General features: G+C 45.8%; 4 protein-coding genes and 1 long non-coding RNA gene across 7 annotated transcripts in view; 2 read left to right on the plus strand and 3 right to left on the minus strand.

The window, feature by feature from the left end:
• Positions 1-3,138, plus strand: part of LOC126540041 (zinc finger CCCH domain-containing protein 10-like) — a 14,499-nt gene extending 11,361 nt beyond the window's left edge. For both annotated transcript variants that reach the window (XM_050186846.3, XM_050186847.3), the window contains exon 5: positions 1,820-3,138. In XM_050186846.3, coding sequence (XP_050042803.1) covers positions 1,820-2,191 — 372 coding nt within the window. In that variant the 3' untranslated portion in view covers positions 2,192-3,138. The remainder of the gene's footprint in view (positions 1-1,819) is intronic.
• Positions 3,139-14,930: 11,792 nt separating this feature from the next.
• On the minus strand, positions 14,931-137,923 carry LOC126540031 (uncharacterized). The gene is made up of 22 exons (XM_050186832.3): positions 137,704-137,923; positions 135,649-135,740; positions 127,228-127,317; positions 121,722-121,840; positions 118,154-118,267; positions 105,679-105,763; positions 104,301-104,368; positions 91,933-91,989; positions 88,931-89,067; positions 78,498-78,627; positions 75,051-75,167; positions 72,523-72,639; positions 63,442-63,628; positions 52,921-53,021; positions 51,858-51,886; positions 48,106-48,196; positions 44,697-46,679; positions 41,117-41,205; positions 37,180-37,313; positions 26,410-26,710; positions 21,660-21,745; positions 14,931-17,170 (listed from the first exon to the last, which is right to left on the minus strand). The coding sequence occupies exons 1-22, from the start codon at positions 137,748-137,750 to the stop codon at positions 17,094-17,096; spliced, it is 4,251 nt and encodes a 1,416-aa protein (XP_050042789.1). The 5' UTR covers positions 137,751-137,923; the 3' UTR covers positions 14,931-17,093.
• Positions 137,924-183,830: 45,907 nt separating this feature from the next.
• Positions 183,831-185,453, minus strand: LOC126540986 (uncharacterized). The gene has a single exon (XM_050187797.3). The coding sequence runs from the start codon at positions 185,082-185,084 to the stop codon at positions 183,831-183,833; it is 1,254 nt and encodes a 417-aa protein (XP_050043754.2). The 5' UTR covers positions 185,085-185,453.
• A 2,475-nt stretch (positions 185,454-187,928) lies between these two features.
• On the plus strand, positions 187,929-191,182 carry LOC140216157 (putative nuclease HARBI1). Of its 2 annotated transcripts, XM_072286554.1 has the most exons (4): positions 187,929-188,414; positions 189,258-189,396; positions 189,907-189,978; positions 190,400-191,182. In XM_072286554.1, exons 1-4 carry the CDS (start codon positions 188,067-188,069, stop codon positions 190,885-190,887), a joined length of 1,047 nt encoding a protein of 348 aa, XP_072142655.1. In that variant the 5' UTR covers positions 187,929-188,066; the 3' UTR covers positions 190,888-191,182. The 2 variants fall into 2 exon arrangements, with proteins under 2 accessions (XP_072142655.1, XP_072142656.1); XM_072286555.1 differs by lacking the exon at positions 189,907-189,978 and having other exon boundaries at positions 187,931-188,414.
• Positions 191,183-191,550: 368 nt separating this feature from the next.
• Positions 191,551-195,239, minus strand: LOC140216158 (uncharacterized). The gene is made up of 2 exons (XR_011892836.1): positions 194,581-195,239; positions 191,551-194,519 (listed from the first exon to the last, which is right to left on the minus strand). It is a non-coding gene; the product is annotated as an uncharacterized lncRNA (long non-coding RNA).
• Between the last annotated feature and the right edge of the window lie 93,119 nt (positions 195,240-288,358).

A 288,358-nucleotide genomic window follows, 5' to 3' on the forward strand; every position in this document is an offset into this window, starting at 1 on the left:
CGTGTGGGCTGATAATGCATACGATTCACATCCGATCATATGAAAAAAAAAATCGCACCTGTTTTGCTGATCTCAGATACTGTTATCAGCCCACAAGCGACTACATCTAGTGATTTCTAGTGGCTAGAAAAACTGTATATATACCAAACACCACTGATGAATTGCCACTTTTGTCATGGCCTCTCGACTGACAGTGGAAGAGGAACGGTATCTTGAACATTCAGTAAGTGCCCATCGTTTGTTGCAAAAGGATTGGGCACGCATTGTCAGCCCAGGCGCATCGCACTATGGCATCACGGTGCAGCAAGACTGCGAGTGCCATAAGGCCAACTGCATGTTAGGTTATGAACATCACCACTTGTGAAAAGCAGTTCTGCAATGTCTATTAGTCTGTGCGTGCGTCCAGGCGTACAATCTCAGATGCTGCAGTCACCCCACAGAGTGGAGCAGGCTGCTTGCGTGCTCTGCACAGCAGTTGACAGCACTGCACTTGACAAGCCCTTGCACTTGACTCCCAGTCTTGCGATTTGCAGTGGTGGAGCAAGCTTCTGTGCTAGTTCTATCCCACTAGTCAAGGCAACACCTGGTTGACTTTCACGGACTCTGCACTTGTTACACTGTTTACGAGCTTGTGTAGGTTTCGCTTTCCGTTTAGCATAGTCGTTTATACAAAAAAAAGGGAAAAAAGCTAGCTGTACTTCCTAAATAACCACATACAAATGTGGGTACACAGTAGGAATGCCAGGTAGTAGATTCCCAGCCCTTGTACAGCCAGTTTTTGTACCTGGTCTGTGCTACTGGCATGAAGGGATGTCTTATTTTAGGAGAGCAGATACAGTTGACTTAAGCAAAGCTCCTTTTTTCTTTTCTTCTTCTTTGTTCACTTGCATGTTATGAAAGCATTAGTACAGCCCTGCCATGTGCTCTTCATAAAATTGCTTTATAATTTATTGTGTAATGACTTCAAATGAGGACATGTAAAATGACATGGAAGTTGAGAAAGGAATAAGTGACAAATGGACTAACTAGAAATTGCAGTAAAGAAATCATTGAAAGAAGAAAAGAGCTATAGCTAATGAAATCATAAGCAGATGATCTAATTCTTACAAACGTTTTGGTATATAATTCTAAGGTGCACACAAATTGTAATCGATTAATTTACTTTATTCTGTATAGCCTTTGATCGGAGCACAAACATGCACTTCTGGAAACTGTTGCATGTGGGCACACAGGGCATGTGTTTCCATAGTCCCTAGAGCTCTTGATCATGTGCCCACATAGGCTTGCAGCACAGGGAACATTATGGAGACAAACAGGGAGCTGTTGGAAAAGTCTATATGGGATGTTTAATGCTGCATGCATAAATAAATGATTCATTGATGCTTCTATGGGTTGACCTGTGTGCTCTGCAAATAAATAAATTGCAACTGAAACACTGGCAAGAAAAAGACAGCTTGAAGCTGTGACATGTGCCACATGTTCCCATGCAATGTTTAGTTAGTAATTTTCTTAGATCAATTGCCTCGATATCCTAGTTGTCACTGTGTTGAAAAGAAAGAAAAAGAAACTCCTTAAATATGCATGTATTTAGCAGACTGGCCTTTGCATGTAATCTTGCATATGGTTTTGAAATGTCATAAGTGCCAATTCATGGAACAGGCATACTGCACTAGCGATTGAATACCACCTTGATGTAGTGGCTATCCCTGAAGTGTTGTAGTAAAGGTAGGCGCTCTTCTTCAAACCTCACGTGGGCAAAGAACGCCCAATTTTTCACAGCCATTTAAAGTTCTCAACATTTATAACACCCGTCTTGCAGGTGGATGACTTGAAGAAGCAGGTGGCTGACCTGATGGCCACCAACGAGTTTCTGCTGGACCAGAACGCAGCTTTGCGGCTGAGCAAGCAGGCACCCGCTGGTACCCAGCCGCTGGGTGTGATCCCAACAGCGGCTGCGTTGGGGCCCGTGGCACCACTAGGTGGCACAGCTGACTTGACCTCCACACCACAGAGCATGACGCCTATGATGCCCGTGGTGCCAGTGTCCATATCATCCAGCTTGCCAGCCTCCCTTTCACAGAGCCTTGCACAAACCATAATCACCATGAGCAGCCCATCAGCGCCACTGGTTTCCTACCCTGTCATGACTCAAAGCCTGCGCCCAGTCATTGCCCACCGAATGACTCACTAGGCCCATCCCAGGTGGCAACCATACTCCCAATCTCCCTTGCACTGGTCTGGATCGTGTGAAGGGCATGCCTCTTAAGTGAAGCATGTGGAGATGCAGCGACTGAAGCTGCGTGTCCTAGTGCAACACCACCCTCTAGCTTTGAGACGTCACATCTTGTTGGTACGGACATTCTGCTGCTGGATGGCAGCTGTATTTGATGCCATCAGTTTTTCTGCTGTGGTGATGCCCGCACAACATCCTGACGAGTGACATGGAGATCATTTCCCCACCCCCCCCTCCAGTTCACCCCAAGTCCCCTGGATACAAGCCATTCCTTTTCGGTTTGTGTGGCATGGACTCGCGTTTCAACTCACCAGCTCTCCTGCTGCCTTAGTTGTGTCTGACACCAAGTTAAGGTGGCAAGCTGTACGATGATTATTGCGAGACCTGGTGTAAATGTTGCAAGTGTGTGGCTTCAAAGAAAACCAGATGTGTTCTTGTACTGCTGGCTAAAAAAAATATATATATTATTGCCAACATTCTAAACAGTGGGTGAAATGTCAGTGTGAAACTTTGCTTAAATCTGACACTTTTCTTTCTTTTATATTGTTCTTGTTTTCTTTTTTGTTTTTCTTTGGTAGGTGTGATGTGTTCTTGGCTTTCTGTCTGGTTCCACATATTTTTATAAGCATGTTGAATTTCTTCATGGTGCTATGCTGTTGCACACTGTGGTACAATCACTGACATGCATTGTTGCTGCTGCTTTCAAACGTACATCCTACTCTTCATTGTTTCATGCTTCTGTCATGTTTCGCATTGGACACTTTTGTCTCTGCAATTCAACAAACTATATTCTGACACAACCATCACAACAGGAGCACAGCAACATTATTAAATCGTCAGTGCTGCTTCACATCTTGCACCGTTCTGTGTACATCCAGAAAAAAAAATTGAAATATGCTCTCTTAGCCCTGTAGCGTCTTGTTGCAATTTTCTCTTTCCATCTTTGCCAGGCACGCATGATGGTGTGGTCTCGCTCTGTCTTGCCAACATTTTTGACGGCGCCCTTGCCCACGCGTTGCCAACTTGTGGTCGTTACGGAGCTTATTGATGCTAAGAGAGGCACTTAGAGATAGTTTTCAGGCCACATGGGTGTGCATCAAATCGCGTTGCAGCAAGCATCAACTGACTTATTGGTTATTCCAATTTTAAGGCGACGCTTGATGCATTTCATTTTGTGCTCGGTGCCCACCCAACAATGTTTTCTTTGTGGTGCCTTGGTGATTGATAACGAAGCAGAAATTAAGATGTTATTTAGTTCAAGGCATAACTGACGGGCAAACGTTATCTAGCATACGGTGTGCACCAGTAAGCACACAAGTTTCTTGGCTTGTTGCGAGACACCAAATTACCATAGTATGCGGCATACAATCCTGTGGGATGTGCTTCAAGTGTAGGCATGGAATGCAAGCGTCATACATGGTTTTGAAATTACCGTACCAAGTTACCATGTGATGTAGCCATGCAGTTTGGTTAACACTCATGTGGTTCACAAGCTTCTATCGGCAATGGTACATGTAAAGCTGTCACAATGCCAGACTTTTTTTTTTTTTTTTTTTTGAAGGGGGTGGGGGTTATGGCGATGAAGCTTTGTGAAATGGTGCTTTGGAGAACTGTACTTATCCGAGTGGATTGTGCTAGCAACCTGTAGTTCAGGGAGCTGGTTGCCTTTGCTGTCACAGTGGTTGCTTGCATGTTTTAGAGAGTCTTTCACATTTTGTCTTGCATATTGCCGTGCTTTATGTGGCTGCTTTGCCACTACATCACAGGTTGTACTGGAGAATGTAAGAGCACATTGTGATCGAAGCCTAGAAGCTAGTATGGCTGGCTTGCTCCCAAACTGTTTTGGTATTTGCAAATGGCTTTTCTTCACTCTTCAATATAATGCATGTGCCAAACATTGCTAGATCAGATTACCTGTAGCTGTACCGGTAGTACTGGGTAGATGCTAGGTTACCAGTTGCTGATGAAGACGGTTTACTCATTTGCTGCTGAGACATGGGTCCATAAATACTTTGTTTAGCGCGATACAACGGACACAAGCAAGGCGACCAGGACAAGGCGCTACTCTCAACTGACATCATTTTATTGCATCACTCCTTTATAGACAGCAGAAACTAAAGGTACATGCGCAGTGAGCACCATGTGCAGGAACCACCATTGTAGTTCCTGCACATGGTGCTCACTGCGCATGTTCCTCTAGTTTCTGCTGTCTATAAAGGAGTGATGCAATAAAGTGATGTCAGTTGAGAGTAGCGCCTTGTCCTGGTCGCCTTGCTTGCGTCCGTTGTATTGCGCTAAACAAAGTATTTATGGATCCGCACCGCCAATGCATTGTGCTGAGACATGGGTCCTTTAACTCAGTAAACTCAGTGCTCTCATAGTGTGTGCACTAATCTGGAGCCCAGCTGTTATTACACTGAAAAGTACATACCAAAGGTAGCTGCCTTAATGGTTTGTTTTGCTGAGGATTGGAAAGAGAAACTTTGCAGACTTGCACAACTGCAACATGAACTTTTAAAAAAGAAGCGTTTTCTACAGAAAACATCTTTAGATTTCAACGATCTGTAAGCTGTACACGTAACCTCAAAATGTAAAAAAAAAGCAACATTCTTGTGAAACAGCCTAGCTTAGTTGTGTCAAGCAATATATAGTATGCGAGCATGTTTTGCATTGGCCAGTGTCAGAATTTCATACAAACCTACTAGAGCGAAGACTGGCGCTGCAATTGTTCAGCACCCCTTGGGAATAGTAAGCACAACAGGCTTTGGATTGGAATTTGTTAGTTCATGTGCCGGTGTAGTAATTCATCTTTTTAGATTTGTGAGTTCTGGATTTATACTGTTTGGCTCACTTCCCACTTTGTTGTAGTGCTAGCCGTACAGTTTCACTTCATTGCTAGATGGTTGCAAAAAAGGAAAAAAAAGTTTTAATGTTATTTTATTATTTTACATACTCCTCCTTGTGCTGGTGTCATCAGGATGCAGCTACAGTGCCATTGGTAGTGACCTCTATTGCGTGAAAATATTAACGTTTATTTCAGAGTGGGAAAGTCTGAACCTTGCAGCTTCACAGCGCCTTATGGCGTGTGTGAAGTTCCTGGTAATAAATATGTTCGCAAGATAAAATGCACTTGAACCTGAATTATATCAAGCCCACATGCACAGTCAGCTGACCCAGCACTGCTGGTTGTGTTGGCAAGCAACGTTGAGGCAAAGTTGCCTTGCAGGGGTGTGCACCTGGTAATTAGAAATGTCGAAGAAAGACATCCCCTCCAGCACATCAAGGACAAGACCAACTGGTGCGGGACTGGTCACGGCAGTGGGAACAAAATTGTCTGTAAAGTGGGAGTTTGGATACTAGCGAGCAACTTTTCTATTGTATTGTACTTGGTTTTCAAGGGAACTCTGTTTCATGTATAGAATAATTCCAAATATCTAGGTGTGTTGTAAGTTGATGTTGCTTTCGCATTGTATTGTTCCAGATTTGCTCCCGAAAAGGGCATGTAAGCAGCCATAGTCACTTTGTGCTCTAAGCCATCAGCTGATGATTGAACACACTTTGTCAAAAGTATGTGAGCCACGTTGCCTGCGATAACCATGCTGGCTATATATAGGCTGTTTGAGGAAGTTCCTGTGGTATGCCACAAGTTCCAGTGTCCTGGGAAATGAAAAGAACTCTCATATTCAGCATCCAGGGGTCTGTATGTGTAGAGTGTACCATAAGAACCACGGCAGCCAGCCAAACGACATACATGGTCAAGGTGTGAGGCAGCCTGTATACCTTTGACAAAGGCCGTACGTCCCATCATTCCCATGCTGGTTGAAACGCCACTGCAGAAACCCACTTAGACTTCGGTTCCAAATTTACCTCTTGGCAAGTTTGTAAGGAACTTTTACGGTTATTCATCTTGGCCTACATGAGTCTGTGCAGCAGTTCATTAAAAAAAAAGGAATAAAGAAAAAAAAAGAAAGAAAGGCTAAATGAACATTTATGATAAAGCCTTAAGCCAAAAGCATTTCTATCCACACAGTCGCCTCATTCTGTTTTTGCTTTACACAATTTTGAAGATGGTGCCACTGTTGCACATTTTGTGTAGTATGCCCGCAAAAAATATGAATGTTGCCCTGCAATCTTATTAGCTTCAATAAATGGAACTTGTGGCAGCAACATCTAGTAACGCCACCACTGTGGTCCTTGGGTGCCTCAGGCCAACTTGAGACAGCTGATGTGCACATCTTCATTCTAAATCATGGCAGTGTAGATGGATAATAGTGCACCTACTTCTGTGGCAGTATTAGAAGCGTAAGCAGTACGTTGATGCTGTTCTCTAACAAGAACATGATATTGCATCTAGGCCGAGTAAATCCAGTGGAACCGCGTTACAATGTGTAAATAAGTAGCATCAGAAGCAATTAGATCTAATATATGTCATAAGTTTACGTGCAGAAACTGCTCTAGACAAATTGGCAGCAAGGCCTAAGCAAAAGCCGCTGAAATATAAAAGTAGCCGCACAAAAATATGTGGCTGCAAACCCTTGCTGCTATTATTGCAAAAGTCCCTGTATACAGACACTTGAGATGTGTTGGTACTGTACTGCCCCACATAAAGTCCAAGAGCAAGGAGAATGTGCAGGTGCAAGGATTGGGCTGAGAAAGGTGGTGGCTTGATGCGTGTTATCTTCGTGTGTGCTCAATGATCACATTATTGAACCCGCACTGCCCCACGGCTGGGCTGGAGAAGTGTGCCTGTCTCCTCTGGCCCAGCTATGGCTGCCCACACAGCCTGCACGCAGAAGTTTAGTTTGTTTGCTACAGGAATCGGGGTGAAGGGAAAGCCAAGATGGTTGGTGGCTTATTGCGCTTTTAGTCTTGGACGCCGTGTAATGAGAGTTTTGGAGACAAGTCTCAGCCTACAACACTACAAACCTTCATGTAACTGTGTAATGCTTTGCTGTCGCTATTAATGCTTTGCCTTTTGGGTGAAACCCAACTTTTTATGTGTAGTACTCTTATCTTTCATGCAGTTTTTTTTTAAATACGCTGAGTGGAACATAACATCGTCAATTAGCTGCACAGGGCACAATAGTTGGGACCATGGCCAGTATTTGTTTTTGCCCGTAGGCAATACTGCATACCAGGGCAAGCGCATTTGAAATCTGGAAGCTCAATTTCATTATTTATGTTCATGAAAATTTTGCTCTGTGATATTGAATGCTGTGTCAGATCTTCCATTTGCTGCAAGAGCACTTGACAGCTTGAAATGCCCTTGTCACAAAGTTGGGGGAGGAAGCAATTGCTACTGCCACTAGGATTTAAACTATTGTCCCTGTGGCAACATTTAGTTGGGAACTGGATGTTTTAACCACTGCATTATCCCATACTTATCAGAATTTGGCCTTCTGGTCAAAAGCATGGCAGTTTGGGCGAGTGGATATGTCATGACCTTTTTAGGCTTGTAGTGTAGCTCAGAACAAGCAAAAAGGAAGGTGAAAGGGGTAATGAATGGGAACAAAGAACAGGGTGAGCGCTAACTTCCAACTGATGGTTTATTTCGTGACTCGGAAGGCTATACTTATACACTCAGCAAACCATGTGACATGAAGAAACAACACAAAACCAAGCAACAAAAGCAAAATTAACCATGTGAAAAAACATTCAGACAGCCTGTGGCGGTAGTCCGAGATATGCCAATTCATTGCTTGATAACGATAATGAAGGTGAGCTTACACATGCATAACCAAGACCTATGGTAGCTTTTGCTTCAATGATTTCTCTTGTGAGCTGATTACGACTACGACCTAGAATGACGCATTCTTCTAAAACAGGTACACAACTATACGTTTTGCAGTGCTGCACAAGAAACCCCCCAGCTGTAATACAATTATTAGCATTGTAACAATGTTTGCGCAGCCTATCATTCTGACATCAGCCAGTCTGACCAACGCAACGTTTTCCCGCACTTGAGTGGAAAACAATAAACAACACAATGTGTGCAATTAAACTTTTTTATGATTCTTATCACAGCTAGGAGGAGCCTCCTTATTCATATTAGTGAGCTTGCAAATGCTCATAAACTTGTCAAGGGCAGAAAACACCACACGAATATTCACTCTCTTGGCGATTTTCTTCAGATTATGTGAGATGGCGTGGATATACGGGATGCTTGTCCTACCCCCGAGTTGTTGTAGGATTATTTTCGTGCCGGTCGTCTTTTCTAAACTCTCTTAGAATCCGTTCAGCTACCGACACTTGTAAGGACATGGGAAAACCAGCCTGTGAAAGCCGTTCACACTGAGAAGCAAAGCTAGACAAAACGGTATGATGGCCCGACTTTTCCAAATCATTATTTAGGCAAAGGTTAGCAATGCCTCTCTTGACCAACTTAGAATGAGCAGAATGAAATGGAAGAAGTGGTTTGGCCGCAAAATAAAACGTCGTTTAACGACACTAAAAAAAATTCTAATAGAGAAAGATTATTGGTTTAATCTTATTGGATTATGAAACAATAGACCTGACACATTGGTAAAACTGATAGCTGACAGCCTGTATCAGTCTATTGGATTATGAAGCAGACCTACACTGATAAAACAGATAGCCAATACTAGTCTATGAAACAAGGGACTTCATACACCGATAGCTTAGGCGTATTGGTGTAGATAGGAGCACTGTGTAGCAAAGCGGTTTGTTCTACAAAGGTACATTAATTCTTCACTTCAAAGCAAAGCTTTCTAGGTGAAGCCTCCTGGACTTTGCGGACCTTGATGGTTGCTGCTGTATTGTGAAATAGCTTATTCATAGGACAGCACTGATGTAACAAATCGTGGCTTGTATAGAGCTCGATCTGTACGACCCCTACAGATGTGCTGACAGCCAGCTTTGTTCTCTACAAAATTACGCAATGAAACAACTAACAGTACGTAAACATAGTCATTGCAACAAATGTACAGCTTGGAAGTCATAACTCTTATTAAAGCGAAGTCTTCTGTGCCTTCATTCCCTATGTTTGGAACATCTGCACAGTTCGCTTCTTGCTGAGAAATACTGCCGGTACAAGTTTATATTAGGATCACTGTAGTCCTGTTGCTTCCGTTTGGACCCATAAAGCTTATTCATAGGACAGCACTGACGTAATAAATCGTGGCTTGTATAGAGCTCGATCTGTACGACCCCAGGCATTCTCAGATCATGAACAGCAGGTTGCCATTATCCCTCAAGAGAAAAGTGTATAATAGCTGTGTCTTACCAGTGCTCACCTACGGGGCAGAAACCTGGAGGCTTACGAAAAGGGTTCTACTCAAATTGAGGACGACGCAATGAGCTATGGAAAGAAGAATGATAGGTGTAACGTTAAGGGATAAGAAAAGAGCAGATTGGGTGAGGGAACAAACGCGAGTTAATGACATCTTAGTTGAAATCAAGAAAAAGAAATGGGCATGGGCAGGACATGTAATGAGGAGGGAAGATAACCGATGGTCATTAAGGGTTACGGACTGGATCCCAAGGGAAGGGAAGCGTAGCAGGGGGCGGCAGAAAGTTAGGTGGGCGGATGAGATTAAGAAGTTTGCAGGGACGGCATGGCCGCAATTAGTACATGACCGGGGTTGTTGGAGAAGTATGGGAGAGGCCTTTGCCCTGCAGTGGGTGTAACCAGGCTGATGATGATGATGTACGACCCCTACAGATGTGCTGACAGCCAGCTTTGTTCTCTACAAAATTACGCAATGAAACAACTAACAGTACGTAAACATAGTCATTGCAACAAATGTACAGCTTGGAAGTCATAACTCTTATTAAAGCGAAGTCTTCTGTGCCTTCATTCCCTATGTTTGGAACATCTGCACAGTTCGCTTCTTGCTGAGAAATACTGCCGGTACAAGTTTATATTAGGATCACTATAGCCCTGTTGCTTCCGTTTGGACCCATAAAGCATTTTATTTGTCTTTTAGAACATTGTATTGCCCAGTGGAAGCAGCTGCAGGACTGGCAGAAATCTCTATGGGACCTGTAAATTTTGCTATTGGATGTACAATTCTTGTATAGTACCAATAGATATTAGAATTTTCCCTAGGGGAAGTTGAAGGGGGAGCCAAAATTAGTTATATGCATTGCTTCGTTGTATCTATGTTTCATGTACTGCACTATGAATCTCTGAGAACTTCAAGAGGAATTTCATTTACTTTGTTACATCCATTATTTTGTTAACGAAGTTTGTTTATATTATAATGTAGCATCAAAAATCAGCGAGAAGAAAACTTGGCATAGGGCAAGGCAAGATGTATGCACTGAAAGGTAAGCATGGTAATGTCATCAGCAATTTCAATGTATAGTAAATGCAGCAGAATTCTATACTGACCTGTACCGTACCCAGAGCAGTCATGCTACCTTCATTCGAAGTAGTGATGAACAGGATACAGATATATATAACTAGCGGTGAAGGTAGATAAGGGCATTGTAAGCCATGGCCCAGGATAAAGTGGTAGAAGATGGAATAACAGTTGATTTAATCAAAGATGGAGGAGCCATTGTGCTTGAAAAGCTTGCAGCCCTTCGTACACAATGCCTCATGACTTCAAGTGAACCAGAGAGCTGGAAGAATGCAAACACAGTGGTGGTCCAGCCAGTTTATAAATTGAAGCCATTTTTGGAGCTGGAAAAATGTTCTGGAGCAGTATAGGCGCAGCCACACCAGCATTTTGAATAGTTTCAGAGCAGAAGAATTGGTCTTTTTGGAACACTTGGAGCAGTACAGCAGTAATGTGTAGCCATTTGACGAAGCTTGTTATTACTGTTCAATCATCAAGTGCTGCCGAACAGAAGCAAGAAACAAAGCCAACAGAAACCAATTAAGCATGCCTTCCCACGGACGGTGTACCATGCACGCTATGTTGCAAGCATTTTTATTTGGGTAGGCAAGGAACTGAATTTTGTAAACAATTCAATAGAACTTTGTGGGCTAACGAGAACAATGATACGCACCTGGGCGCAAGACGGGCATAAAACTACAAGTGAGCTAGAATAATTTGGGCTGTCAGGCACAAGACAAAAACGATGGCAAATGTTTGATGTGCCTTCCAAATCACAGATGCGCTTTGATAGGCTTTACCACACTTGACAAAATGTATATTATGCCCAATAACAATGCTAGAAGCTCAACAAGAGACTATGCATCTGTGAATGGTGCCAAGATGAGATGCCTCCATACGGTGTGATGCAAAGATCGATGACATTAGAGAACAACGTTCGTACCATCCCGTATATTTGCTTTCGTTGTGAGGCAGTTTGTCGGCTTCCCATGTGTCGTGTGGCCTCTGCGAATAGATACGAGTCAATTCGGCACAAAACCCTAACTTTTGTCGCCGATACTCAACCAACCTTTCGAAGCACTAATGATTAGGCCCAACGGACAAGGTGGCCGATGTGGCTGGCAAGCTTTCCACAAGCGGTCGTGGAAAGCTTACTGCTAATGTTTTTTTTTGTATTACTTCTTTTTGTCTAACCCGCTCCTGCAACAGCCCCATAAAGGGGCTGCAGTATGTATGAATAAATAAATAAATATGTTCATATAAGTGGCTAACTGGCGATCGGTTCCGAGATCATGCACCCATGTTTTTGACAACCGTCGAAACCGGCAGCTACTGCAATCGTGCATAGAAGTTCGCAGATTGACAGAAAGTTCCAAACTGCATGTGCAAATGCGTGAATCTGCGTGCATGAACACGCTTAATGTGACACGATCTGTGTGCCTTCCAGTAACACATAGGTACTGCTTTCATTGCCTTTCCATTTGTTGGCGTTTAGTACAGGAATTGTTTTGATTGGAGTTGATGACCGGGACGATCCTTGTACAAGACAGGCGTGTCTCATAATGAGATTATGGTTCCACCATGTAAAAACTCCAGGATTAAATTTTTCTTTTGTCCCAAAGCCAAACTGAGCATGCAATGCATTGACCTCAGCCAAGCATTTCACCAAATGTACGAAAATAGAGTAGCAGATAATCGAGTCGCAAACTGAATTATTTGAATGTTTACAATGTGATTCGTTATAGTTGCGTACAGTCAACGTCCGATTTTCTGGACTCCCTAGGGGGCCGCGAAAACGTCCTAAATATCAAGCAGTCTGAAAAAACGAATGCATATCTTTTACTACCACCAAGGGCTCAAATCGACACAGGCACGTCTGAAATGGCTCTGAAGGCATGCCACCTATTACCTATTACTGTATTGCCTATTGCCTATTACTTATTTATTAGCCGTATTGGTGCTCGTACTGTGGCAGGAGACGGCGGGTGCACGCATGTGTAATTAAAGAATACACATATAGCCAGTGACTAGTACCCTCTTGCCTCGGTGTGCATCATCACACTACTTTGCATATGCTTTGGCGCATGACACTTCTGTATTAAGGCGAAGCAGACTTTCGGGAACCAGCATCATTCAACGCGTTGTGCTTTTCGAGCTTCAAAAACATTGGCGAGGATTACAAAAGTGGAGTTCGTTGCCGTTGTTAACAGCAGCTAATTTTTTAACAAGAAACACGGCACCGAACAGCAAGAAGCCTGGTAGCAAACGTCAAAGTAGCTAGGCCGAGCGATTCTATGGTGGTGGCAATGGCTGCTAGCGGATCTGCGTGCGAGGGCGCCTGTTCGAGGCGGCGAGATAATCAAAATGGCAGCGGCAGTGGCTTCGATCAATGCTCTTTTGAACTTGCCGTCATCGCAAAAATCCGTAAAATCTGACGGCAAAGGGTTCTTGCGTCCTAAATTTCAGATGGTCTTAATGACTGTGGGGTACCGTGACCGTGCAGCGAAGGAGTCCGAATTATCGGGCATGTCCGAAAAATTGGTCGTTGACTGCAGCTGCATAAACCTACTGAAAACGTTGCATTGCCGTGAAAAACAAAAATACGGCACCTTTGCGCAGCTGGCACAAATGGCCCTCGAGTAGGTGCAGCTATGAGCAGGCAAGTCGAATTGTAGCAAAATGGCGCAAATGACCTAGTTGGACCACTGCTGCAAACACGCTAATCCATAAGAAAGGAGACGTTAAGGAATTGAAAAATTATAGGCCCACTAGTTTGCTTTCAGTATCGCATAAAATATTCACCCAGATAATTTCCGATAGAATAAGGGCAACACTTGACTTCAGTCAACCAAGAGAACAGGCTGGCTTCAAGAAGAGATATACTACAGTAGATCACTCCACGCCGTTAATTGGGTAATAGAGGAGTCCGCAGAGTACAATCAGCCTCTCTATATGGCTTTCATATGTTACGAAAAGGCATTTGATTCCGTAGAGTCACCTACAGTCATAGAGGCATTATGTAATTTTATTTATTTATTTATTTTACAAGTACTGCCAGCCTTGTTACCAGGCCTTAGGCAGGAGTAGTCATATGGAAAAAAAAAAACAAGTATGAAATAAGATCAAACAAGATAACAGACACTGAACAAGAATCTGCATAACAAACAACATGAGAGAAACCTTTTCACAATTATGACTTGACTGGTAAAAACGAGGGATGAACGCTATGGTTTATTCACAAAGTGCAGAAAAGAAAAGGATGAAATCGCTGGACAGTCGACAGTTGTGGCAGGTAATGTGTTACACTCGGAAATCGTGCGCGGGAAAAAAGAATTTTTAAATGCGTTGGTCCTGCAGGAAGAATCTCTAACCTTTTTGTTGCGATAAGAGCGCGTGCAGCGGTGGCTAGCCAGTAGAATATATTATGTTTAATCTATTCCTAATTGATTGTTATAGAGTAAGAAAAATTTCATTCTGTCCCGGTAACGCCTTATTGCAAGGTTTTCCAGTCCTGCAGCTTCTAGAAGAGGTGATGGGGATGTGCGCCAGCTGTATGAATTGAAAATAAACCTAGCCGATTTTCTTTGGAATTTCTCAATTTTAGTGATGTTGGTTTGTGTTGCGGATCCCAAACAATTGCAGAATATTCTAGAATGGGTCGGATGACTGTTTTATATGCTAAAAGCTTTATTTCAGGTGAAGCGTTTCCTATTGATCGCCTTAAAAAGCCTAGTTTCTTCATTGCTTTATTATAAATGTATGTTATGTGTTCATTCCACCTAAGATCTGATGTTATTACTACTCCCAGGTATTTAATGTAATGAAGGAGTACAGGACGCTTACGTAAATATTTTGGAAATTATCTAGAGATTCCACAGCTACCTTAATTCTCTACAAGTAGGAAGATATCAATAAAGGGTTCAAGCAAGGAGGCACAATCTCTCCAATCCTATTCATTGCATGCTTAGAGGTATTCAAGCTATTAGAATGGTATGGCTTAGGAGTGAGAATGAACAGTGAACATCTCGGTAACCTTCGGTTTGCGGAAGACTTTCCTATTCAGCAACAGTGGAGACGAATTGCAACAAGTGATTGAAGAACTTACCCAAACAAGTGTACGAGAGGGAGCTGGTAAGAGGTGGGAGCTGGTGGGAGGTGGCAAGTGTAATTATTTGCATGCATGGTACAATGTATAATGAAGATCAAGTTATTGGCAAAGGACTTCAAACGTTTTGTTTCAAACGCAAATTTATTATGATAATACAACAGTTTCAAATGAACTAGCTTGACTTTTATAATGTCCTCTTATAATGTAAATTGTCTTTTTATAATGTAAATTAGGAATGACTACATGGTTGCACTGGTAGAAAAGAAATGCAACAGCAAGACAAAAAAAGAGCATTAAAAGACTTATATTTGCGTTTACAAACAAGAAACAACTTGCACCTGTACAAACAATAAGATTGCCAGTTCCGAGGTCTTGCAGTTCTGTACTTGCTTATACTAATCACAGCCTGCACCAACCAGTCTAGTCAATTTACAGTCAACTTACTAATAGTGGCATGTACCAGCTTTTGGAAAGTCTCCTGGTCACAGCAAGTCTGGCCTGAGCCAGCTTGGATTTTCATGGAGCTCGTTGTCTGCTGGTTATGTCAAAAGTTCTGAAACCGCTCCGTGAGTGGAAAGCTCTCTCGATGGACTTTCCTGTGGGGCTACCACAGTATGCCTTGCAGCCAAAAAATACGGAGGCGGGCGGGCTTTGTCACACCTAAGTATTTTTGAAAATGTGGAAACATTATAGGGGCCTAGCCAGCACCTTTAACTTTCGACCACAGAGCAATAATTATTCAGAAGGAGAATCTTTTTACCTGTGCCAACCAATAATGCCAATGCACTAGGGCGGCACGGTAGCGTCACACCATGCAAGGACGAAACCAAATGTTTCCGGTGCATCATAACATTTCCGTTGCTTACATGCGCTTCGATGGGAAGTGGCTCATGAACTATGCTAATGCTCCATACTTAGCAAACATTGCTTAATTCCATGCATAGTTATTCCTAGATACTGCTCCAACTACGTGCTGCAAAGCATCTCAAAAGAAATGTTAGCAGCAACTCGCCAGCAGAGAGTGCCTGCTGGTGCCACGAAGTTACTAACTTGCATGCTTTTTGATTACGAGGGCAGATGTCCTCGTGAAACAATGCTGCGATTGCTCTGATCTGGGCAGGGTGTGATGAGCTGTGCAAGCTTTCGCGGCTAGCACTGACTGCTGCTTTTCTTTGTAGCCATGTGCTTTAGCATTTGCTTTTGTATTACATTGCATTGTCTTTCAGCAGGCTTCCCATGCCACGTGACCAAGAGATCAGGATCTCCATGACGGCAAAGGCAAGCACCTTCTATCTGTACAATTTAAGTATGGGGTGCAAATACATTGCACTGAACTACAGCAATGGTTACGCGTGTCCTGCAGGGAAAAGATAATTACCCTTAAAGTTCCCAGTGAACCAGCCCGATTGCAAGCGTGTGCTCATACCATTCCAAGGAAAGATTGAGAGCTCACATTACAACTATGGTTGCAACAATAAATTTATAGATACAGAGAAAGCAGTACTATGGCGAGCGGTAAGGTGAAGAGACTTGTAGAGAATCGATGGTGCATCCTGTCACCTACGATGTTTTCTAGAGTCCGTGGACAGCAGTTCTTTTATTCTTGCTTGGAACCCTTTGAGTGCAAGCACCAGTAGCAGTGAAGTAGCCAACCATAACACCAGATGCTACAGCACCTGTAACTCTGCTATCGTGAATGTACATGCACAAATTGGACCACAGATATTTTATTCATCACCTCACATGGGCTTGATAGATAAGTTTGCAAGAGAACAAGACATTGTCTTGACCAAATATGCATAGTTCTTAATGCACTGCATCTGCAAAAAGTTGTGGAAGATGCCAAATGTACTGCATTTTGCAGCTAACGCGCCACTGTAAGATATATGTATTCTTGCAAAAATAAGAATTGAAGGTGCTCTGACCAATACTGGCTTTCGAAATGAAAAAAAGAAATTGTGCCTTCTGTTGGTTTACAACTCGTACTAAGAAAGCACCTCTTTCGTCTCAAAAGTGGCGAGCGCCAGAATGACCCTGAATTAGCGCATGCTCTCCGAACCCTATCCTTTTCACTGTGAAAGGCGTACAAGAGAGGGCACCATTGCGCCACGCCCTGCACAGTGACCGTATTGAGTTGCAGGGAAAAGGGCTGTTTCACCTCCTGAATAATTCTTGCTCTGTGCTTCTGAAGTACTAGAGTGTACCTCAATGCTTATGAATTCTTGACAGTAAGGAGTCTTTCGCCCATTTTGCCGGGCTTGGTGCACCAGGAATATCTTGCCATACAGCCTAGCAGAAGCTCTGGTCATGATCAGTAGTCTAAAAACTTTTGATACGAATCACATTTAATAAAAGTTGTCTCAATTCAGAAGTCAAAAACTAAAACTAATTAAAATGACGCAGGTTAGTGCAGGGTAAGTACACCCTTTGTACAGGGCAACTACAACCACTATGGTGATTCTTCATTCTCTTTGTCATCCATAAAAAATTTCATCGGTGGCCAATACGCCATGTCGTCCAGTATTTCTGCAAGTAGGTGGGAAAAGAAAAATAGCATCTTGTAAGAACCATAAGTATCTAGGTGCAGCAGGTGGGCCAGCCCCACCTGCAGCCCCACCTGTGCATATATAGGTTTCTCACCTTGCATGCAATGAAGTTGGCAACCTGAACTCTAACCTGTCTATTCTCTTTTGCTCATTGATTCTATGCAACATGTGAAGTTACTACCAGCAAAAATGAATTAACTACTAGCCTGTGAGAAGGCACATACTTACAAAGAGTAGTTCTTTTACTGGAGTACTATAGCGCCAAGTAGACGACACAAGAAGAAGAGACACGGACGAGCGCTTTCGAAAGCGCTCGTCCGTGTCTCTTCTTCTTGTGTCGTCTACTTGGCGCTATAGTACTCCAGTAAATATGCACCAACTAGCCCAACAAAAAGTTCTGCTGGAATACCAGTAGTTCTTTCATCATGCCACATTTCAAATGAACTGGCAAATAGCACAATTGTAATCCTTGGGCTTCATTGCTCAAACAGAGAGAGATTAACTTTTATTTCCGAACAGTTTTGTTCCAGCAGTCATTTTTGATAACTCGATTGACCTACCAGCCACAATTTGTGAATTGCAATGTAGGCATTAAATTAATTAGTTATAAAGTTGTTAACTAAAATTGTTATTGATTTATTAGGGGTGGACAAATATATTCGAAAATTTGAATACGCATCAAATATTACACACCAATTATTCGTGTTCATATTCAAATAGGAAATATATGGTATTTTTTAATATTCCAAACTAACCAAATATTTTGCAACAGACTGTTAAAGTTTGGTTACAGTTGCCTGCCTGCTAAACAAAGTACATTGCAAATTCTCATGAGTGCTACGACAAACGTTCTCGAAGCAATGCAGAAACAAAATGGGCAACGCAAGCTTCATTTTAGGTTTTGCGGCGGAAGCCTACATGACAGCCTACAATTTGTTTGTAGTCTGTCATTTAGTGTTTTTGACAGTCTATAGCCATGTAACAGTTTTATCTTCTACTCTGCAACCTGCAATACTTTCCTTTCACAGGCCCTTTTTTATGTGTCTATGGTACACAAGTCCTTCAGCAGCTTTTTTTTTTTTTTTTACTTTTTCCACAACTCCTGCTCTTTTTTTTTTTTTTGGCAACCATTTATTTAGCATACTTGGAAAGCTAGTCATACAGAAGTCGTTCTTCCTGGGAAGTAATGCCTGCAACCAGGCTCGAAGTTGTTGAGAGGCTATTCGCGCAGCTTTTTTTTAATGACAATAAGTCATTTTGTGCTTATAACTGAACTGTCTTTTCTGCACTAGTCAGTAATGGCTTGGCACTTAAAGGGACACTAAAGGTTAATATTAAGTCAACGTGGACTGTTGAAATATCATTCCAGAAACCTCGAAACGCTTGTTTCATGCGAAGAAGAGACTTATTGTAAGCAAAAATGCGTTGTGAAGCATCCGCATACCTCTAGCACAGTTCAAATCGCCCGCCCTCCAATCGAGGAGTGGTGACGTTATGGTCTCGTAGTGACGTTGTGCTGTCGGTGAGTAAAACGGCGCCAGCAGACGGCGCTACGGCTTTTCTGTGCAATACGCAAACGCGCGGCCAGAAACAGAGCCAAGACAGAGCCGACAGCAGCGCAAAAGCGGAACTATAGTGGCTAGCGGAAAGAAAAGCGCGCGACGATAAGCTGGTTCTTTATTTTATGATGCCAACTTTGACGCTCGCTGCAGTGGACGACCCTGACGACACATTGGCTCGCAATGCTGAGCTCGACTTCAGCGATTTAAGCACTGATGAATGCGACCTGCTGCTGAGGGCAACGTTACTAGACTAGCATCAGTTGTAAAACTCTCCACCCGCGCGCCTACAGCCGCTGTCGCCACTTCTGTGACAGCCACCAGATGGCAGCGCCGTTCCATCGAGCTCCACTGCAGACGCCTTGCCGCAGCCTTGGGTTCGTGCGGACGGGCAGTTTGCGCGTGTTTTACGCTCGCTGGCATTCTCCCTTGTCCGAATTAGTGATACCATGAGAAAGCAGTATCCACCTACAGCAATAAGATTTATCGGGCCAGTTGGTTCATACTGAAAGAAGGGTAAACTGCACGAAAGGAACAAAAGCATACAGTGAAGCGCAGGAGCTGTGTTTCTAAATGTCGTGTGTTTCTTCCTGTCGTCTTAACGTTTGCCGCAGTTTAGGCTCAGGAGCCTGAAGATCTGACCAAAGTGCATGATTGTAGGATGATCTGGGAGCACATAAAAAGTGGCGCACCTAACTGTCGACATCGTTCCGATAGCCGCCTACGCAGCCAGTTACGCAGCACGTCGGAATCGTCTGCTGATATTCTTAACAAACTCGGCGAAGGCTACAGTTTCGCGGATGACATGCTTGCTGAAATTCGCCGTCAACAACGAACCACAGAATACACCAACGCTGCACCGCGTGCTTAGTCCGGCCCGCCCGCGTAGCCGGCTAGTGAGGAAGTGAAGCTGGGCGCAACTGCAGCGCCACGAAGGCGCGGGCGGGTGGTGATTCCACGCAACAGCACCGAGCTTTAAAACTGAAGCTAGTCTAGTAACGTTGGCTGAGGGCTCACGCTGCCGGCGTCGTTGCGTACTACTACGACGGCAACTGTATGTCATGGCTTGTACATATTCGCACATTTGTAGCTTTTCCTTCGTGAAAACCAAATACCGCACTCACCGCCCCGTCTTCGACATGCAGCAATTGTTACGCTTTGGAGAATGCAGGCAAGACCGGCGGAACAGCGCTACGGGAAAGCATTGCTTTGAAAGGCACTCCACACGACTTCAGTAAGTCGGCATTGAACTCATAATCTTCTGGACGACAGTGCAGCGAGCACACTTTTTGGCTCTTTGCCAACGCGCTGTGGCAGAGGTACGACACTTAACCACTTCATACGGAGAGGTTCACTCGTTGGCACACAGTGATAAGTAATGGATTCACCGCTGCAACTGCCCTTGGCCAAGTTCCGCGGACCGTTTGCGCATCCCACGACATCACATGTACATGGCATTCTCGCTGCTTGTTCCAAATGCAAGTTTCGCGAGCCAGCAGAACCAGCGCAGCACGATGTGAGAATGAAACAAGTGGAACTCCAAAGCGCCCGCGGCACAGAGTCGAGCTAAAATGAAACCTTTTGACCACCCGTACTACTGAAGGGTAACGTCAAAATGTTATTTTTTTCTTAAAATCGAACAGACGCACCCAAGTGGCATTTTCTTCCGTCTTATAACCTAATGAAATGATCTTTTCAATACAAGTAGTTGAGTACTAGTGAGAAATTATGATGATGAGTGCCTTCGTCATCGGGCTAGTACCGGTATGTCGCTGGGGGGGTCTTAAATCGTGTCATGCATTTACCTCAATTTCTCGGTTACTAAAGCTCTGTTCGCGATTATATTGACACCTTAGACGTTCTAGAGCATTGCTTTATCACTTTAACTTGACTTCATAGTAACCTTTAGTGCCCCTTTAATTATACCGAAGTAAATATTCCTGCACTAAATATAAGCGTTTCATTTGACTATTCAATAATTACTACTTCATATCTGAAAAAGTTGACATTTGCCCACCTTTATTAATTCGCAAATTATGCATTTCGATTTCTCGCACAAGTAATGTCCATCTCTTTGAGCAGGATCCACCTCAAGCTTTAAAATTGTGCTGTCTGCCACAGGCAATTTCGAAAATTCATAACTCATTCTGAAACACTATTAGGAGTAGCAGACAAAATGGTAGCAGTGACTAACATGCATAGTTTGTCAATGCACAATGTTTCAAACCCTTGTTGATGAAACAAATTAGTTTTGCACTCTTTTTCATTTTACTTTTGTGGTGGTCAGCATTTTAATGACTTTAAATATGTAACGTCTTTCCTCTGGAAATGAAGAGCCCTACAAGTAGTACGTACATGTTGTACTACAATGCACATTCTGGACTTTACACTATTGTGGTACATTTTTATGCACTTGCATTTCCCACGGATAATCTCTGTGCATTACAATTTACTCACTGAAAAAGAAACTAGGCATAGCCTCAATATGGTTGACAAAATTGTCTACACTGTTGCCAATAAACATGAAACTAGAAACAAAAACATGGGAGCACTGTCACCGTGCTGCCAGAACATTGACAATTTGTAGAGCGGCTTTTTTACATTACATAACTGACTATAATTTAGTTTTTCTTTCAACGTTATATTTAGCAAGGGTTAGAATAAAAATTTAACAGTTTTATACATTATTACTTGAATTGCTTAAAGTACAGTGCTTCGTTAACTTTATGGCTACAAAAGAGCACTTGTTTTCTCATAGACGTTCATATTGCTTCTTCAATTATACAGTACATTCGACTATGCTGCATTCTTGTAGATCGTCAAGCTGCCTGAAAGTCATAACTGCAGATAAAGTGATCAAGAATAATTCCAAGTGGCCTGCTTATTGCATGTAAGCCGCAGGATACATACCCTCTTTGGCACTCTCTGCGGAACTGTGACTCTTCTGGTTGGCTTCCTTCAACGGGCTTCTTGGCTCAGCAGTTCCAGTATGTGAACTGAAAAGCGCACACAATGTCCGATACCAATGTACAGCCACTGTCAGAACTAACATGAACAATGAAGACATAACTAAAGGATTAACTTGAAAAAATTTCAACTGACGGAGCAAAGTCTGAATGCTTTGAAAGGAAGACACATTCAAAGGACACTAGAGAAAATGATAAGTTGAGCTGTAATGGTAAATGACCTAGAATACCAAAAAAGTTCCTTTTACGTAGAGCAGAAACTTGATAAGCCAGAAAACAATGTACCAGCTCGTCGTGAGATTTAACGGGCTTGGTTAACTTTTTCATCACTATATATGGACCTAATTGTAGTCTAATGAAACCAAAGATAGAACCCAACAAGTTTTGAGAGCTTTTAGTGCCCCGAAGTGGTCCGGACACAACATACACGTTGAAATCCCTGATGTCACACTGACATAGCAATTCTGGTGTTTCGATGAGAAATTTAAGAAATTAAACTCTGGGCTTCATTTTCTCTTCTACTACCAACCTCTTACTGCAAAATTAATTCCAAGAGAGTTTGAAGAATAATTTAGCAGTTTCACTAAAGATAATGTCCGTTGGTGTTTGTTTATGCTGTCACATTCAAATCACCCAATAAGATCTGTAGCAGACTTTACTGTAGTTGACATCTGTGTAATGCGAAACATTGTCCGAATTGCAGCACGAGACGCAGACGTGCATCGAGCTAGTGGGGTTCAAGTGGTTCCAGATGCGCTTTGAGGCTTTCCTATTATTTAGTCATTTAGGATGCCAAGGGGAAACTGAACCAGCTAAAACACTGGCGCTTGCCTGCGTCTCTTGCTCCTGCTAATACGGTGGCAGCCAGAAGGGCACGTCCACAGAGGAGACACTTTGTGCGTGCACGATGAGCCCACACAATGCATTTGGCGCCCCAGCCAACCATCAAGTGCACCATCAAATCTAGAGCAAGGGTACTCAGCCTTTCATGCAACGCAGCTTCAGAAGAGGCATATTGATCTCATGGTTAATTATGCAGTTCTAGACACTTTCTTTTGGGGCACGAAGCTTTAATTTAATTTGGGCAAAAGTCATGCGCGATGACTATCCAAAAAGCAGTTTCATTTTACCAGCTGCTTCATGAAAGAGGCCAGAGGCAAGCTGGGTTGACTGACAAGAATGCTTTGCATTAAAACAAAATCAGACAAACCAAAGGTGCACTCGAGGCATGCTTGGTAAAGTATAATGGAGACTGTAAATCACGATTATGAGGCATGCCATAGTGGGGGACTTAAGATTAATTTTGACCACCTGTGGTTAACATGCACCTAAATTAAAGTAGACTAGCATTTCGACATTTTGCTCCCCACTATGCGCAGCATGTGTAAATTGTATAGGTGCCTCTGTTGCTCTGTTAGTACTGGGACAGCCTCTTTAGATATGTACAGAGCAAAATTTTGGAGATGATGCACACATTGCGTGAAAGAACACAAGCAGCCATAGATCTCATCCCAACACTAAAAACAATGTTTCTTTAGACATGCTGAAAATATTTACTTGACTGTAACATGTCATTGACAGTAACACGCACTTCACAGCCAGGTAGTAAAAATGCAATGCGCTTGGCTGTTCACTTACAAAATTTTTATTAAGAGAGACTAAGAATTTGTCCTTTGTAAAAAAATGACCTTCGTTCCAAACCCATATTTCGTATGAGCAAACTTTCTCCGATTTCTGCTGTCATTGTTCATCTTCATTTTTGCCCACTTCAAGACAGCACAATTACATACATTATTAAATGACTATTTCATTTCATGTCTCATTCACTAGGATCCGCTGCTGTTTATTCTTCATCTTCCAACCCATACACTTCCACTTCCTCCTCTTCCGATCCTGATTCTTCTTCATCTGCTGACGAGATATCTCTGCTTGTGTAATCAGGAGAAGGACCCGCTCCATCCATACTACTTCACAGCAATTAAGCACCGGCTGTTCTTTCCAAGCACCGATACAGAATTGATTACATGTAGCACTGAGCGCCGAGTTATGCCTGGCGCTGAATCCATCCGCTCTCCGCTGTGCTATCTGTGCGAGTTGGGACTGCGCCAGCTGTTACAATGACGTTATCCGCAGCGCCGCTTGCAAATTCTTTTCTAAGTCATCCATCATGTGCCATGACAGCTGCGCCGCTGACCACATTCTTGGTGCTCTGCGCACTTTTACTGCCGAGCTTCATACACCCGCATTGCATATCTTGAAAGTGGGGGCATATACATACGCACATAATAAATTATTGTATCTGAGCCACAGTGGCATTAATCATTGTTGCTGCTGGACACCTTATCACTAGTATCAACAGCCCGCAGCACCTCTTTGACGCCATCTATGGCATTTGAGATACTGGCTTGTAGACAATGGAAGCTTAACATTCATAAAGCAGGTATAGCCGAGAGCAGAAGTCTGTGCAAAAATTTTTTTTCTATTCACAGCTTAGGCATAAAGGCTGAATTCAAGTGGTACTGCCTACATGCTCCTGTTTAACCAGCGTCATGCATTAAGACTATTCACGTTGCATGGTTGCGCTAGAAGAAATTAAATCTTTTTCTGACTCCGTGGTCTCTAGACTTGCTCTCAACTATAAACAATGCCGCATGAACAGCAGCTTCTACAGCTGCAGAAGTGTAAACTAGACTGGATTAGAGCAATTTTTACTGCCAATGACAACAGCTTGTCACTATTGCAGTTCTGACCTCATACGCATACTAAGGCACCATAATTGCAAATTTTTTAAAGAAAAAGGTGCATATTAGAATCGAACATGATACTTGATGTGTGTTGGTTTGCTCACAACACTCTATGTCCTTGTGTGGGCGTTGTATCTTTGGAAATCATGTTTAGGGCCCTTCATTTCTGGGTTCCGCATTATTCAAAATTTAAAGGTTAAATTACCGGAACAACTTTTAGATGCAGTTGGAAGAAGTGAGTTTTCCTACAGAATCTGTTCCAGAATTTCTTGTTTCGTTTGCACCAAAAAAAGAAATATATGTACACTGAGAAGCAGACAGAGCTTGAGTGGCATACAACACCCCATACTCTGTTTCAGAAGTTCTGTGCAGCAGAACCAAGGCTAGGCGACCCACGAGCGCAAATTCTTGCATAGCGAGATATAATGCTACAGGTTGGCACCCGTTGGGTGACTAAACGGCCTTGACAGGTGGTCTTGTCAGCATGTTTACTTGGAAGCTCCCTTGCAGGTTGCAGGACGGTTTGTTGTGTGACTTTGCTTCATTCTTTATTAAAATATTTATTGAGGTTCTATGATACTGAAAATACAATTAATTCTCCACTTGTTCGAATGAAAATGTGAAAAAAAAAATTCATGCAATGTTACCATGCAGACATTATTTGCATTTAAAAAATACAAACAATTAATTCTTTTAACAGTGGCTGTAGCCAGCACAGTCACAAGATCGCTTCATCCTTTGCAAAAATGGCGTCTGCAGACTTGCTTGCGAGGTATCGTCCCAAGCTGCTCTTTTACGCAAAAGGGACAAATAAGTTGGTGTTGAACATGCTTGAAACAGTGTGGGACGAGTGAGATAAACGTGCGCAAATTCTAATTAGGAAAACAGCTACGCTTACGAATGTCAGCGGGAGCACCATGTACAAATGGATGTTACAAGAGGGATCAAGAGATGGTGCCCCCAATCCATGCAACATGCTGGCTGAGTGCTCCTCATGAACCCTCTGCTTCCGCTGTCTCTGCAAACCTCCTCCTCTTCTGTATCTTGAACTATCTTGAAGACGCATGCCTTTTTGGTGTCAGAGCAAATGTGGAACGAATTCTCTAGCGCTGTTATCACGACAGCTCATCCCACTGGGCAGTTGGTCGTAGTAGATGCTGTCTACGGTGCAACGCTGACCGTTAGCAGACAACAGGGCGTGGAAGGGCACCTTTAAGATGTGTTTGCCCTTTGATTGGTCGAAGAAGCCTATAGCTTCCGCAGTGTTGCACAGAACTACTGAAACAAAGTACTATATACTAATCAGCCAGTTGAGTGCAGAACGAAGGCTTTTCTTAGTGATCTCCATTTAGCTGCTTCACAATTTCATCGGACTACCGAGTTCTTTGCAGTCCTTGACTGCGTCTCCCCATTCTCTTGGAACTTTGCAACTAAGAGACCATCGATTATCTGTCCTACGCATTACATTGGCTGCCCAACTCCATTTTTTAAATGAACGATTATTTATGCATATAATATATACAGAAAATCAAAGTGAAGCTAAAGGCCATTTGGCCTGACGTGGGCTCACCACGAGGAAAAATAGAAATTTAGTGACAGAAATATACTTGGCAGAATAAATTCAGCAAACAATGCTGTTACATGTACCAAATACAAATGTGAAATGCAGAAAAAAATTATATTAACATGTACGCAAGAAGATGTAATGGCAACATCTACGTGGTCATATAATAAAATTTTTTTAAATGCTTTCCACTATGTATTTATACATGCAAAAGAAAAGAAATACAAAAACAAAAGCATGCTAAAACACCAAATGAAGCCCAATCCTTGACACGCACACAATTGGATACGTGGCCATAATACTAGCTACCCATGTTCACTTTATAATCCACGCTGCTCTTGTCATGCCTCTGGCATCCTGTGTCCACGAGCAATTAAACTGCCCACCTTAGCTCGGCCCAGGCCCGATGCCTCCTCTCTGCAGATGCCAGCCGTTGGGTTTTGGAGGCAGCGGAGGCCCTAAGCTGTGCCACCTGCACTTCCTCAGCAATGGCCTGTTCCTTCAGACTCCGACCAAAGTAGACGAGTCGTGCGCCCTCCCGTGAACGGGGAGTCATGGCCTTGAGCTGCTGAGCCAGAGATGCGGATGACTCGGTGGCCAGTGGCTTGGCTGGCGCCCCTGGTTTTCGGAGGGCCTCGCCTCCTGCCGAAGTTGCTGCTGCAACCCCACTTCCACAGGCAGCCACTACTGTAGATCAAAACAAGGACAGGTACAGAATAAAGAATACATATGCGGTTTCCAATACAGAACAGGTGAGCATATAGGTGGCTGCCAGTTAACCAGCCTGTGTACAAACAGAGCATTGTAGCAAAGTGACTGATTGATTGATCGATCACCGAGCTATGTACAGGTGGCGTGGCCCTTGACAGTCCTTGGCACACTTTAATGGGATGCTAAAAAGAAAAATTGAATCAGCTTTGATTGATAAAGTATTCTTAAAGAACGCTACTATTGTGGGATCTGCATTAATAGGTTGATAATTAAAAATAGAAAACTATAATATAATATATTATAATATATTTTCTAATTTTGTGCCAATGCTCCAGAGTTGGCACATTAGTGTGACGTCACACATTTTTACATTTCGTTTTTCACATTTCAGCCATTGTGGGTAGGTAAAAGTTCTCGAAACTTCTTAAGTCGTCCTTGGCGCTATTATAATACTATGTAGTTTACTTTTACTGATCAAAATTTAACTTGGCCTGAGCAGACGATGTCAAAATCTACGACATCACGGCAGGCCGGTGCAGGAACTTCAAGGTGGCGCCGCCACCCATTATTTGTTTTTGTCTTTTCTGGTTTACCAGGTGTCTTCTTGCGGCAAGAACGGCTGTTTTAGTATTGTGGAAGAGTAATTTACTAACATAGCCTAAACCATCTTTCTCTTTATTGTCCCTTTAACAGATGCACCGCTGTTTTGATCTCGACTTGTGACAGTGTGTTACATAAATGTAGTCGCAGTTAAGATTTTATTACAGTAGACTTTCATTTATTCGACTCCTGTTAATTTGATTTTTCATTTATTCTATTCCGACCAAAGGTCATGGCTGGTGCTCAGGCATTTTAATGGGCCTAAACTTTCGTTATTTCGATCCTACAACAGCCCTTTGCTGGTTAATTCGAACTTGACCAGTCAGCATGCACTGCCTGACCTTAGTGACTCTAATAGCGACCCCCTTAGTAGCGCTGTCTGTACCGGCGATGCTTAGGGGACAGTGAATGCGCTGAATACACGTCTTCTCTCGTCAAAAATGCCTATTTTCAGATCACCCTCGGAAGATTTTCAAGTTAAAACCATAGCTCACAGTGCCTGATTACAGTATTCACTTAATTCTAAAGCGCACCTTTCTTATCTTTTCTTTCTTTAAGTTGGGCCAAAAATTGGCTGCACGGTACAGTCAGGCACAAAACTAAAACCGCCTTGGCAACAATTGTATGCTTTACCTCATAGCAATGTATTGCCGCTGAGCCGACTTTAAAAATCGTGTGGCGAAGCTGACTTTAGAAAACCAGCTGCCTTTGAGCAACAATTTTTCTTGCTAAAAAATCGGCTGCGCGTTACATTCCTACTATGTTTAGGAGCTTTAATGTCTTTTTTACTTTGAACACATAGAAAGTCGGTGCGTGTTTTGATTTGGAGGAGAGTTAGAATAGGGCAAATACTGCCAAATAAATCCGTGTCTTTTTTTTTTTTTTTTTTTAGGACAAGGACTGCGAGAGACGACATACACGGCGCGTTGACACACACAGCGCTGTGTATGTCGTCTCTTGCAGTTCTTGTCCTTCGCGCTGTAGGTCATTTTTTATCAGGTACACGTAAATTTTCCAAGTACTAGTGCCAAAAATCACATGCACAATGTGCCAACTATTATAACCACTGTCACTACCGTCAATTCCAAAGTACACTTTCTCCTGCAGTGTGCATGAGGATCCAACAAAGTGTAGTCAACTAAGGTGACTAAGTTTGCCCCTCAGCAGGGATATAATGTACTCTCACTCCAGTCAGCAAGGTAGGTACCTTATACAAAGAGAGCGAGTTAGAAATAACAAGGTTTTGGCACAATTGTGCAATTTATTTTGATATTGGAAGGCGGAACACTCTCATGAAACAGATGCAAAAACACAAAAACTTAGAACTGCAAGATACCTTGTACATTATATTGCAGCGTCAATACTTTTCAAAATTAACTGGAGGCAATTAAGTAAAATAGTCATTCCGTATATGAAATCAGATGCATGCAGAACTGTACGGAAGTACTTGAATCCCATTCATGGTTTTAGAACTTGAGAAAATTGGCATGTATTGATCCTCCTAGCCATCTGCAAACGAAATATGTTCATGGCTGACACTGTATTACTGACGATTCATTTGTCAATTGCGTGAAGTGTTCTGGAATTATAACCTTCCAGTTATTGGTAATACATCCAGAATTTAAATTTTTTGACACACCGAAGTGCCATTGCAAAACGAAAGTTCTTGCTGTACAGTAAAACCTCATTATTACTTAATTGGCAGGGAACATTGATCAGGTACACACTGTGTGATGTACTAATTAATAGACAGTGGCTGATGAGTGGCTATAAACTGACTGGCCAAGAAAACCTTGTTAATTCTCACTCGAACCCACACGCAGACAAGTTTTATTTGCAAGCAGGCAGCAGAAAACTAATTTTCACTTGCCGCCATAGCGGCCTTGTAGCGACTACAGCATCCTCAAACAGCAAGGCCATGAGCCAGTTTCTCCATCAGGCCCCACTTCTGTGCTAATGCCCTCATGATGGTCAACGCATTAGCCACGTCAGATATGGAAGGATCATCACTCACGTAGTCCTCCATGATGGCACCATGGAAGCGCTAAAAGCTATGGGAGCACGAAACATGTCATGGCTACCATGTTTTTATGTCGCTATTGGTAGCGACTGCAGTCCAGGAAAGGCTTGTGCACTGAAATTTCGAGATCTAAGATCTGCACGCACAACATTTTGCCATTTGCAAGCTTGTACATGCCAAAATATGAAGTAAATGCTATGCACTGACCGTTAGGTATGCTTTAAGTGACTATGGCTTAAAGGGCCTCTCAGCAGGTCTGGCCATTTTGAGCTGACAAGCAAAGAGCATACAATGCGCTAAAATGATTGTGTCTGTAAAGTATTACATCGCTAAGCGCCGTGGAAGGATCTGAAATTTCAAACTAAATACCGCTTGCTCTTCTCGCGGCTGCCATGCTCCAAGTCGGAGGGTGACATACAAGCGCTAGTGCGCCTACGTACACGTGTTTGTGCTGCAACGTCGCTTGTGGTGACACGTGACTTCCAGAACTATTCAAGGCAACATCTGTTATTTGTGTAATATGTTGCTTGAATAGGCGAATTAAAGCTTAGAGAAATAATAAAACACACAAACCGAATGCCTGCCTTAATTTGTGTTACTTTGCATCACAGCAAGAGAGATATGCCGTAGTTACTTGATTCTAACGTGCCCTCGATTGTAATGCGCACCTGTTTGCCATGACCTAAAGAAAGAAAAGTCCTTTACAATACCGCGCACCTCATTCTTTCATACAGAAATACAACTTTCTCTTATTTGGAAAAAACAAAGGTTTACTCCCAATGCACTAACATTGCGATAAATAACAAAAGTCACAGTTTCGCCCGACAGGTGAAGCATGGATTATGACAGCAAATTAGTAGACAGCTATACTAAAAGTAAAAGTAAGGACAGCAGTTTTATTGGCCGTATAACCTTTTAAAGATTCACTTACTAACCAAATTAACAGGCATGGTGTCACACGCGCACAAGCAAATATGAATACATCTCACTCAATCACCGCGGATTTATCAAAACCCTGGAGTGAGGAAGTGTGGTAGCAGGAGTGAGGGAATTGACCTTTGTGCGTCCTCTCGCTTTAACGGGAACTAAGCGGTGAGAACACAGCGTGGTGCACCTAGGTGCGTAGGCTGTCTCCATCGCAGATCGCTTTCAAGACAAAGGTCGCGTGGCCACGCTGTACGTAGCAGCCGCCAGTGTAGAACGCCTCTAATGTTTGTGCCAGTCCCACACGCAAGTTTCGGGAACTCCGAATGCTCGTGATGCGGCCCGATTTCTGTCCGTCTCCGCACACATGATCACTTTCCTTTTAATTGCGGCATTGTGATGAACTCAGCATTGCTTTGCAGTCAGCACTTCCATGCTGATAGAGCAAATGCAGAAGACGGGAAGACCGGGAAGACGGACGGTGCACTAAACTAAGTCAAAGGAAGCATTGCCAAACAAAGAGAAGAAGATAGACGGGGAAAAAAAAAAAAAAGACGTGACATATGCATCACGCGGTGCTGGCAGCCGTCTGTGCGACTGCTAACCGTATTGTTGCACCTATGCAGGCATTTTGACGCGGTTCCATCGAGCGGCGCAGGACCATCTTATCCAACGCAGCCCCAACGATACATTCCGGAGCGTGGCCGCAGAGTGATCTGTGCAAGCAATCAGCCAAGAAATTCGCGCCTGCGCGGAAGGCTTTCGACGCCCCTCAAGCAACCCTATAAAAGGAGCCAGCGACAGCCACGGACACATCAGAGCGGTGCTGGCAGCCGTCTGTGCGACTGCTAACCGTATTGTTGCACCTATGCAGGCATTTTGACGCGGTTCCATCGAGCGGCGCAGGACCATCTTATCCAACGCAGCCCCAACGATACATTCCGGAGCGTGGCCGCAGAGTGATCTGTGCAAGCAATCAGCCAAGAAATTCGCGCCTGCGCGGAAGGCTTTCGACGCCCCTCAAGCAACCCTATAAAAGGAGCCAGCGACAGCCACGGACACATCAGAGCGGTGCTGGCAGCCGTCTGTGCGACTGCTAACCGTATTGTTGCACCTATGCAGGCATTTTGACGCGGTTCCATCGAGCGGCGCAGGACCATCTTATCCAACGCAGCCCCAACGATACATTCCGGAGCGTGGCCGCAGAGTGATCTGTGCAAGCAATCAGCCAAGAAATTCGCGCCTGCGCGGAAGGCTTTCGACGCCCCTCAAGCAACCCTATAAAAGGAGCCAGCGACAGCCACGGACACATCAGAGCGGTGCTGGCAGCCGTCTGTGCGACTGCTAACCGTATTGTTGCACCTATGCAGGCATTTTGACGCGGTTCCATCGAGCGGCGCAGGACCATCTTATCCAACGCAGCCCCAACGATACATTCCGGAGCGTGGCCGCAGAGTGATCTGTGCAAGCAATCAGCCAAGAAATTCGCGCCTGCGCGGAAGGCTTTCGACGCCCCTCAAGCAACCCTATAAAAGGAGCCAGCGACAGCCACGGACACATCAGAGCGGTGCTGGCAGCCGTCTGTGCGACTGCTAACCGTATTGTTGCACCTATGCAGGCATTTTGACGCGGTTCCATCGAGCGGCGCAGGACCATCTTATCCAACGCAGCCCCAACGATACATTCCGGAGCGTGGCCGCAGAGTGATCTGTGCAAGCAATCAGCCAAGAAATTCGCGCCTGCGCGGAAGGCTTTCGACGCCCCTCAAGCAACCCTATAAAAGGAGCCAGCGACAGCCACGGACACATCAGAGCGGTGCTGGCAGCCGTCTGTGCGACTGCTAACCGTATTGTTGCACCTATGCAGGTGGGCGCACACACTTTCGTGTGAAAGTTTATTTCCTTGCATTTTACGGTTGCTGCACTGCTCTGGTACCTCTTGTTGTCTGTGACGCGTTTGTGGAAAACTTCTTAAAATGGGGGACGACGAGGCTACGCAACTTGACAATTTTGCCAAGACACTCGCAGACGAGGCTCCCAAAAACATTAAAGAAGTTACTAAGGTTCTGATAGAAATGACTTCCAAATTTATGGAGGCCATGACTGAAATTAAGGTTACCGTAAACAAGTTGAACTCATCTAGCGACGCTGTACAGACTGAAATAGCAGCAGTAAAGGAATCAATGGGTTTCATGAACACTGCCTTTGAGGGCTTCAGAACAGAAGTTAAAACGATGAGGATTGAACTCGCAGAAGTAAAGAAGAACAATCTGGAAATTCAGCAAGAAAATAAGAAGCTGACGAATGAAGTGAAGGAATTAAAAACAGAATTGGTTGAACTGAAGCAATACAGCAGAAGGAATAACATTGAATTGAAAGGTATTCCTGAATCTGATAACGAGGACCTCGGTAGCATGATGACACAGATAACTTCTTACCTACAAGTTAAGCTTTCTCCTGAGGAAATCGACGCTGTACATCGTGTTCCAACCAAGTCGAAGGGACCTCCCAATGTAATTGTGAAGTTTAAGTCAAGGTCCCCACGTGACAAAATATTGCAAGCTGCGAAAAAGAACAGGCTAAATACTTCCGTGCTTGGCTTCCCAGAGAACGATCCCGTTTTTGTCAACGAACATTTATGTCCAGAAAAAAAGGTTTTGCTCGGCAAAGCTATTGGCATAAAGCGTGCCAGAGGCTGGAAGTTCGCATGGGTCTCTGAAGGTAAAATCTTGATGAGAAAAACGGAAAGCTCGAGGGTAATGCACATAACCTGTGAAGATGACCTGGGAAAAATTGTTTGATTACCAATGCTCTTGTGTTTTAGTACTTGTACACTCTTACAATGTCTTTGGCCATAGATGAAGATGACCTGTTAAGCAGCGACAAAAACACATCAATATTTTACTCTAATATCCGCAGTCTGAGGAAGAACCTGAACCTTCTAGTGGCTTCCTTGACAAGATATTCCCAATCTTTTGATATTGTAGCACTTACAGAAACCTGGCTGCAAAAAGATGAGAAAGTTATGCTTCCTGGCTATGTTATGATATCTCATCCGAGAGAATCAAAAAACCGCGGTGGTGGTGTTGCCTTTTTTCTCAAAAATGGTCTACCTTTCTCGTCTTTGGTGCCAGTCACCCTCAGTCATGCAGACATAGAAACACTGTTCATAAAACTGCCCCATTCATTCACTGTTGGAGTTATTTACCGTCCACCAAACTCGTGCCTTTCCTCCTTTCTTGATAAACTCGAAGGAATTCTTGAAACGCTTTCTACACACTCGGAAGGCATAATTATTGTTGGCGATTTTAACATTGATACAAGTGCTGAATGCCACAAAGATTACATGAACCTGTTAACATCGTACAATTTCCGAAATATGATTAATACACCGACGCGTGTAACTACCTCTTCTTCATCTATTATTGATCATGCATTAACAAATATACCGACTGGGATACGCGCTGGGGTTTATAGCGAACCCATCTCCGATCACCTCCCACTTTTTGTTGCTGCTGACATTGACATAAAACCAGAGTGCGAGATTAAGAAGTATGTATCTAAAATAGATTATGCCCTACTGCGAGAAAATCTATTGGCCATTGACCCCAGTGTAATATACCATGATGACGTCGATACAGAGTTTAGTAACCTAATAGACACGCTTTCGCAAATGGTTACTACCTGCAGCGGAAATATTAGTGTTCGCTCTTACGAAGCACCACTATGCCCTTGGATGACTGAGCCAATCCTCGCCGTTCTAAAAGAGAAGGATTCATGGTACCGTAAGTGGAAGCAACACAAGGATAATGTTTACTATTCCAAACAATTTAAGAATCTGCGCAATAGATCCGTGTCGATGATGAGGGCACGAAAAAAAGCATATTACATGCGTCTCGTTGAACAGGCTTCTGGCAATTCACAAAAGGTCTGGAAAATAATAAACGAAGTTGCTGGCAAAGCCAGTTTCCGCCGTGTTCTCCCAGAAGAAATAGATCACAATACTACAGAAAGATTTAATTCCTTTTTCACCAATATCGGCCCATCATTAGCTGCTCAACTTCCCGAATCACAGCAAAATGCTGCATCCAATACAGTTCTCAATACTTTTGTAATGTTTGAAATCGAACCCCAGGAAATTACATCCATTATTCTCAGCTTACCAGGCAATAAATCTGCCGGACTGGACGGTATTTACCCACGCATACTTAAGGAAAACACTGATATCTTGGTCCCCATCTTATGCAAACTTTTTAATCATTCATTAAAATGTGCAAAGTACCCCTCTGTACTAAAGATTGCCAAAGTTGTCCCAGTATACAAAGATGGAGACCGATCCAACCCGTCAAGCTACAGACCCATTTCTGTCCTAAGTGTTATTAATAATATTTACGAAAAGATTTTATCCAGTAATATTTGCAAATTCTTAGAAAAATATAACCTACTCTGTCAACAGCAACATGGATTTCGAAAACATCATTCAACGGCATCTGCAGTCCTAAGCCTGACTCAATTAACACAGCATTACATGAAAACAAACTGGCCGCTGTTGTATTTGTTGATTTAAAGAAAGCGTCTGATACTGTGGATCACGCTATTATGCTCAACAATTTAAACCACTATGGATTTCGCGGTGAAGCCTACAGCTTACTTTCCAGTTACATCGAAAACCGTCAACAAGCTGTAGTTATCAATAACATCATATCATCACTTAAATATTTACAGACCGGGGTTCCTCAAGGATCCGTTTTAGGGCCCATGTTATTTTCGTTATACTTGAATGATTTGCCGAAGGTCCTAAGTTGCTGTGATATTTTAATGTATGCTGATGACACTGCGATCATAGTGACAGCTGACAACCATGAGGATCTAGAAGCAAAGACAAACGCTGAATTGAAAAAAATTACACGCTGGTTTTTTACCAACAAGCTAACGATTAATTCAAGCAAAACCAAATATATGGTATTTAGTTCACGAGCAAAAGTCATTGACAGCTTCCAAATTGACATTTTCATTAACGGCCACTCACTAGAGCGAACACACTCATTTAAGTATCTTGGTGTCATTCTAGATGAACATCTTCACTGGAAAAATCAGATTAGCGCAGTCTGTTCAAAGTTGGCTTCTGGCTGTTATGCCTTATTACAGGCCCGTGATTATTTTAACACACATACACTGCGTACCCTTTATTTTACCCTTATTAACAGTCATCTAACATACTGTGTAGAATCATGGGGTTTAACATACAACACTTACCTTGATCCTATCCGGCGATTACAAAAACGGGCTGTCCGAATTATAACACAAAGCAAGTATACTGAACCAAGTAAACCAATTTTCCAGTTATTAAATATCCTTCCTTTCGATCTTTTGCGGTCTTTAAAGATAGCGCTGTGTGTAAACAACATAGTAAAATATAACCAACCTTTCAATGCCTCCCTGTTTCGCTCTCCTTCTCGACTCACGAGAAACCTCACACATAGTAACTTTAATCTGCCACCGAATAATAACATCTACAGTGAAAGATTGGTGCAGTTTTCAGGAGCCAAGGTTTGGAATGCTTTACCCCCAGAAATAAAACAGTCCCACGAAACTAATAAAGCACTAAGAACATACTTTTTGAGCCTTATTTGATCTATGTGACAGTCGTTCGCGGTTTGTGTTTGTTGTACAGTGTTGTTCATTACAGATCTTTATTCATTCTCCTGTAAAATGCATATTGTATTATTTTCTCCTCATTGTATAGTGTACTCTGGTCTTTCGCCGTGATTTTGGGCTTTCTATTTTACACAAGTGTTGTGTCATTGCCATCGTGTATTTTTGTATCTGAACCCCACACTAGCCTCTGGCTATGGGTTCAGTCAGTGTCTGATAATTTGTATGGCAAGAATAGAAATAAAACAACAACAACAACAACAACAACAACGCGATCCTCGGGCTCCTGTATGAGAGAACACAGGGAAGGAATTTCGCTGGCGGAGGCTAGACTGGGCAAGTGGAGAGCACGCCTATGTTTGCAGTGAAGCTCGCCTCCTGAAATCATGGGTTCACAGCACTGAAATATTGCTATCTCGGCTATTAATAACCCGTTTAAAAAAATTTTTGCGGCAGAACATTCCCTAGAGGACACGTAACAACTTCCAACATATAACCAAAGTTTGCTGTATGGCCTGGTGAGGGGCCTTTTAAGTGGTCAGCCAATACATTAGGTGCAATGACGACAAGGCAGGGGATTCATCGCGACTATATTTAAAGTGGAATTACTTATTAGGCAGGTATATAGTAACAAGGTTTTGCTGTACTCATTTATATTGTCTTCTTGTTTAGTTCTGAAGGCTAAGAAGTTGTGCTACCTTGTTTTATAAATTGTTGTGCCCCCTTATGTAATGCCTACTGGAGTGATGATGTACTTGAATAAACAAATCATTGTGTCTTCGTAGACAAAAAACATCCATCGTGTGCATTTTGAATACTGCAATGACAAAAACTGTGGATGCAGCATCAATGTGCCGGCCCTGTTTCATCATCTCTGTATTAAGGTAGGAAAAAAAGCTGTTTTTAGTTTCACAAACAGGAGAGGGTCCCTTTGTCCATGTACAGTACACGAAGGTGCTGCTTTCAGCATCTAACAGTGACATTTCTTTTTCAGGTTCTTGTGACGGAGTTGAGATATAGGAGAAAGGTATACTGCATTTGCAGAATATTTACCATGAAAGACAGGACAAGAGGGCTAAAGTGCCATGGCACACATCACACACAATCGTCATCGCTCTGTTGAGCACTGCATTCATCAACGTATGGAACACTCTGTAGCCTACCAGTCGGTATTGAGAACTGAACTGAAATGTGACGATGTTCCTGGGCAGATTTTGCATCTCAAAAAGTGTTAAAATGTTACATACCTGAGGTGTCTGCATCCTTGTTTTTAAGCTGGCGGATTATAGCGTGAAGTTCTATCTCTCGCTTCTTGGCAGCCTTCTCCCGAAGCTTGTACTGGGACTCCCAGTCTTGCGATGCTTTCTTGTATTTTTCCATGCTGCAAGTAAATCACACTCACTGGCAGATTACTACTATGCAGTAGTAGTGTGACTGAAGAGCAGTCTCAACTCAATGGTAGTGCAGTTTAAAAAAAAGGCACTCATATACCTCCAATGCATTTCTCACAATGTTACATGTTACTCAAAACGAGGTCAACCCCTCATGGAAGCAGCAGAACCTGCAACCAATGAAATAAAATAGAAGAAAGAAAGTAAGAAAGAAGAAGGCCGATTTTTATTTATGACATACACTTCCCTTTTGCAGGATGGAGTAGACAGCCATGTAGGAAAACCTGCTTCAAAAAGAAAACCAATTTTTCTTGAAGACAATACAGTGGGGATGATGTCTTTTTTTTTTTCTCAGCAATGCACTCTTTGAAATAGCAGTGAGGTGATCAGAGGTGGCTCACTAACACATGAAATTTACCTAACGAAGTAAACTAATAAATTACTTTATGGCACATCCTCCCTCATCTAAGTTATGCCATTCAGTGCTCAAGCACATCCATTTAGTGGGAATCTCAAGTAGGGTGTCTAACCAAACAAGGTGCCGGTCCGGTTGGGGTTCAGTGTGCTCAGATTTTGTTCCATTTCAGTATCGGACTGGCGAAATAAAATTTCATGACGGTTCACAAACTGGTTCGCAACATTTAACCGGTTCACGAACAGATTCGGCACAGTAAACTTTATCTTGTCCTATGATGACGGCATGCTACACAGTCCTATTGACGTATCGGTATGGTGCAAGTGAAGCTTTTGAGAGAAGGCGGAAGGAGTGGGCTCCCTGGCCCATGGCCGCAGTAGAAATTTATAGAGGCATTCGAATAGTGAAATTTTCTAATATAATCGAATGCTCAAGAAAATCTAACGTCGAATATAGAATCGAATATAGAAAGGAATGCCAAATATTCGCAATTCCTAGAAAAAAGTGAAATAAAAAGATTGATGAAGTCTGTTCAGAAACAAAAGGGTTGTTTACATTATTTGATACATGTACACAAGATGTGGTACAATAAGATATCTGATGTACAATGAAAATAAATGTAATGAAAAAGAGTAAGGGCATGTCCCAGATGCATCATGTAGACTGTAGTGCTTGTTGAAAGAGGTAAAGGAAATACTACAGCGTGGTGCATCGTTTTGAAGGAATACAAACATGTTGTGAAGGGTCAAATAATAAATTGCTTTGTCTAAATCAAGACAGAGAATTTATAGCCTGCCTAATACGTGACATGCTTACTCGACGGCTGGTAACTATTGTGCATAGGTGACCTCCTTTGTGTGTTTGCTCTGGAACTCAACCACGACGATTAATGCTACGCGAACTGAGGGGCAACAAAAGCAGCGCGTGTGGAAAGCATGGAAGCATGTGTGAAGATCGGGCCAATCAGCCACCAGAGGGCACGCTTATCGCATCGTATACGCCAGTTCAGTGTTCACGGACGCAGGTTTGTGCAGTTTGAACTATACTACCCACATGCAAATACACAGACTAACCTGGCATGCGTGATCGCGGTAGTTGCTGGTTGGTCTACCGCAGACCCGAATGCCGCTTTAACAGCCTTTAAATGCATGATTTTGTGGCCAATCACTGATGAGCCACCTGTAGGAACATATTAGCAACAAGCTTTCCATGACTGTTTGAGGCCCGTTATCACATTGGCCGGTGGCGAATTTTCGTCACGGCAATATCATCGGCCATACTGTCCAGCCCGTTAGGCCTGATTGGGCCTGCGATGTCAGGTGTCAGGAGGCACATGTCAACCAAACATGTCGCGGGTCTGTCGATTTGAGAGCTCGATCCTTACCATCGGCACCAAGTGACGCGATGTGCATTCCCTGCAGATTAGCCTTAACTAGCTGATGATTATCCACAAAAGCCACCAGCCATACAGATGGAAAACCCTTCCCGTATTTTGGAAGAAAATCGGAGAGCAATACTTTCTAAGCGATAGAAGATGATATCCATTATGCGCACTATGGCCTACTATTAAACTGAAAACCTCATTGGTATTTAGGGCAACTTCGCCAATGTTTCTTCAGCTTCAGAGGTAAAAAAGCACTTAATTGTATTTGACAGTAGTGGTAAACTTCATTTAGAAAAAAAAAAAATGGTGTGACAGACATTCGATCAATCAAAATATTTTCCACACTTTCTTATATGAAGTGAGTTATCAGTGCTGCCATACTAATTTGGTGTTCCCTTTATAATAGCATAGCATACTATACACCTCAATTCACAGGTACCTAAGTTATTGATAGCTAGCAAGCTTGTTGTTAAGTAATGTGATTAGCTGCCAGAGCAGGTGCACTTTGCGTAATATTTGGAAGCATAAATGTTTCAGATAAATTTTCTGATGTTCAATTCAATATTCAGTTTTGTTTTCTTGATTCAATTCAATATTCGATTCAAAATTTACTATTTGGTATTCGCACACCCCTAGTTTTCTCTTATAGTATTCAAATGGAACTAAGAATTAGCCTTGAGGATGCAGCATAGATCTGGGCTGGATCCTTTTTTTTTTTTTTCTTCGCACACTTTTTGTATGCTTTACTTTGTCGGAGAGTGTCCACATTCACATCATATTATATAAATTACAAGTGCAAACTTCTAGTTTGTAACAATGAAAAAAGCCAACAATTGACATCTCACTCAGTTTTTTTTTTTTTTTTAAATAGAAGCAGGTGAGGACATCAATGTTTCTGAACAATGAACAAGGACAGTGTGCGCTAAATACCACAATAGTCTTGCTGCACGTGCAACAGTATCTTGCACTGACTAAGCATGGACCAAAAAGTCAAAATCATGCATATTGTGCCCCAGGAAAGATTTGAAAAATCAAAGAGTCTTTTAATCTGCTTGGAGCCTACAAATGTGCGTTGAACCATGGCACACAACAGAAAGCATACATTCCTTTTCATTAAGTACCAGTATTGCCGTCATTGCAGCACACTGTGATGGTGACGGCATTAATATTAGCGACTGCAGTGTTATAGTTACAAGAAGCCATACTGATGAACTAGGTTTTCCTATTTTCCCTGCTCGAGAACACCGTCAATCTTGCTATCTGTGCATCCTTGCATGTGCATTTTACAGTTTATCTAGTAATAGTAGCAAGCCAACCTATAACAGCCGAACCGGAAGCTTCAACAGAGCCCATGAAACAAAGTTTCGGCTGTGATACAGAACTGGCATGGCCGAGTTCAGAAGTGCGAGCGTCTCTCCATATGCGCAGTGGGATGCGATCCTCCATCACTCCGAGCCTCAGGTCTGGCTGGCCCAGATAAGACAAGCATGAGCGGTAGCGACAGCCATTGGGGCCCTGGACTGAGGACCCGAACCACATAAATCCTTTCACTTTATAATAAAGTTTCTTCTCTCTCTCTCTCTCCCTAGGTCTACACCCATTGTCGCACACAACACAACTCATGAGTTGTAGCAATACGCTAGTGGGGTAGGCCAAATGAAGGAGTTCATATTTTGGAAAACTATGCTATTGAACACCTTATACACTGAACGATTTCGTGCCAAATTGATAGCAGCTATTTTCATTTCAGTTCAGGCTCAGTTTTGACTAAAATTCCGGTTTGGGTTTGGTTCGACACGCTGATCTTAAAACTAACATCAGTTGGACCTGGTCTCAGTGCACAAGAAATTGCATTGGTGTTCCACTCGTACTTTATGACAGACTTCCTTGTACAAAGAAGCAGGACAAGGACATGCAAAAGACAAAAGCATTTTGAGACAGTTTTCAGGTTTCAGACAACAGGCGCGAGTCAGAAGACTAGAGAAGAAACGTACCGAAGCTGCATGCTGCTCCTTTCCTGATGAAGTTCTTGCATTTCTTGCACACTCCAGATGTCTACCTGGACAGCAACAGATACTCTGACCTGGAAAAAACGGTGGGGCATAGCCGACCTAAAAGATTCTGCGAAATCATACAGGCATGTTCAAGAGGCACCAACAGGACCAAGAAAATTAGCCAAGTCCTCCATGTATGGGCACATTTTGAAGAAAAAAGTAGTCAGATTGCTTAAAACAAAACCGTAAAAGAAAACAAAACGGAAGGGCACAAGCAGAATAATTTACGTCGTTTCACCAGACAAGTGGAAGAGAGGAAACTACACCATGAAAAAGGCCATTAAAAAAAGAAACAAGTCATGAAATGATAATCAGCTTGAAGAGGCAAGAAAAATTTCAAAAGCATTAACAACAATGGCTAAATAAATGATAGCACCGAGAACAAGAAAAGAAAAAAAGACAGGCACGCAAAACAGGGCACCAGCTGGCTGGAGTGAAGTCTGCGAGTACCAAAATTCAAATAAAGCTGCAATCTATGCACAAAGTAGACACTCACTACTTCTCAATGCAAAATACAAGCTATCCACCACTTTACAGTGAGGGCTGTTTCTCATCCCCCTGATTCATGGGATGGGCATGAACAACCAGTATCATGCATACCCCCCAGAATACCAAATGCAAACCATGTTAGCTACACGAAGTAGCCACATGCTGAATGCTGGTGATGACTGCAGCTGAAATAAAATTCAAAAGTAAGTGTCTTCGAATAGTGAAATTTCCTAATTGAATTGAATAATAATTTTTAAGACAAACAATTGAATGTTGAACCAGACATTAAACATTTTATTTTGAAATAAAAGCTATAACGGTTACATTGAAACTGCTTAACAAGGAAGAGGTAATTACATTATCTGATACATGTAAGGCCCTTCATAACTGGACGTCCACAATGTGGAGTGTGTAAATGAGGAAGCAAGTGAAAGGTGATCTTATCTGGTGCATCACGACAGGAACTGCACATCACCAGAAACATGAGAAGTTGTGTTCCTTAAAGGAGCTAAGTTTAATACTGCAGTACTACACATTGTCTTAAATAAATAATAACATAATGGCACTGGCTAATTAATAAAGTGCCTTGCATCTATCAAACTCTCTGGTTATATGGGTCAAAACCACAATATGATTATGAGGCGTGCAGTAGTGGGGGACTCCGGATGAATTTTGATCACCTGGAGTTATTTAACGTGCACCCAAACAACAGCACACGGGCGCTTTTGCATTTTGCCCCCATCTATATGTGGGCGCCCCAGCTGGGATTTGATTCTGCACCCTAGGGCTTAGCAGCGCAGCACTAAAGCCACTACGCTACCATGGGTGCCTTGCATCTATTGCGACTACAAATTCTTAGGTTGTTCAAAGGCATCACATCTTCATTTAATCACAAGAAATTATTGAACAGAAGTTTTTTGCTTCATGCATTCGCTCAAGAAATGGTTACCCTTCACAACAGGCACTGCTCTCCAGCAGAAAAGTAATCGAGTACAGTCAACCACGTGCATTGACCTTTCCCTCCTGTAGTCCGATAAGCGTTGTCCTCTTACAGGGTTCGTAGCAGCTTCTGCGGAAGTTATGCAGAAACCATTGACAACGGCTGTCAGCATACGTGAATATAGCCAAAAGCTTCTAGAAAGACATTTGCTTTATTAAACGGATGATGCGCTTGAAGGCATACTTGTTGCAGTAAGGATATTTAGGTAATATTTGTTGTTTAATTGTGTAATTATGTCAAGAACAGGGCAGTTATACAGCCCATATTTAGTGACAGTATAGATCGCTATACAGTGCAGTCCACTTATAATGACACCACATATAACTATATATCAGTTCTAATGATGAGTCAAGTGAAGAGTACAAACTTATGAATAAGGGCTATGAGAAAAAGAAATAGATAATGATGTGTTATGACTGCATGCTGGACACAACAATGAAAATTTTGCCTTCTACATTTTTCATGCAGCCTGCACTTGAGATTTGAATTGCTAACCCCCGTATCATAGAACATTCCTCCACTTAGCCCTCCATCTCGACTTGAGGAAGTGGATGGCAACACCACCCATCGGCCGATGTGGTCACTGCTCTTTATTGGTGCTCCACGACAATTCTTGAGAAGTGCAGTGTCTTTTCCAATCGAGTAGTCGCACTGTGCTAAACTGGATTGCATGGAGGAAGAGCTTCGAGTGAAGGATAGTTTTTGAATACGAGGTTAAGTTCCCCTTAAACGAACGATGCTGAGATGGGGCAGAAGGTTTGCCTACCAGAGTTCATATCAGCCACCAGTACTGCGCAGTGCATCCCGCCCACACGCTGATTACAAAAGCCATGGAGAGTGAAAGCATTGCGAGTTGGTGCAGCATGTCACAAGATGACGGCAGCTGCTTAGCGTCCATGTCGCGTGTCACCCTCGACCGTGCTCCAGTGGCTCTGGCTAAAGCCCCTCCATCCACATGCCACTGCCACTTTTTCTAAGTAGCGCCAACCTTTCACGAGCACTGCTGTTTTCCGATTTGCCACTCACATCACTTCCACTCCCACAATTTCCACTTCTGAGGTTTCCGTTTCCAGTTGTTCCACTTCCAAGATTTGCTTCCTCAACGTAACGGCAAGACCATTGAAAAATGCCAGCATGCCGCAGTAGTTTCCGCTTCTGGCTAACTAGAACACTTCAATATCATATGCAGAGTGCACTTGTGTCCCACTGATAGCAAAAGATATTAAGCTCTCTCTCACAAAGAAAAGAAAAATCTAGCTGCACTTGCAGTTTCGAACTGGCAGGCGATCGATCGGAAGCGGCCGGGCGCTGTTTTGAAAGCTATGACGCCGCATTTCATTCTTTAGGTGGAAGTTTTTAATGGAAACTTACAACTAGATGCCACAAAGTGCTGGGAACAAAATTGGAAATGTTGAAGATGCAATTTTCAGATGAGTGTGGTGTTGAATCCCGACTGCTGACACCAGATTTGGTGTCTTTAATTTTAACAAGTTCAGATATAAAAGAGCTACTGATAACAACGACCACTTCTCGTGGAACTATTGAGTTCATTATAACTGGGCTTGACTGTACCATGTTTTCGAGCTCGCTTAACCACTTTAACAGCTTCGCTGTAAAAATGATGAATGCACAAAAATTTCATAAAATCCATGACATCCTGACGTCATCAGCGTTGAAGTTTGGATGCGAATCCAAGGAAAGAAGTTCGTTGATTTTTTTCCACTCTTACTCTAAAGAAATATGTAGTTTTAAATGAGCGCCTACAAGTCTGAATTCTTTTTGGTGTATTTCTCTGGTATCACAAGGATGTTAAGCATGTCGTCCGCTTGTGAACAGCTTTTTTTCGTGCACAGCTATTTTATGAACAAATAAAGAGCCACAATGAAACATTCAGCAAGATCAAAATGCGTTATGCGCTATCTAATAAAGAAACAAAGGAAGGCATCAGAAGAATCGGCAGGCCGTGAACGATGGTGATCAGTAGAAATGAGTGCAAGGAATCCTCACATTATGCTGAGAATGAGTTCTTACCATTTTACTTTGTTGAAGCCAGGTTTTCCTTCCCAAGGCTGGAATTGATGGGGCTGGAGAGGTATGGTCTACAACCTTTTGGTGACCAGATGATGAGAACCCACCGCCTTCCTCATCTTTGACAAATTTATGCTGACTGGCCTGGAGAGCCGCCAGGATATCACCGCCAGGATGGCCGAACTGCCGACGTCTTGCGCTTCCACTTGCTGAACTGGATGCCGAAGCATCTAACGGCATCGAATTTTCAGGCCTATCTGCTAGAATGCTTTTGACGGAGAACATCCTAAACTGGCTACTTCCACCTGTGGCAAAAGGAGTAGAAGCCGATTTCGAAACAGGTGTGACCTGTGACGTCAGGGATGCATTCACCTGTGATGCACAGCTTCTGGTTACTGGAACAGCCTGCACCTCACAGGGAACTCCTACAGCTCGAGGGACTTGGCACTCTGGTTGTGTAGAGCTATCACAAAAGGACTGCAATGTAGTCTGCACACTACAGTGCAGCATGCTGCTTCTAGAAGTTTGTTCAACTTGCACCGCACTGTCTCGCATAGATGGTGCAACCTGCACATCGCTATCTCTGAGATCACAATACAAAAGGCACTGTTCTGTCTGTGTTGCACACTCTTGTACCAGTAATGTGGCCTGCACCTCACAATCTACAGCATTAGGAGCTGGTGTTTCTATGTCATCATCTGGTGCTAGCAACTCGCACTGCACAGCACAGTCTGTTGCTCCATTCCTGGTGAATTGCACATCCACTTGTGAAGCATGGTTCAGCACTTCAGCCATGGCCTGGACTCCAAAATCTGTCCTGTATCCTTCAGCAAATGACGTGCTCACTTGTGAAGCATAGTCCTCAACGTCTGGAATGGCTTGAACACCACAGCAAGTGCCGCTTGGCATCGCCATCACTGCCTGGGTTCCGAAATCTGCTCTGTAGTTGTCAGCCAAAGATGTGTTCACTTGCGACTCATGGTCCTTTGCATCCACAAAGGTTTGAACACCACAACTCTGTACAGAACAAATCTTAACAGGAGACACCTGATCGCCGACACCAGTAAACACACATTCTGCCTCCTGCTTGGCCACCTCCATGGCACTGCATACTGTCGCAAAGGGCTCAGTCTGAACATGGCATTCAACAAGCTGTTCGAAGTAGAGGTGGCAAGAGATTGCTGCATCTGTAAGCTCCGGTCTTCCCAACTGTCCTTCGACTATATTGCAACACAAATCAGAGGTCTGGATTTCTGAAGACTTCGTGAGAGTTCTTTTGTGGTAATTAACATCTAATGTTGAGTCATTTAGATGCACAGCAGCATTGTTTCCGGACAGCTCAATCATTAGAGGCCTTGATGCTTCTCCCACATCCTCAGAGTCAGTCTGGCACATTGTATCTACTGTGGGCGCTTGAACTTGCTGCAACATGCCACTGTCTTCTGTCTTAATGGACAGTGTTTGTATGTGCCAAGGTGCCTGCAGGCATTGCATGTCGTCAGTTTGTGTGGCTTGGGCAGAGCACAAGGGCTTGGACACTTTTTGATTGACTCCTTGCCGAGTTTCCGATAGGCTAGCAGGTGTGTTATCGATGCAGGCAGCTGGGGAATAATGGGATGACCATAGCACAGTTCTTGGTGTATGCAAACTTGACCCTTGTGTAGATTCCCTCTTCTGGCAACCCTCTGGGCTAGTGGTAGGTAGGCTGGCTTTTGAGCTGTCATCATGTTCAGCCAGGGCAGAACTGACAGCCAATGGGCTAAAGAAAGCACCACTTATACGACTTGCACAAGGCAGGTTTTTCCTGGATGCCAATAGCGTCTGGACACAGCATTCATTCAGACGGGAGATTGGTGTGCTCTGTGCCCAATCTGTCTTTTCAGCTGAAATAAGCAGTGGGGATTTCTGTGTGGATTCAGATGGTAAGATCGGTGCTGCACTTTCTGCTTCACCTAGCTTGTCTGATGAAGCGGGCCGTCGAGATGTCTGCACGAATTCAGAAAAGCATGTTAAAATCGCAAAATATCACAACTTTCTGAACACCTTTTAATGAAAGCATGACAAGCATTAACAAGTACTTCAAGAGAAGAGGCAGTGGTCTAGAGGCAGTTCATGTCATCTGTTTTGACCCAGTCATAATGAAGCAGTGATGGGATAGTTCGGAACCCTTCCTATGTACAACAGACATAAGTATGAGACACCCTTTAGCTCGTATCATGGGAAAGGTCCATTAACATGAGAAATCTCTCTTTACATGAGGTTTAGGGGCCCAGATTGTGAGTGCAAGTACCATACTTTTTCAGTTCAGATGTGTTCATAGAAAAGAACTTTATTGAACAGGCTTAATGGCTTTTTATCTGTCCACGGCAGACCAAAACTCAAGTATTAATTCAAGCAAGGGCCCTAACAGCACTACTTAAGGTTAACACAAACATTTTGATCATAGCATTGGCCATCTTGTCTAGCTCGCCCACAACATAGCTCATCTAATCTATCCAGTCTGTTCTTCTAACGATTGTTCTTGTTGGTTCTTTTGTCCCATGCGGCAGAGACAGCTATGCTCAGCACATGTGTCCTATCAAAAGTAGTGGTAAATTATCAGGGGGTGCACTGTATTCAGCAGCTTTCATGGAAAGAATAGAGTGTCAGTAGTTCACCGTTCTCAAAAAAGGTTTAATGTGCCAAAATCACTTTCTGATTATGAGGCACACCGTAGTGGGGAACTCTGGAAATTTCAACCACCTGGGGGTTCTTTAACGTGCACCTAAATCTAAGTACACGGGTGTTTTCGCATTTCGCCCCCATCGAAATGCGGCTGCAGCGGCCAGGATTCGATCCCGCGATCTCGTGCTCAGCAGCCCAACGCCATAGCCACTGAGCAACCATGGCGGGTTTCACTGTTCTCACAGCAAGCAATAAACATATTCACGTCTCAGGAGGTGAAGCTGTTGCAAGACAAAATGCTCTGAAGGTTGGTTTATATTCCTTTATCCCCCTGAGCTGTTACAAGCACAGAAAGAATCAAGAACATGCCCCAAGGAGGAAGTCTGACTAAATCTTTGGAACTTTGACCCCTTCAGACTGTCAGGATGCTTCTCATCCGTGCCTAGCATTCAACAAAGACTGAGGCGGCATATGGCAACAATAGTGCACTTCAGCCTTGTAGTCAACAGTGGCAGCATCGGAGGTGTAATTATGTATGTAACTGTTTAACTTTTGATGTGCAGAAACTTTTAAACTGTACCTTGTATATTGTCAGGTGTCCATATGTAAGCAATGCTGCCACAAAACTGCAATAACTACGTCTCATTAAACATTGACAATACAGCAATTGCACCTAGAATCCTCGATGAACAGGCAGACGAGTGGGGCATGTACAGAAAAATGGCAAGAACAGAAGCCATGTACTTACCGTGCACATTAAACGTTCCAGTCTAGTCATTTCTTCCAGCTCTTTGTATTCTTTTCTCACAATGCTGAGCTCATTCTCCAGGAATGCAATCCTGCAAATAGAAGGTTGGTCTAACATAACGTGGCTTTTGAAGCTTCAAACTGCAGCCCGAGACAATCAAACTGTCGGGAGGTGGTGCTCATGGCAGGCAATTAGACAAAATTAGTCAGCACCAGATTAAACAAAATCCAGGCTAACACTGTAGTCACAATTCAATTTTGTTTAGAAATTGCCTTAAAATAGAACCTCGTTGATACATTCCCGTTACGTATGATTTCCCGGCGCTAACGTTTGCAATCGAGAACACAAAAAAGGTTACCCAATAGAGCTGCGTTCACTTTTTACCGGTTCTTAAGCTCCCGGAAAACACGATTTTTTGGCACCAACATTCAATACTTTGCCAAACTGCCATCGTATGGCACTTTTTCCTGCCGCTAGGTCCCATGTAAACAAGAAAATGCAGAAGGCATGCGCGACTGAGAACCGTATACAGCTGCCCACTATGGCAGCCTCACCGCAATACTTGCCAGCCCTTCTCCCATGAAAACGCCGGCACGCAGTCAATTTCTCATTTTGGTACCAGCAAATCTCCGAGGTCATTGCATGCGGCATTCAAAGCTGTCACCACCAATCCTATTGTGATAAGCATCTTCGCCTATCTGTTTCACAGTGCATGGTGCCTTTGGAAGTGTACTGCACGCTTTTAATACGCGGTAACCGAAACGCGCTGCCGTTCCCTGCTGCAGGAGGCATGATGTGGGCATCATGTTTTGCTTCGGTAGCATCCGGCATCGCCCACCAGCTCGATTTCATTTAGATTTTTCGGCACCTTCTCAAAACACCACGCAATAGGAAAACAACAAAACGTGTCTTGGGCCACCAGAGCACCACCAGCGTGACGCACGTCACTATCTCGTGCCGCAACAATCCGTGCAACACCTCGCATTACGTAGGTGTCAACACTTGAGCTAATTCTTTTTTCAGTTACTTCGGATTGTACATTTTCCCGGTTAGCAAGTTTTTCTTGCTTCTTTTACTTTAAACGTATGCACGAAGTTATACTATATACGTAACAATAGCAACAAGAAAAAGTTGCTCAGAAGCAATTAGAAAGAAAACCAGCTAATCAATCTTATGGAAGCTGTGCTTCTACAAATTTCACTCTACAACAAATTCACAAAACTAACAGAGGACAGAGCCCCTCAACGCAGCGAAGCTGGCATAACGACAGTAAAGATCAGAAGAACTATGACAGTGCTGGCACAATGGCATGATGACACCGATGACTACAGCTCCTGTGTCGTAGATCTGTGACCAAATCTTTGCCGTGTACGAATAGGGTTCCCCTTCAAGAGCGTTCTTCAGGCAAAAAAACAACAATCGTAAATAGTAAATACAATGACGAGCCACAAAAATTGGATGAAGCATGTACCCTGAAGAGTTGTCATTGTACCAGGATTGATCAAATGAAAGCTGCTTGCAGGGTAAGTAAGTATTGTATTTAACTACACTTTCTATACTATGCACATACATCCATGATTGTGATGCAGCAGCATTTGTTCTTCAGAAGTCCCCAATGGTGTTCAGACAATCATTCCATTGTGTGAGCAATTAATGAGTGCCATCCACGTAAAACTAGGAAGGCTAGCTTTCGATTCAATGATGGATGGCTGCCTTCACCTCAATATCTGAGTGAAACCTGTCTTTTAAACGCCTTCTACAGAGGCCCAAAGATGTGAAAGTCACAAGGCGAAACATCAGGGCTGTAGAGGCAGTGACACAGCATTTGCCGATTGAGTTTTTGGAACAATTCCTGAACACCGCAAACAACTTGGCGATGGGCATTATTGTGCAATACAATAACCCTAGAAGTCAATAAACCAGGCCTTGTTTTTGATGGATGCTGGAAGACGGGTCAAAGTCACACAGCAGCATTCGGCATTAAATCTTTCAGCTAGTTCCTTGAAGTCAATCATTATTGATTCACGGCAATAAACAAACGTGAAAAGCACGACTTTCCCTTTAACTTTTGTGCATGGGATTGAGCAGTATTTCTATTGCATACAGCTAAATCTTGGATTTGGTTCGAAATGGTGGTGCCAGGATTCATTCTGAACAACATTACCACTCTGTCGTAGCATGAAGGAAACACGCCACACATCCCAACTTTTGTCCCTCTGTCAACATCACCAAAATTTATTGTGTGGAAGCTTTGTTATATCCCAGATCCTTTACAGTCTTCTATACAGTCCCATCACTCATGACAAATTGATATGCTAATGCACTAAATACTAAGGCATCTATTTGCACGAATAGCTTGAATCTTTGCACAAGTGTCCTCTGTTCAGGACGAGAATAATCACTTGTTCGTCCACATTCTTCCCTAAGCGTTTCTGCCTAATCCACCACTGTTGTTTCCGAGACACATGAGTCGCCATACACTTGCTTCGTTTGACTACAACACTTCAGCTGGATGACACCCAACAACACTCGAGAGCTGTGTGACAGCACCATTGCGTTTAGAGTTGCATATGTGGAACTCCGTTGTTATTCATTCAAAAAAAAAATCACTGCCACATCATTTATGCTGTACAGTGAACAAGGGCATCTGACATGATATACAACTAAAACAGCACATTTGCTTCATATCGTCGCATTGGTATTATGGTCAACAAATTAGTTTCAGTTGACTCTGCCATATAAAAGAATTCAATACCATGATATGCCAAGTAGCTTTACCATTCCCCACTGGTGCGTTTCTTTGCAAGTTTGTATTGTACGTGTCAGTGTTCTTTCTTTCCTTTCAGTGTGTTCCATTTTCATTCACAACCCCATGACAGGTTACCAAATCACACCAACTCACTGAACGAGTTATCACACAGCTTCAACCACAGGAATTTGTTTTCCATTAAATTAGGCCCTTGCATTAATAATGTAGCGTTAACTCTTCACGCATGTCAAGCATGTGCCTTGAGCAGTGAGATTAAAGCAAACTTTCTTCGACCAATGGTCAGAATACCATTGCATATCTGCTTACTTCCCTTATTGAAGAGTTTTATTGTGATAGGAAATGTATGGACACTCCAGGCACATTTTGGCCGTTGCCGTTGCCATGATGTTCCGTATAAAGTCCAAGGGCGATAACACCATCGCCGAGTGCTGTATGCCGTACGTGCTAGTGAAAGCATGCGATGGGAGCAAACGATCGTGGCTCAATCTGGCCGCGAATGGGGGGGCGGGGAGGCTTGGGCAGCAACTGCATATTTCACGACCTCATGATCGGAACTCATGATCACAGCTCAACCTTGTGTGCAGAATGGAGGAAGGTGGGGAGGCAGCATGGGAGTGCAAGACGCCGGCTTATTGGGGAGTGAAATCTGAGAAGAATTAAGAAGGAAAGCGTGCGAGAAGGAGAGTGCCACTGGTTTCCAAGGTCAAGGGGAGTTACCGGTGTTGTGTGGGAGAAGCTTATGTGTATGAAAGTTCAGTGCTATGAGTCTGAATGCTCCGAATTTGCCTGGTGGTTTGAAATTTGAAAAACCATGAAATGTTTGGTGCCCATTATTGTTTCATGAACAAGGTGCAAATGAGAAGCACTCATAACCAGTACTATTATAGACTACTTTCTCGTTTTCACACAAGTGCTACTACCTTAGTACAATCAACCTATCTTGCTTTCCATTCTTTAATGAGAAGCTCGTAGCAGTACTCACCTTTCAGCGCACATGGTGTTGCTGCAAGCCTGCAATACAAAAATAACTGGGGTCATGAAACAGACTTATGCAATTCCCACTGAACTGTTCAGAACATACAAGCAAGTGTTTGTTCACTGTGTACAGGCGTGCAAAATAAGATGCCTTTCTGGTTCATCTTTGAAAAGCATTTCTTAATTAGCCAACAGCACCGCTGTTATCATTTGTTCAGTGCTGTTACTAAGCAACATTCTGAATGCCAGACAATAGCAGCAGCTCTGCCAGTTGTGGTGAGAATGGATCACAGCTCGCAAAACGAGATGGTTCTTGCTTTCATGCGCAGATTTATGTAAGCTTGATGAGTCATTAGAGACAAACTTTGTAATAACAAGCTAATGAATATAATAAAGAATAATTGCAATTCCCCTCAAAGGCCTCATCAGGAAAAATTTAAGGAAAAACTTAAGAATTCGATTTCTTTCCATGCTTTTTATTGGAGATTTATCAATTAATCCTGCATCCTATCTGTCTACTTCAACGTCTAGGCTTACTCGACACCATCATACGAATTCACTAACACCTTATTTTACACGGACGGATGTATTCAAGTATTCCTCTTTTCCCCAAACTATAACAGACTGGAATAACTCGTTGCTGCCTGTTTCAACTGAATGATGCATTGTACTACTGTTGTGTCTTACCACCCTGCTTGAACCTGAACTAGGTCTGCAGTATTAAATAAATAAATAAAGAAATAAACAAACAAATAAATAAACAGATTTAAAATCTCGTAAATATAGAAAAAGATTGACATAGATGGATGTACAAATGACAAATGAATGGACACTTTTCTAGCTTAATTGAAAGCATCTAAGTGCAGTATATGATTGTGTAGCATTGGATCAGAGTAGTTTGTGATACAGACATCAATCACAAAAGTTAGAAGAAATGTTTCAATTCCCATACAGGAGGTTTGTTCATTATGAATGTCACTTATTTGAACCGGTAAAAATCTTTGTCCTTACTGTTTACCCTGGTGAAAAGAAAAGAAAGCTCGCTGGTTGCCAGAACAAAAAGTACTTACACTCAGAGAGCCCAGTGTGTTGTCCGTTGAGTGAAGAACAGCTGACCTTCGAATTCTCTCTTCTCTCTGAAGTTGCTTTTCAAAGTCATCATAGGAAATGGCTACAAAACAGAAGCAGCCATTTATGTAAAAAAAAAAGATAAAGTGAGCTTTGTTAAACTCAAACAACAAAATGAGCCCCAAGTGCACAAAAACATCACTTTCTGTGATAATGTGCACACATTTTGCATAAACTGAAATCCCAGCAAGTCAAAAACTCATTCAAATTGATGAATGATTTGAATTGTGCAGTTCATCCAAGTAACGTCGCACGTATTTGAACAGGAAAAAGCTTCTATGAATTCAAACTCAAAATGCAATGGTTACTTTCAAACAAAATTTCACGCTCCCGAGGACTTCTTTTCGGACAAATCCAAGTAATAACAGCAAGGTCCAATGTATAGCTAGCCACCGTAACATAGCATACCAGAGAAATCGAGCGTTTCTGCTTAATGTAACATGTGATACTTTACCATGATACATGACATAGGCGAGAACTTGGGGAAAAATGCGGTACAAATACAAGAAATGCTGTACTACAATGCAAACTTAGTGCAACAGCTATTTATTTTCAAAAGTGGTTGAAAAGGTCAAGATGTAGGTGCTTAATCACAGTTACACTCACTCCTGTGAAAGCAGAACGATGGGCGGCTTATACAATTTGTGAGGTGGGCTATCGACATCACTCTCACTTTTCAGCATTGCTGGAGGAGGGACTCTTTCCATTTTAGAGGCTACCCAGATCGAAAAATTCTGCTTACTAAATGTCCACGTGCTTTCGGAAGTAACCGTTGCAAATGTAAAAACTAACGAGGGTGAAAAATAGGTCCTTAAAGATCGGTTGTCAGTTCTTTTAATAAAGCAGCGAGGAACTAGGCTTTTCCAAAGCTCCACAATGACAACAAATAAACAGCGCTAAATGCTATGGTGCCACCTGTTAAGTATGAATCAAAATACTTTTGCTGCTCACAGGCATCCTGAACAGTGTCGAAACACAGTTCTTGACAGAATGTAGCTAATACTTCATCTCTAGCACAAGATAACACTAAGCGATTAACCGACCTTACCATTTATTTCTTGATCTCATGACTAAAAGCGGGCAGAAAGAGCAAATTCCTATCTATACAAGCAGCCTGGATGCTGCAATGCTATGTAATCACGTGCGATGACTGGCGGTAGCTGCCACTACTACCACGGTTACTACACAGTCTACAGCTGCACACTAGTGTGCTTATATTTCTCCATGTCCCCAGCTAAAAATAGCAGCAGTCACTCTGTGATCTACAACTCCTTAGACAGTGCTTCCAAAAATGCATGGTAAAATCTATAACACCACTCGATGATATGCTATTGCATGCTGTAGCATACATGTTATCAAGCACTATATTTGAAGGGGCTGTTTTAGGACTGAACTCAATTTCGTCCAAATAATCTTTTAGTCCCCTTGCAATTCAAGTTCACAATGTTCCACTGTATTCAGTAGGGTTTCCGACCCCAAAGGTCCACCCACCAGTGCTATTACAGACACCTTAGTGCCCTGATTAATTACGTGCAGCTAAAGATCTATAACAAGCACCGAAAGAATAATATACTTTTTTGCATTCTGCCCCATTGCCATGCAGCCACCACAGTCATAAATCTAAACTGTGAACGTGTGCTACATGTATACAGCTGCACTGCCAATAGTACTTGCTATCACAAAGAGCTGTTGCTGTTTTGCTGCAAGGACTGGTACTTCGCCACTAGTACTTCCCAAAGGTTGTGCTAATGCCTTATTTAAAGGCCAACTGCAACAAATTCTGGACTGCATAAAAAGCCCTATTTCAGATAATTTAGACATACAGTAGCCTCTGTGGAAAATGTTACGCTTGAAATGAGAATGGGTACTTTACAAAACGATCGCAAGAATCTGTTTTTCATACTGAAAGTGAAAAAGCCGCCATTACCAGTCGCCGGAGATGATGCACTTTGAAGACTAGAAACCAGAGACCAGGTCGTCTGCTTCCGTATACCGTTCCTGTGTATCAGTGAATGGTATAGGGAACTATAACTATACGGTATACAACTCTGTCTGCTTGCCACAGAGTTAGTATACTTTGCTAGCTGCTTCATGCGCTGTGCTGACGCTGATCAACATCCGCGATGTCCTCTTAATGTGAACTATTCTCCCAGTCAAGCCGATTTTCTTGATCTGGTTGCGTACGTTCGACAAGCAGAGCCGTGATGCGTTCTGCATCCACTCGAAGAATAGCGCATTGGGTTGGCCAAGCTAAAGGTGCGGATGTACAGTAAAACCTCGTTATAACGAAGTTGAAGGGGGGGGGGGGCGTAATTACTTCATTATAATCATTAGTTTGTTATAGCCACTATCCATTTATATCCTCAATGAGCAAGCAAGAGAGGATGTACTCATCACCAAATATCACAGCAGCCCGCCATGCGAAAAATAAAACGGCCGTCGCATGAACAAACAAGACAAGAAAAAAAAAACAAGAAGAAACAGCAAGGAATCGCTACTTTATTCACGCCAAATGGCTCATCACTGATCGATAAACAGCACACCAGCTGGCAGCTCAGTTCGCAGAAAAAAAGTCCTTGGTAGATTTTTGCTGCATCTTCTTGAGGCGAAGGATGGCTTTTTCAGCTGCAGCCACTATTTTGAGTCCGTCCTCCTTGTCATCGTGAGCACCAAAGAAATGGCACAGCAGATATGCAGCATCCAGCGCTTGTGCGGGCGTCGGTACGTCGGGTTCGCCAATATTAGGCTCCGGGCTATCGTCGACACACGTGCCACTGTCATCATTAGGCACTCTCGTCACCGCATGCACAATTTTCACCTCCGTTAGCTCTCCCGTCATCACTGCATCAGCATCGGCACTGATGTACGTGCAGAAGGTGTCGCAGTCAGGCACAACGCCGGCGTCAAGGAGAGCGTCCCACTACGCTAGGGCTTGGTCGCCCGCGGCACCCTCATTGGCGGCAGCACCGAGATCTTTGCTGTAACCGCCGCTGCTGACGCCAATGAGGCATGGTGCAAGCAATTGGCGACTGTGATTGCTGGTACAGCCATCCAAAGCAGCCTGTAGCATCTCGATCGGCATGTGCAAGTCGATCGTGGACTCGTGCTTCATCCTCATATTTAGCAGAGTCTGGTCGATCACAAGTTTGCGGTAGCCTGACTTAAAGGTCATGATAACTCTTTGGTCGAGGGGTTGCACAACTGCAATGCAGTTTGGTGACAAGAAGCATAGCTCAATGTTTTTGAGCATAGCGGCAGTGTGTTGAGCCGCGCAGTTGTCCAGTACGAGGCATATCTTCCGGTTCAGCTTGCCCAGCAGCTCATCCCACTCCTGCAGCCATTGTGCGAAAATTTATCTTGTCATCCAAGCCTTACGGTAGGACACATAACTCACGTGGCGTTTTCATTTGCCTTTGAAGCATAGTGGTGATGCACTTTTGCCAACCACGAGGGCCAGCACCTTTTCCGACCCATCTATATTGGCACAGAGCAACACGGTAAGGCGGACCTTGCTCTGCTTACCGCCCTGGCAGCGTTCCCCTTTGAGGGCCAAGGTTTTTTGTGGCAGAATCTGGTAGAACAGGGCTGTCTCATCTGCATTGAACAAATCCTTGGCACTGTATTTTTCTAGCAGCTGTCCAACGTTTGTCTCCACCTACACCACTGCAGTTTCGCGGTCGACAGACTGTGCTTCCCCGCTGACAGTCCTGCCGACGATGTCGTGGCGATCCTTGAAACGCTGCAGTCAGCCAATGCTCACCACAAAATTGTCGTGTCCCATGATGCACGAGAAGTCTCTCGCTTTGCACTGCAACAGTGCCCCGCTTACAGGAGTGCCGCTTGCTCTTGCGTCCAAAAATCACTTGAAGATCGCCTTCTCTACAGCTTCGAAAGGGGGGTCTAGCAGCTTCTTTCTGTCGCCTTTTATGCCACATGCAACAGCACTGGTGACGGCTTCTTTGCTGTTAAAAATCGTTGACAGCGTGCTCAACGCTGCGCCGAAATCTTCTGCCCCTTTTTTTTCTTCACGCCAGACTCGACGGCTTTCAGCAAAGCCAACTTCTGCTCGATTGATATCGTTTTGCACTTCCGTTTGCCGTCATCCATCTCCTTTCTGGCCACGGGAACTTGCACGAACGAACTGATAGAAACACTGATATCGTTGATGCGCACGGAGGCAACGACAAGCAACAACAAAACCGCAGTCGACGCCGCCCCACGCACGCAGCGGAACAGCGGGTGGGTCCACCAGTTACACGGGAAAGGGGAGACCGGGAGACGCGCATGGGAAATGCGAACATTGCATGCTATAGGACATTGACCTGACGGGTACCAAAATGTTCAGTAAATGCTCGTTGTGGAAAAAAAAATTGCCGACGATTACATTACTTTCTAATGCGAAATTTGAGCGCAGCTCTTCAGCTGTTTCGGCTTTTCTATATACTGAGGCAAATGATTCGAGCAAGACATGTATGTACAGTTACAACTTTTTATTCTTCACTTCTTCACGGAACACTCCACTCTCAGTTCTTGATTGTCATGAAGGTAGCTTTGTGGTTGGAGAAATAGATGGATATATGCTAGACTTGCTGCACCAATGCCTGGTTCGGCATAGCACACCTCTGGATTCTGGCAGCGACAGCGCTGGGCCTCTGCTAGGGCAGCTTGTTTAGCAGCAGCGGCAGACGAAGGGCTTCCATCGGTTGTCTCGCTCATGGCTCAGAAGAACTGGCTGAGAATAAACTACTTATATAGGCAGCCGGATTATATTATAATATAAGCCGTCTGTGAGCCTTGCACAATCCCTCCGGAGCGGAACATTCCGCACCAGCCGCCACCGCCAGGTCAGCCACCACCGAACCGGCGCTCTGATTGCTGCTGCACATGGGTGGCATTGGAGGAAGAGCGAAGAGAGCAAGGCTCGTGCCGTGCGTGAGAGATGGCACCAAGAGCGCGCGCAGCGAGAGCAGCACACTGGCCCCAGCTACGGAGCTGGTTATGGCGAGGCACGACGGCACCGTGAAACGCGGGAGCAGCCGCCAAAGTGCTCTGCTCTAAAAAAAGGTTCGTTATACCCATTGCGAGGAAATTTTAGCTTCATTAAACAAGGTTTTCAATAGATGGGCATCTATTGGAACTTCAAGGGGAATCACAATTGCTTCTTTATACCCTGTTTCGTTACAACGAGATTTTACTGTAGTCCAGCTATCCACGCATGGCGCAGTTATGCTACGTCGGAGAAAAATGGACGCTCTACAGCCTAGTGTGGCTGGCATGGGAACAGAATGTGTCCTTAGGCATGCCAGAGTCACTGGAACAGGCTGCATCATGTGCTAGCTAGGCTGAGTAGCAGTATACTGACCTATACAGTTCGGGTTCACTGATGCGAGCATGTTGAGTTTGCACCTTCGATAAACAAGAAAGCTCTTGCCCACTGCACACTTGTGCATTTGCGCTGCAACAGCAACTGATTGCTGTGCTGCTGTGGGTCACATCTAAAACGCAGGGTAAAATTAAAGCAATCTCAATGTCTCCGGCATGATGCATCCAACTTCACCGGCTGCAGCCTGGCATGCTGGAAACGACAGGCTTGTCGACCGATCAGACAACTACCGCCATCTGTATTAAAGGATGATATGTAGCTGAGGCTTGGCACGGCCGGGCTAGAGGGATCTACCCGGTCTAGCCTCTACCTCAGCCGTAGGCTCGATGCACGTAAACTCACAGACAGACAGGCTGGACTCTGCCCGTGATAAAGTTTTGCTCATTTCGCCTTGTGGCATCAAATTCCTGCACGACTTTAGCGGCGCGTCTACACCATGGCAGCCTTGTCGCCATCTCCTTCGTGACAAATTCAGCATGCGGTTCCTATTGACAGCGTTTCTGGCGCTGTGTCAGACAGGCTTTCGTTCGTCAACTCTGATGTGTCCGACACGCAAAATGTCTCGAAGATGATTCACTACCTGAAATGATTGCTCAAGAATACTGCCCCTGAATACAACTTACCCTTGGTTTTCATGATGATGAGCAAAACGAGAACAAGGTAAAAGCGGGAGCCAAGACAAGTGGACTTGTCTTTTTCAAGGCTTTGCTTTTCATGCATCATAGTGGCTTATGGTACTTCTAGTCATACCGAGAAAGTGTTTGCCAAGCAGATCTTGCATAGGTACTTGACTGTGCTGTTCAAATGTAGCTTGTGCTGCTTCATCAAGTGCAGTTTACATGCTTTCTGCACATTGGCTGGTCCGTGTCGCACTTGCCTGCTGTGTCATGGTGCATGCCTGCGCTCTAAAAGTTGGGACAGGAAAGATGCCCGAAAGATAATCTGACAAAAAACGTGCATAATATCTGAAACGGCTCACTTCTGAAACTTTCGCCGCGATGTCTAACAGCTTTATTGCAAAGAGCGAGTGACGAATGTCCAAGGTAAACAATAAAAAAAAAAATTGCAGTTTCGCCCGAAAGGCGAAGCAGCGATTGCAATATCAAATTAAGCAAGTGCAGCAGCATGAAATCAATGTCAAAAGCACAGTGCATACAAAGCTACCGGCACGGGGCGCATTTTGTCCACATCGCAGATCGCTTTCAAAGTATGGCGGCCACGTTGTAAGCAGCCATTGCTGGAGTAGAACGCCCCTTCTCTCTTGCCTCCCCCCTGTGCCTTGAGCGCGCGCAAGAAGATGGCGCGTTTCTGCCCCCGCCTTCCTCCCTCGCGTGTGCGATATTGATCCGCGATTGTCAACTGACACTTGCAAGTCAGTTGTCAGAACATGTTGACACAGCAAAAGTACGTTTCATACGCCTGATTTTTAACAAAAATATTGCCGCCAACTTTGTCTGCTGTAGTCGATAGTCCGTTGAAGCGCAGTCCGATAAAAGCAAACTTCGTTGCATTAATAAAATAGGTAGAACAAACTGAGGCTGAAATATGGTTCGTTATATCCGAAAGTCTGTTGTACACGGGTCCCTTGTAACGAGCGTAAAATGTATACGCTAAGCATTTATAGGCAATTAAGCCCAAGTGAAATTTTGTTGCAGTCGGCCTTTAATGACAAGCAATTAACTAATTTTTGCTACTCAGGGCTCGTTAATCTAAGTTGTATGTGCCCTCTTGCATTCTGTTTTTGGAATGCGAATTCTGCAGCTGGGAATCATACCCATGAGCTTGTGCTCGTGAGGAAACATGGCTGCTAGTATTTTATAGTGGAAAATTACATTTATGATTTATGTATGGTGTTTTCGTTTACAGATGTACAAGCATAATGTTCAAAGAGATACTAGGGCCATACTGGGAGTGACGCGAGACACAGAAGCATGAAAAAGACAGTTGTCGTCCACCCAACCGTAGCACAAAACTACAAAAGTAAAATATATTAGTTTCTTAGAAATAAAGCTTCACAGTTGAAAAAAAAATCATCCCAGTTTGAGGAATGAACCCGGGACGAGCATATTTCTGGGGTAGTCACTCTACCGGACCAGGACGAATTTTTCAGCTCTGAAGGCTTGTTTCTGAGAAACCCTTACAAGTTTCCTCTGCAGTTCGTGCTACAGTCAGGTGGATGACAGTTTTTCTTTTGGGTACCTTCCTGCACCTTGCAGGCTTCCACAGAACTGATGTGCCATTAGATACAGCAGCATTTAAAAATTTCCAGATTCCACAAACACATGGGCCTTGAGCATCCCTTAGGCAGCTGATACACAAAAGTTGGCCGAAGGCTTAGCTTGGTTAAGCCTGGAAGATTGCGAAAGCAATACCCTTGGCTGCGCCTTGGTTCGGCTGATGGTGTGGACATGGTTGCCCTTTGTTAAACTTACGGCTATACATCATCCGACATAGCACAAGGCAGCGTGCCGACCACTGCGAGGAGCCGAGCTGTAGCCCCATTTATCCTCCTAGCGTGACGTCACATCAGCGAGCGCCCTCTCTCGGTAGTGCCGCAGCAGCGGCGCGCAAGGCTTCGCCGCCACCATCGATGCCGCGAGCTGGGGCCCAGTCGCTCGGTCTGGCGTGACGTCACACTAGCGAGCGCCCTCTCTCGGTAGTGCTGAAGCAGCGGCGCGCAAGGCTTTGCCTCCACCATCGATGCCGCGAGCTAGGGCCCCGTCTCTCGGTCTGGCGTGACATCACACCAGCAAGCGCCCTCTCTTGGTAGCGCCGCAGCAGCGGCGTGCAAGGCTTCGCCTTCAACATCGATGCCGCATCTGGGGCCCCGTCTCTCGGTCTGGCGTGACATCACACGGTCATGTGACGCGCAGCTGTGTAAGGAGGCGCCACGACCACTGATGGGCCAAAAGTGCGAGCAGTATTGCTTTCGCAATAAAAGCAATTTAACCCTTTCAGGCGCTGTGTAACCACTAGTGTACACACTTGTGTACACCAAGGTAGTGCCTCAACAGCAAAAGCACAGATGAAAGTATACTGATTCCTCTCCTTAAATACACTTAATAAAAAGAAAGTACAATGATACTTAAAATGTGTGGCATACATCTTGAAGCACTTATGACCAGAATTGTGCTGCAATTTTGGATAACACGCACAATATGTTCGTAAGAATTTGATGCCAAACGATCGATCGAATGGTTCGTTGAAATTCACCCCCACCTTCGGCGTCCGAGACGCACCGTCCGAGACGGTCTGCACAGGTGGCTCAATGGGTGACTTAGGTTCGAAGGACACAGACGCTGCAGTAACGAATGAACAACAACTTGTGTTTACAGATAAAATTACAGAGTTCGGTTACAAGATTGCATAGTTTCAACAGTACATCGGTTACAAATAGTTACTTGTTTGGACCACATAGGGCAACCCTATTTCGGCAGAGCCGATGGTGCTTAGCACCGAAACCAGGTCCAGAACTCCCCATCAGAGCGCTGCGGCCGTGTTTTCTAGACGCAACGCTCCGCCCAAAATCTTTGCTGGCGAATTACCGCCGGGTTGCGTCTCAACTGGACAATTCGTTCACCAATCACTGCGTTTAGCAGAACTTGCGTGCGTGATTGGCCAGTTGAACAACCCTCAATCTAAGAACATCTTTTTTTTTAGTACAGTTCACAGTGTAGAATCCTCACCCGAAATACACAATATACAACAACAAAGGGGTGAGGGTCACGCCAGCTGAACACATCGCAAGTTCCGAGCAACGGCTCACGAGCAACGGCTCACGAGCAACGGCTCACGAGCAACGGCTCACGAGCACAGCCGGCGCAACAAGCACTGACCAACAAAATACATTCACAACCCAAAAGCCTGGGAACGTCGGGACCATGTTTTCAGTGCTTGAACACGTGCGCAACGCGACCGGATTCCAAGAAACCGAAGGCCCATGCGGTGCCACAAACAAGCAATTGTTTGCAAGGCGAACTGTCACAGAGGAGCACGGGATAATTGTCCACCCGCCAAGGTCGGCCTCGTGTCCGGGCCGTAAGCCGAAGAAGACGTTCCCACGGCGCCTCGGAACCGAGACAAAACCGCAGGCTCCTTTGCGGCTCAAAGAATCCCTATGCCAGTCAGCGCGCGGTGCAAACCCATAAAAAGTAATGAGGCTGGCGCGCCTGCTTGATGCCGCGCAATCTCCGTTGCCCGCGGCCAGACCCGAACCACGCATTCTTCAAGGGCACCCATCAGAGCACCGCGGAAGTCAGACGCGCACGCCCATTACGGCGTTCGACGCCCATTCGGGGAGGCCCAAGCTGGGAACGAGTTTACACCCGCCAGCCGGCCGCGCGCAAGGAAAACGCCTCCGGGGATTCCCAGGAAGCGCAATGCGACGGGGGTCCGAAACTCCCTTTTTACTGTGATGCGCGACCGCAACTGCGGCACTGGTGGTCCTCTCTGCTCCCCGAACTGTGCGGCAGCCGTGGGTGCCGACAGCGTGGTTACTCTGCTTGCTTGCAAGGCCCCGCTCTGTGTCAACCATTGACAGCCATTACTCAAGTGTGCAAACAATCTCGTCGAGACGCATGCCCCCTGCCCAGATGGCCCGCGCCGTCCTTTTGGGTTTGTTTTGCAGCCGCCTGTAGCGGGGCTTACAATGTTCTAGAAAAATGAGTGGGAAAGTAGAAGGTTGGGTGTTTTTACTCGGTATTAATATATTGTATGTAGCAGGTTTACTTCAGGCATGTCAAGCACCCGGAATAATTTTCAAGTGGCTGGATGAATGCTTTTCAACCTTTCTAAACACAAGATTGTTATGTTCTCATATTTGATGTTCCCACAGTGAGTTCTCGCACGGAGTCCTGTAAACTTGACAAAACTCACTAAACAACTGAAAGTTCTTAACCTTTTCTGCAGTTGTACACTTTCTATGATTCTGAAGATGTAAAAAATGTGGTGAAAGTAGGTTTTCAATCAACAGGATAAAGTGGCATCTGAAAGGGCTAAGTTTCTCATTGTTATTATTATTATTATTTTAGCTACAAAACTAAATGAAAAGAGCTTGTGACGGTGGTGGGAAGAGCTTTACCGTGAAACGATGACTCGCTCTCTTCCATGACAGTTGACAGTCGACCTCGCTCTTCAAACACCTCTGGACTTTCCACAGCCTTGCTAGCTGGCACAGCTCTGAGAAAGGGCAGTGAGGGCAGCGGGGCTCCAGATGAGCTATCTATCCTCCTTGGAGCTGCCCATGTCTCCCGACGCTGCTTCCGGCACTGAAAGGAGCAAACGGCACCATGCATTTAGCACAAGCAAGACATTAAACAGGAATGGTGTAAAAGACAGGACGATATGGAGATACAACACAGAAGGAAAGCGCACTCCTTTTCTTCTCGTTAGCCACATTCTCTTCTGCCTTTCTTTTTATATATATAGTTTCACACCTTTCGTACCCTAACAAGTATGAATCAACTAGTCCAGCAGCAAGTAGTAAGAAAGAAAAATGCATATGCAATATATACATGCACAGCGAAATAGGAAAGACAATGAGAAAAAAAAAAAAAAGCAAGTGTGTTATCACAGGAAAGTTTTGGTGCTGCTCTGCCCAGATGTCTAACCTCACTGACAGCCCATGAATTTGCAATGATACTAAACATGCAACATGCACCGTTGTGATGCTGTCACAGTTGCCCTATCATCGCCATTCTAACTTAGTTATCTGACTCTCGTCATGTCGTACCTGTCACGCCATTGTCACACAGTCGTCATCGTACTGTTGTTGCCATGCCATCGTCGTCATGTTGTAGTTTTACCATCATTATCGCTTCAGTAACGTCATCCTATTGTCATCATGTTGTCATTGTGACACCGCTTTTGTCGTTCCATTGATGTCACTCTCATCATTCTGTCGTAATAGGCTATTGTCATTCAATCGTGATTATGCCGCTAAGGTCATGCCACCGTCGTCATTGCGTCGTCATCAGACAGTCGTTATCATGCATCGTCGTGGTCATGGTCGTGCAATTGTCATCGCCCCAACTTTGTCATCTGCCTCTCGTCATGTCACTGTCATCATCCCACTGTCCTCATACCATTGTCATGCTGTCATCGTCATACAGTCGTTGCCATGCACTCATCATACCGTCGACGTGATGTTTTCACAGTCGTTACATTGTTATCATACCAGCTTTGTCATCCATTCGTCGTCATACAATTGTCATCGTCATGCTGTCATCATACCATCGTTATGGTTAAGAATCATCATCTCATTTTCGCCCTGCCATCATAATTGCACTGCCTGTCACTTATGGGGGTCTGATTCGTGCTCTTGGGACAAAGGAATGACACCAGAGTAGTGCAAACAATCACAAGGGCATTTATTGCACCCTTCATACACCAATGCCGCACCCAATGCCAAGTTGCTATCCCCAAAACATGCCGATGGGCATGCAACAAACCGAGGAAGTCTGACTAACCGCAGCTGAATAGCAAGCTAATATCTTCGCCCCATGCTGCACACGAACGCCTGATTGTTTGCGTGTACGGTCATGTGAACGGTGCCGCTTTCGAACGAGGCCTTGCGAGACAGTCTCAAGGAAGCATGGATCGGCGCACATGCAGAACGTCCACACCGCTTGCAGACCCCTGAGCCAAAGAGGGATAGCCATCCTTTTGCGGCCAAGTAACCCCACTGTTAGGTGGCGGTAGCAGCACAACAATCACGCCATCTCTCGTACAGTCAAATCTCGATGTAACGAATCACACAGGACCACCAAAAATCATTCGTCATTTTGAAATAGTGTTGTAATGAAAAACTTGCAGTTATAAGCCAGTGGACAAACCTAGGAATGAAAATGATGTACCTTGGCAATAGATGCGTGTGCAGACAAGCATGCTCTCAAATAAAAAAGTTTCACTCACTTCAAAGCTGCTTTATTTGAAGAAATCAGTGATTTTCTTCTGACGCAGGCAGCATGCATGACCAATTAGGAATGCGTCTACATCTTCCACTTTGCGCAATACTTCATCGAGTGCGTCATTGCACCAAGCGATGAAAGTGCGGACTTTGTTCATGTGCACTAAAACATCGATGTTTGACACAATCTCATCTTCAGAGTTCAGTGACTCACAGTCGTCTTCCTTCGGGTCGTCATCGTCACTGGAGACATCGCGAATGCAGTTAATCTTTTCTGTTGTCAGGTCCGCTGCGTTAGTACTGCGCTGTCACTCTCCATGTAGTCGTCGAAGCAAGAGACGGCAGGCAGCAGTCCCGCAACCTTGGTCCACAGTTTTCCTGGATTGTTGTCGGTGACCTCCAGGTTATCTTCAAGCTGCACAGGTGCCTTGACAAGCCCTGCTTTTCGCCAGCAGTTGCTAATGGTGGACGCCTTCAAGTTCCACCAAGCTCCTGTGAGCATTTCCGCTGCCTGACACATATTGATTTCAGTCGGCTGCTTTAACGAGAGGTTGATAATCAACCGCTGCACAAGGCTTTTCTGCTTTCACACTCTTTATAATGCCCTGGTGTAGGGGTTACAGCAAGGACACGTTTGGCAGCAGAAACTCCCAAGCGAATGTGTGTCAAGCGAACATTCACAATGAGAGCAGAGCAGTTGTTGGCAACCAGTAGAATTCTTTGGTCATCCCTCCTTATTTGGTCGTCGAGTTTGATGAGCCACTTGGAAAAGAGTTCTCTAATCATCCAGGCTCGTTTGTTGGCGCAGTAGTCGTATGGTAACGACATGACATCCCTCCTTATTTGGTCGTCGAGTTTGATGAGCCACTTGGAAAAGAGTTCTCTAATCATCCAGGCTCGTTTGTTGGCGCAGTAGTCGTACGGTAACGACATGATGTTTTTCATGCAGGGAGGCTTCGTATACTTGCTGATGACGAGTGATTTAATTTTCTTTGTGCCTCTTGCATTGCAGCAGAGCAGGACTGTCACGCGAAGATGCAACTTCTTCCCCCCTCTGCACTGCTGCCCTTTGAAGTGCATCGTCCAGCCTGGCAGGAGCTGATAAAAACTTGTGGTCTTACCTGCATTGCATATATCATCTTCAGAGTATGATTCAGCCACCTCTAGAAAACGGTCATTGTGCTAGGAATCTGCACCTTCTCTGTCAGCAGCCCTTTCCTCGCCAGAGACTACCTGCCAAGTTATTCAGTTTTTTTTTTTTGCGGAAACGAAAAAGCCAACCCGCACTGGCGTCGAACTCTGTTATTTCAAGTGCATCGGCAAATTAGCGCGGTTTTTCTTGAAGCATTGCGCCAGACACGGGAACACTTTGCAATCTGGCATCTTTGAACCACATGAAAACAGCTGGATCCACATTTTGAGTTTCCCAGTCGCAGCTGTTCCCTCGTAGCGGAAAATAATCTACCTGCATCATTCTGAGGTATGCGTTGTATTGAAATTTGTAGTTCTAAAATATTTTTACATTGAAGATATAGGCAATCTGGCGGGGATTTTTAAAATATTCGTACATTTGAGAAATTTGTTAATGTGGGGTTCGTAGTAACGAGATTTGACTGTAGAGCTTGATATCACAGTCACTCCTACTTTGTGATATCAAAAAAAAAAAAGAAAGAAATATGCAGATCCAATGCAGATACAGCATTGGAATCTATGTGAAGCAAAACTTTCGTAAAGCAATTGATGAAACGCTATGAATTTTCCCTTTCATTCCTGTGTCCTTGGCGAAAAGCAAAATGATGTGGGGATGTACTCTCATGCATCCGTGCTACACAATGTGACAAGTCTCATATAGGCTTATAGTTCTCCATTTCTCCTTATTTATTTTATATATACCACCTGCTCCTTGGCCGACGATGCCTGTTGCGGGTATGTGCCATTGTGCAGATTACATTGTCATCACCATCATCATAATGAACATGCGGACATGATTCTCGGACGATCCCCTGCTGCAGGTATGTGCCACAGTATGGACTTCATAATCATGGACACATGGCGATCATCTCAAATGGCTAGTGGTCGTTGGCACGATATGCACTGCCCACTTCTTCGCCAATCCCACGTTGTATGTAAGTGCCATATTATGGAAATCATGATCATGGTCAGCACGTGGCAACCATCTGAGAGCTAGTTGGCGTTGGCACAAGAGAAGTAAATGTGATTGTGGCCTAATATAGGGCTTATTAGGTTATTATTATTATAGAGCTTATTAGCTTAAAGTATATGAAGAAACTTACCAGATTGAATACCTACTCGCGACACTCTATCAAGGGCTGCACCATAGCTTAGTGGCTATGGTGTTGGGCTCGAGGTCGCGGGATCTAATCCTGGCCACGGCGGCCGCATTTCGATGGGGGCGAAATGCGAGAACACCCGTGTACTTAGATTTAGGTGCACGTTAAAGAACCCCAGATGGCCTAAATTTCCGGAGTCCCCCCACTACGACGTGCCTCGAAATCAGATAGTGGTTTTGGCATGTAAAACCCCATAATTTAATTTTAATTTAAGGGCACACAGTACTTGTCCCCAAAAGGAGTGACGCAATTAAATTGCATAAAGTCAAGAGATATTGCCCCATATCACTTTGCAACATGGATTACAAAATATTTGCAAAGATATTAGCCAGCTGCCTTCAACATGTGACATTAGAGGAAGATCAATCGAGACAAATATCCACGTTGCACGGTCTTTGCTAGAGTGTGTAGCAGAAAGTGCAGGTCAGGTCGCAATAGTTCAGGTTGATTTGGCAAAATCATTTGATAAAGTTAATCACTACTTTTTGTTCGGTGTGTTAGAGCACATAAATATTGGGTCTCTTCTTTTTAAAGGCATCACTATCCGTTATGCTAATGGCACAACAAGGCTAATAGTTGATGGTTGTCTATCCAAATCTATTTACCTGAGGGCATGCGTAAGGCAAGGTTGTCCCTTGTACCCTCCATTATTTGCTTTGTACTTAGAACCGCATTGTGCATGAATTCTGAAGGATCATGCTTTTCACGGGTTCAAATTGTTATCCAATGAGATCCGCGTACTTGCCTATGCAGATGACATAGCCTTCTTTTGTGCTGACAAGAAAAGTGTAGAGAATGCCCTTGCCATAAAGCAATAGTTTTGCTCAGATTCTGGTGCAGCAGTAAACTTTGAGAAGAGTTCAGAGTTTTGGTTCTGTCTATGACATACGATGCTAACCTACTTCGCCAGTATTCAGTGGAGGCAAGAATAAGTACATAGGTGTACATCTCTCAATATCACAATAGTAATCCACACTGGTCAGCGGAAGTTGCACAAGTACAATGTAAGGTTTACAACTGACAGGGACGGCAGTTATCCATCTTTAGCCGAACTAAAGATGGCAATGTGTTCCTAGTAGCTCGACTTATGTATGTCCTGCAGGTACAGTCGAACCCACTTAACAATATTCAAGTGCCACAAAAATTCCATTGTTATAACTGATAATTGTTATAACCAGGTTTCATGAAAAAATTAAATAGAGGATGGCAGAGCTGATGTGAGAAAGCTATAATGGCAGGGAGGCCAGTGCCCCTCCCCACCACATTCCTCCATCCGGCTGCTGATTGTGTCCACTCGTTTAACTGCTTTCTGGGCGCTCCTATCGCGTGTAACAAGCCGCGGCTATCGACGGTAAAGAATAGCACTGCTATGACAACTGCAAAGAGGGGTCACGGGTGGCAAGCGATATATATGCAAGCACCGCTGAGGCATTGCTTTGGTGACCCAAAAGGGGCCTTTAAATAATGTGAGAAGGTTGCCACAGTAGCTTGTCAGCTTGAGAAATCCAGAAGAAACGCTGAGGTAAGATCGCCGCAGCACCTCGCCGCATACTTCTCACTGCCTTGCACGAGAAAACCCTGTGTCCGTCAGCCTTGCATACCTTACGCAAAGCTTGCCGACATACCTCTCCAAGGCATCCAGGTGCTCCACATAGTGCAACGGAAGATTCCTTGCGAAAACGAAGCCATGGAGCGACTGAATCATCTGACGGGCCTCCTGTGAGGACAACATTGAGGCGGCCTGCCCTACCACATCATCGCTTCCGTCGTCGCCGTCCAATGCAAGCACGCTCGCGACGATTGGTTAGAAGCACTTAATTTGTAAATCTATAGCCGTGCACTTTTTTTTCATTGGCAATGTCGTGCATTGCTGATGATAAGCGAGTGGATCAGCCATCTTGGGATTTGGATGTCACACCGCACACAATTCATTTCGTACCTTTTAAAGATCCCTGTGACCCACCATATGATATGTTCATGGTACTTGGCCTACATAGCCTTTAGCGCAGTAGAATGTGTGATAGGCACGCTGAACCACTGTGAAGCACTCGGCCATATTTTCAGGAATCTGTTGCCTACATTCATAGTGTGTACGCTGCACAAGAAACAGCGCCAGACTAGATGCCTTCATTGGAAGCTTGCATGTGCTTGCCTGTCTTTTTAATGTGTTTTCAGTCACCTTAAATTTCTGTAGTGCTTTGTGTTTTTTATTTTGCTTAAGATTCTACTCTAATGTAATACAGTCGTTCCCGGATATAACGAATTTGACGGGGATCGGAATAGTTCGATATAGCGAAAATTCGATATACAGATATAGGCCAAAAAAGCACTTGCGATCATAAAAAATTGTGGCTTACCGATTGGAACAGCCGCGAATCACATAGCATTTGCACACAATATGAAAGCGTTTTACTTCACAGAAAAAAAAATCACTAATTTTGGGCTGCTTTTTCCTCTGGGAAATGAAGTTTAAAACACTAGTCTCAATCTTCTCGAGACTGTCCAGGTGCGAGAGCCCAGTGCCTTCCATTTCGCCGCAACAGCGCCGAATCAGGCTGAACGCTGACACCAGTTCGTGGGCTGTGCACGAACGCGTTTCTTCGAAAACACAGTTGCCCTCGTCGTCGCTGGAATCACCGTCTTGAACGGCAGCTATTTCGGCCACAATGTCCTAATCAGCGAGGTCGGCTACCGCTTGAACTTCGCTGTCAGCGTTAATGAAGTCATCAACAGTAACTTCGGATGGGACGGCGCCGGGAAAATTGGACAAGTCATGGAACGCCTCCTCCAAGCACTCATCGTCATCTAAAGCTTCTGGACATTCATCTCCGGCCATTTCAAGGCCTGCCTTGCCGAAACAGTTGGCTACTGTGGCCTGCTTCACGTCACCCCAAGCGCCGGTAACCATCTGGATCGCGCTGAGCAGGTCAATCTTCAGATCGGTTCCCATGCGGAGGTTTATGAGGAGCCGTTGAATAAGTCGCTTCCTATAGCCTGCCTTGAATGCCTTTATGATACCCTGGTCGAGGGGCTGCAGTCTCGCTGTGGTGTTCGGCGGGAGAAACTTCAATTTGATGTGCTGCAGCTTGCAAGTCGTTTGATGGGCCGAACAGTTGTCTACCAGAAGGCAAACTCGGCGGCCCGACTTGCCCAACTCAGCGTCCCAAGCCTGCAGCCATTTAACAAAAAGTTGACGTGTCATCCAGGCCTTTCTATTACAGCCGCAGCGGACGGGAAGCTGTTTACAGTTCTTGAAGCAGCGCGGTGACTTGCTCTTTCCGATCACAAATGGCCGTAGCTTGCACGAGCCATCCATGTTGGCTGCAAGCAGCACCGATACACGCACTTTGCTCATTTTACCGCCGTGGCATGAGGTTCCACGAAGAGCGAGTGTCTTATTCGGCAACATTTGCCAAAGAGATCAGTTTAGTCTGCATTGAAGATTTCTGCAGGCGAAAACTTCTCAGTGATCTTCGGCCACTCCTCAGAAAGCCACTGCTGCATCTCCTGGCTGCTGACAGCCCCACTTTCGCCTGAAATGGCCTTTCCTACAATGCCGTGGCGGTTTTTAAACCGTTGCAGCCATCCAGTACCACCGCAAAAGTTCTCTTCGCCAAGAGCCGTAGCAAACCATTTGGCCTTTTCGTTTAACATCGGGCCATCCACGGGAATATTTTCTGCTCGGATTTCAAGAAACCATGTACTACAGAGTGCCTTCTCCACTTTGTCAAAAGCAGCAGGGCGCACACGACACGCTCCCGAGCGACTTTTTTTTAACAACGTACTTAAAGTACTCCGCGGAATGCCGAATGCGTCTGCCACGGAAGACTTCTTTTCTCCATTCTCGACACGCCGGATTACTTCCAAGCTTTCTTGCAAAGTCCAGATTCTTCCTCTTTTTTATGTCTGCGGATGCCATAGCTCACCAGATGACCGCAATCACATGCTACACACAGCACGTTGAAACAGAGGTACACACAACAAGGAACGACAAAGGGAAAAGAAAGAAGAGAGCGGGGAACAAGATCGGCGGAATATGCCGTCGAAGGCGCTGTGTTCGTTTTTTGAGCCCTCTCTGGCTCTCGTGTCTCCCCTGGCCCACGAGCGAACGTGCCGACCCCTCACTCCCTCTCTCTCCCTTTTCCCAGGAAGCATGGCTTGGAAACGTTGCCGCGTCTCCATGCCGCGCACTCTCTTCGCTGAGCTCCAATGCCCTTGCCCAATGCACACGCCGGCGGTAGAGGAGGAGCGAGAGAGCTCGCGCCGGTGGGGCGCAAGAACGGGGGAAAGGCTCTGCGTCTTCGTCGCTAGGCGACGGCCGCGCATGCGCAGAGGAGGAGCCTGCTGACTGACTCTGCGGAAATGTTTTCCCCTGAGGACCGGACACAAATGTCTTTGGGAAAAACGCACCTTCCACGGGCGCGGCGCGGCGTTCGATATATCGAATGTCCGACGAAAATGGAATTCGATATACTACGCAATTGTCCTATACTTTTACATAGTATTTTCAAGGGGGTAATCTGTGTGTTTGATATAGCCAATAATTCTAAATATGCGGGTTCGATATATCCGGGTTCGACTGTAATAATATAAAAAGTGACTGTGGCCTGATGATCAGGGCATCGGGTTGCTACGCTGGGGGACTGAGGTTTGAATCTCGCCAGCGGATACACTTTTATTTGTTTAAGAGCAAGGTGGAATCTACTCATCATGAACCCGACCAGCCACTAGCTGATTGACCGAGGTTTGACCAACCAACCAACCTAGGTGAAACCATGGATGGTAGGGAAAGAAAGCTTCACATAAAAAAAAAAGGAAACATACAATATACATTCACAATGTCCTTGCACAAAGGAAACAGAACAAGGCAAAGCGAGAAACAGCAAAATGTGAAAGAGCTTGCCTGTGGGAGGGTGGAGACAAGCAGCTTCTTTTCCAGCGACCGAACCTGGTTCTTGAGCTCGTCAATCTGGCTATTTTTCTCCTGCAGAGTCTTAGTCAGCGTACTTCCTTCCAAGTCCTGCATGCATGTTAAAGTAAAGCAGTGTTTTCCATATGCAAGGAATAAATTTTGCAGAGAACAGCCTGGAGTATTCAGGCACTGCACTGGCATCACTTGAATCTGTAGTACAAGAGCAAAAGGCAACCACAAAAGGCACTAGAGAAAATGTCTGCCCAGCATGACGAAGCTTAAAATATTAAATTCTGGGTTTTCACGTGCCAAAAACACCTCCAATCATGAGGCACGCCATAGTAGGGGACTCCAGGTTAATTTGGCCATCTGGGGTTCTTTAACGTGTACCCAAATGAATGGCACTTACGATTTGAAAAAAAAAAAAAAAAAGAAGAAAAAAAAAAAAAAGCTGAACTTCCTAAAAGCATGGGCACAGACTCAAACGAGATGTTTTGACCTGAAGTAGGTTCTGCAACCTACTTCAGGTCAGTGACCTCCATTTAATTAGAAGTGCCATGCCAGAGCAGAAATTAAAGTTTGTCATGGAGCCCTTGTCCGGTAAACTTTTGTAGTAAACTGTACTGGCCAATTTGCACTTGAGTAGGGCCCAGGCCCAGCCCAAGCCCTGCCTACCAATTGAGCCAGCAGACAATACTGCTAGCTCAGTGTGGGGCTAGGCTCACACTGCACACACTGAAGATGTACACAATGGTGTTATACAGTAGAACCTCGCTCATGTTTCGTAAAAACTCCAGAGAAAATTTACAGACTGGGAAAACGTACAAAGCAAAGTTATTAAAAAATGTGATAGACTCAACTGTAGTTTACACCTCGGTGATGTGAATTGTTGCGTTAATTAGAGCATGAGGTGCTGATGTGTGCCGAGCTGGTGGGGTCTGAGTGGCTAAAGACACGCTTTGTCGTTTCTGTGGCTTTGACGAGCTTTACGCTTGCAATGCTCGATCTTGGCCTTGGTCAGCAGCTTCTTCGAGCAGGGTATTTTGGTGGTAAGTTTTGACATGCCCGCTAGCGCGAAATGTAGCAGCACAAGGCACCGACCTGCATCAAGCTGGCAAGGGCCAAGCGACCCAAGACACACGTCGTTTTCCTACAGCAATGGGAAGCCGAAACAAGATCGATCTGGTAGGCGCCACCGGAATACAATGCCTACAATGCTGCCAGAGCAAAACATGACATTCACTTTGCGCCACCTGCAGCCTATTAAAAGTGTGCACTACGGTTGCAATGGCACTATGTCCCTCTGTGAAACAGATAGGTGAAGATACTTATAGAATAACGTTGATGGCGATGCCTTTGAATGCGGCATGTGACATCCTGCGAGAAGATTTCCTGGTACCGGAATAGGAAACTGAGTGCGTGCCGCCGTTTTTAGGCAAGACGGGCGGCAAGTATTGCGGGGAATTTGCTGCTGCAGGCTGGTATTGTTCTTTATCGTGCACACATCGCACCTCTTCTTAATTACGTGGGATCTAGCAGCCGGAAAACGTATCATACAATCACAATTTGACGATGTACTGAACGTTGGTGCCAAAAAATCGTGTTTTCCGGGAGTGTATGAACTGGTAAAAAAGATGCGTAATTGTATTGGGTGATTTTTTGCGTTTTCAATCGTGGACATTGGCATTGGGAAATCATACGTAACGGGATCATATCAATGAGGTTCTACTAAAATTTTCTTTTTAACGTAAGAATCTGCGAAGCTATCCAACACATGCACACCACCTACGATTTAGCTTTATTACTTCCTTCACCTACATGTCAAAGCAGTACTGTACACTAGAAAAGAGGGCTGTCAATTGATGCTTTAACAAGTTTGTGATCACAATAGGAAAGCCTTTCAGCTAGGAAGCTAGACATTTCAACAGAATCACCAGTCTGGATGGGCTATTTAAAGAGTTAGTAATGACACCAAGCAAAAGGTGGCGTTCATTAAACCTTATATTAAGGACCAACTCTGTTCCTTCTGCAGGGGTTAAATGACGAATGGTGGTGGGTGCAGCTTTTTTATGAAGTCCTTGATCCTAATAGGGGAAGAGGAGGGAAATTATCACTTGGGATGATAAAAATGGCCCAGTTGCGGGTTTAATAAATGCCTTTTGGTTGGATACCTTAACTCCTTAAAAATTGAGCTGAGAATGCAGGTCAGGACAAAAAAAAATTAAATTATGGGGTTTTACATGCCAAAACCACTTTCTGATTATGAGGCACGCCGTAGTTCGCATTTCGCCCCCATCGAAATGCGGCCGCCGTGGCCGGGATTCGATCCCGCGACCTCGTGCTCAGCAGCCTAACACCATAGCCACTGAGCAACCACGGCAAGTGCAGGTCAGGACAGGCTTGGGCATTTGGTTAATTCAAGTTCCCATGCAATGCTGTGGTTTGAGGCACCATACTACACTCTTGTAAGGCTAAAACTTCCTGAACAGAACAATGCAAGAGAAAAAGTGATAACATACCCTCACTTTACCCTTGAGCTCTTCAATTTGCATGTGATAGCGGCGGATCTGAGCATCATTGGTCACAATCTCATTCACCTTGGGAGTGTTCTGTATCTTCTTTGCAGAGCTTGCAAACTGCAGAATTCAAAACACACATGGCTCAACATAACCTGTAGGCACTAGTGTGTCAGTGAAGAAAATTTAAAGGCAGTACACAAGGCATACCATTCCTCACTGCATGACATGACAAAATATATATAGAGTATTCAAACTAGTCATTGGCAACCAGCACAGCGAAAAAGTTAGAAGGCGACAACCTCCACTCGACATCAATCAGAGAATGCCTTACTGAGCAAGCAGTGGATGACAATGGGGCGTATGAACCATACAAGTTATTGTGGAATCAAGCGCCCCACTCTGGCAGTGTCTCTGCAGTTCTTTACGTACATTGAGCATCTCTAACTTACTGGAGTCGAGTTGGCTCACTTCTTGTGTGCTACTGATTCTTTCATGAAGCTTCTATTCAGTTAGCGTCATGCCGAGGGCCAATAAAGGGCGGGCAATGGAGGAGCTTTCCTTCTATGGTGTTTATGCAACCTGTAGCTTTCGCTGCACTGTGCGAGGTTGGTGAGAGCATGCAGCAAAAGAAGAGAGCGCCTGTGGGGTGGGGAGGTAGCGAAGGTAAGGAAGAAACGGCGGAAGCCCCATATTCCCTAATTAAATGCATGCAACTTTGCTATTACAGCAACATTTCAAAATTTTCAGGTGTATTGTCATTGTTGACTGGCACAGAGCACCTGTGGGGGAGGGTAGTGAAGGTAAGGAAAAAACAGTGGAGGCCCCGTATTCGCTACCCCGTTAAATGCATACAACTTTAATATTACAACATCATTTCAAAATTTTCGAGTGTATTTCCATTGTTGACTGGCAAGCACAGTTGTATTTCTGTATTTCATAGAGAAATACAACTGTGCTTGTTTCATACAGAAATACAACTATCTAATTTGGAGAAACAAAGATTTACTTTCAATATACTAAAGTTGCAATATATAAAAAAAGCCGCAGTTTCGCCCGAAAGGCGAAGCATCGCTGGCGATGGTAAATTAGTAGACAGCTACACAAAAAGTAAGGATAGTTTTTTTACAGGCCGTATAAACTTTTAAACATTCGCTTAGCAAATAAATTAACAAGCATGGTGTCACGCGCACACAAGCAAACATGAACACGTCTCTCCCAATGACCGCAGAAACTATCAGCGGTAGCAGGAGCGACCGAATCATGGAGCGAATTGACCTTTGTACAGCTGCCATAGTAGTAGCCGCCGTAGTAGAATGCATCTCCTGTTTGCGCAAGTCCCGCTCGCAAGTTTCGGGAACTCCGAACACGCGTGATGCAGCCCAATTTCTGTCCATCTTCTGTTAGATTTGGCGGTCGTAGTTGTAGGGAGAACCTTGACTCTTCGTCGGGACTTAGGCAAGCAGGATTTATTTACATTTTGAACAAGAGATACATTTACACAGTCTAGCGTGACTCCCAAATGGAGCCCGCAAGACGAACATACAGCAAACGAGCACACAGCTCACGAGTACATTGACGAGCACAGAGCACAACGACGAGCACGACAACGAGCACACCCTAGCAGCTGACAACAGCCGCTTATAACCACTCCGTTCGACGTCATCGTTCGACGTCACCGTAGAAAGTCCTCGTGGTCGCCTTTGTGAGAAGAGGGTAGGGGTTTTACACACACACACATGTCGCACAGGTTTCGGTGCTCTCTCCGAGGGACGACGACCTTTGCAGCGCAGTCGTCGTGGCATCCATTTTCTGGCGTCCCCGTAGTCAGGTGGTCACGCCCAAACCCAGCCGGCGTCTCTAAATTCCAGAGCGGACCTCGTACAGCGGCCTCCGCCGCTGCACATTGTCTGGTGTTTCGAAAAGCGAATGGGGAGGTTCCGCCAATTACCTCCCCTCGAGAACTCCCCTGAGCTGACCCCTCGCCGTGTGGCTGCCGGTTCTCTGAAGTGCGCCACCACCCCATTTGGATCGAAACATGTGCAGCGGGCTGAAGTAACTTTCACTTTGCCACCCCGGCAGGCCATTCCTAACACTTCACACACTTGACCACTTTCCTTTTAATTACGGCATAGTGATGAAGTCGGCAGGCATGTCTTTGCTGTCGGCACTTCCATGCTGATAGCACAAATGCAGAAAACAGGAAGGCAGATGGTGCAACACGTACTACAACACATAGAGGAAGCTACAACAGCTAGGCTCGAAGTGTGTACGAGGCGACCATTTTGAAATGGCGATGACGATATGGTAACACAGATTTAGGGTCGTACTCGATTCTAATGCGCAAGCAATTTTTGGACCCGTTCTTTCGGAAAAAAAGTGTGCGTTATATTCAAATAAATGCGATATCTGGCATCATTAAAAAATGTAAATTTTCAGAAGACTAATAAAGTGGGGGAGGCGGGAGAAGGAGGGAGGGTCTCGGGAGGTTCACTACAATGAAATCCTGATGTTTCGAAATCTCCATTCAAATTTCCGGATAATTCAAATTGCTCCGCTGGCCCCTGCAAAGTCCTATGTATTTAAATATAGAAAAACTCCCGCAAGTTCAAACTCCAAAAACCATGCAACGGTTATTCCAAACAGAATCTCTCACTCCCGCACACTGCTTTTTGGACAAAACCGAGCCAAAGGCGAGGGTTCGATGCATCGCCAGGTACCGTAAAGCAACAAGGAAAGATACGTGCGAAGACAAGACTGAACCGGAGCAAACAGAGCAGCACACATCCTCCTTTCCAACCCGGCTTAAAAGTATCAGTAAGGAGCCCCCAGCAAGTGCTCGATCACATCTTCTCCAGCACTGGGCTTGCAAGCCACCATCCTTCTGAACTCGCCCTTGGATGCTTTCCCTCGCACTAGTCAAGCATCAGTTGAGCGGCAGTCAAGGCATGATCTCATCGAACTTGGACTTTATAGGGAATCTAGGCTTCTTCCGGCACATATCACATGCCGATGGAGGAAAGATGACACTTCTTCAATGCGAGCCCAGTGACGGTTTTGCACACAGTACCCCACTACTATTGATCAGGCACTATATTTAAAGGGGCTCTCCTTCGTTCGAACTCAGTTTTACTCTAATAATTTTCCAGTCGCCTTCGAGCTCGAGTTAACGAGATTCTACTGTACTGCTAAAAGGGGTCACATACTGCAAAACTTGGGAAACACCGTTTTAGGGTGGAATTCTGTTGCAGACATAGTCATTATCAATCTCGTGGTTAATTTCTAGCAAGAAAATTCTATTTTCCTGCCAAGAACACTAGGCGTCACGGAGACACAGGTGCACATGGGATGTTCACATGTGCCTTTTCATGCTGCTCTTGCAACAAAAGATAGCTTTACTACCGCAATGATGACAGTGACAAAACGACATAATTATTGCTCCATAATCACCTGGAGAGTGCGAAGTGTCTGCTCCAAGCAGCATGGGTTGACTGTGCACACAATGGCAGTATGTGCATTGCCACCCAGCGAGTTCCTAAGAATGCGAGTCAGTTTGGAGTCCCTGAAGTTGATGTGACCCCTGCAAAGAACATGGGTATATGTGCTTAGGTAGGCAGTGAAATTAAAGCCACATAATATCAAGAAAACCATGTAGGTATATATTCACCATGATAGCAGCATGCAATCTTATCCTTTGTAATTTGCGTGCAGTTGCACCTGCATCTTGTAATTCCGTCAAAAATTCTCAGAACTTGTTTTTAGCAGCACCTGTCACGTGCTTGCAAGCTAATCTCTGCTCCAAGATTAGAAATGACAGCAATATGCCATCTAATAGAAGCTAGAACGTAGCTAGGAAATAGCAGCACAACATGCTCAATGAACAGAAAGAATTATATAAGCAATGCGTTGTTACTTCTGTTTGTAGTGAGTCCATCACACTTACTTCTTGTCATGAATTCATGCTGTTATCTAGCTTATAGTCCTAATCACAGCTCACCAACAGGGGCCCAGATTTCTATCCCTCTCAGTCTTGCAAAACAAATGATAGAGATTGCAAATGTAAGCCTTTTACTTAATTTTCTTTTAGAGGGACACTAAAGGCAAGTATTCAGGGTGTCTACCAAGTTGACATTTCTAAATTCCCTGAATTTTCTAGGTTTTCCCTGAGTGTCTTTGCAAAATTCCCTGAGTGATGCAGAACTATGTTTTATGTCAAGACTGGCTGAAAGCATATCACCCGATGCTGTCACTCACTCTCTAGTAAGCATATGAAAAATAAAAAAAAAAAAGATACGGCTTAATCCAACTTGAATACTAAGGAATAGTGTTTATGTTATTCAAAAAGAGAATAGAAAGGATGGTTTAGTAAAATGCACAGCAAATAAAATGTCTTAAAAAAAATTGCAAATCGAGTCAGACATTCTCAAATACAAATAAAAAGGAGATGCATACAGAAGCAAATATTTTCGAATATTAGCTATTTCTATCAACTGATAGCAAGCTCAGTAGCATGAGGCCCGAACTTTGTCACAATTGAGATTCTCTCTCAACAGCTCGTGAGTCAACCTCAACTGTCCTGACATACTATCAGCCCGCGCACGACGCCTCAGTGTTGTGTTTCACTGCTTTAAAGAGTTTATTTTGGTTTGGATGAGGGGGGACACCTGCATCTCGGCATGGGCCAACACTTTGTTTTTTGAGCTCAAGCTCCTTCAAGCATGCTTCCTTTCCCATTCATTCCTCAATGCATAGGTCCCATCTGTTCTTGTCCTTCTCCCATCACTCATTCACCCCACGGACCATTTGAAGCATCTTTTTGATCAGTTGCACAGTCCAAGTCCGATTTTTTGAACTCCTTAGGGGCTGCGAAAACGTACGAAAAATCGGCCAGTTGCAAAAAATAAATGCATGTCACTTACTGCCCTTAAGGGCTCAAACCGCCACAGGCACATTCGAAAATGCTCCGAGGGCCTGTCGGTACATGTATTAGGCATTTTGGTGCTCGTACTCTGACAGGAGATACCGGGTGCATACGTGTATAATTAAGGAATACATACATACTGTGTCCAGTGACAGTTGCCCCTTCCCACACTTGTTATGCTTCACAGCGTAACATTACTGTAATGAGGTGAAGCTGACTTTCGGGAACCGGCAGTAAGCAACGTGCCGTGCTTTCTGAACTTCGAAGCCAATCATGAGGACCACAAAAGCGGAGTCGGTGCCATTGCTGACAGCAGCGAATTCTTTCAATGAAAACACAGGCACCCAAAGGCAAGAAGCTTAATAGCGAACGTCGAAGCAGCTAGGTCTAGCGTTGCCGCAGTGGTGGCAATAGCTGCCAGCAGATCTGCATGCAAGAGCACCAGTTCGAGGTACTGAGCTAATCAGAACAGCAACGGAGGTGGCTTTGATTAATGCCATTTCGGACTTGCGGTCACGGCAAAACGTCCGGAAAATCGGATGGCGAAGGGTCCTTGCGTCCGAAATTTCAGACGTTCTGATACATTGACTCAATGGGAAACGTGGTGGCGCCAGTGAAGCCGTCCAAATTATCGGGCATCCGGAAAGTCGGTCGTTGACTGTACACTGGCAACTCCTCCAGCCAACGACAGGGCGTGAAAGACCATTCATTACGATTCCTGTCTATTGCTCGAGCCAGCATTACCGCGACTTTCGACCCTTTCAATAATATTACAGCTAATTTTCCTTGATAGAAGCACAAATTCCCAGTTTTGCCTGAGTTTTTCCAGACTACTCAATATCCCTGAGAATTCCCGGTTTTCTCGGTTAGTAGACACCCTGGTATTAAGTTAACGCGAACTGTTAAAATAGCATTCCAGAAACCTCGCAACGATTGTTTCATGCCAAGACAGCACTTAAGAGAAAATCATGTCTGAAGGGCCCGCATAGAATTGAAAAAACTATAGGCCCGTTAGCTTACTCCCAGTATTGTATAAAATATTTACCAAAATAATCTCCAATAGAATAAGGGCAACAGTGCACTTTAGACAACCAAGGGAACAGGCTGGCTTCAGGAAGGGATACTCTACAATGGATCACATCCAGGTCATTAATCAGGTTATCGAGAAATACGCAGAGTACAATAAGCCTCTCTATATGGCTTTCATAGATTATGAAAAGTCATTTGATTCAGTAGAGATACCAACAGTCATAGAAGCATTACGTAATCAAGGAGTGAAGACCGCTTACGTAAATACCTTGGAAAATACCTACAGAGGTTCCACAGCTACCTTAAGTCTACACAAGAAAAGCAGGAAGGTACCCATAAAGAAAGGGGTCAGACAGGGAGACACAATCTCTCCAATGCTATTCACTGCGTGCTTGGAAGTATTCAAGCTAATAAACTGGGAAGCGTTAGGAGTAAGGATCGAAAGCAAATATCTCAGCAACCTTTGGTTTGCCGATGACATTGTTCTATTCAGCAACAATGCAGACGAATTACAACAAATGGTTGAGGACCTTAACAGAGAAGGTGTGAGAGTGGGGTTGAATATTAATATGCAGAAGACAAAGATAATGAAGAATAGCCGGGCTAGGGAATAAGAGTTCAAGATTGCCTGTCAACCTCTAGAGTCTATGAAGAAATAAGTTTACCTAGGTCAATCACAGGGAACCCTGATCATGAGAAGGAAATTCATAGAAGAATAAAAATGGGTTGGACTGCATACAGCAGACATTGTCAGCTCCTGAATGGAAGCTTACCATTATCATTGAAAAGGAAGGTGTACAATCAGTGCATTTTACCAGTGCTGACATATGGGGCAGAGACTTGGAGACTGACAAAGAAGCTTGAGAACAAGTTAAGGAGCGCGCAAAGAGCGATGGAACGAAGATTGCTAGGCATAACGTTAAGAGACAGAAAGAGAGTGGTTTGGATCAGAGAGCAAACGGGTATAGACGATATTCTAATTGACGTCAAGAGAAAAAAAAATGCGCTGGGCAGGTCATGTAATGCACCTGTTAGATAACCGTTGGACTATTAGGATTACGGATTGGGTACCAAGAGAAGGGAAACGCAGTCAAGGACGGCAGAAGAATAGGTGGAGCGATGAAATTAGGAAATTCGCGGGCGCTAGTTGGAATCAGTTTGTGCAGTACAGAGATAATTGGAGATCACAGGGAGAGGCCTTCGTCCTGCAGTGGACATAAAACAGGCTGATGATGATGATGAAATCGCCAGCTTCCAAGCGGGGGAGTGGTGGGTGACATTGCATACGTGATCCCCGCCTTTTACAGCCGTCTGCGAGTAAAATGGCACCTGAAAGACAGTGCTAGGGTTTTTTGTGCAAAACAACTGTGCGGTCATGGAGAAATTGAGCCAAAACAGAGAGTTGGATTCACCGCTGCAGCTGCTCTTGGTCAAATGGTGTAGACCGTTCAGGCATCCCGCTACATCACATGGAAGTTGAGTTTTCTGCTACTTGCAGTTTGTGGCAATTTCGTGAGCTGACAAAACCAGCGGAGCACCACGCATAATGAAACTACTGAAACGCGAAGCCACGGGCGGCGTGGAGTCCATCGAAAATTAAACCTTTCGACCGACCGCATCGTTGTCAAGAGTAACGTCAATAAGTTCTTTTTTATAAACATCGAATAGAACTGGTCAAGTAGCATTTTCGTCCGTCTTGTAATACAATGCCATTATCTCTTAGGAGAGGTTGAGTACTGGTGACAGAAATAAAATGAGGAGTGCCTTCTTCATCGGGCTAGTACTTGAATGTCACGGGTGAGTCTCAAAACATATAGTACATTTGCCTCAATTTCTCTATTAATAAACCTGTGTTCACTATAATACTGATGCCTTCAGCTTCCTCAAGCATTAATCTAACGCTTCAGCTTGACTTACTATTTGCCTTTAGTGTCCCTTTAAAAGATAACATAAGCAGTTGCTGACTTAGAATAGGAACAAAAATGAAAACAAGTACAATTGAAGAAAAAGGTAGCCTTCACAAACAAGCAAATACTCTCATAACTGAACATGTTCTTTTTGTAGACGATGCCCTCAATTCATTGGTAAGAAGTTAATTCTTGGAGTAACCCGAAACTCCTTAAAAAGTAAGCTGAAGTAGAAGTTTACATGGGCGAATATTTTTCAGAAATTATTATATTTAACATCCCAAAGCTGGACAGTGGGTTATGAGGGACACCTTAGTGGAGGGTTGTGGATTAATCTCAACGACCTGAAGTTTTTTATCTCCAACGTGTGACTAAATCTAAATACATTAGCATTTTTGCATTCCCTTCCTATCGGGATGTGGAGGCGGGAATCGAGCCCATAGCCTAGTGCTTAGCAAGGTTCGTAATTTCTCTAAATTTGGAAGAACAGTCCCTAAAGTTCACGGCTGGTGCTTTCCTGTGTTATTGGTTGTGAACAACAAGGTTTCCCACACACATGTATCACATGTTTCGACTTTAAAAAGTTCACTGACCATGGTACCAAATTTTCTTTCATTCATTCCAACCAAACTCCTGCTGTAACCAGGTTGTTAGAAGTGAAAACGCCTTCTGTAGCCCACCTCCTTGCAAAACTCATTGAATGACGAGAAACTAAGTGAAAGTTCCCTTTCAACTAGGGCTCTGTAATTGGCCTTTCCTGTTTTCATTAAACTTTATTCTTATTCACTAAAAAGCCATGTCATCACTGAAAAATAGAAGAACTTGAGTAGGCTTTGCGCTGGGAAAGATTATGTATGCTACGGTAGGCAGTGAGTGACGTGCAGAGGCCGACAATAGTACAATTGAACCCACTTATAACTATATTTAAGTGCCAAGAAAATTCCAATGTTACAACCGATAACTGTTAAATCGGGTTGCACGAAAAAAGCATAGGGGACAAACCTTTTAATCAAACAGAAAGAAGTGCAGTCAAATCCAGCATTACTAGTTTTAACACTACTCAGATGTAACAATGAGCGGCTGCTGCACTGTGAACTTTTGTGTGTGTTTTGTGGCAAAATAAACTGCTTACTACAATGTTCCCGTTCCGCATTTTGACTATAATAAGTAAATATGGCTACTGGGTGTCTGTGCCAAAAAGAAAAGGAATGCGAAATGCAGGGCAAAAAAAAAAAAAAAAAAATGTGAGCTGCTTCATCACACCTGCCTTTGTGCCGCGCATGCTGCACAGCGTGCCTTTGTCACCCCTCTGTCTCTCTTCCACCCTTCTGACATCGACAAGAGGGCGAACGGAAGGTAGACAGAAGACGAGTGCACGAGACAGGTGATGTGATGAACCAATAATGCGGCATGGGAGCATTGTAGTAAGTGCTTTACTTTACCATAGAACCCACACAAAAGTTGACGGTGCATCAGTTGCTCATTGTTACATCCGATATATTGTTAAAACTGGTATCACTAGAAGTGGGTTCGACCGTAGTGTCCTATTGAAGCGATGTCCACATACTTAGAAACATAATCGAGACTTTCCTGCAACCTCCAGATTTTTTAATAACAATGTTACCAATCAAATGTTAGCCAATCGAATTCTGCACTTCCTGTGTCTGAAAGGTGTGTCTAAAATTGGTGTGTTAGAAGAAGTACAAACAAAAAGTCATGCACTTATCCATAGCTGATATCAGACCTGTGTTGCGTGCAACTTTTCTTAATGTGAAAATACTGTGTGTGTGAGCTGTGCACACTTCATAAAATGGTGTGTGACTGTGTATGCACAGGAAACTGATCAGAGGGAGAGTTTCAGTATGCACATGTAGCATTTCTTTCTAGTATAAAAGCTAATGCTGATTCTAAAATGTGTAGGCCCACGTGAAAATTCCATCTAGCTTTTGCTCATGCAAGCAATTTTCTTGCAAACGCCAGGCATGCTTGTACACAGCCCATGCACACAAAGTATTTTTGCATGCGAGTGAAAGGGCATGTGTTAAGATCAGGGCAGTCACATTTTTCTCTTTTCTCATCATTAAAACCAGGCACACATTTCAATACAATAAACGGAGCATTAGAATCCAGTGAGTGCACTATCATTAATACAATGAGCTGCTGAAGCTTTCCCACACAAGATTCAATGCGTTAGCTTTCTTAGGGTACATCACGCACTTTATGGGGGCTGTGTATTTATGTAGGTTTGCATATTTGTATCCAACTGCATTCCCGCCTACGTGGTTCACTGGGAAAACAGTGGTCAAATGGGGAGCACATTGGGCTACCGTGCTGAGGGTTTCAAACCAACAATAGGACCAACTTGGGTCATTGAGTATGTGGCAACGTGTACATAAGTGCCGCTCTCCAACAAACCTCGACATGGGTCACTGCAGACGCAGGTCTGGGTAGGTACCGCTGTTCAAAGAAACTCTGATGACTTGGAGCACTGGATATGTGTCACTCGGTCTGTGCTGGTCTCCAATGAACCTACCGTAAAAACCCGCGCATAATACGAGGTTTTTTTCCTATTATGAGCGACCCAAATTTTCGCCTCGTGCTATACGCGGATCCGAACAAAAATTTCAGTCAGAAATTTGGGCTAGAAGTTTTGGTTTCGTTATTGCTGCATGGCTATGGCTTGACTTTGTTATTGCTGCGTGGCTACGGCTTGACTTCGTTATTGCTGCATGGCTACCGCTTGGCTTCCTTATTGCTTCGTGGTTACGGCTTGGTTTCGCTATTGCTGTGCGACTACAGCATCGTTTCTTTATTGTTGAGTGTGCACCTTGGCAGCACACGTGCAAACCACGTTTCGCGAAGTGTATCTTCTTTATTCTGCATTGAAGGACCAAGTTGTCCGGACCACGAAAACAGTACTCGGCTGCTTTCAAGAGAAAGGTTATTTTAGCCGCACAGGACATCGGCAACAGTGCGGCCGGGAGGCAGTTTGGCGTCAACGAGGGAAGCATTCGTGCGTGGCGTCGACAGAAGGAAGGCCTTTTCGCGTGCAGCGGAACGCGAAGAAGCTTTCGTGGCTCGAAGAGTAGGCCGTTCCCGGAAATCGTACTCGCCCTGACGGAGTTCGTACGCCAACAGCAAGCCGTCCATCTAGCTGTGAGGGTGGAGCTTATGCAGGGAAAAGCTAAGGAGCTTGCAAGAGAAAAAGGGCTACTGAGCTCCACCTTCAAAGCGAGCAAGCACTGGATTTATTGCTACATGTGCCGTGCTGGATTTTCCTTACACCGCCGAACTTCGACTTTGCAAAAGCTGCCTGAATCGTTCGAAGAGCTGCTTGTGGCTTTCCAGCGCCGCGGTATTTCGCTGCACAAGTCCAACAACTTCCAGCTAGGGCAAATCGGCAATGCTGACCAAACGCCAGTTTATCTGGACATGTCATCGCCCCTCACCGTGCACGAAAAGGGTTATAAACAAGTTTATGACTAGTCCACTGGCAATGACAAAATGCAAGTTACCGTAATGTTGTCGTGCACGGCAGATGGACGCAAGCTCCCGCACTATGTCGTCTTCAAGCGCAAGACAGTGCCTAGAGGTGAGAAGCTGCCAAAAATTTGGTCGTGAGATGCCATGAGAAAGGTTGGATGAACGAAAATCTTGTGCTCGACTGGATAAAGTCCGTGTGGTATAGGCGGCCACGTGCACTGTTATCATTTCCGTCCATCTTCGTGCTGGACGCATTTCATTGCCATTTGGCAGACTCAGTGAAGAGGCTGTTGTGCAAATCCGGCACTGAACTCGTTGTTGGCGTCAACAAGCCGTTCAAGGACGCAGTCAAGTGGTGTTATGCAGATTGGATGGGCTCAGGTGAGCCTGCAGTAACACCGACCGGGCGGCTGAAGCAGGCTTCGCCAGCCACGCTATGCAAGTGGATTGTGGACGCATGGGCCAGCATACCAGAGGACCTTGTGCGTCGTGCATTCAAGAAGTGCAGCATCTCGAACGCACTCGATGGCACAGAGGATGAGTACCTCTGGGAAGATATGTCCGACAAGGAACTATCTGAAGAAAGGGCAGCTGAGGAAGACAGCGACTGAAGTGCAGAGTGCAATTTAATGTTTTCTTAGAGTCTTCCTAACACGTATTATACGCGGTGTTAAGAACGGCCAGCTGCAGTGCAAGTTTGCCACCCACTTACGACTATGACGGCAACATACTGGGAGCGTCGCCGCCAACTTCTAGCCACAGCGTGACTAAATCGACTTTGTGACGGAATGAGTTCGGCGGGCCAACTATTGTTCCCAAACTCCCCAACGCGCTACCCGAAACGGCTCCGAGTTCTACGGGGCCCTCTGACGTCTGTCCCGGACCTTCGAACGTGTGTGCTTTTGTGCGTGTAGACCGTCCTGCGGAGAGGCGGCTCGTTTGCGATCACCAAACGAACGTTCGCGTCCCCTTGTATCGCGGGAGGACCGAGTGTTTAAAAACTGCTGTTGTGCGGATGCTCGACACACTTTTCTTAAGCAGTCATGTTGGACTGAGACATTCTCTCTCAAGCAGTCATGTTAGACTGATATAAATACTGTAAATAAACCCATGTTCCTCGTTCTCGATGAGAAGCAGTCCTTCCCTTCATCAACGTCCTCAGCGTGGATACGTTGGACGACGGCATGGGCCAGCTACCTTCTAATTCATGCCCGACTCCAATCTTGACAATGGATCACGAGCGATGGGATTGAGCCCCCAATCCTGACAGCGGATAAAAACTTCTTTTCCATTTCGCGTCCCAAAAATTTCACTTCATGCTAAATGCTGGTTCGTATTATATACAGGTTTATACGGTACTTGATGCCAGCATTGGTCACTGGGTATATTCCACTGTGTATGCCGTCCTTCAATGAACCTCTTTGACACCAACTTGGGTAACTAGGTATGTGACACTGGGAATGTGCTGTTCTGCTATGTCTGGATGGATGGAAAAGCTTTATTGAGGTCCACTGGAATGTGCACTAGCACGTAGCAGGCCGCTCCCACGCTGAGACAGAAAGACCTAGCCTCTCCACCACTGTGTATGATGAAAAGGATTCCTTAAATTCTGAAAAGGATTCCTCCAATGCTGAATGCTATCGAACCAAAGTCACAAGGGTTTCTCAGGGACAGCAAGCTGATGCATAAGAAGCAGGCTGCACCACAAATGCGCCACTTTTAAATGAATGCCTTTCACCCCAACACTTTAGCTATCTGCACCGTGAGTGCCACTCTTCAATGAACCTCTCGCCAACTTGGGTCACTGAGTATGTGCCCCTGAGTGTGTGGCAAGCGAGGGAACAATTTTCAGCATAGCCCAGGAACCGGAGCACCACGCTTCTCGTCTCAGAGGCCGCGGGTGGACTTCTCGGTGGCGCAGCATGACCAGAAAGAAGTGCGAGAGTCCAGTTGCCACATGACACGCTTCTCAGTGTTTGCACGCATTGGTGGCCGTTGCATTTCGGAGGCCATGCACAGGCTTTGCAGCATCGGCACTAGATGGCGTCGACCGTTCTTAAGTGCGAAAGAGGAGTTCCGCCGCAGTACATGCCTCGTATATAACTCATTCTGATGGTGGTAATACGTTGTGTCGCTATATTGACTCAACGCTAACGCATAACTGTCGACAGTCATCAAGAGATCGGCTCTGCCACAACTTTTTTTTTGCATGAGATTAAGTAAACTTGGAAAATATATTTTCTCCACAAAAAGTATTTGTTGCTGTGACCCTGAGGGATGCCACAATTTTGAAATTTCTACAGTAACAAGACTGCTGCTGCTCTCACAGAAAATGGCAGTATCGAAAGAGTGCATCCATCCATCCATCTATCCACGGATGGAAGAACAGACCAACAGAGAGATAGGATGGACCCCCAAAAAGTATGTGAAGTACCCTAAGAATACTGCTGCATTAACATATGTTTCACAACTTAGTGGTGTGAAATTACTGCACACTGAAGACTGAAGTCGCACACAAATTATGCAATGAATTCTGACGTTACCTTTCTCCTCGGCTGAGCTTGGAAATGACTTGCGTGAGGAATGTGAGAGAGACGTTGATGCGGGTGCTCTCCCGAAAACGTTCTCCTAAGTCCCCACACTGCTCTGTGCGTTCTGACCCCGCAAGGTCTACTAAGTTCTGCACAAAAAAACAAACAGATTACTAAGTGTATTAGGGCTACTCGAGCAAAATTTAGGGCTGCTTTCACATGCCTGCCAACTTGTGAACCGAATTTAAAGAAGCCATGAACATGACATTCGTAACACCAATATTATACCACATTGCCATTAACATTGGTAGTAGCACTCAGTCTGCCCTGAGAAAATGCTTCTTGTGGAATATATGAGTTTTATTAACAATGATTTACCTATAGATGCAGCAAAGTTTAAACAGCGAAGACTGACAAGCAACATATATACAAGTAACTGACGCTTTTAGCAACATCCCTGTTGCCGATTTCGTCTGATTCAGGAAAGTGTCTACTATATATAATGTCACTTGAACCAAATGCCACTCTGGTTGATGATGATGATGAATGTGGTGTTTTGTGGCGCAAGGGCCAATTATGGCCAAAGAGCGCCAGGTCGGTGCTAACGAGTTAGCAATGGAGCTATGAATAACGAAAGGCAGATGCTACAGTGGCTGTATAGGGGCCTAAAAACAGTTGCTCTAAAGTACATAAAACTTACAGAAGATAAAATTATGTCAATGATTAATGGGCTGCACAATGAACACGAAATACACATTGTAAGATAATGATCAGATAGGGACATATCTCACAGAGAAACGTTTTGCAATAAGCACTACTCCCTTAACAGAGCCCTTGGGATGCAAGGGCCTGGAGGCATGTGCTTTCCAATACAACCATCACAGCGGCATCCTCTAAAAAGAGGATGTGCTATGAACTTATGGGGCTAAAAACTTGCAAGTCTACATCTTTAAGGAAAGCTATGACTGCTGTGGTGTCAAAGAACGCTTCTTCACCAAGAAACATTGCTGGATGGAGAGGGGTGTGCTGACGATATACAAGAGGAAAATGTCTCTTTCTCTCAGCTTCGGATTCCCGACACTGCAGTAGTACGTGGAGAACGGTCAGCCTCTCACCACATCTACCACACGTTGGAGGCTCATTTCCTGTCAGTAAAAAATTGTGGGTGCCATAGGTGTGTCCTATCCTGAGTCGACAGAATAGGACATCAGTACGTCGTGTTTTCGTTTTCGGGGGCCAGAAACCTAACTTTGGCTTAATCAAGTGAAGCTTATTGTTAGTTTCAATGTCCCATAAGCGTTGCCAGTGGCTTCGCAGATTCTTCCGCAAGAGAGGCTTCAGATCTGTAACAGGTACAGCAGCCGTAGGAATAATTGCTCGCGAGGTGAGTGATGTAGCCATTTCGTCAGCTAGTACATTCCCCTCGATGCCTCTATGGCCAGGTACCCAGCATATAATGACATGCTGATCAGACATATACGCTCTACAGAGAATGGAGTATAGCTCAGTAAGTACAGGGTTTTTGTGTTTACAGAGTGACTTCAATGCTTTTACGACGCTTAATGAGTCTGTGAATATAACTGTCTTTTGAAGATTTGATTTTCTTATATGTTTCACAGCCGACAATAGTGCGTGGGCCTCAGCCGTAAATATACTTGTTTCAGTGTGCAGTACACCGGATTCAGAGAAAGATGGACCAATGGCTGCATAGGACACCCCGGCATGCGACTTAGAAGCGTCAGTGTAAAACTCTGTGCACGAGTACTTGTACTGTAGTTCTAAGAAGTGCATTTTAATATGTGTCTCTGGCGCATGTTTAGTGATCTCTACAAAGGATGTGTCACACTCTATCAGCTGCCATTGCCATGGTGGCAACAGTTTCGCTGGAGACATAAGACAATATTCAAGCACCGGAACACCCATTTCCTCACTAAGGTTCCTTGCACGCAAAGAGAACGGTCTTCTCGCTGCAGGTCGGTTATTGAAGAGCATGGCATCGGTCATATCGTTTACGCATGAATAAGAGGGGTGTTCAGGGTTTGAAATTACTTTGAGGAAATATGTAAAACTGCTATATGATCTCTGAAGATGGAGTGACCATACATTTGCTTCTGCATAAAGGCTTTGTACGGGGCTTGTCCTGAAGGCTCCGGTCGCGAGGCGGATTCCTAAATGATGGACAGGATCCAGCATCTTTAAAGCACTTGGTGTAGCGGACTGATATACTATAGCGCCGTAGTCAAGACGTGAGCCAACAAGACACCTATACAAGTTCAAAAGACACTTCCTGTCACTGCCCCATGTTGTACTTGATAGAAGTTTCAATAGGTTCATTGTCTTGAGGCACTTAGCCTTCAAGTATTTGATATGCGGGATGAATGTCAGTTTAGAGTCTAATATAATGCCGAGAAACTTTTGCTCGGCGCGTACCGGTAATCTGCTACCAGACAGCTCAATAGCAGGACATGATACTATTCCTCTCTTATTCGTGAAAAGGACGCATGTACTTTTCTGTGGGCTCAATCTAAAACCGTTTTCTTCAGCCCATTTTGCCACTCTGGTTCTTTCACCATCAGAAGACTCCCAATGGAAGGTACGGAGACCAGCAAGCGAAAAGTTTTGTGAACAAATTATTTTCCTTAAGACTTCATGCAGCATTCGTAAGATTGTAAAACGAGCCTAAATCACAAACATTACGTAAAATTTGGGAGAGTTGGCAGGTATGCTTTGGTACTGACACACTTGACATTAAATTTACCTTGTAGATGCCTTTACAGCGCAGTGAAATATAGCTTTAATCTGTTTATGAAGCAGCTGCACACATACTTCTCAACAATTTTTTTTTCCCGTCTGATCTAACCTTTCATACTAATAAGGAGTAACCATCATTATACGGCGACAAAGCATCTGTTCATATTTTTACATCAGTTAAAAGAAAAAATGTGCAGCATCACATTGGCAAAAACCACACTTGTATTTTTTGCATTCTGAGGGAAAAAAATAAGATCGCTCACCAACTGGCCAATGGCGACGGCCCCATCTGTTCCATCCCTGAGACTGCTTTCAATCACCTGGACGAAAAAAATAGAAAAATTTGAGATCGTGCAATGCAGGCGAACTTGCATGGTAACAACAACATGCATGCTTTTTATGAACCCTTTAAATGCAAACTCAGCTACCATCGCTTTAGGAGGTCCTTTATCAGGTTTGGATATTGCAGAGACAATGCACAGATCATGCAACGACAACAGTGGCTGTAAACTACTACAGTCAAACTTCTTTATAATGACACCGTATCCAACACAAAAATACTTCCCTTATAATATTTGGTGTAAGTGTACATTCATTACTTGCTAATATCAATGGGAAACCCTTTAGGTTTACTACTCCAGCATATCTGATAACTGCATATGTTGATGTTCAACTGGATGCAAAAGTAAGCTGACAAACAGCTGAAAATTTAAACAAGAGCCTGACTGCTCTCCTCCTCGAAGGAGGCATTCCAGCTGCAAGCAATGCGACGTCGCATGCAATGTTGCTTCAACTTCATGCGGATGTTGCCCGCAGCACAACAATCGCCAGAAGCGGAAACTGCGCAGGGATTTCCATGAAATGCAAAGTGCACAGGACAGCCTCTGAAAAGCACAATGCAACAAGGAAGAAAAAAAGGGGGGAAAACAGATCTCTGAACCAAAATAGGTTACCGCAGAAGCTGCGGCCACTGAGTGCCATAGAAACAGTGGAAGTAGTGACGAATAGGTTTGCAAGTGCCTGGCATCGAAATATGTATTACCCATGGAAGAAGAGCACATTTTGAGCGCAAGGACAAGGCAAAAAAATATTTAGTGACTGAGAAATGTCTCGTAGCATCACCACTAACCACAGCACCTTAACCGTTGTGTCTGAGTTGGTGTTCGATGACGAATGCACCCATTGAAGTACAAAAACAATTAAGGAAACCAGGAAAGCTATTTGCTTTAAAACAGCCAACTTATTAAAGGAGGATGCGCTTGAAGGCTTATATGTGTTCCAGTGAGGCTATTTAAGCAGTATTTGTTGTTTTGTGGCATGATTTCATAGAGAACAGAGCCAGCAGCTGGTAAACCTAAGGCTAGTACTGTAGATAAATGTTGACTCTATATATGTGTGCTGTCCTGCGTTGAACCATGCAGGGCAATGACGTAGCTTCTGTGTGATGCAAGTCTACAAGATATTTCATGAGAGAAACGAATTCTGCGGAAAAAAAAAAAAAGAACCATTGGAGGCAGTAGTTGAGAGGCAGTGGCTCTAACATGCGAGATGTGGCTCTAACATGCGATGGTGCTTGTGGATACTGGTTGAGGGAAGTGGAAAGAACCTGGACACGAGGAAGGGGTTCACCCTCTTGCGCCATTGCTTTAGGACATTTCTTTGCTTGTGTCATGTCTACTAAAATACTCAGTTTAATACTTGGCAAGCAATGCTGCAGAAGCTACCCAAAGTGTGGTTCCAGGAGTCTCACTCTGCGCCATTTGCAGTGCAGTTGTTTTTGATCTCCGATGCCTTTTATGGAACAATTACTGTCATATTTTGAAACATATAAGTACGAGACTTCATGTCGTGTGACGTATACCAATAGAATACACTTCCGTCATTTCAACTCTGGTTAATTTGATTTTTCGATTAATTCGATCATGAGCGAAGGTTACGGCCGGTGCCCATGCATTTTTTATGGGTCCAAACTTTCGTTATTTCAATCCTGAAATTGGCCTTCACCAGATAATTCAACCTTGACCAGTCAGCATGCATGTGCCTGACCCCTGTGATGGCCCCAATAGCAAACCCTTTAGTGGCAGCGTCTGTCCCGGCAGAGCTTCGGGGGACAGCAAATGCGTTGAACATCATTTCCCGTCGAAAACACCCATTTTTGACCTGCCCTAGGGAAGACCTTCAAGCAATAACAGTAACTCACAATGTCTGATTACAGTGTTTACCAAGTTCTATTGCACACTTTCCTTTTTTTTATTGTGATAACAATTATACGGACACTCCAGGCACATTTCTGCCTTTGTGTGATCTTTCTTATAAAGTCCAATGGTCACAACACAGTCGCACGCCCTACGCTGTATGTGCAAGTGAAAGCGTGCAAGGGGAACCGACCATCGCTGCTCAATCTTGCCCGTGTAAAAGGGAGGAAAGCTGGGAGGAAGCGCGCCACCTTCCATCGCACGCGAGGCGCCTAACGTTGCGAGTCATAGAGGGGAGGGGGTTCAAAATTAGTTATCCAACTTTTTTTTTTTCTTGTTCAACAATGGCCACATTGGTACTTAAGAGCGGCACCTGTCCATTAGGTGAGACGGCACCTTTCTAAAACACAAAAACCATGTTAAACTACTTGGCGTGGTCTTTGAAGACAAACTCAATTTTCATGCTCATGTTGATTATATGAAGGCTAAAGCCAAGGCATTGGCTACACAATTACACTAAATTTCATTTGACTGGATTACATGCTTAATCCTGCAATTATCTGTCGTTTATACAAACAAGTCAAGCTGCTAGCAATTCTATATGCGTCCCTGTTTGGTGGCCCCCTTTCTAGTGCCTAGTGACATTCCTGCTTTTCTTATTGCGCTTCTCAGTGCCTTTCTTCGTCCCGCCTTGCCCTGTCCTTTCTCATCTTTTTCATTTTGCTTTTGCATGTCTATTAGCTGCCACATCAACTGCTTAAGCCAACTATGGCGGGGTTCACTCTGTGCCAAATGGCTCTAATTAACTGCTTCCTTCTCACTGTCTCCTTTGTTGTTAACGCAAGAAAGAAGCGAAGTTTCTCAAGCATTTGTAACATTGCTTGCCATGGGGAAAGAAAGTATAGACCCTTTTAAATATGTTTGCTGCAGTACTCTGTGAACAAAAAGCGCACGCATGCACACACACACACACACACACACACACACACACACACAGACAGACAGACAGACAGAGAAGGCCCAGCTTCTAACTATTCTTGCAGTAAAATGTAGCAGTGATGGCAACAGCTAGACCATGATCAAGCACAACAATACCTGAATTTTTTTCGTGCAGTATTAGTTGCATAAAACATTGGCAGCAATATGTGAGTAATCTTATTTGGAAAAAGCACAGGTTTTCCTTGTTTGTCTTTTGTGCCTTTCCTTTACTCCTTTATTTTTTTTTTGGCTTCACTTAGCTCTTCCCATGTCAGTGCTAGCTTATTCATGTCTTGACTGCAATGCACACCAAGGTGCACATTGCTGTCACTGCTTAGTGAAAAAACGCAGCTCTTAGCACTTGCACTTTCACCTGTTTTCATTGCGCAGTTGGTTGTAGTGCATATTAATGCAATTAGAATTTTTTTTTTTACTTCATCCGCTTTGACGTACGTATGTTTGTCTGTATCTAATGTCTTTCCTGCCAACTTTGGTCAATGGGCATTCCATGGTCTAGCACACCAGGCTGCTGTACCAAATAAACCCAGGTTCGAAACCAAGTGTTGGACCAATTTGGGGCCACTTCATACATAACGGTCTTCGCAAACCTCTTTCATGACACCAAACTGAGTCACTGGGTATGTGCTGCTCGCCAACGACAAAAAGAAAAAATCTTTTAAAGCTTTTTTGGTGTTGTGTAGTATCAAACCTGACTGAACTTTGGCAGCAGCTGCATACGGTGCAGTCAAGCGGGCTCTACCTTGCAAGCGATCTGTGATGGGTACAGAGTCTAGGCACTGCGAGGGCTGATAGCTCCTTGTGTGCTGTGTTCTGGCTGCCTCGTTCGCTTGGAAGCGAGAGGAAGCAAGGATGATTCGCTCGCTGCTGCTGCTCTTCTCACACCAACGTTTTGACAGCGAGTGACTACGGTCACTCAGTGAGATGTGTTCATCTTTGCCTGTGCTCACGTGACACCATGCTTGTTAATCTAGTTAGTAAGCGAATGTTTACAAGTTTATACAGCCAATAAAACTACTCTCCTTACTTTGTATAGCTAACTAATAATTTAATATTGTAATACATACTTCACCTTTCAGGTGAAACTGCAATTTTTTTTACATTCATCTAATAGTGAGTGTAACTGATTTTTACATTGGATTTCTTTTTCAACACTTTGAAAGCATATGTACAGCGTATTATGGGAAATCCTTTCCATCATGTGGAGTTCACTCATACAAGTGAAATCGCAGACCAACCTTCCACAGAAGCTTGACTAGCAGCCTAACCTCTTAATGTTTAAGCACAACCTGCGCAAGTGTTGTTATTACTGGAAATGCAGTAGAAAGCATACAAAGGCTCCAGTGTCAGTTCAAGGTGCACGGCTATTAATCTTACTTAGAGAAAGAAGCTGATCAAACATGATAACTGAGTATTAGGAGGTTAGCAAATCTTCCCCATCCTGACAACCCTTGCTTGAAGAGCCTAAAGCATACAGAAATTGAACCAGGCACCTATTACAAGGAGTCAAAATAAACACTCCCTGTACCAATAGGTGCACACCTGTTTTCACATTTCAAAGCCGTGGTTTTGCTGCATATATAGCATGGGTACTCTAAGGCTAGTTCTCATGCCACCAAATCCAAATAAATTTTTTGCCATTGAAACCAGGAGGAAGGCACATATGTATATTTCTGACTTTCTGTTACTATCAGTACTTTCATTAAAATGGCAAATTATTTCTCATTTACGCTTAAAAGCTTTCTTTACAATTTCATGCAAGAATTCTCAAAAACATTTCAAGCAATTATTTCTGCTCTACTTCCATTCAGAACACCAACAGTTAGGCTGCAAGTTTATGTATAACAGCATGCTTTGCAACACATACATATTGACAGGTGTACTTATCTTTATCGGGCGACCACATTTCGCCGCCTAACAAATGTAATCGCACAGTGCGGGACGCGCCTGCATGTATCTGAAGTTTCTGGAAAGTTATCGATGCTTCTACCCGGCTGTCTGTTGTCGCCGAACCTTGTGCTATCAGATTTCATCGCGTGACGCGAATGGTGTAGAACTTTGTGGAAGGCACGCGGGTCCCAACGATTAGTCTGGAACATTCGACGACTGTTGTATAAAAGCCGACGCGCTTGACCCGCTGATCAGATTTTCGACGATTGCCGACCGTGTTCGCCGCTATCGTTGTGCTATAAGTATAGCCTGTTTTGTGGGCACAGGTTCGCCCAATAAAAGTTAGTTTTGTCGTTCACAGTATTGCTACTGTGTTATTCAACGTCACCACCACGTGACATCTGGTGGAGGTGCTTGTGCGTTCATGTACCGAATGCCCCCGCAAAGCCGCGATCCAAGCCCGAAGCTCGAGGACAAAACCGACATTGCCCAAGACCAGCGTGCTAGCCGCAGACTGCAAGGACTGCCCCCAGAGCACGGACTTCTACCTGAGTCGACAAAGATCGTGGTCAAAGCAACCGCAATGGCTGCCCCAGCATCCCCCGTTATCCTACAACAACCTCGGGACCCACCGACCTTCCATGGAGGAGCGACTGAAGACCCAGAATCCTGGCTGGAGACCTACGAGCGAATCACGACTTTTAACAACTGGGACTCCGACGACAAGCTGCGGCATGTATACTTTGCCTTAGAAGATGCCGCCAGAACGTGGTTTGAGAACCGGGAGTCGACCTTGACGACATGGGACCTCTTCTGTAGCGGCTTCCTGCGCACCTTTACGAACGTCGTGTGCAAGGAAAGGGCCGAAGCCATGCTGGACGCCCGAGTGCAGCTACCTAACGTTAACGTTGCCATCTTCACGGAAGAAATGAACCGTCTCTTCCGCCACGCCGACCCGGACATGCCCGAGGAGAAGACAGTCCGCCTTCTCATGCGTGGTGTGAAAGGAAGAACTCTTCGGCGCAATGATACGAAGCCCACCGAAGACCGTAGAAAAGTTCCTTCGCGAGGCCACTAGCATCGAGAAGACACTCGAAATGTGGAACTGGCAATTCAACCGCCGTACAAGCTTTACCCACTACGCAGGAATTCAATCACTGGCCACGGACGATCTGCGAGAGACCATCAGGGCCATTGTGCGCGAAGAACTGCGCAAGGTCTTGCCTTCGTCGCAGCCTCAAGTGGCCTCGATCGCCGACATCGTGAAAGAAGAGGTGCACCGATCGCTTGGAGTTCCTGAGGTGCAACCAGAATCACCACAACCCCAGCCGGAAGCGATGACCTACGCCGCCGTCGCACGCCGTCAAGGCACCCCTCCCCGACCGTGCCAGGGCCCTGTAACGCCGCAACTCCATCGTCCGCCGCCGCCAGCACGCCCACCCGTCGCCCACCGCACCTACGCGAGGAAGACGGACATTTGGCGAGCCCCCGACCACCGCCCGCTCTGCTATCACTGCGGAGAAGCCAGCCATGTGTACCGCCGATGCCCATACTGCGACTTGGGACTGAGAGGGTTCGCCGTCAACGCGCTGCGTCCACAGCTTGGCGAGCGCCCACGTGACATCGCCGATTACCTCGCCGCTACTCAGTGGAGCCCTCGACGGCCGTCCCGTTCGCCGTCACCAGGCCGCTACCTGTCGCCGCAGCGCCGACCATACACCGGCCCAGCTCGGGGCCGCTCTACGAGCCCATATCCGGAAAACTAAATGCAGCAACCGATGGAGGTGCGGTTGCTGTTGGTCGAACTGATGAAGATCCTCCGCCACCGACGAAGACGCCGAAGAGACAATTTCGACGACATAACAACGATGACACACCGCCGTCCCAACGAAGTCAGGAAGCCAAGACTACACCGACGAAAGATGACTTGACGACGCGACGTTCCAGCTTCAGTTCAACACGACGCAGCCGTGATCAGACGCGAAGACCTAACTGCAACGCCAGACAAAGAACAACCGACCTCAACGTGCTTCTCGATGGCCACGCAGTTACCGCCTTAGTGGACACAGGTGCTGATTACTCCGTCACGAGTGGACACATCGCCGCCCAGTTGAAGAAGGTTAAGACTGCATGGGAAGGCCCTCAAATTCGCACCGCTGGAGGACACCTGATTACACCGACTGGAATCTGCACGGCAAGAATAACCATTCATGACCGGACTTAATCTGCCACCTTCGTTATCCTCCAACAGTGTTCACGAGACGTCATTCTCGGTATGGACTTCCTAAACCAACACGGCGCAATCATCGACCTGAAGTCGAAGTCAATAACGCTGTCGGAAGATAAAGCGATACCGCCGGAGAGCCTTCGTATTCACCACGCCTTGAGTGTGCTCGAAGATCAAGTAAGCATCCCGCCTCGCTCCAGCATTGTTATTTCGGTCAGCACCAAAATACCCGCTGACGTAGAAGGTGTCATCGAAGGCGACCAACGTCTACTGCTAGACCGTGAAATTTGCGTCGCAAGAGGGATCGCTCGACTGCATGGAGGGAAAACTGAAGTGTTGCTGACAAACTTCAGCCAGGAGTTCAAGCACATCCACAAGGGCATGACGATCGCGTACATCGAGGAAATTCTGGAAACCAGTAATGCGTTTGTCCTCTCGGATTCCGCCGCATATACCCCGACGATCATGGTTCCCGAACCAGACTACGACATTAATCCAAGTCTCCCCGTGATTAAGCAACAGCAGCTCAGAAGTCTGCTCCGACGATACAAAGGCTGCTTTTCGACGTCATCGAGGATTCGACAAACACCAGTCACCAAGCATCGCATAATCACCGAGGAGTACGCTCGACCACTCCGCCAGAGCCCTTACAGAGTTTCGCCGCGAGAATGTGAAGCTAGAAGACAACAAGTCGACGAAATGCTGCGCGACGACATCATGCAGCCGTCGAAAAGCCCGTGGGCATCCCCTGTTGTCCTGGTGAAAAAAAAAAGGATGGAACCCTACGTTTCTGCGTCGATTATCGTCGTCTGAACAAGATCACGAAGAAGGACGTACACTCGAACCCGACTATATCGAACCCGTTTACATCGAATTATTCCATATATCGAACAATTTCTGGGCACGGTATAGTTACAATGAGTATATATAGCAAAAATTACGCTTACATCGAACAAAACTAGTAGCGACTCCCGATATATCGAACGTCAAGCGGCGGAAAGTGCCCCCCGGAAGTTGGCTTTCCCTCGCGGTGCCGGGAAAACCCGGCGGCGCGGCTCCATCCAACCGCTCTCCCTACGTGACCGCGCTACCTCGGAGCCGCCGACACCCCCCTACAAAAAATGATCCTGGCCCGCCCGCCGCAGCGCTTGCTCAGACAGCCAATCAGAGGCTCTTGTGCCCTCGTCGTGCAAGATGGCGAAAGTGCGAGTTGTCGCTCTGCTTATCTGATTCATTGTGTGCGCCTTCTCCCGCAGTGTTGCCGTGATGAAGCGGCAGAATTCGCCTTTCGTCGTGAAGCTCGAAATCATAAATCGGGTCGAACGCGGTGACAAGTCGGATGTCCCCGCAACGTACAAGATTCCGAGGTGCACTCTCGGCACGATCTTGAAGGGGGAAATTAGGGCTAAAGCGGCCTAACTCGCGACCCGGTGCCCGTGGCGCCCGACGCGTACGCACGGCCGTGTACGAGTGGTTCATCCAAAATAGCTTCAGCCGTACCGACTTCCGCGTGCTCGGTGATGACTGTAAATTCTGATTAATGCGACGAAGCCGTTGCCGTTGTTGCCGAAGTTTGGAGCGAGCTGTCAGAATTTCCGGAAGCTGTTGACGAATCAACGGTGGACGAGTTTGTAAGCGCAAATGATGGTGTCGCGACCACGGGTGAGCCCGGAAACGAAGACTACATTGCCGACATCGTGCCGAGCACAAGCGAAAATGGGCACAACGAGGAAAGCAACGACCGTCTTTGGCCCACGTCCTCCGAAGTGATTGGTGCGCTCGCACTAGTCCGGTGCTTCTGCGCGAATGCGGAATGTTGCGGCCTCAGCTGCTCCGACTCCTTAAACAAAGTGGAAAAGTGCGTGCCTCGCACGCAGCGAAATTGCCCAAGCAGAAGAAAATGCAGGACTATTTCGTGCGAAACTAAGCTAGTGTCATCAATAAAGTGATTTTATAAATGGTATGTGCTTTTATGACATCCAATTATTTAGCAGGCTTATATCGAATTATGCTCTATATCGAACTGATAGGCGTTTTTTGGCGAGTTCGATATAGCCGGGTTCGACTGTATACCCCCTCCCACGGATAGACGACGCATTGGATCGGCTCTGCAACGCTAAATACTTCTCCTCGATGGACCTCAAGTCTGGTTATTGGCAAATAGAAGTTGACGAAAGAGATCGTGAAAAGACCACCTTCATCACCCCAGACGGCCTCTACGAGTTCAAGGTTATGCCATTTGGACTGTGCTCGGTGCCTGCAACGTTCCAGCGCGTGATGGACACGGTTTTAGCAGGATTGAAGTGGCAGACCTGTCTCGTTTACTTGGATGACGTCGTTGTATTCGCCGGAAATTTCGACGATCACCTTAGGCGGCTTGCCACAGTACTAGAGGCCATCAAGTCATCAGGGCTCACTCTGAAGCCAGAAAAGTGCCGCTTCGCTTACGATGAGCTTCTGTTCCTAGGCCACGTCATCAGCAAGTCTGGAGTCCGCCCTGACCCACAGAAGACAGCTGCCATCGCAAAGTTCCCGCAGCCCACCGACAAGAAGGCAGTGCGTAGATTTCTTGGCATGTGTGCCTACTACAGGCGATTTGTCAAGGATATTTCGCGCATCGCTGAGCCGCTGACACAGCTAACTAAATGTGACGTCGAGTTCAAGTGGGAAACGCCGCAGGCCGACGCATTTCAAGAACTAAAACGACGTATGCAGTCGCCGCCCGTACTTGCGCACTTCGACGAGCACGCCTTTACCGAAAACCACACTGACGCCAGTAGCCTAGGCCTCGGTGCCGTCCTAGTCCAGAGAAAAGATGGACATGAACACGTGATAGCTTACGCTAGCCGGTCGTTGTCAAAAGCGGAAGGCAATTATTCTACAAACGAAAAGGAATGCCTCGCCATCGTTTGGGCTACAGCGAAATTTCACCCTTACCTATATGGCAGGCCATTCAAAGTGGTCAGCGACCATCACGCGTTGTGTTGGCTAGCTAACTTAAAGGACCCTTCAGGACGGCTGGCACGGTGGAGCCTCAGACTACAAGAATACGACATCACTGTAACATACAAGTCTGGACGAAAACACTCAGATGCTGATTGCCTATCACGCGCCCCCACTGACCCGCCGCCGCAAGATGACGAGGATGACGACGCCTTCCTTGGAATAATAAGCGCGGAAGACTTCGCCGAACAGCAGCGAGGAGACCCGGAGCTAAAAGCCCTAGTCGAGTATTTGGAAGGGCACACTGACGTTGTCCCTAGGGCATTTAAGCGTGGATTGTCTTCGTTCACGCTACAAAACAGCCTGCTCGTGAAGAACTTCTCACCAGTCCGCGCCAGCTACCTTCTTGTTGTACCGTCAGCGCTGCGCCCAGAAATACTGCACGCCCTACACGACAATCCAACTGCTGGGCACCTCGGATTCTCCCGGATGCTGTCGAGAATACAGGAAAGGTATTACTGGCCGCGTCTGACCGCCGACGTCGCCCATTACGTCAAGACATGCCGAGAGTGTCAGCGACGCAAGACACCACCGACAAGGCCAGCAGGATTACTACAGCCGATCGAACCTCCTCGCCGACCATTCCAGCAGATTGGGATGGATTTGTTGGGGCCGTTTCCGATGTCAACATCCGGGAATAAGTGGATCGTCGTGGCGACGGACTATCTCACCCGCTTTGCTGAAACTAAAGCTCTACCAAAAGGCAGCGCAGCTGAAGTGGCGAAATTTTTCGTCGAGAACATCCTGCTGCGACATGGTGCCCCAGAAGTCCTCATCACTGACAGAGGAACGGCTTTTACAGCAGAGCTCGTCCAAGCCATTCTGCAGTACAGCCAGACAAGCCACAGGAGGACAACTGCCTACCATCCGCAGACGAATGGTCTCACGGAACGCCTGAACAAGACCCTCGCCGACATGCTAGCAATGTACGTCGACGTCGAGCACAAGGCGTGGGACGCGGTCCTGCCGTATGTAACCTTCGCTTACAACACGGCGGTGCAAGAAACAACACAGATCACGCCGTTTAAGCTGGTTTACGGCAGGAACCCGACGACGACGCTCGACGCCATGCTGCCCCACATCACTGACGAAGAGAATGTTGACGTCGCTAGCTCTCTACAGCGCGCCGAAGAAGCCCGACAGCTCGCCCGCCTACGGATCAAGAACCAACAGAGGACCGACAGCCGACACTACAACCTCCGACGACGCTTCGTCGAGTACCAGCCCGGCGACCGTGTTTGGGTTTGGACACCGATACGCTGACGAGCACTGAGTGAGAAACTATTGCGCCGCTATTTCGGACCCTACAAGGTCATTCGACGTATTGGCGCACTGGACTATGAGGCCGTGCCAGACGGAATTTCGCATTCACAGCGGCGCCGCGCACGATCTGAAGTGGTCCACGTGGTGCGTCTGAAACCCTTTTATGGACGCTGACGAACTTCCTTATTTTTGTTTACTTTGCTACGGGTGTTTTTCTTTATTACTTTCATTTGTATGCAGCATCGTGTCAATGCTTTTTAAGAGGGGGGTATTGACACGTGTACTTATCTTTATCGGGCGACCACGTTTCGCCGCCTAACAAATGTAATCGCACAGCGCGGGACGCGCCTGCATGTATCCGAAGTTTCTGGAAAGTTATCGATGCTTCTACCCGGCTGTCTTGTCACCGAACCTTGTGCTATCAGATTTCATCGCGTGACGCGAATGGTGTAGAACTTTGTGGAAGGCACGCGGGTCCCAACGATTAGTCTGGAACATTCGACGACTGTTGTATAAAAGCCGACGCGCTTGACCCGCTGATCAGATTTTCGACGATCGCCGACCGTGTTCGCCGCTATCGTTGTGCTGTAAGTGTAGCCTGTTTTGTGGGCACAGGTTCGCCCAATAAAAGTTAATTTTGTCGTTCACAGTATTGCTATTGTGTTATTCAACGTCACCCCCCCCCCCCACCACGTGACAATATTGAAATAAGATGGTAAAACACGAATGCAGTGAAAACGAGTACATACTTCCAGTAGTAAGGAATTGTTACCACAGTGGCTTCTTTAAGCTCTTTAACTCTTTCCTCAGTGCCAAGGAAGGAGTTAGGCTGTATGTGATGATCACTATTCAGGAGCTACCATAACAATGGCAAAGTGCAGGTCGCCATCAGGCCCGCTGATGAAGTGGTGACTGGAGTTAGTGGAGTTAGTGGTGCTGCGGGCGTTCGCCGCGCGTCGTACTTTTGCGAACAAAAAACATGCCATGCGGTTCCAGCTTAAGTCACCAAAAGTTTGAGGTACTGCATACTGATTACAATTTCAGGCTACTAACTCACCATTCTGAATATTGAATGGGACCGGGAACTCCTCTGATTTGCTTCAGTGCTGGCCACGTGGCGACGACCTGCAAGAAATTATATTGGAGGATAGTAGCTGAAAGATTTGCATTTTCATAACTGCCAAGCTGGGGCACTCAGAATTCAGATTTTCTCCTAGCATTCTTAGGGTACTTCACCTACTTTTGGGGGGGATGTTTGTCTACTTGTATCTCTAACCACTTTCCAACCAACTCGGGTTTTGGGAAGTCCATGGTCTAGTGAGTAGAGCTGAGGGAACTGGGTTTGAAACACACCGCCGGACAATCTTGAGTCGCTAGGTATGTGACTGGATATGTGCCGCTTTTCAATGAACCTCTTTGACGCAGCTTGGGTAACTATGTGCCACTCTACAATGGCAGAAAAACAAGACATTCAAGATTTCTCCAGTGCTTAGGCAGAATTGAACCTGCATCATACAAATTCAGACAAGCTTCTCTTAATGTATGTTCACACAAGTTCCACGCATGGTCTTTGTGGTGGTGCCGCTGAATGACCCAGAATGGCCAGAGGGAAACAGAGTGGAGCCCGGCTGCATACATGCTTCATACAAGACGGGTCTTTGTGGTGTCAAACGACGCGTTAAACCGTCGTTTGCCGGCACTTTATTAAGGTTATCCCTATCCTATCCTTGTGGTGTGTCGATAATTTGCTTCATTGCTGAACATATTATTGTCGACATTCATCATGAGATGGGTTCCGCTGCAATTTTTTTTTCAGGGCCACAGCAAAGCCAGAAACGGCTTTCAGTACAGTGATTAGAAGTCTCTGTGCTCCTACAGTGACCAGAAGTGCCACATGCATGCATTTATAATCAAGGAACCCATAGTATGTCAAGTGACAGTGACCCCTTTACATTTTTAATGCGCCACTGCACAACTTGGCTGCATAAAAGCAAAGCTGACTTAAGAAAACCAGCCATTACGCAACGTAGACTAAACCTCTGCCTCACCCGCTCTCCTCAACACACGTTTTGATGTGAACTTAGGCCTGCACTGCCTACACACAACTGGCTTAGATTCAAATCTGACTTCAATTAGCTACCTAGCACATAACGACAATTATGATGCAGCTGTGCTGAATCATGCATTACTTTTGTTTCATGGTAGAGTTCAGGAAGTCTCTCTGGCGATTTATGGCTGTGTAAATACAATCTGCAGGGTTGGCAGGCAAGCATATTTATGCAAATTAAAGCTATAAGAAAGCTCACGCAAATGCAATATCAACCATAGTGGAAAGATATATGCTATCATCAATGCTATGAGAGCCTGATGTGTAATGGCCAGCAAAGCTGCACAATAATTTTCTCTGCATGTGAAATGCATGACAGGAGACTTACGTTCACCATTGTTCATTGCAGACTCAATTTCTTCCTTGGAGCCAACAGGAACTTCAGTCAAATCCACAATGACAGGCTGGCCATCCTTAGTGAGCCAAGAAAGCATTGAAGTGAGTTGTACCAAGGCTGTATACATAGTGGGGTTACCCCTTTGAGGGTTTATTTTTTTCGCCATATGTGACCGCCCAGGGTCGATTTTTTTTTATTGCAGATTCCAATTCTTCTAGAGACTTCTTTCGAAAAAAATTTACCGTAATTTTTCTAGGGTGACCGTAAAGTCAGAAAAATATATTTTGCATTGGTATATATGTACTCTTTATTCATGAATAACAACAATAAAAAAAAGGAAATGAACTTATAAGAATTAAGAATTTCATGCATTTTTATAACATAGTTCAAAGCTTTGAAAATGCGCACACAAGAATATTTCACAAGACTCAAATGTTCCTGCTCTTACACTAATAGTATGCACATCCATAGCGTAATCGAACTGCGTAGGTGCACGCACTCACGAAAACTGTGTGGTTGTGTGCCCGCCAAAAAAGCAAAACATGTGACAAACTTCTGCTAATCTTCATCTTATCGCCAACCAGAGGCAATTAGTTTTCACGAGTGTCAAAAAAAAAGAAAGCAACAAACACATGCACGGCGGAATCCTTCCTATGCGCACCCCTGTGAGCACTAAATGAGTGAGAAACAGGTGGTCGCACTTTGAGCAATTAGTAACGAGATAGCCATCAGTTTTGCAAGCGCAAGAAGCCGAAACCGCCTGAGGAACAAAAAACCAAACTGCTGCCCGCCCGCGCGTGCCATTGCGCGAGCGGTAGAATATAGATGCGCGGAAGCAAACTAACTCTAAAACAAACCATGCAATGAAATCCGAGAGGGAGGCGCGCGAACAAAATTCCCTGTATTCCCACATAGTGGCAGCACATGACAGAAAAGAAAAAGTTAGGAAATTGGCGCGCTTTTTAAATGTACAGACGGCGCCGTAAATATACGGCATCTACCATTTTTGGACTTGTTCGCAGCGCCGCATATTTACATCATTGACTCTCAAAGGGTTAATAAAGCTTTAGTTTGTTTAGAACTCCTTATTGTTTACGGATTACCAGAGCTGTTGACAGTAATAGTGAAGCTGATAGCGACATGCGACATTTTGTACAAATACAGTAAACCCTCATTAACTAAAACTCCGATATCTAAAAGTATGGGTTGAATAGAAATTTTTTCCTGGCCGTGGTTTCAACCCATTCGTTTCTCATCTATCTCAAAAAGTTTTTGCACCGGACTCCACATATCTTGAAACCTTGGATTAAAAATACCAGGAAAAAGGCAACCGGGCAGTGTCAGTAGAGTCACTTCCACTCGCTTTTTACTAGGTGGCAGCTTGCTAACCAGCCGCAGTCCCAATTTATCTCCCCCCTTCTCTTTTTCTATAATCATCATCAGCCTATATTTATGCCTACTGCAGGACAAAGGCCTCTCCAAGTGATCTCCAATTATTGCTGTCTTGCACTAGGAGATTCCAACTTGTGCCTGCAAATTTCCTCATTTCATTCCCCCCCCCCCCCCTAATTTTCTGCCATTCTCAACAGCACATCTCCCTTCCTTGGCACCCATTCTACAACTAATGGTCCCCAGGTTACCTACCCTATGCACTACATGGCCTGCCCAGCTCCATCTTTCTCTCTTAATGTCAACAAGAATATTGGCTATCTCCGTTTGCTCTCTGATTCACCACCGCTCTCTTTATGTCTCAACGTTACGCCTAACATTTTTCGTTCCATTGCCATTTGTGCGGTCCTTAGCTTGTTTTCAACTTCCAAGTTTCTGCCCCATATGTTAGCATTGGTAGAATGCAATGACTGTACACTTCTCTTTTCAACGACGGTGGAAAGCTGCCAGCCAGGATCTGGTAATGCCTACCATATGCACTCCAACCAATTTTTATTCTGTAAATTTTCTTCTCAAGGTCAGGGTGTAAGTTTTTTACCCAGATAAACATACTTCTGTGCAGACTGCAGAGGCTGACTGGCAATCATGAATTCTTGTTTCCTTGCCAGGCTATTGAACATTACCTTTGTCATCTGCATATTAATCTTCAACCCCACTCTTGCGCTTTCTCAGTTAAAATCCTCAGTCATTTGTTGCAATTCATCTCCAGTGTTACTGTCTATGCATGTATATAGTATAGCCTTCATATAGTCTACGCTGATTACAACGGACCTGCGTACAACAGACTTTCGGATATAATGGACCATTTTTCAACCTTAGTTTGGTCTGCCTATTTTATCAATGCAACAAAGCTCGCTTTTAACGGACCGCACTACAACGGAATGTTGGCTACAGTGGACAAAACTAGCGGCAATTTTTGTCAAAATCAGGCGTATAAAACGGACTTTTGCCATGTTGACATGGGCTGACTACCTACTTGCGAGAGTCAGCCGATGATGGCGGCTCAATACCTTGCGCGCGAGGGAGGGAGGAAAGCAGGGAAAAGGCATGCCGCCTTTCGTGCACGAGGCATGGCAGGAGACAAGGGAAAGAGGGGGGCTTCTACTCCGGTGGCTGCTGGTAACGGCGCAGCCACGCAGGTGTCGTATATTCAAAGTGATCTGTGAGGTCAACAAAGTGCGCCCAGTGCTGGTAGCTTCGTATGTGCTATGCTTCCGATGTTTAGTTCGTGTTTAAGGGGGAGACAGCTCAAAGGTAAATTGGCTCGTTGCTGCTGCCGCGCTTATCTTAATTTGCTATCGCAATCGATGCTTCGCCTCTCGGGCGAAACTGCGACTTTTCTGTTTGTTTTTTACTTTGGACGTTCGTCACTCACTCTTCGCAATAAAGTTGTTTGACATTGCAACGAACGTTTCGGAAGTGAGGCGTCTCGGATATTACGGACTTTGGATAAAATTGACATGTTTTGTTGGATTATCAGGGTCCGTTGTATCGAGAGTCAACTGCATATGCACTTCATATATATATCAGCACTTTTGAGCTGGCGCGATTAGCCCATACACTACACCCAAAAGAAGCCAGCATGCGCGCCCCCAGTGTTTCAGCGAGATTGTAGCTTGACAAGGGCGCTCGCTTCATGCTTGTGCGACAGTGAGGTGTGCACGCTGCGTCACTCGTAAGCATCTGCTCAAGGCATGACTATTGCGCTATTCTGTAGTTGAGATTTTCGAAGGTAAATATTCTAGTATTCATTACGATGCAGAAAGTAGCAGCATCAGCCTTTTGGAAACGGTTATGTTCAGACGACTGGCTTCAAATATTGCATTAGGGTTAATTGTCATAACCCAGTTCCAAGCATGCTGTCCTGGTAGTTTCAGTAATGCAGTTGCCTGTAGACGCCGACATCTCCGGTGCCGATACACGCGAAAGTGACTGAAAATATGAATGATATTTTGGAAAGGCTCCATATGGTTAATGCGTGGCCAGAGGGCTTCTATTATCGCGATTTCCCTTACCTTGAATCTCTGCTTATCTTAAAAAGTTCTCAGCTGTTACAGCTTCGAGTTAACTGGGGTTTACTGTATGTAAAATACATTTAAATAATTTTTTTCGTTGTGCTAGTGTTTTCGTTGAAGTAAAATCATAGGACTGCATGTTATGATCATGTTATTATCAACACTATCATATTCTACTCAGTTAAGTAGGATATGATCAATCACTACAGTGTGTGAGACCTTGTCACTACAAACTTCATATGAAAAATTTCCTCAGATTCAAGATAGCCCTAGCAGAATGTTTATATTTGAAAATACCAAATGAAAATTTATGCTTTCTGTGTTTTAGCAGCACATCAAAATAATGAATTTGTAACTGAAATATCACACACAATTGTGCAATATTGTGAAAAATTAGGTTTGCCACCATCAGCAGCAGCAGATGGCTGCGAGTACAAATCCATGCCAGCCTTTTGTTACCGCCTGTAGTAATCATGGCCCGCAGAAATAGAAACTACACAAATCAGCACTGTAAAGATTGTGAAATCCCACCCTCTGCATTGTTCACAATTGCAACAGTTTTGAAGAATTGATGAATAAAAAACCAGTGAAAAGGCAGGTTTGCTTACAGTGCCATCTAAACCTAAGACTGATCACCCAGGGTGTCTACCAAGTTGACATTTCCAAATTCCCTGAGTGGCCTTGCAAAACTCCCTCAGTGATACAGAATTCTGTTTTACGTCAAGACAGGGTGACACCATGTTGCCCGATGCTGTCACTCTCTAGTAAGCATACTAAAAAATAAAAAATAAACGACCTAATCCAGTTTGAATAGTAAGGAGTAGCATTTATTTTATTCAAAAAGAAGTCAGAAGGGAGGGGTTGGTAAAATGCACAGCAAATAAAATATCTTTAAAAAAATGGTAAAGCTCATTGCAAATTGAGTCGAACATTCTCAAACACGAATAAAAACGAGATGCACACAGAAACAAATGTTTTCGAATTATGATCAACTGTCGATACATGTGTGAAACATGGGTGGTGCTTGAGACTCCACTGAAAGCAAATCAAGGTGTTAGAATGACTGAGCATTTTATGATGAGTCCCTATAATTAGTGTAACTAAATATTAGAATATTGTAAATTCAGTAATGCTACGTTTCTTCATAAGAAGGATAAATCCCCCACTCAAATTACATGCACAGGTTATTCATTGGCCTCAAGCATTTCAAGAAAGAAAAAAAAAATATATTTCAAGGTTGCTAATGACATGCTCTACGTCAAGCATCACGTAAACATGGTATAATGCTTCCACCAAAGTGGTGATCTGTAATGATACATATCACTCGGAAGCAAAATGGAAGTAATTAAGGTTATCAGAATGTTCAATTTGCCCTAAGCTTAATGTTTGTGATCTATTCCTTGTTAACATTGCACAGCAATGGCAAAAGTAGGCCACACCCACAAATGTGGACGCTGTGACAATGATATTTGAGCTATTTTCATCAATTGATAGCAAGTTCATTGGTATGAGGCCCGAACGTTGTCACAAGTAAGATTCTCCCTCAACAGCTGGTGTGTCAACCTCAACTGTCCTGACATATTCTCAGCCTGCACACAATGCCTCAGCGTTGCGTTTCACCGCTTTAACGAGTTTACTTTGGTTTGGATGAGGGACACCTGCATCTCAGCATCAGCCAACACTGTTTTTGAGCCCGTTCCATGAAAGAAGTAGTGATACACTTCTTTTCCCGTTCATTCCTCAATGTCCTTTCTGTTCTCGTCCTCCTTCCACCAGGCATTTGCCGCACGGACCATTGAAGCATGCTTTTCATCACTTGTACAGTCAACATTTAACTTTTTGGACTCACTAGAGGCCGTGAAAACACCCTTAAAATCGGGCAGTCTTTTACTGCCATTAAGGGCTCAAATCGTCACAGGCACATCCGAAAAGGCCTACCAGTACACTTATTAAGCATATCAGTGCTCGCACTGTGACAGGAGATGGTAGGTGGACGCGTGTACAATTAAGGAATAGATATGATACTCACAGGGGACCCTGATCATGAGAGGGAAATTCAGAGAAGAATAAAATTGGGTTGGAGCACATACGGCAGACAGTCACATCCTTACTGGAAACTTGCCATTATCACTAAATAGAAAGGTGTACAATCAATGCATTCTACCGGTGCTAAAATATGGGGCAGAAACTTGGACTGACAAGGAAGCTCGAAAACAAGTTAATGACCGCACAAAGAGCGATGGAACGAAGAAGATAGGCGTAACGTTAAGAGAGAGGAAGAGAGCGGTGTGAATCAGAGAGCAAACGGGCATAGCCAATATTCTAATCAATATTAAGAGAAAGAAATGGAGCTGGGCAGGACACGTAATACGCAAATTGATAACCGGTGGACCGTTAGGGTTACAGAACGGGTGCCAAGAGAAGGGAAATGCAGTTGAGGATGGCAAATGACCAGGTGAGGTGATGAAATTAATTCGTAGGTGCAAGTTGGAATCGGTTGGCGCAGCACAGGAGAATTTGGAGATTAAAGGGGACGCCTTCGTCCTGCAGCGAACTTAAAGGGACACTAAAGGCAAATACTAAGTCGACGTGGACTGTTTAAATACCATTCCACAAACCTCGCAACGCTTTCTTGTGCCAAGGAAGGAAGGGAGAAAAAATTGCATCTGAAATGCCCGAATGCCTTGTTCGAAATTCAAATCTCCCGCCACCCAACAGAGGAGTGGTGATGTCGCATACGCCATCACCACCATTTGCTGCCATCGGTGAGTAAAATGGCGGCACTGAGCCAAGACAGAGTGGTGGACTCGCCGCTGCAGTTGCTTTTTGGTCAAGTGGCGTCGACCATTCGGGCATCCTGCGACATCATTTGGAAATTGAATTCTCTACTACTTGCAGTCTGTGCGAGGTTCGCAAGGCAGCAAAACCAGTACAGCACTACACGATCAGGAAAGTACTGAAATGTGAAAGCGTGGGCGGCATAGAGTCAAGTGCAAACGAAGCCATTCGACTGCTCACGTCATTGTCAACGACAATTTCAATGAGTTCTTTTTTCTAAAGACGAAACGTAGCATTTTATTTTGTCTGATAATACAATACAAGGATGTTTTTTGCAACAAGCCGTTGAGTACTAGTGAGAGAATTTAACTGAGGAGTGCTTTGGTCATCGGGCAAGTACCTGAATGTCCCGGGGGAGTCTCTAATCATGTCCTGCATTTACCTCAGTTTCTCGATTATTAAGGCTCTGTTCGCGATAATATTGAAGCCTCAGAGATTCCCAAGCACTAATCTATAGCTTGACTTATTATTTGCCTTCAGTGTCCCTTTAACATAGATTAGTGATGATGCTGACCGTGTCGCGTGACAATCACCCCTTCCTATGCTTGTTATGCTTCACTGCAACACTTTTGTGTATGTTTCACCGCATAACATTTCTGTGTTGAGGCTAAGCTGACTTGCGGGATCCAGTATTATGTAACGCGCCATGCTTTCCAAGCTTCAAAGCCAATAGCGAGGAACACAAAGACGGAGTCTGTGCTATTGCTTATAGCAGCGAATTCCTTCAATGAAAAACATGGTGCCGAACGGCAAGGAGCTTAATAGCCAACGTTGAAGCAGCTAGGCCTAGCGTTTACCGCGGCAGTGAGGTAATCAAAACGGCGGCAGTGGTAGCTTTGATTAATGCTGTTCCAGACCTGCGGTCACAGCAAAAAGTCCATAAAATCAGACGGCGAAGGGTTCTTGCATCCGAAATTTCAGACATTCTTATACATTGACTCTATGGGGTACATGGTGGTGCCGCAAAGCCGTCCGAATTATCAGGCATCTGGAAAGTCGGTCGTTGACTGTACACTGTCAACTCCTCCAGCCGACGACACGGCGTCAAAAGACCTATTCGTTACGGTTCTTCTCTGTTACGCGTGCAAGCATTACCACGACTTTCGTTCCCTTTCAATAAAATTACAGCTAATTTTCCCTGATAGAAGCACTTCCCCGAGTTATTACCGAGTATTTCCAGAATATTCAATATCCCTGAGAATTCCCAGTTTTCCCGGTTGGTAGACACCGTATCAGCTAGTTGGTGAAAGACACAAGGAAAGCGATAAAATTTGTGGATGCCTTGGGGTTTTGGTAATGTTTGACAATGATCAGTAGTGGTCAAGCATGCACAGATGTGAACAATAGTGCTTGTTGCACACTTTACCGACAGCTACTGGCATTATCAGCAGGCTTTTAGCTCTGAAGAAGCACACCACTGCATGGTTTACAAATTATTTGTGACAGCTGGCGAACGTCCAAGAATCACTGCATCATGATCACTGTCGTCCTGCAGTACTGCATTTCTTCTTATAGCCTATGGAACATGCTCGAAACTGTGGCACATAACCTTATTTCTTATGACCGAACAATGCGTAGACGTATGGCCGGGCACACACTCGAGTTGTGTTACCTAGTTCGAGGTCTGCACAAGCTGAGCGTGCACTAGGCGAAGTCATCGTGAACATAAATGTGCATTCTCACTTTTATCATGTGGAATCTGTCACCGGTATAAATGCTTTTGGTGATGTACTGCTTTCAAATGCAGGTGATTCCTCTTGCTAAATGTAGTTTTCAATGACAAAGTGCATGTTTTCGATACAACAATACCTCAAAGTAATGAATAATTTTCGGCAGTACCGTGATATTTGTCATGTTGAGATCTCACTATTAGCTTTGCGTACTCCCTGGTTAAACTCTGTCTCACAATATGTCGCTACCAGCATTGTACCTGTACGCCCCCTGAACAAAGCTAAAAGTGGCGACATTCTTTTATCATGCCCCCTGCTTTGGTAAGGGAGAGCAGATGAAGAGGGACGCGCCCTCTCTGTTGGTGGAGCAGAGTCACATTGTTACGTCGTGCAGTCATTGCGACAAAAAGCGCGTGCTGCTGGGAGTGCCTTTTGTTTTCTTGATTATTTTTTTTATTTTAGCTGTGTCAGCACCATGACACTTGCTCCTGGCCACAATACTTCACTACAGACAGCAGTATGTGCACCGCCTTTTGTGTAAGTTCTGCTGCCGTCAGTGTCACTGCTGAAGTTTTTCTTGCGCGAGTCTATGTTACGAAGTATGAAGAATGCAACAATGCAAGAATGCGCTTCCCTTATAACGAAAAGCTTTGGCATAATGTGATTTGAAGAACATCGGAGGTGTAAGTTTGACTGCTGTGAATGGAAGCATGAACGTGCCGCTGTTGGCAGATTTGTACACAAGGAATTTTTTTTTGTTCTTTGCAATCGTTGCTAGAAAGCACCGAGAGCAGTTCTTGTAAAGTATGTTACATGATAAGAATATTGTAAAAAATGGGCGAGCTATGAAAGCTGAGCAGCACAGTCGCACTGGCACTTGTTTATATGTTGTGGATGTTTAGTCTGCTCCATTTTCATATCTGATGCACTCCAAACATAAGAAGTGTATTTTTTTTTAATTGTATGGCATTTATTCGCAGCTGCTGCAAGAAATTACATTCTATAGTGTTGATGGGCACAACAATAATGCAACAGTGGGCTGAATACGCATGTTTTTATTTCGCACATGCTCTCGGTGATATGAGATTGAGCTTAACCCTCTCACGGTCAATGACTTGAAGGGCCCCTGAAACGGTTCGGACAAATTTTGTAGACGCGTAGGGTACAGCTTAAGTAGAACATTCGCACCGCAATTTAAGTGAAGCGTTACATATTAATGGAGCTACAAGCGATTAGAAGTTACCCTCCTCCCTAGCCATGCTTTTCCTCCTCAACTCGTTCGCCGAGCGAGCGGGGCTAAGCTCCGCCTTCACTGGTTCTGCGTCACGATGCGACGTCACATCGTCCACTTCCGGTTGTTTTGGAGCCCGCGCCCGCCCGCGCGAGACCTCTCCGCTAGCCGCTTGGCCGTCGACCCCAAGCGAGAGCTATCGAAGCAGCGTGCGTTGCGAGCATTCTGTCGTAGCGCCGAACGTGTCTTGTATTCCGGTAACCACAAGCAAGCTGGTCATTTCAGCAAATGACTGGAGGCGTAAACTCAAGCTGATGAAGGAACTTTAGCGTAGACGTACGTGAGCAGCCTGATCTGTCTGCACGGTCCATACACTTGTTGGAGCAGCGCTTAACCATCCAAACAAAAGCGCTAATATTGCTCTAACCAAGTGTAAAACATTTTAAACATTTATAAAAACAATGTGTTGATGATTACACTCCTGCGAAAAATACACACCAGCAGCAAAGAAGAATACACTTCGTTGCTGCTACTGTGTATGGTTGAGCTCAGTGCCGCCAGGTGGCTGCACCGTGCAGACCATTCACATTTGCACTTCTGCTCATCTTATGGCTCATCCCGTTACGGCACAGTCAAGCGGCCAGACTCTGTCCCCTTGCGCTTGCGTTTGCCCTAATACCGGACTCGCGAAACGCTATTGCGTTTAATCTTCCGGTGTAAAGTGACGGCCACAAACGTGCAAATCCTGACGCCGATGGGATAGCGGCAGTCCGATGCGCAGCAGCCAGTTCACTCGTACACTGCCTTGCAGAGGGACACGATGTCGCAGCTCGACATATTGCCAGTCGCTACGTTTGCAGTCCGAATCATAGTGCTCGCGAAAAGACAGACCGACTCTGACCGCGGAGCTCTCGTCAAAATGGAGTACGTTGTAACACAAGCAGACGACACTTGCTGTGTGCCGGAAGTGCTTAAGTGTACTGAAAAATTGTTCTTGTGCATTCTCTTTATGTTACTTTCTTTTCATAAAAACAAATTAACATTCCAACTATTACGAAGATCATTTGTTTACCATAAAGTTGGAAAAATTATCGATCACACGCCCTTGTCAGCCAATCGGATAGCTTGCCCCACTGACGTCGTATGGGCGATTTCGGTCATATGGGTAGGGGCGGCTTAAAATTCCGCCGAGCAGTGTGCTGCGATCGGCAGCGATGTGCATTTTTAAAACCTTATAATAAATTACACGCTTCACGCGGGGCACTTAGATGTGTCAATGGTCAGAAGGACCTACTCTAACGACTCAGTACGTTTGTAGAAAATCGTCAAAAGCGTTTTAGGGTCCCTTTATATATACGGCTCCACGAACAAGTCCAAAATGGTCGATGTCTGCACGTTTAAAAAGAGCGCCAATTACATAACTTTTTCTTTCCTGTCATGTGCTGCCGCTGTGTGGGAATACAGGGAATTCTTTTTATTGCACATCCCTCTCTGTTTTCATTGCATGGTTTGTTTTAGAGCTAGTTTGCTCCGGCACGTCCATATACTACTGCTCGCACATTGGCATGCGTGCATGCAGGTGGCGGTTTGGGTTCTGTTCCGCGGGTGGTTTTGGCTTATTGCGCTCGCAAAACTGATGGCTATCTCATTACTAATCGCTCAAAGGGCGACCGCCTGTTTTTCGATCATTTAGTGCTCGCAGGGGTGCGCATAAGAAGGATGCCGCTGTGCCTGCTTTTTCTTTTCTTACCTTTTTTTTCTGAGACTCACGAAGACTAATCGCCTCTGGTTGGTGATAAGATGAAGATTAGCAGAAGTTTGTCACAAGTTTTGCTTTTTTGACGGGCACACAACCGCACAGTTTTCTTGAGTGCGCTCACCTACGTGGTTCGACTACACTATGAATGCAAATATTAGTGTAAGAGCAGGAACATTTGACACTTGCGAAATATTCTCGTACGTGCATTGAACTAGTATGTGTATACCAATGCATCAAATTTTTAATTCTTATTAGTTTATTTCCTTTCTTATTGTTATTCATGAATAAAGAGTACATATATACCAACACAAAATATATTTTTTTCACTTTACGGTCACACTAGAAATATTATGGAAATTTTTTTTAGACATAGATTTCTCAGAAGAATTGGAATCTGCAATAAAAAAAATTGACCTTGGGCGGCCGCATATGGCGAAAAAAATCGTCCCTGAAAAGGTTAATCTTTAATATGACTGAAAATTAGGAAGCAAAACCGTATAAATAAATGGCCAGACAGGAAAGAGTGTCACCAATACATCTTCGACACTGAGCTACAATAATCAGTTCATATAATGTATGTTAGAATAAGCATGAATGGTGGCAATCTCACTTTCATTGTTATCAGGTGATTCCAGTGTGCAAATGTGTCTTGCTAGTCTGTTACGAGAAGTGCATGAGCGTGAGCACAATAGACAACAGCATTTTGTCGAGCTATTTCACTGCAAACTCAGGAGTAGGCTCACAATTGAACCTATGCTGTTTCTTTCTATACACTGTGCATTTTTTATTGTATTGTGCCAATCACAGACGAATGACGTAATATAAATGTGCTACAAGCACATGCACTGGCAGATCATTCTATCACCATCTTTTTGGGGGTAAAACAACAAAAAGAAAAAGAAAAAAAAAGGATTAAAACCATCAACTAGGGCCCAAACAAACCATATGATGATTACACTACATTTACAGGATCGGTGCGAGTCCATTTGAACGATCCCGTCAGCACTTCTTAACATCCGACCTGCTCGCAAAGATAAGAGCTAACAGTTACTTTCGACAATAGTCGTGAATATCACTGGCATGGGTGAATTATTGTTTAGATCAAAATGGTACAGCTTTCTATCCACCTACTTCAACACATGTGCACAGTCCTTTTGTTCCAGAAAAACAAATAGTTCTTGCCCCTTTGGCACAGCTAACAAGGCCTAGTACAAGCTGTCAGTGGCAAATGTAACTACTCTGGGTATAAGATATTGAGTTATAAAAGATAATCTCACATCTTTCTTTGCATTTCTGCAAAAATTGCACCTTGCTATTTTCTGGGTTTTTCCAATATTTTATGTTTTTTTTACTTTTTCTTTACTTTTCGATTGCTATGTATAAACAAGCACACAAGTCACAACAGTCAACAAGTTGACTGCCCGCAGACAAAACAGTTGCAAGTCTATGGCAGTGACAAATAAATACCAAAGCAAAGTATTGGAAATGCAAACGAGTCACTGACCACATTGTCTCTAATCTGCAGGTGCTTTCCATCACCGTTGTCCAAGAGGTCTAGGATATTTTCGTTGTAGATTTCCATGTAGGAGACTCGTAATAAGTACTCCCGTTCTGGCACCTGTACCAAAATAAACACACCTTTTGGTAAGTGAGCACTTTAAACAAAACTACTACATTTGCTTGCATAAAACGAACATTTTGGGGAATCGTGGCAGGGTAGTAGGGTAGTACGGGGCTCTTGTGCCAGTTGAGTGCACAAATACTCAGTAAAGATTCAGACGACGTTGCGAATGATACACAGAATATCACAGCAAACATTGGCTAGGCACTACGGCCACATTTATTCAAGATTCAGCACTACTGATCAAGTTCAGCTTAATTCATTTCTGCCACTCTCATTGGCACCAGAGCCTACTAACTCGCCAGTACACTAAGAAAAGATTCTCGGGTTTTACGTGCCAAAGCCATTATACGATTGTGAGGCACACTGTAGTTCGGAACTAGAGTGTACTAGAACATAAGAGTGTCCGGAACGGCCGCTCTTTCAATGCATTTGAAGTGAAGCCAAAAGACCGTAATGCCGTTGGGGGCACTGCGACTGGTAGCACTCACACGGCTTAGTGCAGAGGTAGAATGTCTGCTTCCCATGCAAAGACCAGGGTTTGAATCTTAGCAAGGAGTAGTGTTTTTCTCTTTTTTTTTTACTACCTCATGCATTGATGTTTATATTATTAATACTGCTGCTTAATAGTCGCTTCTGTTGCTATGTAATGCAAGAAAGAGTGAACCATAACATGGAGGAATCACAACAAAATTTAATTTTTTACCTTGAGCAATAATTTTTGCAGCGCCACCTCACGGGAATGACCAAAACTATCCCAACCAAAGCATGGCCTCCGAGACCTGTACACATACACAAGCCTGCCGACGCCCGCTTGACAGGCTCTGCTTGCTTCGCTGGCTGTGCTTTCCGAAGCCATTGACGCAAAAGGGAAACGGGCTGTAGTAGCCGACATTCAGTGACCGTGAAACGGTGCAGTTTGAATTACCAGAGTGCATGCTTCTTGCATACCATCAGCGATGGGAGACTTCTCTCTTGGGGTGCATTCAGTGTACAAGTACGCACGTTGACGCAGAATATGCAGTATTCGAACCTGGGCTGTTTCGCGGTCACTGAACGCCTTCTACTACAGCCAGTTTCCCTTTTGCATCAATGGCTTCAAAAAGCACAGCCAGCGAAGCAAGTGGAGCCTGTCAAGCCGGCGTCGGCAGGCTTGTGCATGCGTATAGGTGTAGGAGGCCATGTTTTGGTTGGGATAGTTTTGTTCATTCCCGTGAGGTGGTGCTGCAAAAATAATCTTTCAAGATTAAAAAATTTAATTTTGATGTTATTCCTTCACTCTTTCTTGCCTTGCATAACAACAGAAGCAAGTATTAAAGGGACACTAAAGGTTACCATAAATTCAAGTTAAAGTGATAAAGCAATGCCCTAGAGCGTCTAAGGCGTCAATATAATCGCGAACAGAGCTTTAGTAACCGAGAAATTGAGGTAAATGCATGACACGATTTGAGACCCCCAGCGACATTCCGGTACTAGCCCGATGATGAAAGCACTCCTCATCATAATTTATGTCACCAGTGCTCAACTACTCGTATTAAGATAATTTCATTAGATTATAAGACGGAAGGAAATGCTACTTGCCTACTTCTATTTGATTCTAAGAAAAAATAACATTTTGACATTACCTTTCAGCAGTATGGGTGACCGAAAGGTTTCGTTTTCGCTCGGCTCTGCGCGCTCGACTTTGCGCCGCGCGCGCTTTGGAGTTTCAGTTTCTTTATTGCGTCGTGCTGCGGTGGTCCAGCTGGCTCGCGAAACTTGCATTTGAAACAAGCAGCGAGAATGCCACGTAATGTGATGTCGTGAGATGTGCGAACGGTCCGCAGTTAAGTGCCATCCCTCTGCCACAGCGCACTGGCAAAGAGCCGAAAAATCATGTAGTGTGCTCGCTGCACTTTCGTCTAGAGGATTACGATTTCAACGCCGACTTTACTGAAGTCGCGTGGTATGGCTTTCAAAGCAGGCCGCCGCTGTAGTAGTACGCAACGAAGCCGGCAGCGCGAGCCCTCAGCAGCAGGTCACGTTCATCAGTGCTTAAATCACTGAACTCGAGCCCAGCATCGCGAGCCAATGTGTCGCTGTCAGGGTCGTCCGTTGCAACGAGCGTCGAAGTTGGCGCCATAAAATAAAGAACCTGCTTATCGCCGCGCGCTTTCGCTTCCGTTAGCCACCATAGTTCCGCTTTCGCGCTACTGTCGGCTCTGTCTTGGCTCTGTTTCTGGCCGCGCGTTTGCGTTTTGTGCAGAAAAGCCGTAGCGCCGTCTGTGGAAGCCGTTTTACTCACCAACAGCGAAACGTCACTATGAGACCATGACGTCAATACTCCTAGATCGGAGGGCGGGTGAACGGCGCTAGAGGTACGCAGACGCTTCAGAACGCATTTTCTCTAAAAATAAGTATCTTCTTCGCACGAAAGAAGCGTTTCGAGGTTTCTGGGATGGTATTTCAACAGTCTACGTTGACTTAATATTAAACTTTAGTGTCCCTTTAAGCAGCAGTATAAATAATATAAACATCAAAGCGTGAAGTATTAAAAGAAAAGAGAAAAACACTACACCTTGCTGAGATTCGAACCCAGGTCTTTTGCGTGGGAAGCAGACATTCTACCTCTGCACCACCCCGCGTGAGTGCTACCGATCGCAGCGCCCCAAACGGCGTTACGGTCGTTTGGCTTCACTTTTGGAAGCGCGTTCCGGGCACTTTCCAATTCTACGTCACTTTAGCGGAACTCTGGATTTATCTGGACATCTGGGGTTCTTTACCATGCCCCCAATGCACGATACACAAGCACTTTTGCATTCCACCTACACCAAAATGTGGTCGCTGCAGCCAGGATTGAACCCGATACCTCCCTGGTACACTCCGAAAGATAGTACAGTGTGTGTGTGAGCGTGCGTGTGCATTGGGGGAGGATTTTAGCAGAGTAAATACAGTACTTCTACAAAAATTGCCTTACAAACTTGAACTCAGTGTACTGTGGGTGCACAAGCAAGATTTTTAATATTGTGCCATTACTGAGAGCAACAAACACATGCAGTAGAAGGCTTCTCTCGGCATAATAAAGGTAAGTCTTACAGAATTTAAAACACTTGAAGGTGCAGTGCATGTAAGTAGGCTGCCTGTTTAAGTTCACGCAATTATGTTCACACTAACTGAGCATTATTCATATCATGAGAAGCCAACAAACAAAGACACCAAGGACAACATAGGGGAAATTACTTGTACTTACTAACTGAATTAAAGAAATGATAAATAAATGGTAATGAAAGTGGATGAAGAAACAACCTGCTGCAGGTGGGGAACAATCCCAAGTCTTTGCATTACACATGCAATGCTTATTGAGCGATGCTTATTGGGCATTACATGTGCAATGCTTATTGAGCATTATGCCACACAAGATGCAGCTGTAAACAGGTGGCCAGCCAAAAACAGCTTATCTTGAATGTCTTACATTTTGGATGATGTCGAAGATAGCATTTATGGCCAGGGGGATAAGGCCAGGCTGGCTGCTGTTTCCCATCATTGTGTGCGTCTTGCCAGAAGACGTTTGACCAAAGGCAAAGATGGTCCCTGGAAAGAGCATCAAATGTTTCAGCAAAGCAATGAGTGGGAGAAGGTGGCTCATGCATGCACACTTAAGCAAAGAGTTTGCAACATTTTGAGAAGCAGGCACTCAAAGTGAAAGGGGAAAGAAACATCCAATTATTAAGAGGTTTCACATGCAAAAACAATATAATCATGAGGCAAACCGTAGTGGGGCACTCCAGATTAATCTTCACCCCCTGGGGTTCTTTATTGTGCAGCTAAATCTAAGAACACAAGCATTTTTTTTTTTCATTGCACCCCCATCAAATGCGGCTCCTGTGGCCTCGAGCTCAGCAGCATAACACCATAGCCATTAAGCTACTGCAGCGGGTCTGGAGAGGAATACAGTACAGCCAAAACCCACGATAACAAAATCCCGCAACAATGAAATTCTTGCGACAATCAAACATTTTCGTATCCCCAGCAAACGCCCATAGGATTCAATGCATTTCGAACCTCTCGGCAACGAAATGTCGCTGTATTGCAATCCAGCATCAACGAAGTTTACTGGAACATAACTCTGCATATTGCCTACACTCTAAAAACAGTTTGCACCCTTTGAGGTGTATATTTGTCCCACAACAATAATCGTCATCTGCCTTGCTTGCGTTTCCTTTCTTGAAAACTCGGCGCTCGCTACTTTCCTGTCGAGAATGCTGCGTCACACTGATAATGCGCATGCCGTTCGTGACTGGGAAGTACCGGGCTCGCAGCGTTAAAGAAAGGAAACGCGGGCAAGACAGATGACGATTATTGTTGTGGGACAAATATACACCTCAAAGGGTGCAAACTGTTTTTAGAGTGTACTTGCATAAGGCTAGTAGGCTCCAAAATGTCCTTAAATTCAATTGTTTTGCACTAAAATTACGTAAAGTACCATCACATTACTACTGTGGGCACCGCCATTCTTGTTCACAAAAACAACTAAGCGCCAGAAGCGGTCAGTGTGCTGGAAACACGTCATGGCCGCCATCTTGTTTGTTGATCACCCGTTTGAAGTGGCACGCGTGTTGCTACCCATGTTGCTACCGACATGTGACGACGGTTTTTGCAAGCCTACTATAGGCAAGATCGTAGATCGTTGTTCGAAACGCGCATTCAGTTTGCGTTCCCCCCGGCCTATGCCAATCGCGTGAGGCGAAACTGAACACAAACTAAATGCGCATTTCGAAGTACAATCGCTCATCACGGCAGTGCACTGCTTAATGTGTGCCTCGGTGATAAAAATGCAACAAAAACAAGAAAATCCATGTCCCACCCACTTGGAATTGTTTATGGCGCTTGAGATGGTGGCCGCAGCACATGGAGTGTCACGCATCAAGCCATGATTAAGCGATCGTCCAGGAATATGCATCCCTTGCTTCAAGAACGCTGGTTTTGGTGCCACCCGACAGGCATCGCATGCGGATTCGGCGCCGGCCGTAGATTTGCATGAAATGGCTGTTATCTCAATCGTTTGCCTTTGGGGGCACGAGATACAATCACTTTTGCACTCAACACTAGACGCGTCGGCGCCTACATGCAACAGCATGCGCTCGAGAAATGCTGCTGCATGTGCTGTTGCTCTAAGTCCAGCGCAGAGTTACGCAATATCTCGCAAAAGTGACTGCATCTCCGAAAGCAATCTACCAAGAATACTGCGCTACGGCAGTGCTGCCACTGCTTGTACTGTCGCAATGGCGCTGCGCACTTTGTACTGTCGGCAATGCGGTTCTATATCCTCGAGCAAAGCTTGCAAAGCAGGCTAACGAAATTTTGACAGCAAAGTTTTGTTCTGCGGTGCATTACCTATCTGTGATGTCTCTTTCCGCAACAACGAAATTCTCATGAAAGCGAAGTTTTTTGCATTCCCTGCCGATTTTGCTACTGCGAGGTCAACTATAGAACCTCATTGATGCGTTCCCATTACGCATGTTTTTCCGGCACCAACGTTTGCTATCGAGAACATGAAAAATGACCCAATAGAGTCCTGCTCATTTTTTACTGGTTCATACGTTCCCGGAAAACACGATTTTTCGGCGTCAATGTTCAGTACATCGTCATACTGCAATAGTATGACACGTTTTCCAGCTGCAAGATCCCATGTAAACAAGAAAATGTGCAAGCTAAGCGCGAATCTAGTACATAGCTGCTAAGCGCGAATCTAGTACATAGCTGCTCGCCACTGCAGCTTCACTGCAATACTCGCCTGCCAGTCTCACGTGAAAACGCCGGCGCGCACTCAGTTTCTCATTTCGGTACCAAAAAAATCTTCTCCACGGTCGTTGCACGAGGCATTCCCGGCTATCCCCGGCAATCCTACTGCGATAAGCATCTTCGGCTAGCTGTTTCGCAGCGCATGGTGCCGTCGGAAGCGTAGCGCACGCTTTTATTAAGCGATAACTGAAATGAGTCGCCGTTCCCTGCTGCAGACTGCAATCATACACGTTTTCTGGCTGCTAGATCCCATGTGAACAATTTTTTTTAAAGAGGGACATTTTTACTAAAGCCGCTTATTTATTGCCAATTATCTCTAAAAAGTAAACCAGGAATGCCGAATGCATTTCACTGGTCATGCTGAAAAAAGGAAAAGTTGCAAAATTCATTGTGTATTATTTACATACTTGTCAAAATTACAAGAAACTACACATATACACATGTTTCACGTGCATTTCATACACCATGGATAGGATACTCTGCCGAAGGGGTCACTGAAGTTTGCAGGTTTTCTGCAGGGTCAAAAAAGCATGCAAAGCAATCTGAAAGGAGGCGAACATACAGCAGCATATTCATTCTCTAGGCAAAGGCTATCCATACCTTTAGAAATAATTGTTAATTGCCTACTTCCTCATCTTGCAAAATATATTAAACTTTGTCCTGTGTATATATTTAAAAATATTGTATATGTGCATGGTGTTTACAGTGGAAATTCAAAACAATGTTGAAGTGAGAAAATAAGAATGAGCCAGCCGAGGCTGATGCTTCTAATGCGCTTATCCTATTGTCAGGGTTTGAATTAATAAAGTGAAAGTATGAATTAGAAGCCGTGCACGTCCGCGCAAATAATGATGCAGTAAGCTATTAGCCCCAATAAAATATCAGGTGAAAAGGTAGAGGCAAGTCAAAAGAAACCTCAAATGATGTGGGTTACAAAACTCCAGTAGTGGGGGGGGGGGTGAACTTCCTCATCGCGGTGGGGGCCTCAGCCCCCCCTTCCTCCCCCCCCTAAAGAACTCTGGAGGGGGCTCGAGCCCCGGAGCCTACCCATAGTCGGCGTCCATGGCTTGAAGATTACTGTCCCTTCCACTCAGACCACTGTATGCACAGCACGAAAACTGGTGTGTGTAGAATGTTCATGCCAGCAGAAGAAGGCGGAACCTGGCTTCGCAGCAGAGCATGATGGTGTGTCCATGTGGCTTCATCATTTCTGTAGCCAAATGCACTGCGCCGTCATGCTTCCATGGTAGTGGAAGCGTGAGCGCATAAATGCAGCACAAATGCACATCAAGTGTCCGTAAAATTGCTATCGCAATAAAATGTCATTATAAACAGAACTGAAGATGGTGGTAAGTGCACAATAAGGTTTGAGGGGGCACTCAAGCTATTTAGGAGTCCTTTACGACTTTTGCCACTGTTGTCACCTAGGACATGCGGACAGCAGTCGCAGAAGCGGCCTAATTGATTTCACGAACTGTCCTATGTTCTACTTTCTTTCATTATCTTCAGCTGCCCTTTAACAGCAGCAGCTGTGTTTGTCACAATTCGCAGCAATTCTTTTCACTTTCTGTCCATGTCCCAATACATCCTGCTACTTTTGCACATTGCCTGCTTAACTAAAGGTAAATAAGAAATCTTGCACAACCGTCGCCCTACATCAATGCATAATTGAAGCATTCATAAACCAGCACTAAGGTGAACTTGAGCAGTACAGGCAGCTGTTCAAGGTGTATGATGCCAAATTGCTGAACATGTCGCACATTTACAATTCTTTGGTACACATACTTGCCTAATACCCCTGTCACACGGCAAATCTAGTGTCATTTACAATGAATTACATTCATCGAAAATGACATTTACAAACGAATGAGTTTGCCAAACTCATTCACATTCGTTTTAGAACTGAATGTGTATCCTCGACACCATGAGCGTACCGGTCAGTTTCGCAAACAGTATGTGCTTCTTTTTTTGTTTTAAAAAAATAACTATTATTTTATTGATTTTATTACCTAATTAACGACATTGAAGTGCATCACAGTGCATAATTACAGAAAGCTATTCTCAATCCAATGACTAGACAGCCTTTAGCTTTCGCTGCGGCAGTCGTGTTGGTTCACCCTGGAGCATCGGCCGCAGTCACTTCGGTTAACCTAACATAAATGCATGCACGTTTTCCTGTGGCACACGTCAAGAATGTGGATATTAGGAGCCTGCATGCACATCAGAATGGCGATGACACGCAACTGCCCTTCTCGTACCACTTTAGCAGATGTAGTCATCATGCTTTTCGCCATGTTGCTTGCCTGATCTTCAGCTTGGCTTGACTCGACTTCATTAGCAATGTTCATAAGTTAGTGATCGAACACTATGGTATGAAAGGGACGATCACATATTCAGAGGTAATTTAGCGCATTGGAAAATAATTATTGGATAAAGGTGAGTTTAAGGCTATTTTTGAGTGCCTTTTTTTTTACCATCGTCCATGTCATAATTTTCAAATGACATTAGTTTTCGCCGCGATAATGACATTTACCCCAACAAATGTCTTTTGTTGGTAATGACATTAGATTTATTGTGTGACAGGGGTATAAGTCACCCACTCTATAGCTGCATTTTCTTGAAAACAAACATTCACTGTTCGCACTACATCGAGGAGCAACACAGCAGGCCTTCTTCAGTATCGCAATATTCACCACATAAAATGAATGGCTAGTTGTACAGGCAAACATTGAGAAGTTGCTCTTTTTGTGAGAGCACAACAGCTGTGCTATGCTCTATTTTCATCTCACTAACTCTGTGCAATGGAGGCTATGCATCACATCAGCCAATCAGGAAAAACTAGCTGCAAGTACAAGAATAAAAAAGAAAAAAAAGGGGGAGGGGAGGGGGTCTGCCCGTTGCTCACCTGTAATCCTCCCATGACCTCTCCAAGGAAGTTAAGCATAAACACGAGGACAAGAAAGGCGGCACAGTGGACAAACAGGTGCTTGCGTGTCCACCATGCCTCCTTTATTTTTGTCCTGGTGTTTCTTTGTACTTGACTCCCCTTCAGTCAAGATGTACCAACAAGCCTGTATCGCTACCTTTTTCTCTTCGCTTGAACATTATCACCCATGGCAGCAAAAGACACAGTGGTAAAGCCCTTCTGGTTCATCCTCATGCTGCAAGGAGCTTACCATTGAAGCCTAGCATAACTGACTCCACAATTGGGTGGCAGTACTTTTGATAAACTTCAAGGTTGGTGCTTGTAGAGTCAAAAACATGGTCTGTGGAGGGAAAACATGGTGAATTAGCGGGGACTGCAAAAACATTTTTGTTCAGTGCACAAGTTTGAACACTAATATATAGCACATGGCCATACTGAAATTTCTGAATGTTAATTTCAGTTTGGTTTAGACATACAGTCGATCCCGGATATATCGAATTATTGCCTATATCGAACAGTTGAAAAATCCCCTTGGGAATCCCATGCAAAAGTATAGCGCTATTGTTCGCGTATCTAGAACTCCCGTGCACCGCCATATCGATGTATCGAACTTCGTGCTGAGCTGCGCCCCGGCAAGTGCGCTTCTCCCACCATACCCCAGCCCTGCAAGTGCGCTTCTCCCATCGCATCCCACCCCGCAAGTGCGCATCTCCTCACGACGCTCTCGCGATGTTCCCGCGATATCACGTGCGCCGCCCCGCACTCTAAGAAGGGGGCGTGTGGGTAAAAGGCACGTGACGAGGAGCACTTGGAGTGCGATTGGGAGTGAAAGGGAAGCGGGAGGGAGAAACCACGCTGACCGCAGGTGCAGCGAGACGAACGAGGTCAGTGCAGCTTGGGCTTGTGGTAGTGCGGAGACGGGGAGCGGTGCGCCTTTCAACTCGCTTTGTTCCTTTTATTCACGAGGCCAACGTGAAGGCTTGAGACTCATGTGGTGCAGTGCGTTTTTCTTTCCGCTTTTGGCACGTGTTCTGGAGCCATGGCCGCGAAAAAACGCAAGAATTTGGATTTTTCAACAAAAGCTGGCGAGAAAAAGTCGTCGGTCGCCACGGTGTTCGAAATGCCTCCCAACACCCTGAGTACGATCCTCAAGAACAAAGCCAATGTTAAGCTGAAGGCAGTGCAGTCCAGTCACCCTGGAGCATGTCGTGTGCGCGTCCCAACCTTTGACAAGGTCGAGAAGGCGTTGTACTCCTGGTTTTCGGAGACACGTGCCAAGAACATACCTGTTGACGGCCCAATGCTCATGAAGAAGGCCAAATGGTTTGCTGTGGCCTTCGGAGAAGAAAGCTTCACTGGTGGCACTGGTTGGCAGCAGCGATTTAAGAGTCGCTACAGCATCGTCGGAAAGAGCCTTTCGGGCGAAAGCGAAGTGACTAGCACAAGTCACATAGAGAAGTGGTTGTCCGAAGAGTGGCCAAATATTTCCGACCGCTTTTCACCGTCGCAAATATTCAACACAGATGAGATGGCACTGTTTCGGCAAATGCTGCCAAACAAGACTGCATCTGAAGGGCACTGCATACCACGGTGGAAAGAACAGCAAATTGCGCGTATCAATTTTGCTTGTTGCAAATATGGATGGGTCATGCAAACTACGGCCATTTGTTATCAGCAAGAGCAGGTCGCCACGCTGCTTTAAGAAAGCGAAAGGCCTCCCGGTTAAATACACGTCCAATAAGAAAGCTTGGATGACACAAGATTTTTTTCGTTGAGTGGCTACAGGCGTGGGATGCTGAACTGGAGAAGTCTGGCCGCAAAGTTTGTCTTCTTCTTAATAATTGTTAGGCCCATCATGTCACTTGTCACTTCGCCCATGCGAAGCCTTCGCCACCCCGAGTAGGGGAGCAGCGGCGACGCCGGGAGACGCGCGCCCGAAGACAACAAACAACAACCTCGTCGCAGTTACCGTGACCACCATGACATCGACTACGGAATTGCATCCGATGGCTCAACAACCCGCACTGGCTTTGAGCGATGAGGTTATGGATTTTGCCGCCCAAAACCGGGACGATGAATGACTGGCCGGAAATTGCACCAGGGCGTCCGCACACGCCAACGCACATTTTCCCACCCAAACGGAGACTGACCACGCAGAGGAGGGTTGGCAGATATCCCAATCGCTCAGAGCACGGAAGAAACAGGCAAAGGAGCAGAACATACGGCAAGGAGGGGACTTCTCCGCGCACAGCAAGCATACAGCGGACAACCAGCCAAAACGCCGGGGTCAGTCCACAAGACGCAGGCCACCACCACTACCCAAGGATGACCTGAAAGTCCCCGGTGAGGTCGATAGACCTCACCGGGAACTGCCACTGAGGAATGTAACCACCCAATCGCTTTCCGACGCAATAGTGGAGGCCTGTCAAGGAAAAATCAGGTGGGACCAGTTCATTCTCCGCATCCGGTCGGCCTCCAACATAGCACTAGCGTCCACCCCGGATGCGACCGTCGCAATGGCGATGAGCGGCGTCACATCTTTGAAGATCAACGGAAGACCGCACGTAGTCAATGCCTACGTCACGCCAGGCGAAGGAACCAGGATAGGTTATCCACGGTATAGAGCCGCACACTCCGTCTGAGACAGTGCTCTCCTTACTTTCTTCAAAGACGTCCTACCGAGATACATTTACTACAGAGGAGGTGAGAAGGAGTGCATTCCTTTTTGTAGCACGGTCCAATTCTGCCGAGCGTGTGGAGAAGTTGGCCGCCACACTGATGTGTGCCCGCAACCAGATTTGCCCATGTGCCGTACCTGTGGAGTGTGCAACCCAGAAGTAACTCACAACTGTACCCCGACATGCAAAATTTGCTTTGGGGACCATCTTACTGGAGACCACAGTTGCCCAAAACGCCTCAAGCCTGTACGAAACCAGGCAGCGAAACCACCCAAGAAATCACACGAGCCAGCACCTCGCTGGTTCTTCTCGGAGGACAAAGAATCGGAATGGGCGTGCGGACGAGGTGCGACCAACAGGAGCCACTCAAGAACCCGCATGCCATCGAGCAACCGCTCGGAGCACGGACAATCAGGGCAGCAGCGCCGAAGGTCCACGTCAAGGCCAAGACCAACCACACAGGAGAACACGAAGGCGAAAGCCCATCTGAGAAGCAAGTCACCCTGGGCATCCTTGACACATAGCAAGCCACAGGCGAATCAGGTAAGCTGGGCGAAAATCGTATCTCCCACTGCCAAACATACATCTGTTACACCACCAATCACGCAAAACCTTGAATACAGAAGGGTAGTAGACAAGAACAGACAACTAAAAACAGATTTAGAGGTGGTTAAGTCTAGGATGGCATGCCTCGAGGCACTACATTTAAAACAATCGAGCAACACGCCAGACCCAGCGAACGCACCCGTTGTGCAAAGCTTGACAACGCAGCAACCACAAACACTGTCGCTAGCCTACCTCGTACAGCAGATGCAGCTTGTCTTTGCCAAACTAGAACAGATGGAACGCACGATTAGCGACCTAAGCCAGACGCAGAACCCTCACAAGAGAACTAGTGAAAGCCCGAGCTCTCCCACCAGACAACCGAAAGAAGTAGGACCAGGTTACGAGCACACCAATCATGGCTAGACAGTACTAGTAAAAAGACCGAACAAGTGGAAATATGGCAGTGGAATTGCTGCTCACTGCGGAAAAAGCTAGCCAATTTCACAAAATTCATTGAATTGTCTCCAGTCCCTCCCGATGTCATATGTGTACTGGAGGTAGGCAAACACCAAGTAAATCTGAAGCGCTATGTGTGCTACAAGACCCTGGAGTACCCACAAATTGCTACCTTCGCAAAGAAGGACGTGGCACTAAGTATTAGCTATGCAGGGAATGAGCCTGTTTAACATCACGTAATCACGGTCTGGCCTCAAAAGCGCTGCCGACCTAAAACAGTAATAATCAATTTTTATAGCCCTCCCAGAGAGAAACAGGCCGACTTCGAGAATATACTACTGCACTCATTGGGCCTTCTAAAAGGAAAGGACAAACATATTTCTGTAGACTTTAATGCACAGCACTCTAACTGGGGCTATTGCAAAGAAAACCCCAAAGGAATAATGCTAGCGGACCTAGCGGAAAGGTACGACCTATACCAGCTTACACAGCCAGATCTCCCCACACGCATTGGTAATAGTGTCTCAAAAGACACGTCACCAGATCTGACATTCACGAACACCGCAAGGAACACGATGTGGACAAATCTAGGAGAAAATCTTGGCAGCGACCATTTCATTTTGAGTATATCGCTCAGTGCGGCCACGATAAGAAGGGTGATCGGGAAATCCAAGATCTCGGACTGGGTGAAATTCCGCGAAGGGCTAGACATTCACGGAGACCTGACCGACGTCAGCACATAGACAGCACAAATCAAAAGGTCACACGCGAGGGTAATGAAGGAGATTGAAACAAACACTGAAACTCCAGCGATCGATAAACACCTACTTCATTTGTGGGATGCCAGAAGGAGCCTCACCAAACGTTGGAGGAGACAGAAACCTACCCGAAAACTGAAAACACGTATAGCCCAGCTAGCACAGCAAGCTAATGAGTATGCACAACGTTTGAGTGACACCAATTGGAGACAGTTTACTGACTCGCTCAAAGGCACACTGAGTACTAAGCGGACATGGCACGTCTTGCGAAGCATGATGGACCCCGGAGGTACAAAAACAGTGGCGAACAGGACACTCAAAACCCTAGAGAACGAGTTTAAAGGGGACAACATCAAGTTAATAAACACGATCAAAGAGATATACGTCGGGCACAAGCTTACTACAGAGCTGCTACACACGGAACAGAAAAGAATAGAGCAACCCAATTTAGACGCACCTATAACAATGGAAGAAATATACGCGGCAGCCCAATCTTTTCGGAAAAACACGGCTCCAGGAAATGATCAGATTACCAATGCCATGATCCGAAACCTCAGTGACGCAGCCCTAACACAAATCATGGACTTCTTTAATGATAAAATCTGGAGCGAGGGTGGAGAACTCCCAATAGATTGGAAAGAGTCCAATATCACCCTAATACCCAAGCCGGGTAAATCCAGGGATATCCAGAACCTAAGACCGATTTCACTGACATCATGCGTAGGAAAGTTGTTTGAAAAAGTGATCTTAACCAGACTGTTCACCTATGTAGAGATGGAAAACCTTCCACCCAGCAACATGTTTGGCTTCAGGCCACACATATCAGCTCAGGACGTGTTTCTCCTTCTGAAGTACGATGTCCTGCACCCAATCAGAGGCTGGAGTGACAATTTTATACTGGCACTCGATATGAAGAAAGCTTTTCATACAATCTCCCATGACTCGATCATGGAAGGCCTGGAGTCCATACAACGTGGCCGCTGCATATACGCATACGTTAGGTCCTTCCTGACGCACCGAACCGCGACAATAGGTTTGGGATCGACTAGGTCCAACACTTTCGACCTCCCGAACAGAGGCACCCCACAAGGAGCTATACTTTCTCCTATCCTCTTCAATGCAGGCATGCATAAGCTCGCCATTGAACTACAGCAGGACCCATATTTAGGTGTCGCTATTTACGTGGACGACATAACCCTTTGGACACGAAGAGGGTTGTACGCGGAAAAACAGGACACACTCCAGAGAGCAGTAGACAAGATAATGGCTTTCACGGACGGAGCAGGGATGAAATGTTCCCCTGAGAAGACCCAGCTGGTCAGAATCAGGGCTAAATACGCGACAAAAAATGATATTGTACCAATAACGACACATCTGGACGAACGTCCCATTAGGGAGGTGAAAATACTGCGCATTCTGGGAATCTGGGTAAAACAGAACGGAGGCACCACACACACCATCCAAAAGTTGAGAGCAACAGCAAGGAACATAGCCCGTATGATACGAAGGATATCCAGCAGTAAAGATGGGCTAACTGAAGAAGAAACGATCAGGCTGGTCCATGCCTTTATAATTAGCAGGGTCACATACGCACTCCCGTACCAAGTACTAACAAACTAGGAGATGAAACAAGGTAATACAATTAGAGGGGAAGCCTTCAAGGCAGTGCTTAGCTTAATCCGATAAAGTTGAGAAACTGGGCGTCTACAACACCTTAGAGGAATAGGCGAGCGCGGTCCTCATAGCTCAAAGAGCGGCTCTGCTCAACGAGCCAGGGACGTGCAGTTCTAGAAAAGCTGGGCTTCACGCCACGACCACTGTACTGCGACGAGGATACAGTGTTACTGGACAGGGCCACGAGATCTCATATTACGGCGGCACCGATACCAAAGAATATGCACCCACCATACCATGCTGGTAGAAGACGAGCACGAGCTGCAACCTTGCGGAATCGTTTTGGGAAAGGTTCTACCGCGTACTACACAGACGCTAGCAGAGCCAGTAGAGAGAGTCACACACTAGCAGTCACTCAAAAACGTGTCATAACGGCCACAGTCATAACTCGGTCCACGTGTGCGGCCGAAGCGGCTGCAATAGCCGTGGCCATTGCAGAAGCGGAACACAGAAACGAAATGGCAGTCATACTCTCTGACTCGCAGACAGCATGTCGCCTGTTTCTCAAAGGGACGGTACCCAAAATGGTATGTAGAATTCTGGGAGAAACCCTGACAAAACACCACGACATTATTTGGTGTCCGACTCACGAGGGCTTGGAGGGTAACGTTGCGGCGGACCGTATAACTCGAGGATTCAACAACTGAGCTGCGGCCAAGCCGAGACTTCTTCCAAGCATTCGTGACATTCTTCTACAACAGCGGGAGGAACGCAGAGAGTACAGTCATCCACACAAGGCCCTTAACAGACAGCAGAGTAGGGACTGGCGACGCATTCAAACAAACAGCTTCCCCAACCTGCATCAACTCAGTAAAATAAACCCAATTAGATTTCTCGACGTCTGTCCATGGTGTTCTAACAAACCCCCACTACAACATATCACATGGGAGTGCCTGGAACGGCCTTCACATATTACCAGCCCATACATAACTGCACATCCACTGATGTTAAATAGGCAGTGGGAGGCATGGCTTGCGGACGAGGGAAAGGACAGCCAAGTGGCTCTCCTAGATCAAGCCCAGCGAGCCGCTCGCGCCATTGGAGCCCTGGACTAAAGGCCCAACTACGCTCGCCTACTTTTCTTTTTGAAAAATAAAGTTTCTTTCCTTCCTTCCTTCTGCTGCCAAACAAAATGGCAAAACTTCAGCCTCTCGGCCAAGGCATTGTGAAAGCGTTTAAGGTTGGGTACAGACGACTGGTGCAGAGGCTCCTAATCAACCTTCGATTAGTTATCGAACTCAAGGTGGACCTCCTCGGAGCCATTCTAATGCTGGCTGGCGCTTGGAACGATGTGAAGAAAAGCACAATTGTGAACTGCTTTCGCAAAGCAGGCTTTGTGGTAGCTGCAGACGACTGATGTCTTGACAGTGGAGACTATGACGCTGGATGCCTGGACAGCGAATTTCGCGAACTCTCGGGATTCCCAGGCGCCATCCCAGGCGGCGTTACAGCATACGATTTCGTCAGCGCTGACGACGGCGTGCAAGCTGTAGCGGATCCGCGCTGATGAAGAGATTGTGGCTGACATCATGGGTGACGAGGACGCAGACTCGAGCAGCGGCGAAGGTTCTGACAAAGAGGACCAACCACCATGCAGTGCAGCTGAACTTCCATCAGCTTTCAGCGTCATTCGCCGCTGTTGTGGCACAAGGAGCTGGCCCTTCTCATTTGGACACTGTCAACAAGCTTGAGGACAGCTTAATGAACTTGATGGTGCAGAAGAAAAAGCAAGCAAAGGTCAGAGATTTTTCTCTGACGAAATGAAGTGCTCTGGTCATCGCGCTGTGTTTTTTTTTTTACGCGCCTTGGAGGCACAGATCGGTAAGTTCCTGTTAATCACGACACCGGGAAACTGCTTTGAGATGTGTGGAGTTGTTAGAGACGCTTTTGACATGTATATTTTATATTTCGAATTATCTATATATAAAACTATTTCGCAATCCCCTTCGAGTTCGATATATCCGGGATCGACTGTACAATGTCAGGGATGAATAAACTAAAGGCAGATGCACTTCATCTGACAAAGGCCCCACCACCCAGTGACTGTGTCAAATTACACAACTTGTATAATCCCTCAACCAACTTTTAAACAAGGCAAGCATACTATTTATTAAGGCCCTTCTATATAAATCAAAGTATAGTAAGAGTGAAGTTAATGTTTGTGAAATCTGTCACTGCTTATTGTGCAGACCAAATCATATTTGCCTTGTGCTGGTGAGCAGTGGGCTTTGCATACACATGCAGAGTGCCACGAGCATGCGTATGGTGTGCATGTGCTACTTTGTCAATTACCAGGTATGCATGCTTTGATGCTGGCAAGAAGTGGTAATGATCGAGCGATTGCCCCTTTCTCGGCTGTGATTCAGATAACATAGTGCCAAAACAGCTCTCGGCGCTTGACCCACCCGTTTGACCACTTCACACAAGTGCGATCACTTATGTGCAGCAATCAGTGTAGGTTAGCCAAACTTCGCGACTCAATGCCTACAGTAAAAATGGAAAAATACAGCACTACAGAAGTTGAAGTGCCAGAGCAGTAAAATATTGAAGTGTACAAACCGAATGTGTGGAGTGAGTTGATTTTTCCAGATTCCATATATATAGTGTTGCCATGTGCCTTCCAGATGGCCTTTTCGCCACTGTTTATCTCCCTAAAAGAGAAAAAAATACTGGTAAGACAGGGTAAAAAAACGTGTTACTACACAGACCAGAATATTTTTATTGCCGCACCCACATTTAGAGCAAGCATACATAATCCTGACCTCAGTCACCATCTGTCGGTGTGGCTGGTGCAGTGACTGAGGGCTGCGCATGCAACAAGTACCTGGCTGAGCGCCAACCCTCTCACTCATTCACCAGTTTCCACAGTCCCCAGAAAAAGATGGCTGCAACCTACAAGCGCCGAAAATTCTGGTCTACATAGCATTTCATTTCAAGAAAGCATTTATGATCAAAATAAAAACCACAACCCCAATGGAAAAAGAATCGCATGCTTGCAGAAAAACCAAGATGAAGTGACTTGCACAGATGCCATTGCCACTCATAATTGATAGGGCTCCACATTGGTCTACATAGCATTTCATTTCAAGAAAGCATTTATGATCAAAATAAAAACCACAACCCCAATGGAAAAAGAATCGCATGCTTGCAGAAAAACCAAGATGAAGTGGCTTGCACAGATGCCATCGCCACTCATAATTGATAGGGCTTCACATTCCACAGTCACACATCCTACGAATAACTGAGGCTTGATGTCTCAAAGGAGCACATGTGGTCTATGAGGGACATTGTAGTAGACGGTGTTCTTTGACATGCACCTGTGCCTAACCTTTTGTGTGACAGTGTACAGGCATTCCAGAAAGTAAACGGAACACATAAGTGTCGGCCAAACCGAAGGTTTGTTCAATTTGCCTACATCATTTTAGCCACTTCACAATGTGCGGCATCCAGCCATTCGCGTTCAGCAATGGCACCCTCTGAACCGTACCGTTCGTTTCCAAAGGCTCAGCACAAATTTAGTACTGGTTAACAATTTTTGTGCACTCTCCCTACTGATGGTGCCGACATGCAAGTGCAAAGCAGCAGCGCAGCCAACGACACAGCACCCCGACATATGCATGATTGAAACACCGCTTACACACACCTACTGCGTATATACAACACCGGATGTGTTGTTTACGTGCTTAAATTTTCATGCATGTGTACACTATTCAGCTGTCCAGGCTGATCAAACCAACATTGTTCCAGATTAAACAATGTGCCCCAATCAATATGTCAAGACTGGTAGCTTACTTTGATGTTTATTGCCCTGTAATGCCGAGGGAAAAATAAGATCTTTTGCATGTTTACCAAAGACAGAAGTTCAGTTCAATATATGCTCTAGGGTGTAAGTTGCTTATCTGTAGCACAGGAACAGCTTTTTTCTGCTGTTTTTAAGACCAAATGCCTAAGAAGCAAACCATACTTGCAGTTTGGAATCAGTCATTTTTACCATGCCTCTCAAACTAACATAGACGATGCAGATTATGCGGACTAACCGCATCTGCAGCTCACCATTCATTTCACTTGCCGTGTTATGCCTGCATTGCTGAACTCGAGCTGCGCAACTTTTGGACTTCTTGTACCCTGCCATGAAATGCTTCACAGTGGTGCATGCGAATCAAATGGACCTTGCATCACAATGCACTAGCGGCGACAGCATGTACTACTTGCCATGCACAAGATAAATCTGCAATGACTATGTGATACGCTTTTGACAACTGCCTCATTGACAGCTCAAACGAAGGAGCGCTTCTTTTAACGGTCGATGCTAGGGGAGATTCTGCACTTGCAGTAGTCATTTGTCGGCGGCAAACAGCTTCTTCCAGAAGCAATTGCTTCCTGCATATGTGGCAAGCGTCCTTGGCCAAGCTTTGTTTCTTGAGATAAGAAGTGCCTTCAAGATTTCTTGTAGAAATTTTCAGTATGTGAAGAAGCCAGTGTGAACACCCACACAGTTGCTCATGCAGCCAAAGGACTGACCATTGACATACGAAATGCTAGACGCAACGACGCCTCGCACTACAAGCAGTTAGTGTGAAACAGTGATAACCGCATAACGTAACTCCAACTCACCTTTCAATGGGAGGCCTCAGCCTGACAGCTACCTTGATGTTCGACATATTACTTGCATGGGCTGCTTGCCCGAGGGCGAAATTAATGAAAGCCGACGCACATTGCTTATTTCATTGCGAAAACTAGTAGCAGCTACGACATTTGACTTTGACTAAAGATTCGAAATGGTTCGAATGAGCGGCGCGAGCGGTAACGTGACGTCACAGCTGCGCCGAGGAAAGCAATCATTTTTAGTTGTTTTGTTAAATATATAAGCTAAATAAATCAAATAACTGCATCTTGAGCAAACAAGTAATTATTTTTTTTAATTTAATTTTTACGCTAGTGTTACAGCGTCTGTTGCTTTTCTACTACTGGGTCAAATTCAGGCGTGCGTCTATTTGTCGTACAAAAACCCTCACGTGACCTGATCCTAGGTGCCTAGGGACAGCATCGTTTAGGGATTTTTGAGAAGGCGCGACGCTGGAGCCGAGCGCCACCGGCGTGCGTCTATTTGTCCAATGCCTCCTTTACTAGATGCCAGCCGCGTTGTCCGTAAACTCGGTTCCTGGCCCTCTCCCTTTTCTCTCCTCCGGATGGATGGATGGATGTTATGAGCGTCCCCTTTGGAACGGGGTGGTGGCTTGCGCCACCAAGCTCTTGCTACTATGCTGCTTAATATCCTACCTAGGTTAACCAATGAAAAAAACAAAAAAACCCCACTATGAACTACCACGTCCAAATTTTCTGATACCCTATTGCGAACTGTGCTTTTGTACGTCTCCGTCTTTTGTCGTTTCCCTACTTTTCTTCCACCAATCCTCCAATCGCCTCTTACTGATGTCTATTGCGGACCTGTTTGCTTTACCACTGCTCCCGCTGAACCCAAGGGCGTCAAGGAGGCCAGTGCCTAAATCGACCGCTGGATAGACGTCTTCACATTCTAATAAAATATGCTCCGTCGTTTCCCTAGCTTTACCGCAGCAAGCACATGCTTCTTCTTCCTTCTTATATCTCGCTTTATATCCGCAAAAAGGCAACGAGCGCCGCTTGTGGCGGACGTCTGCAACCTAGATCACGTGCTGCGGCCTCTGAGATCAGCACGGCGTCTGTTGCCATCTCCGAGGCCCGCGCCGCTGCCACATCCGCCGAAAGTTAAAAAGGCAACGAGCGCCGCCTAACGGAATTTATGCTGAACTAGCTTCAACTAAGCACGGCCGCCTCGATCACGCGCGCACGGGCTTGCTCCGGCCGTTCCATTCGGACGGAGAGGGCGTAATTGCGGAGAGTGGCGCGGCCGCTCTTTTCGCCGCACCGCGGCGCGCGTGCCCGACCCCTCGCCTTCCCTGCTATGGCTTCGCAAGAGGCGATTTGCGGCGCCTTGGACGTATTGCGTGGCGGAAGAGTGGCGGAAAACCGCGATGAATACAAATTTACACAAGAACACTAATGACTCCTGCGGCTAGGTATTTATTTTCATACTAAGCTCCAGACGCTGCGGCCGCATGTTGCCCGAAGCGGGCACGCATGATGCCATGCGAAACGAGTGCTCCCTGGAAAACAATCATATCTGCGGGTTTTGGGCGCAGCAGGCCAATGAAAGCATGGAAGTATGGAAAGGCATTGCTTCTTTATAAAAGAAGTGCCACGTCTCACGAGGCAACGCAGTAGTAATTTTTTCCCCTGTGAATTCATGAACGTTTGTGCATGACGTACAAGCTCGGTCAGAACGTCTTTACCGGTCAAAAGCAGCCTGGAAGGAAAATGGCAATTGTACTAAGAAGAAAATGGGCAGGCGATGTTGCACGCTGAGCTGTCAATTTTATATTCCTTAGGCGAGCTCATCACTGTTCCTCCTGTACGAGAGACTCTGCTCACCAGAGTCGACAGCCGCGGAGAGCAACGTCCTGTCGCTCTGATTAGTCTGTATACTTGAATATCATGACTATATTCGTGGTAAAAATTACCAGCATAACAAAGTCAGTGTATGCAGGAATTTATTTACAATAAAAAGTTGTCAGCTCGCGCGCGCTCGAGCTGTTTAAACGCGCACAACCTTTCGACTGAGCGGCTTAGTGATTAATTTTTTGCGATAGGCCACTCTGTCCGTAACAAGAGCAACAATGTTTCATAGGAGGGGCTTTATGAATTTCTTTGCCACTATTGACGATGTGACCGAGGCATGGTCTTCTCTTGCCTCGCATATAAATAGAGGGCAACTCTCCAGATGCGGCAAAATCATTGCCGTGATCTTCTTGCACACATCGTTTGTGCCAATACGTGGCACTGCGATGTCGATGGCCTTCTTTTCCACTGTTGAAGGTGGCCGCTGCACTGAAAAAGAAAAGGTAAGAACAAAGTGCTCATATATCAGGACTAATTAAGGAATATGGAGCTCCAATCCCGGCTTGAAAAAGTAATAAGCTCGAAAGGCTATTATAACTGCATGCGCAATACATGAAGTCTGCCTACTTACAGGGCATCACTTTCAAGGGCGCCAGCAAACTGTTGACATCATCCACGAAACTCGGTGGTTCACAAATACTAGAAAACTAAACGGTACAGAAACTATATATTAGTGACCGGCATGAAAAAGGTGCAAAAGCATGGGGAAACAGCACTAGATTGAAAAACACGTTTTTTTAAACGGAGCTGGGGCCTATGCATACCTAGGTAGGAAATCGCTAGTTGCTGCTGACACACTGCTTTGATCATCCGCAATATCGGGTGGTTCAGACAAGCTGAAAAACAAAACAGTGCAAGAACAAGAAGTTGGTTACCACTGTATGTGGTGTACAGAGGTAAAAGAACCAAAGGAAGCGCGCGTCCTTTTTGAAAAACTGACATCAAATAAATGGTGCTGCAGCGGATGTGCATACCTGAGTAGTGCACTACTGGTTTTAGCCGAGGTGTTCTGAGGAATGCTCGATGTGTCCAGTCCTGAAGATGTCCCGCTCGGCACAGCTGGATCAACTCTGCTCAATTGGGTTGATGCAGAAGCACTGTACATGTTGGAGAACAAAAAAATGAATACGACAGAAATGACATATATCGAAGGAAAAAATGCCATGAAAATTTTCTAGCATGTTCAGCACAGACTAGCATTAGTGAACAAGTGAAATTAAACCGCAAGAACTTGATATACAGTGAAATGCACTTAACTTTGCAGCAAAACTTGTGTGCTTACCTCATAACACTCTGACCATTTCCAACATTTGATGCCTGCGATGCACACAGGATGCCAGTCCGGAGTAACTTTTCAAGGGCGAAGGTGACAGCTCTAGCGTCTAGACAGTCATTGCAACCCGCCATTTGACGCAAAGCACTGAACAGGACCTCAACCGGATCATTTGACAGATTTCTCGTGAGGACATAAAAGAACCCACTCTCCAGCAAGTACTTAATACTAAGAACAGAAGACTTGCTTGTGAGCAGCAGTGCCTCGTAAGTTTCTGGGCTTAGGAATTTTTTTCCACTTGATTTGCAGGCACTGTGGAGACTCTCAAGGTACTGCGGGAATTCGTCCTCAAGCCAATTCAAGCGTCCATCTGTCGCACAGAAGAAATGCATCTTGTCGGGCTTGTTGTCGGGCTCCGATGTATTCGCTTCTCCAAGCATGTGCCATGCCGCCGCGCCGTCGGCAGGAGTGGGAGAACAGCGCCGCTCCGCGGCGCGCGAGGAAACTTCTCCGATTACACCTCTCCAATGGGGTGCGCGCTGAATGGGACGGCCGGAGCAAGCCCCGCCGTGCGCGCGTGATCGAGGCGGCCGTGAACTAATAGCGTCCTCGATCACCTTGCCCCGGGGTTGCCCCGAAACCAGAATGGTGCGCTTTGCCCCGCCGTGGTGCCGCACTGCGGAGGGTCAACATCGAGGACAAAACTGCACCCTGCGCAGAGTGCTTGCATGCAGCGCTACTTTGCCCCTGGCGCGCAAAACGTGCGCGAACACGCGCACGCGCATATTTTATTGTTTGCAGATGCTGAGCATCTGCGGCAAGCGCTCGAACCTTGTCAAACTGCGTGCTCCGACATACCTGGTTGCAAGCAAACACCAATGAATTTTATAATTAATCCTGACGACCCGTTCAATGAACCTGTCCACTTTCGGCCGCTCTTCACCACACTGTTTTTGGACGAGGTCGAGCAGAATGTCGTCTTCGCTGTCAGACGAACTTGAAGAATGCTCATCGATTGCGGCAACTAGCAGCGCTTCCTTTCTCATCGCCGACAAATCCACTAGGTAACTCCGTCAACTCCGTTGCAACGTACCGCAACTATCGGGCCAGAGCGTCCGCGGTTCTGCAGTCGGCAGTACGCGCGCACGTCGCGCGTCCCGCAGTGCTTGCTGGGATTGCACTCCGCGCACCGCCGATTTTCTCGGTGCGAGACGGGGCAACGGAAAACCGCTCCAACAGGGTGCGCTTCCGGTGATCGAGGATGCTCAGTGCGCACCGGTGCGATTGAGCGAGGATGAAAGTGCGCACCAAGGCGCCCCGGTGCGCACCGGTGCGGGTGATCGAGGACGCTATAAGGGAACCGCCGTCGCAATGGGAAAGCGAGCAACGCGGCTGGCATCTAGTAAAGGAGGCATTGATTTGTCGTACAAAAATCCCTCACGTGACCTGATCCTAGGTGCCTAGGGACAGCATCGTTTGGGGATTTTTGAGAAGGCGCGACACTGGAGCCGAGCGCCACCGGCGTGCGTCTATTTGTCCAATGCCTCCTTTACTAGATGCCAGCCGCGTTGTCCGTAAACTCGGTTCCTGGCCCTCTCCCTTTTCTCTCCTCCGCAAAAAGGCAACGAGCGCCGCTTGTGGCGGACGTCTGCAACCTAGATCACGTGCTGCGGCCTCTGAGATTAGCACGGCGTCTGTTGCCATCTCCGAGGCCCGCGATAACGCTCGATAACAGACGCCCGCGCATATAAAGCGCCGGCGGAGCATTCAGCCGCCGCTGCCACATCCGCCGGAAGTTGAAAAGGCAACGAGCGCCGCCTCACGGAATTTATGCTGAACTAGCTTCAACTAATAGCGTCCTCGATCACCCGCACCGGTGCGCACCGGGGCGCCTTGGTGCGCACTTTCATCCTCGATCAACCGCACCGGTGCGCACCGACCATCCTCGATCACCGGAAGCGCACCCTGTTGGAGCGGTTTTCTGCTGCCCCGTCTCGCACCGAGAAAATCGGCGGTGCGCCAGGGTGCAATCCCAGCAAGCAATGCGGGACGCGCGCGCGCACTGCCGACTGCAGCACCGCGGACGCTCTGGCCCGATAGCTGCGGTTGCAACGGAGTTGACGGAGTTAGCTAGTGGAGATGTCGGCAATGAGAAAGGAAGCGCTGCTAGTTGCCGCAATCGATGAGCTTTTTTTCAAGTTCGTCTGACAGCGAAGACGACATGCTGATCGACTTCGTCCAAAAACAATGTGGTGAAGAGCGGCCGAAAGTGAACAGGTTCGTTGAACGGGTCGTCAGGATTAATGATAAAATCCATTGGTGTTTGCTTACAACGCAGTTTGACAAGGTTCAAGCGCTTGCCGCGGATGCTCAGCACCTGCAAACAATAAAATGTTTGCGCGCGCGTGTTCGCACGTTTTGCGCGCCAGGGGCACTGCATGCGAGCACCCTGCACGGGGTGCAGTTTTGTCCTCGATGTTGACCCTCCGCAGTGCGCCACCACCGCGGTGGTGCAAGGCGCACCATTCAACCCCGGGGCAAGGTGATCGAGGACGCTATAAGGGAACCGCCGTCGCAATGGGAAAGCGAGCAACGCGGCTGGCATCTAGTAAAGGAGGCATTGATTTGTCGTACAAAAATCCCTCACGTGACCTGATCCTAGGTGCCTAGGGATAGCATCGTTTAGGGATTTTTGAGAAGGCGCGATGCTAGTGCCGAGCGACGCCGTGGCGTGTTCGTCCTTGGCGTGATCGCTCTCTGGACCGCGCGTTGTTCAACATCGCTCATGTGATCATGCGTGCGTTGCTTGTGTGTTGGTTGTAGGTTCTGCGTTACTTGGCGGAAAGCCGCGAGTAGTGGTGGTGCGGCAGTGCGGCTTTCGCCTCGGTGAGCTCTGGCAGTGGAGAATCTGCGTTGTGTGACTCGTGCTTCCTTGACAATTGAAATGTCGAAGTGGCCTAGCGCCTCGGCAGCGAAGTTCTGCGAACCGCGATGTGGCGTCGCCGTGTACGACTTTGCTTAACGGACATCGAGGGATGTGCTGCTCGCTACAAGTCATGTAAATACGACTGCGTCGACCGCCCACTGTTCAGTGCTGAATGTGTGTTAGGTGTGCTGTGCTTGAAACGAGTGGTGCAGCCGTGCAGCGGGGGTGGCGGAGGAGCAGAGTGGCTTAGGGGCTCCGTTTGCGCGTTCACGGACATGTGCTCCCGTCTTGGTCGCATTAGCGGCTGTCGCGGGATTGTGGTGTGCTAGCTCCTTGCCTAATATGAAGTTTACGACGCTAACACAGCATGTTCACGTTTTTTCCGCGCTATGTCATTTGCATGACGGCCGAGTTGATAACGAGACATATCTCTGTGTTTTTTGCGTTTGTGTGTTGTAAATTACTTTCTCTTGTGGAAGTTGTGGAAGCCTTTACGACTGATAAGTGGGCTACACAGCCTGTGTGAATCAGCTACCTTTTGTTGCGACGCTCTTCCGTGTGGTAGACTGATCCATGGTGCGCGTTTATTTCTGTACTGTTGTAAAAACCATTTGTTTATTCATTCAATACAAATGTACTGCTTCTTCGCCGCAATACATTTTAGATACGCGGTAAAGGATACTAAAAGTGGGAGGGGGCCGCTATCACCCAGCACAGTATGTCCACTCAGACGACCTGAGAGGCGGCGGTTGCGCGAGTGTATAATCATAGGGTATAATTAAAGAACTATTTTTATGTCCAGTGACAGTGGCCCCTTTCCACTTTTAGTATGCTTCACCGCAGAACATAGGTGTATTGCAAAAAAGGTAATCTTAAAAAGCTAAATTATGCAACGTTCCTTTCGTAGCTTGCTACACCACAATACAGGGGTGGAAAAAGCATCGTGCAGTAAAGCATACTAAGAGTGGAAAGGGCACATAGGTTTGCTCATTATTTTCAATTGTGATATAATTTGCAAGTGCATCTGTGCTCTTGGTAAGCTTCATTGACAATTCTTTGTACATTACAAATTCATATTGCAGGGAAGCTTACTAAGGCACATTTGCCATTTTGTAACGCATTATTCACCTTCAATGCTGGAGCACAATGCAGATTCATGCCTATCCTTCTGGCTGGACTGCACGTGCTCTTTGAGAATTGATTCGTTGTTCATAAGTGCACTGGTACTTTACTCTAAACTGGAGGGCTGAAGTTTATACGGAAGCGCAATTTTTATTAAGGGGACAAGATGTTGCCAAGATGGTTGCAGCACAGCTTTTTTTTTCTTCCAGGCACCTTTTCTACTAGAAGCTTCCATTGCAGTATTTCAGGCCTCTTTGAGCCAGCACATAGTGTATATAAAAATCGGACACCGATTGGGAACATCACCTATGCTCTCTGCAGTAAGCTGTGCACAGAATAAGTTCATGCCTATCTATAGAAAAAAATGTAGCATGACCAGACAAAATAAAAAGGGGTGGGCTGCAGCAATACTAGGTGCTAAATGGTGCCTTATCCTTTCCCTTCAGTTTTCTATTTTGTGCTGTTTATTATTGATCCTCCACAATCACCACACGAGTGCTGAACTTGAGCTTGTTGGTTTCAGATCTGATGGTTGTTACTAACAGAACAGTGTGATAAACGAACAATGGCTTGGAGGCATCCGATCACCTTGCTTGTCTCATGGTGTCACTTCATGAGCACCATGAGCCTCCAGACCAACTCAGAAGGGAGGTTTGTTGCAATCGCTTCTGAACTGTATTGCCACCAAACCAACAGTGCTCTCAATGACTTTTGGACAGTAGAATGCTTGCACCCAGCAAAGTCTAAGAAGGAAACATTCAGGATGTGCCAAGTGGGCCTTTTGAAGCTGGCAGCATTGCTGAAGGGGCTTTGCCTATCCGCCCTCTTTATGGATGCACAAGGATGATTTCTTCTTTGAGAAGGATTGTTTCAGAGGTGTCATATGGCAACAGTGTTGGGTGTTTAGTAGCAGATAAGCTTGCCTTTGCCCACTGTCAATAATCTGTTTCTTCTCCAGTGCCCCTGTGAAGTGCCTACTTTTTTGACACAATGTGCACTCCATGCATGCATGCATTTTTAGCTTGTAAAGATGTCTATTACCCCTTGCCTCAAGCCAGTCCTTGCTGTTGTCAACCAAGAAGGCAGTGGGGAGTATGGCGATGCATACTTACAAAGCACTGCTGATACCAGTGAAACCAGATTAGTGGAGCTGCTGTTTTTTTTGTCCACTCATCTTCATCAGTTACAATGAGCAGTTCTTTGTCCAAACAGAAGGCATATGTAGTTGGTCATGCATAGCCTGTGCACTAAGATTTGTTGGCGTGTTACAAGAGACGTGCCTGAGAACCTTAGCAGTGTCTATATGCAAAAACCTTATGATGTGTTGATGACTTCCTTCTCTTTATCACAGTTTGCCTGATGAAGCCAGCAACTTGGTCAATTAGATGTTCAACAGGCTTCCCACTAGTTTTCCCAGCGTCTCCTTTACCAGTGTGCTGCTCATAGATATGTTTTCTTGACCTTGCATTGCACTTCAACCATGGCCACACCTGCTGAACCTATAGTATGCGATCAGAAAAGTGCTATACATCATGTTGCTCCAAACTCATGACGTGCTAGAAGGCCTTGAGGAACACCCTCATTAATTTTCGTCCTCATCATACTGTATGAAGCTTCGCATGACAAGTGCGACAATTAACATCTGCTGGTTTTTCAGTGCTATTCCTGTCCAGCTTGCTGAAAGCTATCCTGAGTGTTTCAAAAGCAAGACTGCTACCGGACAAGAAGTGGATAAAGCAAGAGTAGCTATAACCATATATGCCACACAAAATGAAGAAGGCCACCGAGTGTACAGGCGGTTTAATTCATATCCAACAAGCTTGGTTCTCTCTTTGCAAGTGAGTAAACCCAACTTGCCCCAAAGACATGGCCTGTGACAAACTATGCCAGATGCTGTGTCCCCTGCAAAGCTGAAGATGTGTACAAGATCCTGACACCCACAGTGGCTTCTACACTGGGTAAACAGGCCACTATAAGAACGACTGCCTCAACTAATATGCTACTAATATGAAAACGGGCAGAAATTTGGCTATTCATTGGGCCCAACTGCAGGTGCAAGCCACTCTTCCACCAGATGCGTGTTGTTCACAGGAACTGGAGCTATACAAATGCAGATAAAAACAATGATGTTTGAAAGTAGTGGAGTTGAACTATATTCTGCACAAACAGTGCTACTTCCAGCGCTGGTACCTTGTAGCTACAATTCATGGCTGTCCCACCATGCAAAGGCACTATTCTTGAATTATTATCTATTTATGGTGGCCATATATTGCAAGTACATATCATCCACATTGTGTGCAATATGGTTAAATGATGTCAACTGTGATAGCCATTCCTAATCTGAGATGCAACAAAAGAACTAATATAGGCAACAAATTGTAATTCAAAAAGACAACCAGTGCACAGGATAAGTGACAGACTTCCTTTTATTGAACAAGTCACATGTGTGTCACGTGTCAACAGCAGTGGGTAGCAAACTTGCAAGCTTGGGTGACAGAGGCAAAACTTAGCGAAATGCTACACTCATACTCAAATGTAAAGCGGCCTACGACATAAAAATCGACATTATATTGTACTGAATGAAAGGGAAAGACTCCATCCAAGAACACACCATGGCACCACATAATTGACATGGTGTAAAGATGTTAACATGCCCTCTCAAAAAAAGAAAGAAACACTTAAAACATGCCTTAAAAGGCAATGTGCAGAGTCTGAAAGCAAGGAAAAACAACCCAAAAAAGGTTTCGCTAAGTCTTTCAATGATTAAAATTGTCAAACTGTCTTGTCACTTCTTAATGAATCTGCACAGCTGAAAAGGATGAAAAGAAAGCCCGATAGCAGGGCCACAGAAAATGTCACCAAATAAATAAACCTTGCTTACCAAGGATACTGGTTTAGTTGTCCGACTCTGCACAATAATTGTATATGAGCTTTTCTTGTTTAGAATGGTTTAGCAGATAGCAGAAAAAATGGACATGAGAGCACCAGGTGCATGCATAGTCGATGCACAAAAAGCCACTGTTTTCTTATTTTTCTTTCTCTACTATTCACGAATATTTAAGTGCCTTAATAGCACTGCTAACATCCTACTGCAAAACACAAGATTGGGCAAGTTGTGGCATATCGAAAATTGGAATTTCACTCGTACTGTGAAAGTGATGCAATAGATGGTGAAATATGCGCAGGAGGCTTGCTTCATTCGGTGTTTGTTGAAGTGAACACTTGCCAGTGCAAGTCAGTAATCTCCTTTAAAGAAGTAAAATAAGTACGAGTCGTACTTATTTGTGGGAGTTGCACCTCCCAGTGTTGAAGTGGCAAGTCTAGTTTTCTTCCTCCTCTTTCACATCCAGACTTGGTCACTGGTCTCCAGAAAAACAACCCTTTAGCTTCTTACTGCTGAATTAATTTGGTTTTCTCAAATCTATATTTGAGCCACCCTTGCTAGGTCTCACGCTCTGCCCCATCAACCAGCCCCATCCAGTAAATCTGAGAAGCCAAGCATTAGAAGATTAATAAAGCAGATGCACCCAATCACTGTCATTACATGTAAGAAGAAAAATTAACATAGGACTGCCTTCACAAGTGGGGAAAGTGATGAGTAAGAACTTGAAGGCATGGACGCCAGCTCTATATACAGTACGCAGACATTGAACAGGTGTTAGCCAATCATGGCACCTGTTGGCTAGATCGCACTCTCCAGGATCAGTATTCACCACGACTGTACCTTCAGCAGAGTGGCTTAAATGTAGAATTGTGGACTGCCAATCTTTTGATCATATTGTGATGCGTGGATTCAAACATGAGAACTTTATCTGCAATATTCTAGCAATAAATTTGGGAATTAGAGTGACAACACCAGTAGACATCAAAACCAGGGGAGTTGGCCCATAGCAGCTATTGGTGTAAAAAAGAAGACTGGCATAAGAAGGATTGAGATGTGCACGCTACATGCCTTTGTTCGGTAGTGTTCCACTACTTTGGTGCTACAATTAATGATCTCTAATGTGTTCAAGGAGCAAGAATTTAGCCCAGAAAAAAATATTATGCTTAACAGCTGTATCATTTTGCCTATGCTGCTTTATATAACCCTGTCCACACTGCTAGGAAGGGAAGCATAGCAGAGGGCGGCAGAGAGTTAGGTGGGCGGATGAGATTAAGAAATTTGCAGGAACATGGCCACAATTAGTACATGACTGGGGTAGTTAGAGAAGTATGGGAGAGGCCTTTGCGCTGCAGTGGGCGCAATCAGACTGATGATGATGATGTCCACACTTACCTAAGGCACATGAGTGGCATCCTAAAGAAATTGAGCTTTTGATGTTGCTTTGGAGAAAATTAATCTGTTTTAGCCTAACAGTATGTATACATACTGCGCGTACCTGCATTCGGTGTACCTTATCACCAACTGTTAAGTCACCTTCTTACCTCATCAGCGAATCACTCCTGCAACCAAGTGTGCTGGTCCGGGTTGGTTTGCATGTGCTGGTCCATGTGGTTTGCATAACCAAGCAGCACACGAGTCGCTTGCGTCCTCTTATGCAGTACTATTATTTTCATTGTAAAACAACCAATATCAAAGTAAGTCTGATCAACCTGCATCAATATGCTAGAAATTTTTAAGCACTTAAGGTGTGTTGGTTGAATGTTTAAAGCACTTCACCACACCCTTGGCCACTAGACTTGTACTTTCCAGTATTGGTTGCTAATCAACTCTTGAGGTGTTTACGTTGTTTTTCTGTGCTGTAAGATTAGTTTGACAGTCTTAATAGAATTGTTAAAAGTGAAGGTGTGGGCTGTTGTATTGGCCATGTCATTCTAAAACTGTTGGATCTGACACTGGCAAAGCATTTGGCAACATTAATAAGCTTCACCTCGCTATATATATGTATTGCGGTAGGACCATTCAGCATGTGAAAATAAAAATACCGGCAAATACAGAGTTCGAGAGCACCTGAGATTATAGTAAAGCGGGAGGGGCAGTATCTTCAGGGTAAATAATGTGTTGCGGTGAAGTTATTGCAGACGTATATACACATTCATTCGTCCCAACTTCGCACCGAACCCTGCGTCCCGTTGCTAAAACTAAGAGCGCGAAAAACGGGCAGAAATGCAGCTGAACATCACAGGGCACAGTATTAAGCTCCACCTCATTGTGCTTATCGCGCCCTTAGTACCAATAATATTGAACATCTACTCTGCATTTCGTGGAATTCTGGCAGATCATGTGACGTCACTAAAGCTCCGTTATGTTCACAGCACTACGCGATAATTGTCGTAAAGCCCACGATAAAAGAAGAAGTCACGGATAGTGCACTAGCGCTGAACACAATTGAAAACATGCGCTGCCCTATTTCAAGGACGCGAGAACAGTTGTGAGCAAACACCACCTTTATCACTATATTACTTACGTAAGTCGTGGCGAAAAACACGTGCAATACCTCCGCCTACGATTCCCGCCAAGTACACGTGCAGGTGCGATGTGATGACGCTGCCGAAAAGGGGCGAACGCGACGAAGCTGCTGCACAGAGCCGGTTCGCAAATTGCATTGCCGAGGCGCTACGCCACTTGAATATTTCAATCGTCAGCACCACTGAATTCTTCAGAAATACGTATCTCACACCACCAGAGTTCACCGAGACTTACGGCCGACATGCCACACCACTACTACTGCACGACTTTTAGCCAACAAATACTGAACCCACTGCGGAGACACACGACCAGCGGTCGGCGTGGGCCGGAGATTCAACGCACGCCACGGCATCGCGGTTCGCAGAACTTCGCTGCCGAGGCGCTAGGCCACTTCGACATTTCAATTGTCAAGGAAGCACGGGTCACACAACGCAGATTCTGTACTGCCAGAGCTCACCGAGGCGAAAGCCGCACTGCTGCATCACCACTACTCGCGGCTTTCCGCCAAGCAACACAGAACCTACAACCAACACACAAGCAACGTTGAACAACGCGCGGTCCGCGCGAGCCGGTGAACGATCACGCCGAGAACGAACGCGCCACGGCGTCGCTCGGCGCCATCATCATGCCTTCTCAAAAGTCCCTAAACGATGCTGTCCCTAGGCACCTAGGATCAGGTCACGTGAGGGATTTTTGTACGACAATTAGACGCACGCCACCGTGGCGTGTTCGTCCTCGGCGTGATCGTTCTCTGGACCGCGCGTTGTTCAACGTTGCTCATGTGATTTTACGTGCGTTGCTTGTGTGTTGGTTGTAGGTTCTGTGTTACTTGGCGGAAAGCCGTGAGTAGTGGCGGTGCGGCAGTGCGGGTTTGGCCTCGGTGAGCTCTGGTAGTAGAGAATCTGCGTTGTGTGACCCGTGCTTTCTTGAGAACCCGGCGGTGGTGACAATTGAAATATCGAAGTGGCCTAGCGCCTCGGCAGCGAAATTCTGCGAACCGCGATGTGGCGTCGCCGTGTCCGACTTTGCTTAACGGACATCGAGGGATGTGCTGCTCGCTGGAAGTCATGTAAATGCAACTGCGTCGACCGCCCACTGTTCAGCGCTGAGTGCGTGTGTGGTGTGCTGTGCTTGAAACGAGTGTGCAGCCGTGCAGAGGGGGTGGCGAAGGAGCAGAGTGGCTTAGGGGCTCCGCTTGCGTGTTCACAGACATGTGCTCCCGTCTTGGTTTCATTAGCGGCTGTCGCGGGATTGTGGTGTGCTAGCTCCTTGCCTAGTATGAAGTTTACGACGCTAACACACAGCATGTTCACGTTTTTCAGCGCTATATGTCATTTGCATGACGGCCGAGTTGAAAACGAGACGTATGTCTGTGTTCTTTGCGTTTGTGTGTTGTAAATTACTTTCTATTGTGGAAAAACGAGAAGAGAGGGGGTTAACCGAGGGGCCCGATTTTTATTAGTCATATCATGAGAAGCCAACAAACACTGATTGTGGAAGTTCTGGGAGTCTTATTACGCAAGGAGTGCGAACGTAAACATAAGCACATGTCTGTGTGAATCAGCTACCGTATGTTGCGACGCTCTTCGCTGTGGTAGACTGATGCATGGTGCGCGTTTATTGCTGTACTGTTGTAAAAACCATTTGTTTATTCACTCAATAAAAATGTATGGCTTCTTCGCCGCAGTACATTTTAGTTACGCGGTGAAGCATACTCCACTTAGGCGACCTGAGAGGCGGCGGGTGCGCGAGTGTATAAATAAAGAACTCTTATTATGTCCAGTGACAGTGGCCCCTTTTCACTTTTAGTATGTTTCACCGCAGTACATTGCTTAGGCTTCACCGCGAAATATTAGTGTATTGCGAGAAAGATAATCGTAAAAAGCCTAATTATGCAACGTTTCTTTTGTAGCTTGCTACACCGCAGTACAGGGGTGTAAATAAACATCATGCAGTAAAGCATACTAAGAGTGGAAAGGGCACATAGGTTTACACTGTGCTCATTATTTTCAATTGTGACATAATTTGCAAGTGCATCTGTGCTCGTGGTAAGCTTCATTGACAATTCTTTGTACATTACAAATTAATATTGCAGGGAAGCTTACTAAAGCACATTCGCCATTATGGTACGTGTTATTCACTTTCAATGCAGGAGCACAATGCGGATTCTTGCCCCTGCTTTTGGCTGGACTGCACATGCTCTTTGAGAAATGATTCATTTCATTGATTCATTCTTTGATTAAGCGCGAGACTTAGCAATGGGTTGCCCAAATATGTATTTGAGAACACCAAAATGAATTCAGCAGTAAGAAGCTAAAGGGTTGCTTCGGTGTAGAGCAGTGGCCAGTCCGGATATGAAAGAGGAGGAAGAAAAGCCGATTCTTTCTACACTGGGAGGAACAACTCCCACAAATAAATACGACTCTTATTTTACTTTTGAAGATTACCGACTTGCATTGGCAAGTGTTCAACAAACGCTGCATGAAGTAAGCTTCCTGTGCATATTTCACCAGCTACTGCATCATTGTTTCACATTATGAGTGAAACTGCAATTTTCTTTATGCCCCAACTTGCCCAATTTTGTGTTTTGCAGTAGGATGTTAGCAATGCTATTAAGGCACTTAAATACTCATGCATAGTAGTAGAGAGAAAAAAAATAAAAGTAAGAAAGCAGTGGCTTTTCGTGCGTAGACTATGCATACACCTGGTGCTCTTATGGTCATTTTTTCCCTATCCGCTAAACCATTCTAAACAAGAAAAGTTTATACACAATTAGTTTATACACAGACCACAACTAAACCACAGGTATCGTTTGTAAGTAAAGTATGTTTATTCGGTGACATTTTCTGCAGCCCTGCTATTGGGCTTTCCTTCCTTCATTTTCACCTGTGCAGATTCATTAAGAAGTGATGAGACAGTTTGACAATTTTAATCGCTGAAAGCCTTAACAAAGCCTTTTTCGGGTTGTTTATTCTTGGTTTCAGACTCTGCACATTGCATTTAAGGCGTGTTTTCTGTGTTTGTTGCTTTTTCTTAATGGGGAGGGCATGTCAACATTTTTTACACCAGGTCAAGTATGTGGTGCCATAAACTGTTCTTAGATGGAGTCTTGCCCTTTCATTCTGTACAATATGATGTCGTTTTTTTGTGTGTCCAAGGCCGTTTTACAGCGCGATTGTAGCATTTTGCTAAGTTTTGCCTCTGTCACCCAAGCTTGAAAGATTGCTACCCACTGGTGGTGGCATGACACGTGACATTTCTTTTTCAATAAAAGGAAGTCTGTCACTTATCCTGTGCACTGGTTCTGTCTTTGAATTGCAATTTGTTGCCTATATTTGCTCTTTTGTAGCATTTCAGATTAGGAATGGCTATCATAGTTGACATTTAACCATATTGCACACAATGTGGATGATATGTAATTGCTATATATGGCCACCATAAATATAATAGAAGTAAATAATTCAAGAATAGTGCCTTTGCATGGTGATGCAGCCATGAATTGTGGCTATAAGGTACCAGCACTGCAGGTAGCACTGCTTGTGCAGAATATAGTTCAACTCTGCTACTTTCAAACATCATTGTTTTTATCTGCATTTATATAGCTCAAGTTTCTGTGAACAACACACATCTGGTGGAAGAGTGGCTTGCACCTGCAGTTGGGTCCAATTAATAGCCAAATTTCTGCCCGTTTTCATGTTATTAGCATATTAGTAAAGGCAGTCGTTTCTATAGTAGCCTGGTTGCCCAGTGTAGAAGCCGCTGCAGGGTGTCAGGATCTCGTACACATCTTCCGCTTTGCAGGGGACACAGCACGTGGCACATAGTTTGTCACAGGCCATGTATTCGGGGCAAGTTGAGTTTACTCACTAGCAAAGGGAAAACCAAGCTTGTTGGATATGAAGTAAACCGCCTGTATACTCAGTGGCCTTCTTCATTTCGTGTGACATATGTGGTTATAGCGACCCTTGTTTTAAGCACTTGTCCAGCAGCGGTCGTTTGCCTTTGAAACACTCAGGATAGCTTTCAGCAAGCTGGACAGGAATAACACTGAAAAACCAGCAGATGTTAATTGTCGCACTTATCATGCGAAGCTTCGTACAGTATGATGAGGGCGTAAATAAATGAGGGTGTTCCTCAAGGCCTTGTAGCACATGTCACGAGTTTGGAGGAACATGATTTATAGCACTTTTTTGATCGCATGCTATAGGTTTAGCAGGTGTGGCCATGGTTGAAGTGCAGTGCAAGGTCAAGAAAACAGATATCTATGAGCAGCACCCTGGTAAAGGAGACTCTGGGAAAACTAGCGGGAAGCCTGTTGAACATCTGGTTGACCCACTTGCTGGCTCCATCAGGCAAAGTATGATAAAGAGAAGGAAGTCATCAACACATCAGAAGGTTTTTACATCTAAACACTGTGCTAAGGCCATAACATTCCAACAAGTCTTAGTGCGCAGGCTATGCACGACCAACTACATATGCCTTCTGTTCGGACATTGCTCATTGTAACTAACAAGGATGGAGTGGATAAAAAAAGAACAGCAGCTCCATTAATTTGGTTTCACTGGTATCAACAGTGTTTTGTAAGTGTACATTGCCATACTCCCCAATGCCTTCTTGGGTGACATCAGCAAGGACCAGCTTGAGGCAAGGGGTAATAGACGTCTTTACAAGCTAAACATGCATGCATGCATGGAGAGCACATTGTGTCCAAAAAGTAGGCACTTCACAGGGGCACTGGAGAAGGAACAGATTATTAACAGTGGGCAAAGACAAGCTACTAAACGCCCAACACTGTTGCATGTAACGACCTCTGAAACAATCCCTCTTAAAGAGGAAATCATCTTTGTGTATCCATAAAGAGGGCAGATGGGCAAAGCCCCTTCAGTAATGCTGCCAGCTTCAAAAGCCCACTTTGCACATCCTGAATGCTTCCTTCTTACGATTTTGCTGGGTGCAAGCATTCTACTGTCCAAAAGCTGTCATTGAGAGCACTGTTGGTTTGGTGGCAATACAGTTCAGAAGCGATTGCAACAAACCTCCCTTCCTAGTTGGCCTGGATGCTCACGGTGCTTATGAAGCAGCACCATGAGGCAAGCAACGTGAACGGATGCCTCGAAGCCCTTGTTTGTTTATCACACTGTTCTGTTAGTAACAACCATGAGACTTGAAACCAATAAGCTCAAGCTCGGCACTCGCGTGGTTACTGCGGAGGATCTATAAAAAGCACAAAAACAGAAAACTCAGGGAAAGGATAAAGCACCATTTAACACTTAGTATTGCTGCAGCCCACCCCCTTCTTTTCTTTTGTCTGGTCGTGCTACATCTTTTTGCTATAGATAGGCATGAACTTAGGTGATGTTCCCAATCAGTGTCCAATATTTATATACACTACGTGCTGGTTCAAAGAGGCTCGAAACACTGCAATGGAAGCTTCAAGTAGAAAAGGTGCCTGGAAGAAAAAAAAAAGCTGTGCTGCAACCATCTCGGCAACATCTTGTCCCCTTAATAAAAATTGTGCTTTCACATCACTTCATACTAGGCAAGGAGCTAGCACACCACAATCCCGCGACAGCCGCAAATGAGACCAAGACGGGAGCACATGTCTGTGAATTCGCAAACGGCCACTCTGCTACTCCGCCACCCCCTCTGCACGGCTGCACCACTCGTTTCAAGCACAGCACACCAAACACACATTCAGCGCTGAACAGTGGGCGGTCGACGCAGTTGCATTTACATGACTTGCAGCGAGCAGCACATCCCTCGATGCCCGCTAAGCAAAGTCGGACACGGCGACGCCACATCGCGGTTCGCTGCCAAGGCGCTAGGCCACTTCATTATTTCAATTGTCACCACCGCCGTGTTCTCAAGAAAGCACGGGTCACGCAACGCAGATTCTGTACTGCCAGAGCTCACCGAGGCCAAAGCTGCACTGCCGCACCACCACTACTCACGGCTTTCCGCCAAGTAACACAGAACCTACAACCAACAGACAAGCAACGCACGTACAATCACATGAGCAATGTTGAACAACGCGCGGTCCAGAGAACGATCACGCCGAGGACGAACATGCCACGACGTCGCTCGGCGCCAGCACATGGCCAGCATCGCGCCTTCTCAAAAATCCCTAAACGATGCTGTCCTTAGGCACCTAGGATCAGGTCACGTGAGGGATTTTTGTACGACAAATAGACGCACGCCAAATTCAGCCTGACCTCAGAGATGTTCTGCGGCACACGCTAGCCATAGCGCTAGAAGTACTAGAAGAGCGCAGAGTTACAGACATAGTTACATAGTTCTGTGAGGATGAGCAAAAAAATAGCAGCAAAGCGGGTAATCCATAGAGTTAATATACTAGACTCTAGAGAAAAAGCTAGACGAAAAAAAGAAGCAGCAACTAATACGAGTGTCACACGGCGCACTTCTGATCGCGTTCAAGCCGGACACGGATCGAATTTCTCGGCTGCAATTGGTTCCTTTGCACAAACAGCGTGATGGAGTCAATCGCAGTCTAGAGTTTTGATCCGGATCGGGCATGATCGCGATCGAAAGTGATCGTTTGACACCGGTATAACGGTAGAAGTGCTGCTTGCTGGGCGAGTTGGTTCACGCTGACACTTGAGAAAACCAGCGAAAAAGTTGAGACGCAAGCACGAAAGAAAGAAGAGGCACCAGAACGCTGGACTAGCCACTGACATATATATGAAAACACGGATCACCCTCGAACATCAAACCGCCAACGCATGCGCAATGCTCTTAGCAAGGTACAAAATTTTTAAATTGATGAGCGCACCATTTTGCCCTAACTCGTCTTTAAATTCAGCCTTTTAGAAGTGCTATCTCGATCTTTATCGAGATAGGCATGCATAGACGACGCCTAACGCGAAAAATGAACGATTAGGCACACAAAAATTTTCCCTACAACATTGGAAAAGTGGCACTGAAAATTCATTTTTGCGACGAAAATTGAAGTGTCTCGAAAGCGCCGTTACTCAGCACATCTATTCCCAGGCAAGCATAGACGACGCCTAACGCGAAAAATGAACGATTAGGCACACAAAAATTTGCCCCACAACATTGGAAAAGTGGCACTGAGAATTCATTTTTGCGGCGAAAATTTAAGTTTCTCGAAAGCGCCGTTACTCAGCACATATATTCCCAGGCATGCATAGACGACGCCTAACGCGAAAAATGAACGATTAGGCACACAAAAATTTTACCCACAACATTGGAAAAGTTGCACTGAGAATTAATTTTTCCGACGAAAATTGAAGTGTCTCGAAAGCGCCATTGCTCAGCACATATAATCCCAGGCATGCTTAGACGCCGCCTAACGCGAAAAATGAACGATTAGGCACAGAAACATTTTCCCCACTACATTGAAAACGTGGCAATGATAATTCATTTTTGCGACGAAAATTGAAGTGTCTCGAAAGCGCCGTTACTCGGCACATATATTCCCAGGCATGCATAGACGACGCCTAACGCGAAAAATGAACGATTAGGCACACAAAAATTTTCCCCATAACATTGAAAAAGTGGCACTGATAATTCATTTTTGCGACGAAAATTCAAGTGTCTCGAAAGCGCCGTTACTCAGCACATATATTCCCAGGTATGCATAGACGACGCCTAACGCGAAAAATGAACGATTAGGCACACAAAAATTTTCCCCACAACATTGGCAAAGTGGCACTGAGAATTCATTTTTGCGACGAAAATTGAAGTGTCTCGAAAGCGGCGTTACTGAGCACATATATTCCCAGGCATGCATAGACGCCGCCTAACGCGAAAAATGAACGATTAGGCACACAAAAATTTTCCCCATAACATTGAAAAAGTGGCACTGATAATTCATTTTTGCGACGAAAATTCAAGTGTCTCGAAAGCGCCGTTACTCAGCACATATATTCCCAGGTATGCATAGACGACGCCTAACGCGAAAAATGAACGATTAGGCACACAAAAATTTTCCCCATAACATTGAAAAAGTGGCACTGATAATTCATTTTTGCGACGAAAATTCAAGTGTCTCGAAAGCGCCGTTACTCAGCACATATATTCCCAGGTATGCATAGACGACGCCTAACGCGAAAAATGAACGATTAGGCACACAAAAATTTTCCCCACAACATTGGCAAAGTGGCACTGAGAATTCATTTTTGCGACGAAAATTGAAGTGTCTCGAAAGCGGCGTTACTGAGCACATATATTCCCAGGTATGCATAGACGACGCCTAACGCGAAAAATGAACGATTAGGCACACAAAAATTTTCCCCACAACATTGGCAAAGTGGCACTGAGAATTCATTTTTGCGACGAAAATTGAAGTGTCTCGAAAGCGGCGTTACTGAGCACATATATTCCCAGGCATGCATAGACGCCGCCTAACGCGAAAAATGAACGATTAGGCACACAAAAATTTTCCCCACAACATTGAAAAAGTGGCACTGATAATTCAATTTTGCGACGAAAATTGAAGTGTCTCGAAAGCGGCGTTACTGAGCACATATATTCCCAGGCATGCATAGACGCCGCCTAACGCGAAAAATGAACGATTAGGCACACAAAAATTTTCCCCATAACATTGAAAAAGTGGCACTGATAATTCATTTTTGCGACGAAAATTCAAGTGTCTCGAAAGCGCCGTTACTCAGCACATATATTCCCAGGTATGCATAGACGACGCCTAACGCGAAAAATGAACGATTAGGCACACAAAAATTTTCCCCATAACATTGAAAAAGTGGCACTGATAATTCATTTTTGCGACGAAAATTCAAGTGTCTCGAAAGCGCCGTTACTCAGCACATATATTCCCAGGTATGCATAGACGACGCCTAACGCGAAAAATGAACGATTAGGCACACAAAAATTTTCCCCACAACATTGGCAAAGTGGCACTGAGAATTCATTTTTGCGACGAAAATTGAAGTGTCTCGAAAGCGGCGTTACTGAGCACATATATTCCCAGGTATGCATAGACGACGCCTAACGCGAAAAATGAACGATTAGGCACACAAAAATTTTCCCCACAACATTGGCAAAGTGGCACTGAGAATTCATTTTTGCGACGAAAATTGAAGTGTCTCGAAAGCGGCGTTACTGAGCACATATATTCCCAGGCATGCATAGACGCCGCCTAACGCGAAAAATGAACGATTAGGCACACAAAAATTTTCCCCACAACATTGAAAAAGTGGCACTGATAATTCAATTTTGCGACGAAAATTGAAGTGTCTTGAAAGCTCCGGTACTCAGCACATATCTTTCCAGTCATCCATAGACGCCGCCTAACGCGAAAAATGAACGATTAGGCACACAAAAATTTTCCCCACAACATTGGAAAAGTGGCACTGAAAATTCTTTTTTGTGACGAACATTGAAGTGTCTCGAAAGCGCCGTTACTCAGCACATATATTCCCAGGCATGCATAGACGCCGCCTAACGCGAAAAATGAACGATTAGGCACACAAAAATTTTCCCCACAACATTGAAAAAGTGGCACTGAGAATTCATTTTTGCGACGAAAATTAAAGTGTCTCGAAAGCGACGGTACTCAGCACATATATTCCCAGGCATGCATAGACGACGCCTAACGCGAAAAATTAACGATTAGGCACAAAAAAATTTTCCCCACAACATTGGAAAAGTGGCACTGAAAATTCTTTTTTGTGACGAAAATTGAAGTGTCTCGAAAGCGCCGTTACTCAGCACATATATTCCCAGGCATGCATAGACGCCGCCTAACGCGAAAAATGAACGATTAGGCACGCAAACATTTTCCCCACAACACTGAAAAAGTGGCACTGATAATTCATTTTTGCGACGAAAATTGAAGCGTCTCGAAAGCGCCGTTACTGAGCACATATATTCCCAGGCATGCATAGACGCCGCCTAACGCGAAAAATGAACGATTAGGCACACAAAAATTTTCCCCACAACATTGAAAAAGTGGCACTGATAATTCAATTTTGCGACGAAAATTGAAGTGTCTTGAAAGCTCCGGTACTCAGCACATATCTTTCCAGTCATCCATAGACGCCGCCTAACGCGAAAAATGAACGATTAGGCACACAAAAATTTTCCCCACAACATTGGAAAAGTGGCACTGAAAATTCTTTTTTGTGACGAACATTGAAGTGTCTCGAAAGCGCCGTTACTCAGCACATATATTCCCAGGCATGCATAGACGCCGCCTAACGCGAAAAATGAACGATTAGGCACACAAAAATTTCCCCCACAACATTGAAGAAGTGGCACTGATAATTCATTTTTGCGACGAAAATTGAAGTGTTTCGAAAGGGCCGTTACTCAGCACATATATTCCCAGGCATGCATAGACGCCGCCTAACGCGAAAAATGAACGATTAGGCACACAAAAATTTTCCCCACAACATTGAAAAAGTGGCACTGAGAACTCATTCTTGAGACGAAAATTGAAGTGTCTCGAAAGCGCCGGAACTCAGCACATATATACCCAGGCATGCATAGACGACGCCTAACGCGAAAAATTAACGATTAGGCACAAAAAAATTTTCCCCACAACATTGGAAAAGTGGCACTGAAAATTCTTTTTTGTGACGAACATTGAAGTGTCTCGAAAGCGCCGGTACTCGGCACATATATTCCCAGGCATGCATAGACAACGCCTAACGCGAAAAATGAACGATTAGGCACACAAAAATTTTCCCCACAACATTGAAAAAGTGGCACTGAGAATTCATTTTTGCGACGAAAATTGAAGTGTCTCGAAAGCGACGGTACTCAGCACATATATTCCCAGGCATGCATAGACGACGCCTAACGCGAAAAATTAACGATTAGGCACAAAAAAATTTTCCCCACAACATTGGAAAAGTGGCACTGAAAATTCTTTTTTGTGACGAACATTGAAGTGTCTCGAAAGCGCCGGTACTCGGCACATATATTCCCAGGCATGCATAGACGACGCCTAACGCAAAAAAATGAACGATTCGGCACACAAATATTTTGCCCACAACATTGAAAAAGTGGCACTGATAATTCATTTTTGCGAAGAAAATTGAAGTGTCTCGAAAGCGCCGTTACTCAGCACATATATTCCCAGGCATCCATAGACAACGCCTAACGCGAAAAATGAACGATTAGGCACGCAAAAATTTTCCCCACAACATTGAAAAAGTGGCACTGAGAATTCATTTTTGCGACGAAAATTGAAGTGTCTCGAAAGCGACGGTACTCAGCACATATATTCCCAGGCATGCATAGACGACGCCTAACGCGAAAAATTAACGATTAGGCACAAAAAAATTTTCCCCACAACATTGGAAAAGTGGCACTCAAAATTCTTTTTTGTGACGAAAATTGAAGTGTCTCGAAAGCGCCGTTACTCAGCACATATATTCCCAGGCATGCATAGACGCCGCCTAACGCGAAAAATGAACGATTAGGCACGCAAACATTTTCCCCACAACATTGAAAAAGTGGCACTGATAATTCATTTTTGCGACGAAAATTGAAGCGTCTCGAAAGCGCCGTTACTGAGCACATATATTCCCAGGCATGCATAGACGCCGCCTAACGCGAAAAATGAACGATTAGGCACACAAAAATTTTCCCCACAACATTGAAAAAGTGGCACTGATAATTCAATTTTGCGACGAAAATTGAAGTGTCTCGAAAGCGCCGGTACTCAGCACATATATTTCCAGTCATCCATAGACGCCGCCTAACGCGAAAAATGAACGATTAGGCACACAAAAATTTCCCCCACAACATTGAAGAAGTGGCACTGATAATTCATTTTTGCGACGAAAATTGAAGTGTCTCGAAAGCGCCGGTACTCAGCACATATATTTCCAGTCATCCATAGACGCCGCCTAACGCGAAAAATGAACGATTAGGCACAAAAAAATTTTCCCCACAACATTGGAAAAGTGGCACTGAAAATTCTTTTTTGTGACGAACATTGAAGTGTCTCGAAAGCGCCGGTACTCGGCACATATATTCCCAGGCATGCATAGACGACGCCTAACGCGAAAAAATGAACGATTCGGCACACAAATATTGTCCCCACAACATTTAAAAAGTGGCACTGAGATTTCTTTTTTGTGACGAACATTGAAGTGTCTCGAAAGCGCCGGTACTCGGCACATATATTCCCAGGCATGCATAGACGCCGCCTAACGCGAAAAATGAACGATTAGGCACGCAAACATTTTCCCCACAACATTGAAAAAGTGGCACTGATAATTCAATTTTGCGACGAAAATTGAAGTGTCTTGAAAGCTCCGGTACTCAGCACATATCTTTCCAGTCATCCATAGACGCCGCCTAACGCGAAAAATGAACGATTAGGCACACAAAAATTTCCCCCACAACATTGAAGAAGTGGCACTGATAATTCATTTTTGCGACGAAAATTGAAGTGTTTCGAAAGGGCCGTTACTCAGCACATATATTCCCAGGCATGCATAGACGCCGCCTAACGCGAAAAATGAACGATTAGGCACACAAAAATTTTCCCCACAACATTGAAAAAGTGGCACTGAGAACTCATTCTTGAGACGAAAATTGAAGTGTCTCGAAAGCGCCGGAACTCAGCACATATATACCCAGGCATGCATAGACGACGCCTAACGCGAAAAATTAACGATTAGGCACAAAAAAATTTTCCCCACAACATTGGAAAAGTGGCACTGAAAATTCTTTTTTGTGACGAACATTGAAGTGTCTCGAAAGCGCCGGTACTCGGCACATATATTCCCAGGCATGCATAGACAACGCCTAACGCGAAAAATGAACGATTAGGCACACAAAAATTTTCCCCACAACATTGAAAAAGTGGCACTGAGAATTCATTTTTGCGACGAAAATTGAAGTGTCTCGAAAGCGACGGTACTCAGCACATATATTCCCAGGCATGCATAGACGACGCCTAACGCGAAAAATTAACGATTAGGCACAAAAAAATTTTCCCCACAACATTGGAAAAGTGGCACTGAAAATTCTTTTTTGTGACGAACATTGAAGTGTCTCGAAAGCGCCGGTACTCGGCACATATATTCCCAGGCATGCATAGACGACGCCTAACGCAAAAAAATGAACGATTCGGCACACAAATATTTTGCCCACAACATTGAAAAAGTGGCACTGATAATTCATTTTTGCGAAGAAAATTGAAGTGTCTCGAAAGCGCCGTTACTCAGCACATATATTCCCAGGCATCCATAGACAACGCCTAACGCGAAAAATGAACGATTAGGCACGCAAAAATTTTCCCCACAACATTGAAAAAGTGGCACTGAGAATTCATTTTTGCGACGAAAATTGAAGTGTCTCGAAAGCGACGGTACTCAGCACATATATTCCCAGGCATGCATAGACGACGCCTAACGCGAAAAATTAACGATTAGGCACAAAAAAATTTTCCCCACAACATTGGAAAAGTGGCACTCAAAATTCTTTTTTGTGACGAAAATTGAAGTGTCTCGAAAGCGCCGTTACTCAGCACATATATTCCCAGGCATGCATAGACGCCGCCTAACGCGAAAAATGAACGATTAGGCACGCAAACATTTTCCCCACAACATTGAAAAAGTGGCACTGATAATTCATTTTTGCGACGAAAATTGAAGCGTCTCGAAAGCGCCGTTACTGAGCACATATATTCCCAGGCATGCATAGACGCCGCCTAACGCGAAAAATGAACGATTAGGCACACAAAAATTTTCCCCACAACATTGAAAAAGTGGCACTGATAATTCAATTTTGCGACGAAAATTGAAGTGTCTCGAAAGCGCCGGTACTCAGCACATATATTTCCAGTCATCCATAGACGCCGCCTAACGCGAAAAATGAACGATTAGGCACACAAAAATTTCCCCCACAACATTGAAGAAGTGGCACTGATAATTCATTTTTGCGACGAAAATTGAAGTGTCTCGAAAGCGCCGGTACTCAGCACATATATTTCCAGTCATCCATAGACGCCGCCTAACGCGAAAAATGAACGATTAGGCACACAAAAATTTCCCCCACAACATTGAAGAAGTGGCACTGATAATTCATTTTTGCGACGAAAATTGAAGTGTCTCGAAAGCGCCGGAACTCAGCACATATATACCCAGGCATGCATAGACGACGCCTAACGCGAAAAATTAACGATTAGGCACAAAAAAATTTTCCCCACAACATTGGAAAAGTGGCACTGAAAATTCTTTTTTGTGACGAACATTGAAGTGTCTCGAAAGCGCCGGTACTCGGCACATATATTCCCAGGCATGCATAGACGACGCCTAACGCGAAAAAATGAACGATTCGGCACACAAATATTTTGCCCACAACATTGAAAAAGTGGCACTGATAATTCATTTTTGCGAAGAAAATTGAAGTGTCTCGAAAGCGCCGGTACTCAGCACATATCTTTCCAGTCATCCATAGACGCCGCCTAACGCGAAAAATGAACGATTAGGCACACAAAAATTTTCCCCACAACATTGAAGAAGTGGCACTGAAAATTCTTTTTTGTGACGAACATTGAAGTGTCTCGAAAGCGCCGGTACTCGGCACATATATTCCCAGGCATCCATAGACGCCGCCTAACGCGAAAAATGAACGATTAGGCACGCAAACATTTTCCCCACAACATTGAAAAAGTGGCACTGATAATTCATTTTTGCGACGAAAATTGAAGTGTCTCGAAAGGGACGGTACTCAGCACATATATTCCCAGGCATGCATAGACGACGCCTAACGCGAGAAATTAACGATTAGGCACAAAAAAATTTTCCCCACAACATTGGAAAAGTGGCACTGAAAATTCTTTTTTGTGACGAACATTGAAGTGTCTCGAAAGCGCCGGTACTCGGCACATATATTCCCAGGCATGCATAGACGACGCCTAACGCGAAAAAATGAACGATTCGGCACACAAATATTGTCCCCACAACATTTAAAAAGTGGCACTGAGATTTCTTTTTTGTGACGAACATTGAAGTGTCTCGAAAGCGCCGGTACTCAGCACATATATTCCAAGGCATGCATAGACGCCGCCTAACGCGAAAAATTAACGATTAGGCACGCAAAAATTTTCCCCACAACATTGAAAAAGTGGCACTGATAATTCATTTTTGCGACGAAAATTGAAGCGTCTCGAAAGCGCCGTTACTCAGCACATATATTCCCAGGCATGCATAGACGCCGCCTAACGCGAAAAATGAACGATTAGGCACGCAAACATTTTCCCCACAACATTGAAAAAGTGGCACTGATAATTCATTTTTGTGACGAAAATTTAAGTGTCTCGAAAGCGCCGGTACTCGGCACATATATTCCCAGGCATGCATAGACGACGCCTAACTCGAAACACGAACGATTAGGCAAACAAAACTTTTCCTCACAACATTGAAAAAGTGGCACTGAGGATTCATTTTTGCGACGAAAATTGAACTGTCTCGAAAGCGACGGCACTCTGCACATATATTCCCAGGCATGCATAGACAACGCCTAACGCGAAATATGAACGATTAGGCAAAAAAAAATTTTCCCCACAACATTTAAAAAGTGGCTGAGAATTCATTTTTGCGACGAAAATTGAAGTGCCCCGAAAGCGGCGGTACTCAGCACATATATTCCCAGGCATGCATAGACAACGCCTAACGCGAAAAATGAACGATTAGGCACACAAAAATTTTCCCCACAACATTGAAAAAGTGGCACTGAGAATTCATTTTTGCGACGAAAATTGAAGTGTCTCGAAAGCGACGGTACTCAGCACATATATTCCCAGGCATGCAAAGACGACGCCTAACGCGAAAAATTAACGATTAGGCACAAAAAAATTGTCCCCACAACATTGGAAAAGTGGCACTGAAAATTCTTTTTTGTGACGAACATTGAAGTGTCTCGAAAGCGCCGGTACTCGGCACATATATTCCCAGGCATGCATAGACGACGCCTAACGCGAAAAAATGAACGATTCGGCACACAAATATTGTCCCCACAACATTTAAAAAGTGGCACTGAGAATTCTTTTTTGTGACGAACATTGAAGTGTCTCGAAAGCGCCGGTACTCAGCACATATATTCCAAGGCATGCATAGACGCCGCCTAACGCGAAAAATGAACGATTAGGCACGCAAAAATTTTCCCCACAACATTGAAAAAGTGGCACTGATAATTCATTTTTGGGACGGAAATTGAAGTGTCTCGAAAGCGCCGTTACTCAGCACATATATTCCCAGGCATGCATAGACAACGCCTAACGCGAAATATGAACGATTAGGCACACAAAACTTTTCCCCACAACATTGGAAGTGGCACTTAGAATTCTTTTTTGTGACGAAAATTTAAGTGTCTCGAAAGCGCCGGTACTCGGCACATATATTCCCAGGCATGCATAGACGACGCCTAACTCGAAACACGAACGATTAGGCACACAAAACTTTTCCTCACAACATTGAAAAAGTGGCACTGAGGATTCATTTTTGCGACGAAAATTGAACTGTCTCGAAAGCGACGGCACTCTGCACATATATTCCCAGGCATGCATAGACAACGCCTAACGCGAAATATGAACGATTAGGCAAAAAAAACTTTTCCCCACAACATTTAAAAAGTGGCATTGAGAATTCATTTTTGCGACGAAAATTGAAGTGCCCCGAAAGCGGCGGTACTCAGCACATATATTCCCAGGCATGCATAGACTCCGCCTAACGCGAAAAATGAACGATTGGGCACACAAAAATTTTGCCCAAAACATTGAAAAAGTGGCACTGAGAATTCATTTTTGCGACGAAAATTGAAATGTCTCGAAACCTCCGTAACTCAGCACATATATTCCCAGGCATGCATAGACGCCGCCTAACGCGAAAAATGAACGATTGGGCACACAAAAATTTTGCCCAAAACATTGAAAAAGTGGCACTGAGAATTCATTTTTGCGACGAAAATTGAAGTGTCTCGAAAGCGCCGTTACTCGGCACATATATTCCCAGGCATGCATAGACGACGCCTAACGCGAAAAATGAACGATTAGGCACACAAAAATTTTCCCCACAACATTGGCAAAGTGGCACTGAGAATTCATTTTTGCGACGAAAATTGAAGTGTCTCGAAAGCGGCGTTACTGAGCACATATATTCCCAGGCATGCATAGACGCCGCCTAACGCGAAAAATGAACGATTAGGCACACAAAAATTTTCCCCATAACATTGAAAAAGTGGCACTGATAATTCATTTTTGCGACGAAAATTCAAGTGTCTCGAAAGCGCCGTTACTCAGCACATATATTCCCAGGTATGCATAGACGACGCCTAACGCGAAAAATGAACGATTAGGCACACAAAAATTTTCCCCACAACATTGGCAAAGTGGCACTGAGAATTCATTTTTGCGACGAAAATTGAAGTGCCCCGAAAGCGGCGGTACTCAGCACATATATTCCCAGGCATGCATAGACTCCGCCTAACGCGAAAAATGAACGATTGGGCACACAAAAATTTTGCCCAAAACATTGAAAAAGTGGCACTGAGAATTCATTTTTGCGACGAAAATTGAAATGTCTCGAAACCTCCGTAACTCAGCACATATATTCCCAGGCATGCATAGACGCCGCCTAACGCGAAAAATGAACGATTGGGCACACAAAAATTTTGCCCAAAACATTGAAAAAGTGGCACTGAGAATTCATTTTTGCGACGAAAATTGAAATGTCTCGAAACCTCCGTAACTCAGCACATATATTCCCAGGCATGCATAGACGACGCCTAACGCGAAAAATGAACGATTAGGCACACAAAAATTTTCCCCACAACATTGGCAAAGTGGCACTGAGAATTCATTTTTGCGACGAAAATTGAAGTGTCTCGAAAGCGGCGTTACTGAGCACATATATTCCCAGGCATGCATAGACGCCGCCTAACGCGAAAAATGAACGATTAGGCACACAAAAATTTTCCCCACAACATTGAAAAAGTGGCACTGATAATTCAATTTTGCGACGAAAATTGAAGTGTCTTGAAAGCTCCGGTACTCAGCACATATCTTTCCAGTCATCCATAGACGCCGCCTAACGCGAAAAATGAACGATTAGGCACACAAAAATTTTCCCCACAACATTGGAAAAGTGGCACTGAAAATTCTTTTTTGTGACGAACATTGAAGTGTCTCGAAAGCGCCGTTACTCAGCACATATATTCCCAGGCATGCATAGACGCCGCCTAACGCGAAAAATGAACGATTAGGCACACAAAAATTTTCCCCACAACATTGAAAAATTGGCACTGAGAATTCATTTTTGCGACGAAAATTAAAGTGTCTCGAAAGCGACGGTACTCAGCACATATATTCCCAGGCATGCATAGACGACGCCTAACGCGAAAAATTAACGATTAGGCACAAAAAAATTTTCCCCACAACATTGGAAAAGTGGCACTGAAAATTCTTTTTTGTGACGAAAATTGAAGTGTCTCGAAAGCGCCGTTACTCAGCACATATATTCCCAGGCATGCATAGACGCCGCCTAACGCGAAAAATGAACGATTAGGCACGCAAACATTTTCCCCACAACACTGAAAAAGTGGCACTGATAATTCATTTTTGCGACGAAAATTGAAGCGTCTCGAAAGCGCCGTTACTGAGCACATATATTCCCAGGCATGCATAGACGCCGCCTAACGCGAAAAATGAACGATTAGGCACACAAAAATTTTCCCCACAACATTGAAAAAGTGGCACTGATAATTCAATTTTGCGACGAAAATTGAAGTGTCTTGAAAGCTCCGGTACTCAGCACATATCTTTCCAGTCATCCATAGACGCCGCCTAACGCGAAAAATGAACGATTAGGCACACAAAAATTTTCCCCACAACATTGGAAAAGTGGCACTGAAAATTCTTTTTTGTGACGAACATTGAAGTGTCTCGAAAGCGCCGTTACTCAGCACATATATTCCCAGGCATGCATAGACGCCGCCTAACGCGAAAAATGAACGATTAGGCACACAAAAATTTCCCCCACAACATTGAAGAAGTGGCACTGATAATTCATTTTTGCGACGAAAATTGAAGTGTTTCGAAAGGGCCGTTACTCAGCACATATATTCCCAGGCATGCATAGACGCCGCCTAACGCGAAAAATGAACGATTAGGCACACAAAAATTTTCCCCACAACATTGAAAAAGTGGCACTGAGAACTCATTCTTGAGACGAAAATTGAAGTGTCTCGAAAGCGCCGGAACTCAGCACATATATACCCAGGCATGCATAGACGACGCCTAACGCGAAAAATTAACGATTAGGCACAAAAAAATTTTCCCCACAACATTGGAAAAGTGGCACTGAGAATTCATTTTTGCGACGAAAATTGAAGTGTCTCGAAAGCGACGGTACTCAGCACATATATTCCCAGGCATGCATAGACGACGCCTAACGCGAAAAATTAACGATTAGGCACAAAAAAATTTTCCCCACAACATTGGAAAAGTGGCACTGAAAATTCTTTTTTGTGACGAACATTGAAGTGTCTCGAAAGCGCCGGTACTCGGCACATATATTCCCAGGCATGCATAGACGACGCCTAACGCAAAAAAATGAACGATTCGGCACACAAATATTTTGCCCACAACATTGAAAAAGTGGCACTGATAATTCATTTTTGCGAAGAAAATTGAAGTGTCTCGAAAGCGCCGTTACTCAGCACATATATTCCCAGGCATCCATAGACAACGCCTAACGCGAAAAATGAACGATTAGGCACACAAAAATTTTCCCCACAACATTGGAAAAGTGGCACTGAAAATTCTTTTTTGTGACGAACATTGAAGTGTCTCGAAAGCGCCGGTGCTCGGCACATATATTCCCAGGCATGCATAGACAACGCCTAACGCGAAAAATGAACGATTAGGCACGCAAAAATTTTCCCCACAACATTGAAAAAGTGGCACTGAGAATTCATTTTTGCGACGAAAATTGAAGTGTCTCGAAAGCGACGGTACTCAGCACATATATTCCCAGGCATGCATAGACGACGCCTAACGCGAAAAATTAACGATTAGGCACAAAAAAATTTTCCCCACAACATTGGAAAAGTGGCACTCAAAATTCTTTTTTGTGACGAAAATTGAAGTGTCTCGAAAGCGCCGTTACTCAGCACATATATTCCCAGGCATGCATAGACGCCGCCTAACGCGAAAAATGAACGATTAGGCACACAAAAATTTTCCCCACAACATTGAAAAAGTGGCACTGATAATTCATTTTTGCGACGAAAATTGAAGCGTCTCGAAAGCGCCGTTACTGAGCACATATATTCCCAGGCATGCATAGACGCCGCCTAACGCGAAAAATGAACGATTAGGCACACAAAAATTTTCCCCACAACATTGAAAAAGTGGCACTGATAATTCAATTTTGCGACGAGAATTGAAGTGTCTCGAAAGCGCCGGTACTCAGCACATATATTTCCAGTCATCCATAGACGCCGCCTAACGCGAAAAATGAACGATTAGGCACACAAAAATTTCCCCCACAACATTGAAGAAGTGGCACTGATAATTCATTTTTGCGACGAAAATTGAAGTGTCTCGAAAGCGCCGGTACTCAGCACATATATTTCCAGTCATCCATAGACGCCGCCTAACGCGAAAAATTAACGATTAGGCACAAAAAAATTTTCCCCACAACATTGGAAAAGTGGCACTGAAAATTCTTTTTTGTGACGAACATTGAAGTGTCTCGAAAGCGCCGGTACTCGGCACATATATTCCCAGGCATGCATAGACGACGCCTAACGCGAAAAAATGAACGATTCGGCACACAAATATTTTGCCCACAACATTGAAAAAGTGGCACTGATAATTCATTTTTGCGAAGAAAATTGAAGTGTCTCGAAAGCGCCGGTACTCGGCACATATATTCCCAGGCATGCATAGACGACGCCTAACGCGAAAAAATGAACGATTCGGCACACAAATATTTTGCCCACAACATTGAAAAAGTGGCACTGATAATTCATTTTTGCGAAGAAAATTGAAGTGTCTCGAAAGCGCCGGTACTCAGCACATATCTTTCCAGTCATCCATAGACGCCGCCTAACGCGAAAAATGAACGATTAGGCACACAAAAATTTTCCCCACAACATTGAAGAAGTGGCACTGAAAATTCTTTTTTGTGACGAACATTGAAGTGTCTCGAAAGCGCCGGTACTCGGCACATATATTCCCAGGCATGCATAGACGCCGCCTAACGCGAAAAATAAACGATTAGGCACGCAAACATTTTCCCCACAACATTGAAAAAGTGGCACTGATAATTCATTTTTGCGACGAAAATTGAAGTGTCTCGAAAGGGACGGTACTCAGCACATATATTCCCAGGCATGCATAGACGACGCCTAACGCGAGAAATTAACGATTAGGCACAAAAAAATTTTCCCCACAACATTGGAAAAGTGGCACTGAAAATTCTTTTTTGTGACGAACATTGAAGTGTCTCGAAAGCGCCGGTACTCGGCACATATATTCCCAGGCATGCATAGACGACGCCTAACGCGAAAAAATGAACGATTCGGCACACAAATATTGTCCCCACAACATTTAAAAAGTGGCACTGAGATTTCTTTTTTGTGACGAACATTGAAGTGTCTCGAAAGCGCCGGTACTCAGCACATATATTCCAAGGCATGCATAGACGCCGCCTAACGCGAAAAATGAACGATTAGGCACGCAAAAATTTTCCCCACAACATTGAAAAAGTGGCACTGATAATTCATTTTTGCGAAGAAAATTGAAGTGTCTCGAAAGCGCCGGTACTCAGCACATATCTTTCCAGTCATCCATAGACGCCGCCTAACGCGAAAAATGAACGATTAGGCACACAAAAATTTTCCCCACAACATTGAAGAAGTGGCACTGAGAACTCATTTTTGAGACGAAAATTGAAGTGTCTCGAAAGCGCCGTTACTCAGCACATATATTCCCAGGCATGCATAGACGACGCCTAACGCGAAAAATTAACGATTAGGCACAAAAAAATTTTCCCCACAACATTGAAAAAGTGGCACTGATAATTCATTTTTGCGAAGAAAATTGAAGTGTCTCGAAAGCGCCGGTACTCAGCACATATCTTTCCAGTCATCCATAGACGCCGCCTAACGCGAAAAATGAACGATTAGGCACACAAAAATTTTCCCCACAACATTGAAGAAGTGGCACTGAGAACTCATTTTTGAGACGAAAATTGAAGTGTCTCGAAAGCGCCGGTACTCAGCACATATATTCCAAGGCATGCATAGACGCCGCCTAACGCGAAAAATGAACGATTAGGCACGCAAAAATTTTCCCCACAACATTGAAAAAGTGGCACTGATAATTCATTTTTGCGAAGAAAATTGAAGTGTCTCGAAAGCGCCGGTACTCAGCACATATCTTTCCAGTCATCCATAGACGCCGCCTAACGCGAAATATGAACGATTAGGCACACAAACATTTTCCCCACAGCATTGAAAAAGTAGCACTGAGAACTCATTTTTGAGACGAAAATTGAAGTGTCTCGAAAGCGCCGGAACTCAGCACATATATACCCAGGCATGCATAGACGACGCCTAACGCGAAAAATTAACGATTAGGCACAAAAAAATTTTCCCCACAACATTGGAAAAGTGGCACTGAAAATTCTTTTTTGTGACGAACATTGAAGTGTCTCGAAAGCGCCGGTAATCGGCACATATATTCCCAGGCATGCATAGACGCCGCCTAACGCGAAAAATGAACGATTAGGCACGCAAACATTTTCCCCACAACATTGAAAAAGTGGCACTGATAATTCATTTTTGCGACGAAAATTGAAGCGTCTCGAAAGCGCCGTTACTCAGCACATATATTCCCAGGCATGCATAGACGCCGCCTAACGCGAAAAATGAACGATTAGGCACGCAAACATTTTCCCCACAACATTGAAAAAGTGGCACTGATAATTCATTTTTGTGACGAAAATTTAAGTGTCTCGAAAGCGCCGGTACTCGGCACATATATTCCCAGGCATGCATAGACGACGCCTAACTCGAAACACGAACGATTAGGCACGCAAACATTTTCCCCACAACATTGAAAAAGTGGCACTGATAATTCATTTTTGTGACGAAAATTGAACTGTCTCGAAAGCGCCGGTACTCGGCACATATATTCCCAGGCATGCATAGACAACGCCTAACGCGAAATATGAACGATTAGGCAAAAAAAAATTTTCCCCACAACATTTAAAAAGTGGCATTGAGAATTCATTTTTGCGACGAAAATTGAAGTGCCCCGAAAGCGGCGGTACTCAGCACATATATTCCCAGGCATGCATAGACAACGCCTAACGCGAAAAATGAACGATTAGGCACACAAAAATTTTCCCCACAACATTGAAAAAGTGGCACTGAGAATTCATTTTTGCGACGAAAATTGAAGTGTCTCGAAAGCGACGGTACTCAGCACATATATTCCCAGGCATGCAAAGACGACGCCTAACGCGAAAAATTAACGATTAGGCACAAAAAAATTGTCCCCACAACATTGGAAAAGTGGCACTGAAAATTCTTTTTTGTGACGAACATTGAAGTGTCTCGAAAGCGCCGGTACTCGGCACATATATTCCCAGGCATGCATAGACAACGCCTAACTCGAAACACGAACGATTAGGCACACAAAACTTTTCCTCACAACATTGAAAAAGTGGCACTGAGGATTCATTTTTGCGACGAAAATTGAACTGTCTCGAAAGCGACGGCACCTTGCACATATATTCCCAGGCATGCATAGACAACGCCTAACGCGAAATATGAACGATTAGGCAAAAAAAAATTTTCCCCACAACATTTAAAAAGTGGCATTGAGAATTCATTTTTGCGACGAAAATTGAAGTGCCCCGAAAGCGGCGGTACTCAGCACATATATTCCCAGGCATGCATAGACGCCGCCTAACGCGAAAAATGAACGATTAGGCACGCAAAATTTTTCCCCACAACATTGAAAAAGTGGCACTGAGAATTCATTTTTGCGACGAAAATTGAAGTGTCTCGAAACCTCCGTAACTCAGCACATATATTCTCAGGCATGCATAGACGCCGCCTAACGCGAAATATGAACGATTAGGCACAAAAAAATTTTCCCCACAACATTGGAAAAGTGGCACTGAGAATTCATAATTGCGACGAACATTGAAGTGTCTCGAACGCGCCGGTACTCAGCACATATATTCCTAGGCATGCATAGACGACGCCTAACGCGAAAAATGAACGATTAGACACAAATATTGTCCCCACAACATTTAAAAAGTGGCATTGAGAATTCATTTTTGAGACGAAAATTGAAGTGCCCCGAAAGCGGCGGTACTCAGCACACATATTCCCAGGCATGCATAGACGCCGCCTAACGCGAAAAATGAACGATTAGGCACACAAATATTTTCCCCACAACATTGAAAAAGTGGCACTGAGAATTCATTTTTGCGACGAAAATTGAAGTGTCTCGAAAGCGCCGGTACTCAGCACATATATTCCCAGGCATGCATAGACGGCGGTGAACGCGAAAAATGAACGATTAGGCAAACAAACATTTTTCCCACAACATATAAAAAGTGGCACTGAGAATTCATTTTTGCGACAAAATTGAAGTGTCTCGAACGCGCCGGTACTCAGCACATATATTCCTAGGCATGCATAGACGACGCCTAACGCGAAAAATGAACGATTAGACACAAATATTGTCCCCACAACATTTAAAAAGTGGCATTGAGAATTCATTTTTGCGACGAAAATTGAAGTGCCCCGAAAGCGGCGGTACTCAGCACATATATTCCCAGGCATGCATAGACGCCGCCTAACGCGAAAAATGAACGATTAAGCACACAAAAATTTCCCCACAACATTGAAAAAGTGGCACTGACAATTCATTTTTGCGACGAAAATTGAAGTGTCTCGAAAGCGCCGGTACTCAGCACATATATTCCCAGGCATGCATAGACGGCGGTGAACGCGAAAAATGAACGATTAGGCAAACAAACATTTTTCCCACAACATATAAAAAGTGGCACTGAGAATTCATTTTTGCGACAAAATTGAAGTGTCTCGAACGCGCCGGTACTCAGCACATATATTCCTAGGCATGCATAGACGACGCCTAACGCGAAAAATGAACGATTAGACACAAATATTGTCCCCACAACATTTAAAAAGTGGCATTGAGAATTCATTTTTGCGACGAAAATTGAAGTGCCCCGAAAGCGGCGGTACTCAGCACATATATTCCCAGGCATGCATAGACGCCGCCTAACGCGAAAAATGAACGATTAGGCACACAAAAATTTTCCCCACAACATTGAAAAAGTGGCACTGAGAATTCATTTTTGCGACGAAAATTGAAGTGTCTCGAAAGCGCCGGTACTCAGCACATATATTCCCAGGCATGCATAGACGGCGGTGAACGCGAAAAATGAACGATTAGGCAAACAAACATTTTTCCCACAACATATAAAAAGTGGCACTGAGAATTCATTTTTGCGACAAAATTGAAGTGTCTCGAACGCGCCGGTACTAAGCACATATATTCCCAGGCATGCATAGACGCCGCCTAACGCGAAAAATGAACGATTAGGCACGCAAACATTTTCCCCACAACATTGAAAAAGTGGCACTGATAATTCATTTTTGTGACGAAAATTTAAGTGTCTCGAAAGCGCCGGTACTCGGCACATATATTCCCAGGCATGCATAGACGACGCCTAACTCGAAACACGAACGATTAGGCACACAAAACTTTTCCTCACAACATTGAAAAAGTGGCACTGAGGATTCATTTTTGCGACGAAAATTGAACTGTCTCGAAAGCGACGGCACTCTGCACATATATTCCCAGGCATGCATAGACAACGCCTAACGCGAAATATGAACGATTAGGCAAAAAAAAATTTTCCCCACAACATTTAAAAAGTGGCATTGAGAATTCATTTTTGCGACGAAAATTGAAGTGCCCCGAAAGCGGCGGTACTCAGCACATATATTCCCAGGCATGCATAGACAACGCCTAACGCGAAAAATGAACGATTAGGCACACAAAAATTTTCCCCACAACATTGAAAAAGTGGCACTGAGAATTCATTTTTGCGACGAAAATTGAAGTGTCTCGAAAGCGACGGTACTCAGCACATATATTCCCAGGCATGCAAAGACGACGCCTAACGCGAAAAATTAACGATTAGGCACAAAAAAATTGTCCCCACAACATTGGAAAAGTGGCACTGAAAATTCTTTTTTGTGACGAACATTGAAGTGTCTCGAAAGCGCCGGTACTCGGCACATATATTCCCAGGCATGCATAGACGACGCCTAACGCGAAAAAATGAACGATTCGGCACACAAATATTGTCCCCACAACATTTAAAAAGTGGCACTGAGAATTCTTTTTTGTGACGAACATTGAAGTGTCTCGAAAGCGCCGGTACTCAGCACATATATTCCAAGGCATGCATAGACGCCGCCTAACGCGAAAAATGAACGATTAGGCACGCAAAAATTTTCCCCACAACATTGAAAAAGTGGCACTGATAATTCATTTTTGGGACGGAAATTGAAGTGTCTCGAAAGCGCCGTTACTCAGCACATATATTCCCAGGCATGCATAGACAACGCCTAACGCGAAATATGAACGATTAGGCACACAAAACTTTTCCCCACAACATTGGAAGTGGCACTTAGAATTCTTTTTTGTGACGAAAATTTAAGTGTCTCGAAAGCGCCGGTACTCGGCACATATATTCCCAGGCATGCATAGACGACGCCTAACTCGAAACACGAACGATTAGGCACACAAAACTTTTCCTCACAACATTGAAAAAGTGGCACTGAGGATTCATTTTTGCGACGAAAATTGAACTGTCTCGAAAGCGACGGCACTCTGCACATATATTCCCAGGCATGCATAGACAACGCCTAACGCGAAATATGAACGATTAGGCAAAAAAAAATTTTCCCCACAACATTTAAAAAGTGGCATTGAGAATTCATTTTTGCGACGAAAATTGAAGTGCCCCGAAAGCGGCGGTACTCAGCACATATATTCCCAGGCATGCATAGACGCCGCCTAACGCGAAAAATGAACGATTGGGCACACAAAAATTTTGCCCAAAACATTGAAAAAGTGGCACTGAGAATTCATTTTTGCGACGAAAATTGAAATGTCTCGAAACCTCCGTAACTCAGCACATATATTCGCAGGCATGCATAGACGCCGCCTAACGCGAAAAATGAACGATTAGGCACGCAAAATTTTTCCCCACAACATTGAAAAAGTGGCACTGAGAATTCATTTTTGCGACGAAAATTTGAAGTGTCTCGAAACCTCCGTAACTCAGCACATATATTCTCAGGCATGCATAGACGCCGCCTAACGCGAAATATGAACGATTAGGCACAAAAAAATTTTCCCCACAACATTGGAAAAGTGGCACTGAGAATTCATAATTGCGACGAACATTGAAGTGTCTCGAACGCGCCGGTACTCAGCACATATATTCCTAGGCATGCATAGACGACGCCTAACGCGAAAAATGAACGATTAGACACAAATATTGTCCCCACAACATTTAAAAAGTGGCATTGAGAATTCATTTTTGAGACGAAAATTGAAGTGCCCCGAAAGCGGCGGTACTCAGCACACATATTCCCAGGCATGCATAGACGCCGCCTAACGCGAAAAATGAACGATTAGGCACACAAATATTTTCCCCACAACATTGAAAAAGTGGCACTGAGAATTCATTTTTGCGACGAAAATTGAAGTGTCTCGAAAGCGCCGGTACTCAGCACATATATTCCCAGGCATGCATAGACGGCGGTGAACGCGAAAAATGAACGATTAGGCAAACAAACATTTTTCCCACAACATATAAAAAGTGGCACTGAGAATTCATTTTTGCGACAAAATTGAAGTGTCTCGAACGCGCCGGTACTCAGCACATATATTCCTAGGCATGCATAGACGACGCCTAACGCGAAAAATGAACGATTAGACACAAATATTGTCCCCACAACATTTAAAAAGTGGCATTGAGAATTCATTTTTGCGACGAAAATTGAAGTGCCCCGAAAGCGGCGGTACTCAGCACATATATTCCCAGGCATGCATAGACGCCGCCTAACGCGAAAAATGAACGATTCGGCACACAAAAATTTTCCCCACAACATTGAAAAAGTGGCACTGAGAATTCATTTTTGCGACGAAAATTGAAGTGTCTCGAAAGCGCCGGTACTCAGCACATATATTCCCAGGCATGCATAGACGGCGGTGAACGCGAAAAATGAACGATTAGGCAAACAAACATTTTTCCCACAACATATAAAAAGTGGCACTGAGAATTCATTTTTGCGACAAAATTGAAGTGTCTCGAACGCGCCGGTACTCAGCACATATATTCCTAGCAATCATAGACGACGCCTAACGCGAAAAAAGAACGATTAGACAGAAATATTGTCTCCACAACATTTAAAAAGTGGCATTGAGAATTCATTTTTGCGACGAAAATTGAAGTGCCCCGAAAGCGGCGGTACTCAGCACATATATTCCCAGGCATGCATAGACGCCGCCTAACGCGAAAAATGAACGATTAGGCACACAAAAATTTTCCCCACAACATTCAAAAAGTGGCACTGAGAATTCATTTTTGCGACGAAAATTGAAGTGTCTCGAAAGCGCCGGTACTCAGCACATATATTCCCAGGCATGCATAGACGGCGCCAAACGCGAAAATTGAACGATTAGACATAAATATTGTCCCTACAACATTTAAAAAGTGGCATTGAGAATTCATTTTTGCGACGAAAATTGAAGTGTCTCGAAAGCGCCGGTACTCAGCACATATGTTCCCAGGCATGCATAGACGACGCCTAACGCGAAAAGTGAACGATTAGACAAACAAAAGTTTTCCCCCCAACATTAGAAAAGTGGCACTGAGAATTCATTTTTGCGACGAAAATTGAAGTGTCTCGATAGCGCGGTTACTCAGCACATATATTCCCAGGCATGCATAGACACCGCCTAACGCGAAAAATAAACGATTAGGCACAAAAAAACTCAACTTTTAAACAGAAAGGGACTAGGTTGTCGTCTGGACTGCGCGGTGAGCCGACGTCCTTGCCGCCCTTCATTGATGGCTGGCAAATTCTTTAACGAAAAGCCATTGTGTTACACTTCGGCGACGCTTAAAAACATCACTGGCTCTCATCACATTTAGCTCCCCTCCACTAAGGCATGACGTCATCCTGCGTTCATGCCATATCTGATCAGGGTGCTCGCTTTCCTCCTTCGCTCCTTTTGCTCTGTGCAGCTTATGCTTCCCCTGCTTTTTATTCAGCAATATATCAAGTACATCTATTAAAAATATGGAGCGCGCTTATGCTTCGCGTTTAAGTGTGGCACGCGACAGCATTCAAAGATCTCTGACTGCTTCTCCCACTTCCCGGCAACTGGAGGATATGTAACTGTAATGTTTACCTGGAAACGTCGGCTGCGAACGCTAGGCACGAAGGGGGGCTTTCTGGAAGAAATGGGGCTTCCAGTGTGGGGCCCAATGCGGCGTAGACGAGCGCCATCTGGAGGCATTGCAAGGAACTAGGCGCACCGCTCCGTCGCCTCCGAGATTGTCACGCCCCGGCGCCTGCAAATGGTGGACTCCGTTGGCGGTCAATGAATGGTGAAGCGCTGGGAAAGGCGTTTCGTTGAGTTTTCGCGTAACACAGTTATATTTTCTCGTATTGTCAAATTAAAATCCGAAGCTATCATGTCTGTAGGTTTGTGTGTATGTCGTACGTTACGATTTTTCGGCGTATTTTAGATTGAGGCATTCAATTCAGTCGCTTTCTTGCGCCAAATGGAGCGCCTTGGTATGGATTGCTTGAAATCATTTTGTCAAAACGACGTCGTTCGCCGGGTTTCGACCCCAGATTTCGTGGGACACCGGGCACCTAACGCTATCGCATTAAGGTTGGTTCAAGCAGCTTTTCAGGAGTACGTATACCTGGCGTGAACGTGGCACATTATTTATCGACGACTGGTTATGAATTCGGTCATTGCTATATCGCATACGGAACGCTCATGTTGTCCTTCGAACACGTTCCCAGCCCGTCAAATCGTCTACGTATCCATATTGCAACAAGCACAATATTGGCAATTTGGGCACATACCAAGAGGCTTGTGCTCTCTTGTCGTCGATACCACAACCAGCAGATACCCAATGGCCAAAGTTGAATCGCCTCCAGTTTGATATTGTGATCGGTCGGCTGACGTTCATTGAAACTAGGCGAAATGGGTAAATAAAGCCTACATTTCATCACCGAATGTACTCGGAGCTATCGTTTCAGAGTTTGAATTTGGTCTCAGCCAGTCATCACTGACATCAGGTACGGAAGAAAACAGTGAATGGATTGTGGTATTGGACGCCTAAATTTTATAGTCATTTTGTATAGGAACTTTTTTCACTGATACATAGGGTGGCATTATTCAACTTACAATGCTCCTACACGGCCTGGCAGTGGACATTTTTTTTTCTAAGCGTATTAAGTACGGAAAGATTTCAAAGAAAGGTTTTCTTCACGGCACCCACATATTCCCCATCTTTATATATAACAACGTTTGTCTGCCATATATAGCCTTGTAAGGTATATAAAATATCACGCGTTCTTCTCGTTATCGTGTACATAATACCTTATATATTATATATTATATTATTACGTGTACGTAATGCCTTTATGGCGATGTAGGTACTCTGTAAATAAAATAAATAAAAGAAATATAGGGTAGCTGTACGGTAAAAAAGGACATGTTATGGTGGGGAACAAAAAAGCAAAAAAGAAGAAGCACCGGTGGCGATATTTTGCCGCAACCTCCGCCACTGTTACGGCAACGCCGGTATTTTTTGGTGGGGTTTAATTTAGGCGTGAATTGCCAGACATACCACTCAGGTCTACGACCCAATGAATTATGTCAGCAACCACAGAGCGCCCTGCTTCTAGCCACTTTAAGCTGGTTCGAAGAATGACGCAGCGGAGTTAACAGCGCCTCCCAAGTGCACATCCTACGAATTGGAGCCATGCTCCGGGCAGGGGAGACACTTCTGCCCGTTTGAGCGGTGGGTCCCCGCCGGTGGTGGGATTCGAACCAGCCACCTCCCGAAGCCAAGGCGGGCGCCCTAACCACTGCGCCACGACTTTTCTTTTTTCTTTATTACCGTTTTCATAGTACATACAAAATATACACACTTTACAAATGGTAGAAGTGCCACCAGTCTTTGGTGTGCACGTGGCTTTAAAGACGCCCAAGCTTAGCAAGTTCGTTCAATAATCTAATTCATTCTGGTTTTTCATTTTGAGCATCGCAGACTTCTTTTATGTAACAGACACTTTCAATAAAGTATTGACGAGTACTTCGAGCATGTATATCCGCATGTCTAACGGCCATGCGCGTGCGCCACAGGCTGTGCAACTCTAATAACATAAACATGTCATAAGGCACTCGTCCTTCGTTTTCCGTTGGGAGAAAACGGATGCCATAGGGTGTTATCGGCAAGTCTTTCTCTAAAGTTCGCTGGAGGACGTCCCAGTGAAATAAGGCGTCCCAGCAGTCTATGAATATGTGTTCAATTGTTTCTTGCTGATGGCGTAGTAAACAGTCTAAAGACCAGGGAATAAAAATACCCTACTGACAGCAATTTCACTGGGTCTTCCATTTTGGGAATGAGCACTATATGCGACCGGCCCAAGGACGGAGGTGCATATTTTCGTTTATATGCTTCAGCAATCACCTGGTGCAAAATTAGACTCACATCTTTTTTGAAGGCCTTATAGAAGGCCGCTCCCAACCCGTCAGGTCCAGGAGACTTTCCTCGAGCTAAATCGTCAATGGCCTCTTCAACTTCTTTATGGCTGATCGGTTCTTCCAGACATTCGCGGTCAACATCACCTAGTTTTGTCATGCTAGCAAGGAACTCTCGTTCGAACTCTTCCGGGACATCGCAACTTCTTCGAAATAATTCGCTATAGTGCTCTAAAAACGCTCTCTCTATTTTTGCTTGTTCGTCAGTGACTTCATTCTTATAACTTATTTTCCGTATTACGTTTAGCCTAGCGTAAGCCTTTTCATCTGCAAAGGCTCGTTTTGTGGGCGTTTCGCCGAGCCATAGCTTTTCGGCTCTTGCTCGGATAACCGCTCCTCTGTACTTATCTTCGTCGATAAGCTCCAGTTGGCTTTTAAGTTCATGGATCTGCTTTGTGAATGTACCAGGCCTATCGGCTTCCACTTTGTACATAAAATCCAATTCTCGTTGTATTTCTTTCTGCTTTTTCCTTTCTTCGTATTTCATTACACTCGCTTTTTCTATTGCACAAATCTTTATTTCTTCTTTAAAAAGCTCCCACCGTTCTATCACGTCATCATGTCTCGCCAATAGCTGTTCGAACTTTTCGTTTACGCTCTCAATAAATGATTCATTATGCAGCAGCTTGTCAATAAATAGCCACATTTTCCAATTAAAGCGCGAGGCCGTTTTGTGCGTCCCAATTGTGACTGACACCAAACAATGGTCGCTGAATGACACATGTTTAACGGCATAACTATGGCACGCCGCTACTAAATGCAGTGAAACGTATACCCTATCCAGTCTCGCGTGGCTCGCCCGCTGGTAGTGTGTAAAGACTGGCTGCGTCCCATTAGTTAATATATTTCCTATATCTTCTAGATTATGATCTTGCCCCATCGCGATCAAGCGTGAGGCATTCTTATCCCTTAGTGGGTCATTTTTCACTCGATCAGCTACTAAGCAAACACAATTAAAATCTCCAAGCATAATTATTTGTCTTTCACATATCAGGTACTGCTCGAGCCGTTCAAAAAACACGTCTCGTTCATTTTCGGCGTTCGGCGCATACAGGCAGATTATTCGCCAGCAAGACTCGGACATAACAAAATCCACTACAACAAATCTACCACTTTGGCACACAAGCACGGTCTCAACAACTATTCCTAAACTGTTTCTAATGAAAATGGCACATCCGCCTGACGTGCCGAAAGCATGAGAAACACAAACATCGTACCTTGCTCGGAAAGGCAGCACCATGCGGTCAGTTTGTTCCTCGCTATCTATTTTCGTCTCTTGTACAGCTACTACGTCCAACTCGTTCTCCAAGAAAAGGCGATTTAGCTGATATTGTTTCTTTCTAGCATTTAAGCCTCGAACATTGATAGTCGCAATTTTTAGTGCTGTGCTGAGATTTCTCGCCATATATTAAAATTACATATACGCCATGGTGCATACCTCGTGAGCGCAGACACACAAGAAAGCCCGCAGCTTATTTCCAAGAAGCAAACCGATTCCTGATGCCTGCAGTCCTCGAGCTTCGGCTTGGGTTGCGCGGCAAAAAGCTCCAATCATTGTCCTTATTCGATGGTTGATGTGCGTCGACGTAGTCCCTAAGGAACCGCAGAGCGTCAAAGCTCGCGGCTACGTTGACGGTTTCAACACCGCTTTTCTGTCTGGTGGAACGTTGGGCTTGGGCTTCAATGACGCGCGTCGAGTCACCGCCGTTTTCGTTGGTGGTTCCACAGATCCAACGACGTCTTGTCTGTCCGCCTCGTCCGTTGTAGCTTCGCGTCCTCGTTTGCCGACTGCGCCTCCGGTGGATTGTACCGTGACGTCCATGCTTTCCGTGTGTTGGCTCGCTGGATCCTTTGAAGGTTCACCGTATTCTGCGCCCACACTTGTCTTTTCAGGCACTTCCCTCACGTCGGGCTTTTCTACAAGGCTATGGTCTCCTTGCTGTTCATTTTCTTGCGGATACGAGGGCATCTCCTTTTGAGTCACTTGACTCGACGTTCCTGCAGCTTCTTCCGCGTCGGCTTCGTCCATGACGAGCTCTGCTGCGTCAGTTTTTCCAACTGGTCCTGTTACACTTGCGTACTTCTTCACACACGAACTCTCGTCATGCCCAAAACGACGGCACCGAGCACATCGAGGGACACGGCAGTCGCGTCGTATATGTCCCGCGGTGTGACAGCGCAAACACACTGGTGCTCTTCCTGGCGCAATTAGCAGCGCCAGTTCCCCACCAACACGAAGCTGGTGTGGGAGGTCGTCAACCTTGACACTTGGATGTAGCCTAATGCTCACCGTCCGCGTCGTCGTACTTTTCTCGTGGATGCCATTCCCACGCCACTTTTCTTTCACGACATCTGTTACCGTCCCAAACATGGCTAGTGCTTCACGTACATCTTCATCGGGAACATTGAAAAGCAGCCAGTGCAACTTCAGGCGTAGGGCTTGGTTCGCCGGGTCAACTATAACACAGCGGCGACCCTTCACCTTCATTTCACCGATGGTCAGAGCCTTCTTCACGCCTTCCGCATTCTTGAAGGTGACGGCCCATACGTGACTCATCTGGTACGCCCCCAGGGCTAGCACCTCAGGGAGCAATGCCAGACGGTCCAACGTATCCCTGAAGTCTTCAACTCGGTAAGGCCTGGCCCGAATATCGGCATGTAAAAATATGGTATTCAATACTGTACGACCTGTAGGCAATGTAGGCAAGATGACCTCGTAATCTTCACGTTCAGCAGGCGTCGCATTCCTGTTACCGCGGCTATTCATTGCCGCAAACACCGCCCCATCGGAGCACAAGATAACCACGTCCGCTCTCTTCGACAGACGGAAGTGGAATTGATTGCGCCACGACTTCGGTGACATTTGGAAGGTTAACATCGAGTTTTGAGTGCGGGAACGCTTTCTCCCTCTTAACTTCACTGGAATCCCTTTGTTCCCTTTTCGCCTGAAGCGAATCTGCCCCTTTCATGTTGCGACGGCGCATGCGCCCAGGCCTAGCGGATTAGTCGCGAAACGCCTTGGAAGGGTAGTGCGCATCGCCGCGTGCCACGAAGGCCCCTGTAAAAAAAAGAAAAAGAAAAAAGTAAGCGTTGAGACGCGCGCAGCTACAAACGCTCGTGCCATGTATTGCGTTGAAAGTCCATCGGTAGCTCGACGTCGGTGCGGTGCCGAAAACGTGTAGCTTAAGACTGCAACTCAACTTTTAAACAGAAAGGGACTAGGTTGTCGTCTGGACTGCGCGGTGAACCTACGTCTTTGCCGCCCTTCATTGATGGCTGGCAAATTCATTAACGAAAAGCCCTTGTGTTACACTTGGGCGACGCTTAAAAACATCACTGGCTCTCGCGCACATTTACCTCACCTCCACTAAGGCATGACGTCATCCTGCGTTCATGCCATATCTGATCAGGCAGCTCGCTTTCCTCCTTCGCTCCTTTTGCTCTGTGCTGTTTATTCTTCCCCTGCTTTTTATTCAGCAATATATCAAGTACATCTATTAAAAATATGGAGCGCGCTTATGCTTCGCGTTTAAGAGTGGCACGCGACAGCATTCAAAGATCTCTGACTGCTTCTCCCACTTCCCGGCAACTGGAGGATATGTAACTGTAATGTTTACCTGGAAACGTCGGCTGCGAACGCTAGGCACGAAGGGGGGCTTTCTGGAAGAAATGGGGCTTCCAGCGTGGGGCCCGATGGATGGATGGATGTTATGAGTGTCCCCTTTGGAACGGGGCGGTGGGTTGCGCCACCAAGCTCTTGCTACTATGCTGCCTAATATCCTACCTAGGTTAACCAATGAAAAAAAAAAGTCACTATGAACTACCACGTCCAAACTTTCTGATCCCCTATTGCGAATTATGCTTTTGTACGTCTCCGTCTTTTGTCGTTTCCCTACTTTTTTTCCACCAATCCTCCAATCGCCTCTTACTAGTGTCTATTGCGGACCTGTTTGCTTTACCACTGCTCCCGGTGAACCCAAGGGCTTCAAGGAGGCCAGTGGTGCCTAAATCGACCGCTGGGTAGACGTCTTCACATTCTAATAAGATATGCTCCGTCATTTCCCTAGCTTTACCGCAGCAAGCACATGCTTCTTCTTCCTTCTTATGTCTCGCTTTATAGGTGCGTGTTCTAAGGCATCCCGATACGGCGTAGGCGAGCGCCATCTGGAGGCATTGCAAGGAACTGGGCGCACCGCTCCGTCGCCTCCGAGATAGTCACGCCCCGGCGGCTGCAAATGGTGGACTCCGTTGGCGGTCAATGAATGGTGAAGCGCTGGGAAAGGCGTTTCTTTGAGTTTTCGCGTAACACAGTTATATTTTCTCGTATTGTCAAATTACAATCCGAACCTATCATGTCTGTCGGTTTGTGTGTATGTCGTACGTTACGATTTTTCGGCGTATTTTAGATTGAGGCATTCAATTCAGTCGCTTTCTTGCGCCAAATGGAGCGCCTTGGTATGGATAGCTTGAAATAATTTTGTCAAAACGACGTCGTTCGCCGGGTTTCGACCCCAGATTTCGTGGGACACCGGGCACCTAACGCTGTCGCGTTAAGGTTGGCTCAAGCAGCTTTTCAGGAGTACGTATACCTGGCGTGAACGCGGCACATTATTTATCGACGACTGGTTATGAATTCGGTCATTCCTATATTGCATACGGAACGCTCATGTTGTCCTTCGAACACGTTCCTAGCCCGTCAAATCGTCTACGTATCCATATTGCAACAAGCACAAAATTGACAATTTGGGCACATACCAAGAGGCTTGTGCTCTCTTGTCGTCGATACCACAACCAGCAGATACCCAATGGCCAAAGTTGAATCGCCTCCAGTTTGATATTGTGATCGGTCGGCTGACGTTCATTGAAACTAGGCGAAATGGGTAAATAAAGCCTACATTTCATCACCGAATGTACTCCGAGCTATCGTTTCAGAGTTTGAATTTGGTCTCAGCCAGTCATCACTGACATCAGGTACGAAAGAAAACAGTGAATGGATTGTGGTATGGGACGCCTAAATTTTATAGTCATTTTGTATAGGAACTTTTTTTACTGATACATAGGGTGGCATTAATCAACTTACAATGCTTCTACAAGGCCTGGCGGTGGACATTTCTTTTTCTAAGCGTATTAAGTACGGAAAGATTTCAACAAAAGCTTTTGTTCACGGCACCCACATATTCCCCCATCTTTATATATAACAACGTTTGTCTGCCATATATAGCCTTGTAAGGTATATAAAATATAACGCGTTCTTCTCGTTATCGTGTACATATAGAGTAGCTGCAGGGTTAAAAAAGGGACATGTTTTGGTGGGGAACAAAAAAGCAAAAAAGAAGAAGCACTGGGGCCGTATTCTGTAGCGGTTCCTTTGGGAACCGGTTCCTTTGGGCTGTTGCCATTGGTCGGCGTTTCGTTGTCGTCATCCCTGGTGGGCGGGACGACAAATTTTGATGACGTCACACAGGTTGCCAATCTTCTGGAAAGGAACCGGTTCCCTGCTAGGAGAGGAACCGCGGAGAAGTGGTTCTCTCGAGGGTCGCGCGCGGGGGCGAGCATGATGTCGAGGGTTGCTAGGGCAACCGTGGCTGCCGTCTAACCTCGCGCCAGCTGACGAGCCGGCACCTAGACGAGACGAGACAGAGACGGCAATGGCGGCTCCTTTGGTTGTGTTAGGGTAGTTGTGTTGCTGGGGGGTGCCGAAAGACAACGACGCGACGAGAGGCAACGACACGACGCGTTCGGCATGGCCGAAGAAGAGTTTCGAAGGCATTTTAGGCTCTCCAAAGACATAGTGTGACGTCTTTGCGATGAGCTGGAAGGACATCTCGGACCTCAAAGATTTCGTGGTGTCGACATTACGATGAAAGTGCTGTGCGCGCTGCGGTTTTTTGCCACCGGGAGCTTTCAACAGTGCGTCGGGAATGAAGAAGCGATTGCACTGTCGCAGCCTTCGATCAGCCGGATCATTACAGCCGTCGCCAAGGCCATTACGGTTGTGGGCAAAGAAAAAGGATGGGTTAGATTCCCATCCACGGCGCAACAGAAAGCCGCCGTCAAGGAAGGCTTTCTTAGCCGTGGAAAAATTCCAGGAGTTCTAGGATGTGTGGACGGGAGTCTGATAGCCATCGTTCGCCCTAAGAAGCTCGGCCCCGGCGAAACGGAATCGTACTGGAGCCGTAAAGGGTATTACGCCCTCAACTGCATGGTCGTGAGTATTGTTCATTGACAAATATTTTCGATATGTGATTGCGCGAGTGCACGTTGTAAAAAACTTCGTTTCGTTATTTTTCATCAATTGCCGGTAATACTTGCGTTCCTATTCGAGAAAGTAGCGTTTGTGTTGTATGTGTAATGACGACTTTGATCTTGGCAATAGAACCCGGCCGCACTTTTTCAGTGCTCTCTAATCACAGTTGAATAGCCTTTTCGATGCTACAATGTAAACACATTACGCGCGACTTAAACCGGAATAGACGCCGTAGCAGTGAAGGGAGTCTTCGTCTGCGAGCGATCCTAACAGAAGACGAGCCCTTGTGATTCTTATTCGACGTAAAACTAAAGCATTGTGGCCAACAGACTGTAAACGTGAAAAGGAGCATCCCATCAATGAAAATGGTGTGAGGGAGAATGATAATGTGTGGACACCCATTTGCTCTAGCTGTTAATACGGCACATGCTGCCACTTCCGCGTTCTTTCGCGTGTAATAGGCACTTTGTCTGGAAAAACAAGAAAAAAACACAGGTGGCACTCTCTAGCAGAATCTTGTACAATATGGACGGAAGAAACCAAAGGAATTATTTTGCACATTGTGTTGTGACCGCACGCCATACATGAGCACATGTACACATGCCAACATTGCATTTGTAGATAACATTGTTATCATGCTGATGATTAGTTCAACTGCCTACTGCGTATGTTGATATCTCCTTTTCTGTAATTGTGTTGGCTGACTGAACAGTAACTGATTGGCAAGTAGTGTTGTAAGCAAAAGTTTGTGCCAGATATTTGTTGCAGTGGCATTGACACCTTCTCTTTGCTTTCTCTTACGAGGTGTGTGATGCAAAGCTGAATATCCTGGCAATTGACCCACGGTTTCCGGGATCGTGCCACGATTATTTCGTTTGGAGGCATTCTGCATTTCGCCGCCGCCTCACTCGTGGCCTGTTACTTCATGGAGAAGTCTTGCTTGGTAAGTGCACCTAAAGTAGCAGTGCTTCTTCCACATGTAAAACATACACAGTCAAATAGTTTTGCATCCTAGCAAGCTTTAAGAAAGCGTGATTTGCTAGAAATGTGTTGTGAATGCAGCAGTACCTAATGAACCTGCAGCGACTATCGAGAGAAACATGTCTCTCTTAGAAGGCAGATATTTTTACCAGCATGTATACAACAGCTGACATGTTATTCTGTTTATTTACTTATTAATTTCAATACACTGAATGCCACGTAGAGCGTTACAGGCAGGGGTGTAATTCTACAGAACACGTCGAAATGGCAGTTTTCAAGTATGATGGAAAAGGGTTGGTGACAATGGACTCGGGTAGCTGGTTCCTGGTCACTGTCCTTGGAACGAAGGAATAAGCGTGTGCGTGAAACTTTCGGCATCGACGTTAGTGATCGGTGTAGTATATATTGTAGAATAGTGCAAGTTGCGCTATTTTTCTTTGTGTCACAATGTCTGCAATTTTTTTTGTTGCAGCGACATGTGGTGCTGGAGTGATTATAAAGGATCAAACGGGTAGCTCGAGTTCGGGTACCTTCACGAGAAGAGGTACGAAAAGTAGAGTAAGGATCCCAGATACTGGCAGCATATTCGAGAGTAGACCTTAGAAGTGTTTTATAAAATAACACTTCTGAAGAGAGAAGAGCTAATTAGTTTTAGTGGAGGATGTACATTTAGGGAGAAGCAAATGGGATGAGCGGAGCAGAAAACCACGAGTATGAAATAAATATTACATGTCCAACTTAACCCGAGAATGAGATTTGCAGCTGAGACAACAGGTGAAATTGGGCTTTTCTTTAAAATGAGTCTAACTTTCTTTACAACTTTCTGGGAAGGTCAATGTTCGATAGATATTGCAACAATAAATCCAAGACCCGCTGCTGTTGTAAAAGGGCCCTGGCGTAGACTGTGTTCTTGCATTGTGCCTTAATGTATCCACGTTCGTTCACTGACGTGCAACACTTTACAGGGGACTCTGGGTACCCGCTAGAGCCATGGATCATGACTCCTGTGCCTGGTCACCCAAATCGCCTCACGGCAGAGGGGCGCTATAATGAGGCACACGCATCAATGCGAAATGCCGTTGAGCGGTGCATAGGAGTCGTCAAGAGCCGCTTCCGATGCCTGCAGAGGTATCGGGTGCTCCACTACTCGCCTCAGAAAGCAGCCACTATTGTTGCAGCTTGTGCAGCGCTGCATAACCTCTGCCTTGCAGCAGGCGTGCCTCTGCCAGACGACCCAGGTGACGACGGTGCACATGACGACAGCGCACAGGAGCCAGCCCAGGCACTAGTGCCGCTTCAAGTACAGGTGCCACCGCAGGCGCACCCTGTACAGCCTTCTCGAGCTTTGTTTCAAAGAGGCCGTGCGGTGCGTGAATCCATAGTTGGTGTGTTTCGGCTGCCCAGAAATTTGCGCATTGCCTACCTGCAAAGTGTGCGCCGGCGCATTCGCTGACAAATGAGGTGGAGACATGTGCTGGTGTAACATGTTTTATTTTTATTATCATAAAAGTAAATAGGCCGTGCACTTCAACATAACACATTGCGTGTGCTCACATGTGGCTAATCATAGTATGCTGCATACTGCAGTAGTGGAAAGCACATGATTTGTCTATGTTGAGCATGACAGATACACATGCAGTGACAAATAACCATGTGCCATTATGTTACTCCTTTGCTTTGTTCACTGTGCTTTTGAATATTGTCTCGCCAGGGAATTTTCTTTAAATAAAGGTTATTTCCAAGGTGAATGGCAACCAATCTTGCATTGTTGAATATTGCTTTGCAATGCCTATTTTACTGTGCAGTATGCATTGTTCCAAAGCTGAAGATGTCTGTTCATGTGTGACACGCAAGAGCAGCATGAGTTACACAGCAACTGAAATGTCGTCAGCAATCTGTATAGCACATATTGAAACGTATAGCAACAAACGAGACATGTCAAGCACTTATTGGAGCAGGATTTCGTTAAATAGCAGATACTCATGCTTACTACTGCTTTGTTTAAACTCAAGAGTTGCTTCAACATTGCATTTCTTGCACACATGATTTCACATAATGCTCGTAATTGCTGCTTAACAAGGTGCAACAATATAAACAAAATCATGACAATGAAACATTTCTTTATTTATTCATTTTATTCATTGGGTACCTGCTTCGCCATTCAGGCATTACAGCAGGGAGGGTACAACTCATATAAATGAACACTCAGAATTACACTCATAAAGCATGGAAGAAATCATCATTTGAACAAATACAGACAGTGTCAGGTGGTAGAGTATTCCAGTCTCTTATAGTACGAACATAGAAAGAGTAGCGGAAAGCGTCACTTTTAACCCTCTATTGCATGGCGTCCCATATTTGGCACATACCGGTTACCATTCTTTTTCGCATGTGTGAGATTCCCAGTTGAGAATGTGATACCGTCAGAGTAAATCTCGTAGTTATGCGCACTTATTATGGGCAAGTGCTGCCATCTCTTGAGTGATACGCAAAACAGAGGTGAAGTAGATTTTGGGATGCGACGTGAAACTCGGAGGGGGCAAACACGAGCAATTGGTTTTTTTTTTCTCTGAAAAGTTCGACCGCAGAAACGTAGAAAAATTATTTTGGCATATTTTTTGGCCTCGCCAATTCAAGGCAGTTACTAGTTTTCTCAATTTTGCCTGCAACTACAGCAGAGAAACCGAAATCGGTGTGTGCCATATTTGGCACAGTATGAACTTGAAATACAACATATGGTAACGTGCTGCCATCTGTTCAATAGCCCGAAGCTGCAGGTCACTCTATCACAAGATGCAATTTTGACGATCGGTACGGTGAGGGCGAATTGTCTACCAAACAGCCGCCTGAAAAGTGAAAAGGAACTGAAATGTAAAGGAAGTGGTGCTTCAGAGGCACTCACAAGCGCGATAGATGACGTAGAGTTATCGTGTGTGCGTTGATACGACAACCGCGCCGTGACATTTCTGTCGAGCTTTGATGCGAGAGATCCAGTCCAAAAGACTCAGCGCTGGTTTACCTCCGCCAAGGTGTTTCGCGAAATTGATTGCCCCAGCGTAGTAAAGGTCCATAACAGGCACATGGGTGGTGTCGACCTGCTGGACTCTCTGTTTGGACTTTACTGCATACATATCAGATGTCGAAGAAATGGCACTTTCGAATTTTTACGCCTATGCTAGACTTATCGGTACTAACAGCATGGGTATTGTACAGGAGGGTGCAGGAGCAGCTTAGGAGGAGACAAGTACTACCGCTGGCTCAATTAAAAGCAGAAATTGCAGAATGCCTTACCTCGCATAACAAGTGCCTACCCAACTAGCGACCAGGAAGGACTTCTAGTCAGGACATCGAATTCCATGTTCAAGTCAAAAAAGCACAGGGACCAGCGGCCGCAATGCCACCCAAAGACGACCGATCTGACCAAGTCAGCCACTGGCCAGAATTTGACGAGAAGAAACAAAGATGTAAGCGGCCACCTTGCACAAACAAGTCGTTGGTAAGATAGAAGAAGTGAAACATTCATCTGTGCCTGAACGCAGCAAACAACTGTTTCATTTCATTCCCCACATCACATTAAAAGGCCACCATCCGTGAAGCTTTGTTTTCCGCCCATGGCAGCAAGAGCGCTCAGCCATCTTCATGGTGTGCCATATTTGGCACAAAGCTTTATCTTTATTATTACAGTCATGTTTGTTCATTCAATCAATAATGAAAGCTGAAAAAATGACTTTCATAATTCATGCAATAGAGGGTCAAAAGGAATCTCACATATTTTTAATTTGTGATCTCGCCTTTTAGAAACATATGTGGGCGGCTGAAAATACAATTACCTGGCTATCCCCGTATTAGAGTGGTATATGTTATGAAGAAATTTTAATCTGAGATTTCGGCGACGGTGTTCAAGAAGATGCCAATTTAATGCTTTTTTGCTTTCTGTCATGCTAAGCATCCTGTCATAATTGCCAAGGACAAACCGAACTGCCCTGTTCTGCACTTTTTCTAGTTTATCTACAAGTTCTGTAGCATATGGATCCCAGCAAACACACGCATACTCCAGTGTACTGCGCACATGTGTGAAATACAGTTGCTCCCTAAGTTTCTGTGGCAAGCTACTAAAGTTACGTTTCAAAAAATCTAATGCTCCGACAGCCTTGTTCGTAACATGAGTAACGTGTCTGTTCCACCTTAGATCAGCAGAAAAAAATACATCTAAGTATTTATATTCTGACACTTGTTCAAGAGTAGCATTATTTATAGTGTTACGATTGCTGTCGTATGAGCTCTTCCAGGTAAAGGTGACGTGGACACTCTTTTTCTCATTCAGTGACATTTTCCATTTTTCACACCATATGGCAATCAAATCCAAATCGTGTTGTAGTGCTTGTTGGTCAGATTCGCTGTTGATGACCCTATATACTATACAGTCATCTGCAAACATTGTAAATATTTATTTATTTACATGTACCTTACAGGCCTTCGAGAAGGTATAGTGTAAATGGGGAAATACGGTAACATATTAGTATGGAATCGGGAAAGAAATAAACTGCAGCATAATGAAAGGAGTACGCACAGAACATGGAAAATTATTACATTAGCAAATACAATATGTAGAGCAATAACAATAAATGGTAAACAACAACATAATAGCATAATAACATTGTAAACATTTTTGCATGTTATACAGTAGTAAGTATTGTAAAGAAATTGGGACCACTGAAATTCTTTAACTTGTAGAAAAAATGCAAGAAAATTACAAAAGACATGACGTGTTTAGACGGTTGAAACGGCATATTGATCGTTTAGCAGATTGCGAAATGCAGTGTGTTTATATTGGCATGCAATAGTATCTGGTAGTGCGTTCCATAAACGGACCGCACGGGGCAAAGTTGAAAAATTAAAAGCGTGTGTGTTGCCATAAATCGCGACAGCGCGTCGACTTGGCGTTGACCTATTGAAACCCATGCGCTGATGTTCACCTCTTCGTCGGGCTCGAAGAACGGCGGGCAGACTCCTATGGCGCTCGCCCTTCCAACTAGGGAGAGGACGCGCCCTCGCGGTCCGGGCAGGCTGCCTCCTCCGGTTCCTCTGTGATTAACACGTTTGTTAGAATATGGTGCGCAAAAGCTCCGTCAACGAGTGTGCTTACCTGCTTTCGGCGTGCAAGGCGGCTGCATCACGGCGGGCGTTATACGCATCTTTCTTCCACGCGCCGCGCCATTGGGCTGCAGTTTTCACTGCCGGGCCCTCAGCAAGGCAGTCACTGGCTGCCAGAGCTCCTCCTTGCGCGCCGCCGTCAGCTGTTGACCCAGCACACACGACGCCTTCGCAAGGTAGGGGTGCTCTTCAACAAATGACACGAGTATATCGCGCGGCCTCGCTCAAACATGAGGACCCAGTTTCGGATTCGGCGCGCAAACTGGCAAGTCCAAAACGTAAACAAAGCGAGGCAACTTGTTTGCATAACGTATGGCACACCACCTAGCGACTAAATAAGAAAACAACACAAATAAAATTACAACTCCCAGTAGCGGTCTGCGCCGCAAGCTCACATTTATTACTGAAAATATATTTGCAAGTGTTCTATACAAACCAATGTTTTTTTATCAAACCAGCAACATCCTTCAATTGCTATACCGTCCCCTAAGTACAAACAAAAATGATGACGTGATCTTCCGGCAGACCGCCGCTCGTTGATTGGTTCCCCTCACGCCGCCCCGTTCCACTCTTTCTCCGAGTGACGTAATCCAGACGTAACAGCCAAAGGGAACCGGTTCCCAAAGGAACCGCTACAGAATACGGCCCCTGGTGGCGATTTTTTGCCGCAACCTCCGCCACTGTTACGGCAACGCCGGTATTCTTGTTTTGGTTTAATTTAGGCGTGAATTGCCAGACATACCACTCAGGTCTACGACCGAATGAATTATGTCAGCAACCACAGAGCGTCCTGCTTCTAGCCACTTTAACCTGGTTCGAAGAATGAAGCAGCGGAGTTAGCAGCGCCTCCCAAGTGCACATCCCACAAATTCGAGCCATGCTCAGGGCAGGGGAGACACTTGTACCCGTTTGAGCGGTGGGTCTCCGCCGGTGGTGGGATTCGAACCAGCCACCTCCCGAAGCCAAGGCGGGCGCCCTAACCACGACTTCGGTGACATTTGGAAGGTTAACATCGTGTTTTGTGTGCGGGAACGCTGTCTCCCTCTTACGTTCACTGGAATCCCTTTGTTCCCTTCTCGCCTGAAGCGAATCTGCCCCTTTCATGTTGCGACGGCGCATGCGCCCAGGCCTAGCGGATTAGTCGCGAAACGCCTTGGAAGGGTAGTGCGCATCGCCGCGTGCCACGAAGGCCCCTGTAAAAAAAAGAAAAAAAAAAAAAAGAAAGCGTTGAGACGCGCGCAGCTACAAACGCTCGTGCCATGTATTGCGTTGAAAGTCCATCGGTAGCTCGACGTCGGTGCGGTGCCGAAAACGTGTAGCTTAAGACTGCAACTCAACTTTTAAACAGAAAGGGACTAGGTTGTCGTCTGGACTGCGCGGTGAACCTACGTCTGTGCCGCCCTTCATTGATGGCTGGCAAATTCATTAACGAAAAGCCCTTGTGTTACACTTGGGCGACGCTTAAAAACATCACTGGCTCTCGCGCACATTTACCTCCCCTCCACTAAGGCATGACGTCATCCTGCGTTCATGCCATATCTGATCAGGCAGCTCGCTTTCCTCCTTCGCTCCTTTTGCTCTGTGCTGTTTATCCTTCCCCTGCTTTTTATTCAGCAATATATCAAGTACATCTATTAAAAATATGGAGCGCGCTTATGCTTCGCGTTTAAGAGTGGCACGCGACAGCATTCAAAAATCTCTGACTGCTTCTCCCACTTCCCGGAAACTGGATGATATGTAACTGTAATGTTTACCTGGAAACGTCGGCTGCGAACGCTAGGCACGAAGGGAGGCTTTCTGGAAGAAATGGGGCTTCCAGCGTGGGGCCCGATGGATGGATGGTTGTTATGAGTGTCCCCTTTGCAACGGGGCGGTGGGTTGCGCCACCAAGCTCTTGCTACTATGCTGCCTAATATCCTACCTAGGTTAACCAATGAAAAAAAAAAAGACACTATGAACTACCACGTCCAAACTTTCTGATCCCCTATTGCGAATTGTGCTTTTGTACGTCTCCGTCTTTTCTCGTTTCCCTACTTTTCTTCCACGAATCCTCCAATCGCCTCTTACTAATGTCTATTGCGGACCTGTTTGCTTTACCACTGCTCCCGCTGAACCCATGGGCTTCAAGGAGGCCAGTGGTGCCTAAATCGACCGCTGGGTAGACGTCTTCACATTCTAATAAAATATGCTCCGTCGTTTCCCTAGCTTTACCGCAGCAAGCACATGCTTCTTCTTCCTTCTTATATCTCGCTTTATAGGTGCGTGTTCTAAGGCATACCGATGCGGCGTAGGCGATCGCCATCTGGAGGCATTGCAAGGAACTGGGCGCACCGCTCCGTCGCCTCCGAGATAGTCACGCCCCGGCGGCTGCAAATCGTGGACTCCGTTGGCGGTCAATGAATGGTGAAGCGCTGGGAAAGGCGTTTCTTTGAGTTTTCGCGTAACACAGTTATATTTTCTCGTATTGTCAAATTACAATCCGAAGCTATCATGTCTGTCGGTTTGTGTGTATGTCGTACGTTACGATTTTTCGGCGTATTTTAGATTGAGGCATTCGATTCAGTCGCTTTCTTGCGCCAAATGGAGCGCCTTGGTATGGATAGCTTGAAATAATTTTGTCAAAACGACGTCGTTCGCCGGGTTTCGACCCCAGATTTCGTGGGACACCGGGCACCTAACGCTATCGCGTTAAGGTTGGCTCAAGCAGCTTTTCAGGAGTACGTATACCTGGCGTCAACGCGGCACATTATTTATCGACGACTGGTTATGAATTCGGTCATTCCTATATTGCATACGGAACGCTCATTTTGTCCTTCGAACACGTTCCTAGCCCGTCAAATCGTCTACGTATCCATATTGCAACAAGCACAAAATTGACAATTTGGGCACATACCAAGAGGCTTGTGCTCTCTTGTCGTCGATACCACAACCAGCAGATACCCAATGGCCAAAGTTGAATCGCCTCCAGTTTGATATTGTGATCGGTCGGCTGACGTTCATTGAAACTAGGCGAAATGGGTAAATAAAGCCTACATTTCATCACCGAATGTACTCCGAGCTATCGTTTCAGAGTTTGAATTTGGTCTCAGCCAGTCATCACTGACATCAGGTACGAAAGAAAACAGTGAATGGATTCTGGTATGGGACGCCTAAATTTTATAGTCATTTTTTATAGGAACTTTTTTCACTGATACATAGGGTGGCATTAATCAACTTACAATGCTTCTACAAGGCCTGGCGGTGGACATTTCTTTTTCTAAGCGTATTAAGTACGGAAAGATTTCAACAAAAGCTTTTGTTCACGGCACCCACATGTTCCCCCATCTTTATATATAACAACGTTTGTCTGCCATATACAGCCTTGTAAGGTATATAAAATATAACGCGTTCTTCTCGTTATCGTGTACATATAGGGTAGCTGCAGGGTTAAAAAAGGGACATGTTTTGGTGGGGAACAAAAAAGCAAAAAAGAAGAAGCACTGGTGGCGATTTTTTGCCGCAACCTCCGCCACTGTTACGGCAACGCCGGTATTCTTTTTTTGGTTTAATTTAGGCGTGAATTGCCAGACATACCACTCAGGTCTACGACCGAATGAATTATGTCAGCAACCACAGAGCGTGCTGCTTCTAGCCACTTTAAGTGGGTTCGAAGAATGACGCAGCGGAGTTGGCAGCGCCTCCCAAGTGCACATCCCACGAATTCGAGCCATGCTCCGGGCAGGGGAGACACTTCTACCCGTTTGAGCGGTGGGTCTCCGCCGGTGGTGGGATTCGAACCAGCCACCTCCCGAAGCCAAGGCGGGCGCCCTAACCACTGCGCCACGACTTCGGTGACATTTGGAAGGTTAACATCGTGTTTTGTGTGCGGGAACGCTGTCGCCCTCTTACGTTCACTGGAATCCCTTTGTTCCCTTCTCGCCTGAAGCGAATCTGCCCCTTTCATGTTGCGACGGCGCATGCGCCCAGGCCTAGCGGATTAGTCGCGAAACGCCTTGGAAGGGTAGTGCGCATCGCCGCGTGCCACGAAGGCCCCTGTAACAAAAGAAAAAGAAAAAAGTAAGCGTTGAGACGCGCGCAGCTACAAACGCTCGTGCCATGTATTGCGTTGAAAGTCCATCGGTAGCTCGATGTCGGTGCGGTGCCGAAAACGTGTAGCTTAAGACTGCAACTCAACTTTTAAACAGAAAGGGACTAGGTTGTCGTCTGGACTGCGCGGTGAACCTACGTCTTTGCCGCCCTTCATTGATGGCTGGCAAATTCATTAACGAAAAGCCCTTGTGTTACACTTGGGCGACGCTTAAAAACATCACTGGCTCTCGCGCACATTTACCTCCCCTCCACTAAGGCATGACGTCATCCTGCGTTCATACCATATCTGATCAGGCAGCTCGCTTTCCTCCTTCGCTCCTTTTGCTCTGTGCTGTTTATCCTTCCCCTGCTTTTTATTCAGCAATATATCAAGTACATCTATTAAAAATATGGAGCGCACTTATGCTTCGCGTTTAAGAGTGGCACGCGACAGCATTCAAAAATCTCTGACTGCTTCTCCCACTTCCCGGAAACTGGATGATATGTAACTGTAATGTTTACCTGGAAACGTCGGCTGCGAACGCTAGGCACGAAGGGAGGCTTTCTGGAAGAAATGGGGCTTCCAGCGTGGGGCCCGATGGATGGATGGTTGTTATGAGTGTCCCCTTTGCAACGGGGCGGTGGGTTGCGCCACCAAGCTCTTGCTACTATGCTGCCTAATATCCTACCTAGGTTAACCAATGAAAAAAAAAAAGACTATGAACTACCACGTCCAAACTTTCTGATCCCCTATTGCGAATTGTGCTTTTGTACGTCTCCGTCTTTTCTCGTTTCCCTACTTTTCTTCCACGAATCCTCCAATCGCCTCTTACTAATGTCTATTGCGGACCTGTTTGCTTTACCACTGCTCCCGCTGAACCCAAGGGCTTCAAGGAGGCCAGTGGTGCCTAAATCGACCGCTGGGTAGACGTCTTCACATTCTAATAAAATATGCTCCGTCGTTTCCCTAGCTTTACCGCAGCAAGCACATGCTTCTTCTTGCTTCTTATATCTCGCTTTATAGGTGCGTGTTCTAAGGCATACCGATGCGGCGTAGGCGAGCGCCATCTGGAGGCATTGCAAGGAACTGGGCGCACCGCTCCGTCGCCTCCGAGATAGTCACGCCCCGGCGGCTGCAAATCGTGGACTCCGTTGGCGGTCAATGAATGGTGAAGCGCTGGGAAAGGGGTTTCTTTGAGTTTTCGCGTAACACAGTTATATTTTCTCGTATTGTCAAATTACAATCCGAAGCTATCATGTCTGTCGGTTTGTGTGTATGTCGTACGTTACGATTTTTCGGCGTATTTTAGATTGAGGCATTCGATTCAGTCGCTTTCTTGCGCCAAATGGAGCGCCTTGGTATGGATAGCTTGAAATAATTTTGTCAAAACGACGTCGTTCGCCGGGTTTCGACCCCAGATTTCGTGGGACACCGGGCACCTAACGCTATCGCGTTAAGGTTGGCTCAAGCAGCTTTTCAGGAGTACGTATACCTGGCGTGAACGCGGCACATTATTTATCGACGACTGGTTATGAATTCGGTCATTCCTATATTGCATACGGAACGCTCATGTTGTCCTTCGAACACGTTCCTAGCCCGTCAAATCGTCTACGTATCCATATTGCAACAAGCACAAAATTGACAATTTGGGCACATACCAAGAGGCTTGTGCTCTCTTGTCGTCGATACCACAACCAGCAGATACCCAATGGCCAAAGTTGAATCGCCTCCAGTTTGATATTGTGATCGGTCGGCTGACGTTCATTGAAACTAGGCGAAATGGGTAAATAAAGCCTACATTTCATCACCGAATGTACTCCGAGCTATCGTTTCAGAGTTTGAATTTGGTCTCAGCCAGTCATCACTGACATCAGGTACGAAAGAAAACAGTGAATGGATTCTGGTATGGGACGCCTAAATTTTATAGTCATTTTGTATAGGAACTTTTTTCACTGATACATAGGGTGGCATTAATCAACTTACAATGCTTCTACAAGGCCTGGCGGTGGACATTTATTTTTCTAAGCGTATTAAGTACGGAAAGATTTCAACAAAAGCTTTTGTTTACGGCACCCACATATTCCCCCATCTTTATATATAACAACGTTTGTCTGCCATATATAGCCTTGTAAGGTATATAAAATATAACGCGTTCTTCTCGTTATCGTGTACATATAGGGTAGCTGCAGGGTTAAAAAAGGGACATGTTTTGGTGGGGAACAAAAAAGCAAAAAAGAAGAAGCACTGGTGGCGATTTTTTGCCGCAACCTCCGCCACTGTTACGGCAACGCCGGTATTCTTGTTTTGGTTTAATTTAGGCGTGAATTGCCAGACATACCACTCAGGTCTACGACCGAATGAATTATGTCAGCAACCACAGAGCGTCCTGCTTCTAGCCACTTTAAGCTGGTTCGAAGAATGACGCAGCGGAGTTAGCAGCGCCTCCCAAGTGCACATCCCACAAATTGGAGCCATGCTCCGGGCAGGGGAGACACTTGTACCCGTTTGAGCGGTGGGTCTCCGCCGGTGGTGGGATTCGAACCAGCCACCTCCCGAAGCCAAGGCGGGCGCCCTAACCACTGCTTTTTTTTTTTTTCTTTATTGCCGTCTTGGACGTGTAATACAAAGTAACATATGGTAAAACACTTCAGCCACACTTGGGCTGAGGCGAGTGGTGCTAAAAACTTTTCATTTGTGACAAATCATCAAACAGTGATATCCACTCTGGTGGATCAGTCTGAGCCCTGAAACATTCGCGAAGATAAACTACACTTTCGATAAAGTTTTCACGTGTGGATCTTGTATTTATGTCTGCATGTCGCACCTGCATTCGCGTTTTCCACAAACTGTGGAGGCCAAGAAGCATAATTAAATCGTAGGGCACTTCTTCACTTTCAACTGATAAGTACCGGATGCCATAAGGACTTAAAGGGAGTTCCTTTTTAATCGTCCTCTGAAGGACATCCCAATAAAAAATTGGATCCCAACATTCTAGGAAAACATGTTCCACTGTCTCGGGCTTCCTGCATAACAAGCAGTTTGTTGTCCATGGCACGAAAAAACCTTTATCATGCAGCCAGGTTTTAACAGGCAGCGTACCGGAATGCAGCTTAAAAAAAAAGGTTTTGACCACAGGTCTAACGGGCATGTTCTTAACTCTTTTTAAGATATCTTGCCCTGGGCCTCCAAAGTGTGGTGTCCGATAAATGGGTACCGGCAACATCACGTCAACCAACGCTTTGTACAGCTTTTTCTTATTGACATTACATAGGTATTCAGGGCTGAAACGTACTTCCAGCATCTTGCACGAAAGAACAACCTCGCGCAAGTATCCTGTCACAGCACCACACATGTTATCACAGGAGACTACCCTTCCAGGGAGCAGTCTCTGTAGGCGCACTTGCATAACAGATCTTAGAAAGGGATCACTTTGATCACGCAAAAACATAAATCGCGAGACCACTTGACGCAAAAAAAGATGCGCCAGGCCAAGGCCTCCGCTTTTAACGGAAACAAACAGGTTAGTTCGGCTAGTTCTTTCCCAGGTGGACGCCCAAATAAAAACAGCAAAAACACGATGCATTTTTTGAATAGCTGTTCGGGTCGCACACAGCACATTCATGACATACCAGAGCTTCGAAATCAAAAAGACATTACAGATAGAGGCACGGGAAAACATTGATAGCTGTCTTCCTTGCCACGCGACCGCTTTCTCTTTCATTCTCGAAGTTTCTTCTTTCCAGTACGAGCTGGGATCCCGATAACAATCCAGAGGTACTCCTAGATACCGCGTTGGCAAGGTGGACCATCGAAGCCGAGAAAAACAACCCGGTGTTACGTCCCATTCGCCATGCCAAAAACCGGAACTTTTTCCCCAATTGATCTGACTTCCAGTCTGAGCGCAGAATTTTTCAATCACAATTGTCGCTTCACAGATGCTCTGTCTATCAGCGCAAAAAACCGCTATATCGTCAGCATACGCGAGTACTTTCACGTGTGATGACTGCAGTCTGTAACCTGAAATTCGGTCAGAGTTGATAATTGCCAGGCATAGCGGCTCTAAATACACTGCAAAAAGCAAGGGGGAAAGCGGGCATCCCTGTCTTACTGAAGAACGTACAGCAAGTCTGTCAGTGAGATCGCCATTAACTATAATGCGGGTCGTACAGTTCTTGTAGGCCATTTTTACGCCCTCTACTATAATGTCGCCTAGTTTGGAGTGTTGCAGGATGGAAAAAAGGATTTCGTGGGAGACGCGGTCAAAGGCTTTCGCCAAGTCGAGCTGCATCATTGCTATCTGACCGCCAACTGCATCGACACACTCTAATACGTTGCGTGCGACATGTATATTTGTAGCGATGCTACGGCCTTTAATTCCACACGTCTGGTGAGACCCTACCAATTTCGTGATCACAGACTGCAGTCTTTTTGCTAGAACCTTCATAAATACTTTGTAGTCGACATTGGTGAGACTAATCGGTCGATATGACCCCACCAACAGTCGTTCTTCCGGATCATCAGTCTTGGGAATGAGAACGATGTGAGACGTGTTGAAAGACAATGGAACCTGTTTGCGTTCATAAGCCTCAGTTATCACATGGAGCATGCACTGTGCAACAGGAAGCTTAAAGGTTTTATAAAAGGCCGCACTTAGCCCATCTGGTCCAGGAGCTTTCCCAGATGGTAGGTCGTCTATTGCTTTTTCTATCTCCTGTAAAGTTATAGGCAGTTCAAGACGTTCCTTAATTTCATCATCTAGTCTTGACACCAGCCTCAAGAAGTCTACATGGAAGCCTTCTATGGTCTCGAGCTTATTGCTAAGAAGTTCTGTGAAATGTTCGGCTATAGCACACTGAATGTCTCTCGCATCTTCCGAAGTCCGGCCGTCAAATCGGATGCTCCTAATTTCTTTCTGGCAAGCGTATCTTTTCTCGTCTGATAGCGCTCGTTTTGTCGGCGTTTCGCCAGCCCACAATTTTTCAGACCTTGCACGTATGACGGCGGCCCTATACCTGTCCGCGTCGATTCTTTCGAGCTGGCATTTCACTTCCCGTATTTCTTTCGTGAAAGTTCCCGGCGCGCTATTTTCCATGCTCAGCATCCATTCAAGTTGCCCGTTCATTTCTTTTTCTTTTTCTTTCTCTTTATAGCGAGCCACGCTGCTCTTTTCTATTGCTTTCATTTTTACCCACTCTTTGAACCCCTCCCATTCAGTTGCAAAACTAGCTGGCTGCGCGTCTAGCAGTTTGTCTAGCTTGGTCTTTATTTGTATAATGAACCCTTCATCCTCCAAAAGCTTTGTGTTCAATTTCCATAAGTGCCAGTTAAAGCGCAATTTCCTGCCCTTCATTCCTAAAGTCATGCTCACGAGGCAATGATCACTGAAAGGCACAGGTTTAACGTCATAACTTGAGCATAGCGGCATAAGATCGACAGATACATACATTCTGTCTAGTCTCGCATGGCTCTCCCGCTGAAAGTGCGTGTATTGTGGGTGGGTCCCAGTGGAAAACACATTGCCAACATCCTCGAGACCATACTCATGCACAAAAGTATTCAAAACTTCAGAGCTCTTGTCTCTCAGTGGCCTAAACTTCACTCTGTCAGCTGCGGCGCACACACAGTTGAAGTCTCCTAGTACAAGCAAAAGCTTGTCGCCATTCAACCATGGCTCAAGTGATTCAAAGAAAATTTTACGCTCGCTTTCTACATTAGGAGCATATACACAAACAATTCGCCACCAAAAATTCGAAAATGTGAAATCAGCAATCAAAAGGCGACCACTTGGGCATGCAAATACAGACTCTACGTTCACTCTTAACGTCTTACGTATGAATACAAGGCACCCACCCGACGTCCCAACAGAATGACAAACGCACACATGAAAGTTTGCTTGAAAGGAAGACACCATGCGGTCAGTGTGCTCTTGGCTCTCTATTTTCGACTCTTGTAAAGCAATTATGTCAATATCGTTATCCAGAAGAAGGCGATTAAGCTGGTATTGTCGCCTTCTTGCTCCCAGACCTCTGACGTTCAAAGTCGCAACTCGAAGTGGAGCAATAAGATTAAAAGCCATGTCTTAGAAGAAGAAACGCCTCTATCCGCATGGTGCCTACCTTCATGGTTGACGTAGCCTTCCTCACGACTGCCAGGACCTCTTGACACCGGTCGACCAACACAACCGGCGCTGACACCGACCAGGACACTGTGTTACTACGGAGGCTGTTTCCCCGCCTTCCGCGGGTCGGCCGGAAGGTTCGGCCGCGGTTTTAAAGACGAGCGTCTCACTCCCCCTGCCTTCGGCGGAGGCTCATCGCCGCTACCGCCTGGCTGCAGCTTGACGTCCCCGCTTTCTTCATGCGGACGTTTTCCAGCAATGGTGCTCGCCGCTTCCTGGTTCGTCTCCATGGTATCAATGCCGGGGGTCTCCACGCTGCTTTCTTTAGCGTCCGCGGCTTTCGCCGCCTCCTTTGCCTTGTCATCGTCGTCCTGTTCAGGCTTATGCTGCGCCTGTACACTACCATCTGTTGCGCCGGAGGGCCCCGCCTTCTGCTTCACCAGAGTCGTGAACGATGGCTGAGTATGGCGCTGTGGTTGTCCACCCACACGGGCTGCTTCCTCAGCATCCGTCTCGTCCATCAGCATCTCGGACGCGTCCTCGCTGGTTCCCGGGCCTGTAATGCTCGCGTAAGTGCGAGTACACTGGTCTTCTTCGTGCCCGAAGCGTCGGCAGATTCCGCAACGCGGGACTCGACATTCCTTGCGGATGTGGCCCGTACCGCGACACCGAAGGCACAGCGGGGGTCTGCCTGGTACCACGACAAGCGCCAACTCACCGCCAACGCTCAGCTGGTGTGGCAAGTCATCCAACTTCACGCCCGCTTTCAACTTGAGGGTGACAAGCCGGGTGGTTGATCCCTTCTCTGTCATACCTTGTACACGCCAGCGCTCCCGGGCTACTTCGGTAACTTTTCCATAGGGCGCAAAGGCGACACGCACGTCCTCATCAGGCACATTGTGTAGAAGCCAGTGGAGCTTCAGTCGAACGTCCTGGTTCGCCGGGTCAATCACCAGGCAGCGCCGGTTTTTTTACACGCAGCTCCCCGATGCTCGAGATCTTCTTCACCGCGTCCGCGTCCTTGAAAGTGATAGCCCAGACATGGCTCATGCGATACGCCCCCAGGGCGATAACATCCGGAAGAAGCGAATGCGGTGCCAATGCGTCACGGAAATCTTCAATCCGGTACGGTCGCGCCGTGATATCAGCGTGCAAAAAAACTGTATTTAAAACATAACGACCTGTTGGCAGACCTGGCAGAACAACTTGGTAGGTGCCCTCCTGTTCCATCGTCCTGTTTCCGCGGCCAGAAAAGGCCGCTGAAGCCGCTCCAACGGAGCCCGTCATCATGCGTCCGTCACGCTCGGTGGCCGGAAGCAGAATCCGCCCTAACCACTGCGCCACGACTTCGGTGACATTTGGAAGGATAACATCGTGTTTTGTGTGCGGGAACGCTTTCTCCCTCTTACCTTCACTAGAATCCCTTTGTTCCCTTCTCGCCTGAAGCGAATCTGCCCCTTTCATGTTGCGACGGCGCATGCGCCCAGGCCTAGCGGATTAGTCGCGAAACGCCTTGGAAGGGTAGTGCGCATCGCCGCGTGCCACGAAGGCCCCTGTAAAAAAAGAAAAAGAAAAAAGTAAGCGTTCAGACGCGCGCAGCTACAAACGCTCGTGCCATGTATTGCGTTGAAAGTCCATCGGTAGCTCGATGTCGGTGCGGTGCCGAAAACGTGTAGCTTAAGACTGCAACTCAACTTTTAAACAGAAAGGGACTAGGTTGTCGTCTGGACTGCGCGGTGAACCTACGTCTTTGCCGCCCTTCATTGATGGCTGGCAAATTCATTAACGAAAAGCCCTTGTGTTACACTTGGGCGACGCTTAAAAACATCACTGGCTCTCGCGCACATTTACCTCCCCTCCACTAAGGCATGACGTCATCCTGCGTTCATGCCATATCTGATCAGGCAGCTCGCTTTCCTCCTTCGCTCCTTTTGCTCTGTGCTGTTTATCCTTCCCCTGCTTTTTATTCAGCAATATATCAAGTACATCTATTAAAAATATGGAGCGCACTTATGCTTCGCGTTTAAGAGTGGCACGCGACAGCATTCAAAAATCTCTGACTGCTTCTCCCACTTCCCGGCAACTGGATGATATGTAACTGTAATGTTTACCTGGAAACGTCGGCTGCGAACGCTAGGCACGAAGGGAGGCTTTCTGGAAGAAATGGGGCTTCCAGCGTGGGGCCCGATGGATGGATGGTTGTTATGAGTGTCCCCTTTGCAACGGGGCGGTGGGTTGCGCCACCAAGCTCTTGCTACTATGCTGCCTAATATCCTACCTAGGTTAACCAATGAAAAAAAAAAAGACACTATGAACTACCACGTCCAAACTTTCTGATCCCCTATTGCGAATTGTGCTTTTGTACGTCTCCGTCTTTTCTCGTTTCCCTACTTTTCTTCGACGAATCCTCCAATCGCCTCTTACTAATGTCTATTGCGGACCTGTTTGCTTTACCACTGCTCCCGCTGAACCCAAGGGCTTCAAGGAGGCCAGTGGTGCCTAAATCGACCACTGGGTAGACGTCTTCACATTCTAATAAAATATGCTTCGTCGTTTCCCTAGCTTTACCGCAGCAAGCACATGCTTCTTCTTCCTTCTTATATCTCGCTTTATAGGTGCGTGTTCTAAGGCATCCCGATACGGCGTAGGCGAGCGCCATCTGGAGGCATTGCAAGGAACTGGGCGCACCGCTCCGTCGCCTCCGAGATAGTCACGCCCCGGCGGCTGCAAATGGTGGACTCCGTTGGCGGTCAATGAATGGTGAAGCGCTGGGAAAGGCGTTTCTTTGAGTTTTCGCGTAACACAGTTATATTTTCTCGTATTGTCAAATTACAATCCGAAGCTATCATGTCTGTCGGTTTGTGTGTATGTCGTACGTTACGATTTTTCGGCGTATTTTAGATTGAGGCATTCAATTCAGTCGCTTTCTTGCGCCAAATGGAGCGCCTTGGTATGGATAGCTTGAAATAATTTTGTCAAAACGACGTCGTTCGCCGGGTTTCGACCCCAGATTTCGTGGGACACCGGGCACCTAACGCTATCGCGTTAAGGTTGGCTCAAGCAGCTTTTCAGGAGTACGTATACCTGGCGTGAACGCGGCACATTATTTATCGACGACTGGTTATGAATTCGGTCATTCCTATATTGCATACGGAACGCTCATGTTGTCCTTCGAACACATTCCTAGCCCGTCAAATCGTCTACGTATCCATATTGCAACAAGCACAAAATTGACAATTTGGGCACATACCAAGAGGCTTGTGCTCTCTTGTCGTCGATACCACAACCAGCAGATACCCAATGGCCAAAGTTGAATCGCCTCCAGTTTGATATTGTGATCGGTCGGCTGACGTTCATTGAAACTAGGCGAAATGGGTAAATAAAGCCTACATTTCATCACCGAATGTGCTCCGAGCTATCGTTTCAGAGTTTGAATTTGGTCTCAGCCAGTCAGCACTGACATCAGGTACGAAAGAAAACAGTGAATGGATTGTGGTATGGGACGCCTAAATTTTATAGTCATTTTGTATAGGAACTTTTTTTACTGATACATAGGGTGGCATTAATCAACTTACAATGCTTCTACAAGGCCTGGCGGTGGACATTTCTTTTTCTAAGCGTATTAAGTACGGAAAGATTTCAACAAAAGCTTTTGTTTACGGCACCCACATATTCCCCCATCTTTATATATAACAACGTTTGTCTGCCATATATAGCCTTGTAAGGTATATAAAATATAACGCGTTCTTCTCGTTATCGTGTACATATAGGGTAGCTGCAGGGTTAAAAAAGGGACATGTTTTGGTGGGGAACAAAAAAGCAAAAAAGAAGAAGCACTGGTGGCGATTTTTTGCCGCAACCTCCGCCACTGTTACGGCAACGCCGGTATTCTTGTTTTGGTTTAATTTAGGCGTGAATTGCCAGACATACCACTCAGGTCTACGACCGAATGAATTATGTCAGCTACCACAGAGCGTCCTGCTTCTAGCCACTTTAAGCTGGTTCGAAGAATGACGCAGCGGAGTTAGCAGCGCCTCCCAAGTGCACATCCCACAAATTGGAGCCATGCTCCGGGCAGGGGAGACACTTGTACCCGTTTGAGCGGTGGGTCTCCGCCGGTGGTGGGATTCGAACCAGCCACCTCCCGAAGCCAAGGCGGGCGCCCTAACCACTGCGCCACGACTTCGGTGACATTTGGAAGGTTAACATCGTGTTTTGTGTGCGGGAACGCTTTCTCCCTCTTACCTTCACTAGAATCCCTTTGTTCCCTTCTCGCCTGAAGCGAATCTGCCCCTTTCATGTTGCGACGGCGCATGCGCCCAGGCCTAGCGGATTAGTCGCGAAACGCCTTGGAAGGGTAGTGCGCATCGCCGCGTGCCACGAAGGCCCCTGTAAAAAAAGAAAAAGAAAAAAGTAAGCGTTGAGACGCGCGCAGCTACAAACGCTCGTGCCATGTATTGCGTTGAAAGTCCATCGGTAGCTCGATGTCGGTGCGGTGCCGAAAACGTGTAGCTTAAGACTGCAACTCAACTTTTAAACAGAAAGGGACTAGGTTGTCGTCTGGACTGCGCGGTGAACCTACGTCTTTGCCGCCCTTCATTGATGGCTGGCAAATTCATTAACGAAAAGCCCTTGTGTTACACTTGGGCGACGCTTAAAAACATCACTGGCTCTCGCGCACATTTACCTCCCCTCCACTAAGGCATGACGTCATCCTGCATTCATGCCATATCTGATCAGGCAGCTCGCTTTCCTCCTTCGCTCCTTTTGCTCTGTGCTGTTTATCCTTCCCCTGCTTTTTATTCAGCAATATATCAAGTACATCTATTAAAAATATGGAGCGCACTTATGCTTCGCGTTTAAGAGTGGCACGCGACAGCATTCAAAAATCTCTGACTGCTTCTCCCACTTCCCGGCAACTGGATGATATGTAACTGTAATGTTTACCTGGAAACGTCGGCTGCGAACGCTAGGCACGAAGGGAGGCTTTCTGGAAGAAATGGGGCTTCCAGCGTGGGGCCCGATGGATGGATGGTTGTTATGAGTGTCCCCTTTGCAACGGGGCGGTGGGTTGCGCCACCAAGCTCTTGCTACTATGCTGCCTAATATCCTACCTAGGTTAACCAATGAAAAAAAAAAAGACACTATGAACTACCACGTCCAAACTTTCTGATCCCCTATTGCGAATTGTGCTTTTGTACGTCTCCGTCTTTTCTCGTTTCCCTACTTTTCTTCGACGAATCCTCCAATCGCCTCTTACTAATGTCTATTGCGGACCTGTTTGCTTTACCACTGCTCCCGCTGAACCCAAGGGCTTCAAGGAGGCCAGTGGTGCCTAAATCGACCGCTGGGTAGACGTCTTCACATTCTAATAAAATATGCTCCGTCGTTTCCCTAGCTTTACCGCAGGAAGCACATGCTTCTTCTTCCTTCTTATATCTCGCTTTATAGGTGCGTGTTCTAAGGCATCCCGATACGGCGTAGGCGAGCGCCATCTGGAGGCATTGCAAGGAACTGGGCGCACCGCTCCGTCGCCTCCGAGATAGTCACGCCCCGGCGGCTGCAAATGGTGGACTCCGTTGGCGGTCAATGAATGGTGAAGCGCTGGGAAAGGCGTTTCTTTGAGTTTTCGCGTAACACAGTTATATTTTCTCGTATTGTCAAATTACAATCCGAAGCTATCATGTCTGTCGGTTTGTGTGTATGTCGTACGTTACGATTTTTCGGCGTATTTTAGATTGAGGCATTCGATTCAGTCGCTTTCTTGCGCCAAATGGAGCGCCTTGGTATGGATAGCTTGAAATAATTTTGTCAAAACGACGTCGTTCGCCGGGTTTCGACCCCAGATTTCGTGGGACACCGGGCACCTAACGCTATCGCGTTAAGGTTGGCTCAAGCAGCTTTTCAGGAGTACGTATACCTGGCGTGAACGCGGCACATTATTTATCGACGACTGGTTATGAATTCGGTCATTCCTATATTGCATACGGAACGCTCATGTTGTCCTTCGAACACGTTCCTAGCCCGTCAAATCGTCTACGTATCCATATTGCAACAAGCACAAAATTGACAATTTGGGCACATACCAAGAGGCTTGTGCTCTCTTGTCGTCGATACCACAACCAGCAGATACCCAATGGCCAAAGTTGAATCGCCTCCAGTTTGATATTGTGATCGGTCGGCTGACGTTCATTGAAACTAGGCGAAATGGGTAAATAAAGCCTACATTTCATCACCGAATGTACTCCGAGCTATCGTTTCAGAGTTTGAATTTGGTCTCAGCCAGTCATCACTGACATCAGGTACGAAAGAAAACAGTGAATGGATTGTGGTATGGGACGCCTAAATTTTATAGTCATTTTGTATAGGAACGTTTTTTACTGATACATAGGGTGGCATTAATCAACTTACAATGCTTCTACAAGGCCTGGCGGTGGACATTTCTTTTTCTAAGCGTATTAAGTACGGAAAGATTTCAACAAAAGCTTTTGTTTACGGCACCCACATATTCCCCCATCTTTATATATAACAACGTTTGTCTGCCATATATAGCCTTGTAAGGTATACAAAATATAACGCGTTCTTCTCGTTATCGTGTACATATAGGGTAGCTGCAGGGTTAAAAAAGGGACATGTTTTGGTGGGGAACAAAAAAGCAAAAAAGAAGAAGCACTGGTGGCGATTTTTTGCCGCAACCTCCGCCACTGTTACGGCAACGCCGGTATTCTTGTTTTGGTTTAATTTAGGCGTGAATTGCCAGACATACCACTCAGGTCTACGACCGAATGAATTATGTCAGCAACCACAGAGCGTCCTGCTTCTAGCCACTTTAAGCTGGTTCGAAGAATGACGCAGCGGAGTTAGCAGCGCCTCCCAAGTGCACATCCCACAAATTGGAGCCATGCTCCGGGCAGGGGAGACACTTGTACCCGTTTGAGCGGTGGGTCTCCGCCGGTGGTGGGATTCGAACCAGCCACCTCCCGAAGCCAAGGCGGGCGCCCTAACCACTGCGCCACGACTTCGGTGACATTTGGAAGGTTAACATCGTGTTTTGTGTGCGGGAACGCTTTCTCCCTCTTACCTTCACTAGAATCCCTTTGTTCCCTTCTCGCCTGAAGCGAATCTGCCCCTTTCATGTTGCGACGGCGCATGCGCCCAGGCCTAGCGGATTAGTCGCGAAACGCCTTGGAAGGGTAGTGCGCATCGCCGCGTGCCACGAAGGCCCCTGTAAAAAAAGAAAAAGAAAAAAGTAAGCGTTGAGACGCGCGCAGCTACAAACGCTCGTGCCATGTATTGCGTTGAAAGTCCATCGGTAGCTCGATGTCGGTGCGGTGCCGAAAACGTGTAGCTTAAGACTGCAACTCAACTTTTAAACAGAAAGGGACTAGGTTGTCGTCTGGACTGCGCGGTGAACCTACGTCTTTGCCGCCCTTCATTGATGGCTGGCAAATTCATTAACGAAAAGCCCTTGTGTTACACTTGGGCGACGCTTAAAAACATCACTGGCTCTCGCGCACATTTACCTCCCCTCCACTAAGGCATGACGTCATCCTGCATTCATGCCATATCTGATCAGGCAGCTCGCTTTCCTCCTTCGCTCCTTTTGCTCTGTGCTGTTTATCCTTCCCCTGCTTTTTATTCAGCAATATATCAAGTACATCTATTAAAAATATGGAGCGCACTTATGCTTCGCGTTTAAGAGTGGCACGCGACAGCATTCAAAAATCTCTGACTGCTTCTCCCACTTCCCGGCAACTGGATGATATGTAACTGTAATGTTTACCTGGAAACGTCGGCTGCGAACGCTAGGCACGAAGGGAGGCTTTCTGGAAGAAATGGGGCTTCCAGCGTGGGGCCCGATGGATGGATGGTTGTTATGAGTGTCCCCTTTGCAACGGGGCGGTGGGTTGCGCCACCAAGCTCTTGCTACTATGCTGCCTAATATCCTACCTAGGTTAACCAATGAAAAAAAAAAAGACACTATGAACTACCACGTCCAAACTTTCTGATCCCCTATTGCGAATTGTGCTTTTGTACGTCTCCGTCTTTTCTCGTTTCCCTACTTTTCTTCGACGAATCCTCCAATCGCCTCTTACTAATGTCTATTGCGGACCTGTTTGCTTTACCACTGCTCCCGCTGAACCCAAGGGCTTCAAGGAGGCCAGTGGTGCCTAAATCGACCGCTGGGTAGACGTCTTCACATTCTAATAAAATATGCTCCGTCGTTTCCCTAGCTTTACCGCAGGAAGCACATGCTTCTTCTTCCTTCTTATATCTCGCTTTATAGGTGCGTGTTCTAAGGCATCCCGATACGGCGTAGGCGAGCGCCATCTGGAGGCATTGCAAGGAACTGGGCGCACCGCTCCGTCGCCTCCGAGATAGTCACGCCCCGGCGGCTGCAAATGGTGGACTCCGTTGGCGGTCAATGAATGGTGAAGCGCTGGGAAAGGCGTTTCTTTGAGTTTTCGCGTAACACAGTTATATTTTCTCGTATTGTCAAATTACAATCCGAAGCTATCATGTCTGTCGGTTTGTGTGTATGTCGTACGTTACGATTTTTCGGCGTATTTTAGATTGAGGCATTCGATTCAGTCGCTTTCTTGCGCCAAATGGAGCGCCTTGGTATGGATAGCTTGAAATAATTTTGTCAAAACGACGTCGTTCGCCGGGTTTCGACCCCAGATTTCGTGGGACACCGGGCACCTAACGCTATCGCGTTAAGGTTGGCTCAAGCAGCTTTTCAGGAGTACGTATACCTGGCGTGAACGCGGCACATTATTTATCGACGACTGGTTATGAATTCGGTCATTCCTATATTGCATACGGAACGCTCATGTTGTCCTTCGAACACGTTCCTAGCCCGTCAAATCGTCTACGTATCCATATTGCAACAAGCACAAAATTGACAATTTGGGCACATACCAAGAGGCTTGTGCTCTCTTGTCGTCGATACCACAACCAGCAGATACCCAATGGCCAAAGTTGAATCGCCTCCAGTTTGATATTGTGATCGGTCGGCTGACGTTCATTGAAACTAGGCGAAATGGGTAAATAAAGCCTACATTTCATCACCGAATGTACTCCGAGCTATCGTTTCAGAGTTTGAATTTGGTCTCAGCCAGTCATCACTGACATCAGGTACGAAAGAAAACAGTGAATGGATTGTGGTATGGGACGCCTAAATTTTATAGTCATTTTGTATAGGAACGTTTTTTACTGATACATAGGGTGGCATTAATCAACTTACAATGCTTCTACAAGGCCTGGCGGTGGACATTTCTTTTTCTAAGCGTATTAAGTACGGAAAGATTTCAACAAAAGCTTTTGTTTACGGCACCCACATATTCCCCCATCTTTATATATAACAACGTTTGTCTGCCATATATAGCCTTGTAAGGTATACAAAATATAACGCGTTCTTCTCGTTATCGTGTACATATAGGGTAGCTGCAGGGTTAAAAAAGGGACATGTTTTGGTGGGGAACAAAAAAGCAAAAAAGAAGAAGCACTGGTGGCGATTTTTTGCCGCAACCTCCGCCACTGTTACGGCAACGCCGGTATTCTTGTTTTGGTTTAATTTAGGCGTGAATTGCCAGACATACCACTCAGGTCTACGACCGAATGAATTATGTCAGCAACCACAGAGCGTCCTGCTTCTAGCCACTTTAAGCTGGTTCGAAGAATGACGCAGCGGAGTTAGCAGCGCCTCCCAAGTGCACATCCCACAAATTGGAGCCATGCTCCGGGCAGGGGAGACACTTGTACCCGTTTGAGCGGTGGGTCTCCGCCGGTGGTGGGATTCGAACCAGCCACCTCCCGAAGCCAAGGCGGGCGCCCTAACCACTGCGCCACGACTTCGGTGACATTTGGAAGGTTAACATCGTGTTTTGTGTGCGGGAACGCTTTCTCCCTCTTACCTTCACTAGAATCCCTTTGTTCCCTTCTCGCCTGAAGCGAATCTGCCCCTTTCATGTTGCGACGGCGCATGCGCCCAGGCCTAGCGGATTAGTCGCGAAACGCCTTGGAAGGGTAGTGCGCATCGCCGCGTGCCACGAAGGCCCCTGTAAAAAAGGAAAAAAGTAAGCGTTGAGACGCGCGCAGCTACAAACGCTCGTGCCATGTATTGCGTTGAAAGTCCATCGGTAGCTCGATGTCGGTGCGGTGCCGAAAACGTGTAGCTTAAGACTGCAACTCAACTTTTAAACAGAAAGGGACTAGGTTGTCGTCTGGACTGCGCGGTGAACCTACGTCTTTGCCGCCCTTCATTGATGGCTGGCAAATTCATTAACGAAAAGCCCTTGTGTTACACTTGGGCGACGCTTAAAAACATCACTGGCTCTCGCGCACATTTACCTCCCCTCCACTAAGGCATGACGTCATCCTGCGTTCATGCCATATCTGATCAGGCAGCTCGCTTTCCTCCTTCGCTCCTTTTGCTCTGTGCTGTTTATCCTTCCCCTGCTTTTTATTCAGCAATATATCAAGTACATCTATTAAAAATATGGAGCGCACTTATGCTTCGCGTTTAAGAGTGGCACGCGACAGCATTCAAAAATCTCTGACTGCTTCTCCCACTTCCCGGCAACTGGATGATATGTAACTGTAATGTTTACCTGGAAACGTCGGCTGCGAACGCTAGGCACGAAGGGAGGCTTTCTGGAAGAAATGGGGCTTCCAGCGTGGGGCCCGATGGATGGATGGTTGTTATGAGTGTCCCCTTTGCAACGGGGCGGTGGGTTGCGCCACCAAGCTCTTGCTACTATGCTGCCTAATATCCTACCTAGGTTAACCAATGAAAAAAAAAAAGACACTATGAACTACCACGTCCAAACTTTCTGATCCCCTATTGCGAATTGTGCTTTTGTACGTCTCCGTCTTTTCTCGTTTCCCTACTTTTCTTCGACGAATCCTCCAATCGCCTCTTACTAATGTCTATTGCGGACCTGTTTGCTTTACCACTGCTCCCGCTGAACCCAAGGGCTTCAAGGAGGCCAGTGGTGCCTAAATCGACCACTGGGTAGACGTCTTCACATTCTAATAAAATATGCTTCGTCGTTTCCCTAGCTTTACCGCAGCAAGCACATGCTTCTTCTTCCTTCTTATATCTCGCTTTATAGGTGCGTGTTCTAAGGCATCCCGATACGGCGTAGGCGAGCGCCATCTGGAGGCATTGCAAGGAACTGGGCGCACCGCTCCGTCGCCTCCGAGATAGTCACGCCCCGGCGGCTGCAAATGGTGGACTCCGTTGGCGGTCAATGAATGGTGAAGCGCTGGGAAAGGCGTTTCTTTGAGTTTTCGCGTAACACAGTTATATTTTCTCGTATTGTCAAATTACAATCCGAAGCTATCATGTCTGTCGGTTTGTGTGTATGTCGTACGTTACGATTTTTCGGCGTATTTTAGATTGAGGCATTCAATTCAGTCGCTTTCTTGCGCCAAATGGAGCGCCTTGGTATGGATAGCTTGAAATAATTTTGTCAAAACGACGTCGTTCGCCGGGTTTCGACCCCAGATTTCGTGGGACACCGGGCACCTAACGCTATCGCGTTAAGGTTGGCTCAAGCAGCTTTTCAGGAGTACGTATACCTGGCGTGAACGCGGCACATTATTTATCGACGACTGGTTATGAATTCGGTCATTCCTATATTGCATACGGAACGCTCATGTTGTCCTTCGAACACATTCCTAGCCCGTCAAATCGTCTACGTATCCATATTGCAACAAGCACAAAATTGACAATTTGGGCACATACCAAGAGGCTTGTGCTCTCTTGTCGTCGATACCACAACCAGCAGATACCCAATGGCCAAAGTTGAATCGCCTCCAGTTTGATATTGTGATCGGTCGGCTGACGTTCATTGAAACTAGGCGAAATGGGTAAATAAAGCCTACATTTCATCACCGAATGTGCTCCGAGCTATCGTTTCAGAGTTTGAATTTGGTCTCAGCCAGTCAGCACTGACATCAGGTACGAAAGAAAACAGTGAATGGATTGTGGTATGGGACGCCTAAATTTTATAGTCATTTTGTATAGGAACTTTTTTTACTGATACATAGGGTGGCATTAATCAACTTACAATGCTTCTACAAGGCCTGGCGGTGGACATTTCTTTTTCTAAGCGTATTAAGTACGGAAAGATTTCAACAAAAGCTTTTGTTTACGGCACCCACATATTCCCCCATCTTTATATATAACAACGTTTGTCTGCCATATATAGCCTTGTAAGGTATATAAAATATAACGCGTTCTTCTCGTTATCGTGTACATATAGGGTAGCTGCAGGGTTAAAAAAGGGACATGTTTTGGTGGGGAACAAAAAAGCAAAAAAGAAGAAGCACTGGTGGCGATTTTTTGCCGCAACCTCCGCCACTGTTACGGCAACGCCGGTATTCTTGTTTTGGTTTAATTTAGGCGTGAATTGCCAGACATACCACTCAGGTCTACGACCGAATGAATTATGTCAGCAACCACAGAGCGTCCTGCTTCTAGCCACTTTAAGCTGGTTCGAAGAATGACGCCGCGGAGTTAGCAGCGCCTCCCAAGTGCACATCCCACAAATTGGAGCCATGCTCCGGGCAGGGGAGACACTTGTACCCGTTTGAGCGGTGGGTCTCCGCCGGTGGTGGGATTCGAACCAGCCACCTCCCGAAGCCAAGGCGGGCGCCCTAACGACTACGCCACGACTTCGGTGACATTTGGAAGGTTAACCTCGTGTTTTGTGTGCGGGAACGCTGTCTCCCTCTTACGTTCACTGGAATCCCTTTGTTCCCTTCTCGCCTGAAGCGAATCTGCCCCTTTCATGTTGCGACGGCGCATGCGCCCAGGCCTAGCGGATTAGTCGCGAAACGCCTTGGAAGGGTAGTGCGCATCGCCGCGTGCCACGAAGGCCCCTGTAAAAAAAGAAAAAGAAAAAAGTAAGCGTTGAGACGCGCGCAGCTACAAACGCTCGTGCCATGTATTGCGTTGAAAGTCCATCGGTAGCTCGATGTCGGTGCGGTGCCGAAAACGTGTAGCTTAAGACTGCAACTCAACTTTTAAACAGAAAGGGACTAGGTTGTCGTCTGGACTGCGCGGTGAACCTACGTCTTTGCCGCCCTTCATTGATGGCTGGCAAATTCATTAACGAAAAGCCCTTGTGTTACACTTGGGCGACGCTTAAAAACATCACTGGCTCTCGCGCACATTTACCTCCCCTCCACTAAGGCATGACGTCATCCTGCGTTCATGCCATATCTGATCAGGCAGCTCGCTTTCCTCCTTCGCTCCTTTTGCTCTGTGCTGTTTATCCTTCCCCTGCTTTTTATTCAGCAATATATCAAGTACATCTATTAAAAATATGGAGCGCACTTATGCTTCGCGTTTAAGAGTGGCACGCGACAGCATTCAAAAATCTCTGACTGCTTCTCCCACTTCCCGGCAACTGGATGATATGTAACTGTAATGTTTACCTGGAAACGTCGCCTGCGAACGCTAGGCACGAAGGGAGGCTTTCTGGAAGAAATGGGGCTTCCAGCGTGGGGCCCAATGGATGGATGGTTGTTATGAGTGTCCCCTTTGCAACGGGGCGGTGGGTTGCGCCACCAAGCTCTTGCTACTATGCTGCTTAATATCCTACCTAGGTTAACCAATGAAAAAAAAAAGACACTATGAACTACCACGTCCAAACTTTCTGATCCCCTATTGCGAATTGTGCTTTTGTACGTCTCCGTCTTTTCTCGTTTCCCTACTTTTCTTCCACGAATCCTCCAATCGCCTCTTACTAATGTCTATTGCGGACCTGTTTGCTTTACCACTGCTCCCGCTGAACCCAAGGGCTTCAAGGAGGCCAGTGGTGCCTAAATCGACCGCTGGGTAGACGTCTTCACATTCCAATAAAATATGCTCCGTCGTTTCCCTAGCTTTACCGCAGCAAGCACATGCTTCTTCTTCCTTCTTATATCTCGCTTTATAGGTGCGTGTTCTAAGGCATCCCGATACGGCGTAGGCGAGCGCCATCTGGAGGCATTGCAAGGAACTGGGCGCACCGCTCCGTCGCCTCCGAGATAGTCACGCCCCGGCGGCTGCAAATGGTGGACTCCGTTGGCGGTCAATGAATGGTGAAGCGCTGGGAAAGGCGTTTCCTTGAGTTTTCGCGTAACACAGTTATATTTTCTCGTATTGTCAAATTACAATCCGAAGCTATCATGTCTGTCGGTTTGTGTGTATGTCGTACGTTACGATTTTTCGGCGTATTTTAGATTGAGGCATTCAATTCAGTCGCTTTCTTGCGCCAAATGGAGCGCCTTGGTATGGATAGCTTGAAATAATTTTGTCAAAACGACGTCGTTCGCCGGGTTTCGACCCCAGATTTCGTGGGACACCGGGCACCTAACGCTATCGCGTTAAGGTTGGCTCAAGCAGCTTTTCAGGAGTACGTATACCTGGCGTGAACGCGGCACATTATTTATCGACGACTGGTTATGAATTCGGTCATTCCTATATTGCATACGGAACGCTCATGTTGTCCTTCGAACACATTCCTAGCCCGTCAAATCGTCTACGTATCCATATTGCAACAAGCACAAAATTGACAATTTGGGCACATACCAAGAGGCTTGTGCTCTCTTGTCGTCGATACCACAACCAGCAGATACCCAATGGCCAAAGTTGAATCGCCTCCAGTTTGATATTGTGATCGGTCGGCTGACGTTCATTGAAACTAGGCGAAATGGGTAAATAAAGCCTACATTTCATCACCGAATGTGCTCCGAGCTATCGTTTCAGAGTTTGAATTTGGTCTCAGCCAGTCAGCACTGACATCAGGTACGAAAGAAAACAGTGAATGGATTGTGGTATGGGACGCCTAAATTTTATAGTCATTTTGTATAGGAACTTTTTTTACTGATACATAGGGTGGCATTAATCAACTTACAATGCTTCTACAAGGCCTGGCGGTGGACATTTCTTTTTCTAAGCGTATTAAGTACGGAAAGATTTCAACAAAAGCTTTTGTTTACGGCACCCACATATTCCCCCATCTTTATATATAACAACGTTTGTCTGCCATATATAGCCTTGTAAGGTATATAAAATATAACGCGTTCTTCTCGTTATCGTGTACATATAGGGTAGCTGCAGGGTTAAAAAAGGGACATGTTTTGGTGGGGAACAAAAAAGCAAAAAAGAAGAAGCACTGGTGGCGATTTTTTGCCGCAACCTCCGCCACTGTTACGGCAACGCCGGTATTCTTGTTTTGGTTTAATTTAGGCGTGAATTGCCAGACATACCACTCAGGTCTACGACCGAATGAATTATGTCAGCAACCACAGAGCGTCCTGCTTCTAGCCACTTTAAGCTGGTTCGAAGAATGACGCCGCGGAGTTAGCAGCGCCTCCCAAGTGCACATCCCACAAATTGGAGCCATGCTCCGGGCAGGGGAGACACTTGTACCCGTTTGAGCGGTGGGTCTCCGCCGGTGGTGGGATTCGAACCAGCCACCTCCCGAAGCCAAGGCGGGCGCCCTAACGACTACGCCACGACTTCGGTGACATTTGGAAGGTTAACCTCGTGTTTTGTGTGCGGGAACGCTGTCTCCCTCTTACGTTCACTGGAATCCCTTTGTTCCCTTCTCGCCTGAAGCGAATCTGCCCCTTTCATGTTGCGACGGCGCATGCGCCCAGGCCTAGCGGATTAGTCGCGAAACGCCTTGGAAGGGTAGTGCGCATCGCCGCGTGCCACGAAGGCCCCTGTAAAAAAAGAAAAAGAAAAAAGTAAGCGTTGAGACGCGCGCAGCTACAAACGCTCGTGCCATGTATTGCGTTGAAAGTCCATCGGTAGCTCGATGTCGGTGCGGTGCCGAAAACGTGTAGCTTAAGACTGCAACTCAACTTTTAAACAGAAAGGGACTAGGTTGTCGTCTGGACTGCGCGGTGAACCTACGTCTTTGCCGCCCTTCATTGATGGCTGGCAAATTCATTAACGAAAAGCCCTTGTGTTACACTTGGGCGACGCTTAAAAACATCACTGGCTCTCGCGCACATTTACCTCCCCTCCACTAAGGCATGACGTCATCCTGCGTTCATGCCATATCTGATCAGGCAGCTCGCTTTCCTCCTTCGCTCCTTTTGCTCTGTGCTGTTTATCCTTCCCCTGCTTTTTATTCAGCAATATATCAAGTACATCTATTAAAAATATGGAGCGCACTTATGCTTCGCGTTTAAGAGTGGCACGCGACAGCATTCAAAAATCTCTGACTGCTTCTCCCACTTCCCGGCAACTGGATGATATGTAACTGTAATGTTTACCTGGAAACGTCGCCTGCGAACGCTAGGCACGAAGGGAGGCTTTCTGGAAGAAATGGGGCTTCCAGCGTGGGGCCCAATGGATGGATGGTTGTTATGAGTGTCCCCTTTGCAACGGGGCGGTGGGTTGCGCCACCAAGCTCTTGCTACTATGCTGCTTAATATCCTACCTAGGTTAACCAATGAAAAAAAAAAGACACTATGAACTACCACGTCCAAACTTTCTGATCCCCTATTGCGAATTGTGCTTTTGTACGTCTCCGTCTTTTCTCGTTTCCCTACTTTTCTTCCACGAATCCTCCAATCGCCTCTTACTAATGTCTATTGCGGACCTGTTTGCTTTACCACTGCTCCCGCTGAACCCAAGGGCTTCAAGGAGGCCAGTGGTGCCTAAATCGACCGCTGGGTAGACGTCTTCACATTCCAATAAAATATGCTCCGTCGTTTCCCTAGCTTTACCGCAGCAAGCACATGCTTCTTCTTCCTTCTTATATCTCGCTTTATAGGTGCGTGTTCTAAGGCATCCCGATACGGCGTAGGCGAGCGCCATCTGGAGGCATTGCAAGGAACTGGGCGCACCGCTCCGTCGCCTCCGAGATAGTCACGCCCCGGCGGCTGCAAATGGTGGACTCCGTTGGCGGTCAATGAATGGTGAAGCGCTGGGAAAGGCGTTTCCTTGAGTTTTCGCGTAACACAGTTATATTTTCTCGTATTGTCAAATTACAATCCGAAGCTATCATGTCTGTCGGTTTGTGTGTATGTCGTACGTTACGATTTTTCGGCGTATTTTAGATTGAGGCATTCAATTCAGTCGCTTTCTTGCGCCAAATGGAGCGCCTTGGTATGGATAGCTTGAAATAATTTTGTCAAAACGACGTCGTTCGCCGGGTTTCGACCCCAGATTTCGTGGGACACCGGGCACCTAACGCTGTCGCGTTAAGGTTGGCTCAAGCAGCTTTTCAGGAGTACGTATACCTGGCGTGAACGCGGCACATTATTTATCGACGACTGGTTATGAATTCGGTCATTCCTATATTGCATACGGAACGCTCATGTTGTCCTTCGAACACGTTCCTAGCCCGTCAAATCGTCTACGTATCCATATTGCAACAAGCACAAAATTGACAATTTGGGCACATACCAAGAGGCTTGTGCTCTCTTGTCGTCGATACCACAACCAGCAGATACCCAATGGCCAAAGTTGAATCGCCTCCAGTTTGATATTGTGATCGGTCGGCTGACGTTCATTGAAACTAGGCGAAATGGGTAAATAAAGCCTACATTTCATCACCGAATGTACTCCGAGCTATCGTTTCAGAGTTTGAATTTGGTCTCAGCCAGTCATCACTGACATCAGGTACGAAAGAAAACAGTGAATGGATTGTGGTATGGGACGCCTAAATTTTATAGTCATTTTGTATAGGAACTTTTTTTACTGATACATAGGGTGGCATTAATCAACTTACAATGCTTCTACAAGGCCTGGCGGTGGACATTTCTTTTTCTAAGAGTATTAAGTACGGAAAGATTTCAACAAAAGCTTTTGTTTACGGCACCCACATATTCCCCCATCTTTATATGTAACAACGTTTGTCTGCCATATATAGCCTTGTAAGGTATATAAAATATAACGCGTTCTTCTCGTTATCGTGTACATATTGGGTAGCTGCAGGGTTAAAAAAGGGACATGTTTTGGTGGGGAACAAAAAAGCAAAAAAGAAGAAGCACTCGTGGCGATTTTTTGCCGCAACCTCCGCCACTGTTACGGCAACGCCGGTATTCTTGTTTTGGTTTAATTTAGGCGTGAATTGCCAGACATACCACTCAGGTCTACGACCGAATGAATTATGTCAGCAACCACAGAGCGTCCTGCTTCTAGCCACTTTAAGCTGGTTCGAAGAATGACGCAGCGGAGTTAGCAGCGCCTCCCAAGTGCACATCCCACAAATTGGAGCCATGCTCCGGGCAGGGGAGACACTTGTACCCGTTTGAGCGGTGGGTCTCCGCCGGTGGTGGTATTCGAACCAGCCACCTCCCGAAGCCAAGGCGGGCGCCCTAACCACTGCGCCACGACTTCGGTGACATTTGGAAGGTTAACATCGTGTTTTGTGTGCGGGAACGCTTTCTCCCTCTTACCTTCACTAGAATCCCTTTGTTCCCTTCTCGCCTGAAGCGAATCTGCCCCTTTCATGTTGCGACGGCGCATGCGCCCAGGCCTAGCGGATTAGTCGCGAAACGCCTTGGAAGGGTAGTGCGCATCGCCGCGTGCCACGAAGGCCCCTGTAAAAAAAGAAAAAGAAAAAAGTAAGCGTTGAGACGCGCGCAGCTACAAACGCTCGTGCCATGTATTGCGTTGAAAGTCCATCGGTAGCTCGATGTCGGTGCGGTGCCGAAAACGTGTAGCTTAAGACTGCAACTCAACTTTTAAACAGAAAGGGACTAGGTTGTCGTCTGGACTGCGCGGTGAACCTACGTCTTTGCCGCCCTTCATTGATGGCTGGCAAATTCATTAACGAAAAGCCCTTGTGTTACACTTGGGCGACGCTTAAAAACATCACTGGCTCTCGCGCACATTTACCTCCCCTCCACTAAGGCATGACGTCATCCTGCGTTCATGCCATATCTGATCAGGCAGCTCGCTTTCCTCCTTCGCTCCTTTTGCTCTGTGCTGTTTATCCTTCCCCTGCTTTTTATTCAGCAATATATCAAGTACATCTATTAAAAATATGGAGCGCACTTATGCTTCGCGTTTAAGAGTGGCACGCGACAGCATTCAAAAATCTCTGACTGCTTCTCCCACTTCCCGGCAACTGGATGATATGTAACTGTAATGTTTACCTGGAAACGTCGGCTGCGAACGCTAGGCACGAAGGGAGGCTTTCTGGAAGAAATGGGGCTTCCAGCGTGGGGCCCGATGGATGGATGGTTGTTATGAGTGTCCCCTTTGCAACGGGGCGGTGGGTTGCGCCACCAAGCTCTTGCTACTATGCTGCCTAATATCCTACCTAGGTTAACCAATGAAAAAAAAAAGACACTATGAACTACCACGTCCAAACTTTCTGATCCCCTATTGCGAATTGTGCTTTTGTACGTCTCCGTCTTTTCTCGTTTCCCTACTTTTCTTCGACGAATCCTCCAATCGCCTCTTACTAATGTCTATTGCGGACCTGTTTGCTTTACCACTGCTCCCGCTAAACCCAAGGGCTTCAAGGAGGCCAGTGGTGCCTAAATCGACCGCTGGGTAGACGTCTTCACATTCTAATAAAATATGCTCCGTCGTTTCCCTAGCTTTACCGCAGCAAGCACATGCTTCTTCTTCCTTCTTATATCTCGCTTTATAGGTGCGTGTTCTAAGGCATCCCGATACGGCGTAGGCGAGCGCCATCTGGAGGCATTGCAAGGAACTGGGCGCACCGCTCCGTCGCCTCCGAGATAGTCACGCCCCGGCGGCTGCAAATGGTGGACTCCGTTGGCGGTCAATGAATGGTGAAGCGCTGGGAAAGGCGTTTCTTTGAGTTTTCGCGTAACACAGTTATATTTTCTCGTATTGTCAAATTACAATCCGAAGCTATCATGTCTGTCGGTTTGTGTGTATGTCGTACGTTACGATTTTTCGGCGTATTTTAGATTGAGGCATTCAATTCAGTCGCTTTCTTGCGCCAAATGGAGCGCCTTGGTATGGATAGCTTGAAATAATTTTGTCAAACCGACGTCGTTCGCCGGGTTTCGACCCCAGATTTCGTGGGACACCGGGCACCTAACGCTGTCGCGTTAAGGTTGGCTCAAGCAGCTTTTCAGGAGTACGTATACCTGGCGTGAACGCGGCACATTATTTATCGACGACTGGTTATGAATTCGGTCATTCCTATATTGCATACGGAACGCTCATGTTGTCCTTCGAACACGTTCCTAGCCCGTCAAATCGTCTACGTATCCATATTGCAACAAGCACAAAATTGACAATTTGGGCACATACCAAGAGGCTTGTGCTCTCTTGTCGTCGATACCACAACCAGCAGATACCCAATGGCCAAAGTTGAATCGCCTCCAGTTTGATATTGTGATCGGTCGGCTGACGTTCATTGAAACTAGGCGAAATGGGTAAATAAAGCCTACATTTCATCACCGAATGTACTCCGAGCTATCGTTTCAGAGTTTGAATTTGGTCTCAGCCAGTCATCACTGACATCAGGTACGAAAGAAAACAGTGGATGGATTGTGGTATGGGACGCCTAAATTTTATAGTCATTTTGTATAGGAACTTTTTTTACTGATACATAGGGTGGCATTAATCAACTTACAATGCTTCTACAAGGCCTGGCGGTGGACATTTCTTTTTCTAAGAGTATTAAGTACGGAAAGATTTCAACAAAAGCTTTTGTTTACGGCACCCACATATTCCCCCATCTTTATATGTAACAACGTTTGTCTGCCATATATAGCCTTGTAAGGTATATAAAATATAACGCGTTCTTCTCGTTATCGTGTACATATTGGGTAGCTGCAGGGTTAAAAAAGGGACATGTTTTGGTGGGGAACAAAAAAGCAAAAAAGAAGAAGCACTCGTGGCGATTTTTTGCCGCAACCTCCGCCACTGTTACGGCAACGCCGGTATTCTTGTTTTCGTTTAATTTAGGCGTGAATTGCCAGACATACCACTCAGGTCTACGACCGAATGAATTATGTCAGCAACCACAGAGCGTCCTGCTTCTAGCCACTTTAAGCTGGTTCGAAGAATGACGCAGCGGAGTTAGCAGCGCCTCCCAAGTGCACATCCCACAAATTGGAGCCATGCTCCGGGCAGGGGAGACACTTGTACCCGTTTGAGCGGTGGGTCTCCGCCGGTGGTGGTATTCGAACCAGCCACCTCCCGAAGCCAAGGCGGGCGCCCTAACCACTGCGCCACGACTTCGGTGACATTTGGAAGGTTAACATCGTGTTTTGTGTGCGGGAACGCTTTCTCCCTCTTACCTTCACTAGAATCCCTTTGTTCCCTTCTCGCCTGAAGCGAATCTGCCCCTTTCATGTTGCGACGGCGCATGCGCCCAGGCCTAGCGGATTAGTCGCGAAACGCCTTGGAAGGGTAGTGCGCATCGCCGCGTGCCACGAAGGCCCCTGTAAAAAAAGAAAAAGAAAAAAGTAAGCGTTGAGACGCGCGCAGCTACAAACGCTCGTGCCATGTATTGCGTTGAAAGTCCATGGGTACCTCGATGTCGGTGCGGTGCCGAAAACGTGTAGCTTAAGACTGCAACTCAACTTTTAAACAGAAAGGGACTATGTTGTCGTCTGGACTGCGCGGTGAACCTACGTCTTTGCCGCCCTTCATTGATGGCTGGCAAATTCATTAACGAAAAGCCCTTGTGTTGCACTTGGGCGACGCTTAAAAACATCACTGGCTCTCGCGCACATTTACCTCCCCTCCACTAAGGCATGACGTCATCCTGCGTTCATGCCATATCTGATCAGGCAGCTCGCTTTCCTCCTTCGCTCCTTTTGCTCTGTGCTGTTTATCCTTCCCCTGCTTTTTATTCAGCAATATATCAAGCACATCTATTAAAAATATGGAGCGCACTTATGCTTCGCGTTTAAGAGTGGCACGCGACAGCATTCAAAAATCTCTGACTGCTTCTCCCACTTCCCGGCAACTGGATGATATGTAACTGTAATGTTTACCTGGAAACGTCGGCTGCGAACGCTAGGCACGAAGGGAGGCTTTCTGGAAGAAATGGGGCTTCCAGCGTGGGGCCCGATGGATGGATGGTTGTTATGAGTGTCCCCTTTGCAACGGGGCGGTGGGTTGCGCCACCAAGCTCTTGCTACTATGCTGCCTAATATCCTACCTAGGTTAACCAATGAAAAAAAAAAGACACTATGAACTACCACGTCCAAACTTTCTGATCCCCTATTGCGAATTGTGCTTTTGTACGTCTCCGTCTTTTCTCGTTTCCCTACTTTTCTTCCACGAATCCTCCAATCGCCTCTTACTAATGTCTATTGCGGACCTGTTTGCTTTACCACTGCTCCCGCTGAACCCATGGGCTTCAAGGAGGCCAGTGGTGCCTAAATCGACCGCTGGGTAGACGTCTTCACATTCTAATTTTTTATTTATTTATTTATTTACAAATACTGCAGGCCCTATTCGGGCCCAAGCAGGAGTGGTTACATCAATAGTAACAAAACAAGGCTGGAAAAAAAAAGAAATAGAATACAGAACAATAATAAAGATATATAAAATATATTATACAGGAACATCAGCCTTTGAAATTTAGACTTATCAACATAAATACGATATAGGAACAACAGTTGTAGTTTGCAACTCAACAACAAGTACTGACAAACCATGTACACACAACAGGTCACTCAATTCAGCATTTTCACCTAATTTTATTACAAAACACAGACAATGATTAATTAATTGCTTTCCCTATGTGCACGCTATTAATCAAAAGAAAAACCATTCACAAGATGAACGAACGATTGTGTGGTATTAGCGCTAACTATTTCTTGTGGTAATTTATTCCACAATGAAATAGCATGAGGAAACAGGGAATATTGATGCATGCGAAGGTGACTAAATGGTTGCATAACTGTTTTGTTGTGTTGTGTACGGGCAAAGCGTATTGACGGCTCGGTTATGTGACGTTCACGCTGTATGTTAAAGTGACCATGGTAAAGCTGATAGATAAATTTTAATCTGGATACCATTCTGCGATGATCGAGTTTTTTCACCTTCGCTTTATCGCGAAGAACTGATACGCTCGAGAAGCGCGAATAGGTGGAATAGATGAACCTCAAGGCCATGTTCTGCACCCTTTCTATTTTTTTAATTAAGTATTGCTGATACGGACTCCAGATTAGGTCCGCATATTCTAATGTTGGCCTAATGAGAGCTTTGTATGCTGTTAACTTTACAGCAGGTGACGCATGACGTAGTTTTCGTTTTAAAAATGCCAGCTTTTTCAGTGCGTTACTGCAAACATTATCTATATGGGGTTCCCAACTCAAATTACTTGTGAGTGTAACACCTAAATACTTCACCTGGTTAGTTTGTTTAATATAAGCATTTTTAATGATGTAAGCAAATTGTAAAGGTTCTTTTTTGTTACTAAATGTTATGCTTGCCGTTTTCGAAGTATTGAGTTTCAAGCCCCATTTATCACACCATGCACTGATTGAATGCAATGCATCATTTAGTCTGACTTGATCAGCGTGTTGATTTATGCTGGAATAAACGACACAATCGTCCGCAAACAGTCGGATCTTTACAGGAGGTTGCACTGAAAAATAGATATCGTTGATATAGACCAGAAACAACAATGGAGCGAGCACCGACCCTTGTGGTACTCCTGAGTGTACATCTAGTGTATCAGAGATGCAGTCGTTAACGGCCACGTATTGTTTCCTTGAAGCTAAGTAACATGCTATCCAGCGAACAATGTTGTCTTCAATACCAATAGCATGCAGTTTAGTTACTAAATCATCATGTGGAACAACGTCGAACGCTTTTGAAAAATCTAAAAACACTGCGTCAATCTGACCCTTCAAATTTAGGGAATTTACGAAATCATCGGTTATCTCGGCTAGCTGAGTTGCAGTGGACAGACCGGACCTAAAGCCATGTTGATTGTCATGAAGCAGTTGGTTATTTTCTAGATGTATCATAATCGCCTTAAATATAATATGTTCTAACATCTTACAAATTGTGGATGTTAGGGAAACTGGTCTGTAGTTGTTTAATTCTAATGGTGATCCAGTCTTGTAAATTGGGACTATCCTTGCGGGGCGCCAGTCATCGGGTATCACACAAGATTCTAACGAGACTGTATATATTTTATACAAATATTCTGCTACCCAAGTCGCATATCTGTTAAGAAAAACGTTTGATATTTCGTCCGGACCGGGTGATTTTTTTATATCAAGTGTACACAAAAGGTGAAGAATGCCCTCTTTGCTTAAGTTTACTTCAGGCATTGGTTCAAGAAGTGCATAAGATGGCAAATGTGCGTGTGACGCCGTCAGCGTGAAAACGGACTGGAAGAATGCGTTGAATTTTTCAGAAATTATGGAGGGGTCATCGATGATTACGCCCGATTCTTTTATTTCTGTGATACTGCTTTTATCTTTAGACAAATAACGCCAAAATTTTTTGGGTTGTTCTAACATGAAAGAGGACAGAGTGCAGGAAAAAAATTGGTTTCTTGCTGCGTGCACTTTTTCCTGAAATGTTTGTACAAGACTTGGAAGCTGTTGTTTGTTACCACGTTTACGACAGCGTTTAATCTTGCGTTTTAGATGAATCAAATCACGATTCATCCATGGGTAGTCCCTGTTGACACGTTTCTTTTTTAACGGCACATAACTGCGCTCACAATGAAATATCATTTCTTTAAAACATGACCATAACTCCTTAACATCTCTTATTTCATTAAAATATGGGAACATGGATTCCATATAGCTGACTACTGCATTGTCATCCGCATGCGTGTAGTCCCTGATAAAAATGTTAGAAGGCTTGACGTGTGATCGTGAGCCAGAAATAGGACATGTTAACACGAGTAACTTATGATCAGATATCCCATCTCTGATACTAACAGAGCAGTTTGGGAGCGAACTGCTTGCAAACGCAAGGTCAAGAATAGAAGAAGAATTGGAAATCCTGGTAGTTTCGGAAACAAGTTGGTTTAAGGAAAAGGTAAACGCAGTTAGTAGTAGAGGCTCAGCATTTTTAGAATCCTTGCCGTCATGGGAAAGACTGGACCAATTAATGCCGGGTAAGTTGAAATCGCCAGTGATAAGGATGTTTGAACGTGAATTGGTATTTCGCAGCAAGTAATCATATAGTGCTTCTATATACTCAGGGGGAGCATTCGGAGGACGATAGACACCACCCAAAGTTATATTCTTATCGAAAAATTTCAATTTGCACCATATGCTCTCGTGATTGTTGATACCATCTAAGCGAGTAAATTTAATGTTGTTTTTTATCGCGATTGCAACTCCGCCACCACGTGATCCTCTGTCTCTACGGATTAGCGTGTAGGAAGATGGAACTATTTCAGTATTTTGCACATCTGAATGTAGCCAGGTTTCTGTAATCACTAAAACATGTGGCTGATAAGTCAAAATTACATCTTCAAGTAACTGTACCTTATTAAGAACACTGCGTGCATTGAGTGAAACAAGCCGGAGCGTCTTGCTAGACACTTGTCATTTCTTAGCGCTCTGACGGGTGGTCGCACGAGTGGACTGAGAAGGCAACTGTTGGGATTTCGCAGACGCAGTGGATTGGGATAACTCTACTCTGCAATTTCTAAGTGTGTCCCATACATACAGCTTGCCATCGACTTTCAGCTTATCAAAAACGAGGGAAACTTTAGAACCACTGTCCTTTGCTTCAGCGGCAGACCGCCATAATTTCGCACGTATATCGCGAATCTTTTTAGAAAAGTCCTCCGAAATGGCTATTTCCGTACCTTTTAATTTGAAGCAGGAAGACAGAACCTTAGTTTTGTCGATGTAGTTATAAAACCTCAGAATGATAGGACGCGGGCGCTGTGCGTTTTTGGCGCCAATTCTGTGGATGCGCTCTATGGAATTGATTTCAACACCAAGGATGTTCTTGAAAATTTCTTCGTTTACTTTCCGTTCCAGTTCTTTTGAGTCTTCTCGCTCTTTTTCTTTTACGCCATAAACCAAAATGTTGTTACGCCGACTTCTATTTTCGAGGTCTTCGACCTTTGCAGTTAACTCAAGAACTAGTTTGGTAGTGTTTCTGCAAGCTTCATCACACTTCTCCAACCTTTGCTCGCTTTTCTCGATTCGGCAAAGTTCTTGCTCAATAGTTGTAATCTTAGCTTGAATACCTTCGACCGTTGATTCAACCTGTTTCAAGTTTGTAGTCAGTGCGACTAGAGTCTTATTTGTCTTGGTTTGCTCTTTCAAAATTTTTTTGAGTAATTCACTGTTTAAGTGCGTCTCGGACTCAGAATCAGAAGGACCAGGGTTTAGTTCTATATCGCCGGAGGTAACTAGCAACAATCTGATCACGTGCACGCAATCAAACAATAAACAGAGCACACACTGGGGGCTTGGCAACACCGTCAATGTGACTGAATCGTCTCTAATAGAAGAAATTAAATATTTGTCACCAACCTGGACAAAAAGAATTGGGATAAGCATCCGTCTGCCAGCGGTGTCACCAAGCCCACTGAAAGAATCTTCCAACAGGCTCCGGTATTTATACTTGAATTCGCCAGTATCCGATGATGTCACCGAGTTGATAAGATGACACGCCTGGTGCACATAGGGCGTCGGATCTTGAAGGTTGCTTGACGATGCCACGATGATCCTGTCAGCTGGCGCATGCTCGTCAGAGGAAGCAATTTCCACGGCAGGGTCCCTCGATCCTACGGCGAAATGCGCCCACCAAGCAATCTGGACAAAAAGAATTGGGATAAGCATCCGTCTGCCAGCGGTGTCACCAAGCCCACTGAAAGAATCTTCCAACAGGCTCCGGTATTTATACTTGAATTCGCCAGTATCCGATGATGTCACCGAGTTGATAAGATGACACGCCTGGTGCACATAGGGCGTCGGATCTTGAAGGTTGCTTGACGATGCCACGATGATCCTGTCAGCTGGCGCATGCTCGTCAGAGGAAGCAATTTCCACGGCAGGGTCCCTCGATCCTACGGCGAAATGCGCCCACCAAGCAATCTGGACAAAAAGAATTGGGATAAGCATCCGTCTGCCAGCGGTGTCACCAAGCCCACTGAAAGAATCTTCCAACAGGCTCCGGTATTTATACTTGAATTCGCCAGTATCCGATGATGTCACCGAGTTGATAAGATGACACGCCTGGTGCACATAGGGCGTCGGATCTTGAAGGTTGCTTGACGATGCCACGATGATCCTGTCAGCTGGCGCATGCTCGTCAGAGGAAGCAATTTCCACGGCAGGGTCCCTCGATCCTACGGCGAAATGCGCCCACCAAGCAATCTGGACAAAAAGAATTGGGATAAGCATCCGTCTGCCAGCGGTGTCCGTCGTTTCCCTAGCTTTACCGCAGCAAGCACATGCTTCTTCTTCCTTCTTATATCTCGCTTTATAGGTGCGTGTTCTAAGGCATACCGATGCGGCGTAGGCGAGCGCCATCTGGAGGCATTGCAAGGAACTGGGCGCACCGCTCCGTCGCCTCCGAGATAGTCACGCCCCGGCGGCTGCAAATCGTGGACTCCGTTGGCGGTCAATGAATGGTGAAGCGCTGGGAAAGGCGTTTCTTTGAGTTTTCGCGTAACACAGTTATATTTTCTCGTATTGTCAAATTACAATCCGAAGCTATCATGTCTGTCGGTTTGTGTGTATGTCGTACGTTACGATTTCTCGGCGTATTTTAGATTGAGGCATTCGATTCAGTCGCTTTCTTGCGCCAAATGGAGCGCCTTGGTATGGATAGCTTGAAATAATTTTGTCAAAACGACGTCGTTCGCCGGGTTTCGACCCCAGATTTCGTGGGACACCGGGCACCTAACGCTATCGCGTTAAGGTTGGCTCAAGCAGCTTTTCAGGAGTACGTATACCTGGCGTGAACGCGGCACATTATTTATCGACGACTGGTTATGAATTCGGTCATTCCTATATTGCATACGGAACGCTCATGTTGTCCTTCGAACACGTTCCTAGCCCGTCAAATCGTCTACGTATCAATATTGCAACAAGCACAAAATTGACAATTTGGGCACATGCCAAGAGGCTTGTGCTCTCTTGTCGTCGATACCACAACCAGCAGATACCCAATGGCCAAAGTTGAATCGCCTCCAGTTTGATATTGTGATCGGTCGGCTGACGTTCATTGAAACTAGGCGAAATGGGTAAATAAAGCCTACATTTCATCACCGAATGTACTCCGAGCTATCGTTTCAGAGTTTGAATTTGGTCTCAGCCAGTCATCACTGACATCAGGTACGAAAGAAAACAGTGAATGGATTCTGGTATGGGACGCCTAAATTTTATAGTCATTTTGTATAGGAACTTTTTTCACTGATACATAGGGTGGCATTAATCAACTTACAATGCTTCTACAAGGCCTGGCGGTGGACATTTCTTTTTCTAAGCGTATTAAGTACGGAAAGATTTCAACAAAAGCTTTTGTTCACGGCACCCACATATTCCCCCATCTTTATATATAACAACGTTTGTCTGCCATATACAGCCTTGTAAGGTATATAAAATATAACGCGTTCTTCTCGTTATCGTGTACATATAGGGTAGCTGCAGGGTTAAAAAAGGGACATGTTTTGGTGGGGAACAAAAAAGCAAAAAAGAAGAAGCACTAGTGGCGATTTTTTGCCGCAACCTCCGCCACTGTTACGGCAACGCCGGTATATTTTTTTTTTTTGGGGGGGGGGGGTTAATTTAGGCGTGAATGGCCAGACATACCACTCAGGTCTACGACCGAATGAATTATGTCAGCAACCACAGAGCGTCCTGCTTCTAGCCACTTTAAGCTGGTTCGAAGAATGACGCAGCGGAGTTAGCAGCGCCTCCCAAGTGCACATCCCACAAATTGGAGCCATGCTCCGAGCAGGGGAGACACTTGTACCCGTTTGAGCGGTGGGTCTCCGCCGGTGGTGGGATTCGAACCAGCCACCTCCCGAAGCCAAGGCGGTCGCCCTAACCACTGCGCCACGACTTCGGTGACATTTGGAAGGTTAACATCGTGATTTCTGTGCGGGAACGCTTTCTCCCTCTTACCTTCACTAGAATCCCTTTGTTCCCTTCTCGCCTGAAGCGAATCTGCCCCTTTCATGTTGCGACGGCGCATGCGCCCAGGCCTAGCGGATTAGTCGCGAAACGCCTTGGAAGGGTAGTGCGCATCGCCGCGTGCCACGAAAGCCCCTGTAAAAAAAGAAAAAGAAAAAAGTAAGCGTTGAGACGCGCGCAGCTACAAACGCTCGTGCCATGTATTGCGTTGAAAGTCCATCGGTAGCTCGATGTCGGTGCGGTGCCGAAAACGTGTAGCTTAAGACTGCAACTCAACTTTTAAACAGAAAGGGACTAGGTTGTCGTCTGGACTGCGCGGTGAACCTACGTCTTTGCCGCCCTTCATTGATGGCTGGCAAATTCATTAACGAAAAGCCCTTGTGTTACACTTGGGCGACGCTTAAAAACATCACTGGCTCTCGCGCACATTTACCTCCCCTCCACTAAGGCATGACGTCATCCTGCGTTCATGCCATATCTGATCAGGCAGCTCGCTTTCCTCCTTCGCTCCTTTTGCTCTGTGCTGTTTATCCTTCCCCTGCTTTTTATTCAGCAATATATCAAGTACATCTATTAAAAATATGGAGCGCACTTATGCTTCGCGTTTAAGAGTGGCACGCGACAGCATTCAAAAATCTCTGACTGCTTCTCCCACTTCCCGGCAACTGGATGATATGTAACTGTAATGTTTACCTGGAAACGTCGCCTGCGAACGCTAGGCACGAAGGGAGGCTTTCTGGAAGAAATGGGGCTTCCAGCGTGGGGCCCAATGGATGGATGGTTGTTATGAGTGTCCCCTTTGCAACGGGGCGGTGGGTTGCGCCACCAAGCTCTTGCTACTATGCTGCTTAATATCCTACCTAGGTTAACCAATGAAAAAAAAAAGACACTATGAACTACCACGTCCAAACTTTCTGATCCCCTATTGCGAATTGTGCTTTTGTACGTCTCCGTCTTTTCTCGTTTCCCTACTTTTCTTCCACGAATCCTCCAATCGCCTCTTACTAATGTCTATTGCGGACCTGTTTGCTTTACCACTGCTCCCGCTGAACCCAAGGGCTTCAAGGAGGCCAGTGGTGCCTAAATCGACCGCTGGGTAGACGTCTTCACATTCTAATAAAATATGCTCCGTCGTTTCCCTAGCTTTACCGCAGCAAGCACATGCTTCTTCTTCCTTCTTATATCTCGCTTTATAGGTGCGTGTTCTAAGGCATCCCGATACGGCGTAGGCGAGCGCCATCTGGAGGCATTGCAAGGAACTGGGCGCACCGCTCCGTCGCCTCCGAGATAGTCACGCCCCGGCGGCTGCAAATGGTGGACTCCGTTGGCGGTCAATGAATGGTGAAGCGCTGGGAAAGGCGTTTCTTTGAGTTTTCGCGTAACACAGTTATATTTTCTCGTATTGTCAAATTACAATCCGAACCTATCATGTCTGTCGGTTTGTGTGTATGTCGTACGTTACGATTTTTCGGCGGATTTTAGATTGAGGCATTCAATTCAGTCGCTTTCCTGCGCCAAATGGAGCGCCTTGGTATGGATAGCTTGAAATAATTTTGTCAAAACGACGTCGTTCGCCGGGTTTCGACCCCAGATTTCGTGGGACACCGGGCACCTAACGCTGTCGCGTTAAGGTTGGCTCAAGCAGCTTTTCAGGAGTACGTATACCTGGCGTGAACGCGGCACATTATTTATCGACGACTGGTTATGAATTCGGTCATTCCTATATTGCATACGGAACGCTCATGTCCTTCGAACACGTTCCTAGCCCGTCAAATCGTCTACGTATCCATATTGCAACAAGCACAAAATTGACAATTTGGGCACATACCAAGAGGCTTGTGCTCTCTTGTCGTCGATACCACAACCAGCAGATACCCAATGGCCAAAGTTGAATCGCCTACAGTTTGATATTGTGATCGGTCGGCTGACGTTCATTGAAACTAGGCGAAATGGGTAAATAAAGCCTACATTTCATCACCGAATGTACTCCGAGCTATCGTTTCAGAGTTTGAATTTGGTCTCAGCCAGTCATCACTGACATCAGGTACGAAAGAAAACAGTGAATGGATTGTGGTATGGGACGCCTAAATTTTATAGTCATTTTGTATAGGAACTTTTTTTACTGATACATAGGGTGGCATTAATCAACTTACAATGCTTCTACAAGGCCTGGCGGTGGACATTTCTTTTTCTAAGCGTATTAAGTACGGAAAGATTTCAACAAAAGCTTTTGTTTACGGCACCCACATATTCCCCCATCTTTATATATAACAACGTTTGTCTGCCATATATAGCCTTGTAAGGTATATAAAATATAACGCGTTCTTCTCGTTATCGTGTACATATAGGGTAGCTGCAGGGTTAAAAAAGGGACATGTTTTGGTGGGGAACAAAAAAGCAAAAAAGAAGAAGCACTGGTGGCGATTTTTTGCCGCAACCTCCGCCACTGTTACGGCAACGCCGGTATATTTTTTTTTTTTTTTGGGGGGGGGGGTTAATTTAGGCGTGAATGGCCAGACATACCACTCAGGTCTACGACCGAATGAATTATGTCAGCAACCACAGAGCGTCCCTGCTTCTAGCCACTTTAAGCTGGTTCGAAGAATGACGCAGCGGAGTTAGCAGCGCCTCCCAAGTGCACATCCCACAAATTGGAGCCATGCTCCGGGCAGGGGAGACACTTGTACCCGTTTGAGCGGTGGGTCTCCGCCGGTGGTGGGATTCGAACCAGCCACCTCCCGAAGCCAAGGCGGTCGCCCTAACCACTGCGCCACGACTTCGGTGACATTTGGAAGGTTAACATCGTGTTTTCTGTGCGGGAACGCTTTCTCCCTCTTACCTTCACTAGAATCCCTTTGTTCCCTTCTCGCCTGAAGCGAATCTGCCCCTTTCATGTTGCGACGGCGCATGCGCCCAGGCCTAGCGGATTAGTCGCGAAACGCCTTGGAAGGGTAGTGCGCATCGCCGCGTGCCACGAAAGCCCCTGTAAAAAAAGAAAAAGAAAAAAGTAAGCGTTGAGACGCGCGCAGCTACAAACGCTCGTGCCATGTATTGCGTTGAAAGTCCATCGGTAGCTCGATGTCGGTGCGGTGCCGAAAACGTGTAGCTTAAGACTGCAACTCAACTTTTAAACAGAAAGGGACTAGGTTGTCGTCTGGACTGCGCGGTGAACCTACGTCTTTGCCGCCCTTCATTGATGGCTGGCAAATTCATTAACGAAAAGCCCTTGTGTTACACTTGGGCGACGCTTAAAAACATCACTGGCTCTCGCGCACATTTACCTCCCCTCCACTAAGGCATGACGTCATCCTGCGTTCATGCCATATCTGATCAGGCAGCTCGCTTTCCTCCTTCGCTCCTTTTGCTCTGTGCTGTTTATCCTTCCCCTGCTTTTTATTCAGCAATATATCAAGTACATCTATTAAAAATATGGAGCGCACTTATGCTTCGCGTTTAAGAGTGGCACGCGACAGCATTCAAAAATCTCTGACTGCTTCTCCCACTTCCCGGCAACTGAATGATATGTAACTGTAATGTTTACCTGGAAACGTCGGCTGCGAACGCTAGGCACGAAGGGAGGCTTTCTGGAAGAAATGGGGCTTCCAGCGTGGGGCCCAATGGATGGATGGTTGTTATGAGTGTCCCCTTTGCAACGGGGCGGTGGGTTGCGCCACCAAGCTCTTGCTACTATGCTGCTTAATATCCTACCTAGGTTAACCAATGAAAAAAAAAAGACACTATGAACTACCACGTCCAAACTTTCTGATCCCCTATTGCGAATTGTGCTTTTGTACGTCTCCGTCTTTTCTCGTTTCCCTACTTTTCTTCCACGAATCCTCCAATCGCCTCTTACTAATGTCTATTGCGGACCTGTTTGCTTTACCACTGCTCCCGCTGAACCCAAGGGCTTCAAGGAGGCCAGTGGTGCCTAAATCGACCGCTGGGTAGACGTCTTCACATTCTAATAAAATATGCTCCGTCGTTTCCCTAGCTTTACCGCAGCAAGCACATGCTTCTTCTTCCTTCTTATATCTCGCTTTATAGGTGCGTGTTCTAAGGCATCCCGATACGGCGTAGGCGAGCGCCATCTGGAGGCATTGCAAGGAACTGGGCGCACCGCTCCGTCGCCTCCGAGATAGTCACGCCCCGGCGGCTGCAAATGGTGGACTCCGTTGGCGGTCAATGAATGGTGAAGCGCTGGGAAAGGCGTTTCTTTGAGTTTTCGCGTAACACAGTTATATTTTCTCGTATTGTCAAATTACAATCCGAACCTATCATGTCTGTCGGTTTGTGTGTCTGTCGTACGTTACGATTTTTCGGCGGATTTTAGATTGAGGCATTCAATTCAGTCGCTTTCCTGCGCCAAATGGAGCGCCTTGGTATGGATAGCTTGAAATAATTTTGTCAAAACGACGTCGTTCGCCGGGTTTCGACCCCAGATTTCGTGGGACACCGGGCACCTAACGCTGTCGCGTTAAGGTTGGCTCAAGCAGCTTTTCAGGAGTACGTATACCTGGCGTGAACGCGGCACATTATTTATCGACGACTGGTTATGAATTCGGTCATTCCTATATTGCATACGGAACGCTCATGTCCTTCGAACACGTTCCTAGCCCGTCAAATCGTCTACGTATCCATATTGCAACAAGCACAAAATTGACAATTTGGGCACATACCAAGAGGCTTGTGCTCTCTTGTCGTCGATACCACAACCAGCAGATACCCAATGGCCAAAGTTGAATCGCCTACAGTTTGATATTGTGATCGGTCGGCTGACGTTCATTGAAACTAGGCGAAATGGGTAAATAAAGCCTACATTTCATCACCGAATGTACTCCGAGCTATCGTTTCAGAGTTTGAATTTGGTCTCAGCCAGTCATCACTGACATCAGGTACGAAAGAAAACAGTGAATGGATTGTGGTATGGGACGCCTAAATTTTATAGTCATTTTGTATAGGAACTTTTTTTACTGATACATAGGGTGGCATTAATCAACTTACAATGCTTCTACAAGGCCTGGCGGTGGACATTTCTTTTTCTAAGCGTATTAAGTACGGAAAGATTTCAACAAAAGCTTTTGTTTACGGCACCCACATATTCCCCCATCTTTATATATAACAACGTTTGTCTGCCATATATAGCCTTGTAAGGTATATAAAATATAACGCGTTCTTCTCGTTATCGTGTACATATAGGGTAGCTGCAGGGTTAAAAAAGGGACATGTTTTGGTGGGGAACAAAAAAGCAAAAAAGAAGAAGCACTGGTGGCGATTTTTTGCCGCAACCTCCGCCACTGTTACGGCAACGCCGGTATTCTTGTTTTGGTTTAATTTAGGCGTGAATTGCCAGACATACCACTCAGGTCTACGACCGAATGAATTATGTCAGCAACCACAGAGCGTCCTGCTTCTAGCCACTTTAAGCTGGTTCGAGGAATGACGCAGCGGAGTTAGCAGCGCCTCCCAAGTGCACATCCCACAAATTGGAGCCATGCTCCGGGCAGGGCAGACACTTGTACCCGTTTGAGCGGTGGGTTTCCGCCGGTGGTGGGATTCGAACCAGCCACCTTCCGAAGCCAAGGCGGGCGCCCTAACCACTGCGCCACGACTTCGGTGACATTTGGAAGGTTAACATCGTGTTTTGTGTGCGGGAACGCTTTCTCCCTCTTACCTTCACTAGAATCCCTTTGTTCCCTTCTCGCCTGAAGCGAATCTGCCCCTTTCATGTTGCGACGGCGCATGCGCCCAGGCCTAGCGGATTAGTCGCGAAACGCCTTGGAAGGGTAGTGCGCATCGCCGCGTGCCACGAAGGCCCCTGTAAAAAAAGAAAAAAGTAAGCGTTGAGACGCGCGCAGCTACAAACGCTCGTGCCATGTATTGCGTTGAAAGTCCATCGGTAGCTCGATGTCGGTGCGGTGCCGAAAACGTGTAGCTTAAGACTGCAACTCAACTTTTAAACAGAAAGGGACTAGGTTGTCGTCTGGACTGCGCGGTGAACCTACGTCTTTGCCGCCCTTCATTGATGGCTGGCAAATTCATTAACGAAAAGCCCTTGTGTTACACTTGGGCGACGCTTAAAAACATCACTGGCTCTCGCGCACATTTACCTCCCCTCCACTAAGGCATGACGTCATCCTGCGTTCATGCCATATCTGATCAGGCAGCTCGCTTTCCTCCTTCGCTCCTTTTGCTCTGTGCTGTTTATCCTTCCCCTGCTTTTTATTCAGCAATATATCAAGTACATCTATTAAAAATATGGAGCGCACTTATGCTTCGCGTTTAAGAGTGGCACGCGACAGCATTCAAAAATCTCTGACTGCTTCTCCCACTTCCCGGCAACTGGATGATATGTAACTGTAATGTTTACCTGGAAACGTCGGCTGCGAACGCTAGGCACGAAGGGAGGCTTTCTGGAAGAAATGGGGCTTCCAGCGTGGGGCCCGATGGATGGATGGATGTTATGAGTGTCCCCTTTGCAACGGGGCGGTGGGTTGCGCCACCAAGCTCTTGCTACTATGCTGCCTAATATCCTACCTAGGTTAACCAATGAAAAAAAAAAAGACACTATGAACTACCACGTCCAAACTTTCTGATCCCCTATTGCGAATTGTGCTTTTGTACGTCTCCGTCTTTTCTCGTTTCCCTACTTTTCTTCGACGAATCCTCCAATCGCCTCTTACTAATGTCTATTGCGGACCTGTTTGCTTTACCACTGCTCCCGCTGAACCCAAGGGCTTCAAGGAGGCCAGTGGTGCCTAAATCGACCGCTGGGTAGACGTCTTCACATTCTAATAAAATATGCTTCGTCGTTTCCCTAGCTTTACCGCAGCAAGCACATGCTTCTTCTTCCTTCTTATATCTCGCTTTATAGGTGCGTGTTCTAAGGCATCCCGATACGGCGTAGGCGAGCGCCATCTGGAGGCATTGCAAGGAACTGGGCGCACCGCTCCGTCGCCTCCGAGATAGTCACGCCCCGGCGGCTGCAAATGGTGGACTCCGTTGGCGGTCAATGAATGGTGAAGCGCTGGGAAAGGCGTTTCTTTGAGTTTTCGCGTAACACAGTTATATTTTCTCGTATTGTCAAATTACAATCCGAAGCTATCATGTCTGTCGGTTTGTGTGTATGTCGTACGTTACGATTTTTCGGCGTATTTTAGATTGAGGCATTCAATTCAGTCGCTTTCTTGCGCCAAATGGAGCGCCTTGGTATGGATAGCTTGAAATAATTTTGTCAAAACGACGTCGTTCGCCGGGTTTCGACCCCAGATTTCGTGGGACACCGGGCACCTAACGCTATCGCGTTAAGGTTGGCTCAAGCAGCTTTTCAGGAGTACGTATACCTGGCGTGAACGCGGCACATTATTTATCGACGACTGGTTATGAATTCGGTCATTCCTATATTGCATACGGAACGCTCATGTCCTTCGAACACGTTCCTAGCCCGTCAAATCGTCTACGTATCCATATTGCAACAAGCACAAAATTGACAATTTGGGCACATACCAAGAGGCTTGTGCTCTCTTGTCGTCGATACCACAACCAGCAGATACCCAATGGCCAAAGTTGAATCGCCTCCAGTTTGATATTGTGATCGGTCGGCTGACGTTCATTGAAACTAGGCGAAATGGGTAAATAAAGCCTACATTTCATCACCGAATGTGCTCCGAGCTATCGTTTCAGAGTTTGAATTTGGTCTCAGCCAGTCATCACTGACATCAGGTACGAAAGAAAACAGTGAATGGATTGTGGTATGGGACGCCTAAATTTTATAGTCATTTTGTATTGGAACTTTTTTTACTGATACATAGGGTGGCATTAATCAACTTACAATGCTTCTACAAGGCCTGGCGGTGGACATTTCTTTTTCTAAGCGTATTAAGTACGGAAAGATTTCAACAAAAGCTTTTGTTTACGGCACCCACATATTCCCCCATCTTTATATATAACAACGTTTGTCTGCCATATATAGCCTTGTAAGGTATATAAAATATAACGCGTTCTTCTCGTTATCGTGTACATATAGGGTAGCTGCAGGGTTAAAAAAGGGACATGTTTTGGTGGGGAACAAAAAAGCAAAAAAGAAGAAGCACTGGTGGCGATTTTTTGCCGCAACCTCCGCCACTGTTACGGCAACGCCGGTATTCTTGTTTTGGTTTAATTTAGGCGTGAATTGCCAGACATACCACTCAGGTCTACGACCGAATGAATTATGTCAGCAACCACAGAGCGTCCTGCTTCTAGCCACTTTAAGCTGGTTCGAAGAATGACGCCGCGGAGTTAGCAGCGCCTCCCAAGTGCACATCCCACAAAATGGAGCCATGCTCCGGGCAGGGGAGACACTTGTACCCGTTTGAGCGGTGGGTCTCCGCCGGTGGTGGGATTGGAACCAGCCACCTCCCGAAGCCAAGGCGGGCGCCCTAACCACTACGCCACGACTTCGGTGACATTTGGAAGGTTAACCTCGTGTTTTGTGTGCGGGAACGCTGTCTCCCTCTTACGTTCACTGGAATCCCTTTGTTCCCTTCTCGCCTGAAGCGAATCTGCCCCTTTCATGTTGCGACGGCGCATGCGCCCAGGCCTAGCGGATTAGTCGCGAAACGCCTTGGAAGGGTAGTGCGCATCGCCGCGTGCCACGAAGGCCCCTGTAAAAAAAGAAAAAGAAAAAAGTAAGCGTTGAGACGCGCGCAGCTACAAACGCTCGTGCCATGTATTGCGTTGAAAGTCCATAGGTAGCTCGATGTCGGTGCGGTGCCGAAAACGTGTAGCTTAAGACTGCAACTCAACTTTTAAACAGAAAGGGACTAGGTTGTCGTCTGGACTGCGCGGTGAACCTACGTCTTTGCCGCCCTTCATTGATGGCTGGCAAATTCATTAACGAAAAGCCCTTGTGTTACACTTGGGCGACGCTTAAAAACATCACTGGCTCTCGCGCACATTTACCTCCCCTCCACTAAGGCATGACGTCATCCTGCGTTCATGCCATATCTGATCAGGCAGCTCGCTTTCCTCCTTCGCTCCTTTTGCTCTGTGCTGTTTATCCTTCCCCTGCTTTTTATTCAGCAATATATCAAGTACATCTATTAAAAATATGGAGCGCACTTATGCTTCGCGTTTAAGAGTGGCACGCGACAGCATTCAAAAATCTCTGACTGCTTCTCCCACTTCCCGGCAACTGGATGATATGTAACTGTAATGTTTACCTGGAAACGTCGCCTGCGAACGCTAGGCACGAAGGGAGGCTTTCTGGAAGAAATGGGGCTTCCAGCGTGGGGCCCGATGGATGGATGGTTGTTATGAGTGTCCCCTTTGCAACGGGGCGGTGGGTTGCGCCACCAAGCTCTTGCTACTATGCTGCTTAATATCCTACCTAGGTTAACCAATGAAAAAAAAAAGACACTATGAACTACCACGTCCAAACTTTCTGATCCCCTATTGCGAATTGTGCTTTTGTACGTCTCCGTCTTTTCTCGTTTCCCTACTTTTCTTCCACGAATCCTCCAATCGCCTCTTACTAATGTCTATTGCGGACCTGTTTGCTTTACCACTGCTCCCGCTGAACCCAAGGGCTTCAAGGAGGCCAGTGGTGCCTAAATCGACCGCTGGGTAGACGTCTTCACATTCTAATAAAATATGCTCCGTCGTTTCCCTAGCTTTACCGCAGCAAGCACATGCTTCTTCTTCCTTCTTATATCTCGCTTTATAGGTGCGTGTTCTAAGGCATCCCGATACGGCGTAGGCGAGCGCCATCTGGAGGCATTGCAAGGAACTGGGCGCACCGCTCCGTCGCCTCCGAGATAGTCACGCCCCGGCGGCTGCAAATGGTGGACTCCGTTGGCGGTCAATGAATGGTGAAGCGCTGCGAAAGGCGTTTCTTTGAGTTTTCGCGTAACACAGTTATATTTTCTCGTATTGTCAAATTACAATCCGAACCTATCATGTCTGTCGGTTTGTGTGTATGTCGTACGTTACGATTTTTCGGCGTATTTTAGATTGAGGCATTCAATTCAGTCGCTTTCCTGCGCCAAATGGAGCGCCTTGGTATGGATAGCTTGAAATAATTGTCAAAACGACGTCGTTCGCCGGGTTTCGACCCCAGATTTCGTGGGACACCGGGCACCTAACGCTGTCGCGTTAAGGTTGGCTCAAGCAGCTTTTCAGGAGTACGTATACCTGGCGTGAACGCGGCACATTATTTATCGACGACTGGTTATGAATTCGGTCATTCCTATATTGCATACGGAACGCTCATGTTGTCCTTCGAACACGTTCCTTGCCCGTCAAATCGTCTACGTATCCATATTGCAACATGCACAAAATTGACAATTTGGGCACATACCAAGAGGCTTGTGCTCTCTTGTCGTCGATACCACAACCAGCAGATACCCAATGGCCAAAGTTGAATCGCCTCCAGTTTGATATTGTGATCGGTCGGCTGACGTTCATTGAAACTAGGCGAAATGGGTAAATAAAGCCTACATTTCATCACCGAATGTACTCCGAGCTATCGTTTCAGAGTTTGAATTTGGTCTCAGCCAGTCATCACTGACATCAGGTACGAAAGAAAACAGTGAATGGATTGTGGTATGGGACGCCTAAATTTTATAGTCATGTTGTATAGGAACTTCTTTTACTGATAAATAGGGTGGCATTAATCAACTTACAATGCTTCTACAAGGCCTGGCGGTGGACATTTCTTTTTCTAAGCGTATTAAGTACGGAAAGATTTCAACAAAAGCTTTTGTTTACGGCACCCACATATTCCCCCATCTTTATATATAACAACGTTTGTCTGCCATATATAGCCTTGTAAGGTATATAAAATATAACGCGTTCTTCTCGTTATCGTGTACATATAGGGTAGCTGCAGGGTTAAAAAAGGGACATGTTTTGGTGGGGAACAAAAAAGCAAAAAAGAAGAAGCACTGGTGGCGATTTTTTGCCGCAACCTCCGCCACTGTTACGGCAACGCCGGTATTCTTGTTTTGGTTTAATTTAGGCGTGAATTGCCAGACATACCACTCAGGTCTACGACCGAATGAATTATGTCAGCAACCACAGAGCGTCCTGCTTCTAGCCACTTTAAGCTGGTTCGAAGAATGACGCAGCGGAGTTAGCAGCGCCTCCCAAGTGCACATCCCACAAATTGGAGCCATGCTCCGGGCAGGGGAGACACTTGTACCCGTTTGAGCGGTGGGTCTCCGCCGGTGGTGGGATTGGAACCAGCCACCTCCCGAAGCCAAGGCGGGCGCCCTAACCACTGCGCCACGACTTCGGTGACATTTGGAAGGTTAACATCGTGTTTTCTGTGCGGGAACGCTTTCTCCCTCTTACCTTCACTAGAATCCCTTTGTTCCCTTCTCGCCTGAAGCGAATCTGCCCCTTTCATGTTGCGACGGCGCATGCTCCCAGGCCTAGCGGATTAGTCGCGAAACGCCTTGGAAGGGTAGTGCGCATCGCCGCGTGCCACGAAGGCCCCTGTAAAAAAAGAAAAAGAAAAAAGTAAGCGTTGAGACGCGCGCAGCTACAAACGCTCGTGCCATGTATTGCGTTGAAAGTCCATCGGTAGCTCGATGTCGGTGCGGTGCCGAAAACGTGTAGCTTAAGACTGCAACTCAACTTTTAAACAGAAAGGGACTAGGTTGTCGTCTGGACTGCGCGGTGAACCTACGTCTTTGCCGCCCTTCATTGATGGCTGGCAAATTCATTAACGAAAAGCCCTTGTGTTACACTTGGGCGACGCTTAAAAACATCACTGGCTCTCGCGCACATTTACCTCCCCTCCACTAAGGCATGACGTCATCCTGCGTTCATGCCATATCTGATCAGGCAGCTCGCTTTCCTCCTTCGCTCCTTTTGCTCTGTGCTGTTTATCCTTCCCCTGCTTTTTATTCAGCAATATATCAAGTACATCTATTAAAAATATGGAGCGCACTTATGCTTCGCGTTTAAGAGTGGCACGCGACAGCATTCAAAAATCTCTGACTGCTTCTCCCACTTCCCGGCAACTGGATGATATGTAACTGTAATGTTTACCTGGAAACGTCGGCTGCGAACGCTAGGCACGAAGGGAGGCTTTCTGGAAGAAATGGGGCTTCCAGCGTGGGGCCCGATGGATGGATGGTTGTTATGAGTGTCCCCTTTGCAACGGGGCGGTGGGTTGCGCCACCAAGCTCTTGCTACTATGCTGCCTAATATCCTACCTAGGTTAACCAATGAAAAAAAAAAAGACACTATGAACTACCACGTCCAAACTTTCTGATCCCCTATTGCGAATTGTGCTTTTGTACGTCTCCGTCTTTTCTCGTTTCCCTACTTTTCTTCGACGAATCCTCCAATCGCCTCTTACTAATGTCTATTGCGGACCTGTTTGCTTTACCACTGCTCCCGCTGAACCCAAGGGCTTCAAGGAGGCCAGTGGTGCCTAAATCGACCGCTGGGTAGACGTCTTCACATTCTAATAAAATATGCTTCGTCGTTTCCCTAGCTTTACCGCAGCAAGCACATGCTTCTTCTTCCTTCTTATATCTCGCTTTATAGGTGCGTGTTCTAAGGCATCCCGATACGGCGTAGGCGAGCGCCATCTGGAGGCATTGCAAGGAACTGGGCGCACCGCTCCGTCGCCTCCGAGATAGTCACGCCCCGGCGGCTGCAAATGGTGGACTCCGTTGGCGGTCAATGAATGGTGAAGCGCTGGGAAAGGCGTTTCTTTGAGTTTTCGCGTAACACAGTTATATTTTCTCGTATTGTCAAATTACAATCCGAAGCTATCATGTCTGTCGGTTTGTGTGTATGTCGTACGTTACGATTTTTCGGCGTATTTTAGATTGAGGCATTCAATTCAGTCGCTTTCTTGCGCCAAATGGAGCGCCTTGGTATGGATAGCTTGAAATAATTTTGTCAAAACGACGTCGTTCGCCGGGTTTCGACCCCAGATTTCGTGGGACACCGGGCACCTAACGCTATCGCGTTAAGGTTGGCTCAAGCAGCTTTTCAGGAGTACGTATACCTGGCGTGAACGCGGCACATTATTTATCGACGACTGGTTATGAATTCGGTCATTCCTATATTGCATACGGAACGCTCATGTCCTTCGAACACGTTCCTAGCCCGTCAAATCGTCTACGTATCCATATTGCAACAAGCACAAAATTGACAATTTGGGCACATACCAAGAGGCTTGTGCTCTCTTGTCGTCGATACCACAACCAGCAGATACCCAATGGCCAAAGTTGAATCGCCTCCAGTTTGATATTGTGATCGGTCGGCTGACGTTCATTGAAACTAGGCGAAATGGGTAAATAAAGCCTACATTTCATCACCGAATGTGCTCCGAGCTATCGTTTCAGAGTTTGAATTTGGTCTCAGCCAGTCATCACTGACATCAGGTACGAAAGAAAACAGTGAATGGATTGTGGTATGGGACGCCTAAATTTTATAGTCATTTTGTATAGGAACTTTTTTTACTGATACATAGGGTGGCATTAATCAACTTACAATGCTTCTACAAGGCCTGGCGGTGGACATTTCTTTTTCTAAGCGTATTAAGTACGGAAAGATTTCAACAAAAGCTTTTGTTTACGGCACCCACATATTCCCCCATCTTTATATATAACAACGTTTGTCTGCCATATATAGCCTTGTAAGGTATATAAAATATAACGCGTTCTTCTCGTTATCGTGTACATATAGGGTAGCTGCAGGGTTAAAAAAGGGACATGTTTTGGTGGGGAACAAAAAAGCAAAAAAGAAGAAGCACTGGTGGCGATTTTTTGCCGCAACCTCCGCCACTGTTACGGCAACGCCAGTATTCTTGTTTTGGTTTAATTTAGGCGTGAATTGCCAGACATACCACTCAGGTCTACGACCGAATGAATTATGTCAGCAACCACAGAGCGTCCTGCTTCTAGCCACTTTAAGCTGGTTCGAAGAATGACGCCGCGGAGTTAGCAGCGCCTCCCAAGTGCACATCCCACAAATTGGAGCCATGCTCCGGGCAGGGGAGACACTTGTACCCGTTTGAGCGGTGGGTCTCCGCCGGTGGTGGGATTCGAACCAGCCACCTCCCGAAGCCAAGGCGGGCGCCCTAACGACTACGCCACGACTTCGGTGACATTTGGAAGGTTAACCTCGTGTTTTGTGTGCGGGAACGCTGTCTCCCTCTTACGTTCACTGGAATCCCTTTGTTCCCTTCTCGCCTGAAGCGAATCTGCCCCTTTCATGTTGCGACGGCGCATGCGCCCAGGCCTAGCGGATTAGTCGCGAAACGCCTTGGAAGGGTAGTGCGCATCGCCGCGTGCCACGAAGGCCCCTGTAAAAAAAGAAAAAGAAAAAAGTAAGCGTTGAGACGCGCGCAGCTACAAACGCTCGTGCCATGTATTGCGTTGAAAGTCCATCGGTAGCTCGATGTCGGTGCGGTGCCGAAAACGTGTAGCTTAAGACTGCAACTCAACTTTTAAACAGAAAGGGACTAGGTTGTCGTCTGGACTGCGCGGTGAACCTACGTCTTTGCCGCCCTTCATTGATGGCTGGCAAATTCATTAACGAAAAGCCCTTGTGTTACACTTGGGCGACGCTTAAAAACATCACTGGCTCTCGCGCACATTTACCTCCCCTCCACTAAGGCATGACGTCATCCTGCGTTCATGCCATATCTGATCAGGCAGCTCGCTTTCCTCCTTCGCTCCTTTTGCTCTGTGCTGTTTATCCTTCCCCTGCTTTTTATTCAGCAATATATCAAGTACATCTATTAAAAATATGGAGCGCACTTATGCTTCGCGTTTAAGAGTGGCACGCGACAGCATTCAAAAATCTCTGACTGCTTCTCCCACTTCCCGGCAACTGGATGATATGTAACTGTAATGTTTACCTGGAAACGTCGCCTGCGAACGCTAGGCACGAAGGGAGGCTTTCTGGAAGAAATGGGGCTTCCAGCGTGGGGCCCAATGGATGGATGGTTGTTATGAGTGTCCCCTTTGCAACGGGGCGGTGGGTTGCGCCACCAAGCTCTTGCTACTATGCTGCTTAATATCCTACCTAGGTTAACCAATGAAAAAAAAAAGACACTATGAACTACCACGTCCAAACTTTCTGATCCCCTATTGCGAATTGTGCTTTTGTACGTCTCCGTCTTTTCTCGTTTCCCTACTTTTCTTCCACGAATCCTCCAATCGCCTCTTACTAATGTCTATTGCGGACCTGTTTGCTTTACCACTGCTCCCGCTGAACCCAAGGGCTTCAAGGAGGCCAGTGGTGCCTAAATCGACCGCTGGGTAGACGTCTTCACATTCGAATAAAATATGCTCCGTCGTTTCCCTAGCTTTACCGCAGCAAGCACATGCTTCTTCTTCCTTCTTATATCTCGCTTTATAGGTGCGTGTTCTAAGGCATCCCGATACGGCGTAGGCGAGCGCCATCTGGAGGCATTGCAAGGAACTGGGCGCACCGCTCCGTCGCCTCCGAGATAGTCACGCCCCGGCGGCTGCAAATGGTGGACTCCGTTGGCGGTCAATGAATGGTGAAGCGCTGGGAAAGGCGTTTCCTTGAGTTTTCGCGTAACACAGTTATATTTTCTCGTATTGTCAAATTACAATCCGAAGCTATCATGTCTGTCGGTTTGTGTGTATGTCGTACGTTACGATTTTTCGGCGTATTTTAGATTGAGGCATTCAATTCAGTCGCTTTCTTGCGCCAAATGGAGCGCCTTGGTATGGATAGCTTGAAATAATTTTGTCAAAACGACGTCGTTCGCCGGGTTTCGACCCCAGATTTCGTGGGACACCGGGCACCTAACGCTGTCGCGTTAAGGTTGGCTCAAGCAGCTTTTCAGGAGTACGTATACCTGGCGTGAACGCGGCACATTATTTATCGACGACTGGTTATGAATTCGGTCATTCCTATATTGCATACGGAACGCTCATGTTGTCCTTCGAACACGTTCCTAGCCCGTCAAATCGTCTACGTATCCATATTGCAACAAGCACAAAATTGACAATTTGGGCACATACCAAGAGGCTTGTGCTCTCTTGTCGTCGATACCACAACCAGCAGATACCCAATGGCCAAAGTTGAATCGCCTCCAGTTTGATATTGTGATCGGTCGGCTGACGTTCATTGAAACTAGGCGAAATGGGTAAATAAAGCCTACATTTCATCACCGAATGTACTCCGAGCTATCGTTTCAGAGTTTGAATTTGGTCTCAGCCAGTCATCACTGACATCAGGTACGAAAGAAAACAGTGAATGGATTGTGGTATGGGACGCCTAAATTTTATAGTCATTTTGTATAGGAACTTTTTTTACTGATACATAGGGTGGCATTAATCAACTTACAATGCTTCTACAAGGCCTGGCGGTGGACATTTCTTTTTCTAAGAGTATTAAGTACGGAAAGATTTCAACAAAAGCTTTTGTTTACGGCACCCACATATTCCCCCATCTTTATATGTAACAACGTTTGTCTGCCATATATAGCCTTGTAAGGTATATAAAATATAACGCGTTCTTCTCGTTATCGTGTACATATTGGGTAGCTGCAGGGTTAAAAAAGGGACATGTTTTGGTGGGGAACAAAAAAGCAAAAAAGAAGAAGCACTCGTGGCGATTTTTTGCCGCAACCTCCGCCACTGTTACGGCAACGCCGGTATTCTTGTTTTGGTTTAATTTAGGCGTGAATTGCCAGACATACCACTCAGGTCTACGACCGAATGAATTATGTCAGCAACCACAGAGCGTCCTGCTTCTAGCCACTTTAAGCTGGTTCGAAGAATGACGCAGCGGAGTTAGCAGCGCCTCCCAAGTGCACATCCCACAAATTGGAGCCATGCTCCGGGCAGGGGAGACACTTGTACCCGTTTGAGCGGTGGGTCTCCGCCGGTGGTGGTATTCGAACCAGCCACCTCCCGAAGCCAAGGCGGGCGCCCTAACCACTGCGCCACGACTTCGGTGACATTTGGAAGGTTAACATCGTGTTTTGTGTGCGGGAACGCTTTCTCCCTCTTACCTTCACTAGAATCCCTTTGTTCCCTTCTCGCCTGAAGCGAATCTGCCCCTTTCATGTTGCGACGGCGCATGCGCCCAGGCCTAGCGGATTAGTCGCGAAACGCCTTGGAAGGGTAGTGCGCATCGCCGCGTGCCACGAAGGCCCCTGTAAAAAAAGAAAAAGAAAAAAGTAAGCGTTGAGACGCGCGCAGCTACAAACGCTCGTGCCATGTATTGCGTTGAAAGTCCATCGGTAGCTCGATGTCGGTGCGGTGCCGAAAACGTGTAGCTTAAGACTGCAACTCAACTTTTAAACAGAAAGGGACTAGGTTGTCGTCTGGACTGCGCGGTGAACCTACGTCTTTGCCGCCCTTCATTGATGGCTGGCAAATTCATTAACGAAAAGCCCTTGTGTTACACTTGGGCGACGCTTAAAAACATCACTGGCTCTCGCGCACATTTACCTCCCCTCCACTAAGGCATAACGTCATCCTGCGTTCATGCCATATCTGATCAGGCAGCTCGCTTTCCTCCTTCGCTCCTTTTGCTCTGTGCTGTTTATCCTTCCCCTGCTTTTTATTCAGCAATATATCAAGTACATCTATTAAAAATATGGAGCGCACTTATGCTTCGCGTTTAAGAGTGGCACGCGACAGCATTCAAAAATCTCTGACTGCTTCTCCCACTTCCCGGCAACTGGATGATATGTAACTGTAATGTTTACCTGGAAACGTCGGCTGCGAACGCTAGGCACGAAGGGAGGCTTTCTGGAAGAAATGGGGCTTCCAGCGTGGGGCCCGATGGATGGATGGTTGTTATGAGTGTCCCCTTTGCAACGGGGCGGTGGGTTGCGCCACCAAGCTCTTGCTACTATGCTGCCTAATATCCTACCTAGGTTAACCAATGAAAAAAAAAAGACACTATGAACTACCACGTCCAAACTTTCTGATCCCCTATTGCGAATTGTGCTTTTGTACGTCTCCGTCTTTTCTCGTTTCCCTACTTTTCTTCGACGAATCCTCCAATCGCCTCTTACTAATGTCTATTGCGGACCTGTTTGCTTTACCACTGCTCCCGCTAAACCCAAGGGCTTCAAGGAGGCCAGTGGTGCCTAAATCGACCGCTGGGTAGACGTCTTCACATTCTAATAAAATATGCTCCGTCGTTTCCCTAGCTTTACCGCAGCAAGCACATGCTTCTTCTTCCTTCTTATATCTCGCTTTATAGGTGCGTGTTCTAAGGCATCCCGATACGGCGTAGGCGAGCGCCATCTGGAGGCATTGCAAGGAACTGGGCGCACCGCTCCGTCGCCTCCGAGATAGTCACGCCCCGGCGGCTGCAAATGGTGGACTCCGTTGGCGGTCAATGAATGGTGAAGCGCTGGGAAAGGCGTTTCTTTGAGTTTTCGCGTAACACAGTTATATTTTCTCGTATTGTCAAATTACAATCCGAAGCTATCATGTCTGTCGGTTTGTGTGTATGTCGTACGTTACGATTTTTCGGCGTATTTTAGATTGAGGCATTCAATTCAGTCGCTTTCTTGCGCCAAATGGAGCGCCTTGGTATGGATAGCTTGAAATAATTTTGTCAAACCGACGTCGTTCGCCGGGTTTCGACCCCAGATTTCGTGGGACACCGGGCACCTAACGCTGTCGCGTTAAGGTTGGCTCAAGCAGCTTTTCAGGAGTACGTATACCTGGCGTGAACGCGGCACATTATTTATCGACGACTGGTTATGAATTCGGTCATTCCTATATTGCATACGGAACGCTCATGTTGTCCTTCGAACACGTTCCTAGCCCGTCAAATCGTCTACGTATCCATATTGCAACAAGCACAAAATTGACAATTTGGGCACATACCAAGAGGCTTGTGCTCTCTTGTCGTCGATACCACAACCAGCAGATACCCAATGGCCAAAGTTGAATCGCCTCCAGTTTGATATTGTGATCGGTCGGCTGACGTTCATTGAAACTAGGCGAAATGGGTAAATAAAGCCTACATTTCATCACCGAATGTACTCCGAGCTATCGTTTCAGAGTTTGAATTTGGTCTCAGCCAGTCATCACTGACATCAGGTACGAAAGAAAACAGTGGATGGATTGTGGTATGGGACGCCTAAATTTTATAGTCATTTTGTATAGGAACTTTTTTTACTGATACATAGGGTGGCATTAATCAACTTACAATGCTTCTACAAGGCCTGGCGGTGGACATTTCTTTTTCTAAGAGTATTAAGTACGGAAAGATTTCAACAAAAGCTTTTGTTTACGGCACCCACATATTCCCCCATCTTTATATGTAACAACGTTTGTCTGCCATATATAGCCTTGTAAGGTATATAAAATATAACGCGTTCTTCTCGTTATCGTGTACATATTGGGTAGCTGCAGGGTTAAAAAAGGGACATGTTTTGGTGGGGAACAAAAAAGCAAAAAAGAAGAAGCACTCGTGGCGATTTTTTGCCGCAACCTCCGCCACTGTTACGGCAACGCCGGTATTCTTGTTTTCGTTTAATTTAGGCGTGAATTGCCAGACATACCACTCAGGTCTACGACCGAATGAATTATGTCAGCAACCACAGAGCGTCCTGCTTCTAGCCACTTTAAGCTGGTTCGAAGAATGACGCAGCGGAGTTAGCAGCGCCTCCCAAGTGCACATCCCACAAATTGGAGCCATGCTCCGGGCAGGGGAGACACTTGTACCCGTTTGAGCGGTGGGTCTCCGCCGGTGGTGGTATTCGAACCAGCCACCTCCCGAAGCCAAGGCGGGCGCCCTAACCACTGCGCCACGACTTCGGTGACATTTGGAAGGTTAACATCGTGTTTTGTGTGCGGGAACGCTTTCTCCCTCTTACCTTCACTAGAATCCCTTTGTTCCCTTCTCGCCTGAAGCGAATCTGCCCCTTTCATGTTGCGACGGCGCATGCGCCCAGGCCTAGCGGATTAGTCGCGAAACGCCTTGGAAGGGTAGTGCGCATCGCCGCGTGCCACGAAGGCCCCTGTAAAAAAAGAAAAAGAAAAAAGTAAGCGTTGAGACGCGCGCAGCTACAAACGCTCGTGCCATGTATTGCGTTGAAAGTCCATGGGTACCTCGATGTCGGTGCGGTGCCGAAAACGTGTAGCTTAAGACTGCAACTCAACTTTTAAACAGAAAGGGACTATGTTGTCGTCTGGACTGCGCGGTGAACCTACGTCTTTGCCGCCCTTCATTGATGGCTGGCAAATTCATTAACGAAAAGCCCTTGTGTTGCACTTGGGCGACGCTTAAAAACATCACTGGCTCTCGCGCACATTTACCTCCCCTCCACTAAGGCATGACGTCATCCTGCGTTCATGCCATATCTGATCAGGCAGCTCGCTTTCCTCCTTCGCTCCTTTTGCTCTGTGCTGTTTATCCTTCCCCTGCTTTTTATTCAGCAATATATCAAGCACATCTATTAAAAATATGGAGCGCACTTATGCTTCGCGTTTAAGAGTGGCACGCGACAGCATTCAAAAATCTCTGACTGCTTCTCCCACTTCCCGGCAACTGGATGATATGTAACTGTAATGTTTACCTGGAAACGTCGGCTGCGAACGCTAGGCACGAAGGGAGGCTTTCTGGAAGAAATGGGGCTTCCAGCGTGGGGCCCGATGGATGGATGGTTGTTATGAGTGTCCCCTTTGCAACGGGGCGGTGGGTTGCGCCACCAAGCTCTTGCTACTATGCTGCCTAATATCCTACCTAGGTTAACCAATGAAAAAAAAAAGACACTATGAACTACCACGTCCAAACTTTCTGATCCCCTATTGCGAATTGTGCTTTTGTACGTCTCCGTCTTTTCTCGTTTCCCTACTTTTCTTCCACGAATCCTCCAATCGCCTCTTACTAATGTCTATTGCGGACCTGTTTGCTTTACCACTGCTCCCGCTGAACCCATGGGCTTCAAGGAGGCCAGTGGTGCCTAAATCGACCGCTGGGTAGACGTCTTCACATTCTAATTTTTTATTTATTTATTTATTTACAAATACTGCAGGCCCTATTCGGGCCCAAGCAGGAGTGGTTACATCAATAGTAACAAAACAAGGCTGGAAAAAAAAAGAAATAGAATACAGAACAATAATAAAGATATATAAAATATATTATACAGGAACATCAGCCTTTGAAATTTAGACTTATCAACATAAATACGATATAGGAACAACAGTTGTAGTTTGCAACTCAACAACAAGTACTGACAAACCATGTACACACAACAGGTCACTCAATTCAGCATTTTCACCTAATTTTATTACAAAACACAGACAATGATTAATTAATTGCTTTCCCTATGTGCACGCTATTAATCAAAAGAAAAACCATTCACAAGATGAACGAACGATTGTGTGGTATTAGCGCTAACTATTTCTTGTGGTAATTTATTCCACAATGAAATAGCATGAGGAAACAGGGAATATTGATGCATGCGAAGGTGACTAAATGGTTGCATAACTGTTTTGTTGTGTTGTGTACGGGCAAAGCGTATTGACGGCTCGGTTATGTGACGTTCACGCTGTATGTTAAAGTGACCATGGTAAAGCTGATAGATAAATTTTAATCTGGATACCATTCTGCGATGATCGAGTTTTTTCACCTTCGCTTTATCGCGAAGAACTGATACGCTCGAGAAGCGCGAATAGGTGGAATAGATGAACCTCAAGGCCATGTTCTGCACCCTTTCTATTTTTTTAATTAAGTATTGCTGATACGGACTCCAGATTAGGTCCGCATATTCTAATGTTGGCCTAATGAGAGCTTTGTATGCTGTTAACTTTACAGCAGGTGACGCATGACGTAGTTTTCGTTTTAAAAATGCCAGCTTTTTCAGTGCGTTACTGCAAACATTATCTATATGGGGTTCCCAACTCAAATTACTTGTGAGTGTAACACCTAAATACTTCACCTGGTTAGTTTGTTTAATATAAGCATTTTTAATGATGTAAGCAAATTGTAAAGGTTCTTTTTTGTTACTAAATGTTATGCTTGCCGTTTTCGAAGTATTGAGTTTCAAGCCCCATTTATCACACCATGCACTGATTGAATGCAATGCATCATTTAGTCTGACTTGATCAGCGTGTTGATTTATGCTGGAATAAACGACACAATCGTCCGCAAACAGTCGGATCTTTACAGGAGGTTGCACTGAAAAATAGATATCGTTGATATAGACCAGAAACAACAATGGAGCGAGCACCGACCCTTGTGGTACTCCTGAGTGTACATCTAGTGTATCAGAGATGCAGTCGTTAACGGCCACGTATTGTTTCCTTGAAGCTAAGTAACATGCTATCCAGCGAACAATGTTGTCTTCAATACCAATAGCATGCAGTTTAGTTACTAAATCATCATGTGGAACAACGTCGAACGCTTTTGAAAAATCTAAAAACACTGCGTCAATCTGACCCTTCAAATTTAGGGAATTTACGAAATCATCGGTTATCTCGGCTAGCTGAGTTGCAGTGGACAGACCGGACCTAAAGCCATGTTGATTGTCATGAAGCAGTTGGTTATTTTCTAGATGTATCATAATCGCCTTAAATATAATATGTTCTAACATCTTACAAATTGTGGATGTTAGGGAAACTGGTCTGTAGTTGTTTAATTCTAATGGTGATCCAGTCTTGTAAATTGGGACTATCCTTGCGGGGCGCCAGTCATCGGGTATCACACAAGATTCTAACGAGACTGTATATATTTTATACAAATATTCTGCTACCCAAGTCGCATATCTGTTAAGAAAAACGTTTGATATTTCGTCCGGACCGGGTGATTTTTTTATATCAAGTGTACACAAAAGGTGAAGAATGCCCTCTTTGCTTAAGTTTACTTCAGGCATTGGTTCAAGAAGTGCATAAGATGGCAAATGTGCGTGTGACGCCGTCAGCGTGAAAACGGACTGGAAGAATGCGTTGAATTTTTCAGAAATTATGGAGGGGTCATCGATGATTACGCCCGATTCTTTTATTTCTGTGATACTGCTTTTATCTTTAGACAAATAACGCCAAAATTTTTTGGGTTGTTCTAACATGAAAGAGGACAGAGTGCAGGAAAAAAATTGGTTTCTTGCTGCGTGCACTTTTTCCTGAAATGTTTGTACAAGACTTGGAAGCTGTTGTTTGTTACCACGTTTACGACAGCGTTTAATCTTGCGTTTTAGATGAATCAAATCACGATTCATCCATGGGTAGTCCCTGTTGACACGTTTCTTTTTTAACGGCACATAACTGCGCTCACAATGAAATATCATTTCTTTAAAACATGACCATAACTCCTTAACATCTCTTATTTCATTAAAATATGGGAACATGGATTCCATATAGCTGACTACTGCATTGTCATCCGCATGCGTGTAGTCCCTGATAAAAATGTTAGAAGGCTTGACGTGTGATCGTGAGCCAGAAATAGGACATGTTAACACGAGTAACTTATGATCAGATATCCCATCTCTGATACTAACAGAGCAGTTTGGGAGCGAACTGCTTGCAAACGCAAGGTCAAGAATAGAAGAAGAATTGGAAATCCTGGTAGTTTCGGAAACAAGTTGGTTTAAGGAAAAGGTAAACGCAGTTAGTAGTAGAGGCTCAGCATTTTTAGAATCCTTGCCGTCATGGGAAAGACTGGACCAATTAATGCCGGGTAAGTTGAAATCGCCAGTGATAAGGATGTTTGAACGTGAATTGGTATTTCGCAGCAAGTAATCATATAGTGCTTCTATATACTCAGGGGGAGCATTCGGAGGACGATAGACACCACCCAAAGTTATATTCTTATCGAAAAATTTCAATTTGCACCATATGCTCTCGTGATTGTTGATACCATCTAAGCGAGTAAATTTAATGTTGTTTTTTATCGCGATTGCAACTCCGCCACCACGTGATCCTCTGTCTCTACGGATTAGCGTGTAGGAAGATGGAACTATTTCAGTATTTTGCACATCTGAATGTAGCCAGGTTTCTGTAATCACTAAAACATGTGGCTGATAAGTCAAAATTACATCTTCAAGTAACTGTACCTTATTAAGAACACTGCGTGCATTGAGTGAAACAAGCCGGAGCGTCTTGCTAGACACTTGTCATTTCTTAGCGCTCTGACGGGTGGTCGCACGAGTGGACTGAGAAGGCAACTGTTGGGATTTCGCAGACGCAGTGGATTGGGATAACTCTACTCTGCAATTTCTAAGTGTGTCCCATACATACAGCTTGCCATCGACTTTCAGCTTATCAAAAACGAGGGAAACTTTAGAACCACTGTCCTTTGCTTCAGCGGCAGACCGCCATAATTTCGCACGTATATCGCGAATCTTTTTAGAAAAGTCCTCCGAAATGGCTATTTCCGTACCTTTTAATTTGAAGCAGGAAGACAGAACCTTAGTTTTGTCGATGTAGTTATAAAACCTCAGAATGATAGGACGCGGGCGCTGTGCGTTTTTGGCGCCAATTCTGTGGATGCGCTCTATGGAATTGATTTCAACACCAAGGATGTTCTTGAAAATTTCTTCGTTTACTTTCCGTTCCAGTTCTTTTGAGTCTTCTCGCTCTTTTTCTTTTACGCCATAAACCAAAATGTTGTTACGCCGACTTCTATTTTCGAGGTCTTCGACCTTTGCAGTTAACTCAAGAACTAGTTTGGTAGTGTTTCTGCAAGCTTCATCACACTTCTCCAACCTTTGCTCGCTTTTCTCGATTCGGCAAAGTTCTTGCTCAATAGTTGTAATCTTAGCTTGAATACCTTCGACCGTTGATTCAACCTGTTTCAAGTTTGTAGTCAGTGCGACTAGAGTCTTATTTGTCTTGGTTTGCTCTTTCAAAATTTTTTTGAGTAATTCACTGTTTAAGTGCGTCTCGGACTCAGAATCAGAAGGACCAGGGTTTAGTTCTATATCGCCGGAGGTAACTAGCAACAATCTGATCACGTGCACGCAATCAAACAATAAACAGAGCACACACTGGGGGCTTGGCAACACCGTCAATGTGACTGAATCGTCTCTAATAGAAGAAATTAAATATTTGTCACCAACCTGGACAAAAAGAATTGGGATAAGCATCCGTCTGCCAGCGGTGTCACCAAGCCCACTGAAAGAATCTTCCAACAGGCTCCGGTATTTATACTTGAATTCGCCAGTATCCGATGATGTCACCGAGTTGATAAGATGACACGCCTGGTGCACATAGGGCGTCGGATCTTGAAGGTTGCTTGACGATGCCACGATGATCCTGTCAGCTGGCGCATGCTCGTCAGAGGAAGCAATTTCCACGGCAGGGTCCCTCGATCCTACGGCGAAATGCGCCCACCAAGCAATCTGGACAAAAAGAATTGGGATAAGCATCCGTCTGCCAGCGGTGTCACCAAGCCCACTGAAAGAATCTTCCAACAGGCTCCGGTATTTATACTTGAATTCGCCAGTATCCGATGATGTCACCGAGTTGATAAGATGACACGCCTGGTGCACATAGGGCGTCGGATCTTGAAGGTTGCTTGACGATGCCACGATGATCCTGTCAGCTGGCGCATGCTCGTCAGAGGAAGCAATTTCCACGGCAGGGTCCCTCGATCCTACGGCGAAATGCGCCCACCAAGCAATCTGGACAAAAAGAATTGGGATAAGCATCCGTCTGCCAGCGGTGTCACCAAGCCCACTGAAAGAATCTTCCAACAGGCTCCGGTATTTATACTTGAATTCGCCAGTATCCGATGATGTCACCGAGTTGATAAGATGACACGCCTGGTGCACATAGGGCGTCGGATCTTGAAGGTTGCTTGACGATGCCACGATGATCCTGTCAGCTGGCGCATGCTCGTCAGAGGAAGCAATTTCCACGGCAGGGTCCCTCGATCCTACGGCGAAATGCGCCCACCAAGCAATCTGGACAAAAAGAATTGGGATAAGCATCCGTCTGCCAGCGGTGTCCGTCGTTTCCCTAGCTTTACCGCAGCAAGCACATGCTTCTTCTTCCTTCTTATATCTCGCTTTATAGGTGCGTGTTCTAAGGCATACCGATGCGGCGTAGGCGAGCGCCATCTGGAGGCATTGCAAGGAACTGGGCGCACCGCTCCGTCGCCTCCGAGATAGTCACGCCCCGGCGGCTGCAAATCGTGGACTCCGTTGGCGGTCAATGAATGGTGAAGCGCTGGGAAAGGCGTTTCTTTGAGTTTTCGCGTAACACAGTTATATTTTCTCGTATTGTCAAATTACAATCCGAAGCTATCATGTCTGTCGGTTTGTGTGTATGTCGTACGTTACGATTTCTCGGCGTATTTTAGATTGAGGCATTCGATTCAGTCGCTTTCTTGCGCCAAATGGAGCGCCTTGGTATGGATAGCTTGAAATAATTTTGTCAAAACGACGTCGTTCGCCGGGTTTCGACCCCAGATTTCGTGGGACACCGGGCACCTAACGCTATCGCGTTAAGGTTGGCTCAAGCAGCTTTTCAGGAGTACGTATACCTGGCGTGAACGCGGCACATTATTTATCGACGACTGGTTATGAATTCGGTCATTCCTATATTGCATACGGAACGCTCATGTTGTCCTTCGAACACGTTCCTAGCCCGTCAAATCGTCTACGTATCAATATTGCAACAAGCACAAAATTGACAATTTGGGCACATGCCAAGAGGCTTGTGCTCTCTTGTCGTCGATACCACAACCAGCAGATACCCAATGGCCAAAGTTGAATCGCCTCCAGTTTGATATTGTGATCGGTCGGCTGACGTTCATTGAAACTAGGCGAAATGGGTAAATAAAGCCTACATTTCATCACCGAATGTACTCCGAGCTATCGTTTCAGAGTTTGAATTTGGTCTCAGCCAGTCATCACTGACATCAGGTACGAAAGAAAACAGTGAATGGATTCTGGTATGGGACGCCTAAATTTTATAGTCATTTTGTATAGGAACTTTTTTCACTGATACATAGGGTGGCATTAATCAACTTACAATGCTTCTACAAGGCCTGGCGGTGGACATTTCTTTTTCTAAGCGTATTAAGTACGGAAAGATTTCAACAAAAGCTTTTGTTCACGGCACCCACATATTCCCCCATCTTTATATATAACAACGTTTGTCTGCCATATACAGCCTTGTAAGGTATATAAAATATAACGCGTTCTTCTCGTTATCGTGTACATATAGGGTAGCTGCAGGGTTAAAAAAGGGACATGTTTTGGTGGGGAACAAAAAAGCAAAAAAGAAGAAGCACTAGTGGCGATTTTTTGCCGCAACCTCCGCCACTGTTACGGCAACGCCGGTATATTTTTTTTTTTTGGGGGGGGGGGGTTAATTTAGGCGTGAATGGCCAGACATACCACTCAGGTCTACGACCGAATGAATTATGTCAGCAACCACAGAGCGTCCTGCTTCTAGCCACTTTAAGCTGGTTCGAAGAATGACGCAGCGGAGTTAGCAGCGCCTCCCAAGTGCACATCCCACAAATTGGAGCCATGCTCCGAGCAGGGGAGACACTTGTACCCGTTTGAGCGGTGGGTCTCCGCCGGTGGTGGGATTCGAACCAGCCACCTCCCGAAGCCAAGGCGGTCGCCCTAACCACTGCGCCACGACTTCGGTGACATTTGGAAGGTTAACATCGTGATTTCTGTGCGGGAACGCTTTCTCCCTCTTACCTTCACTAGAATCCCTTTGTTCCCTTCTCGCCTGAAGCGAATCTGCCCCTTTCATGTTGCGACGGCGCATGCGCCCAGGCCTAGCGGATTAGTCGCGAAACGCCTTGGAAGGGTAGTGCGCATCGCCGCGTGCCACGAAAGCCCCTGTAAAAAAAGAAAAAGAAAAAAGTAAGCGTTGAGACGCGCGCAGCTACAAACGCTCGTGCCATGTATTGCGTTGAAAGTCCATCGGTAGCTCGATGTCGGTGCGGTGCCGAAAACGTGTAGCTTAAGACTGCAACTCAACTTTTAAACAGAAAGGGACTAGGTTGTCGTCTGGACTGCGCGGTGAACCTACGTCTTTGCCGCCCTTCATTGATGGCTGGCAAATTCATTAACGAAAAGCCCTTGTGTTACACTTGGGCGACGCTTAAAAACATCACTGGCTCTCGCGCACATTTACCTCCCCTCCACTAAGGCATGACGTCATCCTGCGTTCATGCCATATCTGATCAGGCAGCTCGCTTTCCTCCTTCGCTCCTTTTGCTCTGTGCTGTTTATCCTTCCCCTGCTTTTTATTCAGCAATATATCAAGTACATCTATTAAAAATATGGAGCGCACTTATGCTTCGCGTTTAAGAGTGGCACGCGACAGCATTCAAAAATCTCTGACTGCTTCTCCCACTTCCCGGCAACTGGATGATATGTAACTGTAATGTTTACCTGGAAACGTCGCCTGCGAACGCTAGGCACGAAGGGAGGCTTTCTGGAAGAAATGGGGCTTCCAGCGTGGGGCCCAATGGATGGATGGTTGTTATGAGTGTCCCCTTTGCAACGGGGCGGTGGGTTGCGCCACCAAGCTCTTGCTACTATGCTGCTTAATATCCTACCTAGGTTAACCAATGAAAAAAAAAAGACACTATGAACTACCACGTCCAAACTTTCTGATCCCCTATTGCGAATTGTGCTTTTGTACGTCTCCGTCTTTTCTCGTTTCCCTACTTTTCTTCCACGAATCCTCCAATCGCCTCTTACTAATGTCTATTGCGGACCTGTTTGCTTTACCACTGCTCCCGCTGAACCCAAGGGCTTCAAGGAGGCCAGTGGTGCCTAAATCGACCGCTGGGTAGACGTCTTCACATTCTAATAAAATATGCTCCGTCGTTTCCCTAGCTTTACCGCAGCAAGCACATGCTTCTTCTTCCTTCTTATATCTCGCTTTATAGGTGCGTGTTCTAAGGCATCCCGATACGGCGTAGGCGAGCGCCATCTGGAGGCATTGCAAGGAACTGGGCGCACCGCTCCGTCGCCTCCGAGATAGTCACGCCCCGGCGGCTGCAAATGGTGGACTCCGTTGGCGGTCAATGAATGGTGAAGCGCTGGGAAAGGCGTTTCTTTGAGTTTTCGCGTAACACAGTTATATTTTCTCGTATTGTCAAATTACAATCCGAACCTATCATGTCTGTCGGTTTGTGTGTATGTCGTACGTTACGATTTTTCGGCGGATTTTAGATTGAGGCATTCAATTCAGTCGCTTTCCTGCGCCAAATGGAGCGCCTTGGTATGGATAGCTTGAAATAATTTTGTCAAAACGACGTCGTTCGCCGGGTTTCGACCCCAGATTTCGTGGGACACCGGGCACCTAACGCTGTCGCGTTAAGGTTGGCTCAAGCAGCTTTTCAGGAGTACGTATACCTGGCGTGAACGCGGCACATTATTTATCGACGACTGGTTATGAATTCGGTCATTCCTATATTGCATACGGAACGCTCATGTCCTTCGAACACGTTCCTAGCCCGTCAAATCGTCTACGTATCCATATTGCAACAAGCACAAAATTGACAATTTGGGCACATACCAAGAGGCTTGTGCTCTCTTGTCGTCGATACCACAACCAGCAGATACCCAATGGCCAAAGTTGAATCGCCTACAGTTTGATATTGTGATCGGTCGGCTGACGTTCATTGAAACTAGGCGAAATGGGTAAATAAAGCCTACATTTCATCACCGAATGTACTCCGAGCTATCGTTTCAGAGTTTGAATTTGGTCTCAGCCAGTCATCACTGACATCAGGTACGAAAGAAAACAGTGAATGGATTGTGGTATGGGACGCCTAAATTTTATAGTCATTTTGTATAGGAACTTTTTTTACTGATACATAGGGTGGCATTAATCAACTTACAATGCTTCTACAAGGCCTGGCGGTGGACATTTCTTTTTCTAAGCGTATTAAGTACGGAAAGATTTCAACAAAAGCTTTTGTTTACGGCACCCACATATTCCCCCATCTTTATATATAACAACGTTTGTCTGCCATATATAGCCTTGTAAGGTATATAAAATATAACGCGTTCTTCTCGTTATCGTGTACATATAGGGTAGCTGCAGGGTTAAAAAAGGGACATGTTTTGGTGGGGAACAAAAAAGCAAAAAAGAAGAAGCACTGGTGGCGATTTTTTGCCGCAACCTCCGCCACTGTTACGGCAACGCCGGTATATTTTTTTTTTTTTTTGGGGGGGGGGGTTAATTTAGGCGTGAATGGCCAGACATACCACTCAGGTCTACGACCGAATGAATTATGTCAGCAACCACAGAGCGTCCCTGCTTCTAGCCACTTTAAGCTGGTTCGAAGAATGACGCAGCGGAGTTAGCAGCGCCTCCCAAGTGCACATCCCACAAATTGGAGCCATGCTCCGGGCAGGGGAGACACTTGTACCCGTTTGAGCGGTGGGTCTCCGCCGGTGGTGGGATTCGAACCAGCCACCTCCCGAAGCCAAGGCGGTCGCCCTAACCACTGCGCCACGACTTCGGTGACATTTGGAAGGTTAACATCGTGTTTTCTGTGCGGGAACGCTTTCTCCCTCTTACCTTCACTAGAATCCCTTTGTTCCCTTCTCGCCTGAAGCGAATCTGCCCCTTTCATGTTGCGACGGCGCATGCGCCCAGGCCTAGCGGATTAGTCGCGAAACGCCTTGGAAGGGTAGTGCGCATCGCCGCGTGCCACGAAAGCCCCTGTAAAAAAAGAAAAAGAAAAAAGTAAGCGTTGAGACGCGCGCAGCTACAAACGCTCGTGCCATGTATTGCGTTGAAAGTCCATCGGTAGCTCGATGTCGGTGCGGTGCCGAAAACGTGTAGCTTAAGACTGCAACTCAACTTTTAAACAGAAAGGGACTAGGTTGTCGTCTGGACTGCGCGGTGAACCTACGTCTTTGCCGCCCTTCATTGATGGCTGGCAAATTCATTAACGAAAAGCCCTTGTGTTACACTTGGGCGACGCTTAAAAACATCACTGGCTCTCGCGCACATTTACCTCCCCTCCACTAAGGCATGACGTCATCCTGCGTTCATGCCATATCTGATCAGGCAGCTCGCTTTCCTCCTTCGCTCCTTTTGCTCTGTGCTGTTTATCCTTCCCCTGCTTTTTATTCAGCAATATATCAAGTACATCTATTAAAAATATGGAGCGCACTTATGCTTCGCGTTTAAGAGTGGCACGCGACAGCATTCAAAAATCTCTGACTGCTTCTCCCACTTCCCGGCAACTGAATGATATGTAACTGTAATGTTTACCTGGAAACGTCGGCTGCGAACGCTAGGCACGAAGGGAGGCTTTCTGGAAGAAATGGGGCTTCCAGCGTGGGGCCCAATGGATGGATGGTTGTTATGAGTGTCCCCTTTGCAACGGGGCGGTGGGTTGCGCCACCAAGCTCTTGCTACTATGCTGCTTAATATCCTACCTAGGTTAACCAATGAAAAAAAAAAGACACTATGAACTACCACGTCCAAACTTTCTGATCCCCTATTGCGAATTGTGCTTTTGTACGTCTCCGTCTTTTCTCGTTTCCCTACTTTTCTTCCACGAATCCTCCAATCGCCTCTTACTAATGTCTATTGCGGACCTGTTTGCTTTACCACTGCTCCCGCTGAACCCAAGGGCTTCAAGGAGGCCAGTGGTGCCTAAATCGACCGCTGGGTAGACGTCTTCACATTCTAATAAAATATGCTCCGTCGTTTCCCTAGCTTTACCGCAGCAAGCACATGCTTCTTCTTCCTTCTTATATCTCGCTTTATAGGTGCGTGTTCTAAGGCATCCCGATACGGCGTAGGCGAGCGCCATCTGGAGGCATTGCAAGGAACTGGGCGCACCGCTCCGTCGCCTCCGAGATAGTCACGCCCCGGCGGCTGCAAATGGTGGACTCCGTTGGCGGTCAATGAATGGTGAAGCGCTGGGAAAGGCGTTTCTTTGAGTTTTCGCGTAACACAGTTATATTTTCTCGTATTGTCAAATTACAATCCGAACCTATCATGTCTGTCGGTTTGTGTGTCTGTCGTACGTTACGATTTTTCGGCGGATTTTAGATTGAGGCATTCAATTCAGTCGCTTTCCTGCGCCAAATGGAGCGCCTTGGTATGGATAGCTTGAAATAATTTTGTCAAAACGACGTCGTTCGCCGGGTTTCGACCCCAGATTTCGTGGGACACCGGGCACCTAACGCTGTCGCGTTAAGGTTGGCTCAAGCAGCTTTTCAGGAGTACGTATACCTGGCGTGAACGCGGCACATTATTTATCGACGACTGGTTATGAATTCGGTCATTCCTATATTGCATACGGAACGCTCATGTCCTTCGAACACGTTCCTAGCCCGTCAAATCGTCTACGTATCCATATTGCAACAAGCACAAAATTGACAATTTGGGCACATACCAAGAGGCTTGTGCTCTCTTGTCGTCGATACCACAACCAGCAGATACCCAATGGCCAAAGTTGAATCGCCTACAGTTTGATATTGTGATCGGTCGGCTGACGTTCATTGAAACTAGGCGAAATGGGTAAATAAAGCCTACATTTCATCACCGAATGTACTCCGAGCTATCGTTTCAGAGTTTGAATTTGGTCTCAGCCAGTCATCACTGACATCAGGTACGAAAGAAAACAGTGAATGGATTGTGGTATGGGACGCCTAAATTTTATAGTCATTTTGTATAGGAACTTTTTTTACTGATACATAGGGTGGCATTAATCAACTTACAATGCTTCTACAAGGCCTGGCGGTGGACATTTCTTTTTCTAAGCGTATTAAGTACGGAAAGATTTCAACAAAAGCTTTTGTTTACGGCACCCACATATTCCCCCATCTTTATATATAACAACGTTTGTCTGCCATATATAGCCTTGTAAGGTATATAAAATATAACGCGTTCTTCTCGTTATCGTGTACATATAGGGTAGCTGCAGGGTTAAAAAAGGGACATGTTTTGGTGGGGAACAAAAAAGCAAAAAAGAAGAAGCACTGGTGGCGATTTTTTGCCGCAACCTCCGCCACTGTTACGGCAACGCCGGTATTCTTGTTTTGGTTTAATTTAGGCGTGAATTGCCAGACATACCACTCAGGTCTACGACCGAATGAATTATGTCAGCAACCACAGAGCGTCCTGCTTCTAGCCACTTTAAGCTGGTTCGAGGAATGACGCAGCGGAGTTAGCAGCGCCTCCCAAGTGCACATCCCACAAATTGGAGCCATGCTCCGGGCAGGGCAGACACTTGTACCCGTTTGAGCGGTGGGTTTCCGCCGGTGGTGGGATTCGAACCAGCCACCTTCCGAAGCCAAGGCGGGCGCCCTAACCACTGCGCCACGACTTCGGTGACATTTGGAAGGTTAACATCGTGTTTTGTGTGCGGGAACGCTTTCTCCCTCTTACCTTCACTAGAATCCCTTTGTTCCCTTCTCGCCTGAAGCGAATCTGCCCCTTTCATGTTGCGACGGCGCATGCGCCCAGGCCTAGCGGATTAGTCGCGAAACGCCTTGGAAGGGTAGTGCGCATCGCCGCGTGCCACGAAGGCCCCTGTAAAAAAAGAAAAAAGTAAGCGTTGAGACGCGCGCAGCTACAAACGCTCGTGCCATGTATTGCGTTGAAAGTCCATCGGTAGCTCGATGTCGGTGCGGTGCCGAAAACGTGTAGCTTAAGACTGCAACTCAACTTTTAAACAGAAAGGGACTAGGTTGTCGTCTGGACTGCGCGGTGAACCTACGTCTTTGCCGCCCTTCATTGATGGCTGGCAAATTCATTAACGAAAAGCCCTTGTGTTACACTTGGGCGACGCTTAAAAACATCACTGGCTCTCGCGCACATTTACCTCCCCTCCACTAAGGCATGACGTCATCCTGCGTTCATGCCATATCTGATCAGGCAGCTCGCTTTCCTCCTTCGCTCCTTTTGCTCTGTGCTGTTTATCCTTCCCCTGCTTTTTATTCAGCAATATATCAAGTACATCTATTAAAAATATGGAGCGCACTTATGCTTCGCGTTTAAGAGTGGCACGCGACAGCATTCAAAAATCTCTGACTGCTTCTCCCACTTCCCGGCAACTGGATGATATGTAACTGTAATGTTTACCTGGAAACGTCGGCTGCGAACGCTAGGCACGAAGGGAGGCTTTCTGGAAGAAATGGGGCTTCCAGCGTGGGGCCCGATGGATGGATGGATGTTATGAGTGTCCCCTTTGCAACGGGGCGGTGGGTTGCGCCACCAAGCTCTTGCTACTATGCTGCCTAATATCCTACCTAGGTTAACCAATGAAAAAAAAAAAGACACTATGAACTACCACGTCCAAACTTTCTGATCCCCTATTGCGAATTGTGCTTTTGTACGTCTCCGTCTTTTCTCGTTTCCCTACTTTTCTTCGACGAATCCTCCAATCGCCTCTTACTAATGTCTATTGCGGACCTGTTTGCTTTACCACTGCTCCCGCTGAACCCAAGGGCTTCAAGGAGGCCAGTGGTGCCTAAATCGACCGCTGGGTAGACGTCTTCACATTCTAATAAAATATGCTTCGTCGTTTCCCTAGCTTTACCGCAGCAAGCACATGCTTCTTCTTCCTTCTTATATCTCGCTTTATAGGTGCGTGTTCTAAGGCATCCCGATACGGCGTAGGCGAGCGCCATCTGGAGGCATTGCAAGGAACTGGGCGCACCGCTCCGTCGCCTCCGAGATAGTCACGCCCCGGCGGCTGCAAATGGTGGACTCCGTTGGCGGTCAATGAATGGTGAAGCGCTGCGAAAGGCGTTTCTTTGAGTTTTCGCGTAACACAGTTATATTTTCTCGTATTGTCAAATTACAATCCGAACCTATCATGTCTGTCGGTTTGTGTGTATGTCGTACGTTACGATTTTTCGGCGTATTTTAGATTGAGGCATTCAATTCAGTCGCTTTCCTGCGCCAAATGGAGCGCCTTGGTATGGATAGCTTGAAATAATTGTCAAAACGACGTCGTTCGCCGGGTTTCGACCCCAGATTTCGTGGGACACCGGGCACCTAACGCTGTCGCGTTAAGGTTGGCTCAAGCAGCTTTTCAGGAGTACGTATACCTGGCGTGAACGCGGCACATTATTTATCGACGACTGGTTATGAATTCGGTCATTCCTATATTGCATACGGAACGCTCATGTTGTCCTTCGAACACGTTCCTTGCCCGTCAAATCGTCTACGTATCCATATTGCAACATGCACAAAATTGACAATTTGGGCACATACCAAGAGGCTTGTGCTCTCTTGTCGTCGATACCACAACCAGCAGATACCCAATGGCCAAAGTTGAATCGCCTCCAGTTTGATATTGTGATCGGTCGGCTGACGTTCATTGAAACTAGGCGAAATGGGTAAATAAAGCCTACATTTCATCACCGAATGTACTCCGAGCTATCGTTTCAGAGTTTGAATTTGGTCTCAGCCAGTCATCACTGACATCAGGTACGAAAGAAAACAGTGAATGGATTGTGGTATGGGACGCCTAAATTTTATAGTCATGTTGTATAGGAACTTCTTTTACTGATAAATAGGGTGGCATTAATCAACTTACAATGCTTCTACAAGGCCTGGCGGTGGACATTTCTTTTTCTAAGCGTATTAAGTACGGAAAGATTTCAACAAAAGCTTTTGTTTACGGCACCCACATATTCCCCCATCTTTATATATAACAACGTTTGTCTGCCATATATAGCCTTGTAAGGTATATAAAATATAACGCGTTCTTCTCGTTATCGTGTACATATAGGGTAGCTGCAGGGTTAAAAAAGGGACATGTTTTGGTGGGGAACAAAAAAGCAAAAAAGAAGAAGCACTGGTGGCGATTTTTTGCCGCAACCTCCGCCACTGTTACGGCAACGCCGGTATTCTTGTTTTGGTTTAATTTAGGCGTGAATTGCCAGACATACCACTCAGGTCTACGACCGAATGAATTATGTCAGCAACCACAGAGCGTCCTGCTTCTAGCCACTTTAAGCTGGTTCGAAGAATGACGCAGCGGAGTTAGCAGCGCCTCCCAAGTGCACATCCCACAAATTGGAGCCATGCTCCGGGCAGGGGAGACACTTGTACCCGTTTGAGCGGTGGGTCTCCGCCGGTGGTGGGATTGGAACCAGCCACCTCCCGAAGCCAAGGCGGGCGCCCTAACCACTGCGCCACGACTTCGGTGACATTTGGAAGGTTAACATCGTGTTTTCTGTGCGGGAACGCTTTCTCCCTCTTACCTTCACTAGAATCCCTTTGTTCCCTTCTCGCCTGAAGCGAATCTGCCCCTTTCATGTTGCGACGGCGCATGCTCCCAGGCCTAGCGGATTAGTCGCGAAACGCCTTGGAAGGGTAGTGCGCATCGCCGCGTGCCACGAAGGCCCCTGTAAAAAAAGAAAAAGAAAAAAGTAAGCGTTGAGACGCGCGCAGCTACAAACGCTCGTGCCATGTATTGCGTTGAAAGTCCATCGGTAGCTCGATGTCGGTGCGGTGCCGAAAACGTGTAGCTTAAGACTGCAACTCAACTTTTAAACAGAAAGGGACTAGGTTGTCGTCTGGACTGCGCGGTGAACCTACGTCTTTGCCGCCCTTCATTGATGGCTGGCAAATTCATTAACGAAAAGCCCTTGTGTTACACTTGGGCGACGCTTAAAAACATCACTGGCTCTCGCGCACATTTACCTCCCCTCCACTAAGGCATGACGTCATCCTGCGTTCATGCCATATCTGATCAGGCAGCTCGCTTTCCTCCTTCGCTCCTTTTGCTCTGTGCTGTTTATCCTTCCCCTGCTTTTTATTCAGCAATATATCAAGTACATCTATTAAAAATATGGAGCGCACTTATGCTTCGCGTTTAAGAGTGGCACGCCACAGCATTCAAAAATCTCTGACTGCTTCTCCCACTTCCCGGCAACTGGATGATATGTAACTGTAATGTTTACCTGGAAACGTCGGCTGCGAACGCTAGGCACGAAGGGAGGCTTTCTGGAAGAAATGGGGCTTCCAGCGTGGGGCCCGATGGATGGATGGTTGTTATGAGTGTCCCCTTTGCAACGGGGCGGTGGGTTGCGCCACCAAGCTCTTGCTACTATGCTGCCTAATATCCTACCTAGGTTAACCAATGAAAAAAAAAAAGACACTATGAACTACCACGTCCAAACTTTCTGATCCCCTATTGCGAATTGTGCTTTTGTACGTCTCCGTCTTTTCTCGTTTCCCTACTTTTCTTCGACGAATCCTCCAATCGCCTCTTACTAATGTCTATTGCGGACCTGTTTGCTTTACCACTGCTCCCGCTGAACCCAAGGGCTTCAAGGAGGCCAGTGGTGCCTAAATCGACCGCTGGGTAGACGTCTTCACATTCTAATAAAATATGCTTCGTCGTTTCCCTAGCTTTACCGCAGCAAGCACATGCTTCTTCTTCCTTCTTATATCTCGCTTTATAGGTGCGTGTTCTAAGGCATCCCGATACGGCGTAGGCGAGCGCCATCTGGAGGCATTGCAAGGAACTGGGCGCACCGCTCCGTCGCCTCCGAGATAGTCACGCCCCGGCGGCTGCAAATGGTGGACTCCGTTGGCGGTCAATGAATGGTGAAGCGCTGGGAAAGGCGTTTCTTTGAGTTTTCGCGTAACACAGTTATATTTTCTCGTATTGTCAAATTACAATCCGAAGCTATCATGTCTGTCGGTTTGTGTGTATGTCGTACGTTACGATTTTTCGGCGTATTTTAGATTGAGGCATTCAATTCAGTCGCTTTCTTGCGCCAAATGGAGCGCCTTGGTATGGATAGCTTGAAATAATTTTGTCAAAACGACGTCGTTCGCCGGGTTTCGACCCCAGATTTCGTGGGACACCGGGCACCTAACGCTATCGCGTTAAGGTTGGCTCAAGCAGCTTTTCAGGAGTACGTATACCTGGCGTGAACGCGGCACATTATTTATCGACGACTGGTTATGAATTCGGTCATTCCTATATTGCATACGGAACGCTCATGTCCTTCGAACACGTTCCTAGCCCGTCAAATCGTCTACGTATCCATATTGCAACAAGCACAAAATTGACAATTTGGGCACATACCAAGAGGCTTGTGCTCTCTTGTCGTCGATACCACAACCAGCAGATACCCAATGGCCAAAGTTGAATCGCCTCCAGTTTGATATTGTGATCGGTCGGCTGACGTTCATTGAAACTAGGCGAAATGGGTAAATAAAGCCTACATTTCATCACCGAATGTGCTCCGAGCTATCGTTTCAGAGTTTGAATTTGGTCTCAGCCAGTCATCACTGACATCAGGTACGAAAGAAAACAGTGAATGGATTGTGGTATGGGACGCCTAAATTTTATAGTCATTTTGTATAGGAACTTTTTTTACTGATACATAGGGTGGCATTAATCAACTTACAATGCTTCTACAAGGCCTGGCGGTGGACATTTCTTTTTCTAAGCGTATTAAGTACGGAAAGATTTCAACAAAAGCTTTTGTTTACGGCACCCACATATTCCCCCATCTTTATATATAACAACGTTTGTCTGCCATATATAGCCTTGTAAGGTATATAAAATATAACGCGTTCTTCTCGTTATCGTGTACATATAGGGTAGCTGCAGGGTTAAAAAAGGGACATGTTTTGGTGGGGAACAAAAAAGCAAAAAAGAAGAAGCACTGGTGGCGATTTTTTGCCGCAACCTCCGCCACTGTTACGGCAACGCCGGTATTCTTGTTTTGGTTTAATTTAGGCGTGAATTGCCAGACATACCACTCAGGTCTACGACCGAATGAATTATGTCAGCAACCACAGAGCGTCCTGCTTCTAGCCACTTTAAGCTGGTTCGAAGAATGACGCCGCGGAGTTAGCAGCGCCTCCCAAGTGCACATCCCACAAATTGGAGCCATGCTCCGGGCAGGGGAGACACTTGTACCCGTTTGAGCGGTGGGTCTCCGCCGGTGGTGGGATTCGAACCAGCCACCTCCCGAAGCCAAGGCGGGCGCCCTAACCACTACGCCACGACTTCGGTGACATTTGGAAGGTTAACCTCCTGTTTTGTGTGCGGGAACGCTGTCTCCCTCTTACGTTCACTGGAATCCCTTTGTTCCCTTCTCGCCTGAAGCGAATCTGCCCCTTTCATGTTGCGACGGCGCATGCGCCCAGGCCTAGCGGATTAGTCGCGAAACGCCTTGGAAGGGTAGTGCGCATCGCCGCGTGCCACGAAGGCCCCTGTAAAAAAAGAAAAAGAAAAAAGTAAGCGTTGAGACGCGCGCAGCTACAAACGCTCGTGCCATGTATTGCGTTGAAAGTCCATCGGTAGCTCGATGTCGGTGCGGTGCCGAAAACGTGTAGCTTAAGACTGCAACTCAACTTTTAAACAGAAAGGGACTAGGTTGTCGTCTGGACTGCGCGGTGAACCTACGTCTTTGCCGCCCTTCATTGATGGCTGGCAAATTCATTAACGAAAAGCCCTTGTGTTACACTTGGGCGACGCTTAAAAACATCACTGGCTCTCGCGCACATTTACCTCCCCTCCACTAAGGCATGACGTCATCCTGCGTTCATGCCATATCTGATCAGGCAGCTCGCTTTCCTCCTTCGCTCCTTTTGCTCTGTGCTGTTTATCCTTCCCCTGCTTTTTATTCAGCAATATATCAAGTACATCTATTAAAAATATGGAGCGCACTTATGCTTCGCGTTTAAGAGTGGCACGCGACAGCATTCAAAAATCTCTGACTGCTTCTCCCACTTCCCGGCAACTGGATGATATGTAACTGTAATGTTTACCTGGAAACGTCGCCTGCGAACGCTAGGCACGAAGGGAGGCTTTCTGGAAGAAATGGGGCTTCCAGCGTGGGGCCCGATGGATGGATGGTTGTTATGAGTGTCCCCTTTGCAACGGGGCGGTGGGTTGCGCCACCAAGCTCTTGCTACTATGCTGCTTAATATCCTACCTAGGTTAACCAATGAAAAAAAAAAGACACTATGAACTACCACGTCCAAACTTTCTGATCCCCTATTGCGAATTGTGCTTTTGTACGTCTCCGTCTTTTCTCGTTTCCCTACTTTTCTTCCACGAATCCTCCAATCGCCTCTTACTAATGTCTATTGCGGACCTGTTTGCTTTACCACTGCTCCCGCTGAACCCAAGGGCTTCAAGGAGGCCAGTGGTGCCTAAATCGACCGCTGGGTAGACGTCTTCACATTCTAATAAAATATGCTCCGTCGTTTCCCTAGCTTTACCGCAGCAAGCACATGCTTCTTCTTCCTTCTTATATCTCGCTTTATAGGTGCGTGTTCTAAGGCATCCCGATACGGCGTAGGCGAGCGCCATCTGGAGGCATTGCAAGGAACTGGGCGCACCGCTCCGTCGCCTCCGAGATAGTCACGCCCCGGCGGCTGCAAATGGTGGACTCCGTTGGCGGTCAATGAATGGTGAAGCGCTGGGAAAGGCGTTTCTTTGAGTTTTCGCGTAACACAGTTATATTTTCTCGTATTGTCAAATTACAATCCGAACCTATCATGTCTGTCGGTTTGTGTGTATGTCGTACGTTACGATTTTTCGGCGTATTTTAGATTGAGGCATTCAATTCAGTCGCTTTCCTGCGCCAAATGGAGCGCCTTGGTATGGATAGCTTGAAATAATTTTGTCAAAACGACGTCGTTCGCCGGGTTTCGACCCCAGATTTCGTGGGACACCGGGCACCTAACGCTGTCGCGTTAAGGTTGGCTCAAGCAGCTTTTCAGGAGTACGTATACCTGGCGTGAACGCGGCACATTATTTATCGACGACTGGTTATGAATTCGGTCATTCCTATATTGCATACGGAACGCTCATGTTGTCCTTCGAACACGTTCCTTGCCCGTCAAATCGTCTACGTATCCATATTGCAACATGCACAAAATTGACAATTTGGGCACATACCAAGAGGCTTGTGCTCTCTTGTCGTCGATACCACAACCAGCAGATACCCAATGGCCAAAGTTGAATCGCCTCCAGTTTGATATTGTGATCGGTCGGCTGACGTTCATTGAAACTAGGCGAAATGGGTAAATAAAGCCTACATTTCATCACCGAATGTACTCCGAGCTATCGTTTCAGAGTTTGAATTTGGTCTCAGCCAGTCATCACTGACATCAGGTACGAAAGAAAACAGTGAATGGATTGTGGTATGGGACGCCTAAATTTTATAGTCATGTTGTATAGGAACTTCTTTTACTGATAAATAGGGTGGCATTAATCAACTTACAATGCTTCTACAAGGCCTGGCGGTGGACATTTCTTTTTCTAAGCGTATTAAGTACGGAAAGATTTCAACAAAAGCTTTTGTTTACGGCACCCACATATTCCCCCATCTTTATATATAACAACGTTTGTCTGCCATATATAGCCTTGTAAGGTATATAAAATATAACGCGTTCTTCTCGTTATCGTGTACATATAGGGTAGCTGCAGGGTTAAAAAAGGGACATGTTTTGGTGGGGAACAAAAAAGCAAAAAAGAAGAAGCACTGGTGGCGATTTTTTGCCGCAACCTCCGCCACTGTTACGGCAACGCCGGTATTCTTGTTTTGGTTTAATTTAGGCGTGAATTGCCAGACATACCACTCAGGTCTACGACCGAATGAATTATGTCAGCAACCACAGAGCGTCCTGCTTCTAGCCACTTTAAGCTGGTTCGAAGAATGACGCAGCGGAGTTAGCAGCGCCTCCCAAGTGCACATCCCACAAATTGGAGCCATGCTCCGGGCAGGGGAGACACTTGTACCCGTTTGAGCGGTGGGTCTCCGCCGGTGGTGGGATTCGAACCAGCCACCTCCCGAAGCCAAGGCGGGCGCCCTAACCACTGCGCCACGACTTCGGTGACATTTGGAAGGTTAACATCGTGTTTTGTGTGCGGGAACGCTTTCTCCCTCTTACCTTCACTAGAATCCCTTTGTTCCCTTCTCGCCTGAAGCGAATCTGCCCCTTTCATGTTGCGACGGCGCATGCGCCCAGGCCTAGCGGATTAGTCGCGAAACGCCTTGGAAGGGTAGTGCGCATCGCCGCGTGCCACGAAGGCCCCTGTAAAAAAAGAAAAAGAAAAAACTAAGCGTTGAGACGCGCGCAGCTACAAACGCTCGTGCCATGTATTGCGTTGAAAGTCCATCGGTAGCTCGATGTCGGTGCGGTGCCGAAAACGTGTAGCTTAAGACTGCAACTCAACTTTTAAACAGAAAGGGACTAGGTTGTCGTCTGGACTGCGCGGTGAACCTACGTCTTTGCCGCCCTTCATTGATGGCTGGCAAATTCATTAACGAAAAGCCCTTGTGTTACACTTGGGCGACGCTTAAAAACATCACTGGCTCTCGCGCACATTTACCTCCCCTCCACTAAGGCATGACGTCATCCTGCGTTCATGCCATATCTGATCAGGCAGCTCGCTTTCCTCCTTCGCTCCTTTTGCTCTGTGCTGTTTATCCTTCCCCTGCTTTTTATTCAGCAATATATCAAGTACATCTATTAAAAATATGGAGCGCACTTATGCTTCGCGTTTAAGAGTGGCACGCGACAGCATTCAAAAATCTCTGACTGCTTCTCCCACTTCCCGGCAACTGGATGATATGTAACTGTAATGTTTACCTGGAAACGTCGGCTGCGAACGCTAGGCACGAAGGGAGGCTTTCTGGAAGAAATGGGGCTTCCAGCGTGGGGCCCGATGGATGGATGGTTGTTATGAGTGTCCCCTTTGCAACGGGGCGGTGGGTTGCGCCACCAAGCTCTTGCTACTATGCTGCCTAATATCCTACCTAGGTTAACCAATGAAAAAAAAAAAAGACACTATGAACTACCACGTCCAAACTTTCTGATCCCCTATTGCGAATTGTGCTTTTGTACGTCTCCGTCTTTTCTCGTTTCCCTACTTTTCTTCGACGAATCCTCCAATCGCCTCTTACTAATGTCTATTGCGGACCTGTTTGCTTTACCACTGCTCCCGCTGAACCCAAGGGCTTCAAGGAGGCCAGTGGTGCCTAAATCGACCGCTGGGTAGACGTCTTCACATTCTAATAAAATATGCTTCGTCGTTTCCCTAGCTTTACCGCAGCAAGCACATGCTTCTTCTTCCTTCTTATATCTCGCTTTATAGGTGCGTGTTCTAAGGCATCCCGATACGGCGTAGGCGAGCGCCATCTGGAGGCATTGCAAGGAACTGGGCGCACCGCTCCGTCGCCTCCGAGATAGTCACGCCCCGGCGGCTGCAAATGGTGGACTCCGTTGGCGGTCAATGAATGGTGAAGCGCTGGGAAAGGCGTTTCTTTGAGTTTTCGCGTAACACAGTTATATTTTCTCGTATTGTCAAATTACAATCCGAAGCTATCATGTCTGTCGGTTTGTGTGTATGTCGTACGTTACGATTTTTCGGCGTATTTTAGATTGAGGCATTCAATTCAGTCGCTTTCTTGCGCCAAATGGAGCGCCTTGGTATGGATAGCTTGAAATAATTTTGTCAAAACGCCGTCGTTCGCCGGGTTTCGACCCCAGATTTCGTGGGACACCGGGCACCTAACGCTGTCGCGTTAAGGTTGGCTCAAGCAGCTTTTCAGGAGTACGTATACCTGGCGTGAACGCGGCACATTATTTATCGACGACTGGTTATGAATTCGGTCATTCCTATATTGCATACGGAACGCTCATGTTGTCCTTCGAACACGTTCCTAGCCCGTCAAATCGTCTACGTATCCATATTGCAACAAGCACAAAATTGACAATTTGGGCACATACCAAGAGGCTTGTGCTCTCTTGTCGTCGATACCACAACCAGCAGATACCCAATGGCCAAAGTTGAATCGCCTACAGTTTGATATTGTGATCGGTCGGCTGACGTTCATTGAAACTAGGCGAAATGGGTAAATAAAGCCTACATTTCATCACCGAATGTACTCCGAGCTATCGTTTCAGAGTTTGAATTTGGTCTCAGCCAGTCATCACTGACATCAGGTACGAAAGAAAACAGTGAATGGATTGTGGTATGGGACGCCTAAATTTTATAGTCATTTTGTATAGGAACTTTTTTTACTGATACATAGGGTGGCATTAATCAACTTACAATGCTTCTACAAGGCCTGGCGGTGGACATTTCTTTTTCTAAGCGTATTAAGTACGGAAAGATTTCAACAAAAGCTTTTGTTTACGGCACCCACATATTCCCCCATCTTTATATATAACAACGTTTGTCTGCCATATATAGCCTTGTAAGGTATATAAAATATAACGCGTTCTTCTCGTTATCGTGTACATATAGGGTAGCTGCAGGGTTAAAAAAGGGACATGTTTTGGTGGGGAACAAAAAAGCAAAAAAGAAGAAGCACTGGTGGCGATTTTTTGCCGCAACCTCCGCCACTGTTACGGCAACGCCGGTATTCTTGTTTTGGTTTAATTTAGGCGTGAATTGCCAGACATACCACTCAGGTCTACGACCGAATGAATTATGTCAGCAACCACAGAGCGTCCTGCTTCTAGCCACTTTAAGCTGGTTCGAAGAATGACGCAGCGGAGTTAGCAGCGCCTCCCAAGTGCACATCCCACAAATTGGAGCCATGCTCCGGGCAGGGCAGACACTTGTACCCGTTTGAGCGGTGGGTTTCCGCCGGTGGTGGGATTCGAACCAGCCACCTCCCGAAGCCAAGGCGGGCGCCCTAACCACTGCGCCACGACTTCGGTGACATTTGGAAGGTTAACATCGTGTTTTGTTTGCGGGAACGCTTTCTTCCTCTTACCTTCACTAGAATCCCTTTGTTCCCTTCTCGCCTGAAGCGAATCTGCCCCTTTCATGTTGCGACGGCGCATGCGCCCAGGCCTAGCGGATTAGTCGCGAAACGCCTTGGAAGGGTAGTGCGCATCGCCGCGTGCCACGAAGGCCCCTGTAAAAAAAGAAAAAGAAAAAAGTAAGCGTTGAGACGCGCGCAGCTACAAACGCTCGTGCCATGTATTGCGTTGAAAGTCCATCGGTAGCTCGATGTCGGTGCGGTGCCGAAAACGTGTAGCTTAAGACTGCAACTCAACTTTTAAACAGAAAGGGACTAGGTTGTCGTCTGGACTGCGCGGTGAACCTACGTCTTTGCCGCCCTTCATTGATGGCTGGCAAATTCATTAACGAAAAGCCCTTGTGTTACACTTGGGCGACGCTTAAAAACATCACTGGCTCTCGCGCACATTTACCTCCCCTCCACTAAGGCATGACGTCATCCTGCGTTCATGCCATATCTGATCAGGCAGCTCGCTTTCCTCCTTCGCTCCTTTTGCTCTGTGCTGTTTATCCTTCCCCTGCTTTTTATTCAGCAATATATCAAGTACATCTATTAAAAATATGGAGCGCACTTATGCTTCGCGTTTAAGAGTGGCACGCGACAGCATTCAAAAATCTCTGACTGCTTCTCCCACTTCCCGGCAACTGGATGATATGTAACTGTAATGTTTACCTGGAAACGTCGGCTGCGAACGCTAGGCACGAAGGGAGGCTTTCTGGAAGAAATGGGGCTTCCAGCGTGGGGCCCGATGGATGGATGGATGTTATGAGTGTCCCCTTTGCAACGGGGCGGTGGGTTGCGCCACCAAGCTCTTGCTACTATGCTGCCTAATATCCTACCTAGGTTAACCAATGAAAAAAAAAAAGACACTATGAACTACCACGTCCAAACTTTCTGATCCCCTATTGCGAATTGTGCTTTTGTACGTCTCCGTCTTTTCTCGTTTCCCTACTTTTCTTCGACGAATCCTCCAATCGCCTCTTACTAATGTCTATGGCGGACTTGTTTGCTTTACCACTGCTCCCGCTGAACCCAAGGGCTTCAAGGAGGCCAGTGGTGCCTAAATCGACCGCTGGGTAGACGTCTTCACATTCTAATAAAATATGCTTCGTCGTTTCCCTAGCTTTACCGCAGCAAGCACATGCTTCTTCTTCCTTCTTATATCTCGCTTTATAGGTGCGTGTTCTAAGGCATCCCGATACGGCGTAGGCGAGCGCCATCTGGAGGCATTGCAAGGAACTGGGCGCACCGCTCCGTCGCCTCCGAGATAGTCACGCCCCGGCGGCTGCAAATGGTGGACTCCGTTGGCGGTCAATGAATGGTGAAGCGCTGGGAAAGGCGTTTCTTTGAGTTTTCGCGTAACACAGTTATATTTTCTCGTATTGTCAAATTACAATCCGAAGCTATCATGTCTGTCGGTTTGTGTGTATGTCGTACGTTACGATTTTTCGGCGTATTTTAGATTGAGGCATTCAATTCAGTCGCTTTCTTGCGCCAAATGGAGCGCCTTGGTATGGATAGCTTGAAATAATTTTGTCAAAACGACGTCGTTCGCCGGGTTTCGACCCCAGATTTCGTGGGACACCGGGCACCTAACGCTATCGCGTTAAGGTTGGCTCAAGCAGCTTTTCAGGAGTACGTATACCTGGCGTGAACGCGGCACATTATTTATCGACGACTGGTTATGAATTCGGTCATTCCTATATTGCATACGGAACGCTCATGTCCTTCGAACACGTTCCTAGCCCGTCAAATCGTCTACGTATCCATATTGCAACAAGCACAAAATTGACAATTTGGGCACATACCAAGAGGCTTGTGCTCTCTTGTCGTCGATACCACAACCAGCAGATACCCAATGGCCAAAGTTGAATCGCCTCCAGTTTGATATTGTGATCGGTCGGCTGACGTTCATTGAAACTAGGCGAAATGGGTAAATAAAGCCTACATTTCATCACCGAATGTGCTCCGAGCTATCGTTTCAGAGTTTGAATTTGGTCTCAGCCAGTCATCACTGACATCAGGTACGAAAGAAAACAGTGAATGGATTGTGGTAAGGGACGCCTAAATTTTATAGTCATTTTGTATAGGAACTTTTTTTACTGATACATAGGGTGGCATTAATCAACTTACAATGCTTCTACAAGGCCTGGCGGTGGACATTTCTTTTTCTAAGCGTATTAAGTACGGAAAGATTTCAACAAAAGCTTTTGTTTACGGCACCCACATATTCCCCCATCTTTATATGTAACAACGTTTGTCTGCCATATATAGCCTTGTAAGCTATATAAAATATAACGCGTTCTTCTCGTTATCGTGTACATATAGGGTAGCTGCAGGGTTAAAAAAGGGACATGTTTTGGTGGGGAACAAAAAAGCAAAAAAGAAGAAGCACTTGTGGCGATTTTTTGCCGCAACCTCCGCCACTGTTACGGCAACGCCGGTATTCTTGTTTTGGTTTAATTTAGGCGTGAATTGCCAGACATACCACTCAGGTCTACGACCGAATGAATTATGTCAGCAACCACAGAGCGTCCTGCTTCTAGCCACTTTAAGCTGGTTCGAAGAATGACGCAGCGGAGTTAGCAGCGCCTCCCAAGTGCACATCCCGCAAATTGGAGCCATGCTCCGGGCAGGGGAGACACTTGTACCCGTTTGAGCGGTGGGCCTCCGCCGGTGGTGGGATTCGAACCAGCCACCTCCCGAAGCCAAGGCGGGCGCCCTAACCACTGCGCCACGACTTCGGTGACATTTGGAAGGTTAACATCGTGTTTTGTGTGCGGGAACGCTTTCTCCCTCTTACCTTCACTAGAATCCCTTTGTTCCCTTCTCGCCTGAAGCGAATCTGCCCCTTTCATGTTGCGACGGCGCATGCGCCCAGGCCTAGCGGATTAGTCGCGAAACGCCTTGGAAGGGTAGTGCGCATCGCCGCGTGCCACGAAGGCCCCTGTAAAAAAAGAAAAAAAAAAAAAAGTAAGCGTTGAGACGCGCGCAGCTACAAACGCTCGTGCCATGTATTGCGTTGAAAGTCCATCGGTAGCTCGATGTCGGTGCGGTGCCGAAAACGTGTAGCTTAAGACTGCAACTCAACTTTTAAACAGAAAGGGACTAGGTTGTCGTCTGGACTGCGCGGTGAACCTACGTCTTTGCCGCCCTTCATTGATGGCTGGCAAATTCATTAACGAAAAGCCCTTGTGTTACACTTGGGCGACGCTTAAAAACATCACTGGCTCTCGCGCACATTTACCTCCCCTCCACTAAGGCATGACGTCATCCTGCGTTCATGCCATATCTGATCAGGCAGCTCGCTTTCCTCCTTCGCTCCTTTTGCTCTGTGCTGTTTATCCTTCCCCTGCTTTTTATTCAGCAATATATCAAGTACATCTATTAAAAATATGGAGCGCACTTATGCTTCGCGTTTAAGAGTGGCACGCGACAGCATTCAAAAATCTCTGACTGCTTCTCCCACTTCCCGGCAACTGGATGATATGTAACCGTAATGTTTACCTGGAAACGTCGGCTGCGAACGCTAGGCACGAAGGGAGGCTTTCTGGAAGAAATGGGGCTTCCAGCGTGGGGCCCGATGGATGGATGGTTGTTATGAGTGTCCCCTTTGCAACGGGGCGGTGGGTTGCGCCACCAAGCTCTTGCTACTATGCTGCCTAATATCCTACCTAGGTTAACCAATGAAAAAAAAAAGACACTATGAACTACCACGTCCAAACTTTCTGATCCCCTATTGCGAATTGTGCTTTTGTACGTCTCCGTCTTTTCTCGTTTCCCTACTTTTCTTCCACGAATCCTCCAATCGCCTCTTACTAATGTCTATTGCGGACCTGTTTGCTTTACCACTGCTCCCGCTGAACCCATGGGCTTCAAGGAGGCCAGTGGTGCCTAAATCGACCGCTGGGTAGACGTCTTCACATTCTAATTTTTTATTTATTTATTTATTTACAAATACTGCAGGCCCTATTCGGGCCCAAGCAGGAGTGGTTACATCAATAGTAACAAAACAAGGCTGGAAAAAAAAAGAAATAGAATACAGAACAATAATAAAGATATATAAAATATATTATACAGGAACATCAGCCTTTGAAATTTAGACTTATCAACATAAATACGATATAGGAACAACAGTTGTAGTTTGCAACTCAACAACAAGTACTGACAAACCATGTACACACAACAGGTCACTCAATTCAGCATTTTCACCTAATTTTATTACAAAACACAGACAATGATTAATTAATTGCTTTCCCTATGTGCACGCTATTAATCAAAAGAAAAACCATTCACAAGATGAACGAACGATTGTGTGGTATTAGCGCTAACTATTTCTTGTGGTAATTTATTCCACAATGAAATAGCATGAGGAAACAGGGAATATTGATGCATGCGAAGGTGACTAAATGGTTGCATAACTGTTTTGTTGTGTTGTGTACGGGCAAAGCGTATTGACGGCTCGGTTATGTGACGTTCACGCTGTATGTTAAAGTGACCATGGTAAAGCTGATAGATAAATTTTAATCTGGATACCATTCTGCGATGATCGAGTTTTTTCACCTTCGCTTTATCGCGAAGAACTGATACGCTCGAGAAGCGCGAATAGGTGGAATAGATGAACCTCAAGGCCATGTTCTGCACCCTTTCTATTTTTTTAATTAAGTATTGCTGATACGGACTCCAGATTAGGTCCGCATATTCTAATGTTGGCCTAATGAGAGCTTTGTATGCTGTTAACTTTACAGCAGGTGACGCATGACGTAGTTTTCGTTTTAAAAATGCCAGCTTTTTCAGTGCGTTACTGCAAACATTATCTATATGGGGTTCCCAACTCAAATTACTTGTGAGTGTAACACCTAAATACTTCACCTGGTTAGTTTGTTTAATATAAGCATTTTTAATGATGTAAGCAAATTGTAAAGGTTCTTTTTTGTTACTAAATGTTATGCTTGCCGTTTTCGAAGTATTGAGTTTCAAGCCCCATTTATCACACCATGCACTGATTGAATGCAATGCATCATTTAGTCTGACTTGATCAGCGTGTTGATTTATGCTGGAATAAACGACACAATCGTCCGCAAACAGTCGGATCTTTACAGGAGGTTGCACTGAAAAATAGATATCGTTGATATAGACCAGAAACAACAATGGAGCGAGCACCGACCCTTGTGGTACTCCTGAGTGTACATCTAGTGTATCAGAGATGCAGTCGTTAACGGCCACGTATTGTTTCCTTGAAGCTAAGTAACATGCTATCCAGCGAACAATGTTGTCTTCAATACCAATAGCATGCAGTTTAGTTACTAAATCATCATGTGGAACAACGTCGAACGCTTTTGAAAAATCTAAAAACACTGCGTCAATCTGACCCTTCAAATTTAGGGAATTTACGAAATCATCGGTTATCTCGGCTAGCTGAGTTGCAGTGGACAGACCGGACCTAAAGCCATGTTGATTGTCATGAAGCAGTTGGTTATTTTCTAGATGTATCATAATCGCCTTAAATATAATATGTTCTAACATCTTACAAATTGTGGATGTTAGGGAAACTGGTCTGTAGTTGTTTAATTCTAATGGTGATCCAGTCTTGTAAATTGGGACTATCCTTGCGGGGCGCCAGTCATCGGGTATCACACAAGATTCTAACGAGACTGTATATATTTTATACAAATATTCTGCTACCCAAGTCGCATATCTGTTAAGAAAAACGTTTGATATTTCGTCCGGACCGGGTGATTTTTTTATATCAAGTGTACACAAAAGGTGAAGAATGCCCTCTTTGCTTAAGTTTACTTCAGGCATTGGTTCAAGAAGTGCATAAGATGGCAAATGTGCGTGTGACGCCGTCAGCGTGAAAACGGACTGGAAGAATGCGTTGAATTTTTCAGAAATTATGGAGGGGTCATCGATGATTACGCCCGATTCTTTTATTTCTGTGATACTGCTTTTATCTTTAGACAAATAACGCCAAAATTTTTTGGGTTGTTCTAACATGAAAGAGGACAGAGTGCAGGAAAAAAATTGGTTTCTTGCTGCGTGCACTTTTTCCTGAAATGTTTGTACAAGACTTGGAAGCTGTTGTTTGTTACCACGTTTACGACAGCGTTTAATCTTGCGTTTTAGATGAATCAAATCACGATTCATCCATGGGTAGTCCCTGTTGACACGTTTCTTTTTTAACGGCACATAACTGCGCTCACAATGAAATATCATTTCTTTAAAACATGACCATAACTCCTTAACATCTCTTATTTCATTAAAATATGGGAACATGGATTCCATATAGCTGACTACTGCATTGTCATCCGCATGCGTGTAGTCCCTGATAAAAATGTTAGAAGGCTTGACGTGTGATCGTGAGCCAGAAATAGGACATGTTAACACGAGTAACTTATGATCAGATATCCCATCTCTGATACTAACAGAGCAGTTTGGGAGCGAACTGCTTGCAAACGCAAGGTCAAGAATAGAAGAAGAATTGGAAATCCTGGTAGTTTCGGAAACAAGTTGGTTTAAGGAAAAGGTAAACGCAGTTAGTAGTAGAGGCTCAGCATTTTTAGAATCCTTGCCGTCATGGGAAAGACTGGACCAATTAATGCCGGGTAAGTTGAAATCGCCAGTGATAAGGATGTTTGAACGTGAATTGGTATTTCGCAGCAAGTAATCATATAGTGCTTCTATATACTCAGGGGGAGCATTCGGAGGACGATAGACACCACCCAAAGTTATATTCTTATCGAAAAATTTCAATTTGCACCATATGCTCTCGTGATTGTTGATACCATCTAAGCGAGTAAATTTAATGTTGTTTTTTATCGCGATTGCAACTCCGCCACCACGTGATCCTCTGTCTCTACGGATTAGCGTGTAGGAAGATGGAACTATTTCAGTATTTTGCACATCTGAATGTAGCCAGGTTTCTGTAATCACTAAAACATGTGGCTGATAAGTCAAAATTACATCTTCAAGTAACTGTACCTTATTAAGAACACTGCGTGCATTGAGTGAAACAAGCCGGAGCGTCTTGCTAGACACTTGTCATTTCTTAGCGCTCTGACGGGTGGTCGCACGAGTGGACTGAGAAGGCAACTGTTGGGATTTCGCAGACGCAGTGGATTGGGATAACTCTACTCTGCAATTTCTAAGTGTGTCCCATACATACAGCTTGCCATCGACTTTCAGCTTATCAAAAACGAGGGAAACTTTAGAACCACTGTCCTTTGCTTCAGCGGCAGACCGCCATAATTTCGCACGTATATCGCGAATCTTTTTAGAAAAGTCCTCCGAAATGGCTATTTCCGTACCTTTTAATTTGAAGCAGGAAGACAGAACCTTAGTTTTGTCGATGTAGTTATAAAACCTCAGAATGATAGGACGCGGGCGCTGTGCGTTTTTGGCGCCAATTCTGTGGATGCGCTCTATGGAATTGATTTCAACACCAAGGATGTTCTTGAAAATTTCTTCGTTTACTTTCCGTTCCAGTTCTTTTGAGTCTTCTCGCTCTTTTTCTTTTACGCCATAAACCAAAATGTTGTTACGCCGACTTCTATTTTCGAGGTCTTCGACCTTTGCAGTTAACTCAAGAACTAGTTTGGTAGTGTTTCTGCAAGCTTCATCACACTTCTCCAACCTTTGCTCGCTTTTCTCGATTCGGCAAAGTTCTTGCTCAATAGTTGTAATCTTAGCTTGAATACCTTCGACCGTTGATTCAACCTGTTTCAAGTTTGTAGTCAGTGCGACTAGAGTCTTATTTGTCTTGGTTTGCTCTTTCAAAATTTTTTTGAGTAATTCACTGTTTAAGTGCGTCTCGGACTCAGAATCAGAAGGACCAGGGTTTAGTTCTATATCGCCGGAGGTAACTAGCAACAATCTGATCACGTGCACGCAATCAAACAATAAACAGAGCACACACTGGGGGCTTGGCAACACCGTCAATGTGACTGAATCGTCTCTAATAGAAGAAATTAAATATTTGTCACCAACCTGGACAAAAAGAATTGGGATAAGCATCCGTCTGCCAGCGGTGTCACCAAGCCCACTGAAAGAATCTTCCAACAGGCTCCGGTATTTATACTTGAATTCGCCAGTATCCGATGATGTCACCGAGTTGATAAGATGACACGCCTGGTGCACATAGGGCGTCGGATCTTGAAGGTTGCTTGACGATGCCACGATGATCCTGTCAGCTGGCGCATGCTCGTCAGAGGAAGCAATTTCCACGGCAGGGTCCCTCGATCCTACGGCGAAATGCGCCCACCAAGCAATCTGGACAAAAAGAATTGGGATAAGCATCCGTCTGCCAGCGGTGTCACCAAGCCCACTGAAAGAATCTTCCAACAGGCTCCGGTATTTATACTTGAATTCGCCAGTATCCGATGATGTCACCGAGTTGATAAGATGACACGCCTGGTGCACATAGGGCGTCGGATCTTGAAGGTTGCTTGACGATGCCACGATGATCCTGTCAGCTGGCGCATGCTCGTCAGAGGAAGCAATTTCCACGGCAGGGTCCCTCGATCCTACGGCGAAATGCGCCCACCAAGCAATCTGGACAAAAAGAATTGGGATAAGCATCCGTCTGCCAGCGGCGTCACCAAGCCCACTGAAAGAATCTTCCAACAGGCTCCGGTATTTATACTTGAATTCGCCAGTATCCGATGATGTCACCGAGTTGATAAGATGACACGCCTGGTGCACATAGGGCGTCGGATCTTGAAGGTTGCTTGACGATGCCACGATGATCCTGTCAGCTGGCGCATGCTCGTCAGAGGAAGCAATTTCCACGGCAGGGTCCCTCGATCCTACGGCGAAATGCGCCCACCAAGCAATCTGGACAAAAAGAATTGGGATAAGCATCCGTCTGCCAGCGGTGTCCGTCGTTTCCCTAGCTTTACCGCAGCAAGCACATGCTTCTTCTTCCTTCTTATATCTCGCTTTATAGGTGCGTGTTCTAAGGCATACCGATGCGGCGTAGGCGAGCGCCATCTGGAGGCATTGCAAGGAACTGGGCGCACCGCTCCGTCGCCTCCGAGATAGTCACGCCCCGGCGGCTGCAAATCGTGGACTCCGTTGGCGGTCAATGAATGGTGAAGCGCTGGGAAAGGCGTTTCTTTGAGTTTTCGCGTAACACAGTTATATTTTCTCGTATTGTCAAATTACAATCCGAAGCTATCATGTCTGTCGGTTTGTGTGTATGTCGTACGTTACGATTTCTCGGCGTATTTTAGATTGAGGCATTCGATTCAGTCGCTTTCTTGCGCCAAATGGAGCGCCTTGGTAGGGATAGCTTGAAATAATTTTGTCAAAACGACGTCGTTCGCCGGGTTTCGACCCCAGATTTCGTGGGACACCGGGCACCTAACGCTATCGCGTTAAGGTTGGCTCAAGCAGCTTTTCAGGAGTACGTATACCTGGCGTGAACGCGGCACATTATTTATCGACGACTGGTTATGAATTCGGTCATTCCTATATTGCATACGGAACGCTCATGTTGTCCTTCGAACACGTTCCTAGCCCGTCAAATCGTCTACGTATCAATATTGCAACAAGCACAAAATTGACAATTTGGGCACATGCCAAGAGGCTTGTGCTCTCTTGTCGTCGATACCACAACCAGCAGATACCCAATGGCCAAAGTTGAATCGCCTCCAGTTTGATATTGTGATCGGTCGGCTGACGTTCATTGAAACTAGGCGAAATGGGTAAATAAAGCCTACATTTCATCACCGAATGTACTCCGAGCTATCGTTTCAGAGTTTGAATTTGGTCTCAGCCAGTCATCACTGACATCAGGTACGAAAGAAAACAGTGAATGGATTCTGGTATGGGACGCCTAAATTTTATAGTCATTTTGTATAGGAACTTTTTTCACTGATACA

This window comes from Dermacentor andersoni, chromosome 2, assembly GCF_023375885.2.
Source record: "Dermacentor andersoni chromosome 2, qqDerAnde1_hic_scaffold, whole genome shotgun sequence".
Taxonomy (NCBI): Eukaryota; Metazoa; Arthropoda; class Arachnida; order Ixodida; family Ixodidae; genus Dermacentor; species Dermacentor andersoni.

Excerpts from the sequence above, each read along its gene's own strand:
- LOC140216157 (XM_072286554.1), top strand. The coding sequence starts at position 188,067 with ATGAAAGTGCTGTGCGCGCTGCGGTTTTTTGCCACCGGGAGCTTTCAA. Across the intron at positions 188,415-189,257 it reads ACGCCCTCAACTGCATGGTC|GTGTGTGATGCAAAGCTGAA; the intron begins GTGAGTATTGTT and ends TTCTCTTACGAG. Across the intron at positions 189,979-190,399 it reads GGGTACCTTCACGAGAAGAG|GGGACTCTGGGTACCCGCTA; the intron begins GTACGAAAAGTA and ends AACACTTTACAG.
- LOC126540986 (XM_050187797.3), bottom strand. The coding sequence starts at position 185,084 with ATGTTAACCTTCCAAATGTCACCGAAGTCGTGGCGCAATCAATTCCAC.
- LOC126540031 (XM_050186832.3), bottom strand. The coding sequence starts at position 137,750 with ATGTCGAACATCAAGGTAGCTGTCAGGCTGAGGCCTCCCATTGAAAG. Across the intron at positions 78,628-88,930 it reads AAGCTCAGCCGAGGAGAAAG|GGGTCACATCAACTTCAGGG; the intron begins GTAACGTCAGAA and ends TGTTCTTTGCAG. Across the intron at positions 37,314-41,116 it reads AGGAGCAGCATGCAGCTTCG|CATGGAAAAATACAAGAAAG; the intron begins GTACGTTTCTTC and ends ATTTACTTGCAG.